The sequence below is a fragment of the Peromyscus californicus genome, unplaced genomic scaffold (assembly GCF_007827085.1).
Source record: "Peromyscus californicus insignis strain IS unplaced genomic scaffold, ASM782708v3 Scaffold_24__1_contigs__length_46423439, whole genome shotgun sequence".
NCBI classification, from domain to species: domain Eukaryota; kingdom Metazoa; phylum Chordata; class Mammalia; order Rodentia; family Cricetidae; genus Peromyscus; species Peromyscus californicus.
Genome location: NW_026294535.1, coordinates 32,261,119 through 32,505,245, shown reverse-complemented (window position 1 = coordinate 32,505,245; position 244,127 = coordinate 32,261,119). Strand labels below are relative to the sequence as shown.

The following is a 244,127-nucleotide window of genomic DNA, read 5'->3' as shown; positions in this document are numbered from 1 at the left end:
TGTGTCAGACTGGCAGTTGTGATGGGATCTGACTGCGCCTCTCTAGGTTATATACTATGGAGGACCAGCATTATTGCTAAAAGCAGCCAATGTTTACACACATCCCCAGGATTCCTGACACTGGTTTCCACTTGTCCATCAGACTTAACCATATGCTACATCCCAAACCTAGTTAACAGGTATGCCTAGTTAATGGGCTTGTGCGAGCAGTCCACACTTAGTCTTTGGGTACAATAGCAGCTTGTTCCTCTTAATCCCATTCCTTTTAGCCAGGGTCTCAGACACAGAATGAACCCTAATCTTTCTTCTTTTCTGCACAATCTAAGTTAGCACCGAGTTCTAGCAGCACACCTGCCTTTCCTGCTCAAGGAAGCACCGTCAATAATGTAATCTTTTTAAGGGAAAACACTTGTATCTACCCTTACTAAAAATAAGCCCCCGCATACCATTACACTTTCCTACCAAAACACTAGTTACACCTCACACACAACACTGCCCTTAAGTGTCTGATAAATGTTCTCCACTATAGGGCAGTGTAGAAAGACTCGGAATCCGTCTCCACAGATGAATAGATCAGCAAGAAAGATATACAGTGAAGATTTCTAGGCTGGACAGTAGTGAAAACAAATTTTTAAAACCAACAACCTTGTCTAAAGTAAGTGATTTAAACTGATGGTTTCCAAAGTGCCTTCGGAGACTAGAGAGATAGCTCAGCAGTTTAAAAACAAAAAACAAAAACCACCTGATTGACCCAGGGTGTGGACCAGTTCTGAACTGGGTAAAGCTGTTGGAGTGTGGCAAGTTTCACGTCCCACAATGGCTTCAGCAGAAGCGCAGACCCAGGATGAGGACCAGATTTGACTCTAATTTCAGAGTACAGGGGATGTTCCATATCTTGCAGAAGCTTTAGCGCAAGCAGCAGACCCAGGTTAGGAACCAATCCTGAGCTTGGGTAAGGACTATTGAAGTTCCACATCAGGCAGTGCCTTCAGCAGAGGCTTTGGACTCAGGGTAGGAACTGGATCTAATGCTGGCAAAAGCCCACAGCTGTTCGGAGAGCTCCACAACTCACAGCTAAAGCTGTAGATCTGGACGGGAGGCCCAAGCTAACACAGGACACCACTTGACCCTCACTCATAAGAAGAGCTGAGGGCGGTGGTGGCGCACGCCTTTAATCCCAGCACTCGGGAGGCAGAGCCAGGCGGATCTCTGTGAGTTCGAGGCCAGCCTGGTCTCCAAAGCGAGCACCACTAGCTTACGTCCTGTTGCAGAAACAGAAACAGCATAAAAAAACCAGAGACAATGTGAGTATTCCAGAAATTAGTAATCCCATAAAATAATGGCACCTAATCAAAAGAAACTGAGAGAACTTCCAATGGATCCCAAGGAAAGATTATAAAAATGTTCAAACAACTCAAAAGACAGAGGAAAGAAAACAAAGAGATGAGTGAAATAAGAAAGTCGAAACAAGTCATGAAAAAAGAAGTCAATAGATAGAACTGCTGAAGAAAACCCACACCCAAATGATGCCTGAAGTGAAAAACTCATGCATACACCATGTAAAAACCTCAGTAGAAAGCCTCACCCGTGGAACGGGTCATGCTGGAAAAAGAGTTAGAGCTAGAAGACAAGGAATTGGACCACTCAGTAAAATTCAATGATTTTTTTTTTAAAAAAAAATACATGAAAAAAAATATGGGAGAATCTGGGGACACCATGAAAAGACCTAATCTTTGAATTATGGACATGGGGGGAAAGAATATTGTAGTAAAGTCATTGAGAATATTTTCATCAGACGCATACAAGAAAACTTCCCAGACCCAGAGGAAAAGATGGTCATCCAGGTAAAAACCAGGCCTATCAAACTCCAAATAGGCAAGCCCAGGAAAGAAACTCCTCATGACATTGAAGTACTAAAAACACAGAATAAAAGGAGTATTTAAAGCCGCAAAAGTGACAACGCAAGTCACTTATAACCACAGCCCATCAGAATAATGCTTGTAAAACCCTCTCAAACCAGAATGGTGTGGAAAGATTATACTCCAAGTTCAGAATGACCCACATACTGTCAACCCAGACTAATACATGCAGCGAAATTATTCATTAAAATTATAGAAGAGGGAAAAAAACCCTCCAGGTGAGCTGGGTACCACGACACACACCTTTAATTTCAGCACTCGGGAGGCTGAAGGCCAGCAGACTGTTATGATTTCAAGGATAGCCTGGTCTACATAACAAGTCCCTGGCCAGCCAGGCCTACATAGTGAGACCCTTTAATAAAAAAATAGATAAATAAAAGCGTTCATGATAAAAACAATATTAAAGGAATTTTTTTTTGCCACAAAGCCAGCTCTAAGGAGACTGCCAAAAAGAGTGCATCAGTCTGAAAACAAGGACAAACACGCCCAAGACATTACAGGGAAAAAGCAAACAATTCCAGAAGAAAAGAGGTCTAAAAACACCAAAAACAATAAAAAATGGCAGGGATGACTATAAATCATTCCGATAACAACCCTTAGTATCTCTAGTCTCAATTTCCTGATAAGGAGAAGCAGATTACTAGATGGGATTAGGAGAAAAAAAAACACACCTCACAAACAATAATAGACATTACCATAGAGTGAAGATGGAAAAAAGGATTGTAGTAAATGAAACCAAGAAACAATCAGGTTTAGGTATACTAATATCTGACAAAACAAACCTGAGACCCGGACTAATCAGAAGTGATAAGGAGCACCACTACATACTCACTAAAGGAAAAATCCACCAAGGCAATGAAACTTTAAACTCATGTGCACCAAACACAGGTACAACACAATATCATAAAAGAAATACTATTAGATCTGAAACAACAGATTTATCCCAACACGGTGACAATGGGTAACTTTAATACCCCAATCTCACCAGACAGATCATCTGCATAAAATCTAACTAAAGAATAAGAGTTAAGTGACATCATAAATCAAATGAACCTAACAGACATCTACAAAACATTCCACGCAAACACTAAAGAATACACAATTCTTCCACAACCCATGTAACTTTCTCTAAAATTGACTGCATATTAGGACCCAAAACAATAATTCAATAAATATAGGAAAATATTGAAATAATATCTCTCATTCTATCTGTCCATGGTGGAAGTAAAACTAGATTTCATCAGCAATAGAAACTACAGAAAGTATACAGGCAACATATCACAACATAATAAAGGCAAATGTACAATAAGCCACACCCCAAAATCATGTTAAAAGAAGGAAAAACTTAAGCATTTTCACTAAAATTGGGAACAAGATAAGATGTCCGATTACTCCACTCCTGTTCAATATAGTCCTTAAAGTCTTAGCTAGAGCAACATTAGAAGGAAACAAAGAGGATACAAATAGGAAAAGAAGAAATCAAAGTATTTTTAATTGCCGATCATATGACTGTGCACATAAAAGACCCTAAAGACTGCACCAGAAAAATTCTGCAGCTGATAAGCACTTTGAGCAAAGCAGTGGAATACAAATTTATCACACAAAAATCAGTAGATTCCTATTCACCAACAACAAATATATAAAGAAAAAAAACAGACAAATAATGCCACTCACAATAGCCTCAAAAAATAAATAAATAGCTGGGCATGGTGGTGCACACTTTTAATCCCAGCACTAAGAAAGCAGAAGTAGTTATATCTCTGTGATTTGGGGCCAGCCTAGTCTACACAGCAAGTTCCCGAACAGCCAGAGCTACACAGTGAGACCCTGTCTCAGTATATATATATATATTGGAATAAATTTAATCAAGGAAGTGAAAGGTTTGTACAATGGAAATCATAATTAAGACACTGAAGAAATAAATAAAGAAGATATCAGAAAATAGAAAGACCTCCATGCTTATGGATATCGTAAAAATGTTCATCCTACTGAAAGCAACCTATAAATTCAATGCAATCCCCACCAAAATTGCAAGATAATTTTTCACATGAATTAAAGAAAGTAATCTTAAAATTCATATGGAAACATAAAAGATCCAGGGCAAACAAAACAATGGTAAACAATTAAAAAAAACTGCTGAGTTATCACCATCCCTAATTTAAGTTATACTGTAGAGCTACAGTAACAAAAACAGCATGGCATTTTCATAAAGCAGACACAGTGATCAATGAGATAGAACTGAAGACCTGGACAAAAGCCCACGCTCCCACAGCTACTTGATTTTTTTTAAAAGAAGGAAGTTAAAAATACACATTGAAGAAAAGGCAACCTTAAATAATCCTAGTCAAACTGGATAGCTACGTGTAGAAGAATGAAACTAGATCTTTATCTTGCACCCTGAACAAAACTCAACTCCAAATGAACCAAGGACCTCAACAGAAGACCTAGTACCTTGAATCTGATAGAAGAGTGATTCTCAACCTTCCTAAATGCTGCAATACAGTTCCTTATTTTGTGGTGACCCCCAGGCATACAATTATTTTCATTGCTACTTCATAATAGTAATCTTGCTACTGTTATGAATTGTAAAGTAAATCTGTGTTTTCCAATGGTCTTAGGCAAACCTTGTGAAAGGGCCATTCATCCCCAAAGGGGTCATGACCCACAGGTTGAGAATAACTGTGTTAGCAGGTAGGGAATGCACTTCAATTTGTGAACACAGGAAAGGACTTTCTGAACAGGACCCCAATAGTACAGGCACTAAGACCAACAATTGACAAATGGAACCTCACACACACAAAAAAAGGCTTCTGTACAGCAAAGGAAGACATCATTCAAGTGAATAGATAGACAGCCAGTAGGATAAGGAAAAAATCTTTACCATCTATACATTTCTGACAGGAATAACATTTATAATAGACAATGAACAACATCTAAACACCAAGAAAAGAAATAACCCGGTTTTTAAGAGAATTTTTAAAAGAAGAAATAAAATGGATTTAAAATGATTTTTAGAATGTTCAATGTTCTTAGTTATCAATGCAAATTAAAACTAGAGATGATTTCCTCTTCCCCAGTCAAAATGGCTAAGATTTTTTTTAAATGACAATAAATGTTGATATGGATATGGGGAAAGAAAAATACTTTGTGTATTTACTGTTGGTGGAAGTATAACAATGCAGCCACTGTGGAAATCAGTGTGGGAGTTCCTCAAAAAGCTAGAAATAGATCTAAAAAACCTATAAAACCTAGCTGTACCAACCTGAGCATATTCCCAAAGTACAGATATACTTGTTCATTCATGGTCACTGCTGCCTTATTCACAATAATCAGAAACTGTAATAGTCTAGATGTCCATTAACAGCTGAGGAGATTTTTTTTAAAAAAAAATGTGAAACACATACATGGTGAAAGACTATCCGACTAAAGAAATTATAAACTTGCGCCGGGCGGTGGTGGCGCATGCCTTTAATCCCAGCACTCGGGAGGCAGAGCCAGGCGGATCTCTGTGAGTTCGAGGCCAGCCTGGGCTACCAAGTGAGTCCCAGGAAAGGCACAAAGCTACACAGAGAAACCCTGTCTCGAAAAAACAAAAAAAACAAAAACAAAAAAAAAGAAATTATAAACTTGTTAGTTAATAAATGGAGCTGGAAACCTTGGTTCTGAATGAGGTAACGAAGACTTGGAAAGGTAATCCCTGCATGCTTTCTCTTGCCAGATGCCAGATCTGAAATCTTGGATGTGTGTGTTTAATTTGGAGTCCCCACAGACGTCAGGGACGTAGCGAGAGGGGATGGGGTTTCCAGGGGAAGAACACTTGCTTCTCTTGCACCTGGAAAGCACCATGGAGGAACTGGTGTGTTTATTCAGAAAACAGGAAGCCAGCCGGGCGGTGGTGGCGCACGCCTTTAATCCCTCACTCGGGAGGCAGAGGCAGGCGGATCTCTGTGAGTTCGAGGCCAGCCTGGTCTGCAGAGCGAGTTCCAGGACAGGTTCCTAAGCTACACAGAGAAACCCTGTCTCGAAAAACCAAAAAAAGAAAAAAGAAAAGAAATCAGGAAGCCATCAGTGAACACCCCACATACCCAAAATAAGCTCCCTGGAACATTCAGTCACCAAATCCATGTCCTGTAAATGGAGGGCACAGTTCTGGGTCACAAGCAGTGGGAAGTCAGTCTACTCAGTGTGGTGAAGGAGAGACTTAAAATTTAATTCAAGGAATCAGGGACCTGCTGTAGAGTTCAAGGTCTGTCCTGCAATTTCCCAGTCTTTGACCAGCTCCGATCTTTCCCCTCAAACTCCCGATTTAAATAATGACTCTCTGCAGGAAGTTGCACAGTCTAATTCTGCTTTGTGTTGCTGACTCTCCAGCAGTGAGAAAGGCAGATGAAGGTCAAGTAACCTGAGTCACGGCTCAAAAAGCAGAAATAGCGGACAGAGAGGTGACAAAGCCAAGCCAAGAGGCTACCAAATATTTCCTCGGCAGCTGCTTAAAAAGTCCTTGTCTCTCACCACTTTCTGCCCCCTTGTTCCCATTTTTAAGGGTGTGTGTGTGTGTATGTGTGTGCGCGCGCGTGTGTGTGCGCACACCATCGTGCACATGTGAGTTCTAAAGCCATCTTTCCATATCCGTTCTCCCCTGCCACCTTAAGGCAGGCGTCTCTTATCGGAGCTGCACTGTGTCCTCCAGGCTAGCTTTCCTGAGACGGGCTTCTGGGCTTTTCTCCTGTCTCCCCGTCCAATCTTGCCACAGGAATGCTGAGATTACAGATGCGCGCCCTGCATTAGGTTTTTTTCTCCCGAGTGCTGGGATTAAAGGCGTGAGCCACCGCCGCCCGGCTGCATTAGGTTCCTTATGTGGGGTCCCGGGATCGAACTGTCAGGCTTGCGTGGTACTCACTTTGACCCACAGAACCATCTTACCGGACCCCTTCCTCCCACCCCATTTCTTGTGGTTGGGGTGTGTGTGTGTGTGTGTGTGTGTGTGTGTGTGTGTGTGTGCGCGCACGCACGCACGCGCGCGCTGTCCACTCTTCTTTAAATGTATGTTTTATTCATTGATGTATTGCCACAGTGCACATGTACGTGGAGGAGAGAGGATGGACTACTTGTGGAAGTCAAGTCTGTCTTTTCATCATGTGGATTCCAGGATGGAAGTCATTCATCAGACTTCGGGTACACGGTACCTTTACCTGCTGAGCCATCTCTAGGATCCTTTGTTTCCCCCTCTCAGCTGAGGTCTTTCACTGGTCCGGAATTTAGGAGGATCGGCCCGCAAGCCCCGGCGATCTGCTTATCTCTCTTGCCCCAGCACAGGCCTTCCCTAGACATCAACTCTTTAATCTCAAGTTGGTTTTCAACTTCCAGCTTCCAGAACTGTGGAAAGTACATTTCTTTGTTTTGTTCCTAGCCTCCTATCAGTGGCTTTGCTTTATCAGGCTTTATCACCCTCTAATCCGGTGGTTCTCATCCTTCCTAAGGCTGTAACCTTCTAATACAGTTTCTCATATTGTGGTAGCCCTCTCAACCATAAAATTATTTTCGTTGCTACTTCGTAACTGTGACTTTGCTACTGTTATGAGTCGTAGTGTAAATATCTGATATTTCCCATGGTCTTAGGCGAACGAACGCTGTGAAAGGTTTTTTGGCCCTCCAAGGGGTCATGACCCACAGGTTAAAAACTGCTGCTCTCAGGCAATTTTTTCTGTCTAGCCTGCGGCCCCATATTTTGCAGATACTTTCCCGTCACAGATCACGTTAACTCTCCTGTGCATTTGACTCAACTAGAACTATTAAATTCGTTTTCCCAAACTTTCAAATTAAAGACACTCACTCAGCTGAGAATGGACTTGGAACACTCCCTAGTATCATGATGAGAAGGGACTTGAAGTGAAAAAATTCAAATTGTATTTTGACAGTCCCTGATAGCACAGGAAGCAAAACTGTGTCTATTGACACATTTTGGGAAGGAAACAAAATGTCACCTGTTGAGAAAAATGAAAGACTAACATGGCAAGTAAACTCAGTGCTGAGGAGGCTGAGGCAGGGGGATTGTTTTGAGTTAGAGGCCGGCTTGATCTTCAGAGTGAGAATCTGTTGCAGACAAGCAAAATCCAACAAAAAGTGTAGCAGAAGCCAAAAAGCTATATGAGTAGAGTTTCTAAAAGCTCTATTCCCTCAATATTCGGTTATTCTTTTTGGCCTGTTTGATGTCTGGAAATAGTGTTCTAAGGATGACGCACAAGATTGTCTTCTGGTCTCCACATGAATGCACACACTTAAATATACACACATAAACCTAAAAACTCAATTTAAATGGTCAAGAGAGGAGCGTCTTGGCCCATGTAGGCCAACAGTCTATCCGGGTGTCCAATCACATCACAATGGAGAAGCTCCCCTAGGAAAACCATTGTGAGAAGCCAGAATCACGACACAAACACAGCTCCATCTAATGAGAAGCGTGAAGAATGAATAACTTTCTATTGTGAGTAGCTATTTAATTAAATATACCTCAGGTGTGTTTGTCTAGGATAGGCAGCCCATAGTAATGATTATTATGTGAGCTTGATCTTGTGTGTTGGCGTCTTTATGTATAATACGTCATTTAATTAGGATAGCCTATGAGATAGATCTCATTATCGTGTTTATTTTGGAGGCAAGGAAGAGGGTTAAACTTGCAAGAGAAATAGAGGTGATGAGTCCTGGACACATTTCTGCTAACAGCTCCACCAACATTTTTGAAAGAACGGTCCCTGAGAGTTGGCCGTCAGGCCTCACCCTATCCTACAAATCTGAAATTTGAGAAGTAGCATTTAGCAATCTGTTTTACTGGGCTATGGGGGTGATTCTGATATAGGCTAACATCTGAGAGCCAGTGCAGTTGACCACGTACGGGACCTAAAGTCTAAAGAGGAACTGGGCTATCATTCTTAGGACAACCGAGAACAGGAAAAGAAAAGGTGTCACTTAGTAAAGAAAAACAGGAGTAACAGGGGGAACAGGAGAAATTGTAGTTTCCAACAAGAAAACTGGTAGGGAATGATGGCTTATGTATTGACTACAGGATTTCTAAAACATAACTCTGTCCACGTTACACTTGACTACAAAGAATTTATGTAGCACACATTTAGAGTAATGAGATTATTCAGTAAACACTCATGGAGTGGTTTATAACATAGTGAACACAGATTGTGAAGCCAGGGAGCCTAAGTTCACATCCCAACTCCAGTCCTTAGTAGTAGTGTGCTTGGGCAATTCTATTTACCTTTCTTCAGGGTGTAAAATAGGCCATGAGCTCTACAACATGGTACTGATGGCCTATCCACATGACACTACATCGACCAATGAAGTTCCCTGTCCAACTGCTATTTTCTGCCTGCTTGTGCCGCTTCAAAAAGTAGATGCTGTCAACAGTATTAGGTATTAGCAGTTTCAGGAGGCTCTGCCCCTCATGACTGGGATTAGTGTCCTGATAATAAAGAGAACCCAGGTGGCTTGTTAGTTCTCCACGGTATGAGGGCACAGCGAGAAGGTGCTGTCTATAAAGACCTGGCTCACAGCAGACACCAAATCTGCCATTTTCTTAACTGTAACATTTCTTCCAGTTCAGACTTCAGGCTTCCTGAACTGTAAGAAATATTGTCTATAAACCACGCAGTTTGTTTGATATAGCAGCCCCCAAAGGATTAGCTGTATAAAAGAATGTAAATAAGTAAAATATGTAATGACAGAAGCTTTGCCTGGGGGGAGGGGTTGCTGTTTTATCTGATTTTTATGCAATGAAACAAATTTTACATCTCTATTTCACAGTTAGCAAACTAACTTGCATGATATTTTACTCAAAACTTGTTAATCACAGAGAGGTTTATTTGAAGCAACAATAAGGAAATGGCTTGTAAAAAAAGAAGGAAAACCACAAAAACTTGACTTTCTACTCAAGGTCTTTGTTCTAACAAGAGTAGAATTGGCCCTCTGGGACACAGGGGGGCCTTTGATCTAAGCTGGAACAACTGTCACTGTCTCTTAGTCCATGCTTTTAACTCTCAAAGGAAAAAATAAGAATTCTTCATACATTGCTTTGTGACAATAATTAGGAAAAGATTGTGTAGCTGATTTTTGCCCATTTAAATCTCTGGAATAGTCAGTTTCCCTTTAATTCCTTGGTAGTATAAAAAAATTTTAAGTTTTCTTCATATGTAACTACAAGTATCTATCCCTGCCAAAATCCAATGGAGATGAACAACTCCACATAACTGTCATAAAAGGGTCGTGATGGGAAATGCATAGTTGATATGTCTGGTTTAGTGTGTCAGACTACACAGGTAAAGATCTACCAAGGTGGTTAAGAAGTAGGCGCTGTCAACTAAGGCCAAAAGATGCAGCCTCATCATCCTTCAAAGAGAAATTGTACCAAAGAATAGATGCTTGTTTCACTATTTTCAGGCCTAATGTCAGTAGTCACAGAAGATTTCTCAATATTTGGCTATACTCATCATTTATTAGTTCTTTGGCTCTAGATTTTTTTTTTATTCCAAGTTTTGATATAAGATGAGAATGCCCAGCAGATGTGGCCTGTTTAGAAGAATGTTTGATCACCCAAGTAAACAACCTTTCCCATTTCCCAAGCCGGGCAGTGGTGGCGCACGCCTTTAATCCCAGCACTCGGGAGGCAGAGCCAGGCAAATCTCTGTGAGTTCGAGGCCAGCCTGGGCTACCAAGTGAGTTCCAGGAAAGGCGCAAAGCTACACGGAGAAACCCTGTCTCCAAAACAACAAAAAATAAAAATAAAAAAACAAACAAACAAAAACAACCTTTCCCATTTTCCAATACAGTCATGAATTTCAGGAAAGCTGGGACAGCGCTGTATAGTTTTTGTTTGGAACGAAAAGGCAGCCTTGACCAAATAGGTGTTTCCACACTTAGCTCCCACATTCAATTGAGATGAAAATCCACCACTCCTGCGTTGACCCATAGCTCCGCTGCTAACTTGAAGAGGGATATGTAACCTGCACATCTTTGTTTCCATTCCCTTCTCTACACAGGCTCTGCTCCTCCTCCACTGTCGTAGCTAGGGCCCAAGATGAGCTCAGAAAATGATTCGAATGTGTGATGGTAGGTATGTCATTCCCAGGGGTAGGGGGCACGGCATTCTCAACTTCAGGTTTTAAAAATGAAGCTTCCGTGTGAGCTGCTTTTAGTCCACTCCCTCTGAGGGATCAACTACCCAGTCATTAAGTCATTTAGCCTACAGAAAGAAAAACTGGGGCCTGCAAACAGCTACACCAACAATTTGGAAAGTAAATGGAGCTTTAAAGAACACAGTGCAAGCCTTGGCCAACTTCATGAGAACATCAATTTCGACACCCAGATAAGACACTGGAGGATTTCTGACCCAGTGTCTGGGATGTCTGTTGCTTTAAGCTTCTAATGGTGGGGGCTGGGGGGAGGGTAACTGGTTACACTGCAGTAGGTAACTGAACTTTCCTAAGAATGAACACCTAGTGATTTAAGTTTCAAGATCACTTAACTGTTTAAAACTTGGGAAGTCACAATTTTTCCTTAGGAACAGTTTTAGGCTAAAAAGCACTGGTAATATAAACAGGAGTTTGTGTTCCTGAAAACTGGTAGGGACACATCTCATATATTGTCCCTTAGTATTCAGAGGGCATTAGTTGTTTCTATATTATGGGAATTATGACAAGAAATAAAAGGTCTGCTCTTTGCATTTTTGTTCTTGGCTTTTTGAAGTAGGGGAATTCACTACATAGCCCAGGTTGGACTTTAACTTATAGCAATCCTCCTGCCTCCACCTCTTGCTGGGACTACAGGTGTATAGCACTATGCCCAGTTTCATGTATTTTCTAAAAGTATTCTCAGTCCCTTGAATCCATGGAGGCTGAGGATAGAGCGCCGTGGCTAATGGGAAAGGAAACATAAAGGACTGTGTGAATTGTACCTGTTGATGTTCAGATATCATTTTTATTATTTACCTGCAAGTGCAGGCATGAGATTGCCATGGTGTGTGTGGGGGGTGGGGGATCAGAGAACAACTTTCAAGGGTCAGTTCTTTCCTTCCATCATCTGAGTCCTAAGGATTGAATTCAGGTCTCCAGGCTTGGTGGTAAGAACCTTTTTACCTGCTGAATCCCCTTCAGGTTCTTTCTGTATTTCTATCGTCCTGATGTTAAGTCCAAACCACATGATCAATGTTTTAATCGTTAGCACACTCCACTCCCTAGACTGGAAAATCTCCAACAGAATCCTGTTTCATCTATTTCCCGGTTTCCTCATTCATCACCATGTTTTGCTTTCAAGCCTTTACTAGAAATTCCTTTTAACAAGTTAAAAAAAAAGAAAAAAGAAATTTTGAGACAGGTTCTCACTATGTAGCCCTGGCTGGCCTAGAACTCTCCATGTAGATTAGTTGGCCTTGAACTGAAGAGATTTGCCTACCTAGGTACTGGGATTAGAAGATTAGAAGTGTGCACCACCACACCCAGCTCAGCAAACTCTTAATTCACTGTCTACTTGGTCTTTAGGTCGTCCTCTGTACACGTTTTTTCTTTCTTTTTTTCCCCCGTTTTGTTGTTGAGTTGTTTTGTTTTTCAGGACAGGGTTTCTCTGTATAATAGCACTGTCTGTCCTGGAACTCTCTGAAGACCAGGCTGGCCTCGAACTCACAGAGATCCGCCTGCCTCTGCCTCAGTGCTGGGATTAAAGGTGTGCGCCACCACTTGACCTTCTAGAAGTGTTAAGCAAATCGACCGGATCACATCCCTTAAGGTCAGTCGGGCCTGGCATCCAAGGACAGCTAAAGAGAACTTTAGCAGTATGAAAATGCTTTGTGCCTTTTCGGTCTTAGCCTCTCACATATCTAAACATGTACTTGTTTCCCATCCTTACATACTTCTCAAGTTCAATGTAGTTTTGACTTCAAACACTTCATGTGGTAGTGAGAATGTATTTCATTTTCTGTCCTCAATGTTACATTCTTCAAGCCGTCCCACAATTGTAGAGAAATAGTTAACCACTATATTTCAGAGGACAAAAGAAACATTGAATCTCAGAAATTTGGTTAGAAAAAGGGATTCAATTTGAAGAAAAAAAAAAACCCCAAAGAATATTAAAATCTAGGGGTGTTTCAGCTTGAGAATTCAAGTGTCAGCCTGAATTGTCACCTCAATTCTGCTGCTTCTCCCGGAAGGTTCTAACTGTGCTATGTTGAGGCAGCTACCAGAGTTCTAGACTGTCAACCAGCTTGCTAAGAGCATAAAAGTCTCTCAGTAATTCCTTCAAAGGTCTCAGGACGAGTCTCAGTGCATCAAATTCACTAAGTTACCTTAGGCTCCTCATTTGCTACCTGTGCAATTTGGATTATTTAAATTTTCTTGTTATTTAATTTGCATTTGTAAATGGAGATTGCAGTAGGTATATGGCTGTGAGAATTTTAACCTCAGCACATGGAACCGGGTAAAATCACAAGTATTCTTATTAAATACCCTATGACCACCTGTTTGAAATTCATGTTTTCACCTCTTGTTCCAAACTAATGAATTACAGAAAATTGTAAACAAAGGGATTCTAGTTCACTCTTTTTACAGCTATTAACACTAACTTTACTACACTCTTTTTATTGACGGTGACATGGTAACAGTGATACGGTAGAGGTACTCCAAACATGTGCTCTTCATACTTGGGTTTTTGTTGTCTTCATAGTACCTAAGAACATATGTGCAGCTCCCACAGAAGCAGCCCAGGGGTTTTTTTCTGAGTAAGAGGGAAAAAGTGGAAGTGGTGGAACTTCTGTGAAACGCTCGGGACAGGGCTTGTTATACCTCCCGCATTTTTCTTACCTGCTAAACCAAATGTGAGAAAGGACGGCTTGGGGAAGCAGTTTAGAACCATCAGGACCAACTCCCAGTGATGGAGTTTTGCACTCACCTTTGTCCAGTGTTCTCAGGAAGTGGAAGGCCCCCAGCTTCCATGTTGACTCAACTAGTAGTGGCCCCACGGTGCTTGGATGGATCCTAAGGTTTCATTTCATTCCCCATTTCAGCCTTTTGGCCAGGTACCCATGTGCAAGACTATACTAACCATATTTGGTGGCACTTTGGGAACAGTTTCAGCTAGGTTTGGGGGGTGGGGTGGTATTTTTCTTAAATATGCCTTCAATACAAGCTTTATATAAGCTTCTTGTCTGATGAGGTCATTTCAAGATTTTTGCTTGTAAGTAAGATTAATTGGTCAATCCTGCCGTGCCTTTCATAGGCAATGCCAATAAAGTGTAAAGTGGTTTGATTGGCTAAAGTCATTATTGAGTATTGAATTAAAAGGTCTCACTCCTCTATTATACTACAAAAACCAGCCTAGTCATCACACTGATAATTCAGATGATAACCCAAGGTCAAAAGCATCTTTAATACATGTTCGCACAGGTTTCTAGCTGCTGCTTTGCAATGCTGGAGGTAAAACCCAGGGCTTCATGTAAGTTAGGCAAGTGTTCTACAGTGAGCCGTATCCCATACCCCAATGTATTTCTCAGAGCAACTAAATCACACCTAAGCCCTACTAGATCACGTTTGTCACTGAGAGTAATGAAACTACACCATGGAAAGCAAACTGTTACTTTATAGTCTCCCTGCCCATTCAAACTACTATTTGTGCTTTAGGTGCTTTAAAGATGATTTCTATTATATGACCTTTCACACCCCTAAAGTAAGTAGATACCTTTCCATATCGTATAGATATGGGTGTGAAATTAACAACTAATTAATTAACTAACAAGCAGCAATGAAGTAGGCTGTCATTGCAGAGCTGGCTGATGGCAGTTCTATTTAATACCTAGAGGCTCCGGTAGGTGCTTCCCCATCTCATTGCTTCACACGCCACCCCTGCACTTCCCTGAAGCTTTCTCTGAATCTCCACCTAAGCCAGCGTGATATGCCAACTCTATCCCCAAGCAGTCTCCTGACTGATGACTTGCCAGGTTGAGTGTTTCAGCCTTAGCAGCAGATGCCCTGATTATCTCCACTAACGTAAACAGAGCACCAGTCATCTATCACTCAGCAACTCCAAGCTGTGGGCTAGCCATCTTCACAAGACTGACTTCACTAAGAATACATGCATGACTCAGCTTGTTTAATTGACCGAGCAATAATGTAAAGCCACCTTTGTTCAGCTGACTTGATCATCAGCCTTGAAGCTTTCAGATTACCAACTTAAAAGGGAGAATGAAATATAAACTCTTTAAAGTTGATTATGAAAATTCCTTTATCTTGATTTAGGCTTTTTACTTAACTCACTGAAGATGGCCCTTAAAGAGATATATTTCTACATTCTTTGGATAGCCTTTACTATTTGCCAAGTGGCACATACATTTTTTTTGAAATATAACTGACTCATATATTCTACATGTTCTATTTAGTAAGTTTTGTTTTTGAACTGGAGGAAAATATCTGACCCACCAGCACTGATTACATTCACATATCAATTATACTGACCTCAGACAGCCCAGAACCTGTTTTGCTGGGGAAACCATAAAGACACAAATTCTACGCTTGTGCAACTGATTTTGTTCTTCAACAGAAACACTTTATTTCTGGATTTAGCTTCCAACTGATTGAAGGCATGTCTGATACTGAGCTAAAATGTTATTTGGAAAACTCACTTAAAAATAACAACAACAACTCTGGGTAGTTCTTTTTATAAATAATCATGGCTCGTAAGACTTAATGGAAAACAACAGTGTGGCTTCCAGTGGACTGTAATGGTGCTTTGCATGCTGTATGTACTAAGCAATGCTGGCAGTAGCATTTATTCATGCACTATAAACAAATTGGGGGTGGGAGGAATAAAGCAAGTAGGAGCTTTGGTTGCAGCCATCCTTTCCTTACCAAGGTTCCAGTCAGATTCAGGTGGACTTTCTAAGCACAGGGTGCCACAAGAGGACACCTTCTGGCAGTTAGGTTACCGTGGCATTCCCACACCCTTCCGTGTTATGTGTAACAAGTTGAAAATGAATCTAAACGCTGTCAAAGGAGCTCTTCTAAGATGTTGCTTCTTTTTGAGATGGGTCTTACTATGTACCCCAGGATGGCCTGGAACTCACAATCCTCCTGCCTCAGCCTCCTGAGTACAGTGTGGCACTAGATGGTCGCTAGTCGATTTTGGGTTTTTTTGCTTGTTTTTTAATGTGTATGTTTCTGAAGACATGCAAACCCTCCTACAACTCAGGCTTTAATGGCACATTATATCCTGAAGTAACACTGGCTTTCATGATTCCTCCTCCATGAGATGTATAACTGACTTCCACCCAGGAAGCTTCTCCCAAATCAAGTGCAGAGATGCTCTGGGATGTCCCCCTGACATATTCTTTTCTGCTTGTGTTAGACTGTAAGTATGGGAACATTTTTATTTGTCTCTGAATTTAGCACATAGCATAAACAAGATTCTGGAAAGAAACTATGCCCAACTTTGTTCTGAGACGATTCTGAAGGAGGTCTTGTGGCCTTCCTCTTTCGAGGGTCATTAAATGAACAGCACGGACAAAGCACATCTATTGTACTATCTGTAAAGGACAGGCAGAAGCAGTGCATCCACATCAAAGGTGTCAGGAAGCTGAAAGTTGCTCCGACTGCAGACACTCAACAGAGCAGTGTACTGTCACTCCTATGGAGAGTCGTGTGTGTGGTGGGGAAAGGTGGAAGGGAGGAAGGGTGGGCAGTCAACCCTTGGTGAGTACTCACTGCCCCCCTCTCCACAGCGAAATGTCCAAGTCAAGAATGCTTGCAGAGGGATGTTTGGGTGGCCTATGGGAGGGGAGGGAAGGTTAGCAAAGGAAAGAGAGAGGAGTGAGACAGAGAAGAGAGAGAGTTCTTTGTAGGCATACTTCTCAAACATTACAGGTGACTGAGTGTGTATCTTGCCATTCCCCCCTCACTGTTAACACACAAATATGAAGGCAGACTTAAGGAAAACTGGCCCTGCTTTGTATTCCACCTACATGCTCCTACCTTCTCAGAGCCCTAAATAAATATTTGAATTACAGTCTCCACTGAAGTCCCTCTGGATCTGCTGTCAGCCCCAATCGCCTTTGCTTGTCTGCAGAGCGCCTCCAACTCTTAGATGTTGCACCTGGAGATTCTTGCTTACTTTATGATGTGGGTTTATATGCCCTTTCATTGAAAGCAAACCGCCCTAGATAATCCAGTGAGAAAAAAAATGTTACAAGGTCCACTTTCCGTTAAAAGACAAATAAGAATATTAAGCTGTTCTCGAAAATGAGGAAAAACACATAAAAATTCAAGGTAATCTACTACTGCATTTCCTCTATCACAGATAAAGTCCCACAACATAAAATGCCTCTTTTGTGTTTTTCTCCAGACAAGGCAGAGGTTGTAGGAGAATGTAGTTCTCACTGATTTCCTTTTCTTTCTCTCTCTGTTTCTAAAGATTTGATCATAAGAGCATGTCATCCATTCCAATTTTAACCTAAAATTTTATTTAGATATTGCTGAAAGCATTTCATTTAAAAAAAAAAAGTAATTGAACATTGAAATATTAGGAACCTTATCCTTAAGGAGTGTTTACTACTCTATGTAAATGCTAAAGTGAGTTTGTGCGTGACAGGGAAAAAGGCCACCATCAGGAGGGACATGGAACACACACCTGCAATCACAGCATGTGGAAGCAGAGGTGGGAGAACTGGCACAAGGGTGAGAGGCTAGTCTGGTTGTATGGAGTGACTTCTGGGCCAGCCTGGGCTACACAGACTATGTCTTTAAAACCAGGGAGAAAAAGAGGCAATAATAGATACCTTTATGGTTTAGCAATTTGACAATTGATAAAAAAAAAAAAAAAGAACCAGATATTCCTATATGGCATGTGAATGGTAAACCCTGAGGTTGCTACAATGTACATACATGTACATCCTTCAAGGATGGTACCCAGAATTTCATGCATAGCTTAAGTAGAGTTTTGCATGCAATAATTCAAAAGACATGGATATGTGTGTGTACAGAAAATAGCTATTGTGCATGGAACCACTAACACACACATACATACACACACACACACACACACACACACACACACACACACACACACACACACACCCAAATAAAAATAAACAAATAAATAAACCACAAAAATACAGGAGCTAGAAAGCTGGATCAGCAGTTAAGAGTGCTCACTGCTCTTTAAGGGTACCTGAATTTGATTCCCAGCATCCACTTGGTGGTTCATAACCATCCATATTTCCAGTTCCATATCAAATGCCCTCTTCTGGCCTCTGAGGGCACTGTATGTACACTGTGCACAGACATGCGGACAAAACACCCATACACATAAAATTAAGCTAAGAAGATTTTAAAGCTTAACTTGGCCCTTCTAAGAAATTGAGATAGTTCAACTACAACCACTAAATTGTAGAGAAACAGAAGAAAGGGTGCTGTGTATGATGGTGGAGAAAGGTGCACGCTACTCATGTACGTAGAGCAGAAGACAGTTTCGTGGACTTGTGTCCGTGGTTCTCTCCTTCCACCTTTCTATGGGTTTGGGGGATCAACTCGGGTTGTCAGCTTTGCTCAGGCTACAGTTTATCCTGATGAAAAATAATTTACTAAACACATAACCATAATTTTCAAATAGTCAGAGCAATAATAAATATTTAAATACATACAGTGGAAGGATACCCCTTTAGGATCTTTATCTTCTAACCAATTTTCTTTGACTTTACTAAAAAACCAACAACAAAAGTTGCTGTTTTGTTGTTTGGTTAAATGAAAGACACTAGACAAAAGGGTTCCAATCTTGACCTAGCCAAACAGTATTAGCTAGCAAACTGTGTGCCATCTTGTAGGCACATAGTGATTCTTCAAAATACAGTTTCTATGTTGAGTAAGCACTACACCAACGTGAGGCTGTATCAATCTGTCTGTAATGTAGGCAGCGCTGCTCTGCCTCCCACAGTTAGGCCGCACAGAGCTGGCTCCGAGGCTACGTTTAAAGCGCTGTGCTGGTAATAACTATTTTGGCAAGGCAAACAACTATTCTAGTAAAGCAAACAAAAAGCAGCTTCTCTTTATAATGGCATATTTAACAGAAGCCAGCATGTGTCTAGGTAGTTAACTCAAACTACAACTGAATGACATTAACTATGTTTTTGAGAACACAGTGCTTAACGGAAGTGCAATGCAAACCTATCTGCTCACTGTTCTCAAAACAGAACACCTATCTTCATTAATGAAGAGGTCACTGTCTTGTCTTGTTTTGTTGTTGGGAATGGGAAAGAGTTGCAGAAGACAGCAGTGGTTTCATGGGAAGCATCCCTATCTCCTACTTCAACCTTTTCCCACCAGAGTGAGAAGTGAATAAAGACAGCAACATTTTACAAAAGTTAACTTATATTAAAAATATTTTGTATGTCAACAATTTAATACTACAAAGTAGTACTTCAATACAAAGCAGTTCAAATATTAACTTCTTTAAACTGTTAAACTTTATTATAAATTAAATTTTCTTTACAAAAAAAATTGCACATAATATTTGACCACTCTTAGGTTCTGATGCACTGGCATTTGCAATAGTTTCTTTAAATCTTCAAGTTAAACAGTCTCAGCAAGGAGTCCAGAACGTAGGAAGGGCAATAAACAACTCTGCTAGAACATTCAAGTGCAACTAGCAGACTTGTGGCCATGGCAGTTACACTTTCCTTAAGATGGACTGCTTACGTGTGCAACCCTGAAAGGAAGAATCTCAGAGGTTTAAAGAGGAGGAACTAAAAGGGGCTGCCTGCTCCTTTACTGTAAACACGGCCCTGGAAACTAAATCCCAAACAAGAATCTCTCAGGCATCAGAGAGTGTCAAGTGGATCAGGAGTAGCACAACATAAAGGTAGGGAAAGGAAAAAACGAAACCAAAACAAAGTCAAATGAAAAGAAACGTCAGTCGCTTTGAGGAGCTATACTTACGTACATGATGTTAGAGAATCTGGCAGGGCCCAGAAGCAGGCCAAACAGGAAGTTCATTTATCCATTCCAAGAGTGTCATTCATGTTCATTGCTTCCGGTTTTAAGGACAGGATATTGTAGGGAACTTGATATGATCAATAATGCTTGTCTGTCTTACACAGACCTTAGCCAGGGATCAGCCTAATCTTGAAGAATCATTCAAATAATTTTGGCAATTATTATAAGGGCTTAGAACTGACTGCACCCAGTGTTCAGTGATTCTTGCTTTCTGTTTTGTTACTGTTTAAATTTAAGAGCTCATTTAGGCTGACTCCAATCTCTTGGCACTTGGAAACTAGTTTTCTCAGGTTATCAGTTTTACCTCCTTCTGATGCTTCAAACAAGAGTTGCTGTAAAAGACAGGGAAGCATAGAAGTAAGAGACAGCTAGATTTTGAGCATTTACCACATCAATGGATATGGCACATGCAGAAAATTTATAGGAAAACATCAAGATAAAATAAAAGATAAAAAGCATTACATCTTTCCATAGTGATGCACAAAGAGGTAACTTCTGTAAGGCTCTCTGATATAAACGGTGGACCTATAAGATAGACAGACACACTGTCATCAGAACACACGATGGACAACAGCTTCCCAATCCTGTCCAAGCCAAGGCGGAACTTTATAGTACACTAGCATTCAAGTCAAAACTACTTGTCTTGGGCTTTAGAGGTTCCAAGTAGAGTTCTGAATGTTAACTTCTATCTTTAGTCCTTTTAAAGTGAGAGGCCAACAAAAGGGGCAGAACAGCTAAAAGGGAAAAGTGGCCCATCTGATAATTCAATAACGGATGGCTTACCTCTCTTTGTCCCTTTAGAACAATCTCAGCAGCAATGGCTCTAAGGGAAAAAAGGAATATAGAAAAGGGGGAAAATTTGTATATATCTTCAAACAAAAGAAACACCATCACTGGTAGAACACTGATTGTGGGAATCTGAGTACAAAACTTCCTGAAAGTAACAGGCTAAACTTCCAAGGAGAGTAACCTATAGTGAAAAGAAAAATTCAACAATTTTTATCAACTTTACAAGAATAAACAGACCAGTGTTTTTGAACATGAATAAGATTCATGGGAGGGAGCGGGGAAAGAAACACAACTGAAAACTAGTTTTAAAAAGACCTGGTACTAACATCTTTAAAATAAGAAAGAAACCAGCCTATAACAGGGAAAACCCTACAATTGAAAGATGGTCTTAAAGTGTTAGACACACTTACTTGTTTGATAACAATATTGTATTGTTATCTAAATGTTCTCACTCATTAAAATGATATTATTATTATTATTATTATTATTACTTTTCTTAAGATCATAGAAGCAGCTATTAACAAGCATTTTACTCACTCTAGGTATTAAACTATAGCAAGTGCCCCAAACAACTCTGTATTAGATCTGCCTAGGAGAGGAAGGGAGGAAGATGCTATTTCAGATTTACCTGTCTGGAGCAACCCTTACAAATAAAAGCATAGCTATAAAAACATGTACATGATTGTTGCATTACATTTTCCAGGTGGCCAGGCATGTTGGGATATTATATGTAAACATCTTGGCTTGGAGTTTCAGAATCTGAACATTGCTTTCTTCCCATTCGTGTTGAAGTAGCCTGTAAAGCACATTCAAGAAAATGAACAAAGCATTCAAAGTATAGGGCATCCCAAATGCGCTCTATAACAGAATGTATGACAAAGTACAAAGGTTGGTGGGTTAAATCCTATCAGGGACATTCACATATCCTTCAACTCAATACACTAATGCAATTTTTAAAAACATTTTTCCTTCATAGAGCATACAGCATATTGAATATTTCTGAGACTAAAATGGAAATATAACAGCTAAATGTCAAGCTCTTATTCTCATGGTGGGGGGAGGTAACAGGGATAACCATAGAAGAATGTACCAAAACAAAAGGAGTGTGGTTTATCCACAATTAAGCTACTTAAGTCCTAAAATGCTTATCATAACAGAAACTAGATACAATCATATTTTCTACTTAACATGCTTATCAAAGATAATTTTCTTAATTCAAATTTCCACCATTAGTTTCTGAAGATTTACATGGTTGGCATGAAATTTAATTATTAGCCATGAACAATATAGCTAATTTTCTCACAAACTTAAGCCTTTGGATTATTTCTCAGAGTTATATTATATATATCACATGCATCATAGTATGGAGAATATACTTTAAACCACAAGAGAATATCCAATGAACACTTGAGGTACCTTGTAAACTACAAAAGCAGCTTTATGGTGAGATACAACCAATACCATGCAAACAGCACAAGTGGATGGCCAAGCACAGCCAGGGTAAAGTACTCCACTGCATACCCTGACAGAGCACATAGAGCACAGCCAGGGTAAAGTACTCCACTGCGCACCCTGACAGAGCACATAGAGCACAGACGGTAAAGTACTCCACTGCGCACCCTGACAGAGCACATAGAGCACAGCCAGAGTAAAGTACTCCACTGCATACCCTGACAGAGCACATAGAGCACAGACGGTAAAGTACTCCACTGCGCACCCTGACAGAGCACATAGAGCACAGCCAGGGTAAAGTACTCCACTGCATACCCTGACAGAGCACATAGAGCACAGCCAGGGTAAAGTACTCCACTGCATACCCTGACAGAGCACATAGAGCACAGACGGTAAAGTACTCCACTACACACCCTGACAGAGCACATAAAGCACAAGGGAGTGTTCCGAAATTCTCTTACTCTAACTGAATGTAGGAAACCCCAGGTCAGTGCTTAAATGGGGGTGAGGACTTAATTTCAGGAATCTTGATTTTATGTCACCAATCTATAAGATTCCATTACATGCTAAATATTTGAATAACTGCCATGAAAATCTCTTCATGTTCTTCTACCATGTAAGAGATTTACTGCTTAGAATGCATATATATGCTAATGACAAATAGTATATTTATAATATATAGTTCTCTGAAATGAACAGATTTTCACATTGGCTTTTGTATGAATAACTGAATATGATTTGACAATTCTGAGATAAAGTAGTATATATATCCATGAGGAAAGGGCAGAACTACACATACCAAGTTTTCAAGAATAATTTCATATGAAGGGCCTATACTACTGAGCTGAAAACCAAAATTTTTCTTACCTCAGTGCAAGTCGAGAATTAGTTGGCATAACAGAGCAAAACCGTTCCAAGGTTTTGGAGTGCTGAGTCTTTGGAACACAGCTCAAATAAAAGAAAATAACCTGCAAAGGTTGACGGAGGGGAAATGAGTATGCAACTACAAGGCAGAATTCAGTTACTGTATGCATTTTAATGAAAAGGAAGTCTTGAAGACACAAATGAACCAATTATAACGTGTGATTAATTACCATTCATTTTAAATCTAAGTGAGAGACTATGGTCTGAGGACGAGAGCCAAGGGCAAAGCACTGACAGGAGCCAGGAGTCTGAGGGTTCAGTCCTGAGTCTACCTTTACTTGCTGCACTGCTGGCGAGTCAAGAGGGCTAACTGTACTTGCCACATCTTGCTCATGGAATCCCTGTGAGAAAATGTGTGAGTTAATATCCACGGAGTGTTTCTAGTTCCTGGGATAAAGAATGGCACAGAAGCACTATGCACAGTACCTGGTTATCCTGATTAGTGCAGAACCATCCTGTGGGGTGGGGTGGGATCTAAATCTAATCTGAACTTCAGAAGTAGGGGCTTTTGGCTACATTATATTGACTGAAATGAGACTGAAAGAGAATGAAGCACTCTGCTTCATCACCTATAATATACCATTGTTGGTGCATCGTTAATCAGGTCTTACTACTATAAATGTAAGCAGCACCTCGTTCCTATAATATACCATTGTTGGTGCATCGTTAATCAGGTCTTACTATTATAAGTGTAAACAGCACCTCATTCCTATAATATACCATTGTTGGTGCATCGTTAATCAGGTCTTACTATTATAAGTGTAAACAGCACCTCGTTCCTATAATATACCATTGTTGGTGCATGTTAATCAGGTCTTACTATTATAAATGTAAACAGCACCTCGTTCCTATAATATACCATTGTTGGTGCATGTTAATCAGGTCTTACTATTGTAAGTGTAAACAGCACCTCGTTCCTATAATATAGCATTGTTGGTGCATGTTAATCAGGTCTTACTATTAGAAATGTAAACAGCACCTCGTTTGCAGCTTTGTTATGCCCTGTAGCTGCATTTGCTGACTCTACAGGGCCTGACAGGGCCCCTCTTCCTAGACTTGGACGCATAAAGAGCTGATGACAGGAATGACAGGGAATGTTAGCAAAGTGGTCAAAGGAAAAGTTCTCGATGTAAAACAGTAGTTTTACTTTGCTGTCAATGTTCAGTTTTCTTTGTTATATACAAACATCTACAGAAAAAAATACAAATTCTTACCCGATTATGAAATTCATAGTTGGACCAGTAATCAGCACTGCTAAAAGGGATGGGGTATCGGGCAGGGACAGTAACCAAACATCTATTCACTAAGTCAGTAAAAAATTTGAATTCTTGGACTTTGTTTCTGGATCCAGCAGCTCTATTATTGGCAAAGACAAGATAACTGCCAAGAGAAAAACACTGTACTTAGCATGTAAGCCGGCTACTCACCAAGAGCTCACCACCCTTTCCCACCATAGGACCGTTCTGAAAATCCCATTCATAAAGGAGGACACTTACTCCATCCAGATCTTCTGCACTATATCAGACCTCATGGCCACCCCCAATGCTGCCTCATATGCTTCTACTGTCTCTTTAATACTTGATTGAAGAGGATGACAAAGACTGTTTAAGAAATGAAGAACATGTATGTTTACAGTTTGATTTTGTTAGTAAGGGAATGACAATGGACACTTTAAACATCACAGATATTATTACAGTAAAGTATACTTGCTCGTGTCTTTGAGTAAGTAACCAGTCTTAGCATCTCTTTAAATTTGCTTCAGTGACACTTTTTAATACTCCATAATTCAGTAATAAACATCAGCTATAAATATAAGATAGGCTTAACAGGTAACGTTCCTCTTCACAGTGGGTAATGTCTTACCAGTAAATCAGCCACAGATAAGGGACTTGGTTGTTAAATACATCATCATCAAAATTCCCTTTACATAAACAGGCTGGAATGTCAAGTGGTCCTGGGATATTTAAGAGGTATCTGCAAGAAGAAAATCCCTACATTGTATGAAATTATGCCTAGGCACACGTGGATTAAAATACAAACATGGATAATCTTGAATTTCAACGTAATTGAAATATTTCTACAAAATAATGAACTTTTCTAAAAATCATACTTATTCAAAGTTTTACTTTTATATCAATATGAACTCTCCCCAAATAAATTTGTAATTCTATCCCCCAAATTAAACAAATCATCTAATTGAACCTAATCAAAATTAAAGACCAAATAAGATTACCAAGTCTCTGAAATTTCCACAAAATCTGAACATTCTTATAAGGGGGAAAAGTGCTTACAAAACCCACTATCTGAATCTTACACACACACACACGCACGCACGCACGCATGCACGCACGCACAAAAGGTTAGACATAACAAATAAAATATTACCTACTATCAGAAAGTGCCATTATCAAACAAAGTAGAGAAATGCTCTAGATTATACTGCCCCTTTTCAAAAACAGATAGAATATTACAGGTTCTCAGAAACTCGAACAAGAAGTTTGACTTTCACTACTTCAGTTTTCCTTCTGATGTATCTCAGTCTCTTCATGTGTAATCCCAGAGTCTCAGATTCCTCTGATCTCGAAATGGCAATCTATTATAATCATCTGCATTAGATTTTAAAAGGACTACAAGGAGGAAAGTTTTAAAAGGCTAGCCCAGCTTGTGGGAAGGCAGCAACACAGGACATCTGGAAGTTGGGTTATCATCCCACACTATCACAGCCAGCTCTATTACCCCAAGTTAGCCACTAGATTTCTAAGGATTTTAGAATCCTCCATTGACTTCAAATCTAAAATACATAAAACTGTATAAACTCTACGGTAACTTCCTCAAAGTGAATGAAAACACTAAGTTAACTTTCTAAATTTATTTGAAACAAATGAAATAAATGAAATAGTTCATACTGCTTGTCATCTTTATACTAAATGTCACAAAGAAAAAGCTGATCAAATTTATTTCCAGGTAAATATTACAGTGCCACATATTTTCCTTTATAATTTCTGCCCATAAAATTATTTCTTTGAAGCTGGATGGTGGTGCACGCCTTTAATCCCAGCACTCGGAAGAGGCAGGTGGATCTCTGTGAGTTCGAGGCCAGCATGGTCTACAGAGAGAGGTAGAGAACAGCCAGGGATACTTACTGAGAAATTCTGTCTCAAGCAAACAGAGGGGGGTAGAATTATATCTTGAATATATTATGAAAACTTATTTCTACTAATTAACTGATTATAATGTAAGCTTAAAATTATATATAAACATAAGGTGTGTATACATAAATATAGCAATGCCAAAAATTACCTCATTCATTGGCATTCTCCTGATATTTGATTCAAAAGACTTTTTGTTTTCTCACTATGTAACCCAGGCTGGTCTTAAACTCACATCCTTCTACCTCAGTCTCTCAAGTGCTTGGATCACAAGTGTGTGCCACCATGCCTGGCCAAAAGGCTTCTTAAATTAATCCTTGTTTAGACAAGAACTTGTAAAAGTACAGGTGTCTTTTCCTAATTCTTGGTGATATATGATTATTTCACAGAAGAATTTAATAAAGCAAGATGTCTCAGTAAAAAACAATGAGATGATTTAGAGGCAATCTAGCTCCAAATTTTTATTGCTACCATTTTTTATTCTGCTCAATTAAGCTAGCCTCAAGAAGATCTAAAGACCTTTGATTAGTTACCAAGGCAAAATCTGGCATCATCCCCTTCTAATCTAAACCAATTACCGCCATGCCCAAGGGAAAACCAGAACACAAGTCTGTAAAGGGTTTTGTTTGGCCTTGAATTAGTCCTTTGCCAAAGTTGGAAATCAATTTAATTTTAAAGGGGGAAAAAAAAAAGGCATGGAGGAGGGGAACTTCTGAATTCCTTATATTTTTCTTTTGTTAATTCACATTTAAAACCGTTTTGCTTGTAACTATTTAAAATATTAATGTGGATATAGCAAAGAATTTTTTTTCATTGTTGCTTTTTGTTTTTCAAGACAGGGTTTCTCTGTGTAGCCTTGGCTGTCCTGGACTCACTCTGCAGACCAGTGTAAGCGATTACAGTTACAGTTCTCCTGAATCTTGACAAAAGGCACATTAGGTACAAAACTTTGAACTCTTGAGGAGAGGACAGCTGCTGTTGTTTGTTTTTACTCTATTCTTTTGGCTCTTTTTGGGGGGCCCGCCACCCAGCTCCCAGATAAATCACACACAGAGGCTTAGTCTTAATTATAAATGCCCGGCCTTAGCTTGGCTTGTTTCTTTCCAGCTTTCCTTAACTTTAAATTATTACATCTACCTTTTGCCTCTGGGCTTTTTCTTTTTCTTACTTCTGTATATCTTACTTTCACTCTTACTGCGTGGCTGACTGTGCGGCTGTCCCCTAATGTCCTCCTCTCCTTGTTCTCTTACTCTTCCTTTTTCTCCCCCCAGATTTCTCCTATTTTTCTCCCTGCCTGCCAGCCCCACCTATCTTTTTCCCTGCTTTGCTATTGACGGTTCTGCTCTTTATTAGAATATCAGGTGTTTTAGAAAGGCAAAGTAACACAGCTTCACAGAGTTAAACAAATCTAACATAAACAAAAGTAACAGACCTTAAAATAGTATTCTACAACAGGCAGCTAATGGAGTAATCTCTATATATTTGCCAATTACTTATGGACTAGACATTGAGAATGTATTTTTTACTTGATAATTGTTCTTGTATGTAGTTTAATTTTTGTTAAGGTTATTACCTTTGCTTTCTATTTAGATAATACTTGATAATAATTCTTATTGTATATAGTTTTACTATGTTACAGTTAGAACTTTTCCTCCTTAATTAGACAAAAAGGGGAAGATGTTACAGGAATTCTGTTACCCGTCTACCACCCAATTGAAAAGAGTGTTTTAGTTCGAGAGGTGACTTTTACAGTGGGAATGGAGGTGACTAAGAGAAGGGGTGGCCCTTTTGAGCAGAGAAAGCCATGGTGACAGGTGGCAGTGGTGACTTGTGATTTAGCTCAGATTCCCCTTTTGTTCTTTGGTATTTGTGCACAGATTCTGTTCAATAAACTATAATAAAAAAATCATTTTACAGACCAGGCTGGCCTCAAACTCAGAGATCTGCCTGCCTCTGCCTATGGAGTGCTGGGATTGAAAGTGTGCACCACTACCACCCAGCTAAAGAATTTTTTTAGAAGGTGCTAAAGTTATTAGGAGAATCAATTGACAAGATGTAAAGGTTCAAAATATCTGAGATAAACAAACCAATTTTTTAAAAATCTAAGTTATTGGGAAATAGCTGGGCAGAGGTTTTAAAAATCACTGGCTGTTCTCCCAAAGGTCCTGGGTTTAATTCCCAATATCCAGAGCTCTGGAGTATATTAGCCAAAGGGACTAATATAATCAGCTCAGTTCCCAGCACCAATGTCAGGCTGCTCACAAATGCTCCAGCTCCAGGGGGATCCAATGCCCCCTTTTGGACACCTTGAGTACTGCATTCACAAACACAGCTAGACAGATAGCTAGACAGACAGACGGACAGACGGACGGAGACACACACAGACACACACAGACACACACACACACTTTAACTTTTAAAATCTTAAAAGAAAAAAATTTAAGGCTATATTAGACATAGGGCTTTCTTCTCTCAGAATAACGCAGTAATAGAGAATATCATAAATGTTTTCTTGATTGTTTTTCTCACAATCAGCAAAGTATAGTTATTTTTATAAATAAAGGTTTACTGGAACACAGCCACACCCATTACATATTGACAAAGGACTTTTTTTTCTTCACTATTACATTGATGCATTGGAGTAATAAAATGTTCTGCAAACATTTTCTGGTTCAAGGAAACAAAACAAAACAAAAACAGTACTGATCCCTTACAAAGCAGTAAAGAGGAGGAAGGAAGAAAAGTTTAATGTCTTCCACAAAATCATTCTTTCATGATCTGACATATCTTTAAATGTTAGAACAGAGCTCTCAGCCAAGCAAGAATAGTAAATACAGAGCTACTGAAAAACTGATGGGTAAGGAAAAAAAATCCTCTAAAGCTGTTTACAGAACATTTCAGAGGCTGAAGTAGGTATAGAATTAAGAGTTTTGTTTTTGATCCATTGTTAATCAGCAAGTAAGACATATTTTTTAATCAATGAGATTATCTCAGGACACGTAGTTACTACAGTATTAAGCACCACAGTTATCAAATATTAACAAGCTAAATGGAGAAGTTACAGTAAGCCTTACATTGTATGAGAAAGCATTTTATATCTTGCCTTCATTTTTACTATTCTGTTTATCTAAGTCTCCTAACAGTTCTGTGAGCAGGTATTCAACTGCTAAACAATCAGCCTGAAATGCAATCAGTCAACAAGAAAAAAACATCTTTCCACTGACCTATATTCTCTCTCACTCAACAAATCAAAATTTGCACAACTTACCGAAATAAATCCATGTTACTATACTTCTCAAACCCAGGTTTAAAGAAGGATGCAATAAATTGCCGCAAAAATGGAAGAAGATTATCACCTCGGTTCTATTTTAAAAAAAAAAAAAAAAAAGGAGTGACACATATCAGGCTTATAATAATTGATAAAAATGTTTGAAAGCCTTTCTTGAAAAATCATGATGAAATTATACTTCTTGGGCAGATGGGGACAAAATGAGTAAGTTTAGGACACATTCTCATGTCTTGAGATGACTGGTTCTAATTGTCAACTTGATACAATCTAAAACCACCTGGGAAGGGAGTCTCAGGGGGACTGTCCAGATCAGTTGACCTGTGGGGACAGTCTTGGTTGCGACTTGCTATGGGAAGCCTCAGTCCACTGTGGATGGTACCCTTCTTAAGGCAGAGGATGCTGAACTAACTCTGTAGTATGGCCAGCAGGTGAGCACTACCAGGCACACATGCACTCCCCCGTCTCTGTTCCTGATTGTGAATGTATGACCAGCTGCTTCACACTCCTCGTGCTGAAAGAATGGACCTGACCTGGAACTATGAGCTAAATAACCCGTCTTCCCTAAGCTGCTTTTATCACTTTTTAAACAAAATCATAGCAACAGAAATGAATTTAAAACACCTCTGAATTAAAATCAACTAGCCATAAAACAATGTATCTAATATTATCCCAGGCTCCAATTCACCCACTAAGATCTTAAGCAGCTCTCACACTTACAACTGAAATGGATACTTTGGGTATAAACATGAGTAACAGCTTGTGCTTTTGAGGAGTTCGCAGACACAAAGAACTAGAGCAAATGCCATGGTAAAACTGTAGCAAACCAGGGAAATCTAGTTTAACCTACAGAAGGCAGAAGGACCAATAAGGATATATTTCCAGGGGAAGTCATTGGTGAAGGAATACAAAACACAGAAACATCGTATTTTAAGAATCATGAGTTATTTTTACCTCCAAGATGAAAAACTTGCACAGATGATAAAAAATTTCTGCATTCTGGGGATTATTTTCAAATGCGGTCAGCCATACCATTTGGGCTCTGTCATACTGATCTGTTTTCAAATACAAAGCAGCAAGGGTTTCCAGTAGCTGGCAGTTTGTGGGGCATGATTCCAATAAGCTTTTGCAAAGCTCTACTGCTGCCTCATACCTTAAGGAAAGAAAGATGGCTGAACACACTTCTGCCAAGACTGACTTTTAACAGAGTTGTCTGTTAATCAAGCCTTACCTCTTGAGGAGCTGGTGCAGCGCAATCATGTTTGTGTACAGTGGAAGGCAGACCTCTATTCTTTCCCCACTGGTAAGGTTCTCATCTGTACAAGCTTTCACTGCATCTACCACAGAACATCACAAAGTGAACCAAACACGCAGTCATCATTTGACTATGTTATAACAACTCTAAGAGACCAAGAAAAAGGGAAGCCCTGGCCTTTACTCCTGTCATCCTCTTCATCTCCACTTGACCCTGACATTTACCCAAATGAGGTGTTTCAGGTATCACTAAACTCTGTATATTACCTTACTATCACTATATATTACCTTACTTCCTGTTATGAGTACAACTGTCTCATACGAGATCCCATAAGCTGTATTTTTACTTGTTAGTGTCTGCAACTATCTTAAATTCCTTAAAACTCACTCCAAAAATAGAACCACAAAATTATGTTTTAATCTTTCTCTGATGACTTGAGAAGAGTCTCCCAATGTCTTCCCTAAACTAGACTTTTCCTCACTCTTAAAAGACTTATTTTTCCACCAAAAACCTAAGCTCAGTCCTTCAGCTGAGCCTGCACCTTCTTCTGGAATGGTAATGTTACTCTGCATAACACAAGCATGTGCCACAGCACTCCTGGGGAGGTCAGAAGACTAGCTGCAGGGACTCTGTCTCCCTCTCATTGTGTGTGTGTGTGTGTGTGTGTGTGTGTGCGCGCGCGCGCGCGGCGCGCACACGCACCTCTCCTGAGATGGACTACCATCATCAGTCTTGGCTGCCCGTGCCTTTCTCCAGAACCATCTCGCTGGCCCTGTTACTTTTCTTATACCTCCTCAGTCCCAGAAATTCACTCTGCTTTGTTTTCCTGTATACAGTAAAAATTTCCACCATTCTCTCCTTAAAGAATCTCTTAGCAGTCAACTCTGTAACACTTCAAAAGGTCTTAAAATTCACCATCATCCCATTAATCAAGTTTAATCTTTTCATTACCTAGCAGAATTCTTTTCTAAGGACTCTCCTTCAAATTCTCTTTCAACTCATTATACAAACTCTCATTAGCTTGCTTTTTATTTCCCTAGCTCCTCTAACAGAACAACCTTTTCTCTTTCTTCACTGGGTTATTCAATGACTTGCTAGGTGCTTACCTAGGAATTCCTCCAAAGTGCTCAGGTACAGACAAACAAGCACAGGCCTAGTCTTTGAGAAGGTCCCTTGGGCACATCTCAGTCCTCTCTTGCTTCAAAGCTCAGTTCCACCTCTCAGACACCTTCCTTGAACATGCAAACCTACAATAATCTCTCCCTCTTGAGTTCAGGACTTGTACCAAATAATTCTATAAATATCAGATTCTTTCCTCTGTAGCATACAATTCACACTACATACTAATACATTATATATATGGTCTTATAGACTTAATAATTATGTCAAATGCATAGATCTCACAGAGATTATACTTATTTTATCCTTATTGTAAGGAGGAACAGGTTTTAAACTTTATTATATGTTCAATGGCAGATATATGTTCAGAATATAATAGTCATAAAATTCATTGATGGAGAAAATATTAGCTAGATGAAAAAACAAAACCTATCCTTTAAGCTTCCCCCTTAAAGGATTGCCAGAAGAACAAAACCAAACTCAAATAAACAAGAAAAATAGTTCTCCAATTCAATCAACTCCTCTACCCCAATTATATTATCAGCAAGTGTGTATGCATTCAGATGCACATGTATTTATTAACAACACACTTAACTGACATCCTTTGCCATATATAAATCATAATGTAACTTTTCATATGTAATGACCATCTTAAGTAATTCAGTAATATTAAAAATATTTAGATAATAAACTGCAGTTATACTTAAGTTATCCCACTTTACGAAGAATCCTAATGTGAATAGAGAAACTGGTGTGCTAAACATTGGTTTTGTAATTTGTAATGGTTCATGTTATAATTTATAAATATCACTTACCTTCAAAAACTGCTAATAATAAGTCAGGATTAGTCTTTACATCTTGAACCGCTTGCCATGGCATTACAAATGGTTCTGTGTTAACAATTCTTGAAGGATTAGCATTGGATGGATCATAAAGTTTTGAAGGGAGACTATTAAATTCAATAAGATGTATGTAGGCCAGCCACGCCAAACAGCGATCATCTGTCTTTAGGTACTCGGCTACTATTGCATCATTAGCCAATTTTAATGCATTCTAGGGAAAATGAAAATAATTTGAAAGTGTTTTTAAAAATACATTTCTATCCACAATAAGATTCAAATCTAAAGAATGAAACCGTTATATTTTAAGTGATTTTTAAATCCATAAATGAAAAAAAATTTTTTTTTTTTTTTAAGACAGGGTTCTCTGTGTAGCCCTGGTTATCCTAGAACTCACTCTGTAGACCAGGCTATCCTCAAACTCACGGAGATCCACCTGTCTCTGCCTCCTGAATGCTCCATTAAAGACAAGTGCCACCACTGCCCAGCTTGTAAGTGAAAATTTTTATAGTCACGAAATTTTTAAATTACCAATCTTGAGATGAGCACAGATTTTACTACCTTCAAGTTTATGATGAAATAAGATGAAAAGTATTAAGTTTCCTTACACTTAAAATCTGGTAAGTTAAAGACAAAGCAAACAACAGAAAAAAGTGAAAACACCCCCCCCCCCCATTAATCCAGGTGATTTTCATTATGGGCTGATCCTTTTAGATTGTATTTGAAGGCTTAGCTGGTGAGTATCTAAAACAGTCTTCCCATGTTTCCTTGTAAGAACTCTAAAAAAAGCAGAATGTCCCCACAACTTACTTGTAAGTGACAACAGAGGAGTTCAAATCCAAAGCCTGTGCCTTACAATCCAACAAGGTACACATGCTCTCCAAACCGAAAGGAAATACTGTGAAAACGCTCACCTGTAAAATTGCAAGAGCACTCTGGCTTCTCCCAGTGAATATGTGTAGCTGGACTCTGAACAAGAGAGCCTCTAGAAGCTGAAACGACAGAACATCTGAGGGCCCCCGCTTGGCTGCCCCCATCAGAAACTGCACCAGCCTCTCACACACGTAGTCCTTTTCTTCAAAGGTGCTTTCTAGGTGAAGAAACTGGTCCAAAGAGGGTCAAATAATTAATCTTGCTTTATAGGAAAAATTTGAGATTTTTTTTGTCTTTCAATTAAGAGTCTCAATAGATGTACAATTTATGAAAAAACTTACTTTCCAGTATAATATCCCAACCTGCCCTTCTGTGACAGATTAGAACACAAAAATCACATGAACTAAAACAATGAGATGTACTTACTCTCCAGATCACCATGGAGAGCAATTCACTTCATTTCTCTGAATCAACATACAATGATCAAGACCATGACAGATATACAAAGCCTAAGTTTATGATCATGCACAATCTGTGTTGTTAGGTATGTGACTATTTAAAATCTGAAGAATTTGAAGAGTCTGCGGCCTGGAGAGACAGCTCAGCAGTTAAGAGCTGCTCCAGAGGTCCTGAGTTTAATTTTCACCACCCACACAGCGGCTCACAATGGTCTGTAATCTAGTCCCAGGTTCCCGTGCACTCTGGCACCCAAGGCACCAAACACACAAGTGGTGCACAGACATACATGCAGGCAAAACACACATGCACATGAAATAAAACAATTTAAAAAAGACTTCTGGATTAGAAATGTATGACAGATTAAAGATCAAACAAATTTAGGAAAAAAATACATCTTTTGAATATTATTTCCATGGAAAATCTTGTGATAATCAACAGTATCAACTTCAGAATAATAAATACATTTATTACTAAATATATTATTAAGTAAATAATAAATATCCTTTGCTATTCAAGTCTATTCAGCAGCTCAGCTCAGAAAGGACAAGTTACAGTAATCAATTCATTTACTAAGAGGCATTACGCTATCCAAACTTATGTTCAGAGGTAAATGACAAATCTGAGGCATATTGGCACAGAAATGCCATAAAGCTGAGGAAGCAGGATTATTTTAACCCAGGAGTGAGCCAGCCTAACCAAGCCAGGAAGTGGCATTTCAAAGGAACAAACAAAGTGACACTGATAAACCTGTTTCCTGGACTGGAATATAACTCAGTGGTGAAGTGGGTGCTTACTGTTCACAAGGATTCGGTTTTAAGGCTCAGCTAATTTAGAAACACAACAAAAGACATCTGATAACTCAGTCATCTAAAAATTTATCCGAATCTAACGGTTCCTTAGTTCAGTGGGCAGAAGTTATTCCTGAGTTCAGATATTGACAAACATGAATCCTTTTCACAAATGAAATCAATTACCATTTTAAGTTTAGATAAGAAAATATATTCTGGCCAGACAGTGGAAGTGCACGCCTTTAATCCCAGCACTCGGGAGGCAGAGGCAGGCAGATCTCTGTGAGTTCAAGGCCAGCCTGGTCTACAGAGCAAGATCCAGGATAGGCTCCAAAAGCTACAAAGAAAAACCCTGTCTCAAAAAAAAACAACAACAACAACAACAACAAAGTAGTATCCAGGGCAGGCTCCAAAACTACACAGAGAAACACTGTCTTGAAAAATAATAAATAAATGAATGAATGAATGAATGAATGAAAAGAAAAAAAGAAAAACTATTCTCTCAAAGAAAGGTCCAGTACTAGCAGAAATTACAGGTAAGACTTCACAAACAGTGAAGAAAAAAATTGTTTAAATCCCAGTAATTATAATTTTACACAACAGAAATTTAAAAGAATTTTTTTCATGTTTTATGAAACTCCCTTAATTTTGTCCAAATGAAAACTGCGTAACAATTTGTCTAACATTTTAACTATTTTTTTCTTTAACCAATAAATTTAACAATGTCTTCTTTAAATATTCCTCATTTTTAGTTAACAATCTATCCCTTCAGAGAAGGGACTGGGAACCTGAGAATCTCGTAAGTTAATCTGCACACTGATAAAAGTATAGTCTATTAAGCTACATACCAAGGAATTATGAGCATAGCATCCATCTCACCCACATGATCGCTGTCTTCTCTACTTACAGTCCAGAAGCTTTGATAGTCAGGAGCATACTCCACAGCTGTTTCACACATCTCCTGCACCTCCTCCTTGGTCCCTCTTTTGGAGAACAATCTGAGGTAATGGCACCAAATTTCTGGATTGTCCTTATTGTTTTCCAGTGCTCGAGCCAGTACATTCAGAGCAGAATCCAGAGATTCTGAACACAGTCTGTGTGTTAAAAAGGGCAAAGCGTTCCATTATACGACGTCTGAGCAGCTAAGGCTAAAGCTCAGTGCATAGCAGGCACGTGGCACCAGGGCCCATCGGCAGCAGTGCAGAAGTGGACTGAACAAACACATTACAGCGTTAACATCTAAGGAGAGCTAATCAAATGAACCAAACTAAAACTCTACTTTGTGTTAAAATCTACAACAGCCAGGATCACAATGAGAAAAGGTAATAAATTGGGGTTTCAAATCACATCTGTCAAAAGCCCAAAGGTCCTGATCTTCCATAGACTAAATAATTTCTTTTTAAGTGGATATTCAGCAAGCATTTATCACATATAAAAACATAGTATAATAAAAGCACTAAGATTATCAACTTCAAATGTGATCTACATACATATTCAGCAATACCTTTTATGATTTATACTGTTTGAAAACAGGAAAAGTTAAACAACTCTCTCTCAAGGCCAGCTACTGCCAGCACAAAATATCAAAGCTTTCAATATAATAGTTCTTTTCAGCTCAAGGGCTTGCTATCTCTTAAAGAAGGTAATTCTCTCATGATCCTATTCATAGAGTAATGTACACTTCTCTTGTCCCTTACTCAATAAACGAGTCAGACAGGAAAGCACTGTAACTTACCCTATTCTCATGGAAATCACAATTAGGCAACTTAAATAAGACCATAGTCAGGTATATGTGGTTTATCAGCACTCTGCAGCCACTGCCTTATTTAACAGGTTTTATACTAAAGTTTTGAGATAAGTCTTTCCCAGTAGACTACTTAAAAAAAAAAAATCGTTATACTTTAAAATTACATTGTAAAGATTATTCCCTGGCTTGCTCTCCACTATTAAAAAGCAGAGTGTGAAATTTGTAACAGAAACTACTAGCTATGAAATTACTTATTGTAACTTGAATATAACCATGCACAGAAAAAACACTAATTACGGGGTTGGGGATTTAGCTCAGTGGTAGAGCGCTTGTCTAGCAAGCACAAGGCCCTGGGTTCGGTCCTCAGCTCCGAAAAATTAAAAAAAATAATAAAATAAATAAAATAAAAATAAATTTAAAAAATTAATTAATTAAAAAAATTTTAAAAAACACTAATTACATCAGACTTTGAAGTTGGTCAAATAAATTTAAATCTCCATTGCAAATTAACCTAAAATTTAACCTGTCCCATTCTCATCATAATTTTGCCAACGGACTCTTTTTTATTCCTTTTTGGTTTTTAAGACAGGCTATCACTATGTAGCCTTGGCTGGCCTAGAACTCATCACTATGTAGCCTAGGCCTGACTCAAACTCACAGAGATCCACCTGCTAGGATTAAAGATCCATGAGCAACAAACTCCAGTATAATTTACCACCTGTTATCGACTGAGCCATGAACACACTCTATTCTTAAACTTTTCGACTAGGTTTTGAGCAGTAACAGAATACTTTTGGCTTCGTCAAAAAAGCAAAATAATGGTTCAACGCCAGGAATGATGGAATCTACCTAAAATGTCAGTACTTGGAGAGTAAAAAGAAAGCATAGTTCAAGGTCATCCTCAACTACACAGCAAATTCTAAGCCAATCAAGGTTACAACATAAGACCTTGTTTCAAAAACTAAAATACTCAACCAGGTGCGCTGGCTCACACATGTGATATCAGCGCTTGGGAGGCTGAAGCAGGACCGCCTGAGCCAGGAAGCAAGTTTCTGACCAGCCTCGGTCAGAGTGAGACCCTGTCTCAAAACAAGACTCCATTGATAATGAGAAGGAAACCTAATGACCATAGCTGAAATAAAATAAAAAAGAAAGGTATAAATATTTCAAAACAATGTGAAGCTGACCTACCCCTCATTTTGATTCAAGCATTTGTATGCGAGTTTGAGCCAAAGTTGTACATGAGAAGGATTTTCGAGTACACTTGCTTCTAAATTAGCAATGTCATCAGTTTCACTGGTAAAATATCTAACATCATCTGGAGTGACAACAGTATCCAAAGCTGGAACATTTATTTGGTTCTCTGGTCGGAAGGCTGTAAGGACAAATACCATTAGCTTTATATCTTCTTTAACAACCCAAGGGGTTAGATGATTTTCAGCTCTATATCTGAACTGTCAGAAAATTAACCATTCAAACCTCAGCACTTCTGGAAGAAGGTGCTATTTCAAGCATCAGGAAAATAAGAATAAGACTTAGCTTATAAACTAGAAGTATGGTCTGCTGGTAAATTATATTAGACATATTAATTATGTTAAGGTTAAGTGATATCATCAATAATTGTGAATTATAATTTAAAAAATAAACTAAATGTTAAAATGCAGCCATGATGGTGCACATCTATAAACCCAGCACTCCAGAGGTGGAGGCAGGAGATCAGGAGTTTAAGGGCAGCCTTGGGTACATGAGACCTTGCCCTGTTGATGTGGGGGGTAATCTAAGTTAAAAGTTACAAAGTATTTCTTCTACATCTCAAATACAGAATCATACATTATATAATCACAAATAAGCACATGAGTGAACCAGGGCTTCATTATTAATCCACAAATTATGCAAACTAGAAATAAGAATGCAAGATGTACTCAACCATGAGTTTCTTCACTGGTTTCAAACACACACACAGAGTTTACTGCATGTCAGAAAATACAGACTCCAGCCAGGCAGAGGTGGCGCACGTCTTTAATCCCAGCACTCGGGAGGCAGAGCCAGGCGGATCTCTGTGAGTTCGAGACTAGCCTGGTCTACAGAGTGAGATCCAGGAAAGGCGCAAAGCTACACAGAGAAACCCTGTCTCGAAAAACTAAAGGAAACACAGACTCCAAAATAAAGGAAAAAAGAACATGTGGTTTCAAGACTCCGGCAAGGCAGTGGTTTTCAAATGAAGCTATGCTCCTCCCACTACAGCATGTCTGCAAATACATGAGATGTATTTATTAGTGTTCCTCCCATTTATTGGGCAAGGAGCATAAATGAAAATGTCCTGCAATGTCAGGATCAATTCTGCACAACAAATACTTATATTGCAATTGCATTTAAGACAATGAAAAACATCCATGATACAAGTTTAAGGAAACACATTTTATAAACTAAGTTAGTAGATACATTGGAAGAACTGTCAGTGTTTTAAAGAAGAGAACACCACTTAATTCTAGATCTCATCTAGATCTAGATCTTCTTACCATACTGAATTGGTCCTGAAGACTGCTCATCATCACTACTGAAGCTATTCTCTGATACAGGTTTTCTACAAAACTTTGGCTTCCATTTTCTTTTGTCTTTGTAAGTTGTAAATGGAGGTGCTAACACAGACAGGAGAAGATTGTTAACTGGTGTAACTAGGTTTTCTTTATCATACTGAAGACTTTAAAAGAGCTACATTTATTTGATCACGGTAGTAAAAGACAACATTCACATAATGCCAGATGGTCTGCAGTTCTACAGAAATAAACACACATGCATACATACATACACACACATACATACTTACTATGACCTTTACTTTCATTAACATTGCTAACAAGGAGAACAGCCATCTGGTCCATTGACATTCGGTCTTTGTTTACTCCAAAAAGTTTTTCAACATACTTTTCTGAAAATGAAAATGATACTATATTCAATATAAAAATTTGACTGTAATAACTATGCTAATTAAAAGATTACGAAGCAAAGACTAACTTAAGACTTAAGCTATATATGGTACTAGTCAGTAACACCTACCACCTATGAAAGGGAAAGGCCTGCAGTTAGCTTAACTACTATGACAAATCCTTCCCACCATACCACAATATGTACTGATATTTGCAGCTCATGAACTAAAATGGACTACATTATGAAGCAAAAGTAGAAGACCCAAATGAGGAATGATGAAGTAAGTTCAGTGACTTTATAATCACTCTGGATAGTGACATACACATACGTGCACACACATTAATTCCTTTAACCCAAAAGACATTATGTGGCACCAAAATCTAGGGAAAAATTCAACAATACTAGCTCACTGGTGTTTGTTAGTAATCCATGGTTTCTACATCAAATTTTAAAATAAAGTACTTGCTACTTCACTACAAGATTTAGAGGCTAAACCATGTTGTTAACCTTTAGTGCGCCTGTGTTGTGGAACAATCCTTTTCTACACTCTGAATATGTATTACTCTCATTGGTTAATAAAAAGCTGACAGGCCAGTAGCTTGGAAGGAAGTTAGGTGGGAAAGCCAAACTGAGAATGATGGGAAGAAGAAAGGAGTCAGGAGAGAAGCCAGCAAGCCAGCCACCCAGGAAGTAAGACATCGCTAGAGGACAGATAAAGCCATGAGACATTTGGCAATACATAGACGAACAGAAATTTAAGAGTTAGCTAGTAACAAGCCTGAGCTATCAGCCAAGCATTTATAATCATATTCAGCCTCTAAGTCAGTTATTTGGGACCAGGTGGTTTGGACAGGAAACATCCATCCATTCGTTTACACTCCCGTGCTTTTGAAAACAGCAAAGTAAAGTAAAAGTCCACATTAAAGTCATCAGTAAACTATCTACACAAGTGTTGCTATTTTTTCCTAATAAACTGAACCATTTAGATGACTAAAGAACTTTCTCAAACAATGGAAATGTCTTAAATCACTGCTGTCCTACTGGCCAGCACCTGCCATTTGGCTACCAAGTACTTAAAATGTGGCTAGTAAGACTGATGAACTATGCTTTTATTTAAATTTACATTTAAAGGCCAATACGCAGTTAGTGACTATTGTATTTGATAGGGCAGATCTAGGTAAGTGTCATAAGTGTGAACTACTGGCTGTTTAAGATGTCATAAACTGTGTATGATTTTTTAATTCCCTAAGTTCAACAAGAACTCTTTACAAACCTGTTGCAGAAGCAACTTCTTCATCAGTGCTTGTCTCTGAACATCCAATCAATGACAGATTATATGACAGAATGTCCTGGAACAACTGTTTTCTGCTAAGTGTATAGTCTTGCACATGCTGCCTAAAATAAAATAGGAGCACAAAAGATAACCATGTACTTATCTAAATTAAGGAACCATGGCTTTCTCTAGAAATTTCTTCCAAATAAAAACTACTCACCACTGACAATCATCATCATTACACGTTCCTGTTAAATCAAAACGGCAGAAACACTGATCTGGCTCAATCATATTACTGTATGATACTGAACTTAGGGGAAGTTTTTCCTTGGTTCGATAATAAGGACTAAATCTAGAAAGAAAATGAATAGGCACATTATAGTCCATACACATTTCTCTAAGAGCTAGACATTTCCTTAAATTTTTCTTTCTCGGTTAAAACTTCTACCTCTGCTTACCTAATCAAATCAACACTCAAAAGTAACTACAAATAGCCAGAATATACATAATAATAATAACTACTTTTATAATGGGAACATGAGAAACATCATGTAGAAAACTAAGTGAGGTAGTACACAACTGTTTCTCAGCATTTGAGAGGCTGAGCTCAAAGAAAGCCAAGCTGATGTAGGAAGGCTCCATCTCATTTTAAAAAGAGGGCCTGGGAAGCATTCAGTGGTAGATACCTGCCTAGCATATATGAGGCCCTAAGTTCAATTTCCAGTATAAATAACAACCACCACCATAAAGCTTTAAACTATTTATAATACAGAAAAAAAATATATAAATAATGCTATATTCTAAGCTTTTTTTCCCCTACCACACAATAAAATGCTATTTACTAGTATTTCTTGTATACATTACCAGCCAATACAAATGCTAGGATATGAGCCTATACCACTAATTAAATGCTTTATAATTTTATCATAAGACCACACCCATTTAGCCGTCCACAACTTCCAGCATTCTGAAAATGTTGTGGGACAACATTAGCCATCTCAGAATGTCCAAGTCAACCTTCCGAAGGCTGGCCAATGGCAAATGAAGAGTGCTAAATAGAAACTCAAAACTGAACATCTGTTCTGTCCAGATGTGGCAGCACACACCTATAACAGAGCAGTTGAGAGGCAGAGTCAAGAGGATTACTTCAAGTTTGAGGCTAAAAAGCAAGTTCGAATACAGCCAGAGCTATGCAGTGAGTCTATCTTAAAAAATAATACATTAGCCGGGCGGTGGTGGCGCACACCTTTAATCCCAGCACTTGGGAGGCAGAGCCAGGCGGATCTCTCTGAGTTTAAGGCCAGCCTGGTCTACAGCAAGTTCTAGGACAGGCTCCAAAGCTACACAGAGAAACCTTGTCAAAGAAAAAAAAAAAAAATAATAATAATAAAATGAATATATAAATGAAAAAATTAAAAATTTCACAAAACTTTAGTCCTAAAATACTTAACAGAATTTGAACCCAAAGAACACGCTGAACTGCACTTTCTGGCATGATCTGAGAACAGCAATACACATTTTTGCCTCCCTTGAAAGGTTTGTTTTCCAGGTGACTGTAATTCAAATGCTTCTTTCTATCTATATTAACACATATTCAACATAAAGCATTAGGAGACAGGGGAGCCCTGAAACTCAAATGATTAACTATCTTTTATACCTGTAGGATTTAAAGACTAGAAGAGGGCTCTGGTAGGGCCTAAAGGGGCATGGCTTCACTTCCGTTGTTTTACTCTGAGCTGTAACAAAATCCACATCCACAGCAATCTCCTGCAAAAACAACCAAAATCACAGTAACTCCACAAGACAAGTGAGGCACCAGGTAAACTCTAGACTTTATAGAGACTAGGAAATGCCACTGACCTGACCGTGCAAAATCTTTTCTGTAATGCCTGTGGTCGTTTTTAAAATCAGCTGTTTTAAGCTGTCAGCTTTGGAATACAATTTTTGTAATTCACCGATTTTTAACCCTAGAAACAGTTCTGGCTTTTCTACAGTACTTTTACTGAGTTTGTTTACGCACTCTTTGTTAGGGGTGTCTGTGTGCTTAAGGTTGGGCTTAGTGAAAGCATTAGAATCCAGGAAGGATCTTCTCCGTTCTCTGCTGGAACCTGATGAAACTTCATCATCGACATCATTTTCTTCTGTGTCCAAGGTCAATTTATCTTGTGTCAGATCGTGAAGTGAGGGCTGAGGTAAAGAAAACTCAGGTTCCTCTTCTACAACGGGAACAAGATTTTGTTGTTCCTTTGCTTTGAGGGCTCGGGCTTCTTTTAACTTTTGAATTTTCAAGGCGTATTCATATTCTAGCTTTTGTAATCGTCTTTTTTCCATAGCAATTAATTCTGCTGAATGCTTTCTTGGACTTGATATTGGAGAATTATCCAGTCTCATCACTTTGTTTGGCTGGGGGAGAAAGTAAATATTTTATAGCACTTTATGCAATCATATACAATTCCCCACAAGATAATTCTATCACTGGAATATAATACCAACATCACAAAACCAAACTGACAAGGAGAACCAAACTATTTAACAAGTCAGCATACATTTGCTAGTTAATCTATGACTAACAAAAACTAAAGCCAATGCAAAATAAATTTTAAAAGCATCCAAAAATGTAGGTATCATTAAAATATACTCTAGATTTTATAGACTCTTAATATAATCTGTTCTCTGAATTTACAGCAAAGTTGGAGTTACTTTTTGCATCTCTTAGTTTAGAAGTACCATTAAAAACAAAAAAAACTACTTTCCTCCAAAAATATTCCTCCAAGCAACTTACTCCAAGGCGATCTTGTTCCAGCTTGCGTTTCCCTAGCTCTTTACTGGCCACTGCCTTTGCCCGAGCAAGCTCTTCTCCGTACTTCAGAGTCAAAGCTTTCTTAATGGTAACACGCTGTTGAACTCTGTGAATCTGAAAATAGAAAACATGTAAATGAAACTCCTAGGAAATATCCTCTCAAACGCAATAGCTTTAGAGGCATTCTCAAAGTAAAAATACCTTAACAATATGTCTCAATAAGAGACCACAGGTTACATATATGTTGATGGTGTAAGTTCAAATTTTTCCTCCTTTGCCTTAGAGGGAACACACACACACACACACACACACACACACACACACACACACACACACACACTGCCTACAAAATATGCAATTTGGGGGCTGAAGAGATGGCTCCGCAGTTAACTGCTTGCCCAGAGGACTGGAGCTCAGCTCCAGCACCCAAGTAGAGTCGTTCCAGGGGATACCACCTGACTCTGGTGAACAACAGCACACATGTGGCAGACACCAGACACATACATAGGAATACAAATACAATTCTTTTTTTAAAACGCAGTAGTCAAAAGACTGCAGTATTAATTGTTTACAAAGAGCATTACTTGTTCTTGGAGCTTCTTCAAGAACATCCTGTTAACACTGAGGATTTTTTCAGCTGCTTGAAGCTGCTCTGTAAGTTTTGTAATTTTTGCTTCGGCATTTCGAACAGACTCTTTCTTCTTGGCTTCTTGCAGTACTAGATTCTTTAAAACTGATTCATCTTTGATCAAGAGAATCCTGAGTGGTAAATAACAAAATTCTTATTGTTTCCTAAACTAGCAGTTTGACACCATCAAAACAGAGAAATTTCAAAGTAATAATATAATAATGTATTCAAAGAATTTTTAATCTTACATGCAAATTAGAATTTGAAAGAGACAATTCTGTCCATAAACTGAAGATGTACCTTACATGTTATGAAATATAGTTTAGCACAAGACAAATACCAACACCAAATACACTTATAAACACTTTCAGAATATACTGTGCTCAGAATACTTAGTATCTAATTATACTGTCCAGAAGGAAAACAGAACATGTTCTGTATGTAAGACCTCATACTGCCTTGCATTGCTCCTGTTTTGTTTAAAAAAAAAAAAAAAAAAAAGAAAATCACAATTACATTCACTTTCATGATTCACAAAAAGAATACCAGGATCAGAAATGTTAGAAATGAGGCTATGAACACCTACTCCTTCCTTTTCCTTAATGACCCACAGACAAACACTTAAAAGCTTGTCTGTAAAAAGTCCCTGGGCGCAGTCCCAGCAGTCGGCCAGCACGTAAGAGCCCTGCAGGCAGGCGCTCCACCACTGCTGCTACTCACTGGACTCCGAAACCCACAAGACCCACTCTGCTGCCCAAACCCATGGAACTCTCCTCCCGCCCTAGACAACCGGATCTACCGCAACATCAGCAGCCTCTAGAGGTACAAGTTCCACCTACACCAGTTGGAAGAAAAGACCCACTCTGCTGCCCAATCCCATCTGCCCCAGCATCTCTGCATGAACAGCCCTCTCCAGCAACATCACAGACAAGTGCCACCCACACTAGATGGAAGAAGAGGCACAGGCAAAACCCACACCCGTTGGAAGAACAGACCCCATAGGCATAAGTAAAGCCCACACCAGCCAGAAGAACTGGACAGTATGCTGGATCTAGGCACCCAAACCCCCACAAACCTCAGCTGAGACAACCCTACTCGACCTGACAACCAGCCAATCACCAGAACCCTTGGCAATTCAGGCCATAAGACAACAAAGGAAACAGACAATAGAGGAACAAAAGACCCATCCAAGAAAGACATCACAAGAATCAACACCAGTACCTATAATTATCCCAAACCCAGATGGGTAAATGGCAGTGTAAGAACACATTCAACAATATAAAGAGCAATATGACACCACCAGAACCTAATGGTTCTACAAGAGCAAAACCTGAACATCCCAACGCAGATGATGCAGAAGAAAACGACTTTAAAAATAACTTTATGAAGATGATAGAGGCCCTTAAAGAGGAAATGAAAAAAATCCCCTAAAAGAAACAGAGGAAAAGACAAAACAAAAAATTGGAAGAAATCAATAAATCCCTTAAAGAAAGTCAAGAAAAAAACAATCAAACAGGTGAAGGAAACAGTTCAAGACTTGAAAATTGAAATAGAAGCAACAAAGAAAACACAAACCGAGGGAATTCTGGTAATGGAAAATCTGGATAAATAAACAGGAACTACAAATGCAAGCATAACCAACAGAATACAAGAGATGGAAGAGGGAATCTCAGGCGTTAAAGATATGATAGAGGAAACAGATTCATTGGTCAAAGAAAATATCAAATCCAACAAATTCAAACACAGAACATCCAGGAAATCTGGGGCACCATGAAAACACCAAACCTAAAAATAATAGGTATAAGCCGGGCGGTGGTGGCGCACGCCTTTAATCCCAGCACTCGGGAGGCAGAGGCAGGCGGATGTCTGTGAGTTCGAGGCCAGCCTGGTCTCCAAAGCGAGTACCAGGAAAGGCGCAAAGCTACACAGAGAAACCCTGTCTCGAAAACCAAAAAAAAAAAAAAAAAAAAAAAAAAAAAAAAAAAATAATAGGTATAGAAGAAGGAGATGAATTCCAGCTCAAAGGCACAGAAAATATATTCAACAAAATCATAGAAGAAAGCTTTCCCAATCTAAAGGACATGCCTATGAAGACTTATGAAGCTTACAGAACACCAAATAGACTAGACACCCCCCCCAAAAAAGTCCTGTTACCACATAATAATCAAACCACTAAACATATAGAATAAAGAAAGAATATTAAGAGCTGCAAAGGAAAAAGGCCAAGTAACATAAAGGCAGACCTATCAGAATTACACCCAACTTCTCAATGGAGACTCTGAAAGTCAGAAGGTCCTAGACACTAAGAGACCATGATGCCAGTCCAGACTGTTACACCCAGCACAACTTTCAATCACCATAGATGGAGAAAACAAGATATCCCATGACAAAACCAGATTTAAACAATACCTATCCACAAATCCAACCCTACAGAAAGTACTAGAAAGAAAACTCAACCCAAGGAAGTTAGCTGCACCCGCGAAAACAAAGGCAATAGATAATTGCACACCTGGAAATCCCAAAGAAGGGAACACACACATACTACCCCCACCAGCAGCAAAATGAAAAAATAACAGGAACTAACAACCACTGGTCATTAATATCCCTTAATATCAAGGGACTCAATTCACCCATAAAAAGATACAGGCTAACAGAATGGATACGAAAACAGGATCCATCCTTCTGCTGCATACAAGAAACACACCTCAACTTCAAAGACAGACATTACCTCAGAGTAAAGGGTCTGCCAGACCAAAACTTAACAGACAAATGAGGGAACTAACAGATATTATGACTCAAATGTACTTAACAGATATCTACAGAACATTTCACCCAAACACAAAAGAATATACCTTCTTCTCAGCACCTCATGGAACCTTCTTTAAAATTGACCACATACTTGGTCACAAAGCAAATCTCAACAGATACAGGAAAATTGGAGTAACTCCCTGTATCTTATCAGATCACCAAGGGTTAAAGTTAGAATTCAAAAACAACACAAATTACAGAAAGTCTGCAAACTCATGGAAATTGAACAGCACTCAACTGAATCACCATTGGGTCAAGGAAGAAATAAAGAAATTAAAGACGTCCTAAAATTCAGTGAAAATGAATGCACAACATAACCAAACTTATGGGACACTATGAAAGCAGTGCTAAGAGGAAAGTACATAGCACTAAGTGCATCCATAAAAAATTTAGAGAAATCTCACACTAGAGTGCCTGAAATCTGAGACCAGTTTTGTCTACGCACCAAATTCCAGGCTACCAAGAGCTACATACACCTCAAAAATAAATTTAAATACACACATACATATATCACAATATAAGTTACATGAATGTGTTTTTTTCTAAAAAATAAAAACATGTTTCCAATGAAGATATTCTAAAAGATTCTAAAATGAGGAAATTCAGAAGTAATTTTAGCTAGGTTTTAATCTGCCAACCTTCCTTTAAGGTCTTGGTATCTCCAATGGAAATATTAATTACTTTTCATAAATGTGTCAGTCAATAGGAGTAACTGCTATAGTTCTACCATGTATAAGAATTCATGATCCAGCACACCTCCCCTCACACATCTACGCTCCTGTCCAGGTACCCAACACATCCCTATATGGAGTTTTTAAGAGGCTAGTGGGGAGGAAATGTAACCTGTCTGCCCCTGCAGTGGGTGGGTGTGGGTGGATGGATGGGTGGGTGGGTGGATGTGCGTGCGTGCGTAATTCTAGAGTAGTTAATAACGATATATGCAGATATAAATATAGACAAAGACCCTCCAATCTAGGCACATTAAGATACATGACATATTTAATCAGACACTGAGTGAAACTCACTTGTGTTTTTTAAGCTTTGCTTCTGCATCTGCAACTTGCTTAGTAACCATTGCTATTCTACCAATCCCATCCATTTCCACATCTGAGTTCGCTGGGGATGATGAACTTGTCTTCAGCTGATCAGATTTAATCAACCGCTGCTTCTCACGGCTAAATTTGAGAGAGATGAATTAGGCCAGAGTTCTTTAAAATACACTGTTTTATAGAATACATGCACATGACAGACTCAGGTTGGCCTGCAGAGCTCACAGTGCAGTTCTGTGTTTTCCTCACTGTATTTACGTTGACAGATGATAACCAACCTCTCCATGTGGAAATCCTGACACTGACCCCCTAACTAGGATAAAATCACCATTGCTCATATTCTAGAGTCATAGTTTACAGACAAAAGGGACTTTAGCAAACATCTCCCCTAAAATGAATTACATAAAATCTTCCTTACTTGGCAATCTCTTCCTTCAGCAATCTATATTCAATCTTCTTTTCCTCAGGCAAAGCTTCAGGAGTCCGCAGAGGGTCATTTTCTTTTTCAGATTTTGGAGGAATTTTGGGTTTTGAAGCTTGCTAAAAAGTATTTAAGTCAACCAGATGAACAGCTTTCAAAAATTCTACACTGGTATTTATATTTTATACTCCAGTATATACTAATATATTTAGAAATATATTAATATCTTCACTCTTCTTTTGAAAAATAAAGAGGCTGCCAGGCAGCAGTGGCACACGCCTTTAATCCCAGCACTCGGGAGGCAGAGCCAGGAGGATTTCTGTGAGTTCGAGGCCAGCCTGGTCTTCAGAGTGATATCCAGGACAGGCACCAAAACTACACAGAGAAACCCTGGCTCAGGAAAAAAAAAAATGAAAAAGAAAAAGAAAAAGGAAAAAGAAAGAAGCTAGTTGTCAACTAGCTTACATAACTCAATCACATAATCTGCCCAGTCAAAACCTTTAAAAATATTGAACTGAATCATATCTGACCAACTACTGGAACAGAAAAAACTCTAAAAGGGTTTAAACTATAGACTTTATTAGTTAATATAACACAATACTGGACAACAACACATCTCCCTTGTACACAGAAAATGAACCCATTTTGCTATTTTGAAAAGGGAGTAATTAGAAACACAGAGGAATTTTCAAAACCATAAAATCTATGTAATCAACAGACGCTTCATTATTTAAGTACTAGAGGCACAAAACTTTTCCCACAAAGCACTGCCTTCACTCTAAGATCTAATTTTTCAGGAACAAAATTAACTTTAATAAGTGCCAATGCCTTAACTGCTTTCACCATTAATTACAGCACATACCTCAGCAGTTCGTCTTGCTTCTTTGATCATGGACTCTAATCCACCAAAAACACTATTGGTTGCCTTGGAAGAATCCCCATCAGACTCACTGTCATCTGAATCGTTCAGGGTTACAACCACTGATTTATGTTTTGGAAGCTGCAAAACAATGTAATTGTTATTCACGGTAGTAAAAGCATTTGTGTTTTCATTTTTTAAAATAATTAGTGTATGTGTCAGTCTATGTGTCTGTGTGTATGCCACATGTATGTGCAGGTGGCCTTGGAGGCCAGAAAAGGGCATTCAATTTCCTGGAGTTGGAGTTACAGGTGGTTTTGAGCCACTTAATATGGGTCCTGCAAACCCAACTCTCGTCCCCAAAGAAGCACAAGTGCTCTTAACCACTGAGCATTGCCCAGCCCCCAGGAAAAGCATTTCGATTCTCTTCATTACTCTGTGACAATTAAGTGTATAGCTTTGGACAAGCCTTTTAAATTCTGTGTATATCAACACACAAAAATTACATAGTATATGGTGGCATCTTCTGGTTACAGTCTATGATTATAGCCCCATATGGATTATAATCTAAGCACAAGAAGCAGTCTGTATTTTTGTCTTTCCCGATATTACTATAATCACCTTCATAATTTCTGTCTTTCTATAAAGAAAGACACTCCCATTTAAATTAACTCTTAAAAGGCAAAAGAAATCATTTATAACACTTTGCAGACTTTATAACTACACATAGAGGGTGACCAACCAAAGTTACTTTACTTAAATGGCAAAATTTCAACTTGACTTTGCTCTATTTATTTTCCTCTAAAGTCAACAGGAAATAAAATTTTAAAAATTGTCATTTCAACTTTATTCTCTAGTGCTGGGGTCTGAACCCAGAGCTTTGTACATACTAGGTAAATCACTCTATCACCAAGCCACATCCCTAGTTTCTGGTTTTGTGGGTCAGTCATACTATGTAGCACAGGCAGACCTCACACTCAAGCTGGGACTGCAGGTTATCACCAGACTCAGATCATAAATTCTTCCATTATAGTATGATCTCTGGGTGAAAACATGTTATAAATAAGATGAGAAACAGCTTGGCCTGGTGGCATAGGCCTGCAATTCCTAATAGTCTGGAGGCTGAGGCAGGATTATCAAGTTCAAGGCTTCCCTCCCTGTGCAATTTAGTGAGATCTTGTTTCCAAATTTAAAAAAAGTCTGAGGATATAGTTCTGTGGCAGTGTGCTTGCCTGTTGTGGGTGAGGGTCTTGGTTCAATTCCCAATCCTACTAAAAAAATATTTTTTAAAGTACAAAGAGAAAAATTTTTAGATATCCATTTGGTAAAATAACACCAGAAAAGACTGAAAATGGGCCAATTTATAATCTTTAAGAGCAGAGGAAAAAATATCTACCACACTGAGAATACATTCTCAAACACACCATTACCAAATTCTACTAATCTTCAAGTGAACATGCTGCCCTTACTTCAAACTTCTTTATAATTTTTAACTTGTATTTATATAGGAATTTATTTTTGCATATAAATGAGCTAGACGGTAGTGACATGACAGTAAAAATATTTTTTTTTTTTTAAGAAAATCCTCATAAGCTGTATGAACGGTACTGTCTTATGCTTGTTTTTACCGAGATCACAGTTCGTGGAAGACGAGGTCCTCTGTGAAACTTTGGATTCTGTATCCTAGGCTGAGATACTGTATTAATACTGACTATTGATAGATTGCTTCTTGACAAAGGCTGAGAATTGTTCACAACTGGAGGTGAAGGTGGGTCGCTATTACTGGATGCTTCCTAATAAGAAAAAGATAAACATTTCCACAGCATTAGACTTAATTTGCCTGAAAGCCTACTTAACCCTCATACAGGCAGACAAAAGTAGACCCACCATACCGGTAGGTACAAGAGCACCACCTAGAGGGTCAGGCACTAAATTACCTCTGGCTTAAAAGCTCTTTTATTGGCTAGAGACTTAAGCAATTCTTCCCGAAGGAGCATTTCTTCCTCCTCTTCCTCATCTGCAAAAGGTGGTTTTGGAGGCTGCTCTGGATCTTCAGGGGGAAGAGGTGGCAAAGGTGGTGGAGGAGGTAGAGGCTCAAGAGAGACACACAAGCCTTCTCCATAAGGCTGGCTCAGAGATGGCACAGACTGAGTTTGTTAAAGAAATAATAAAAAAAATTAAATCAAATTTTATTAACTTCAAACATTTCTGAAGCAATATTAAATCAGAAAAGGTATATATTCTTATTTTTAATTTTTCTATGCATACTGATGTGAGTATTATGTATAGTGATGTTAGTGTATGTGTATGTATGTATGTATGTATGTATGTAGTGTATGTATAGTATGTATAGTGTAATTCAAAGCTAACCCAGAATTTAATATCAAGCATGAAAATGTTCCTTTTGCAAATAATGTTTGAAACATTTAAGAATTCCATAGTAATTATACAAATATAAACACCTCTGTTCCTGTCCATATCTACATTTAAAATTCTAGAAGGTCTAAGAATCAAATTAGACAAGGTCATTCCCTTCAGATGAAATCAAGTTAAAAACAACACTACAAGTAAAATCAAGTTAAAGCAGGTGTGTATTTGTAGACAGGGTCTCATTATGTAGCCCTGACTGGCCTCCAACTCAAGAGATCTATCTGCATGCTCCTCACAAGCACTGGAATTAAAGGCATGTACTACCATGCCTAGTGCTAAATTTAAAATATTAACAAATTAAAATATGTAGTAATAAAAAATTTAAGTATCATTAAAATTAAATATAAATCAAAGGGATTATAAGAATAAGAACCCAGAGTACCTGTATAGCATCCCTTAAAACCCTTGTGAAAAAAAATGGCTTCTTAGAGATTATATAGGAAACTCGATTTCCTATAAACCCCTTATTTTAGATGTTTTGCTTCAAAGACTTTCCAGTACTTCTCCTCACATTTTAGCTCATTCATTCCTTGTTCTCAAAAGAAATCATTTCAATTTCCCTTTCCAATAAATTCTATTGGAAGATATCACACATTTACCAGGAAAAATTTCAATGGAAAGGTTCTCTTACCTAGTAGGAGATACTGTTTGATATCTAGATGCTCGCAATCTAGAAGTAACTGCAGAACCTTTATTTATGGTTCCTCACTTTTTCTTTTTTTTTAAAACTGGGCTGATATTGCCCAGAGTGATGGCAGGCACCTTCAACCCAGTGCTCAGAGGCAGGCTGCCCTCTGTGAGGCCATTCTCATCTAAATGAATAGTGAATTACAGGCCAGCCAAGGATACAGAGTGAGACCCTGTGTCAAAACAAACACAGGCTGATTGACAGTTCCTTGAAGACAATGCTGGCAAGATGGCCCAATGGGTTAAAGCAGTCCCCAGAGTCCAAGTGGTGGAAGGAGCAAACAAAGCTGTGCTCTGACATCCACATGTGTGCGCGCGTGTGGTGTGTGTATATGCACACATAAGCACGCGTGCACATGCACGCACACACTAAATGCATTTTTAAAAGAAAATAAAAAGGATTTAATTTCTATTGATAATATGTTTCTTTTGTCTGATTTTCAAGTTAAAAGTAACTATGGTTATCTAAAGAGGAGTAAGCAGCCTATTTAAATCTTCCTAGCGCTTAGAAAACAGGAGCAGGGGGATCTCTGTGAGTTTGAGGCCAGTCTTACCTATAAACTGAGTTCTACAACACCCAGGGCTATGTAGAAACTCTTCCTTAAAAAAAAAAAAAAGCAAAGAAACAAAAAACAAACAAACAAAAACCAATAAAATAAAATCCACAGCAGCCACAACTTTTACTCTGCTGTGGAATACGTTTCCTGAGTAGCAATTATTTGAGAAGCAAAGAGAAGAAAGAATTGAATTCAAAATGAAATTAAAATGAGCTGTAGTTTAAAAAAAAAAATCTACCAAGTGGATAGCTAATCAACTGCTTAATTCTGCATATTTCTGCTATTAATTCTACTAAGTGATAATGATTTTTTAAGCACCCTTCAAAGCAAGCAATTCATGCCAGTTTTACAAAACAAATTAGAAGACACAGTAATTTTCTTTACTTACTGAAACCTGAGCTGGTGGAGGCAAAGAAATAGATGGTGCTGAAGAAAAATACCCCAATGAACATTCAGAGAAAAATGGTGGTTGTACTGGTGAAGGCGCTGTTTAGAAGGGAAAAAAATCAACGGAAGTTTTAATAAAATGTTTCAATGGGAACATAAAAAATGTATAGGTAGGCTCAAGGAAACATATACCTTGGCAGAGTGCAAATCAGGCCTTATAAGCTTATGACAAAATCCTAAACCTCTATGCATCCTTTTCTAACTATATAAAATTGTTCTTGCATCATAAAGTTAAATGTTATCTTTAAGATGGAATTTAATTCCTCAAAATTCATCTTTTGTTAGGCATGTAACATATGCCTATAATCCCAGGACTCAGAAGGCTGAGGCAGGAGGATGCTGGTCTGAGGCCAGCTGGACTATAGAGAGAAACACAGTCTCAAACAAAACAGAGAGAAAGCTTCCCTGTACTTCACTAGGATGTGGAAAGCCTAATTAATAGTACCAATAGAGAATAAAGCACTTTTTTTCCCTTATAATTTTTACAAAATGATGAAATAAATTATCTTGAATTCTGCCAAAGGGCCCTAGGGGAGAAAAGAGAAACACCATGACTCCATTTCTCCCTTAATATGGTGCTAAGGAAAGTAAGAACATGATTTTAAGTTGAAATGGAACTAAGGGTGAGGACTATGTACTATATGCAACCAACAGAATTTTTTTTCCCACATTTTAGACTGAGTTCTTTTCCTAGTTGTCTCACAAGTCAATACAGAGACATCATTTCCCTTTTGTACAGTTGATTCACAGCCTACATCTGAGAATATGTTAATCTTAACTACACTATCCTGAAAAAATCTAAGTATCAGTCAGATGTGGTGCACATGCCTGCAGTCTCAGTGCTTGGGAAATAGAGAAGGGAGAATCCATTTCAAGAAGAGTCTGGGGTGCCCAGGAAATTTAAGGAAAGCCTGGGCGATACACAAAGACCCTATCTCAGAAAACTAAGAAGATGGAGAAGAAGAGTGGGGAGGAAGGGGAAGGAGGGAAGGAGGGAGTTAGAACAAGACATGATAAATACCTAATACTAAAAGAGTTAAAATCTAACAAAGCTGAAAGTATGTTTTCTCTATAAAAAGTTTTATGAAACTATTAAAATATGCATTAAGTTATTTTACAGGTTATGGGGAGTTAATAGTGCTGTTAATATTTCAGAATTGCAATAAATCACCTTCAAGTACCTGAAAATAAAAGACCAACCTTTCCTTTGCCAAAAATATAATGTAAGATTATCAAACATCAGCTAAAACAATGTCCTAAAACATCTATAAATCATGTATTTCTTTTTTTTTCTCTAGTCTAGATACATGGAACTGGAGTTCTAATTTTGATTTGGTCTTACAACATAACCACAGGGAGAGATCATCAACTTCCTAAACATTCCAATTTCTCAAAAGTCCACTGTATTGTTGTTCTGTCTCAGGTGCAGGTGTATAGTATTAGTAAGAAAGTAGTTCTCTCATGGTCAATCACATCTGAGTATCCAGAAAAACTGCCTGAGCTAGGAGTGTGGCTCATGGCTTTAATCCCACAAATCTTCTTATTTTAGATCAAATGCTCAAAGTTGAAACAAACCTTTTTAATTTAAAGCCTCTCACTTAAAAATAAAGGTTAAAACTATCCATCCAAGGTTTACTCTAAGTAGTTACAGTATCACAGAAAATCCAGTAAATCTCACCTTCATTACACATTTCTTTGGAGGTTTTGAGTAGCTTGTGATTATCAAAATGTTTCAAAGTTTTGACTCCTACCTGGAGAACTAGTTTCACTATCTGTGTCCATAGCAACTTCTTCATAGTTATCATATTGATAAATGCCTCCTCCACTATCAGGCTGCTTATCCAAGGATCTCCTCAGGTCAGGATCTGAGGACTAAGCACACAGTATTTTCTGAGTTTCAACAAAGGCTATTCTGGGCTACTTATCTCAAAAGAGTTGATAATTATCTTTTAGGGACAAATACCCAAAATTATTATGACTCTATGAGACCTGTCCATGGCAGCAATCTGGAAAGTGTCTATGACAGCCAAGTGCTATCTGTATAGATGAATTCCCCCATTATCTAAGCCATTAAGTAAATGGGATCCCTCTTAATAAAAAGAAATTACAAAGTCCTTCCAACAGTTATGCAATTATGGTTTTAGGCATGAAACTAGAAGGAAAATGGTCATTTTTGCATTATGATTATAATATCAGGTTATATTTTGTAAAGTCAAGAATTGGAGCTAGAAAAATGGTTCTCTGGTTAAGAGCAATGACCAATTCCCAGCACCCATATGGTAGTTCACAACTCTCTCCAAGTCCAGTTCTAGAGGATCCAATGCCCTCTTCTAGCATCCACAGGCATCAGGCATGCAAGTGGTACAAGGCATGCACACAGGGAAACACTCATACACAGAAAAGTCAAGAACATTATAGTTACAAATGAACCAACAGTATCTGAAAATTATCAACTGTGGATTGGCATGTTTATGTGCCATGATTTTTATTTCTTACGTTTTTCTTGCAGAGTTTATGACAAAACTAAATCAAACAAAAAACTATGCAGAGATAACATACAAATAATATAATACTTATCTCTAGACAAAGATTTTATTTGTAAGTCTTAATTATGAATTATAATCCTTGCCTAAAGATAGCTTCCTCTTATTTCTCTCCTTAACTCTTACTTTTTCAATCTCTTTATGTTTAGTTAGTAAACTCATGAGTATATTCTTAATAGTATACTCTTAATAATAAATTCTTAACAGTATATGCATGAGTACATTCTTAAAAGTTTAAAACTCCAAAACCATTGTCACTGGTAATACTCAAGTCAAATATTAACTCTTCCAGCTTACTTCTCCTGACAGTACCCATAAAGGTAATGGCTGACTCAGTCATTATCAATTATATATATATATAATAATACTCAACACATGTTAAGGACTAAATATAAAATAGCTAGCAGCAATAAAGTTATTACTATAGGAAGACAGTATATTTTAAATTAGTACATACAAATTATCCTCCACATTTTTCACTCTATATAGTGAACAATAAACTACTAATCTAATGCTGTCCCCAAAGGAAACAGCCATTTTCATAATAGAACCTTACTGTATTTATTTATTTGCTTGTTTATTTATTTATTTGGTTTTTCAAGACAGTGTTTCTCTGTGTAGCTTTGGAGCCTTTCCTGGAACTCACTCTGTAGCCCAGGCTGGCCTTCAACTCAGAGATCCACCTGCCTCTACCTCCCGATTGCTGGGGTTAAAGGCATGCACCACCACCACCACCCAGCAACCTTACTGTAATTTAATAACCCCTTTTTCTAAAAAGAAGATGACCAAAATGCTAAAAGCAGAGTGGAGTTGGGGGGCTCATTTGTAACTTTTTGAGACAGTGTCTCACTGAGTTACTCAAGAAAGCCTGAATATGTATGTGATCGTCCTGTCTTAGCCTCCCAAGTAACAGATTATAGAAGTGTAGCACCAGGCCCAGCTGAAATACAGGCTTTTGTTAACCAAAATTTCAAAGTTTTCATTTCTTAAAATCTACTACTGTGAGGATTTATTTCCAATTATACCTTACTATTTCCCCAAGAATTATTTACAGGGTTGATGGAAGGAACTCAGTGGGTAAAAGGCTTCCAATGCAAGCATGAGAATCTGAGTTTGGATCCACAGGACACAGATAAAAAGCCAGATATGGTGATACACGCTTGAAACCCCAGCACGAGAGAACAGAGACAGATCCCAAGAGCTTGACAACCAGCAAACTCTAGATTAAACAGTAAGCTCCAGGTCCAGTAAGACCCCGTCTCAAAAACGTAAGGTAGAGAAGAGATTGAAGAAGACATACTGACATCAACCTGTGGCTTCTACATGCACTTGAAGGGTGAGCATGCATACACTTGTGCACACAACACACATTCTCTCACATACAGAGAAAAAAAGATAGTTCTATCAAACATAAGATATCTATAATTTTACTTAGCTGACTGAATCTTTGAAATGATGCTAACAAAATACTTAAATATGAACATTCTGGGCCAACAAGATGGCTCCATAGATAAAGGCATGCGCTACTAAGCACAAGACCAGAGTTGCATCTCCGTGACCGCACTATGGTACACGCCTGTCTACCAACCCTCAAATGAATGAATGAAGATATCTGTAAAGTTTTTGAACATTTCAGTGTGATAGTTCTATACCCCTTACTTTGCTTCTTGATCTCCTCTTCCCACCAACCAATTTCATGAATCGATTGTACTGTTCTTCCTGATTGGAAAGGTCTCTGATTTTCCTGATCTCTTCCTCTCTTTTCCTCCTCTCTTCTTCCTCGGCTTGTTTCCGCTGGTCCTCTTCTTTCTGTCTTTCCTGCTCTTTTTGCTGCTGGAGTTTCTTCCACGCCTTTGTTTGCTGCTTCCTCAACGCTTGTTTAGCTTCCCATGAAAAACACAGCAATGTCATGAGCTAGTAACTAAGCGTTAAGACTTCTTAAGTCAGAAGAGACTTAAACATTTTCATATTGTTAGCTAATATATACAGCCGGGCCTCCCTAAATTCTATTTATAACAGCATTATCTTCCAATTTAGGACTTCGTACTTTCTCAAACTCAAAACTCCCCGAATTATAGGGCTGGAAAGATGGCTCAGTGGTTAAGAGCAAGAAGATCCAGGTTCAATTCCCAGCTCACTACCATTTGTGAGTCCAATTCCAGGGGATTTCATGCCTTCGTCTGCCTCTACAGGCACCAAGTTTACACATGGTTCAGACACACATGGGACAAAATAACCATACACATAAAATGAAATATTCAATTTTTTCCTATTTTCATAATATTCTTTCCCCTGTGTGATCCTACCCACCCACCTTTATGTTTTCCTTCTCCCTCCCCCTCGACCAGCTCCAGGCCCAAGAGTAGTTGGCCAATACAAAAACAGACTCCATGCTGTTTTATGCAATTTTTGGCTTTTTTTGGGGGGGGGTCTTTTGGGGGGAGAACTTTTTTTGTCTTATTTTTCTTTTCCATTTTTGTTTTTGAGAGAAGTAAATTATCTTTTAAAGTCTCCGAATTGAGAACTAGATAGCACAAGACGTACTGGTTCCCTGGCACAGCAGAGACAGACTGACTCCCAGACTCACCTGCAGTGCTGGCTTTTCTGGCTGAGTGCACTTTTGTGCTGGTCTTCGCCCTCTGCTGCTGCACGGCTCTCGTCTTGGTCAGCTTTTCTTTGCTCTCCCTCATCACCTGCTGCTCTTTCTGTTGCCATTTCTTACTGGCCGACTGAAGAGCCAGAAGACGGAGCTGTAATTCAGACAGTTCCTCTTCATCTTCACCAAGTTTCTTTAAAACAGGGAAAAAAAGTTACAAGTTTGAAATTCTATTACATAATGTTAAACATTCTGCCAAGCTGAATCTTTCACCAAGTTAATTAAAATTTAAAGTTAGTATTAAAACAAATATTTAAATGGAAAATATGGATAAAATAAGAAAAACTTTTACTATTCATTTACTATCTATAACCCAAGACTTATAACACAAACAGAAGAACAATGGGTAGAAATTGTTGATTTGTATGTAAATATGTAAAGATGAAGCAAGAGGAAAGTTAAGAGCTGGACACCATTTAAGGAGCTACACAAGCTTGAAAGAGGGACGTTGACAGCAAGAAGTCAGGATGAAGAATGAAGTACTTACCAGACTGCACAACAAAAAACAATACCAAGGATCATGTAAACTTCTTAACATTATTGCAGGTGGAAAGAGATGTACCCATTAGTTTGCACTTGAATATTTTATGCTCTCAGTATGTATGTTCCCTGAATTATAAAATATTTTGAATAACCACTTTTCATCAAAGAAATTAAAATAGGATACTTTTTTGGGGGGGCGGGGGGTTCAAGAGAGAGTTTCTCTATGTAGTTTTGGTGCCTATCTTGGATCTCCCTCTGTAGACCAGGCTGGCCTCGAACTCACAGAGATCCAACTGTCTCTGCCTCCCAAGTTCTGGGATTAAAGGCGTGCGCCACCACCGCCCAGCCTAAAATAGGATATCTTAAAAGCATAGGTTTAAAAAGCCTTTTCCTACTAAAGTAACTCCCTAATTTCTTTCACTCTATCTTTAAAATTTTTTAACTGCTACATAAACACTGTATAAACTGATGAGAACTTGTACTGTTTCAGTATGTACATATACTGTAACACTTACGTCCGATCCAATTATCACAAGCATCACTTTCTTCTTTACACTGAAAACCCTGAAAATCTTGTCTCTCCAGCCACTCTACAACAGCTCACCAGAACTTATTACTAGTGTAACCCGAATGGCTTTAGAAAATTAGCCTGCTCTACATACTTCCACTGAACTGTAACTGAAAATACCAAGCTACTCTAAGCAGTATAGGGAAAAGAGTGAATGCTAGCTAATAACTTCACCTTTCCACTGTTGAAAACTACAAGTACTACAGCTGTCTGTCTCAGCTCACTATGCAGCCCAAGTTAGCCATAAATGTTTGTCTGAGCTCACTATACAGGTAAGGTTAGCCTTGAATTCACAATCCTTCCAGACTCTATCTCCTGACTGTTGAAATTACAAGCCTATACTACCACAATGTGTTCTAAATAATGTATACAGATACCCTCAAAGGCCAGAAAGAGGGTGTCAGATCCCCTGAAGCTGGAGTTACAGGTGGTTGTGAGGTGCCCATTATAGGTGTTGAGAACAAACTTGGGTCCTCTAGAAGAGCACCAAGAATTTTGACTGCTGAGCCATCTCTCCAGCCCCACATTTCAAACTAAGTTCTTAAAAAGCATGTGTGCTGTTATTAATAGCTATCATACTGGAGAGTGTAACTATAAAATATTTTCACTTACAGAAAGTTCTACTGGAAAATATACTTAGATTTTTAACAGAAAAGTTATCATTTTTCACTGAGATTACTTTATGCAACTCTTCCCCTTGGAATGAAATAAAAAACATCACTGATTCTGTGGTGTAACTATATTTGGTACTTGTAGATACTCAAAACCAAGATCACTGAAATAGGGGTTCTTGGTCTGATATCTAATTCCTATGCAAATTAAGCAAGTCATTCAACCTACCCAATCATATCTTACTTCATCTATGAAACATACATAATGTCAACTTACTTCATATGGTTACTGTGAAGATATTAAAAAACAAATATTTATGAGTGTGTGCTCATTGTCACATTATCCTTCCTAAATTCAGGACCATCTTTCCTAGACTCTGAATCATTTCAGTTTACTCATAACAACAAACTGAAATCACAATAGAAGAAATTGCAAATATTTCAGATCTATAATAAAGAAAAGGCTTGAGTTACTTAATGTGTATCACATTTTAAATAACGTTTGATACTTCTGTACTTTATTCTATTAAAGCCTCAAAACAACCCAGAGAATGCAAGACAAATTCATTTTAGAGAAAATAGAGGAACACAAAGGCCAAAGAACTCACTCAGCTAGCCTTTCTTTGATATAGTAAGAAAAGTAGCTAAAATGTGATTTCAGGTGTAAGTCTACCTAATTCCAAAACATCCCATATAGGATGAAGCGTGTACACACACACACACACACACACACACACAAACCTGGAAGATAAACTCTGAATCAAAATTAAGTTTAATAACCAAAAAAAAAACAAAAAACAAAAAACAAAAGCCGGGCGGTGGTGGCGCACGCCTTTAATCCCAGCACTCGGGAGGCAGAGCCAGGCGGATCTCTGTGAGTTCGAGGCCAGCCTGGACTACCAAGTGAGTTCCAGGAAAGGCGCAAAGCTACACAGAGAAACCCTGTCTCGAAAAACCAAAAAAAAAAAAAAAAAACAAAATTAAGTTTAAAAAATGATAAACAAAAAGATCACCTATAGATATAAATTGTACATCAAGTTAATAGTTTATAGACTTTAGTGGAAAGGAACTCTTAAGACAATTCTCCAGAATGTCCAAATAATTTCAAAATAATAAACTATAAATAAGCTGGGCATGGTAGTACATAGCAGCACTTGCAGCCCTCAGGAAGTAAAGGCACGTTGGAGACCAGCCAGCACTACATAATGAGGTCAAGTCTCTCAAACAAAACAACAGACTACAGCAAGGCAAGTCTAGCTCATACATACAGAGTTTCAACCCCACAAAGCAGTATCTTACCTTTTCAGAGAGAATATCTGAGGTACTAATTCTTCTGGTTAAATTTTGTTCTTTATCTTCTAATCCTTTAAAATAAAACAGCATCTTTTGAATATTCTAAAATACAGCCACAATTAATTGAAAATGGAAATAACGCTATCTTTGAATACTCTAAAATATAGCCACAATTAATCCAAAATGGAAACAACACTATATAATAATCAGGAATTATTTTAAAGGGTTTCATTATTATGGTCTTATTTTCATGACTCTCAACCAAAATGAGAGAATGCTATATTAAAGGGAATGAAGGACTGAAGAAATATCTTCATCCATAAAATGGTGGGCACACAAGTATGAAAAGCGAAGTTAGATCCCTAAAACCACATAAAAAGCCAGGAGTGGTGAACTACATTTGTAACATCAGCACTGGGAAGATGGAGACAGGATGGCAGCTGGTGCTCACTAGCCAGCCAGCCAGCAATGACTGAGCCCCAGGTCCCAATGAGACCACAGACTAGATGATCATCCCGAAGAATATGCAAGATTGACCTCTTGCCACCACACATACACACAACACAAACAAACAAACACAGACAGAGAGACAGAATGAGAATATGAATCTGACTAAGCTTGTACCATCATTCTAAAAGTTCCAAGGCTAGTACAAGTATTAAATAAGATACTTTGATAAAAATAGCTTTAGAACTAAAAATAATTATTTAGAATAGGAACAGAACTTATGGAGTAGATAAACGAAGCAAAGCTTAATTACTAAACAGAAACTACAATGACAAATTTTATTTAAAATAAAAAAAAAACCCTCGATACTTAGACTATAGCTTTATGTATCATAAAGCTGACTATTTATTTAGGAGAACACAAGCCAGAGCAGTTTATGTGAACCCAGACTTCTAGGGTATTGTCCCAAATGTGCAACAGTTGTAGAGATCATACAGTAACAGCACTAACAGCTACAGTAGTACTGAGATAAAGGCTTCAGTTAACAAAGTTAACACTCAGAGTTGCAGGCTTCAATTTCAAACCTAGTATTTTATGGTTGGTTATTTTCTCCATAATATCAAGTCTGTTAGTGTTTCTACTTTAGTTGCTCAGATGGACCACTGGTGAAAAATATACAGCTTATTCAATACATCAAGTAACCTAGACAAAGCAAATAGGAGTAATCATCAAATCTGAGGCAGATTTCTTTTCCTCTAAGACTTTAAAAAAAAAAAAAAGGTCAAGCCAGGTGGTCCAGACCTGAAATCCAGCTACTTAGAAAGCTATAGTAAGAAGGATCACATATGCAAGGCCTGCCTGGACAACAAAATGAGTTCAAAGACACCCTGGACAACTCAGTGAGATTCTATTTCAAAATAAATAGTATAAAGAGGGCTGGAAGTATAGCTCAGTGATAGAGTGCTTGCTCAGCATGTGTAAGGCTCTGAGCTCAATCCTGGTACAGAGAAGGGGAAAGGGGGGGGGGAGCTTATTCAGTACAAAATGAATGGTGCATTAGTATACTGTGAAAGCTGGGAGTTTTGGTGTTTTAGATTACTTGCCTAGCTTGTGTGATGTTCACGGTACTATCTTCAGTAGAGGAGGAGGACAAGAAGAAGAGGAAGAGGTGAAAAAGGGAGAGGAGGAGGAGTTAGTAGAGAGAGAGAGAGAGGAAAGGAAAATGGGAAGAAAGAAATATTCTAGCCCAAGATAAATCTCACATTTACCTATGCATGATTTTCATCTCAAAGCAACAGTAAGAGAATCTATAAAAACAGAAAACATATAAAGCTGTGCCCAAGTGATCTGAGTCATGTAGGAATACAAACCACACCCTTCTAACATACCGGAATCTCAGAGGGTTATTCACACCTGGTGCACAGCTCACCATCTGACTTCAGTAACACTCCTTGCTCTACTTCACAGTAAACACTTCAAAGCTTTGACTTCTACAAGCACACTTCCAGTCCTTTTCAAAGTTAAATGATTTATTCATTACAGTACAGGGCATCTTTAAAAATTCATTTAGTATGTAAAAAATGCATTACCATTTTTCTGAGATCACTACCTTTTTGTCATGTACCACTAATAAAATGTTCATTGCTTTTAAAAGGCACATGTATTTAATCCCAGCACTTGGGAGGCAGGAGCTGGCAAACTGCAGCCAGCCTAGACTATATAGCAAGTCACCAGAGCTACTTGATGAGATCCCGTCTCAAAAAATAAAGACACATGTACCATTATAATCAAATCAATTACAGGTCAAAGTAACAACGATCAGACAAAACAGGCTGAATATAAAAGACACGGCCTTCCAATAAGTACAGAAAGCACTAGATTCTTTTCTCCTATGAGAATCTTGAGGTTCATCCAGCCATGAAACATCTAAGAGTTAATTAAGATCTCATGCTTCTGTGTAAAGTGGGAGAGCCTCCTTTAACGTACCATAAGAGCAAATACCTTATTAGAATGAACCTTCTGAGCACAATGGTAAAGCAATTAACCAGGAAATTCAGACATATCTTACATGTACATTTTAAATATAGATCATTGCTTGAATTGACCTTGTGATTATTTATGTACTATCCTGACATATCTATTCCTCCATCACTATTCCAATGTATTTTAGGGATAGGAAAAAGGTCTCACTATATGGCCAAAACTAGCCTTAAACTTAAAGGTCCTCCTGCCTCCAACTCCCAAGTGCTAGAACCACAGAGATGCACTATCATACCTGCTATTATCCAGAACCTCCAATATGTGAACTGGTCTTAAGACAGTTACCAAGTAGTTAAATCTTACTCCTGGGATTCCATGTAAGCTGGAATCAGCACACATTTGTTATAGTTTTACTATGTTAAGGTTAAAAACCTTCCTTTTGAATTAGACAAAAGGGGGGAAATGTGGAATAATCCTTCCGTACACTGTGAATATGTATGACTCTCATTGGTCAATAAAAACTGACTGACTGGTAGCCAGGCAGGAAGTACAGGTGAGACAACTCAACTACGAACACTGGGATGAAGAAGGGCAAAGTAAGAAGGGTCACCAGCCAGATACAGAGGAAGCAGGACAAGTATGTACAAAATGAGGTAACAAGCCATGAGCCATGTGGTAAAACTTAGATAGGAAATATGGGTTAATTTAAGTTGTAAGAGCTAGTTAGTAATAAAGCCTGAGCTATCAACCAAGCATTTATAATTAATAAAGACTCCATGTTGGTTATTTGGGAACTGGTGGATGGGAAAGAAACTCCTGCCTACAGATGGTAGTTAAAACCTAACAATGAGACTATCCCAGGAAAAAGTAAAATCAAGCATATCAAAATAAAGAAGCTTCATGGGAAAAAAATCATTTTGTTTTTGTTTTTGGAGACAGGGTTTCTCGGGATAGCCCTGACTGCCCTGGAACTCACTCTGTAGGCCAGGTTGGCCTCGAACTCAGAGATCCACCTCCCTCTGCCTCCCAAGTGCTAGGATTAAGAGTCCTGGAATAAAAGGTATGCGCTATGACCACTGGGTGGAAAAAGTATTCTTTAAAAACTAAGAAAAGAAAAAAAAGGCAGGTGTAATAGTACATACCTTTAATCCCAGAAGTCTGAAGGCAGAGGCAGAAGGATTTGTCAGTTCAAGGCCAGCCTGGTCTACACAGTGGGTTCCAGGCCAGCTACTTGTTCCAGGGCTACTTGCTGAGGCCCTATCTCAAACAAACAAACAAACAAAAGGGGCGGGGGATAAAGTCAGAAATATATATTACAGAAACTGCCAATTATAAAAGAAACATAACCAAATACAGTAGAGATTTCTCTTTAGTATGGAATATTCTCAACATTGCAGCCAGAGAGCTCTCTTGAAAAGAGAAGCTCTAGAGGTCTTTTACTCCAAACTTACATTTCACTAAGAACTTCAAAGAAAAGTGGTTGCAAGGTTCTACAGGACATGCCTCCACACACCATCTCTAATCTATCTCCAATTTAAATTCTTCCACTCAGAGGAAGCATAGACCTTCTTCTTGTTTGTGACCACTTTGATATACCTGCCTCTTCTCTGCTGTTTATCTGCTTTATTTTTAACCATTTTCACTTATGGAGATACTTGGAAAATATTTATCCCTCCTAAGGGAAAATCTTATCCCTCCTAAGGAAGACGGCTTCTTGTTATTCTCAAGCATGCCAGCCATCTATATGCAGTAGGTAATAATTCCAGTCCAGAGTCTCCAACTTTAGGACATGTGAGAAGCCAACAGAGAGAGCTGGGCTACATACAGGCTGCAGAGCCCTACTTCCTGAACTCACAACGCACTAAATCTTGGGGAAGGCCTAATATTTTGCATTTCTGACAAGCTGACAGGTGATACTAGTCTTTAAAAATCAAGGTTTCTTTGCCCAGAAATCTCTTCTGCCAATGATTCCTTTGTCCTTTCTCGTGTAGTCCTCCAATCTGTGTTTAAAGCACACCTTCAAACTGCCCAGTGTCCTGAACAACCCACTGGCCTGCAGTCGGTTAGCCTGCTCCCACCCCACTTGCCCTGCTAATACTTCTTTCATGACAGCGCATTTGTTCATCACGTTTGCTATGCTTCCTTCTAAGATGCAAGCCTACATATAATGTGACCACTTAGGGTGCGGCAGTGCACACCTGTAGACTCAGATTCTCAAGTGGGACGATGGCTTGAGCCTAGGAATTAAGAGATGATCCCAGGCAGCACAATGAAACACTATACCAAAAACTAAATAAATAAATAAAAATAAAAGCAAACCTACAGAGGCATGGGCAATTATTTTGTTCATTAACACTTGCAAGAGCCTGGAATAAAGTACTCAACAAATATGTAAATAAAAGGAAAGGTGAAAAGAACCCCTGAATTCTGCAACTGGATTGTGCAGAATCTAGCAAAGTATAGCTTTAACAATGCAAAGTTTCTGTTCTGTGGTGGGGACTGAAAAGATTGTATTGGGTTAATGGAAAAATGGGAATTAAAATACAAAACAGGTACAACCTAGCCTTTCCTGAATTCTCATTGAGAAAGAAGACAAATGCTTGAGAGAATTAATGATAATGGTTAAAGATAAGGAAGAGGAGATTAAATTTCAAGATTAAAAAAAAAAATCTCAAATATTTTCCAAGTATCTCCATAAGTGAAAATGGTTAAAAATAAAGCAGATAAACAGCAGAGAAGAGGCAGGTATATCAAAGTGGTCACAAACAAGAAGAAGGTCTATGCTTCCTCTGAGTGGAAGAATTTAAATGAAATATTAATATGGATAGTGTTATTATGATACAGAAGTAAAAAGATGGAATTGACTTTAATCATCTCAGATAAGAGCAAGCTCACACATAATATGGAAGTGAAAAGAACCACTGAGAACGAGAAAAGGCGTTGGACAGCAGAGTCTTCTTGAGCAAAGGAAAGAACAGAGTATGTGTGCAGAAACATCTATGCATGTCACTGATGACCCAGATAAGCACTGGGTGGTTTTGGTTTCCTTGACTCTTCTTCCACAGAAGCCAGTTTGTCGAATTTGATTTTTCATTCGAATTATTGCAAGCATTCACACATAACTAACTTGTCTATCCTGCTATGTTATACTTCACAGAAATTACAAATAGTTGACACTTCTAACTTATTAGAAGGAAAGAACAACTTTAGAATATGTAATCAGAAGCAGTCATCACTCTCATTTACAAATTTATACCAATGAGCGGCCTTGAAAACTTCAAATATAAAAACTGATCCCAGAAAGCTGGGTTGGGTGTGGAGAAGGCCTACCTAGGAGGCAAAGACAGGAGGATCAGGAGTTCAAGGCCAGACTTAGCCAAAATAATTTGAGGCCAGACTGGGCTATATAACACACAACTTGAAAACAATGAAACACAAGAAAAAAATAAACTTGAAGTTATGAGAGAAAAGTAAAAGAATGTCCAGTGACTTTAGAAACAAAAATGGAAATATTACAACAACTGTAACTGAAACAGAAAACTGAAGAACTGGGCTTAAAGCAGATCAAACAGGGCTGCAAAGAGAATGTACAAAATCAAAGACCAGCACAGGAAGTTTGCCAGAATTTACACAGCGGAGTTCTAGGGATAAACCCCTATGACTAACCAAGAGACAGGAAAAATACAGTGAAATGATAGACTACAGCATATATCGATACAGAGTTCCAGAAAACAGATATTAGCATAACGTGTAGAGTATTTTTTCTAGAAACAATGAAAGATCAAATTCACAATCAAGAAGCACAACAAATCCCAAGCTGGATAATAATAAAAAAAAAACTATAATCAACACTAAACTATATACTATCAAACACACAAAAAGGATTTTTTTCAAATGATTAGAGAAAGCTAGATTGCCTTCAAATTAAATATTCTTAAGAATGATAGCTGGTGTTATAAAATCAACAACATAAGCAAAAAAACTATCTTCAGTATGGTGAGATAACCAACATAGAATTCTAATTTAGGAAAAAATTACCTTTTAAAGAGTTTTGGGGACACTGAGATGGCTCATTGGGTAATGAACTTGCTTCACAGCCTGACAATCTCAGTTCAATCCCCAGAACACATACAAATATGGAAAGAGAGAAATGACTCCACAAAATTGTACTCTAACTTCTATACATGCACTATAGCACATGTGCAAACCTGTGTGCATAACCCCCCACCTCTTGTTTTAAAATTTAAAAAAAGAAAGAACAATTACTGTCAAACTTCTCAACTTGGCATTAATTAAAGCAAAAAGGGAAATACAAGCTGGGGGATGTAGCTTGTGGCAAAGAACTTTCTTTGTACGTATGAAGCAGGCCCATATGCATGACATACAGACAAATCTACCATAAAGTGGCAATTTTGTGTGTGTGTGTGTGTGTGTGTGTGTGTGTGATTCTCTTGCCTCAACTTCCCAAGTCACTGGGATTGCAGGCTGGTTCCACCAGGCCTGACTGCTGATTCTTGGCTTTTCACTTAGCACACTGTTTGAAATTCATCCACGTAGTTCTGTATATCACTAACACTTTTTTTTTTTTTTTTAATATTCCAGGTATGATTCTAATCTTAAACTATTCCACAGAAGAACCTGGAAACCATCCACAATTCATTTTCCAGGTATCAGAACCATACATTAAAATTTGGCAAGGAAAACAGGGGGTGGGGGTGTAATTAAAGGTTAGGAGCACAGATGAGCCACCAGCCAACCTTTATTTATATTAAAATACAAATATCCCTCTACCACATGCATAAACTACTGTAGAGTAATACAAGGAATACCACTCAGCAAAAAAAAAAAAAAAAGAAAAAAAAAGGAATGATATACAGATCTACATGGATGAATTTCAAACAGTGTGCTAAGTGAAAAGCCTAGAATCAGCAGTCAGGCCTGATGGAACCAGCCTGCATCTCAGTGACTTGGGAAGTTGAGGCAAGAGAATCACAAGGTCAAGGCTACCACTGAGCAACTTAGTGAGACCCTGCCTATTTCTATTACAAAATAGAAAGTAAAGATAAGTGAGAATCTCACTCAGAGATAAAAGGCTTGCTTAGCATGTGTGAGGCCATAGGTTCAATCCTCTGCACCACCAAAAAAGTAAATAAAATAAATACATAAATAAAATAGCTGTATGATAGCATTTATGTCACTCTGGGAAATCCCGGGAGCAGATCAGTGGTTACCAGATGGACTGAAGATTAAGAGCCCTGTTAAGTATTAGAGGAAAAGGGATAACGAGATGAGTCAGTAGGTCAAGCGCTTGTCCTACAAGACCGCTGATGACACACAAACATCACACACAGGAACAAGAAAAATGTTCTCGAAATAATGTATCTCAATTGTAATGGCTGGTGCGGATTTTTACCAGTTACTCAACTGTCAACATCAGTCAAAATTTAGAGAAACTATAGACTACAAAGTCTATTTTACTGCATATAAATTATATGTTAGGAAAGAAAATATTAAGTGGATTTTTAAAAACAACAAATATAAATTAATTCAGGTATAGAAAGGCACTGAAACACTACAAAAATCAATTAATATAATTTGTTATACTAAGAGAAATTAAAAACTCATCAATAATGACAAAAAGATAGCTAAACTTCAAAATATATTCACAACTTAGAAAACTGCAAAGTAGGAATAGTTATTTACCCAATAAACCTTAAAAACTTAGAAATCTACAAAACACTGAAGTATCACGCTTAATGGTAAATTTCCTTTCATTAGGAAAGGAAGGTGCTCACTATTATCACTTATGTTCAACACATTTTTAAGTCCTGGAGAGCAAACCAGGCCAAAAACAAAATAAAGATTAGCACAAGTCAGGAACTGTGGCACACACTTGCAATCCCAACACTCAGGAGGCTGAGGCAGATTGATTACAGGGTTTAGGCCAGCATGGACCACTACAAGGCAAGTTTCAGGACAGCCTGGACTAGAGAGTGAGACCCTGCCTCAACCACAATATTTAGTGAACAAAACCTATTATTAAGTAATAATAAGACCTATAACGAAGGTACAAAAGAACTGATAGAAAATTGGGATCCTTCTAAGTACTGAAGCACACTTAAACTGTTGTGACCAAACACCTTTAAAAACAAAAGGTACTTAACAGAGCGAACTCAAACCGCTATTCCATTACCTTGGCTAGCCTCTGTGGTGCTGGATTTCAAGGATAGCTGCTTTGTCCCATCTTTCACTCTTTTCATCCGGTTCTTATCCCCTGGTAAAGTCAGTTTTTGCCTGAGTGGTTTTAATTCAAATGCCTGAAAAGTTTTGACCTGCGTCTTCTCCTCAGGAGCTACCTCTTTACTTGAGTCTTTTGTAATACTGGCATTCTCAGTGCTTGTTTGGTCCTCACTATGCAGTGTTTTAGCATCTTCCTGCACATTCTCTTCTTTGCTACTCAGAGCGAGTTTTTCATCCTTGTTGATGCACTCTAGTTCCAGCTGTATTTGCTTATACTTTAGAAGCAAATCTTCGAAAGTCTCTTCCGCACAGTTTTCACTTTTGGACGAATGATTCTGTTTTCTTGATGGAGATCTTCCAAAACTTTTGGCTGAACAGCGTATTAAGGAAACCAGTTTCCAAAAATTTTCCGGTTAAATTTAACAAAAATACTTAGGTTATAGATGAATTTTTCTCCCTTAATTTTTCAAGATGAACGGATATTTTTAATTACTAAAATCCATTTAATATATGTGCTGCTAATGCCTGCTTATGTGCCCATATTGCAATTTAACAAGTATCCATATAAACAGTCCACTTACAAAATCATTAGTGTCAGAAATTACCAGCTGAATCCACAGGCAGTCCAACCAGTTAGGTTGTGGCATCCTTCCTTCTGTAAGGATGAGGAAAACCCAAAGCGAACGGATGTTAAGGATGCTTTCGGAAGGAAGGGGGAGAAACAGTTTTGTCACAGATGTTGACAATTTACACTTCTGATAGTCAGGAGGGAATCTTCTCTTTTATTAGTTTCTTCTCATTTCAAATTTAAAAAAATAAATAATAAAAAAATGAACACTGACAATTAGTAATTTATGAAAGAGACATTTCTGTAAAAACTAATACATAATAAATTGAGAATTCATCATGTGCTAAATCTGACACATGCACAATTAACATAAAACCCATGTAACAAAAAATACAAATTGTAAATGTTACTCAAAATGCATTTTCTAATTTCAAACAATTTATAAATATGATATGAACTTCATTCTGCAAGTTAAGAAGTGACAAGCCCAGTAACTTGTGTGGTTTATTAACCCACGTGTGTTTCCACTGGCTGTAATGTAACACATGCCTTCTCTACTTACTAACAGGACAAACGGCCAACAAGGATTTCAAACTCCTGACAACCAATTCAAAGAGGGGAATCATGACCATATATTTGAGAAACTAAATGAAATTCAACTTAAAAATCAATAGTTCTGCTTTAAAACTGTCATAGTAAATCTCTGCTTCTTAAAAGAAGTTTTCTGCGCCCCTGTCCACTACACATACACAGGGTTTCTCTGTGTAACAGCCCTGGCTGGCCTTGAATTTACAGAGATCTGCCTGCCTCTCTGCCTCCTAAGAGCTGGGATTAAAGATGTGTGCCACCACGTGCCTAAAAGAGGCTTTTCAATACCTTCCTTTTCTACCATCCCACCAAATGGCATCTAGCTTGTTTTATTAGGTCAACAGAAACTGATCTAAGTTTATAGACTATTGTTTTTAAACTTCATTCTACCTGATTTCTGCAGTCACTGTACACCACTGCTGTCTCTGCTTCTGTGACTCTCATGTCTCCTCATTTATCTACATTTTTTAACGCTTCCTAACTCCTTTTTCTTCAAAGCTTGAAATGGTGTTCTGTAGTTGTCAGATTTCAGTCTTTTTTCATTTGAAAACATTCCAAACAACTCCCACTGTTTTACCTACCATAGAAGAGGAATCTGAATTGATAACGTATTTGGGTTCTCTCGTGCCCACAACCCATGCATGTAATTCTGTCAAAGTAATCTTTGTTTGTTTCCAAGACAAGGTTTCTTTGTGTAAGTCTTGGCTGTCCTGGAACTCTCTTTATAGATCAGGCTGGCTTTGAACTCAGAGATGTGCCTGACTCTGCCTCCCAAAAGCTGGAATTAAAGGCATGTGACGCCACTGCCTGGCTGTCAAGGTAATCTTTCTAGGTTATAAAACTTCATATCATTCCTTTTAATTCTCATTAGAGCACAAAGTTCTTAGAACGAATGTCTTTATTATCTGACCTGTGCTTACCTTTCCAACCTTACCTTTTCCCGGCTCATCACAATTTACGCAGCTTTGTAGCTAGGCTTCTGTTCTTCAACTTGACCCCAATTCAAGACACATCCTAGATGAAGCCAGAATTATTTATTCTCCCTGGCCATTGATGCATTCTTTATGCATAAATACTGTAATTATCTATAGTCCAGCTGAGCCATCTAAAAGTAGAACTATAGCAATAAAACCAAATAAATAATAATACACTGCAAATATTTGCAAATTGAATAGATTCACTATACCAACAAAAGTAACCTATCTGAAAAATGAGTAAAAATAATTGAGTTACAGTCATTAACTTACCTCTGAGACAAACTCTTTCCCACCTCTACAGCATTAGGATCAAATCAACACTTGCTTGTTTGTCAAGATATTACTTCTAACTTGTATTTTATGTGCTACTTGCTGAGGCTCAGTGGAAGAATAACAAAAAGAACTGCTTGGGCTGGAGAGGACAGTACAGCAATTGTGAGTATTGCTCTTGCTAAGGACCCAAGTTCAAGTCCCAGCACCCATGTCACGAGGCTCCCAACTGCCTGTAGCTCCAGCTCAGGGCAATCTGACACCCCTGGTCTCCTGGGGCACTCATGTGAACGTATGCACACACGTATACATTTAAAATTAATAAAAATAAATCTTTAAAAAAGGAAAAAAACTGCCTTTATATGAGTTTGGTGGCAAATGCCTTAATCTTTACTACCAGGGAAGCTGAGATAGGACTGGAGCTACTTCACAAGCTCCTCTCTTCAAGCAAACTTTTAAAAGAACCAGTGGTGTAGTTTCTATAGTAGGGTCTTGGGCTCAATACTCAGTATCAAAAGGAAAAAGAAAAGAGAGAGAGAGAGAGAGAGAGAGAGAGAGAGAGAGACTGGCTTTGACTTTTAAACCTGATGTTTTAAAGGAAGAACCACTTTTCAACCTTAGCTGAAATCAAAAATGAAGATAGGCTAACTTTACTGATGGTGACACTGTCCTAATCCGATTTCAAAGTTTAAAATGGTAGTTATACAGGGAGACTTAACACTAACAAAGACTGACAAAATGTCTATCCTAACTCTGAGGAGGCTGAGACAGGAGATGAGGAGTCCTGAGGTAGCCTATGCTACACAAGACCCTGTCTTACAAAATAAACAAACAAACAAACTGAGACAGGCCAGGCAGTGGTGGCCAGTGCCTTTAATCCCAGCACTCGGAAGGCAGAGCCAAGCGGATCTCTGTGAGTTCGAGGCCAGCCTGGTCTACAAAGTAAGTTCCAGGACAGGCTCCAAAGCTACAGAGAGAGACCCTGTCTAAAGAGTGTAGGTAAATACCCAGTGTGCTTCTGTGATTTTGATTTCTCTGACAGCTTTTCAGAAATCAGCTATTTTGCTGATTGTTTTCAGATACTGCACTTTAAGAACAAGATGCTTGGTTTGATTGTCTGCATTATTGTTTTCACGAAATTATTAGTAAACCACACTAGAGGTAGAGTTCCTAATAAGAACTTGAGAAGGAAAAACGTAATGCAAGCAAATAAAACTTGAACACAAAGCGCCATCCACATTCCTTTAATATCAGTATCCTGCTCAGCTTAATTCCTATGTCCACTGTGATTATAAAAATGGCTACTTTACAGCCGGGCAGTGGTGGCGAATATCTTTAATCCCAGCACTTGGGAGGCAGAGCCAGGTGGATCTCTATAAGTTCGAGGCCAGCCTGGTCTACAGAGCAAGATCCAGGACAAGCACCAGAACTACACAAAAAACGAAAAACAAAAAAGCAAAACAAAAACAAACAAACAAACAAAAAGGCTACGTTACAAATATTGCCTAAAAAGAGGGCAATTCTGACGCAACTGATTTAGAAATGAAATAGCTTGAGTATAATTTTTTGTCTATTTTTTTTAAACATAATTAGGATATATTACTTGCAACTTAAAAAAAAAAACAGAATGGACCAGATTCTGTTTCAGTTCTTTTTTAACGGTTTTTCTAGACAGGGTTTCTCTGTTTAACAGCTCTGGCTGTCCTGGACGTTGCTTTGTAGGCTGGACTACAGACCAGGCTGGTATGAAACTCACAGAGATCCCCCTGCCTCTGCTGGGATTACAGGCATGCGCTACCACCGCCCCGCCCTTCCCTATACTTCTGGCAATAAGTACTTAAAATCTAGTCTATGCACAACCCCCAACAGCAGCAAGTAACCAGAAAAAAACATGGAGGAAAGAGGCAGGCAAGCCTAGCCACCACCTTTTCTAAAGCGGAGGAACTAAGGAAACCATCCAACTGCCACAGTACTTTTGTCTTCAATTTGATGTTTTTTACTAAATTCTATTTTCATTTGTTTCTCCAACCCGAATTACAAGTTTCATCTGTGTAAGCTTAAAAACATGTTTATGTATTTGGATATCCTTTGTTTTTTAATCCAGAGAGCAAAAAATCATGGATGGCTCATGTTTGCATATAATCATGGGCAAAGGTTTTCTGATCTTCATGAAAGAACATTCACTGTGTTTTAAAAGATTACCTACCTGTGATGTTTCTCCAACACAATCTTGAGATGCTTCCAAACCAGTGTCAGGTGACAGAAGTAAAAGCTTTCTCAGGGTACAGGAGTCAAAATCTGTTGTTTCTCTAAATACCCCTTGCCCATTCATATCATGACAGCTAGAAAACGCCTATAGCCTAAAGTGCTTCATAAATACAATTCTGAGTATGTTCCAATTAAGTGTCGTATGTAAATTTTATAGAAAATATATTAAATAATTATTACATCATGGGAATTATAGCTAGTAATAAAAGTGCTTAGTAAACCTATCCTAAACAATTAGTAAAAGTCCAGAGGTATAAACCCATCGTAAAACACAAACGCTTTGGACGATTAATCTCTTAACATAAATCCCGAGTAAACTTGGTAATGTTAAAGATAACCCAATAATGTTAGAGGGAGCAAAAATTAGGAAATTGACTGTTTTTCTTCCCAGCTTGTCCATACACTACACATCCCTCCCTTTCTAACACACTAAATGAAAGTGCTGGTAAGTTCATCTTTCTCTATCTATACACGTAGAACAGATATAAAGCCCGAAAGTGAACCTAATGCATACAGCTTTCCAAACTATGTATGAATTTAAAAGATCAGAATTATTAAAACTGGTTAAAAAAAGAAAAGGGTCTGCATACACACACTTTAAAAGGCAGCAATGAGAACGAATAACTCTAGAAGAGTAAGAAAAAAATTCACAAGAACGGTAAAATTACAGAGGAAAACTCAACGAAGTCTAAAGTCAGGATGAACGATAAGTAACAGGATTCCTCAAGATGTTATGAGTATTTCTTTCCCCTAATAACCTAAGTGAATTTCCCATAAAACACGAAATTCCGGTGCTAGCAAAAAAAAAAAAAAAAGCAAATGCTAATGAAATCTGGGCTGCTGGTATTCCGTTAAAACCCTAGATTGTACTTGATTTCCCTAGCTGACCCGAATCCATGACACACTCATGTTCGAAAGCGGTCCATCCAATAATAAAGCAATCTGAGAAAACAGCGGTGGAGTGGGTGGCACATGACAACTGCCGACGAACACAGAGACAAATACGTGGTTCTGAAAAGTTAAACTCGGGGACCGAGCCGTGACGCCCAAGGGAGCTCCGGCGACACACCCAGGGCAGACCGCCACGTTAAGGATACAGCTCTTGCGAGGCGGAGAGGGTTCTCGCCAACTCTGACTGCTGCCGAATCCGGATCCCGCGCCTCCTCCCAGGGGAGGTCTGCACCCCGGCTTGCCTCCTCGCTCCCCCACTCCTCGCCCCCGACTCCACCGACTCCCACCCCGGTAAGGCCTGCCTCGAAAGCGGAAACGGTCCAGAGCGATGTGGCTGCGCTCCCAGAAGGACGGTCGGGGGCTGCTCTCCGACAGGGAGCCCGAAGGCATCCGCACCGGGGGCGGATGAGTCCGGAACGGTTCTTTGGGTCGGTAGCTGCTGGGTCCCCTGAGGTGGCCCCGCTCAGACGGGTGCCGCGAGCGTGAGAAATTCCTCAGCTGCTGCTGAGATGAAGACGAGGACGACGACGAGCCGCCGCCGCCGCCGCCGCCTCCCCCGGATCCACCGCCCCGGGGCGGGTGAGGAGGCCTCCGCCGCGGGTACGGTAACAACCCGCCGCCGCCGCCGCTACTGCTGGTGCTGCTGCTCCGGCTCCGGATCTGGCTGTTGTTATCGTCGTCGCTGATCTCCCCATCTTCAAGCTCCCCTTCTTCCTTCGGGGAGAGGCCGCTAGAGGCCGGGGTCGAAGTATCAGCGGTCGCCATCCGGGGGTGGTGGGGTTGGGGGGGGGGGGAGCAGCGCCGTTCGCACCCCCTGAGCCCTCTGTCCGGGGACCCGCCCGCCCGCTGCCTTCCCCTTGCTCCTCTCCCCTCGGTTCCTAACGGGCCCGGCAGGCGCGGCCTTCCCGTGCTCGGACGCCGAGCAGGTTCTGCTCCCCAACTTCCCCGCACCCCAGATCGCTCGCTCGCTCGCTCGCCGGACCGTCGCTCAAGCCAGTTCCCTCTCCTAGCGCCCCCTTGCTGCTCTTCCGCCTCGCGAGAAAGGAGCCGTGGAGGAGGCCGTGTCCCGATCGTCATTTCCGGCGGCACGCCGGAAGGGGGCGGCTTCCGAGTCTCGCGAGGACGGGGAGAGGGGAGGGGGAACGGGGAGAGCGCGACGGGCGCGGTGCTCGCTGGGATGTGTAGTCCCCTCTGGCGCAAGGCTTCGCCCTTGGTTGCTCCCCCCCCACCCCACCCCCACGCCGTCCTCCCTCCGCGGACTTAACTGTCCCCTGGCATCCCTGTCCGGGTAGCGGGCCCTGCTCTTAGAGTCGCAGAGCTGAGTTTGTTCAGTGTCCTTCGTTGGTGGGCCAGACACCTGCCATCGCCTCCTGGCTCGGGCGCCCCGATCTGAGACTCAAGCCTACCTCCTCTCTTTGGGACCCCGGGGGGTGGGCGCAGTGGGGGGGGGGGGGGAGGAGGGCGAGCGGGCGTGGCCGCCATGTTGGTGAAGGCGAGCGTCTGCCCCGGGAGCTCTGCGGACCCACACCGGCCACATTATTAATAAAGAACGAGGGGAGTGGGCCCACCCCGGTCGTGTGCACGCCCCCTCTCCCCACGCGGCGCCCCTGGCACCGAGCTCGATCGCTGCTGCTGCTGCGCCTCGTCGTCGCCTGGTCGGCGTGCCTTTTTTTTTTTTTTTTTTTTTTTTTTGCGCGGCGACCGCGGCGGGCTGCGCGCCGGAGAAGTGGCGTCAGGGAGCGCCGGATGAGGGGCCGGGGGAAATGCCGACCAATTGCGCCGCGGCGGGCTGTGCTGCGACCTACGACAAGCACATTAACGTCAGCTTCCACAGGTAACCTGGGCGAGGGAGCGGGGGTGACGGAGACCGGGGGCGGGGGTGGGGGGGGGCGCTTCGAACCGGGCTGAGGACCGGCCGCGTCCCGGGGAACCGAGGTCCTCCGCCGTGAGTCACTCGCCCGGCTGCTAAGAATAGCAGGGGGGACATCACTTGTGTGTCCTTTTGTGTGTGTGGGGGGGGGGGGGGGTGTCCGCGCAGCTGGAAACCCTTTTTCTCCCTCTCCCGGGAAAGTTTTCTCCGATTTCCGACAAGAAATCCGGATTCTTGTGAATGAGACCGCTTACGTTAAAAAGTGATGGGCATACCTTTATTTTCTCCGCTTTTATTTTTGTATCTTAGACCATGCCTTGAGACGAATGACGCCATACGGGAAAGATCACTTCCCGTTCAAGCCAACAAATCACGTTAAAAGCCTCCTGTGTCCGAGTTAAAATTAGGAAATGTTCGCTAGCTGAGTTGACGTGGGCAAGGTTTCTAATAGGCACACACACTAACTGCCGAGGAACTGAGTCATCGCTGACGGCCGTGTAATTCAGCGGTGTTTACCAAAGCGCAAACAAAAGCTTTCTCTTGAACAGAATCATAAAATGAACCTAACGTTCTGTTTAAGTTAAACTCTGCAATAGGTACTCAGGAAATGCTCCTCTTTCCTTCAAGAACTGCCACCTTCCTGAAGAAAAGAAATACTAAAAACTTAAGTGAAAACAGTTCTGATTTTTATATGTCCCACCATATAAATTGTGATCTTAGAATATAGAAAATATCTTTGTTCGTCTCCCTACCTCACTATTACTAAGTGCATCCCCTGACTAAAAGCTGCCCCTTAAAAAAATCCTTCTGATGTTTGTTTTAAAACTACTTCATGCAAATATAATGCTTTATTCATTCGCACAGCTGATGTACACCAGGTCCCTAATTGCCTGACATTATGCTAATGATGGAGAAAGTTCTTACCCTCGGGGACTTTAGAATTGAATAGAGGAGTGAGACATAATTACAGTTGAGTGCCACAGAAAAGACATTCAAAGAGACCTAATTTAGCCTTGGAAAGGCAAAGGACACTTCACCAAAGAGGTGACGTGTCAAATGAGACCAGAGGATGACATAGGTGTGGTCCTCTGTACTAATGCGGTTTCTGTTTTGTCCCAAGAGTACTTGAGAAGCCCTGAAGAAGGAAAGACTGGCATGATTAGAGTTACATAATCAAAAGCCTTCTGGCTGCAGCGTAGAGTTAAGAGTGATACTCACAGCGTCACCAGAGATGGATTTGATAAGGAAGGAGCCTATTGTGGAACGTTAATTTATCTGCTATTGCCATCACAGGGATGGCAGCTGAACTGAATACTGCTGCTTAGTTGTGGGCACGGGAGCACTGAATGAGAGGAAGTGAGAGAGGTGAATAAGAAGAAAATAGGAAGCTATGACAAAAGGGAGCCCAAGCCTGTGTGGTGATACATGTCTGTAATCTCAGAAATGAGAAGAAAGAGGCTGGGTGTCATTAATCAGAGGCCAACCTGAGGTACACAGACCCGTTCTCAGAATACTATTTACATGAACGTAGGGAATCCATTCAGTGCTCCAGAATAGGATGCTGTTGGCGGTGACGGTGGAGAGAAGCAGACAGATGTTGAGAGATGTTGGAGGAGAATTTATTGGGTGTGGTGATCTGGTGTGGAAGATGAAAGGGAGGAGTCTAGCCACTAAAAGCAATGTTGAAGTGATGTACAGTGGAGAGCGGGGTATGGTGGCTCAAGGCTATAATCTTAGAATATAGGAGGCTGAGCCAGGAGGATCCACCTCAAGTTCGAGGCCTGTCTGGAGCACAAAATAAAACTCTGGGTCAAGGAAAAAAAAATAAAGAAAAGCGCAGTGTCTAATACTGTTCATCTAATATGAAACTAGCATTTTTATGATAGCCTTAGAGATGTAAGTCTTTATAATTGCTAAGCAGGCACATTCCTGTATTCCATGCACATGGGAGTAGGTAGAAGGATCACCATGAGTTCAAAGCCAGCCTGAGTTACAGGATGAATTTGAGGCCTGGCTACAAGATAAGGCCCTGTCTCCAAACACAACAAAGCAAACAAACACGTGAGTTTTAGAATAGCATTATAATAAAAATATATTCCTGTTTTTATAAATGCAAATAGTATTTAACTTCTCTTGTAGGACTCAGACACTGTGTGCGCGTGTGGGTGTGTGTCTCACTATGTAGACCAGGTTGGCCTTAAACGCACAGAGATCTCTCTGCCCTGCCTTAAAGACATGTGCGACCATGCCTTTATCCATCTGCACAAATTGTGTTGCCTAGGGGCTGGAGAGATGGCTAATGGGTTAAAGTGCTTACTGTTCTTGCTGAGGACCTGGGTTCGGTTCCCAGCACACACGTGGCAGCTCACAAACTAGACCCAGGGGATCCAACCCCTCTTCTGACTTCCTTGGGCTCTTGCCCACATAGATACATTCAGGCATGTACACATACAAAATAAAAGTCATTTTTAAAATTGTTGCCTAAATTTGTTTTCAATTTTTTATACTTCTTAACCTACTCCAATCTACATCTCCTTCATAACCTTCTAAAATTGCCTCTGTGAACATGACCTGTGTGTCTCATTTTTAATGATGTGATCTTTTTTACTTAGTGAAATAATTTCCACTTTTAAATTTGTCAGTAGTTTTATGAATTTTGTCCTTTGGGTTCCTTTGTTTTAATCTCTTCCTATTCTCTTACCCAAATGATTCACCTGTGTTTGTCCCACCTGTGATCTATGTTTAGATTCCCAAAACAATAAGAGTCCTTATCTCTAGTGAGTAAAAGACTGTAAATGTATACTATTTCCCTGGTCCTCTGCCAGTCCCAATATCAGTAGTGAACTGCCATCCAGCAAATATATTCATTCCCGTATTTCCCTTTTCAGTAAATGAAATACTATCCACCCAACAAGTTGGGAGCAATCCAACTTGATGTATCACTATTCCCTCTTGACTGGATATTGTAACAGCATCTTAACTGGTTTACTGGTTCATGCACTTCTAACCACCCTTCTATAATCAATGGTCTATAGCTCCGTATTACCAATTGTCAGTCCATGAAAGGGAGAAAGCCCCAATCTGTAGTATTTGCCCAGTTTCTAAGGTGCATTTACTCTCACCAAGCTTGGTTTCAAGCCACCGATATGACATGACTGATTGTGGAGATAAGAAGAGATGTACAATATCACACTAATTGATCGTGGGTCTACCATACAGATGCAGTAGACATAAATAACTTTAAAAATAGAAATTGAGGCTGGAGAGAAGGCTCAGCAGCTGAGAATGTGTACTGCCCTTCCAGAGCACCCAGGTTCATTTCCCAACACCTGAATCAGGCAGCTCAATCTGTAACTCCAGCTCCAAGGGATCTAACTTGTGGCCTCCTTGGGTCCCTGGGTTTGTGTGTACATATCCGCACAAACACACATGATTAAAAATGAATCTTTAAAAAAAAGTTATTAGTAAATGTTAGGAAATTAGTCTTTAATAATGGTTGTATTTAACAGCTGATTCTGTTGTCATGCAGTTCTGCCCCTTTTGGCTTGTCAATGACACTTGGAATGTATTGCAATATTTTCGACATAGAAGGCCTCTATGTTTATTTCATGTCCTGCTCCCGAGATATTCCTATAACTTAACTACTCCCACTTAAGGTCCTTTCGTAGGGCCTTCTAAATAAGTCAGCATGTCCTGCTCCATACAGCTCCATACTTACTCCTTTACAAAAGACCTACTGTGCCACTAAGCTAAGCATTTACATGTTCTAATCTTTAAAAGAAATATGTGTAGGTATTCGAATTTGAAGACATGCACATGGAGACCAAGCCAACCTCCCGCTGTTGTTCTTCAGGCACTTTTTTTTTTTTTTTTTTTGGTCTGAGACGGTCTCTCATTGACCTGAAACTTTCCAAATGGTCACTGACACAGGGATCCACCAGAGCTATCTTCTTACCCCTTAGAAGCATTTCTCCCTTACATATAGATAGTAGAAATAAAATACCTAGGGCTGGGAATGTACCTCATCAATGGTGGTTACTTATTTAGTATGTGTGAGACCCTGGTTTTGATCCTAGCACCACTAACTCCAAAACAGAGGCTCTAAAAAAGTTAAGTAAATTTGCCTGTTGTGTCCAGATATTGTGCCAAGGAACTAGCTTGGTTGTCCAATAACAATGTTCTCAGCCAGTCTGCTAATATGTTAGGACTGTGTGACTCTTTACCTTCTCAATATGGTATACACTCAGAGGGTAGGCTTTTTTTTTTAACCACCATGTCCACAGTGCCTAAGAATGTTAGAGGTATTCAACCAGTTATTTAAAATGCAAGCAAAATAGCATCACTCAAACTATTGAGTGATTTTTACAAAATGTAAATGTTTATAAAACTCTGGGTGGCTGGGCAGTAGTGGTGCACGCCTTTAATCCCAGCGCTTGGGAGGCAGAGACAGGCAGATCTCTGTGAGTTTGAGGCCAGCCTGGGCTACAGAGTGAGTTCCAGGAGAGGCGCAAAGCTACACAGAGAAATCCTGTCTCAAAAAACAAAAACAAAAACAAAAAAACCTGGGTGTGTTGTGTGGACAAGAATATATCCATCTGTTACCACCATGTGAATTTGTTAATATTTGTAAGATGTTTTCTATTATTTAAATTTAGCCAGTGAGATACATCTATCCTTAAAATATACTGTGAAAAATCCAAATAATATATTCAAGGCCCAGGCAACGTTGCATAGGCCTGTAATCCACAGGAGGTCAAGGTCATCCTCAGCTACATAGTTTGTTGTCAACACGGTGACATTGGAGTCTCAGAAACAAAATACAACACCCGTAAAGCATAATTAAAAATAATGCTTTAAAAGCCGGGGGGGGGGGGGGGGGGGGAGGTGACGCATGCCTTTAATCCCAGCACTCAGGAGGCAGAGCCAGACAGATCTCTGTGAGTTCGAGGCCAGCCTGGGCTACAGAGCGAGATCCAGGACAGGTACCAAACCCTGTCTCGAAAAAAACCAAAAAAATTAAAAATAAAAATAAAAATGCTTTAAAAGCCAACTGTGGTGGTACAGGCCCATCATCCCAGCACACAAGGTGGAAGCCAATGAACCCCCAAATAATACTTACTGCTCATCTTTACTAATTCCCTAGTAAAATTAAATATACACTTAACTAGGTTTGACAAACCATTAAATGAGATAAGAGTTCTTTGAAATGAGAACAGGTTAGGAGGTAAGTGTTAAGTCAGATGCAGCTGCTCACTCACGTAATCCCACCACTTGAAAGTCGAGGCAGGTTGGCTGCAGTTTTAGGTTAGCCCTGGACTACAATAGTGTGCTGCAGTCCAGCCTGGGTTAGATAGGTAGGACCTGTCTCAAAGAGCTCAGAGGGCAGAGGGGACAGAACTAAACAAGGTTGGTAAGTTTATCAGAAAACATCTTCTAATGAAATTAAAAATATTATGAACTGTGGAGTGAGAGCAAATCTTCAGGGCATGTCTGTTGTGAGGAAGGATATTTAGAGTAAATCTGGGCTTTCATTTCTGCTCCTCGTCACTGGCAATGTGTGGAAATCTAATTCCATACATGTGATAAGCCTTCTGCACCACATGGTCTCACATGGATTTTATTTTATTTTCTTAAACACAAATTAGTACATATAAAGGATATAGTGATCAAACTAAAGAAGATTTAGAAGCTGGCAGAATGGCCATCGAGCAAAGACACTTGCATGCATCGCAATCTGAATTTGATCCCAGAGCCCATGCCAAGGTTGAAGGGGAAAACCAGCTCCACCAGCTTGGCCTCACATTTGCAAGCTGGCACACATGCCCACACACATATATCACATACATATGGTACCAAAGGGATCTTTTGAACATTCATATACTTATTGTCTGTCTTTGAGAGAGAAAGACTGTGTGTGTGTATATGCCATGGCCTGCCTGTGAAGAGGACACAACTTGTGGGAGTTGGTTTTTCCTCCTTCCACCATGTGGGTCCAGGAAATCAAACTCAGGTTATGAGGTTCCGTGGTAAATGTTCTTACCTAATGAGTCATCGCACTGGCCCTAAATGAAAAAGAAAACAAAAGAATTGTAATTGAAATTTAACTATGTGTGGATGTTTATTCTTACGTTTCCAAGTCAACTAACAAAGCTAGAATTATTAGAATTTTCAAAAACAGCCCTTTATATTTGTGTTGGATGGATGTATCTTTTGTATTTGAAATAAATATAAAAGGAAAAGGATAGCTTACAGATCACCTATCTTTTTTGTTTTCTGTTATTCTCCATAGCTCCAGGATTTTTTAATATATTCTGTATTTGTATTAATATATCAATTTTTTGTTGAGTTCTTATTGTTTACAAGGCATGGTCAACATATAAACAGATAAACAGATAAATAATAATAATTGCTTTCCTCAAGAAACTTACAACTTTGGAGCCAGCAAGACGGCTCAGCATATTATTGCCATACAAGCCTTAGAAACTGAGTTCCATGTCCAGAACCCATGGTGGAAAGAGAGAATTCCCCAAAAGTTGTTTTCTGACCTCCACATACTTGCCTGCACATGGGTGCGCGCGTGCGCACACACACACACACACACCTCTGTATGCATGCACACACACACACACACACACACACACACACACACACACACAAAATTGTCTTTGAAAATATATAACTTGTACCACTGGAAATTTTAATGGAAAGCGTATAAAACAATGGTGAAATGTAGGGAAGACAGAAAGGAGTGTATTTGCCCAGATTTTTCTTGTTAAAATTTAATCCTTAACATACCAGATATATTTGTTGCAGCAGCAGATAAAAGCATCGTGAAATTACTCCTGCTTGTGATCATTCTGTATAAGAGTCTTATTTGTACTTCAGTTATTGCCCTTGCTAAGGGCTAGGTTGGAAGGAATGCCTCTTTTTAAAGTCTGGAAAAGTAAACCTACTAGTTAGTTCTTCACTCATTTTTTATAACGTAAAAACTATTATAAATTGGCATCTGGAGATTGTGTAATTTTTTACATAAACGAGGGACTTTTACGTTGAACTATTAAGTACAACAACAATAGCACAGCTGGAATTTGAGTTGCCTTTTGTTTGCTTGTTTTAAGGTTTCCTTTGGATCCTAAAAGAAGAAGAGAATGGGTTCGCCTGGTTAGGCGCAAAAATTTTGTGCCAGGAAAACACACTTTTCTTTGTTCAAAGCACTTTGAAGCCTCCTGTTTTGATCTAACAGGCCAAACTCGACGACTTAAAATGGATGCCGTTCCAACCATTTTTGATTTTTGTACCCATATAAAGTCTATGGTAGGTGATGTCACTCTCCTTTCCTACACCATGTCTTGGCTCCTATTACTTTTTGTTTGTGCGAGTGAGCACTTCACATTGTGCTAAAATAAGTGTGTAATGACACACCTCAAAACAGCTGTAGAGCTTCCACTCTTGTGCAGTAAAGGTACAGGCTAGAATTGGAACACAGGTCGCCGGACTCCGATTTTGTTTCCCCTGTGAAGTCCAAACACATTTCAGACATTGGACTTCTAGATGTCCAAAATTAAGGATGCTCAGCAGGTTAAAAAAAAAAATCTATGCAAATCCTCACAGTATGAAACACTTGTGGTCCCAGGCACTTTGCATATAGGGTGCTTGACCAGAATTGCAGCCTTACATAACTAAAAATTGTTGGTCATTATCAGTAAATGTACCATTGGCAAAAAGAGAAAGGATTAGTAATGAAACCTTCAGAGTCACTCTGCTCTGATTTTAAGATGACAGGTGATGTGCTAATCAGTACTTAAAGAACACATTCAGTTATGCCAAGAGATGGTGGTTCAGGTTGAGCCTTTATAAGAAACTAAAGAGCTCATTCCGTTTAGGACGGAGGCCTTAGGAGTTTGGAACACTGGAGGAGGTTTTTGACCATGCATATGGAAATTTAAGTAGATGATAAAACTAAAGCCAGGGGCTTGAGAGATGAGTAAGAAACTATGAAATGTTGATTTATTTGAAAGAAAAGAGAGAATTAGGTACAGGGGGAATGAGTTAAAACAAGTTTAAGCCAGGCTGGTGGTGCATATCCTTAATCCCAACACTCAGAGGCAGAAATATTTGGAGCTCTGTGAGTTAGAGGCCAACCAGGTCTGCGTACTGAGTTCCAGGGCAACCAGAGCTACATTCTAAGACCCTGTCTCAAAAACCAAACAAACAAACAGAACCGCTTGGTTTAAGACTGTGAATACAGCTCTGTGGTGGAGTGTGTCCAAAGTGATGCCCAGCACCAGAGGAAAGAGACAAAGGAGAAAGAAGGAAACATTAGTGTGATTAGGTAGATCTGATTAGAGAAGAAAAACCAAGAAAGTCACCTAAAGAAAGGGAAAGGTAGAAAACGCAGAGGGTTTGGAAAAGGGGTGTCTTCCCACTGAGAAAGAAAAGGCTATTGTTTAACTGTGACATTTGGAAGTGGACATGAGTTAATGTTTTAATGGGTGAGAAGGTTCTATATTGCTGCTGCTGCTGCTGCTGCTGCTGCTGCTGCTGCTGCAGATGTTAGAAAAGCTACAGGACATCAAGGGCTTTCTTATTTCTAAATCTTCCAAATTTGAGCACCTCAAAGAGTACCTGACCCCGAGTATGCACTCAAATATTGAAATTGAAATGTGCCATCAACTGGCACAGGGAATGCACATTTGTAATTCCAGTACTCAGGAGGCAGAGGCAGGAGGAGCAGTTCAGCTGCTGCATAGAAAAGTCGACACCAACAAGGGCTATGTGAGGCATTCTCTCAAGAAAAGGAAAGAAGGAACCGTATTTCTGACATTTTGATCATTTATTATCCAATAACCATTAAACTTTTCATTATGCCACAATCTGTTAGATGTTGAAAAAATGAAAAGCAAAGGGAGACTGTGCCATTTCTCTATGAAGAGAGGCCAGCTGTAGGTTTTATGATAGTAGGAACTATAATTTATTCAACATTATTTCCCTAGGAATTAATGGTTCAGTAAGTGGTTGGGTTGGATTTTGCTTTGCTTTGTTTTTGGTTTTTTTGTTTGTTTGTTTGTTTGGAGAGACAATCTTGCTATTGAGGTAGCCCAATCTAGCTTCAAACTCTAGCCCAAGCTATTCCTCTTTTTGTTTTTAAGGTTTATTTTGTGTGTATTGTTATTTTGCTTGAGTGTATATCTGTACCACAAGTATACCTGGTGCCTGTGGAGACCAGAAGAGGACCTTGGATCTCCTGGACAAATGGAGTCCCGACCAGTTGCTAGCCACCATATAAGTGGTGGAAACTGAATCTGGGTCTTTTGGAAGAGCAACCATTGCGCTCAACTATTGAGCTATCCTCCAGCCCTACAAGCTACTCTTGAACTAGCTGTCCTGCCTCTGCCTCCAAAATGGAAAAATTGTTTTTTCTTTTTCTTTATATTTTGGCATTTCTGAGACAGTTTCACTGTGTAGCTCTGGGCTAGCCTCAAATTTATGGCACACCTGCCTCAGCCTCCTGAATGCAGGGATCACAGTGTGTGCACCATTCTACCTTGAATGAATGTTTATTTAATAAATGAAAGACAATTAGAAGAAGATGTGACACAATAGAAAAACAATAAGTTGTTTAATGTTTCTGGAGTATAGTGAACAAGATCCTTAGCTTTCTGGTTTGGACAAAAAAATTCCTAGCCAGATTTTAAATCTTTGAAGATTTAGTGTGAAGAATTAATAAGTAAATCTGTTTGGGAACTTGATGCCTGAGAACATATCTCTATTTGTGAGGGGTTTTTTTTTGTTTTGTTTTGTTTGTTTTTTTTTTTTTTTTTAGGTTTTTCGAGACAGGGTTTCTCTGTGCAGCTTTGGCACCTTTCCTGGATCTCTCTCTGTAGACCAGGCTGGCCTCGAACTCACAAAGATCTGCCTGCCTCTGCCTCCCAAGTGCTGGCATTAAAGGCGTGTGCCACCACCGCCCGGTGTGAGTTTTTGTTTAAGTAGATTCCAGGTCTGAATTATTCATCAAATTGAGGGACTAATACTTAACAAAAAGGAGATCAATGCCATAGATAAACGAAATATCTAAACAAATTCTAGTTTGGTCTTAGTAAAAAGAATTGAAAAAGATGTTTAAAGCCTCCAAAGAATCATATTGAATAATGTGGAAGATTCTTTGAAAATCCACTGATTATTTCTAAATCAATGTTTTAATGTCTCTGTAGAGAAAGGACATAAGAAAAAAGGAACTAGCCAGGCATGGCAGCACATACCTGCCTTTAATCCCAGCACTCAGGAGGTCAAAGCAGGTGTATCTCTGAATTCAAAGCTGCCCTGGTCTACATAGCAAGTTCCAGAACAGCCAGAGTTGTCTCAGAAAAGTACGAGGTGACTAGAGTTCATTCAATCTATTGAGAAACTTAAGCCATGGTTACATGAGATAGTATGGTGGTGTTGCCCATTAAACTTTAAAAGCAGTTCTTAAAAGAGCAGTTTAAATACCGTGTTACTCAAAACTGGACACTGTTTACTTATTTGTGATATCCATAATTTATATTGAACTCTCTATTCGGCTCAGAAACTCAAGTCACGGAATCTTTTGAAGAAAAGCGACAGCTTTACTCCGCCCGGACCATGTCATTTAAAGCCGGACAGTAGTCAGCAAGTTCTACTTGAACACAGTTACGCCTTTAGGAACCCTATGGAGGCGAAAAAGAGGATGATCAAACTAGAAAAAGAAATAGCAAGCTTAAGAAGGAAGATGAAAACTTGCCTGCAAAGGGAACGCAGAGCAACTCGAAGATGGGTCAAAGCCACGCGCTTTGTGAAGAATCTAGAAGCCAGTAACATGCTCCCTAAGGGCATCTCAGAACACATTTTACCAGCGGCCTTAAGCAGTCTTCCTTTGGAAGATTTCAAACTTCTTGAACAAGATCAACAAGAGAAAACATTACCAGGTCTCTAAATCTAAAGTAGACAAGAAGATGTGCATTCACGTTTTCCTTCCCAGAGCCTGATGCCCACCTTCCATTCTTATCATCGATGCTACTTAACGGCAATTGTACTAAAACCAAGTACTTAAAGTTTTACTTGAAGGAGCAATCACTACATGACTTACGGAGACTTGAGTCTAAGAAAGATGAAAAACCTGAATGACAACTTTGAGAACGAGCAGAAGTGCCTTACGTGAGGATTATGTCTTCGGAAACACCGTTTGCAGGGTGTTTCTGCTTTGTAAACCGCTGTCAAATAGGAATGACCAATGATGTGTTCATATAAGGAAAACATTCGACACCAAAGTTGGGATATTACGTTCTAAAGAACATGCAAGGTAGGAGCTAATCATTAAATGTGAACTGAAAACTACTGGATTTTGTATTAATTAAATTATTGGGATGGTGGTTGAAAAATCTATAGAATAAAACCTCTGGGATACAGGGCAAGTTTTTTTTTTTTTTTTTTTAACTTTTTGTATTTTTTTTAACCAGTCAAAGTAAGCTTATCATGGCCTTCCTTATGAGAACATTGGGTTTAAAAGTAGGTTGTAAAATAATTTGAAAATAATATTTTTGAATGTGAAATACCTTCGAGACTCCAAATTAGGTGAGGCTTGAATTACCTCAGACTGGGAAAAACTGGTGATTTATACTCAGCTTCTAAGAAAATAATGCAGAATTCAGGATGTAGCTTTTACTTTAACAAAATTATAAGTGTATATTATCTTTTTTATAATAAAAATACTGAATTTCCATCATAATAAATGATAAATTATAGCAAAATTCTTAAGTTATTATTTCTTTTTTTTAAATTAGTTTCTCTTTTTTTTTTTTTTTTTTTAAGTTTTTCAAGACAGGGTTCCTCTGTGTAGCCCTGACTGTCCTGGAACTCTCTCTGTAGCCCAAGCTGGCCTTGAACTCATAGAGATCCCCCTTCCTCTGCCTCTAGAGTGCTAGGATTAAAGGTGTACACCACCACCGCCCTGCCTAAACTAGTTTCTAATTGCCTTTTCTATGTCAAAGATAGCTCTTGTTCCCCACTTAATAAATCACAATATAATTTAGTCACAGGAAAGTACTTTAACTATGTTGTGTTAAGTTAAAACAAAATCAATTTATCCTACCCATCAACCTGCTTTTTTACTTTTTTTTTTAGAAAATCAACCTTAATTCCTAATGGAAATAAAATACAGTTCTCTAAAACAATGCGTATCTCTGTGATGAAGCTATGCAAACGCTGATTATTTCTAAGATAGAAGTACGAGTTTGGTCCTCTGGCTGTCACTTGCACCTTGGAAAGGCCTGCCTTATGTCACTAAGTGTTCAGTCAGAGCTCTTCCTTCGAAAGCTACGGCTCAGTAATGTAAAAGCGGACTCAGAGAAGTGAGCTGTTTAGTTCTGCTTTGAGTGTGTGAGATTACCATATGACCGTGACCTGCCTGACCCTAAAGAACTATAAGTCTTTCCTACAAAGAAATGGAATTGGACTTTTTGCCAACTTTTGGGTTGTCTCTCTTTGTCCCCGAGTTATCGAGCACTCTGTAGTAGGGGATGTCTTCCCTGCAAATGCAATGGTAGGAAGTGTCTCTTTTAGTTTTCATGTGATGCTTATAACAAATATGTTTTACAGTCCTTTTGTAGATGTGATGAATCTTGTTAGTTATCTTGAGTATTGGATGTAGTTCCTCAGATTTGTCATTGTCTGTTTTTTCCTAATACTGTTTCAGATATCATCTCTATATCATCTCAAATATCAACAGCAAACACACGTGTACCTACTTGATAAGCCTAAAATAAGCTGGGTAACTAATACAAACATAACCTATATTCTCCAAGTGTAACCTTATGTGGTTCACCCATGTACCCCAAGCGTCAACCACTAATTAATGTGGTCCAGTTGCAACCTACATACAATATCTTCATATCTTAGTATTTTTTTAAGTCATAAGTGTACAACATTATAAAATACAAGCTTTTGGCAAAGTTTCTTAGTCTTCATTCTTATATACATTACATTTAGTTTCTTTGGGGGCGTTTGTGTGCTGGGAATTAAACCCAGGGCTTTGTGCACGCATACTCTACCACTTAACCATATCCCCACTCTTTCTCATTCACTATCATTTGGCCCCATTGAATAAACAATCCACCGCAACTGTAATTTCCTGTGTATTTTCTCCATGTTACTTTCCTGATAACATGCTTCAAACTCTTCCTACGTGAATTTATTAATAATCCCTCTGTCTATCTTTAAGATAGCTGCATGCCTGAACATGGTAACACACATCTGTTATCTTAGCCATGAGAGAGAAGGAAGTGGAGGTAGGAGAAATGTAAGTTCAGGCCAGGCTTTTGCAAACATACAAGGAATCTTTAAATCCTGTTTGCTGATAGCTTTCTTAGTTGACTGTATACAATAAAACAAATGGAATGAGGCCCGAGGAGCATGGGGACCAGTGTTTCTAATGCCTGTGCTTGGGAGGAGTGGGCAGGAGGATCAGAAACTCAGGGCAGCCTATGCTATTGAGACCTTGTTTCAAAAATAAACTAATCAAAATTACAACCGCTTTTCCTCAGTTGTACCTCACAGATCTTCTGTTGATCCAGTGTGTCTACAGGCTACTAGCCTTTACAAGGGGGCGGGGGGGGGGGGGGGAGGGCACCATAGCTGAAGGTTAGGAACCTGATATGAAGAGGAATACTGGGCTGGGAGATGTGACTTATGTTCAACGTGCATGTAGCCTAGGGTTGAAACTCCAACACCCCAAAAGGGGGTAAACACAACACTGTCTGCCCTTAAGTTGCTGCAAGCTTCCTAAAATAAATAGTATTTAGAATATGAGATGAAATCTATAAAAGAAATCGGTGTAAAATGCTTTGGTACACACTGTTGAGTTGAAACGCAATGGAAAACATGGGAACTTTAGACCTTCTTACAACCAAGTGATTTTCTTTTGAAGTAAAACAGATTTCTTCTTAGAATGACTTATCAAAGGAGGGTTGAACACTAGAGTTTGGTCTGAGCTCAGTGTTACTTGGGTTGTAAGACACTGTACCCTTTAAAAAAAGACTGAGCAAACTGTAACAATAGCTTTGCTGAAGGAAAAACAGCAATAAGTAGGTCAAAGCTAAGTACTGGAGTATTTGAAACTTGGTATTTTGGGGGAAAATAACCCTATTGACAGGTTTCTGAAAGACATTTTTTAAAAAATTATCCATTCTTCCTCTTTTTCCTACAAGCTGGATTCCCACAAGAAGGTGTCTTTGTTTACTCACCAAAGCATTACTCTGTCCCACTTGCACAAGAAATGGAAATACCTGTGGTCTACACAGCTCTAGAATGAACATGTCTTTTCCCCTCGTGTTTTGATACTTTAATGTGTGTTATTAAAATGGGAAAATCATGTGTTTCTGAAAAGCAAATGATAAACTTTAAATGTATCAAAGATGTTTATGAGATCCTTGTTGATGGTGTCTAGGTAGACTTTATTATGTTGTTACTTCTCGGTATTAGAATACGGGTAAATTTTAATTTTGATATAATAGAGAAATTAATCTTTATATCAGGAGTGGAATTCTTTTGATATTTAGACAGCTGGATACTTTATAAAGTTAAGGATTTTGTAGTGTATATTAAACAATAACATTGTACTCACAAAAATGTATTTGAAATTTGTTAATATTAAAATTTTTTTTCCCAAGGAATTACTATCATCCCTATTATTTCTAGAAGGTAAAACGTATCCAGAAAGGGCCTTACCCTAATTTGAAACCACAAAAATTCCCTAGTCTTCCTTCTCTCTAAGTTGAAGGAAATTGTCAAACAGGTAAAAATAAGTGATGCCTTAATGACAGTTAGTTCCACATTGTTGCTAAATATACATTATTACAACGTTTAAAGTGTTTATGCATTCTAAGCTAGATACACAAAGGACTGTAAAAATCCTGGTGGGGTTTGGATATAGCTGATTGGTAGAAGTACCTACCTACTCTACGCAAGGCTCTGGGTTTCAGTGCTCACCCTGAAACGTAAATAAATACACTTTCCTTATAGTTCTCTGACAGTAACTTAGGCATGCACAAAGACTTGGTGATAGATACAATGATCAATGAATTGTTTTTAATAGTATTCTTTAATACTTCAATTATAAAAATGGTATTTTTTAACATTTACTAAGAGATACTTGGCATTCTGGATGAACAAATGAGATGTATACAGTCCCTTTTCTCAAATCTATAGTAGGAAAGTATTTCCATTCACTTTGCCCATCCTCACTATTCCCCACTCTTAGGAATTAAATGGAAGTCAACAAAGTAGTTTACATGCTGCCTATCTTCTTAAAGTTTGTTGTCCAAAAGTTAAAAAGAATGAAGAGATGGCTCAGAGGCTAAGAGCACTGACTGTTCTTCCAGAGGTCCTGAGTTCAATTCCCAGCAACCACATGGTGGCTCACAACCATCTGTAATGAGATCTGGTACCCTCTTCTGGCCTGCAGTCATACATGCTGTATACATAATAAATAAATAAATAAACCCTTAAAAAAAAAAGGAATGAAATTCAACATCAATAAATGATTTATGTGCCTGAGATCGGTAAAGTCTATTAAAAACAAACAACAACAACAAAAAAAAAACCAACTTTGAATTAGGGTTAGAGAGATGGCACAGGGGTCAAAGAAATGATGGCTGGGCTTGGTGGTGCCCACTTTTAATTCCAGCACTTGGGAGACAGAGACAAGTGGATCTCTATGAGTTCAAGGCAAGCTTGGATTACTGCTGCAAACCGCAGGAAAATAATGGAATCCAGCTACTATCGCAAAAGCTACTACTTGGAAAGGTCAAGGACTTTTCCGAAGGTCAAGCCATGGCTTAAGAAGTCTTGGTGATATTTTTGCTTTTGTGTATATATTAGCTGATTCCTGCAATTATTTCCTTGTATGCTATATACGCTTCCAAGAACTCATAATGGTGCATTTTATCTGAAATACCTATCAAGCATCCAACCCAAACGATCTTCTGAATTAAGGTAAATTAAGCTCAGACCCTCCCTTCTTATACAGCCTTAGTGTTATTTATACTAACATTATAGACTCCTAACATTTACCTAACCACCTCTAGGAATGCAGATTGAGCACATAAATTCCTTTTTTTTGGGAGGGGGGTGTGTTCGAGACATGATTTCTTGGTGTAGTTTTGGTGCCTGTCCTGGATCTCGCTCTGTAGACCAGGCTGGCCTCGAACTCACAGAGATCCACCTGGCTCTGCCTCCTGAGTGCTAGGATAAAGGTGTGCGCCACCACCACCCAGTGCATAAATTCCCTTTTTGATGTATTAACTGGTCTTAGCTCTCAGTTGACCTCCTCCTTTAACCACTCCCCTTTTTGGTTGTAAAAGAAAGCCTGAACTCTTGTCTGCCTTTATGACCCTGTAAGAATTCAAGCCTGGTGACCTTGCTTTAGTTAGAGCACTGCTATTGCATGGGTTTATATAACTGTAAACCTCAGAGACTGAGGAGGATTCTGAGTGGAGACCTAGAAGAAAGAGATGGAAGATGAGGAAGAGCCAGATGGGGAAGAACGAGATGAGAAAGACCAAGATGGGGCAGAACTAAGATGAGAGAATTAAGATACAAGTTAGAGGGACAGCAGATAAATGTAGAGAGAAATCAGGGAAGAAAGGAGCTAGGCACAAGAACAGAACTGAAGCTGTGTAAATAGAATTTTATCCCAGAGGAATAAAGTAGACAGACAAAAGAGCTTGGTGTACTTAGATTCTTTTCCCAAAAATAATTTTCGCCATTTATAGCTTCTCTTCTGAGCCCCTGGGAAGAAGAATGTTAAGGCTGGTCCTTAATAATATTTGAGAGATTACATAGTGAGTTCCAGGCCAGCCAAGGCCATATAGTAAGACCCTGTCCTTAAAAATAAAAAGGGACGCTCGATGCCTTTGCAGAGAACCAGGGTTCAGCATCCACGTGTCACAGCTCTCAACTCTAACTACAGCAACAGGGACTCCAATGCCCTCTTCTGGCCTCCGAGGGTACCCAAACACATGTGCATGTATATATGTGTGTGTGTGTGCGCACACACATAGAGACAAACATACATACACATAAAATTTTTAAATACTTTGAATTAATAGATAAGAGAAGGCCTAGAACGATGGCCTAGCAGTTAAAAGTACTTGCTGCTCTTGTAGAAGACCCAAGTTCAGTTCCCAGAACCCACATGCTGGATCACAATAGTGCATAACTCCAGTTACAGGGAATCCAATACCCTATTCTGGCCTCCACATGCACCAGGCATGCATGGTGTGCATACATACACGCAAGCAAAATACTCCTCTACCTAAAATAAATCCTAAACATATTAAGAATACTTTCAGTATGTTTTGAGAAGGTCTCAACATGCAATCCAAACTTTCAGTATGTTTTGAAGTAGTCTAAAACCGAACTCCCTAATTCCTGCCTTAGCCTTCATGCTACTGGAATTCTGGCCACAATACCTCTAGGGACTTTTTTTTTTTTTCTACACCAGTGTGATGAAAATGGCCCCCAGAGGCTCATATATTTGTATGCTTAGTGCCCACTTGAAAAACTATCTGGAAGGACTAGGAAGTATGTAGCCTTGTTGAAGGAGATATGTCCTTGTTGGAGCAGGTGTGTCCCTGGGGGGGGTGTGCTGCCGGCCTGCCTGCCTGCAGATCAGATGTAGCTCTCTGCTACCCTCCAGCACCATGTCTCTTATTTGTACCATCATGCTCCCCACCATGGTGATAATGGACTAGCCCTCTGAAACTGTAAGCCTCCAATTAAATGCTTCAAAAATACATAAATACATACATACATATACATACATACAGTAAGGGTTGCTGTGGTAATGATGTCTCTCCACAGCCACAGAGTCATTACTAAGACAATTTCCCCAAATTCAGTCTTAAGAAACAATAATTTGTTTATTACCTATCAGCAAAAGGGCAGGGCTGGAGAGAAGTTTGCTCAGTTTAACACATCACAGAAAGACAAAATGCAACTAATTTTCCAAAAATGGCAATGGGAGAGTATTCATTTGAAGAGTTATTTCTCTGTCTCAGCTCTTGCAGGATTCTTTTGCTAAACTTGAGTTAGGACCTGCAAAGAGGCCTGTAACACCATGTGCATGATGCTTGAACACAGGGGAAATAGGGCCTTCTGACTGAAGAAGTCTTACGTGCACAGAAAGACAGGTTTATATGGGCCCACAGTCAGCTGTTAGATACAGCCCCAGGATTTCTGCATACATATCTGCTGTCAATCCAACAGTCTACTCATGAGCATTGTGCTCTGCACTTAATTTGTGAAGTTCCTGAATGTTACACCTGAAGGTGTCTGGAAAAGCTTGAGATGGGTGTCAGCAACTTCTGAGTCTGAGTCATTGATGGAAGTGTTATTTTAAATAGCTGGTTAGGCAGGACACTTTCGTGAGGAAATCAGGGCCCTCCCTACTCTGCCTCAGTTATATGGGAAACATCCTTCATTGGATGACTGGTTGGGCAGGGGAGGAATACTCGTTTGAAAGCACATTTCGCTGGTACTATGATTTCATGTGTCATTTTAGCCAGACAAGAACATCCCTGACATCCATACTGACTTGAGGCTAGGGATACAGTTCACTGGTAGAGCAATTACCTAGCAAGCATGAAGCAAGCCCTGAGTTGACACTCCAGTACTAAAAAAGCCAGCAAAAGAACTGACGACGCAGATTTTTAGTGTCATTAGTCAATCTGACAATCACAGTGAGGCCACTGTTTTAGAATAACAACTGATCAGACAAGATCATGCTGTCGACAGACAAGTCCAGCTTAGAAGCTTTCTAAGCAATGCAAAAAAAAAAAAAATTTTTTTTTAATTAGAAAGAATTTACCTGTTGTTAGTAACTTGTAACCCAATAGTCTGGCAATACAAATAGTGGTCGTGTAGTGTGATGGAGTAATACAAGTAATTACCTATGCAGAACAGATAACTGCGGGTTTGTGTTGTCCCAAAAGAGAAACCGTCTTTGTGTATATTTTGAAATTCAAAATAGCATGAATTCTTTAAAAGTGCCCTCCAGCAGTGGAAATGTGAGCTCTTAAAGAGTGACTGGGTTATGTCACAGTTGGGTACCACACCTAAACAGCCCCGTCACCTCTGTCACACTGTCCACAATGAGCTGGAAACACCCAGACCTGTGTGATTATTAGCTAGTTACTATTCGCTCAGACAAAATAACTCATAATCCACCTCAGCCTCCTATGTTCTGGGATTAAAAGCATGGGCCACCACATCTATTGAGAGCTTTGTTTTGAAACTGGGTCTGGGGAGACGACTCTGTAGGTAAAGCACTTACTTGTTGGGCAAACCTGAGAACCTGAGTTCGAATCCCCAGAACCGCGTGGGGCCTAAACGATGAGCACCTACCTATAAAAAGTGCGACCAGTCACGAGACTCAGATTGTTCGTGAATAGGATGGTCTGCCGTGTCAGTGAATTGACAGGATACCCACACTTGATACCGTGTATGGGGACAGCCACAGCCACAATGTGTTAGAACAATAATTATGTGAAATCTCAATAGCAGAACGCTATGCTTCTCTTTACATATCACAGTACCAGTTAAGGGCCAAGCTGTCGTTTTAAACTACCTTCTAAGTAATTCTGCTCCTACATGATTGAAAGACCCCCACCAAAGACCCAGGACACAGTTCCCCCAGAAACCCAAAAGAGCTGAGGGAAGAGATATCTTAAAAATAAACAGAACTGAGTCAGTTCCCCCTTCCTGGAAGTCAGGTGTTTTCAAAAGAACAAAGTCAGGATGTCTGGTGGTGGTGACCGATTAACCACGAGATGCCCCTCTCCGGTGATAACATGGCCAGACCCCAGAGATGGGTTGTAAAACTCCTGACAGGGCAAACAGATAAGCTGAAATAAGACAAAGTCCAGGCCCGGGGAAAAACTGGACCAATCAAGGATAGACCCCCCCTCCCCTCTAAGAAATTTTGTGGGTTTTGCCTATAAAACCTAACTTCCCCAAGAAAGAGTAACTCCTCCCTGCCTCACTGCGCTGTGCGGTGACTTGTAACGGAAATAAACCTTGCTTTTGCATTCTGGTACGCTAGTCCTCGGTGGTCTCTCTGGGGGTCACGATCTGGGCACAACAATGATAAATCCCTTGGTCCTTCACATGACACCCCATCACCTGGTATGAACGCTGCATAAATTACAGCCCGTTACGGGTTCTAAATCCACTCGCCTTTCATTATTCCATCAAAGGGCAGGTTTTAGCACCCCACGCCACACTTGCTGGTGACAATTTTTTTTTTCTTCTTCAGTCTAGGACGTCCACAATAGTCCTGTCTATTCCCGAGTTGCATTACAACCGCGGCGCCGAACTGCCCAAGACGCTAGCGGGACTCCAGCCCGGCTTCCGCCTTACGGGGTCACGTGAGCGGAGCGGAGCTGCTGCGCATGCGCGCACCCAGCGTGTCGCCGGGCGGCTGCAGCGGCCGGGTCTTGGCTCCCCCGCCGGCTGGAACCGGACCCCAGGGCAGCCCGGGACGGACTCAGAGGCGCCCACCCGAGCTGCTCCGGGTCCAGGTTCGGTGGCCTAGGCGGGCGTACCGTGGAGGCGGAGCCGCTGCTGACCGGGGGGGCGGAGCTCGGCGGCGCGGGCCGCCCATTGGCTGCCGGGCTTCCGTGCGCCTTCCGGGGCCCCCTCCAGGTGCCAGCCGCCCGCCGCCCCGCTGGCCCCGCGACCTCCCGGCGCCTTTGCCCAGGGAGGCGTTAACCTCGCAGGGGTGAGCCGCGGTGTCTACAAGTGTGGGGTCATCCACGATTGTATTCTGTCGTTCGGTTGGTGGAAGATGTTGGCATTTCCTATTGCCTCTAAAGGAGTATTGTTGCAAGAAAGTTAAATGACTTTGTTCGTCTGAAATGCTGTCTTTTTTTTATTCTTCTTCCCCCAGGTGCCCGTAGCTTTATTTTCCATGACAGATCTTGACGACAGTACATGCAAAAAATATATAAAGATGATTACTAATATCGTAATATTGAGCCTGATCATTTCCATTTCCCTAGCATTCTGGATTATGTCAATGACAGCTAGCACCTATTATGGTAAGTAGAAGTGCCCTAAGTTGTTCTAGAAGTTTATGGGTGGAATTTAAAAGTACCGCTTCAAAATCCAAAAAGTACGGCCTGTAAATGGTTAAGAATGATTGTGTGTACTACCACAATCTGAATCTAGTTTGCTCCTGTAACAAGATAAACGTTGTCTTGACTATTTTACGGCCTTTTATGATGTTTGTTGTGATAATATTAGTTACACACATCATAAAATGCATGCATCAAGTAATCATTTTGTTTACCTAGGTGAAAAAAAGACATAAAACGTAGTTTTGTGAAAAAATTTTGGTGATGCTTTTTATTTTCGTAAGATTAGTAATGTGGCTAGTTACTAGTATCACAGTTTTATAATCCTGTGAAAATAAAGATTAAAGAAGGTATAATATTTACATTTGGAAATCTGAAGAATTTGTCACTGCAAAAGAATAGACCTCTAGTGCTGGAGCTGGGGCTGTCACAGTGTGTGTCCAAGTTTGATCCTCAGTATACCTTACAGTCACTTGGCAGAAACAAGGACTTTGGTTTCGCTTTGGGTTATTGATATGTCTGTGGTTTTATGAAGCCGAATTTTGCTGTGTAGCCCTCATTGGTGTTGAACTCAATCATCCTCTTGTCTCAGCCTCCCGAGTGCTGGAATTACAGGTGTAAGTCACTGTGTGTGACTTTACATAAGGTACTTTAGCTCTGGTCTTTCAAAATTTTTCTTCCTTAGCATATATTAATTGTACAAGATAATGTATTTCATTTTGGCATTCATATATTTAGATTACATACCTTGCTCCTATGATTTTTTTTCTAATCTCATAGCTTTTTTTAAAATATTTTTTTCTTTTATGTGTATTAGTGTTTTGCCTACATATGTGTCTGGGTGAGGGTGTTGGATCCCCTGGAACTGGAGTTACATACAGTTGTGAGCTGGCATGTGCGTGCTGGGAATTGAATCCAGGTCCTCTGGAAGAGCAGCTAGTGCTCTTAACCACTGAGCCATCTCTCCAGCCTCCTACCCCAGGATGGTGTTCAAGGATTATTTTGGTTTTGGCTGTTAAGTGCTAGGAATTGAATGTGCTGTTTTGCACGTTCTGTGCAAGTGCAGGGGCTGCTTCGTATCTAGCTCTTTGTTTTGTTGTTTTATTGGGGTTGTTTTGTTTTGTTTTTTGGTGTGTGTGGTTTTTGTTGTTGTTTTGTTTTGTTTTCGAGACAAGGCCCCAGCTTATGGCCTTGACTGACCTCAAACACGACTCCTTCTGCCTTTATCTCTATGCTCTGGAATTATATGGCCAACACATCCAGATGTTTAGAATTTCAAAACAGGGACTGAGACAATGACTGGATAAAGCACTTGCCGTGCAAGCCTGAGCGCCCGAGTTCAAATCCCCAGAGCCCACTTGAAGCTGGGCACAGTAGTACCCGTCTATAATCCAGTGCTCCTGGGAGGTGGGAGGCAGAGAAGAAGTCCCAGGAACCCTTGGGCCAACTCAAAGTTATCCTCTGACTTCCACCCATGTACACATTGTCTGCACACAACACAACACAGCACTAATAAGAGCGCACTTTTTCTTTCTTTTTGTTTTTTTTTTGAGAAAGCCTCTCTCTACGTAGACCAGGCAGGCCTGAAACTTAGAGATCTGCCTGCCTCTGCCTCCCAGATAATGGGATTAAAGACATGCACTACAGTTCTTCACACACACATACACACACACAAATTGTTTTTGAGTTTTGAAGTTGAGAGTTTAGAATGTGCATATACAAATTTACTTAAGAAAAAAAAGGCTCAGTTATTTTAAGACTTAGTTATTTATTTATATGAGTGTTTGCCTGCATGTTATATATATGTACCAAATGCTTGCCTAATACCCAAGGAGTTCAGAAGAGAGCTTTGGATCCCCTGGAACTGGAGTTACAGATGGATTGTGAGCCACCATGTGGGTGCTAGGAATCAAACCCAGGTCTCTGTAAGAACAACAAGTGCTAGCCGGGCGGTGGTGGCGCACGCCTTTAATCCCAGCACTCGGGAGGCAGAGCCAGGCGGATCTCTGTGAGTTCGAGGCCAGCCTGGGCTACCAAGTGAGTTCCAGGAGAGGCGCAAAGTTACACAGAGAAACCCTGTCTTGAAAAACCAAAAAAAAAAAAGAACAAGTGCTCTTAACCATTGAGCCAGTTCTCCAGCCCATAAACTTTCTACTTTTTCCTACAGAACCAGAATACTGGTCAGTTCACAGTTCACAACTAAGGAACAAGTGGAAAGGAGAGAGAGAGTGTGAGCTCTTAGAAGTGGTTGTGCCCTAAGTAATTGCCGTTTCAGGACATGGTCCTTTGGCAGAGAAAGATGTTCATTCATAAAGATGCACAGTGGAGGAGGCTTGGAGGGAAGGAAACATGAACATCCTTATGTAAATAAGTAGAACAAGCTAGGGGCTCAGTGATTGAGAGCACTGACTACTCTTCCAGAGGACTGGGGTTCAATTCCCAGCACCCACGTGGCAGCTTACAACTGTCTGTAACTCCAGTTCCAGGGGACCCAACACCCATGGCAAAAATACCAGTGCAAATGAATGAAGCTATATCTTTGCTTCCTGGAATAAGATTTTTCCTATGTTTTGTTGTTCAGTTGGCTTTCTTGGTTTTTTTATTTTTCTATTTCCTGGTTTCGGTGTTTCTTATTTGGCTTTTGAGATGTGGCTTCATTCGACATAGTGCTGGCTGGGACTGTAACTCATTATGTAGACCTGGCCTTGAACTTGTGATCACACACTTAGCCATTTCCTCATTTTTTTTTGACAGAAATGTGACTGTAAGCAATAGTTCCATGTTTTTCCTCAAGATAAAGAAATCTTTCAGCCATAGTGTCTATCAGAAGGCAGTCAGATGTGGGAACTCCATGGCCTGTCTGAAGGAGATGACTGCCCATTTCTTGGCCTTTGGTTAATTCTGCCACATAGGCCAGAGTATCTAACATAAACAAAATGAAGAATCAGAACTTTTATATCAAATCTTCTACCTTTTCATATAACTCAAAAGATTTAAAGATACAGTGTTAACCAAACAGAACAGCTTTGGGTTTTTCAGTCTTTGGGTAAATTGACTTCTAGCTGTTGAATCATATTTGTTGACCATCAGAATGTTATTTAAGATAATCTCTTTGAAAGAGAGAAATAATTTTGTCTGAAATTTAATATTATGCCCCCTTGTAGTCAGAAATTTTCTGTCCCAGGAGCCACTTACCACACAGAGACTTATATTAAGTGTAAATGATCGGCCAAAAGCTCAGGCTTGTTATTAACTAGCCCTTACATTTTAAAGTTAACCCATATTCCTTATTTATGCCTGCCATATGGCAGTACCTTTATTAATATGGCACATTCATCTCCTGCTCCCTCTACGTCTGGTTGGCGACTCCTGCCTCTGCCCTCTTCCTCCCAATATTCTCCTAGTCTGGCTCTCCTGCCTAACTTTATCCTGTTCAAGCACAGTGACATTATCTTCACATCATACAAAGGGATTATTCCACAGCATTTTTTTTAAATTAAAAAAATTTTTTAAAAAATTTAGGAAGCAGTGATTTATTTCAATTCTCCAGGTGCTCATGTGTGCAATATTATCCTAAGAAGCTGTAAATAGTTTCAACACTTGAACATAGCCTAGTGGGCCCCACCCCAGGATGATTGTTCCTCTGACAGTATTCAAGTCTAAGCGTAAATATTTTCCTTGGGCGACCTGATCTGTTTCTCTAGGATAGTATTTTAATTTGGATCTCTCTCTCTCTCTCTCTCTCTCTCTCTCTCTCTCTCTCTCTGTGTGTGTGTGTGTGTGTGTGTGTGTGTGTGTGTGTGTATTTGATTGATTGATTGATTGATTGATTGATTGATTGATTGATTTTTGGAGACAAAGTATCTCTGTGTAGGCTGGCCTCGAACTCACAGAGATCTGCCTGCCGCTGCCTCCTGAGTGCTGGTATTAAAGGTGTGCGCCACCACTGCCCTGCTGGAACTCACTTTATTAAAGCTTAGTGTTAAGAGTGACCTATGCAAGATTCAAGCCGCCCATTGTCCCAGCTCTGAGAAGGGGAGTTGGACACAGGATCCCACCACTAGCCAAGAATCTGTTTGTACTTTGGTACCCGCTAGCAAAGGGAAAATCAGTTTTCTCCAGTGGGGTTTCACTGGATGCATCAACCACACTCCAGGGCAGGCCCAATGCCCAGGAGTAGTTTGCTCACAAAATGAATTCCTCGGTATTCTTGTGGAATTTTTGTTTCCTTTCAGCATTCTTTCGAGTCATTTGTCTTTTGTTTGTTTTGATTTTCATTTGTGTGCATTTTGTTTGTTTTTAGAGAGTGACGGAATATAATGAGAGATGGGAAGATCAAAGTATATTGTATGAATTTTTTAAAAAATACTTAATGAGTGAATTTTTAGAGGACTAACCTGTGCAGGCGTCACACCGCTCTCCATGTCTGTAATTTTTCAGGTAGCTTACAGCCCATCTCTCTGCCTCTGTCGCTTCCCAGGTAACCTGCGGCCTGTTTCTCCCTGGCGCTGGCTGTTCTCCGTTGTTGTTCCTGTTCTGATTGCCTGCAATGGCTTCAAAAAGAAAAGTCTAGACCACAGTGGGGCTTTAGGAGGTATGTTTTCATTCTGAATGTTTGAAATCATTCTACCGTAAATATGCTCTTTCATTGAATGTCATGCTTTCTGAATGCTGATGATGACTGAATTATTTATTTATTTTTAAATTCTTTTTTCTTTCTTTTTTTTTTTTTTTTGGCTTTTTGAGACAGGGTTCCTCTGTGTTGTTTTGGTGCCTGTCCTGGATCTCGCTCTGTAAACCAGGCTGGCTTCGAACACACAGAGATCCGCCTGGCTCTGCCTCCCGAGTGCTGGGATTAAAGGTGTGCGGCACCACCACCCGGCAAACTTTCTTAAAGATAGAGTCTCACTATGTAGCCCTAGCTGGCTTGGAACTCACTATGTGGACCAGGCTGGCCTTGAATTCACAGAGATCTGCTTGCCTTTGCCTCCCGAGTGCTGGGATTAAAGGCATGCGCCACCAGGTCTGGCTATGACTGAACTGACTGAATTTCAACATGATGCATCTCAGTGATTCAGCATTCCCATTCTGTAGAATTGCAGAAACAAATACCTTTAGAGCAACATGCACATTCCACTTTGTGACTGATGTGAATAGGTGAACAGGATTGCCCTCTGGGGACCTTTTTTTTTTTTTTGGTTTTTCGAGGCAGGGTTTCTCTGTGTAACTTTGCGCCTTTCCTGGGACTCACTCTGTAGCCCAGGCTAGCCTCGAACTCACAGAGATCCACCTGGCTCTGCCTCCCGAGTGCTGGGATTAAAGGCGTGCGCCACCACCGCCCGGCCTCTGTGGACCTTGACCTTGGCTCTTGTATACTTAGTGTGGTCTCCTGCTGGCAGAATTACTGGGGCACTCCTTCTAGGTGTAAAAGGGAAGAGAAAAACGACTCTTGGAAATTGCTCCCAGTGATTTCAAACAGCTGGGTTCAGATCTGTTGTTTTAGGTTGCTTTTTAGACCTGAACTGGGCACAGGCTTTTGTGTTGTTTCTTATTTACTGAGCACTTCCTACTCTCTGCCACTGCTCCAGAAACAGGGAGTAAAGCTGTGGCCCAACACAAGGCTTCTGCTCGCCTGGCTCTTTTATTTTACTTGACTGTTTATTGACTTTGTTTTGTGTTTGAAACAGGGTCTTAACTCTGTAGCCTAACCTGGTCTCAGACATGAAATCTTTCGGCTTCAGCCTCCCAGGAACTTTTACTGTTTGGGGCTGGGGGCCATTAGATGATAAGTAAATAAAAATGTTTAAAAACTTTTCAGATAATCTTGAGGTTTATGAGGGAAAAAAATGAAAATATAATAAAGCATGTATGTTAGAAGACACAGGGCAATTTTCTCCCCTAGATACGGTCCTGTGGTTTTCACTACGGCAATTTGGAGCTATGACCCAGGGAAGCCAGCAGAATGGCTCAGAAGCCGTTCCGGGCTGACAGAGGAACAAGTGCATAAGCCCTAACATGCCGGTCTAACTTGTTCAACAGTAAGAAGATAGCTCAGTCAGGCAAGTGGTAGTGAGGACGGGGAGCCTAGTGAGAGAGAAAGCTGAAGAAGCAGATTAGGGCTAGCGGGTCCATTCAGGCTGGTGCCCTCCAGTAAGGGTTTTCTCTCAACACATCGGGGATTGCTAGCCTCAGAGCAGAAGGCCAACGTGATCTGCGTTGGCAAGAGAACATTCACAACCACCAAGCATTCGAGACGCCAAGGCGTGTGCTCTCCCCCTAAATACTTCCCATATATGAAGACTATTCCTGCTAGCCTTTCTTGAAGTCCCCTTCCCAGCCTTCGGAATGCTTCTGATCACTAGCCCCTATGCACCGTCAACACTCTGTCCCCTCTGTTTGTACAGAAGTTACTGTCTGTGAAGGTCTGTCAACTAGAGTAGACCCTCAGAGAGGGAAGATGGTGTGATTGGTAAAAGAACAACCCTAAAAGTAGGCAAGGTCAACTTGAAGAAAAACTGGGCCTTCTCCCTGTCTCCTGTGAGGGTTTCCAGTGTCTAACCTGGAGGATATATCACAGAATTAATGAAACATAAACACCAGGCCAGCTCACTGGCTTGGTACCTTCCCAAGGCCATAGCATGTGCTGTCATGGTGCTATAGTTTCGTGAAAGTAAAAGGGCTTTTTGTTGTTCTTGTTTTATGTTTTTCCCCCCAAGGGCTGACCTTAAACTTGTGGTAAAGCCTCGGCTTTTCCAGTGCTGGGATTACAGGCTTGAGCTACCACACTTGACAGTAAAAGATGTTTTTGGACTCTTTTAAGTTTTTTTTTTTTCACTTTTTTAAATTTATTTTTCTATTATCAGCTTAATACAGTATAAATTCTTATCCTAATAGTGAAATGTTTGATTGAGGCTTGCCCAGTAATTGAGTAAAACCAAAACTTATTATAAGCCACAGTCATCCTAGGGTCCCCCCTGCTATATAGCCTCCCTGGTTCTGCGGGTTGCAGTCTGATTGTTCTTTGCTTTATATCTAGAATCCACTTATGAGTGAGTACATACCATGTTTGTCCTTCTGGGTTTGGGTTACCTCACTCAGGATGATTTTTTTCTAGTTCTATCCATTTGCCTGCAAATTTCATGCTGTCATTGTTTTTCTCTGCTGAGTAGTACTCCATTGTGTATATGTACCACATTTTCAAGGTTTATTTTTATTATTTTTGATTATGTGTAGGTATGTGTGTGTCTCCATGTGGGTATGTGCAGCAGAGTGCTGGTGCTTGCTGAGGCCAAGGATGTAGAGGCATTGGATCCCCTGGATCTGGAGTTACAGATGGTTGTGAGCTGCCTGATGTGGGTGCTAGGGACTGAACTCTGGTCCTCTGGAGAGCAGAAGAGCAATGCTTTACTTCTGAACCATCTCTCCAGCCCCCTGAACTTTTTATTTATTTTTTATTTATTTTGAGGCAGGGCCTCACGTAGCTCAAGCTTGTCTTAGTAAATTCTACAGAGCTGAAGATAACTTAAGGTCCTGCTTGCACCTTATAGTGTTGGGATACAACTATCTGACATCACACCAGTTTATGTGATTCTGGGACTCAATCCCAGGGCTTTGACCATTCTAGGCAAACATTCTTCCCACTGAGCTATGTCCCTAGCCCTGGATCCTTTTTGGTTTAATCCCAGCACTCAGGAGGCAGAGGCAGGTGGATCTCTTTGATTTTAAAGTCAGCCCATTCTACATAGCAATCCAGGCAAGCCAGGGCTACAGAGTGAGACCCATCTCAAAAAAAAAAAAAAAAAAAAAAAAAAAAAAAAAAAAAAAAAAAGGCCCTTCAGCACATTCCTGTAATCTCAGCAGCTCTATAATCTCTGTACCATGGAGGTGCAGGCTGGAGGTTCCTGAGAGTCCAAGGTCACCCTTGGTTACATAGTTCAAATTTGAGCCTTTATGAACTATTTGAGAACATGTCTCAAAAAAAAGCCCTACAAATTTAGCTGGATCTATTCCTGTAGAATCAATGAGAATTAAATAAAATGATTACCTGAGAGTTCTTTGTTCACTAGACGAAGCCAGTGTTTATTGGATGTTATCAATTATTATTGGGTAGAAATCTTCAGAATCACAATTCCCTTCATACTTGAGAAATATTATTTGCACTCTACTGATGGTTTTCCTTCTGTAGTAGTTGAGATTGAAAGTTAAGTAGATGCATTGACATTTTCTTATAAATGTTCTTACTATATCTTCAGTAAATATTAAGAATGACTATGTACTATTTGCTTAACAAGAGCAATGTCACTCTTACTGTGTGCTGGGCACTTAGCACTTTGGAAGTATTAACTCTTTAACAAGTAATTTGAGCAAGCAACGTTTGACTATAATACCAGTCATGTTTTACTTAAAAAAAATACTTTATCTCTTAGGGTTTTATTGATGTGAAAAGATAACATGACCATGACAACTCTTATAAAGGAAAACATTTAACTGGGGCTGGTTTAAAGTTGAGAGGATTAATCCATTATCATCATGGTGGGAAGCATGGCGGCACACAGGCAGACATGGTGCTGGAGAAGGAGCTGAGAGTTCTACATCTGGATCCTCAGGCAGCAGGAAGTGACAGTGACATACTGGCCAGGCTTGAGCTTCTAAGACCTCAAAGCCCACCCCCTAGAGATGCACTTTCTCCAACAAAGCTATACTATTCCAACAAAGCTACACCTCCTAATAGTGCTCTTCCCTATGGGCTTTGAGGCACCATTTTCTTCAAACTACCACACTTTCTCCTGTGCCCTTGCCTTGGTGTTTATTATTCTTGACCTACAGCAAGAAGGGTCAATGCCTTGAAAGTCTTTTCTCCCCCATCTATTTATTTGTTTATTTATGTATTGGTGGAGAGAGCAGTGAGTACACACACGTGGGGTTCAGAGGACAGCCTGTGGGAGTCAGCTCTTCCACCAAGCATGCCAGTTCCCAGGGGTCAAGCTCGGGTCCTCAAGTGACTTTACCCACTGAACCACCTCACCAGGACTCAAGTTCTTGAAAAGTCTTTTTGATTTGCTTCCAGCAGAAGCCTCCCTGGGTCCATGTCTTCCTCAAGGATCCTTCTGAGGGTCCCCCATCTGGTCTGGCACCCCACTGCTGGGCATCAAGGGATGCTCTCCTCACTCTGCAACTCTGGGAGAGGAGGCACCCCCTGGGGCACAGGCTGGGGAGACTACTGTCTTCTCCTTGCCATGAGGGAATTTTGAATCTCTGATGGGTCACTGACTGACCAGCACCATTCAAAATGTGCTACCAGAAGTATCCAACATGGAACAGATGGATGGGATTCCAAGCTCATGACTTCTTCAAGTCAGCACTTTCTGAGAAAGATCCCAAAGTGCCATCGTCCAGGGGAAGAGAAAAGGAGGCAGGGGCCCCTGGAGGTTTGGGAGGAAAAAAAAACAAAGAAAAAGAATCTGAAAACCAAAGGGAAAATGACAGAGATGGAAAGAAAGACGTCAGTGCTGCCCAATCAGGGCATCAGATAGCCAGATCCATCACCTGAGACTAGAAAAAAAAAAAACCAAGATAATTGGGGGACTTAGCAAATGCTGGAAGGAGAATTCAATGTGCTTGGAGTTATCCAAGAGGTCTATACATATCCTGCCACCATCTGTCAAACTACCAGAACTTTGTCATGTAGTAACCAATTGCAATCCCTCCATCCACCACCACCCCCACACACCTCACCCCTCGGCAGAGCTGGAGTGTCTAGTAAATCTCATGATGCTGGCTCTCAGTGAAAATTCACTGACCAGTTTACTTGATGAGGTTGCAGATGCTTGATTTATGGCATAATGAGCTGAGAGAACTGCCTTCAGTGATATATAGGCTAGATTCTCCCCGCCCCCCATACCTTCATTTGAATCATATAACGACTGTGGGAAAGGACATAAAAAGCTGCTGAAACTCAGTACACTCAGCACTGGAGAGAACGAAGTCAAACAGCTGTCTCTAACCGATGAATTATGTAGCCTCATTACAAATCTGGGTGTAGCTCCCAATCAGCTTGAACACCTTCCAAAGGAGATTGGAAACTGCACACAGATGAACAGTCCTGACTTGCAGCACAGTAACCCTCCCAGATACAATAGGAAACCGGTCCAGTTTAAATCTCCCTGGCCTGAGACATAATAGATTGTCAGCAATTTCCAGATCATCCGCAAATGCCGTGGCTTGGGGTCTAAATTTAGAAAACAGTAACATTTTTACTCCACCAGAGGAAACAACTTGGAGAGTATAATGATGTTTCCTGTGGTTGCTGTTGCTAGGTTGAGATTCCTGGATAGACTCCATCATGATTATTTGGAATTATCACTACCACAGGACAAAAATCCATACAGTCTGGCTCTTGGGACTGGATCTGATATCTGTGGGTTTGGGGGTATTGAGACCTTTCCTAGAATAAATATATTTTCTTAACTTTGGAGAAACAGAAACATGGTGAAGGTTTTGTTTGTTTGTTTTGTTTGTTTGTTTGGGTTTTTTGTCTTGTTTTGTTTTTCTCCGAGACAGGGTTTCTCTGTGTAGCTTTGCGCCTTTCCTGGATCTCACTCTGTAGACCAGGCTGGCCTTGAATTCACAGAGATCCGCCTGGCTCTGGCTCCCGAGTGCTGGGATTAAAGGCATGCGCCACCATCACCTAGTGGTGAAGGATTTTTTTGTTGGTTTGTTTTTTCTTTTCTCATTTCTGAAAGTTGCAGATCCACAAAAATTTATGAAAAGTATGGCAAATTACACAAAAGACATATTCTGTATATGCTCTATGTATTCATTATATCATTAACTACAATAAGTAATTTTAAAGACATCTCCCTTGTACAATGAGATGAGTGTCTCTCTCTAAAGACTGCAGTGTATGTATATCTCAAGGTTATTTAACAGTGTCTACAGTTTTATATCTTGACCTACTTTGTGTATCCTTCTCTTCTGGGGTATTGGTGTCTTCACACTGTGCTCTATTGCTGCTGAACTAAATGCACTTTCCCCATTTGTGGGGCAGTGGCCTCGAGCAATTCAGTTCAGGGCCGTTGCCTTTAACCCCACCCCTCCTTTACTGGTAGGTGATAGTACAGTTCTAGAAAATGGACACATTTTGTAGATGCCATTGGTAGTTCGTGGAAGTTATGTGGGATGTGGGTATACTATTTGATGACACTTTCTTTCACTTCACGAACAGCAAGATGGTGATTGTGCACCCCTTCCATAGCACTCTTAGTTTTTGTAATGCTGGTCTAGGTCATTTTAATCATTGAAGAGACCTAGAGCAGGTACATCCCAGACACCAACCTTAAACACACTTCCCATATAATGAAGAACTACATATGACTGTAATTACGTATTGCTGTCTGGTTTTGTGTTTTGTCATTGCCCCTACGTATTTTGTTGGGCAATTTGTTCTAAACAACATTTTTTAGAATGAAAACTGTAGTATCAAGATAAGAATTTGGACTTTTGCTCTTCCTGGTACTTGGACTCAGACAGGTAGAAATCTGTGTTCATAATTGGCAAATTTGTAAGGAGCAGCTAAGAAATAAAGACAAGTAAATATTTAAAACCCTGGCATGCTTAAATGTTCTGAAAAACTGTTGCAGATGTTCACTGCGTTTTACCAAGCAGTGACCCTCTGCTTCTCCATCTATGGTGTCTTTTCAGTCACATTTTGTTTATAAAAAGAATTGTTACAATTCTACCTAGAATTTGTGTGTGAGTGTGATTTTTTTCAAAGTAAATCTCATAGCCAAATATGTTTTTATATTAAGATTATGGAACTTAAACTTGAGAGGTAATGGCCTAGTGCCTTTTCTTGAGAATATACGTGAGAACATATAAAAATTTTAAACATCTTTGGATCCCTTCTGTTTGCTCTCGATAGCTTTCTTTGATGTCATTCTTTTCTTAATGAAATCAAAAGGGAAAGTGAAATGTCTTTCACTGTTGCCAAATATCCAGTATTTAGTATCCTAAGCTTCCTGAGAACAAGGCTTCAGTCCCCCCTGAGGGGTTTGCATAACAACTGTCACAGCACACAGAGGGAAAGCCCCTGAGTACCGAATGTTCTTTGGATAATGACTGGCACAAAGTAAGTGTTTAGGAGGGAAGTGTACATTGACTTAAAAATCTTGGCTCTTGTGGGGTAGTGGTGGCGCACGGCTTTAATCCCAGCACTTGGGAAGCAGGTGGATCTCTGTGAGTTCGAGGCCAGCCTGGTCTACAGAGTAAGTTCCAGGCCAGCCAGAACTACACAGAGAAACCCTGTCCAACAATAATATCATTGCATCCTGAGTCCTGTAAGACGTTTCTGTTTGGAGCTTTCTTTTCTTTAAGGATTAAGGTGTGACACTGATGTGAGGTCTATCACAATCCTTGGAAACGCTTTCCTAGTGTGTGACTGTGAGTCGCTTAAACTTTCCTTGTTACCATTTTCCTGACGGCGGGTGGAAAGGAATAATGGTGCCCATAGCACCGAGGTGTTACCGTGTCAAATGCTCCTCCGCACACTGCCCAGCACACATTGTTCCCTTCCACTGTTACTGTTGGCAGTGCTGGGGACTTTATTAAGGTTTGCCGGATCGCGCTTTTAGTGCCCTTGTGATAAGAGGTAAATGGCAGAAGATCCAGATACTTAGAGCCCTTCATAGCGCAGAAATGCTTCAGTGTGTGGAGCCAACACAGAGCGTAAGGTACACGCTGAAAAAGAAACTTCAGGATGGTGTGGGGGGGAAGGACAGGACTCTGTACAGGCGACTTACTCCAAGGAAGGACTGTCCAGTCATTGTTAGCATAGTTCCGTCTGGTAATGGACAGCTTATTCAGCCTTTGACTTGGCAAGTTTCAATTTAATTTCATCTGCCTAGATAATTCGACTTAATGAGTAACCACCTCTCCCTTCATTTTCAGTAAATACCCAGTGAAAAGACCTTGTGTGCCAGGCACAGTTCTAGGCGCTCAGGATATTGTGAACTTGGTAACAGTAAATGCAATGGATTCAAATACCTTCTCAGAACTTCCAATTCTCATCATGGAAGATAGATAACAAAGATAAATGTGATTCCCATCAAGAGCCCTGCCTATCGGGAGGTGCTGTGAGCAGAAGACAAGGGTACAGGCAGGGTGAGGTGTCAGGAAAGGCCAGAGGCAGTATAATCATCCCTGCAAGTGTGGTCTTACCCATTTTCGTCACTGTGTTCAGCTCTGGCTCATCTTCCTGAAACAGAAGCCTCACTTTTGAATTGATGAGAGCCCAGAAAAGAAGCTGATGTTATCCTTTGTCATAGAGATTAATTGCCACTTTATTATCATCTAAAATGTAGAACTACTGGGTGGACAGGAATATAAAACATGTTCAGACATGCCCTCTTCTTGTAGTTAGTCTATGGGAGAAGTCACATTATCATTAGAAGCTCTTCTGATGAGCACAAACTCTGAGAAACAATATAAATCGACAGGTCAGAAGGAGGTGCCCTCCTTGGGGCAGAGCTCAACAAGTGTGACACCCTCCCTCGCACAACCACAATCGGTATCCCTGGTGAGGAGAGAGTGGCCATCAGACACTTCCAGATGGGATGCTCTGAGGACACACTTCACCCATATGGCACATGGGCCAGCCGGAATATGTAACCCCAGACAGCGAGAGCATCCTGAAACATCAAGCTCCTTCAGGTGCGGGCATCCTCTCCAAACATGTTTGCTTGTTTGTATACATGAGATCCTACGTTGCACAGACTAGTCTCAAACTCTTAGGCTCTGGACATCCTCCTGCCTCAGTCTTCTGGACAGTTAAGAGTATGGGCATGTGTTTTGAATGCTTCCTTAAAATCAGTCACCATTTGAAAACTGAAGGGCTGCCTGACACCAGAGAAAAGTGTAAAAATCCAAAATCACAGTCCTAAAAGTTCTTGCAAGATTTGAGAAGTTTATCTTCCTTGACTTTTCATTTTAAAAGAAAATCCCTGGATGTACGGGAGGAAATGCAAAAGTTAGAAACTTGTAAAATGATAATCTCCTCTCCCGAGAGCGCTACAGGCAGTTTGAAAAAATCTCCAGATTTACCTTCTGTTCTGACTGCTGTATAATGTTTATGGCTGAATAATTAAGTCGTTCTCATCTTCACATTGAGTATAGAAAGTCTGCCTTAAAATGATCTTATATCGTTGTCTGAGATCAAAATATGGTTGAAAACTATCAGTTAAAATGGCTTCAGTTTGCTGCTTGGTAGTAACTGAGTTGGAATCATGAAGATGTGCTAGAAATGTATGTCAGATTTTGATTTGAAAATAAATGGCACACGCCTTTAATCCCAGCACTCGGGAGGCAGAGCCAGGCGGATCTCTGTGAGTTCGAGGCCAGCCTGGTCTCCAAAGCGCAAAGCTACACAGAGAAACCCTGTCTTGAAAAACCTAAATAAATAAATGAATGAATGAATGAATGAATGAATGAATGAATAAATAAATAAATAAATAAATAAATAAATAAATAAATAAATAAATAAATAAAATGAAAAGATTCTCTTTTTTTTCCTCCCAAAATATCAGTTTCTGGATTTAAGTCTAATTCTGCGCTTACGTGTGTTTCTTCCAGGGCTAGTGGTTGGATTTATCTTAACCATTGCAAATTTCAGCTTTTTTACCTCGCTGCTGATGTTTTTCCTCTCATCTTCAAAACTCACCAAATGGAAAGGAGAGGTGAAGAAGCGTCTAGATTCGGAATATAAGGAAGGTGAGATGAATTATTCTGACACTGCTTCATCCTAACAGGAGCTTTGGATCAGAAGCCTTTAGGCTGGCAGAACAGATGAATCTTATCTGAGGACGGCTTCTGTAGCCTAATTCAATTCATTATTTCTTGTGCCACAATAACAAGTAACTGCAGGATTTTCGTGCGAGTCTGCTGTTATTCATTCTGCGTTTATTAATAACAGTATAGAATATGGACAAAGATACCTTGCCACTTTTATTTTTTTAAGCTACTATACTTTTCTGAAACTTAAAAATATATGTTTCTATAAATGATTTTTTTTTTCTTTTTCTTTCCATTCTCCATCTGCTTGCCTGTCTCCAGGAGGCCAAAGGAACTGGGTTCAGGTATTCTGTAATGGAGCCGTGCCCACGGAGCTGGCCCTGCTGTACATGATAGAGAATGGCCCCGGGGAAATGCCCATAGATTTCTCCAAGCAGCCCACTGCTTCCTGGATGTGTTTGTCTCTCTTGGCTGCGCTGGCCTGCTCTGCTGGAGATACCTGGGCTTCTGAGGTTGGCCCCGTTCTGAGCAAAAGCTCACCTCGGCTGATAACAACCTGGGAGAAAGTTCCAGTTGGTGAGTTTGTATGTGTGTGTGTCTGTGTTGCATATGCACACATTTGGAAGCCAAAGGTCAGGCTTGGGTGTATTTTTCAGGAAGCCATCCACTCTGTTTTTTGGACAGTGTCTTATTGGTGAAATTATTAAGGCCACTCCACGTAGTTAAAAAGGAGGTTTATTTTGTGGGGTAATTTACAAGTGAAGGGATAGTTTACAGGGTCTGGAAAAGGTGTGTTGCAGTCCGGTAGTGTTCTCTGGAGAACTCTGCTTGGTGTAGCTCCAGCGACCAGGGTCCAGGAACCAAGAGAGCTGGCGCATCCGGAACTTGGGTCTTCAGGGTCCTCTCTCTCAGCCCCGCCTTGTAGGCGTGACAGTTACCGAAGCCTCAGTGGGGTTTGGAACTTCCAGATCAAAGCTGGAATGGCTGCCCACTACAGTGTCTCTCCTTGGTCTAGTGCTCTCCGAGTAGGCTATGCTGGCAGAACAGCAGGCCGGAGGGACGAACCTGCCTCACCAGTCCTGGGGTTGCAAGCACATGGTACCACACCCGGCTTTTTCCTTGGGTTCTGGGAACTGAACCCAGGCTCTTGGGCTGACATGGCCATCACCTTTCTGACAGGGCCTTCTCCCCAGCCCCAGCTGTGAGTCTTGATTTGAGTTTGCTTAATGCAAACTAAGAGCCAAACCTCTTGAGTTAATGTTTTCTTTTAGAGCCTTTTACAGTTTATATTTGGTCTTCTTAATTGTAAGTTGGTGATTACATCTGTAGAGAATGTGAATGAGCACAGAGCAATGGAAAGGGAAGAAAGGCGGACACTCAAGTATTGAGGGCCATATGTTTTTGAGACAGGGTCTCTGTGTGGCATTGGCCATCCTAGAACTCACTCTGTAGACCAGGTTGGCCTTGAACTCACAGAGATCTGTCTGCCTCTGCCTTCCAAGTGCTGGGATCAAAGGTGTGCGCCATCACCACCCGGCTCAATTATATTTTTTTTTAAATTTTTTTTTTTTTTTTTTTTTTTTTTTGGTTTTTCGAGACAGGGTTTCTCTGTGTAGCTTTGTGCCTTTCCTGGAACTCACTTGGTAGTCCAGGCTGGCCTCGAACTCACAGAGATCCACCTGGCTCTGCCTCCCGAGTGCTGGGATTAAAGGCGTGCGCCACCACTGCCCGGCCCAATTATATTTTTAACATACAGTTGGCCCTACAAATCTATGGGTTCAATCGACATTGGATTATATATAGCTAAAGAAAACAGTTTGATGGTGGGGGCGGGCTTGAGAGATAACTGAGCAGTTAAGAGTGCTTGTTCTTACAGAGGACTCAGTTCAGTTCCCAGCACCATCATGGCGGCTCACAACTATACCTCCAGTTCCAGAGGTACCTCAGACCCTCTTCTGACCTCACGGCACCAGGCATGCACACACCGTGCACAGACATACATGCAAACAAAACACTCATAAGCAAAAAATAAAATTTTATAAAACGGAGGGTTGCTGGAGAAATAGCTGAGTAAGTAGTTAAGTGCACTGGGTGTTTCCTGGAGGATCCAGGTTTGGTTCCCAGTACCCACATGGCGATTCACAATCCCTGCAGTTCCAGGGGATCTGATGGCCTCCTTAGCCATCAAACACAAACTGATGTGCTGACATGCATGTAGGCAAAGCACTCATAAACAGAAAAAAAAATCTTAAAAAGAGCAACCCTTCCAGTCCTTTTTCCTTATGATTACTCACTAAACAATGTTGTGTAACTATTTACAGTAACTATTTACAGTGTAGTAGTAACTTTAGAGGGGAGAGGACAGGGTTGATCTGTGTAGCTGGCCTCGAACTCAGAGATCCTCCAGCCTCTGCCACCAAGTGCTGGGATTAAAGGCATGTGCCACCATGCCTGATGTAGTAATTATGAGTAATCTAAAGTATGTGGAAAGGAGGCTGTTAATAGGTTATATGCAAATAGAATTATCTTTTGATTTTATTCCTGTGATCCTAGAGATCAAAATTTTGCATATGTTCGTGTCTCAGAGTTTCCCTTCCCGTTGCTGTGATAAAATACTCTGACTAGAGGCCAGGCGGTGGTGGCGCACGCCTTTAATCCCAGCACTCAGGAGGCAGAGCCAGGCGGATCTCTGTGAGTTTGAGGCCAGCCTGGGCTACCAAGTGAGTTCCAGGAAAGGTGCAAAGCTACACACAGAAACCCTGTCTCAAAAAAAAAAAAAGAAACATAAGAGAAAAGTGTTTATTTGGCTCACACTTCCAAGTTACGTCCCATCATTACAGGGAAGTCAGGGCAGCAGAGAACTTGAAGCAGGTGGTCACGTCACAGCCACAGTCCAGAGCCAAGAGCCGTCCGTTAATGCATACCTTTGGTGTTCCACTGGCTTTCTCTGTCTACTCTTGTACAGTCCAAGATCCCTGCCCAGGGCATGATACAGGTCTTCCTGCCTCATTTACTGTAACCAAAGTAATCCCCAACAGGCACGCCCACAGGCCAGCCTGATCTAGACAGTCCTTCCCTGAGGCACTTCCCAGGTGACGCTAACTTTTGTTAAGCTGACAATTAAACTAGCCGTCATGCTCACCCACTTTCCCGCTGAGCTGCCTCCCCAGCCTAGAGGACTTTCTCCCAACTCCAGCATGGTTTCGCTTGTGTATAACCTGGTAAGATAGCTGACAGCACACAAGTTGGGGATAGACTGTGGTTGCCAGTGCCTAGAGAGAAGAGAGAGATGAGGAAAGATCAACAGTGGGGCTCAGTAGACACAAGTGAGGTTCTGGTATTGTAGTCTAGAGCAGGTGACTAGAGACAACTTAGGCTAGGTTATCCTTTGTAAGAGCTAGAAATATGGGATGTTTAATGCTTTCACCATAAGGAATGACAAGTATTTGAGGTAGCTGTGGGTCCCGTGATCTAAATAGTCAACAGTGTATGTATGTATTCCCATGGCAGTGTCCCATAAGTGTGTGCAACTTTCACATTAGCAGCATTTTGATTTTTGTTTCTTGGGGGCAGAGGTGGGTTCTGGGGATTGAACCTGGGATCTCATGTGTGCTTGGCAAGTTCTCTCTACCACAAGCTGCATCTCCAGTCTCTATGTATTGGTTGTTTGTTTTTTGTGTTTTTTTTTTAAGAGAGAGAGTGCTCTTTTCTTTGAATTCATTTTAATTAGGCATGTACCTAATTCATTTAAATTAGGCATGTGTGGGGTTTTGTTTTGTTTTGCTCACCTTGGTATCCCTCACTTGCTGAGTCCTAACCAGATGATTTGGTGTGTTTCTCCTTCAGGAACCAACGGAGGCGTCACCGTGGTGGGGCTCGCCTCCAGTCTCCTTGGTGGTACCTGTGTGGGCCTGGCCTACTTCCTCACACAGTTGCTGTTTGTGAATGATTTAGACATCTCCGCTCCCCAGTGGCCCATAATTGCATTTGGAGGTCTGGCTGGGTTACTGGGCTCAGTTGTGGACTCATACTTAGGGGCAACAATGCAGTTTTCTGGTAAGAGCATCTTTTTTTTTTCTTTTGTTTTTTCCGAGACAGGGTCTCTGTAGCTTTGGAGCCTGTCCTGGAACTCACTCTGTAGACCAGGCTGGCCTCGAACTCACAGAGATCCGCCTGTCTCTGCCTCCCGAGTGCTGGGATTAAAGGCGTGCGCCACCACTGCCGGCTGTAAGACAGCATCTTATTGTAACTTTTGTTTGAAGAAATAGGGAAAAAATATGAACACTTTAAAAACTTGAAAAAAAAAATGTACCAATGAAACCAACCCAAATGCCAGAAGTGACAGGGGAAATCTCTATAATTTTGGTTTTCTTATTCTTTTGTGTTAAACTAATTCAGAGAGATTTCTAAATCCTAAGGAACAGTGATTATAGTGCAAGAAACAGACTTTGATTTTGAGCTGGCACCAAGTCAGTCCTAGAAAAACAGGACACTTGGATCAGAACTTTTTTTTTAAAGATTTATTTATTTATTTTGTACGCCTGCCGGCCAGAAGAGAACACCAGATCTCATTACAGATGGTTGTGAGCCACCATGTGGTTGCTGGGAATTGAACTCAGGACCTCTGGAAGAGTAGCCAGTGCTCTTAACCTCTGAGCCATCTCTCCAGCCCTGGATCAGATCATTTTAATGCCCCTCCTTCCCTTTGTTTTTGCCCAGTGCATTCGATAATTATACTCGTCTGGCTACGTGAGTGGCCTGCTTTCCTGTGGTGGTTATGCCCACCATGACGTTCTGTCCTCACCCCTGAGGCTTTTGTCTCTCGGTTGATTTGTTTCTAAAACAAGCTCTTGTTGTATTGCCCAGGTTGGCCTTAAACTCCTGCGCTTAAAGCTTCCTTCCTGCCTCAGCGTTCCTAGTGCCTGGGACTTCCCTGAGTTGTCACCAGTTAAGTTTTTACTCATGATATGTGGGAACTGGAGAGTTGACTCAGCACTTAAGAGTGTTTGCTGCTCAATCAATCATGGGGACCAAAGTCCAGATCCCAGCACCCACATCCAACTGTCCATAGCTCTGACTCCAACTCCAAGGGACCTGACTTCCTCCACGTGCACCCACACGTGTGCTTGTGCAGACAGACCCATGCACAAGCACACACAGTCTTAAAGAGAAAATATGTAAGTGTGAGTTTTAGTGTGCCTGCATTTTATTCTGTTTGTGCTGTTTTTGAAAATGTTGGGAGTAGGTGGTTTATTACGGGCAGAAACTATGATCAAGCCCTCAGTAGATGCAGGATCCAGTGGTGGCTCACTGTGTCCAAGTTAGCACCTTGTCGCTGTGTCCTCCTGTGAGCAGAGGGCCCAGCTGCTCCCTGCAGTCTCTTTTCAGAAGGTCGTCAACCCTGTTCGTGAGAGCACAGCTCTCGGGTTTGATTGCCTCCCCCACCCCAGCTCTACGTGCTGTCACATCCAGTCCCCAGCTCTACATGCTGTCACATCCAGTCTTCCCTTACAGCAGAAGCACAGACGTGAGTCCCAACCGCCTTCTTTGCAGCCATACCACACTGGTCCCTGATGTCCCGTTCTGAGGCCAGATGTGACCCCAGATGTCGGACCCCCACGTTTGTCCTGGAGAGACCACTGGGAAGCCAGGTCTTCCATTCCTAAAGGAACTCCAGAGATATGAGAGCCCACTGCTGAGGTGCTGTAAAGTCCCCCTGTGCAGGAAGGTCTTTTAGAATCAAGGATTTTCAATATAACACCATGTCAGTCATGCCCCACATCATTGTACAAAGCACCGAGACTCTTGCACAGATTGTCTCCTCTGGAGAAAAGTGCTTGTTTGCTCTTCCTAACGGTCGCTTGGTCTCCCACACCATTTTCCTCCTTCTATCTCAGGTCTGGATGAAAGCACCGGGCTGGTGGTCAGCAGCCCGGCCCGGGAGACCAAGCACATAGCAGGGAAGCCCATCCTGGACAACAACGCCGTGAACCTCTTCTCCTCAGTCCTGGTCGCCCTCTTGCTCCCAACAGCTGCTTCGGGCTTTTGGCCCAGAGAGTGACCTTTCTTTCCTTCCCAACTGGGTGATACTGGTGAGTCCAGCTGAATTTGCCATGTGAAGATTTTTTTCCCTAGTGAATAATTTCACCAACCTTGGGGATGCCGGCTCCTCCCGTGTTCCATTGTGGTGGGATTCCATGCTGCCCTTTCAGCTCCTTTCATAGCTGATGTTTTTGTGGTGAAAGGTGAAAGTGCGTAAAAGTTATGCACATTTTTCTTCTGCTGCATGAAGCTTCGTGATCGATGGAGCTGTTATTTCCTCTGTGGTTGTGTGTTGAACTGAGAGTCTACATGGTCTCCATAAAATGTTGTTTTGTTCAGCTTCTAAAAACCAAGTGTGTTGACAATTGAAAATGGTTTCCACTTGTATAGAAACATACCACTATGACAATTGCCCCAAAGTTATATCTGCTTTAATGACTTAACCCAGTACACATGGAAGCCCAAAGAAGTACACTAACTGGAACTTTCCCCATTCTCTTTCAAGTCACAACTGTGAAAAATGCAGGCACTGGTACTCCACGTTTTTCTTCCTTTCTCCCAACTAATAATGTCATTGTTTGGACAAATTTCTTTTTCATCACATTAGAAAATGTAAAGAAAAAAAAATTTTTTTTTTTTTTTGGTTTTTCGAGACAGGGTTTCTCTGTGTGGCTTTGCACCTTTCCTGGAACTCACTCAGTAGCCCAGGCTGGCCTCAAACTCACAAAGATCCGCTTGCCTCTGCCTCCCGAGTGCTGGGATTAAAGGCGTGCGCCACCACCGCCCAGCAAGAAAATTATTTTTTACAAAAAGAAATCACTTAAAATTTCACCTTCTGGATTAAGGTATATCTTGGTGGTAACACTCACCTCAGATACACAGTACCCTGGTTTAGATGCCCAGCACTGAAAGGAAGTTTACACTTTATGCGTTCATGTCTTTGAAATACACATAAGAATCTGGGTGTCACACTGCCATGTGGAAGAGTTAATGAGTCACTGGAAAAATAGTGTAATTATTTTTTAAATTTACTTTCATTTGAACTTTGAACTTAATTTTGTAAGTGCCTGGAAATGCTGTGATTTCCTATCAGGAACCTTGTAAGTCATGCGTTCCTTTTCTTTGTAGCCTCAGCCTAAGTGGATTCTGTTTGTGACTGTGTTCTTCACTGTGTCTTACCTTGTACAAAAGAGGTTTTGAAGGAGCAGGTTATTTTATTAAATATGTCCTAAAATATTCCTTGTCTGATTTCCTATCCTTTCTTCCACTTCCCACTTCCATTCTTGATGAAATCAAGGAAGAACTCCCTGAATAAACTACTACCAGAGTGAATGCCACTCACTTACTATTTCTAGTAGTGTCTACCGTCATAGGTTATTGATTTAAAACTTGATTGGACTGGAGAGAAAATGAAACTGTTGACACCCTTACTCCTGAAATCATCAACTCAGCCATTCAAAAGCATTGGCTTTTAATATTGGGTATACTTTTCTAAGCGCCTGAAAATGTAGAAAAAGTACTGATGTCTGTGGTGCAGTTCGGGAACTGAACTTTAAAGCTCTGCACATGAGAGTAGTGTCCAAATTTTCAAACACTGTTGTCAAGGCCCCTTTCTAGACCAGGCAGGTCAGACAGCCCTGTGCTCTTCTTGTATGTGGCCTACTCCACATTTGAGTCTTTTTTTGACAACTCTGTTATATATGTAGGGTACTGGCTATAGAAATGGCAACCCTGTAGGTGGAGTTTTCCTGTCCACCAAATAACCAACATGGAGACTTAAGACTATAAATGCTCGGCCAATAGCTCAGGCTTGTTACTAACTAGCTCTAACAACTTAACCCATTTCTGTTAATCTATGTGCTGTGCAGAAGCTCATGGCTTTTATCTCCATCTCATTTTGTGTGTCCAACTTGTTCTTCATCTGGCTGGCAACTCTCTTACTCTGTCTTTCCTCATCCCATCATTCTCAGTTTGGCTATCCTGCCTAACTTTATCCTGTTCAGCTATTGGCCAGTCAGCTTGTTTATTAAACCAATCATAGTGACATATACCCACACAGTGTGCAGAAGGATTATTCCACAGCACAACCCCACCCCAGTCACCTTCAGTCTACTAAGTGAAAAGTAGTGTGGAATAGGATGTCTGGAAATTTGTCGTGTGCCTGCAATGTGAACAGCTACTGCCTTCTAGCCATGAAGACCCTAGGACTGGTCATCTGTCCTCCTTATGGGTTAGCCACTGTTCCAATGTCACCACAATGAGAATGAACTGTCCTGGCAGCCACAACCCAGAGGAATTACAGCATGCCATAGAAACAAAAACACAATGTGCAGCTTAGTGATTCCATCTGCTTACAGAATATCTGTTGCCTTAACTCCATGTGGTCCTGAGTATTTTTAAAAATACAGAATTCCATAAGTACTTGTTAAGTTAATTTGAGTGACTTGGGAGTAGAGTCCTGGGGTAGAGGGGGCGGTGAATAAGAAATACCAGTTTGGCTACCTGGATGATTCCAGCATTTCTCAATTGTGTGAAACAGTGTTAACGACTGTGAAACTAGTGAGTCAGGAACTTACGGTAGGAGGAGTGACAGACTGGCAAGGCAGGGTGTCTGGGCTTGTTCTTCTGCCAACACAAATGTCCATTCTCTTTTGTTTGTTGTACTTGCTCTCTAAAATTTTATAAATGTGAACATTTCTTTTAAAAAGATTTGTTTGTTTTGCCGGGCAGTGGTGGTGCACGCCTTTAATCCCAGCACTTGGGAGGCAGAGCCAGGCGGATCTCTGTGAGTTCGAGGCCAGCCTGGGCTACCAAGTGAGTTCCAGGAAAGGTGCAAAGCTACACAGGGAAACCCTGTCTCGAAAAACCAAAATAAATAAATAATAAAAAAAATAAAAAGATTTGTTTTGTTTTTCACTGTGTATCTGTGTGTGTTTCTGTGCACCCGAGTGCAGAGGACAGAAGCAGGCGTCTGAACCCCTGGATTAGAGGTGCAGGCATGATGAGACGCCCTCTGTGACTGCTGGGAACTGAACCCGGGTCCTCTGGAACAACAGCAAATGCTCTTAACCCCTGAGCCGTCTCTCAGCCCCCTGATACATTCTTTGAAATGTTTTAGAACATTGGCCATCAAAGGTGGTGGTGCACACCTTTAATTTTAACACTCTGGAGGCAGAGGCATGTGGATCTCTTAAGTTCTAGGCTAGCCTGATCTACATAGTGAGGGCCAGAACAGCCAGAGAGACCCTGATTCGGGGGGAAAAACAAAAACAACAACAAAAAAAACCCTGAACGATTCTTTTTAAAATGTCATACTGTTTCAGGGTTGTGTGTGCACACAGTGTGTGCAGTGTATGTACTTGACTTGGAATTTTACATTTGAACACCTTGTTATATGCCAACATTCTCAATGTAATGTTGTGCAATTCTGGAACACAGAATTTTAAGGAAGCTCACGTGCCCATTGCACAGGTATTATTAGCTAAGACAGACATGGGCCGTTCACTAGTGAGTCTCGTCTTTCCTCAGGTGTTTATGCTCCTTCCCATTGTGTGCACTGCTCACTAGCCTGGAACTCTTCTTCCTCTCTTATTATCTCACAGAAATCATCCCGATGACACTTCTGTAAGAAGCATCCTCAGGTTCTCCCAGGCAGAGTTACTGTCGCACACGTTCTGTGCTTTAACTGGAGAAGCTGTGACACACTCGGCATCCATCTCCCTGTGTCCCATGTCCTGAGGTGGCTGCAACAGGACCAGCTCATCCAACCTCCGCTGCCATGCCTTTCCCACCATGGCGGACTGTACCCTCAACCAACCACATGGTAGAAGGAGAGAACAGAGTCCCTCAGGTTGTCTTCTGACCTCCGTGTTCACACACACACACACACACACACACACACACACACACACAATAAATGTAAAAACAATGTTTTTAAGATTACAGAAACGAGCTGGAGAGATGGCTCAGAGGTTAAGAGCAGTGACTGCTCTTCCAGAGGTCCTGAGTTCAATTCCCAGCAACCACATGGTGGCTCACAACCATCTGTAATGAGATCTGGTGCCCTCTTCTGGCCTGCAGACAGACATACATGCAGTCAGAACATTGTATACTAAATAAATAAATCTTAAAAAAAAAAAAAAGAGACTACAGAAACAACTAAATGGCAGTATTCCCCTACCAATTCTTGCCTTACATGTAAATTATTAAACTCTATAATCAAAGGACATATGTTGACTTAATAGTTTTTTTTTAAGTTCTAAATCATGTTTTCCAATGAGATGCTTGATTTATCTAAGGACACACATGAGCTGAAAGTGAAAAGATGGAGAAAGACATTCCATATAGTAACCAAAGAGAAAAATGACTCCTAGACAAAATAGAATCTAAGCGTGTGTCTGTGTGTGAACTTCCCAGAGAAAGGACATCATGAACATGTAGGAGGCATGAGAGCTCCTACACACATGAAGAAAATGTCCACAGAATTGCAGGTAGAAACAGGCAACAGCACAGTAGTAGATCTCCCATTCACTTTCAGTGAAACGGGAGCTCAGGAAGGGAGGTGGCACCACCATGGACTAGTGGAACCTAACAGACATGCTGAATCTCCGCCCCAACAAGAGCAGAATACACTTGAATGTTTTCCCAGTGAGGAACCACCTTAGGCCACAAAACAAGTCTTGACAAGTGCACCAGGTTGAAACAGTACAAAGTATCTTTACCAATTACAGTGGGATAAACTAGAGGCAAAACCACAAAGAAGGGGAATTAGCCGGGGTTGGGGGGTTGTTTCATGGGGTAACACACATCTTCAATCCCGGCATTGGAAATCGCATGCAGGTCTATTGAGAGTTCTAGGCCAGCATGGTTTACATAGTGAGACCCTGCCTCAAAAACACAAGCCTAGAAATACATAAATGTGTAGAAATTAAGCAATACATTTGAAAATACTAGAGTGAAGAGGTAACAAAATATTGGGAAATACTGCAGACGAATGAAAATGGAAAGAATGTAACAAAATTTGTGAACCGCAACAAATGTAGCACTAAAGAAATACAGGACTGTCAAATGGATACTTTAAAACCAGAGGATACAAAATCAAGCTAACAACCTTTCTAGAAACTAGTTAAAAAACAAACCTAAAGCGAAAGGAAACAACAGAAGGACCAGTCTTTGAGGATAAAGCCCCCAGGTAAAGAAAAAAAGGAGAAAATATGAACGACTAAAAGCATAATGACAACCAGTGACAAAGAAATAGACGGAGGGGTTGGACAGATGGGTCAGTGGTTAAGAGTCAGTACTGCCCTTCCAGAGGACTGAAGTTCAATTCCAGCACCCACACTGGGTGGCCCACAACCACATGTGTAACTCCAGCTTCAGGGAATTTGACGCCTCTGGTCTCCACGGGCACCACCCTCATGTGCACAAACACACCCAAATTAAAAACGAAGTCTAAATTCTATAACAATAAATAAGGTAAACAAAAAAGTCGGAAGATTCCTAGGAACAGACAACAGACCAAGATGGCAATATGAAGAAGCAGAAAAGCTAAACGTCAATAGTGAGAAGACTGAATCAGTAATCACCTCCCCCAAGCCCAAGATCAGATGGCTTCACAAAAGACTTCTATCAGAGCCTTCAAGAAAAGTTTAACACAGAGTTTTCTCAAGGTTCTATCTGAAAACCAAGAGGCAGCAACTCTTCCAAGCTCAGTTTCTTAACGTCATCAGCCTGACGGCAAACAAGGAAGAGATACTGCAAGAAAACGATGCATCCCTATTCCTGATGAATACGTTAAGAGGAACATTCACCACCACGATCAAATGGAATTTATTCTTGGAATGCAAAGTTGAGTTAATGTATGAAAATCTGCCAGTGTAGCACATCAGGTTAACAATGAAGAGGGGAAACACCCACGTGATTATCTCAATTGGTTCAGATAAAGCATTATTGGATATCTAGAACTTGGATCAGACGACACTCAGCAGATCAGAAGGAAATTAACCCAAGCCAGGGAGTAAGATGACTCAGTGGGTGAAGGAGCTTGCCACCAAGCTGATGAAAGAATGGAATTAGACCCCAAGACTTACCTCGTTTACAAAAATTAAGAGAAAGTAGTTTTAAATTCTTAGGGTTTTTGTTTTTGTTTTTGTTTTTATTTTGTTTTTCCAGACAGGATTTCTTTGTGTAACAGCCTTGGCTGTCCTGGAACTCGCTCTTGGCTGGCCTTGAGCTCACAGATCCACCTGGCTGTGCCTCCCAAGTGCTGGGATTAAAGGGTGCTGGGATTAAAGGCGTGCACCACCACCACCCGGCTAAATTCTTAGTTTTAATTAAAACAAACATAAAATGATAAGTGTCCAAGATGGGAAATACCAGGGGAAAGTCCCCATAATGTGTCATCTGCTGTGGTTCCTTGAATAAAGCTGAAACCAAAGGTAACTTCTGCAAACAGAAAGGTGTTTCTTTTTTTTTCTGTTGCTATGTCAACAGTGTAACCAAGAAGCAACATGGGGGAGGAAAAGGATTATTTAGTGTCCACTTCCCATCTCAGTCCATCCCTGGGGGAAGCCAAAGCAAGAACTGAAACAGACACTACTATGTAGCAAAACTCTGTCTCATTTGTCACAAACAAACAAACAAACAAACAAAAAAACAAAATAGGATCTGGGGGTGTAATTCAGTTGGTAGATTGCTTGCCTGTATGTTTAAAGTGCTGGAGTTGATTCCAGCACCATAAGCCGGGCATGGTGATACAAGCCTGTAACCCTAGAACTCAGGAGATTGAGGCAAAGGAATCACAAGTTCAAAGTCATTGTTAGCTGCTTAGCAAGTTTGAGGCCAACCTAGGCTACATGAGATTCTATATTAATAGTAATAACTGAAATAAAGTTTATAAAAACAGGAAATAGAAATCGCAGATAGCAGAGAGCTGGGGCGATGGGTCAGCTGTTAAAACTACTTACTGCCCTTGCAGAGGATCCAGGTTCCATTCCCAGTACCCATGTGGCAGCTCACAACTGTAGTAGGCTTTCTTGGACCGCCAGCACCCAAATCATGACACTGAGACTTATTACTAATTATGAATGCTCAGCCTTAGCTTAGGCATGTTTCTAGCAAACTTTTTTTTAAAACTTAAATTAACCCATTTCTATTAATCTATGTGATGTCCAGAGGCTGGTGTACCTCATCTACATGCTGTCCATGCTGCTTTCCTGCTTCCTCCATGGCAGGCTGGCCCCTGGCTTACTGTCAGGCTCCCCTTTCCTTTCTGCCCACCAGACTCGCCTATCCCTCCTCTGCCTAGCTATTGACCATTCAGCTTTTTATTAGACCAATCAGGTGCCTTAGGCAGGCAAGGTAAACCGGCAACACATCTTTACATAGTTAAACATTTATTCTGCAACACAAACAAATGCAACATACCTTTACATAGTTAAACAAATATTCTATTCCCTAACACACAACTGTCTATAACTCCAGGTCCAGGGGATCTGATGTCCTGGTCTGGTCTTTGTGGTGCACATACATGCAGGTAAAACACTCATACACACAAAATAAAATTAGACAACATCTGTTTAAAAATGAAACGGTACAAAAAAAAAAAAAAAAGAGCCGGGCGGTGGTGGCGCACGCCTTTAATCCCAGCACTCGGGAGGCAGAGGCAGGCGGATCTCTGTGAGTTCGAGGCCAGCCTGGTCTACAGCGCGAGATCCAGGAAAGGCGCAAAGCTACACAGAGAAACCCTGTCTCGAAAAAACCAAAAAAAAAAAAAAAAAAAAAAAAAAAAAATGAAACGGTAGATACTAGTGGGGAGGAATTGTTCAGATCCCCAAGATGACAAAAGTGATACACATTTGCCCTCGAGGAGTGTGAATATGCCAAACACTATGAAAAATATACATCCCAAAGAGGTCAAATGGTAAATTCTATGGTTTTTTTTTTTTTAACCAAAATTTAAATTAGTAAATGAATCAGTTAACTTATCCCTTGGGATGGTCAAAGAAATGCAGCAACGAAAGAGTCAGTAAGATGCTGGCTTTGAAGTTGAAGGATGAAGGGTGGTCTAGAAGCTGGAAAGGGCAAACAGATTCTTCTCTGTAGGCCCTAGAAATGTAGGAACATGGCCCCACTGACACATTGATTTTAGGAAACTTTTTTTTGGCTTATAGAACTGTAAGAGACTCAATTTGCTTTGTTCTAAGCCACTTGAGTTTGTGTTCATTTGTTATAGCAGCAATTGGAAGCTAATACACTATGCTACTTTTGAGAAGCAGTATCCTCCTAGAGCACAGTGTCAAACCCTAGCCCTGCCACTCTAGCTTTCTGACCCTGTTAACCTAGCCTCTCCGTGGCTCAGGCTGTCCATCCAGAGAGTAGGGCTGTGACTAGTGCCTGTCTCTTATGGATCAAATGTGTTGATAGTGTCAACTCCAGTTGAAGCAGCCAGTGAGTTAGTCTTTGGAGGTAACTGGCAACTAAGTCTGTGGAAATGCAAAATGCTTCTGCTCCTTTTATATTTATTATTGTCGCTCTATGAAATGAAGATAGCCTAGTCCTTCTGTTCTTTGTTCGGCTGCTTCTTCCTGGTGGTAGAGGAGGAAAGTCATCAGACTTGCTCTGCAAGGGAGCATAGTGTGTGTGTGTGTGTGTGTGTGTGTGTGTGTGTGTGTGTGTGTGTGACAGAGAGAGAGAGAGAGAGAGAGAGAGAGAGAGAGAGAGAGAGAGAAACATGGGCAGACCCTCATTTCATAATAAGAGCAACGACATTGAGACTAGCAAAGACAAGGCAGTTTGCTTCCCAACCTTGCAAAGTCAGGCATTAGCCTAGGATGGCAGGTGCCCTGATTGAGGACAGTGGGTTTTGTTTTTCAAGACAAGAGTTTCTCCATGTAGCTTTGGCACCTGGCTCTGCCTCCCGAGTGCTGGAATTAAAGGCATGCACCACCACCGCCTGTTGAGGACAGTTTTGGTTTTTTGGTTTTTTTTTTGAGTTTTTTGTTTTTTTTTTTTTTTTTTTTGGAGCTGAGGACCGAACCCAGGGCCTTGAGCTTGCTAGGCAAGCGCTCTACCACTGAGCTAAATCCCAACCCCAAGGACAGTTTTCAAACCCTAACTCAAGGCCCTTGCTCCTTTTACTCCTCAGCTGAGTAATCAGGGGAGTGCAGTTTTTTGGTTTTTTGGGGTTTTTTTGTTTTTGGTCTTTCGAGACAGGGTTTCTCTGTGTAGCTTTGCGCCTTTCCTGGGACTTGCTTGGTAGCCCAGGCTGGCCTCGAACTCACAGAGATCCGCCTGGCTCTGCCTCCCGAGTGCTGGGATTAAAGGCATGCGCCACCACGGCCCGGCTGGGGGGAGTGCAGTTTTCCACAGACAGCATCTAGGTCTTCTCTCATCTACTGTCACTCACCCTTGTCTTTATCCACGGAGCCCCCACCCCACCACCTCTTGTTTTATAAGCCCCAAGTTCAGTTAGCACTGACCATATGTGCACGGGTATGAGGCCACGCTCTGGAACTCGGGAATCCTATTCAGTGGCCATATCCTCTTCAAAGAATGACTCACCCTCCCTCGGCCACTGAGCCATCTGGATGACCCCATACACACTGTTAATGGATGGCTTGTTCTGAGTTAACTCTCCAGCCCACTGACTGGAGTAGCTGGATTAGGTTAGTACCAGCAGACACTAGAATATTCCAAGGAGTGCCTGAGCTCAGGTGTGCAGAGACGGAAAAAAAAAAGTGGAAGGAACGAGAGAACCACAACTACCACGGGTCTCAGAGATGTGTGTGGCAAGTCTGGGCTTTGGAATGATTAATCGCCTTTGTTTCCCCTCCTGGAATAGTCTGCTGGTTAGAGATGAGATGTAAGGCAGTCTCTTAGAGTGAGGTGCGCAACTTTCTCCAAGCAGCCTCTCTTTAAAGAAAACATACCTTAAAGACTCTATTCCTGCCTCTGCTCGTTAGCATATGAGGAGATGGACAGTGTCAGCTCCAGCGGTCCAGTTAGAATAATTCCAGAATCTCTACTGGACAGCTAGGTCTGAATACATAGTCTTGGTTTTATATAGTTTGGGGTTTGGTTTGGTTTGGGATGTGGGCGTGGATGTGGGCAGGCAGAGCACAGAACCTTGCTACATTGTCCCAGTATCCAAGCTGGCCTGGAACTCTTCATCTTCCTGCCAAAAATTCCCAAGTAGCTAGGACTGCCAGGATTGCCACCATGCCAAGCCATCTCTACGTCTTATTTTACTTATTTTTTTTTTCTCATTAGACTGGTTTTTTCCGTGTAACATGTCCTGGCAGTTTTGCTGAAAGGTAGACTCCAAGTATCAGGCTGCTGGGAACTGAGGTAGATAAGTCTTTATGCTTGACCTTTGTCTAATGAAGACATAAACTGTTTTCATGTCTGCATTGCTCTTATGTCAGAGGCTCAGCTTTCCCTTGGTGTGCTTCCGTCTACCTTCCCTACCACACTGCTTCTTCCGAAAGTAGGAATTGAAGAATAAAGCCTGAGAATGGTTGTTATTTTAGCCGTGGTCTGCTGCTATTAGGCTGGTGCCCAGTGGATGCAAGCTACGAGAGAGGTGTTCCGTGAGTCTATAATTAGGTCTCTGTGGTGATATTGTGTTCCCCAAAATATTGTATACCCTAATAAACTTATCTGGGGTCAGAGAACAGAACAGCCACTAGATATAGAGGCCAGAAAATGGTGGCACACACGCCTTTAATCCTAGCATTCCAGAGGCAGAGATCCGTCTGGATCTCTGTGAGTTCAAAGCCACCCTGGAAACAGCCAGGCATGGTGACTCACGCCTTTAATCCCAGGAAGTGATGGCAGGAAGCAGAAAGGTATATAAGGCGTGAGGACAAGGAACTAGAGGCTGGTTAAGCTTTTAGGCTTTTAGCAGCAGTTCAGCTGAGATCCATTTAGATGAGAACTCAGAGGCTTCCAGTCTGAGGAAACGATCAGCTGAGGAACTGGCAAGGTGAGGCAGCTGTGGCCTGTTCTATCTTTCTGATCTTCCAGTATTCACCTCAATACCAGGCCCTGGGGTTGCTTTTATTAATAAGAACTTTTAAGATTCGTGCTACAGGTCTCGGTCTTGGGAGTAAAGCTCGGTTGGGTATTTCCACACCGAAAGGTCTAGAGCTTTGGGTACTTCCCTCCCCATTGGTCAGATACACTCCAGTAAAACGCCAACTGCTTAGGCGTTAGGAAAGCAATCTGAGGGAAAGGCCTTGTTGGGGAAAACCAAAGTTTCAACGCCTATTCCAAAGAAGTCCCGGAGAGGGACTTTTCTCTGAACTCACAGTGAGTACTTGCTATGGCCCCTGGAGGTGAATTTTGGGGAAATGTAGGTGCTGCCTTAATCCTGGGCCCCCTCAGGAGGCCCCTCAAGCTCATCTACACTGAGACTCATAATGTGTTAGCTACACTGGCTTCTGCTCCAGAGTCTCTCCATGATGGACACGTCTGTTCATCACTTTGTCTTTGCCCCATGACATCAATTTTCTTTTTCTTTTCTTTTCGGTTTTTTTGAGACAAGGTTTCTCTGTGTAGTTTTGGTGCCTGTGCTGGATCTCGCTCTGTAGACCAGGCTGGCTTCGAACTCACAGAGATCCACCTGGCTCTGCCTCCCGAGTGCTGGGATTAAAGGCGTGCGCCACCACCGCCTGGCGACATCAGTTTTCTGATGAATATAAAAGGACCTATCAACTCAGCTGGGCAACTCACCTGTCACACAGGGCGTCACCATGGTGGTCTTAATCCTGATGTCACTATTTATGAACTTTGTGGTAATGAGCCTTGGAGTGCGTGGGAGTCAAACTTTTAGTCTGGTGAAATCAGTGAGTGGAGGTGGCTTCTGTCTTTGGGGAGGAGCTGGGCATGCTCCAAACCGCAGTATAACGTAGAGCAAAGATGAGCAACCCTTCACAAAAGTCAACCCAAACCTCTATTTCCTCGCTTCTGCTGCCACTGGAGAGCTAACTCAGTTCCCTTTCTAATACCTTCTGCACTCAGCCATTTCCGGTTATTAATAAAACAACATCGAACTGGCTACACTCTAAACTAGAGAGGTTTATTCGGCTCATAGTTCTATAGGTTCACTGTTAAGAGGTCCTGTCTAGTGACAGCCTTCTTGCTGGCCGAATCCAGACATTGAGTAGCCCGACGTAGAGCGTCAGAACACACCTGCGCATGCGTCCACCTGCACATGCGTCCTCTTCCTGTCTCTCCTCTGTTTCATCAGCCGCCAGGATTCATTTGTGCCTTCTCCTCCTTCATCACCTTCCAAAGGCCCATCTTTCTAAAGTATAGTGGGGTTAAGTTTCCAGCCTCTTAGCTCCTCACAGTGGGGATTACATTTTAACAGGTAAAGTCCTGGGTGACAAACTCAAATTACAGCCAAAGCTTACAGCGTCTTTTTTTGTATTTATTTTTTTTGTTTCATTTTTTTTTTTTTTACATCCTGGCTGTAGTTTGCCCTCCCTCCTCTCCTCCAGCTCCCCGTCTTCACCCCCTCCCGTCCACTTGTCCTCCTTGTTTCTCTTCATACAAGGGCGAGCCTCCTGTGGGTCAGCCAGCCATGGTATATCAAGTGCAGTGAGACTTGGCACCTCCTCTCCTATTGAGTCCGGACTAGGCAACACAATAGGAGGAAAGGGTCCCGAAATCAGGAAACAGTGTCAGACAGTTCCTGCTCCCACTGTTAGGAGTCCCACAAGAGGACCAAGCTACACAACTGTAACATATATGCAGAGGACCTAGGTCAGTCCCATGCAGGCTCCCTGGTTGTCAGTTCAGTCTCTGTGAGCCCCTATGAGCCCTGGTTACTTGATTCTGTGGGTTTTCTTGTGGTGTCCTTGACTCCTCTGGCTCCTACAATCCTTCCTCCCGCTCTTCTGCAGGATTCCCGGAGCTCCACCCAAGACTTGGCTGTGGGTCTCTGCATCTGTTTCCATCAGTTGCTGGATGAAGTCTCTCTCATAACCACTGGGCTAGGCCCCACTCTATGAATATAGCAGAATATCATTAGGAATCATTCCGTTGACTTTTTTTTTTCTATTGATTTTTTTTTTTTTTTTTTTGGTTGTATCCTGGGTCTCTGGGCCAGCTTACAGCTTCTAGTGTTCCTAAGTTTTAGATTAGTGTGCAGTAAAGTCATTGGTCTCAGTGACTTTATTTATATACAGTTATTATAATTGTAATAAACCTTTGTTCATTTTACATATTTGTGTTACTTTTTGACCTTGTTTTATGTCCATAGTAGCAAATATAACTAATTAATAAAAAATTCACTGGGCTGAGAAATGGAAGAAATTAGCCTAAGTGCTCTCACACTCCATTATTGTTAGCTGAATAATTCTAAACACTCAAAGCATCCAGCTGTTTCTGCATCATTACCACAAGCAATCTGGAACAGAGATCAAAAACTCTTTTCAATGCTCAACATATATATATATTTAACAGTTTCCCTATGTAGCCAAGGCTGGATTAGAACTGAGAGATTCGCCTCCCTCTGCCTTCTGAGTGCTGGGACTAAAGATGTGTGCTACCACATCCAACTACATGTCCATCTTTTAATCGCTAATCAAAATTAATACTTAACAACGCTCATAAGCTGAGTGTAGGGCATAATTAGGCATAAGGCATTGAGACAAGGAAGAAGAGGAAAATAAATGACTTTTGTAGATTACTAGGGGTTACCCCACAGTTGAATAACTACGTAGTGTGATAGAAACCCTGCTGTTGGTTGTGATGGTTTGAATGGGAATGCTCGCTCCATAGGTTCCAGTGTTTGAACACACTGTCCCCAGTTGGTGGTGCTGTTGGGGAGGTTTAGGAGGTGTGACCTTGTTGGAGGTGGCATGTCACTGAAGGTGGAATCTGAGATGATCTCTTTGTTCTATGTTCGTGGTTCAAGATGTGAACCAGTTTCGTACAGCAATGCCTGCTGCTTTTTGCCATGCCTCCTCGCCATCACCGAGTCCTATTCCTCTGGAACCCTAAGCCCCACCAACCCTTTCTTCCATGAGTTGCCTTGATCTGTGCTCCGGAATCACAGCAACAGAAAAGTAACACCTTGGTGAGCGGTTATCACAGAGGGACCAAGAGGGGCCTGGCTCTGTTAGAAGGTTATGAATATTTTTTTTGTTGCTGTTTTTTGAGACAGGGTTTCCCTGCGTAGCTTTGCACCTTTCCTGGAACTCACTTGGTAGCCCAGGCTGGCCTCGAACTCACAGAGATCCGCCTGGCTCTGCCTCCCGAGTGCTGGGATTAAAGGCGTGCGCCACCACCGCCCGGCCAAATTTTTTTGAGAGAGAATAGGCGACGGCCAAGTGGAGGTTTGGGACTAGAGAGAAATGGGCAGCTGAAAAGCTCTAAATCCAGGGCTGAACAGGTGGCTCAGCGGTTAAGAGCACTGACTGCTCTTCCAGAGGTCCTGAGTTCAATTCCCAGCAACCACATGGTGGCTCACAACCATCTGTAATGAGATCTGGTGTCCTCTGGTGTCCTCTTCTGGCCATCTGTAATGAGATCTGGTGTCCTCTTCTGGTGGGCAGGCATACATGCGGGCAGAATAAACAAAACCATGTTTAGAGTGGTATTGAAGCAAAGGTCTTGAGGGTTAGCTGCCACGTGGGACTGCCAAGGGAGTTTTGGACTCCTTACTACCTTCTCTCTCCTTTGAGAGGTTTGATCTCATTGATCAAATATAAGGAGGCAGGAGGGCTTTGTGAAGACAGGTTCAGATGGATGGCTGAGGTGGTGAATCACAGCTCAAGGTCTAACAGATGTAATCCCACTACATAGACTTCAGTTTTTAAGAAGGAACTCTAAGAAGCAATGCCAGGCAGTGGAGGCACACACCTTTAATCCCAGCACTTGGGAGGCAGAGGCAGGTGGATCTCTGAGTTCAAGGTCAGTCTGGTCTACAGACTGGACAACTAGGACTACACAGAGACTACCCTGTCTTGGAAAACCATCCTTCCCCCTCACCCCACCCAAAAAAAGAAGAGGGCAGAAAGAAAAATTTTAAATAAAATAACCCTTCTCCAATGAGAATAACTTGAATATCTTTAATTAAAATTTTAATAAAATGCAAGTTCCACAAGGATAAATTACTAGAAATGTAAAAACATTAGTCCTCAGCTAAATGTGGTGATTGCCAAATTGAAAATTGTTGTTCACTATTGTGGCTTCAGAGGAACTTTCCAGAACAGCCTGTCCTTGTTCCTCCTTTCTCTGAAAACACAATGTCCCTCAAAATGTTACTCAGTGAGTCATGTTGCCCAGAGATGTGTACCACAGAGCTGGCTTCTTTTCAGGGTTCCCCAGGGGTGTATAGCCCAGCTGGGATACACATATGTGAGACTCCACTTGCCTCAGGGCAGCTTTCTGAGCCACAGAGAAGCGTTTCACAGAATACCCTAGGCTTTCGTCTCTGGCTGCTTAGCTGTAAGCAGTAAATCTGCTTCCTTTAGTCGCCACACTAAGGTCGTTGATAAAGCTGCAGCCGAGGGTGCCGGAATCAGAGGTTTTCTGAATGCCGTTTGAAGCAGTTACTTGGTTACAACCCTTGTTAACCCCAGCCAGTGGGAGCCCCTGTTTGGATTAGTGATTAGTGAATCTGCTTCATAAAACTGGTTCAAAAAGCAGGGTGTGGCCTGACAGAGCCCTGGCAATTGAGTGAAATGGAAAGGCAAGGTTATTGCAGGGCAGAGATGTCAGGGACACTGAGTGCTGAGGTTGTTTGATGGAGGAGGGAGAGTGAAGAGTGGCCCGTAGTCACACACCCTCTGCAGATTCGTGTTTTCTGCTTACATGGACTGGGGTAGTAAGAGTGAACCGTGGAACAGGGTGTACAACCTCTTTGTTGGGAATGTACACGGGCCACTCCTTCTCCTGGGTAGAGAGCTTGAAGGGGGCACTCAAGTGGAACGCAAGGTGTAGCTGAAAGAAAGAGCCTCACGTGGTGCCCGGGCCCCTGAGAGGGCAGCAGGGGTGCGACCTGAGTCTGCCCAGAAAGGGAGATCCAGGGACTGATATGGGCAAATAAAAGAGGATCCTATCTCGGCCATCTCAGCGAGTTCATAAGGAAGGACAGAAAGTTTTGCCGTCCGGAAAGGAATGGTGTAATTAAGGATAGGACCAATATCTCCAAAGCCCCACAGAAGGCCACAGCACTTTACTTCTGTCAAGATAAATGAAGAAAAATTAAATGAGAGGTTTTTAGGAATTTTAGGAATTTTTGGAGAACATGATGATGACCCAAAGCGCTTTTGAGGCTTACCAGTCTGTTGGGAGGGAGGGGCGTGGCTTTGAGCCATTTTTGGTGCCGTTGGCTGTGGTTCCCATCACTAAGTGCGTTATACGTATGGGTCTCTTGGCCACCCCGTCACAACATCACTTTACCATATACATTTTTTTTTCTAAATGTATTATGTTAGATTTATTTTTATTTTATGTGTGTGCACATTTTGGTTTTCTGAGACAGGGTTTCTCCGTGTAGTTTTGGTGCCTCTCCTGGATCTCCCTCTGTAGCCCAGGCTGGCCTCGAACTCACAGAGATCCGCCTGGGTCTGCCTCCCAAGTGCTGGGGTTAAAGGCGAGCGCCATCGCTGCCCAGTGCCCCGCGTGTGTGCACATTTTATATGTGCATATGTGCATGCCTGGTGCCTGCAGAGGTCAGAACAGTGGTTCAAACTGAAAGACCCCCACCAAAGGCCCAGACACAGTTCCCCCAGAGACCCGAAAGAGCTGAGGGAAGAGATATCTTAAAAACAAACAGAACTGAGTCAGTTCCCCCTTCCTGGAAGTCAGGTGTCTTCAAAAGAACAAAGTCAGGATGTCTGGTGGTGACCAATTAACCACGAGATGCCCCTCTCCGGAGATAACATGACCAGACCCCGGAGATGGGTTGTAAAACTCCTGACAGATAAACTGAAATAAGACAAAGTCCAGGCCCGGGAAAAACTGGACCAATCAAGGATGGACCCGTACTAACCCCCTCCCCTCTAAAAATTTTTGTGGTTTTTGCCTATAACAACTAACTTCCCCAAGAAAGAGTAACTCTCCTCCCTGCCTCGAGGCGTCGGGTGTGGTGGATGAGGGTTCCCTGCTAGCTTGAACTAACAGGTCAAATAAACCTTGCTATTGCATTCTGGACATCTTGGGTCTCTGGTGGTCTCTTTGGGGGTCCTGATCTGGGCAGAACAAAGCTGTGGATCTCCACCCCTTTGGGGTAAGTCAAATGACCTTTTCACAGGGGTCACCCAAGGCCATAAGAAAACTCAGATATTTACATTATAATTCATAAAAGTAGTAAAAGTACAGAAATGAAGTAACAACAAAATAATTTTATGGTTTGCGGTCAGCACAACATGAGGAACTGTATTAAGGGGTGGCAGCATTAGGAAGGCTGAGAACTACTGGGTTAGAAGGAAGTATCTGATCCTCTGGAACTGGAATGTTGTGAGACACCATGTTAGTGCTAGGAATCCAAATCCTCTGCAAGAGCAACAAATGCTCTTACCTCTGAGCCATCGATCTCTCCAGCCCTAAATGTATTTCTGTTTTTATTATTTGCTTGTGTGATGGGGGTGGTGGGGTGGTGGGAGAGAGAGACACATGCTACAGTGTATATGTGGAGGTCAGGGCCTTTTCAGTTGGTTCTTTTCCCACTGTGGGTCCCAGGGACTGAATTCAGGTCATCAGGTTTGTGTGGCATGTGCTTTTACATACTGAGCCATGTGGTGGTTTGAAAGAAAATGGCCCCCAAAGGGAGTGGCACTATTAGGAGGGGTGACCTTGTTGGAGTAGGCGTGGTCTTGTTGGAGGAAGTGTGTCACTGTGGGGGCAGGCTTTTTTGAGGTCTCTTTTCTCAAGCTCTCACACAGTGAGACTGTCAGTCAAATTCCTGTTGCCTTTGAGTCAAGATGTGAGATTCTCAGCTCCAGCACCACATCTACCTACAGGCCACTGTAGATGTAACTCTAAACAGTCTTATTAAATAAGAAACACAGAGCCAAATAAAGAGTTAAAAGCCCAAGAGGTCAGAGCACTAGTGAATAGCCTTTAGCTTACCAGCCACTGCCATTCTGTTCTGCCTTCTCATTGGTTCTAAATCCAACCACATGACTTCTTCATCACTGCCTGACTATACAGACCTCCAGGTCTCTATGGTTGGTACTTGGATTAAAGGCTTGTGTCACCAAACTGGCTATGTCCTTGAACACACAGACTCTGCCTGCCTTGTGATCGGACTAAGGGCCTGTGCTACCACTGCCAGACTTCTGCTAAATGGCTTGCTATTAGCTCTGACCCCCAGGGAACTTTATTTATTAACATACAAATAAAATCACATTTCAGCACAAATAAAATACCACCATAGGCCACCATTCTCCCTGCCATGGTGATAATGGACTGAACCTCTGAAACTATAAGCCAGTCACCACAAGTAAATGTTTTCATTTATAAGAGTTACCATGGTCATGGTGTCTCTTCACAGCAATAAAAACACAAACCAAGAGGAGCCATCTCTCCAGTTCCCTGTTTCTGTTCTTTTAAATGGAATTTTCATTGACTTGTAGCTCTGTGTGTCTGTATGCAAGGGGCAGTCAGAGGACAACCTGAAGAAACCGGTTCTCTCCACTGTTGGATCCTGGGAATGCAATTCAGGTCATCAGGCTTAGTGGCAAGTACGCTTACCCACAGAGCCATCTCATGGTCCCCAAAATAAATACTATTATTCTCCTCTTTTTAAAAAAAATTAATAAATCAATATTGTTAAAGCTGGCCATGGGTGGTGCACACCTTTGAACCCAGCACTTGGGAGGCAGAGGTAGGCTGATCTCTGAGCTTGAGGCCAGCCTGGTCTACAGAGTGAGTTGCAGGACAGGTGGACCTACACAGAGAAACCATATCTTGGGAAAACAAACAAACAAACAAACTGTCAACAACAAAATAAATATTGTTATTTATTTTTAAACTTTTAGGGTTTGTTTTGTTGTTTGTGAAAGACAGGCTTTCACTCTATTTCTGGCTGGTCTGGAACTGGCTATATAAACCAGGCTGGCCTCAAACTCAGAGGTCTGCCTGCCTCTGCCTCCTGAGTCCTGAGATTAACTTTTTCTAAAATTATCTATTTGGTGTGTGAGGGGTGTGTGTGTGTGTGTGTGTGTGTGTGTGTGTGTGTGTGCACTCATTCATGTGTGAAGGCCAGAGAACAATCCATAAAAGGTAAGCCATCTTGCTGGCCCTTGATTCCCATCTTGAAAAGTAAAAAAAAAAAAAAAATTGTTTACTTATTCATTATCATTTATCTTAGTGCCCTCCCACCCCCTTTTAAACAAGCAGATTTCACCATGTAGTTCCAGGACAGCCCGGAACATGGAACCTTTGATCCTCTTCCACTGAGTCTGCCAGGTGCCAGGATTGCTGCCACGGCTCTACACCACCACACCTAACCTACCTAGAGCTTTTGTCTTCTGCAGATTGAAGAAGTTGCCTTTTATTCATAGTTTGATTAGAATTTTAATCATGAATGTGTGTTAGGTTTTAAGTTTCGCTTTCTCCTGAATCCATTGAAAGTATATTACTTTCCCCTTGATCCTATTATTATAGTTTAATAAATCACAGTGTTTTGTTTATTTTTTAATATCGTACCTATTTTAGGGGTGAAAATATAGCTTAGTGATAAGAATCTTGCCAAGCAAAGGCCCTGGGTTGGATATGAGTGGAAGTCCACTTTGCACTAATGAAATAAAGTCCCCTTAATTATGATGTACCATCATTTTTATTTTTTTATTTTTATTTTATTTTATTTTTTTGGGGGGGGGTTAAAACAGGGTTTCTCTGTAGCTTTGGAGCCTGTCCTGGACTAGCTCTGTAGACCAGGCTGGCCTTGAACTCACAGAGATCCACCTGCCTCTGACTCCCAAGTGCTGGGATTACAGGCATGCACCACCACCACCCAGCGGCCATCATTTTTAAATATTACTTCATTTAATTTGACAATATGAAAATCATTTTCATGTCTGATATTCTGAGTGATGTCATGTAGTTGGACTTTCTTTGGACCTCCAGCTCCCAAATAATGACATGGAGACTTCTTATTAAATATGAAAGCTTAGCCTTAACTTAGGCTTGTTCCCAACTAGCTCTTATAACTTAAATTAACCCATTTATATTAATCTACATTCTGCCACATGACTTGTTACCTCTCCTCCATAGCATGTCTGACTTATGAATCTTGCTGGCGAATTCCTCTTTCTGATTCTCCATGCCCCGCCCCCCCAGTTCCTCTTTCTCCCCAGAAGTCTCACCTATCCTCTCCTGCCCAGCTATTGGCCATTCAGCTCTTTATTAAACCAATCAGAAGCTGCCTTAGGCAGGCAAGGAAGGACAGAGACACATCTTCATGAGCATGATTAACTACCCAAAACAATGTTGAACTGTATGTTTTGTTTCTTATATATCTGCCTAGTGCAGGTATTAGTGCAATACAGATACCATAGAGGAAGAAATGATTCCCCCTTCTTAATTTTCTAACGGATTGTGTAAAATTGGTATTACTTATTCTTTAAAATTTGGTAAAATTTAACCAGTGAAGCAATCTGGGCCTTAAATTTTCTTTGCTTAAAGTTTACAAATGAAGTTAATTTCATTTATCTGCTATAAGGCTGTTCATACACATTTTCTTTTTGAGTTAGTTCTAATTTGTATCATAAGAGAATTTTCCCAGGCTGGAGAGATGGCTCAGCAGTTAAGAGTATTTTCTGTTCTCCCAGAGGTCCTGAGTTTAGTTCTCATTACCCAGGTCAGGTAGCTCTCAACTCCAACTCCAATGTCTCTGATGTCCTCATCCATACCCAAACACAGACTCATAGTTAAAAATAAAATAAATCTTAGAAAGAAAATTTAAAGTTTTCCATTTCTCCTGCCTGAAACAACCCTCCTTGTAGGAGCAACTCTGCTTTCCACAAATTATATCTGCTTTGTGACATGAGCAGTTATAACCATGCCCCCATGGCTGCGAATGCCCTGGCGAGACACCTAGTCATTTCCGCCTAGTCATTTCTGGGGCCATACATCCTACCTAATCGGCACTGTGTGATCACGTTATCTATGCGCATGCGTGGCATAGCCACATGAGCCCATGTGCAGTGGGTAGTCCATAAAAGGCGAATCCTATGTACCCTCTCAACATGTCTTTCAAACAGGCCTAATGACAGTCTTTTCTGCCCCTCCCTTCTCCCATCAAAACTCTCATAGTGAGTTTGGTTTTGTTGTGCCTCGTGACTTTTCCTCGAAGGGTAAAAACGCCACATAAAACCAACACTTTGTCTGTCTGCCTCTGTCTCTCTCTGTGTCTGCCTCTCTCTATGTCCCCCTCTCTGTGCCTCCCTTTCTGTCTCTTTATCTCTGTCTCTATGTCTTTATCTCTCTGTCTCTCCTTTTTCTTTTATTTTCTCTTTTATGGTGGCAGAGTCTTGCTATGCAACCCAGGCTGCTGCCCTGCGGTCTGCATCTTAAGAATTGGGACTAGGGACATATACCTAGCTTTAATTTCTGAAAAACATCTTTCCACAGTTGAGAGCTGTCTTGGTTTCTTTTCCTGGTGCTGTGAGCGAATATTCTGACATCAGCAACCCGAGGGAGTAAGGGTGTATTCTGGCTGACAGGTTCAAGGCACAACAAGGCACGTCATGGTGGCAATTTAAGGCAGCAGAAACCTGAAGCAGCTAGTCACGTGATATCCACAATCAGAACACAAAGAGCAATGAATGCATGCATGCATGCATGTATGCTAGTGCCTTGCTGACTTTCTCTGTTTCCTGCAGTTCCAGATCCCCAGCAGAGGGAATGTTCCTGAACAACATAACGAAGCTCACCCTCCACAGGCGCTCCTTGAAGCTTGTCTCCTTCGTGATCTTAGACCCAATCAAGCCCCAATTATAGCACAAGAGTCTATAAACTGAATGGCTTTGCTTTCAGCACTTGAAATATATGATTCCATTGTTTTATCGCCTGCATAGTCACTTAAAAAAAAAATTCGCCAGGCAGTGGTGGGTGGCGCACGCCTTTAATCCCAGCACTCGGGAGGCAGAGGCAGGCAGATCTCTGTGAGTTCGAGGCCAGCCTGGGCTACCAAGTGAGTTCCAGGAAAGGCACAAAGCTACACAGAAAAACCCTGTCTCGAAAAACCAAAAACAAACAAACAAACAAACAAAAACCAGACTTTATATATTTTTGTTTACGCTGCTTCAACTTCGGATTTTGGGGTTTTTTGTTGGTTTTGTTTCTGTTTTTCAGTTTTGGTTTTTCCCTCCCTCAATCTTTTTATTACTCCCTTGGGAATTTTGTACAATGTATTTTGATCATATTAAACTCCCCCATATGGAATTTTTAGATCTATAGATTAATCATTTTATGAACTGTAGAAAACGCTTAATCATTTTTTCTAACATTTTTACTCCTCTGTTCTCTGAGATCCTGTTTGCCTATTGGTTGGCTTGTTAGGTTATTTACACTGAATCTCTTGATGTGGCCCAGCCTGTCCTAGATGGACTCGCGATCTCCTGCCTCTGCCTTCTGAGTGCTGGGATCATAGATCGGACCATCTCATACGGTTTGGGACTCCGTAAATATATATTAGACCACTGGATGTTGTTCTGTGACTCAGTTTACTTTTCATCCCTTTTCCCTCTATCTTGGATAGTTGCTACTGCTCCGCCTTTGCTTCCTAGTTTACTGGCTGCATTTTTAATAAATTACTAATCCCATTCAGTGTACCTTTAATTTATTGTATTTTTATACCCCCAAAATCAGCACCACATATTTATTGATTGCTGTTATTGAGACAGGTTCTCATACAGTCTCAACCTTGCTGTGAGACTAACCTTGATCTTTTTTTAAAAAAAAAAATAATTTGTTTATTTTTATTTTATATACATTGGTGTTTTGCCTGCAAGTATGTATGTGGGAATTAGATCCCCTGGAACTAGAGTTACAGACAGCTGGGAGCTGTCATGTGGGTCCTGGGAATGGAACCTGGGTCCTCCAGAAGAGCAGTCAGTGCTCTTAACTGCTGAGCCATCTCTCTAACCCTGACCTTGACCTTCCGATGCTCCTGCCTCCACCTCCCAACTGCTAACACTCCAGGGAAGCTCCACTCCCATTTCATGCAGTGCCGGGAATCGAACCCAGATTCTGTGTATGCTAGACACTGCCATCTGAGCTGCATCCTTTGCCTGTACTAATATATTTTAATATCTTCCTATTTTCTCCTTTTAATCATATTTTTCTTTAATTCATAATATATACTTTAACATCTTTGTCTGCCAATTTCATCCTTTTTATCATTTCTATTATCTACTTTTCCCCCCAGTTACAGGTCACAATTTTTGGTCCTGGACATTGCTGGCTTCACATTGGAGAGGAGTGTGGAATCTTGTTCTAATGCTCAGTTAAATACCCTGAAGTGTCAGCCCAGTCTCCATGAGCCTTGTTCTGCTGGATCCAGAGAAGGCTCTGCTCTGGACTCCTGATCTGCAGTTCCTCTGAGGGCTTCGTCCAACTCCCAGTGCCTTGAGCTGAGAAGGCCTGACCAGTGAGAACACACGCTGTTCCCTGCCAGGCACTGTTCTTGTTTACAGTGTGGATGTCCAAGATTCACGGACAAAGCACAATTATGTCACGTGTTTGGAGAGGGCCCTTCTACAGCTCTCTACAAGTCTATGCTATTCCCTGCTCTCCAATTCTGTCTCACTATTTTAGCAGCCTCAGTCTCCCTCGACTCTGACACACACACACACACACACACACACACACACACACACACACACACACTTTTTTTTTTGAGGCAGACTTTCTCTGTGTAGCCCTGGCTGTCCTAGAATTCTCTGTAGACCAGGCTGGCCTTGAACTCAGAGAGATCCTTGAGCCTCTGCCTCATGAGTATTGGCATTAAAGGCATGCACCACCACTACCTGGCTACACACACATCTTTTGTGTGTTCATTTTGTTCGTCCAAGGCTCACTCTCAGAGCCTCGTATATATACTACGCAAATGCTTTATCACTGAATTATACCCTCAACTTTAAAGTGTATTTATTTTTGATATTTATTTGTGTGTGTGTGTGTGTGTGTGCACATGTGCATGCCGACTGTGACATACTACATGTAGAATCAAGGACAATTTGCTAGAGTCACCCCTCTCCATCCACCATGTGGGGCCCAGAGATCAAACTCAGGCCACAAGGCTTGGCAGCAAATATTTCTACCTGCTGGGCCGTTTCATGGGCCGAAAGCTTTTTGGTATTGGTTTTTTAACAGTATTCTTAAAGAGTTACACTTTGTTCTTGTGGGTGGTTAAGCACTAGGTGGATCAACTTCATGTCTTGAAGGTTTGGTTAAGTGTTGAAGGTGAGGCTGGGTATTCTGCACCACAGCACGAGATTTTTACTGAGTGACCTGTTTACTCAGTGAGGTCTCTCCATGCCGTCTCATGGGATTAGAGTGATGCCGTGGCTTTTGTGAGCTAACTCCTCTACGAGCATTCCTGACTCAGCAAGTTGTTCTCTGCTTGGCGTTACAGTGTGCTGACATCTTGTGTGTGCTCTGACAAATAAAGCTTGGCCCGGAGATCAGAGGGCAGAGCTCAGCCACTAGTTAACCATCATGGCCAGGCAGTGGTGGCACACACCTTTAATCCCAGCATTTGGGAGGAGGAAGCAGGAAGATCAGGAGTTCAAGGCCACCCTAGGCTACACAAGATTGAGCCAGTCTAAAAGAGAAACAGAGCCACGCCTTTAATCCCAGCACTTGGGATCTCACGCCTTTGATCCCAGGACTTGGGAGGTGGAGACAGGAAGTGATATGGCCGGGTGGAGAGAGGAATACAAGGCGGGAAGAGACAGGAGCTAGGCCCTCTCCAGTCTGAGGATTCTGTGGAGGTCAGAAGTCTCTCTAGTGGCTGGCTCCTTTACTTCTCTGATCTCTCAGCATTTACCCTGATATCTGACTCTGGGTTTTTATTATTAAGACCAATTAGAATTCACGCTACAACAGTGTTTCTCTCTCCACATACACAGATTGGAATTTAGTCTCAAAAATATGAGAGAGAGGGAACCCCTGTATGAACTGCTGGAATTCTTCCCTCATCCCCTCCCCACAGACTGTAACACCCTTAGAATTCCTGGGCCTCAGTTTCCCTTCGGATCGTCTCTGCGGATAGTCTAGTGAGAAATTGTCCCTGGATAGAATGTTGACTGTGACTGAACTTGATTTGAACCCCCTTCAGAGGCAAGGTTGTGTTCTAGTGTTTGTAGCTGGGGATGGGGAGGGGTGGTGGTTGGGAGTTGATGCCCAGGAGTGGTTAATATCCTTCATGTGTAGAAGCAGAAGCCCCAGTTTTATTTAATCATCAAATTGATTTGGTGCAGCAGTCCCTGATCCTCTTGAACCTGCAGAGCAGTGTCTGAAAAGGGGTGATGAAAGCTCCCCCCAGGAAAGCTTGGGAAACACGAAGGCAGTAAAATTCCTGCCACTGTTGTCGGGCCCATAGTTCACTGAAAGATGCTTCTCCTAATGAAAGCCACACTGGGGATATTTTTTATAAGGCCATAAAGGAGACAAATTAGCTGATTTCCTCCTCCCCTCCCCAACACAGGGTAGCCTGAGGGCTTCCACTGGAGAAGAGAAGAATGGCTGAGTTTTAGCCAAGCTTAATTTCCAATTCAGCCATAACAAATCACACAGCAATAAAATCTTTGTTTTTAAGAGTGTGTGTTTGTCCTAGGAAGCGGCAACAAATAATAGATCCACTCTCAGAAAACGGCTTTCAATTATTTATTGGCTTACCAAATTATTTTTGATGCCTTCAGTATGCAAAAGGTACTATAATGGATGCTGGCTAACAAAACTAAAGAGGCATCAGGAGCTGGTGTGAGCCTGTAGGACGCAGCAGGCAAACAAACCTCTTACCTTGGTCCATTTCTGCTTCTGTAGTGAATAACTTTGTTTTCATGGCCTAACATACAGATTTGCTCTCTTACAGTTCTGTAAGCATCCACATGGATCTGCCTGGCTGCGTGCCAATCCGGAAGACCTACAGAACCATCCTTTTCTAGCTCCGAGGGGCTACCCACACTTCCTGTTGCATGGTTCCTTTCCTGTATCTTCCTTGCTGGCAGCCATGGACCACACTGCTCTGCTTTGACCTTTACCCGCTGACATCTCTGGCTCTCACCCCCTCCTCTAAGTATCCTCCTGCTTACTGTGGGCCCTCCTGGCTAAAAGCACGTGCTCTCTCTCTTTTTTAAGATTGATTTATTTATTATGTATACAGTGTTCTGCCTACATGCCAGAAGAGGGAACCAGATTGAATTAGAGATGGTTGTGAGCCACCATGTGGTTGCTGGGAATTGAACTCAGGGCCTCTGGAAGAGCAGCCAGTGCTCTTAACCTCTGAGACATCTCTCCAGCCCCTCTAATAGCTCTCTTTGAAGTCCAATCATTAGTAGCCTTAATTCCATCTGCAGCTTTAGTTCTATTATTGTAATCCAGAATTCACAGGTTTCTGGAATCAGATGCAAGTCTTTGGGAACAGATAGGGAGCAGTGTTAATGCTGCTCTCACAACTTGTAGGTCAAAAACAAAGTCTCCGGGGAAATGTAAACTGTGTCACAAACAGAATGGAAATGAAAATGCATGATGCCCAAGTCATGAATTCTTCGAGGGAAATGTGCAACAGTAAACACATTTAACAAACAAAAGAGGGAGATCTTAAATCAGTCATCTGAGCTTGTTCTTTAAGAGATTGCGGAAAGAAGAGGTAATGGAACCCCAAACCAGCCAAAGACAAGAAGTAATAAATAGTGAAAATCAATAAAGAATTGAAAAGGGAGAAAAAAAATTAATGAAACAAAGTGATTCCCAGAAAAATATTTGACTATACTCTCCAGCTAGGCTAGCCAAAAACAAGAGAATGCAAAAAAAATTAATTAATTAATATCAGCACAAAAGACAAATCACTACACACCTTAAAGGCTCATAAAGGAATATTATAAACACTCTAATTAGGACCAGAAGTATACTGAGAAAAGCTTATAATATTGAGAAAGAAAACAGACGAAGTTTAGGCCAGAAGAATAAAAGCACTGACATGTAGCCCTGTCTTAATGACTTTCCTTATTTGCTGCAACAAAGTATGTGAGGAAAACAGCTTCACGCCAGGAGGACTTTGTCTTAAACTGGAGGGGAAGTCCATCATGGTTGGAGGTCTCGGAGCAGGGCCATGAGGCGGCTGGTCACACGGAATCTGCCATCAGGAAGCAGAGGGAGGTGAATGCGCTCACCCAGTGCCCTTCCTCTTTGTCATTGTGTCTAGGACCCCAGCCCTGGAACGGTGCCACCCACAGTCAAGATGATGATGTTAACCTAGACGATGCCCAGAGACTCATTTTGTGGTGTCTTCAGATCCCACAAAGTGGACAGTCAAGGTTAACACCATCATAGGCTTTGAGAAGTTGATGGCCAAGAATTTGTACTTTGCACAAAATCCAGGTGGCTCAGAGAATTTTTCTAAATCACATATGTGTATATATTACATATGTGTATATATACATGCATATGTATATATATATGAAATATAATCACACACATATATATAATCACAGGAAGCTAAGACAATGAGTCCATGAGTCACATGCTTGCCACACAAGTATGAGGCCCTGAATTCAAACCCCAGCACCTACATTATGTACCCATACTCCCAGCACAGGGAAGCCAGGGACAGGAGGATCCCTGGGGCTTATAAGGAACTCCGGGTTCAGAGGCCCAGTCTCAAAGATAAAGTGGTTGAGGAAGACGCTCAGAGTCAACCTCTCACCTCCACTTGAGTGGACGTATACATGCACACACAAGTGTGCACACGGATGAAACAAATACACATATCCACACAGAAGAGAAAAAAAAATCAGAGATGCTGGAAAGAGAGGTTTGGGGTGTCCAATAGCATCTAAGTGCGGGGACACAAGGGAACTGGGAGTAGGAGAAATAGACGGACTGAGCAAGACCATGCTCCAAGGCTTAAGGGGCAGACAGTTTGTAGAAATGAAGTCATGACAAAGCTGGTCCTTAGAGAGTTTGGTCATTTTTTTGGCCCCTATACTATTCCAGTCACTCTGGGTGTTGTCTGTGAAGCAAGGCAGAGATCCCTGGGAAGGTAAAGCTTGCAGCTTTAGCCCTGGCAAATAGCTAATTATAACTGGTAGGAAAGACTTCTCAATAACACAAAGAACGGTTAGACTTGGACAGACCTTTGCCAGGTAGGGATGAGTGGTCAACACAGGGAAACACCCAAGTTGTGCTGGAGCTAATATATCCTCAGACTTACCTGTACTTAGAAATTTCGCACTAGACCATAGCCATGGAAAGGCTCTCGATGCCATCATCAAAACTGGGCTGGTGAGATGGCTTAGTGGGTAAAGGCACTTGTGGCCAAATCTGAGGACCTGAGCTTGATCTGGAGAACCCACATTGTTGTTTATTTTTTACTCTTTTGGGGGGGCCCGCCACCCGGCTCCCAAATAAATCACACACGGAGGCTTATTCTTACATAGGAATGCCCGGCCTTAGCATGGCTTGTTTCTTGCCAGCTTTTATTTACTTAAATTATCCCATCTAAGCCAGCCGTAGCGGCGCACGCCTTTAATCCCAGCACTCGGGAGGCAGAGCCAGGTGGATCTCTGTGAGTTCGAGGCCAGCCTGGTCTACAGAGCGAGATCCAGGACAGGCACCAAAACTATACGGAGAAACCCTGTCTCAAAAAAAAAAAAAAAAAAAATCCCATCTACCTTTTGCCTCTGGGCTTTTCCTGTTCTCTTACTTCTGTAAATCTTACTCCTACTCCGTGGTGGCTTGCTGTGTAGCTGGGTGGTTGACCCTCGATGTCTTCCTCCTTCTCTGGCGGCTTCTTTCTTCCTTCCTAGATTTCTCCTATTTATCTTCTCTGCCTAACAGCTTCGCCGATTTCTCTCTCCTGCCTCACTGTTGGCCGTTCAGCTCTTTATTAGACCATCAGGTGTTTTAGACAAAGTAACACAGCTTCACAGAGTTCAACAAGTGTAACATAAATTAAAGTAACACACCTTAAAATAATATTCTACTACACTGTATGGTGAAAAGAACTGATTCCCACATATTGTCCTCTGGGCTGCACACACACACACACACACACACACACACACACACACACACACACACTGCATGTGCAAAAATACACTGTTTCATTAGTGTTCACAAAGTAAAAGAACTCTCAGCCAAATTGTTTCACCAGGCCTAAGCATTTCTCTGTTGAGAGTCTACACTCTCTGTACTGATTTATTTCCAAAGAAAATGGAAAATTGGATCTGGGTTGAGGGCTCAGGGTGAAGAGTGCTTGTTTATTTTTGCAGAGGACCTGGTTTGGGTTCCCAGGACCCGTGCGGTGGCTCACTACTGTCGGTAACTCTGGTAGTTAAGGTATTGATGATGCTTCCTGGCCTCTGCAGGTACTAGACATGCATGTGGTACTCGTTCATAATGCAGGCAAAACATTCATAGCAAAGTAATCAAATAGGATCGCTTTTTAGAAAAGGGAGGTTTGTTAGCTGCTTTTCTCCTGGCTGTGACAAAAGCAACTTCAGGAAGAACTGGTTTATTTCAGTCCATAGAGAATACAGTCCATCATAGTGGAGATTGCCAGTGCCGAGAGTACAGGGCAGCTGGTCACCTCCTGTCCACTGTCAGGAAGCAGAGGGAGAGGAAAGTATCACTCAGCTCCTTTCTTTTTTAGCCCGTCTGGGACTCTAGCACATGGAACGGTACCACCCACATTTAGGGTGGATCTTCCTACCCCTGTAAATCCTTAGAAACTTCCCCACGGACATGCCCAGAGATTTTGTCTCCTAGCCAATCAATTTTTTTTTTGTTTTTTGTTTTTTTTTTTTGGTTTTTCGAGACAGGGTTTCTCTGTGTAGCTTTGCGCCTTTCCTGGAACTCGCTTTGGAGACCAGGCTGGCCTCGAACTCACAGAGATCCGCCTGGCTCTGCCTCCCGAGTGCTGGGATTAAAGGGTTTTGTTTTGTTTTCTGAGACAGGGTTTCTCTATGTAGCTTTGCGCCTTTTCCTGGAACTCACTTGGTAGCCCAGGCTGGCCTGGAACTCACAGAGATCCACCTGCCTCTGCTCCCCGAGTGCAGGGATTAAAGGCTCGCGCCACTACCGCCCGGCGCCAATCAATATTAACCACCGCAATAATCATTCAGGCCTAGTTTACAGAGATCTCTTTAGAATTTCTAGTGTCATCGAGCAACAGGAAATGGCCATGCTACAGACTACCTCAGTGAGACTGACTTCTGAACTGACTTTAGTAATTTAGAAACAGCCAGTATGCAACAATGTTGCCAATAATTTGACAACATATTAAATAGGCAATACAATGTTTCCATCTGATACACAGGTTTTTTTTTTTTTCTTTTTTGGTTTTTCTTTATTTCTTTATTTAATGTGCTTTGGTGTTTTGCCTGCATGTACAACTGTGTGAGGGTGTCGGAACCCCTGGAACTAGAGTTACAGACAGTTATGAGCTGCCATGTGGGTGCTGAGAGTTGAACTCAGGTCCTCTGGAATAGCAGCCACTGCTCATAACCACTGAGCCACTTCTCCAGCCCCTGATAGGCAGGTTTAATTCTCTGGTTATTTCAAAATAGATTTAAATTATTAGTTGCTGGAATATTTTTAGTAAAAAAAAATCGGTAAGGGCTGAGTATTTTAATGTTGAGTTAAATTTCTTCTTTGAGAAGAATACTTTAAATTTCTCGAACCATTTGTGGTGAACATCTTAGAGGTAAAGGGGCTTATGAACTGTACTTTCTTCCTTCTTCTATGCCTATGTCTCTTAGAATGTTCTTATTTCTAAAACTCAGAGGAAAATCTTTGGTGGTTTCCTTAATTTTACTGTTGAAGAACCGCGGAAGTGAGAACGTAGAATTCACCCTTACCTGGTAAATTTCACTGAGCTGCTGGTGCCCTCTTGTGGTCAGTCCTCACACTTGCAGCTTAATTATGTTGCTAGTTAAGCTGCGGTGGAAAAGGTGTCAGGTGGAGGGATTGTGGCCTTTGAAAGCCAGGACGACCTTCAGGGAAGTGAGGAGACTCAACTAGACTAGAAACTATAGTTTTCTGAGCTGCACCATAAGGGAAAATACAGACAAGTACTTGATTCTCATTGAAAGACGAAAGGACGCTGTCTTAGGGTTTCTATTGCTGTGAAGAGACACCATGACCACGGCAACTCCTATAAAGAAAAACATTCAGTTGGGGTGGCTTACAGTTTCAGAGGTTCAGCCCATTATCATGGCAGAAAACATGGTAGCATGCAGGCAGACACGGTAGGGGAGAAGGAGCTGAGAGTGCTACATCTTGATGCCCAGACAGCAGGAAGTGAACTGTATCACTGGGTGTAGCTTGAGAGACCTCAGAGCCCACCCCCACAGTGACACACTTACTCCAACAAGGCCACACCTACTCCAACAAGGCCACACCTCCTAATAGCATCACCCCCAATGAGCTCATGGGGGCCAATTACACTTAAACTACCACAGATGTGTATTCTGGGTTGCCATCAAACACTGCCACCACACCTTATTCTAATTCTTTACCTGTTGCCTCCCACGCCAGAGTATGCACTTATAGAGGAAAAAAAGAGACCTCTGCCTTGAAGTCAGTACAAGTAAAATATTGAATTCTGTAGAGTTCACATTCATCCACAACTATTATTGTCAATTGTTACTCTGTTTGTTTGTTTTGTTTTCTTTTTGTTTTTCAAGACAGGGTTTCTCTGTGTAGCTTTGCGCCTTTCCTGGATCTCACTCTGTAGACCAGACTGGCCTCGAACTCACAGAGATCCGCCTGCCTCTGCCTCCCGAGTGCTGGGATTAAAGGCATGTGCCACCACTGCCCGGCATCAATTGTTACTCTTTGAGAAGATTTTATGTCAAAACCCCATATGCCCAAACCTGTTTCTGAAATTTCATGTCCAATACAGGGTCTTTTATAGACTGAGCCTTCATTCATTTGCTTCAATTAATCCCCACTAATAGAGCCCTACATTACAGGACTCAAGGATGCAAATATTTGATAGACACAGTGCTAACACTGATTATGTAGTTATTTCCTCTTAAAATCCCTGCTGGGTGTGGTGGTGCATGCTTTTCATCCCAGCACTCAGGAGGCAAAGCAGGTGGACCGCGATGATTTTGAAGCCAGTGTGGTCGACGCAGCTAGGTCCAGGCCAGCCAGGACCATACAATGAGAGCCTGTCACAAAGATAGGAAGAAAATTCCCTTCTGGAAGTGTGCCTCGTAAGACTGGGGCAGCCAATAAAAATTATGCAGTTTAGGAAACTTACAGGACACAGACTGTTCAGAAAGTTCCAAGAGCCATGAGGTCTCTTGAGCGGTTATATAAGCAATGAGTAGTTGATGGAGTACGTTTCACGGAGCTGCTAACGACGAACTGGGAGAACGCTTCAGGAATGTAGCTTCCACAAGGCCTCAGTCCATGCTGGAACCCATCAGGGATCCGTCTGCCTGCCAAATCACCACCCTCCTGCAAGTAACCCTCATCCATGCTGCCGTAAGTAACCACAGTAACCTCAGTGGCTCCCCAGCTAGACTTTGGTAGACTCATTTCTTTAGTCTGCTGTTAGTGCCCTATATGGGGTGGAAAGACGTTTTTCATGGCTCCCGAGAAGTTATACAAGTTCTTAAAGGAAGATAAATTGGTTTATAGTCAGATTCCCTGCCTTTTTGGTAACCACTAAACTTCAGCGCCCCCTTTCGGCAGTTGTAGGAATTATGTTTTTTTTTTTCGGGTTCCTTTTTTTCTCTTAATGTACTCCTGTTTTAATATTCCACCATATTCCCTACTATTCAGTTTATTATTTTCCAAGTGGTTGCATATTACTGTTTGTTAGCCCAAACTTCTTGAATTTGTAGAAAACCTCCACAGAAACGGGGCATCTGTAAGTACTCTCTCTCTCAAGGAATTACAGAAATGTTTTGAATTCTCCTGTGTTCCCTTAGGAAAAAGCCTAATTAGGATAAAATGTTTTTCCTGTAAGAAAAACTGAAACTTTCTGAAAGAACCAGTGTTCCATGGAGGATTAAAACTGCCATGAGAGGAGACTGAAATGGCAGACACAGATCCTGCGTGGGTCTGCAGCAGGTCCTCTGAGTATATGTTCTGGCTGTTGGCTGGGTGTTTTTGTGGGACTCCTGACAGTGGGAGCAGCTGTGTCTCTTACCCTTTTGCCTGCTCTTGGGACTCTTTTCCTCCTGTTGGGTTGCCTCGTCCAGCCTCGATTGAGGGCTTTTGCCTTGTCTTATTGTATCTTGTTTTGTCCTGTTGGGCTGCCTTTGGAGGCCTGCTCTGTTCTGAAGAGGAAACGGAGGGGGGAGGGTGTGTGGATCTGGGGGAGGCAAGGGGTGGGTTGTGGTGCTAGGAGGAAGGGGAACTGTAGTCAAAATGTAGAGTATGAGAGAAGAATCTATTCTCGATTTCAAAAAACTGCATGCCAGTAGAGGATGGTCCTACACAGAGAAAGAGGGCTGAGAAAGCATCCAGTACATGCACAAAAACTAACGCCAAAGTTGGAACTGGAGCCTTAAATTCTTGAATTCCCCATTCTCTCTACTATTTGTAGAATGGCGGAGTAGAATCTACTCTCTTCTGCTTATCTCTAATATTTCCATGAGGTTTATAACTGTGATGAACTGGGAAACATGCACACTTCATACTTCCTTGGGTAGAAGCAAGGATTCTTTTTTAAAGATTTCTTATTTTTAATTATTGGGGGGAGGAGGTATGTTCTCTTGAGTGCAGGTACCAGGAGAAGGTATCAGATCCTCTGGAGCTGAAGTTACAGGAGGCTGTGAACTGCCCCCGTGGGTGCTGGGAACTGAACTCGGGTCCTCTGAAGAGCAGTGCGCCCTCTTAACCACTGAGCCTTCTCTGCAGCCTGGAAGCAGGGTTTCTTAATCTTGTCATTGACATTTTGGATTGGGTTGTTTGCTGGGTTTTTTTTTTTTTTTTCAGGAGTTAGAGGGACATAGCGTCACTATGTAACCCTGGCTGGCCTGGAACTTGCTATATAGACTAGATTGGGATCTTCACAGAGATCCGCCTGCTTTCACCTCCTGAGTGCTAGGATTAAAGGCATGTGCCACCATGCCTGGCTTTCCTTTTTCTATTCCTTGATACTAAATGCTGGTGGCCATGTCAGAGGAGCAGTAGATAGCAATTGACTTCAGGGGATCGGCCCATCAGGAAGCAAAGTTCTGATGGATGAATCTCAGATAGGCAAAGCTCCCTGGGAGCTTCGGGCCCAGGATGTTTCTTGCTACTGCTGTGTTTTTGCATGTTGGCCGCTGCCCCTTTTCTCTGGTATCTGACATGGTGTGAATGGGTGTGGGGAGATCCCCACTGCCCTTAGTGCAGTATGATTATCTCATGGAAATATCCTGTTCTACTGGGCATTTTACCTGTGGATTATTATGAAGATGATTTCCTCCTACACTGCACTGTTTAACTGAAGCAATGGTTTTATACAATAATAGTGTTAGCTTAAATAGGATTTTGATGCTTGAGGGTTTTTAAGAAATATAGTAAGGGATTATGATAGAGGTTAATTTCATGGAAAATTAACATAGGTAAAGGTAGGATAAAATGTTGCCCTTTACTGATACAGCAGAGGCTGTAGAGGATAAAAAATAAAACAAGAAAGTATCACACAGCTAGAACACACGGGTTTCTATAGAGAAGCGGTATGGACTGTGGCTTACATTAGTGATTAAGAGAAAGAACTGAGTCCCAGAAGCTAAGTTAGCTCAGGTTCTTTTCATCTTAATGTTGGGAGATGTGTTCACAGGTTTTGGTGTGCATCATAGCTAAAACAAAGCTTTAAATAATGGCTAGCCGGGCGGTGGTGGTGCATGCCCTTAATCCCAGCACTCGGGAGGCAGAGGCAGGTGGATCTCTGTGAGTTCAAGGCCAGCCTGGGGTACAGAGTGAGTTCCAGGATAGGCACCAAAACTACGCAGGGAAACCCTATCTCGAAAAACAAAACAAAACAAACAAAAACATGGCTTAAGGTTAGATTAAGGTGTTTTTGTTAATAACCTTGAGGTGAAAACCCCAAGGAAACCATCTGAAGTTTTAGAAAGGCACACAGTTGAGTGAGGGACTCGTTAAGGTCAGGGAACAAGAACAAAGCAGTCCAATTATTACTAGCTGACATGCCTTTCTTGCTAGAATTGTTTGATGATCAAAGATGATGATTAATTCCTTGAACCCATTTCTGCCCTCAGCTTCCTGATATTAAAAAACGAAAAACTGTTGGTAAGTGGGTATGCACCCTGAGGATTTAAAATGGAGCTGACTGGTTCTCTTTCATACATAAAAGTTTAGATTTGTGATTCTTCTACGATTTCTTTTAAGATTACCTTTTGAGATAAATAATAAAATGATTGGTCCTGTCTTTGTAACAGCAAAGTTCAGCCTGCCAGTAAAAGAACTGTCTAGGAAAAATACCTTGCTTGTGAGCCGTGCCATGGTGGTGAATGGCTTTAATCCCAGCACTCGGGAGGCAGTGTGAATACAAGGCCATCGTAGTCTATGAATTGAGTTCCAGGACAGCTAGGAATGTTACACAGAGAAACCCTGTCTCGAAAAACAAACAAACAAACAAACAAACAAACAAACACCTTGCTTGCTTACACTCTGTTAATCTATAACAAGTTGCTTGGATATGAATGTACAAGGGTTCTTGGGAATAATTTGTTTTTCACCTGTAATACATAAAATGTTCAATTGTGTAAGAGACATGGAAAACATGCTGTCATTGTAATCATTGACTTGAAAAATAGAATGTAAAAATTTTTTAAAAGTTTAAAAAAAGAAAAATAGAGCGTAACCACGTTGTAATTTTCATGTCGCTTGAAAGATTGTCCTGGGATATGTAAGCTATAAGGGAAAAAAAGAAAATCATGAGAAAAGGAAAACACCAGGAAAGAAGTAGAAGGAAGACATCAAGAGAGACAGAGGGATATGTTGCTTGAGTTTTCCTGCCTGGCCCACAGTCAGGACAAATCTCTCTCACCCGCCAGTCCTAAGCCGCTCAAACCCGATCAAGTAAACACAGAGACTTATATTGGTTACAAACTGTATGGCCGTGGCAGGCTTCTTGCTAACTGTTCTTACAGCTTAAATTAATCCATTTCTATTAATCTATATACCTTGCCACATGGCTCGTGGCTTACCGGCATCTTTACATGCTGTTTGTCATCGTGGCAGCTGGCAGTGTCTCTCTGCCTCAGCCTTCCACTTCCCAGCTCTATTCTCCTCCTTGTCCTGCCTGGCCACTGCCAATCAGTGATTTATTCATTGACCAATCAGCAACACATTTGACATATAGACCATCTCACATCACTTCCCCTTTTCTTTTCTTAAAAAGGAAGGTTTTAACCTTTACACATCTCCAAAGTCAGCTTGGTATATTTGGGAATTTGGGCGTAGCTTCTCTTACTACTTCCTGCTGGAGGGGGGCGCTGTATCTTATGGGGACACAAAGAACATTTTAGGGTCATGGAGTTGTCCGTGAGGCTGTATCATCTGAGCCAGTTGCCTTGAAACGGTTTTGGATGTTGGATCATCTGGGCCATGGTGTCATCGGAGACCTTTCAGGTGGTCTTGGCTGGTCAAACCTGATGTGTCTTAATCTGGAACAAATCCATAGCCTCTGGCTTTCTGTGGAAACAAAAGCAGAATCTCCTTTCCAAAGCAACATATCCTTATATCCAAATTTTGAAGTCAAGGTGCCTTTAAAATATACATTTTGGCATAACTCAACAGCTTTTACAATCAAATGTTTTTCTGCAGTTAAAAATCCCAAAGACAACACAATCCAGATTCTCTGTGTAATATTCATCTTTACGTGGCTTATTTTTTATATTAATTTTACTGTCTCTTTAAAGACTTTATTTTTTAAAACCATGTATTTGTTTCTATACTGTATATATCACCTTTTTTGTCTCTTTCAAGCCTACGTATATTTTACACACATTTTAAACTATTACATCTGAATCTGTCTTATTGTGAATCTCTTGCCTTAAACTGCAGCAGCTGTGGCTGCTGGCTCCGCCCACCTCAGCTTCCCAGCATGGCGGTGGTTTACCACCAGCTCTGGGAGCCATCGTGGGTCTATGCTTTTATCCAAGCAGTGTGTAGCCCAGAAACCTCTTTTTTTGTTTTGTACTAGCAAAGGCTAAATCCACAATGCAGCTTAATGTGCCACTTGCAGAGGCCTCATTCCCACCATATGGCGGCAGGTCGAGCGCACACGCTAGGAACCCGCCAGTAGCTCAAACCGGCAGCTGCCACTCATTTGAGAGAGACAATTAGGAAGCTGTTTTTAGCTCTGTTTTAGAATCTTTTTTCTCAGTTTTTAGGTGGAAACTCTTGCCACCACGTTGGACGCCATTTGTAGCTTGAGTTTTCCTGCCTGGCCCACAGTCAGGACAAATCTCTCTCACCCGCCAGTCCTAAGCCGCTCAAACCCGATCAAGTAAACACAGAGACTTATATTGGTTACAAACTGTATGGCCGTGGCAGGCTTCTTGTAACTGTTCTTACAGCTTAAATTAATCCATTTCTATTAATCTATATACCTTGCCACATGGCTCGTGGCTTACCGGCATCTTTACATGCTGTTTCTCATGATGGCAGCTGGCAGTGTCTCTCTGCCTCAGCCTTCCACTTCCCAGCTCTATTCTCCTCCTTGTCCCGCCTATAGGGATACATCTGGATAGAGGGGTGCGTGTGTGTGTGTGTGTGTGTGTGTGTGTGTGTGTGTGTGTGTGTGTGTGTCTTTCCCTTTTCCAGTGGCCCCAGAGAGTTAAATTTTACTCACTCACTCGCATAGAAAAGTCAAGTTGATTGATAGCCCCCCACTCCGTAGACTCCCCCTCAACCCCTGAGCTGCTGGAGGCTGGTCCTCATGGCAGCAATAACTAACTTCTGGTTTTCCTTTGATCAGCATGGGCCCTTCTTCACAGCTCCTCGTCCTCTGCCTATTTCTAAAAGGTCCATGTTTTCAAGGGCCCTCTCCTAGGCCCCTCTGAACCCCTCCCTTACAATACCATCTCTGTGTGACCGCAACTCTTTCCTTTTCCCATGTTCCTGCGTGGTGGGCAGGGATGTCAGGAACCGCCCTCCATTGATCCTCTACCTTATTCATTGAGGCAGGGTCTCTCAATCAACCTCAGAGCTCACAGATATGGCTCATCTGGCTAGCCAGCTTGTTCTGAGGAATCTTGTCTCTACCTTCCTATGCTGGAATTACAGGCAGGCCACTATCCCCACCAAGCATTGACAAGGCATTCTGGGAATCTAAACCCCAGTCCTCACACTTGGAAAACATGCACCTAAACTACTGAAGCCATCTCCAAGCATATCTCATCTGCTCTCTCTTTCTCCCTCCCTCCCTTCCTGCATTACAAATTGTTTCTGTAACTCTAAGAATATGAATTCAAGTGTTTCTTTTTTTTTATTTCTATAGCAGAGAAAGGCAAAGCAGGAGAGGTTGACATGTTTGGTCAACATACAGTACTTGCCATAGGGGTTGGCACTTAAGTACAGTCATATCAAAGTTTCTTAGCATGTGCAAACCTTGGTTTGATCTCTCAAACAAAAAGACATTGGCTGCATTTTATCTTTCATAAATGCATGTACGATGGAACTATTACTAAGTCAAGAAAAGCCATGGGAGGAACAGCATTTAGAAATCTGGAGGTGCATTTTAAATGTACATTTGAAATGTCTACTCAATATCTGGCCAGTGACTGACATCCATCCAGTGCTTAAGAGTGACATCAGGGGTAAGGCATAAATGTGGACGTTGTTAACCTACAGAGAGTATGTGAAGCCACGGGAGTGAACTGAATCACCAGGGAAAGTTACTTATTTGGAGACCTGAAACCTGAGTCTCAACAGTTAGGGGTTGACAATGGAGGAGAAATCAGAAGGGTTGAGAAGGAAGCAGCTCAGGACGCTGGAGAGAAGAACACGATGTTGGTGGCTTGGAAGTCAGTAGACCATGTGACGAGCCTACGCTGCTGAAATGGTCAGAAGATTGGGAATACAGGAGTGTATTCATTTTATCTGATGTATGTTTTCCTGGAACGGCTCCTATGATGTTTTAGACCCCCATGTATGTGAACTACGGTCTCATTTACCCCACTTTATGGTAACTATTTAATCACCTGTTGTTCTTTTTCTTTATTACTGTGGCTGCCTTTTAAGCCATGGCTGTCCTAATCAGCAACTGCAACTCTTCTACCAGCCGTGGTTTGGCCGCAAGGGCAGCAGCCTGAGGGAATTCTGCTTCCATGGGCACCGACTTTTTCAAAGCTACTAAGGGAACTTATCTACATCTCTATCCCTCTAAAGAACTCAAGATTCAAAGGTTGAAGCTGAATTCTTCTTGCTCAGAGAGGCTGAATAGAAAGTAGCTGACTTTCTCCCTTTGCTGGCGTCTTCCAAAGAACCCTGCATCCTTCTCTCAGTCCCCACTTAAAAGCCCTTGCCCCACCTGGTTCCTCCCCACCACTTCAGGTCAGCTGGTTGCTGACTCAGCCTCCTGACTGCAGGTTAATTTTATTTAATCAAACAAATGTAACACACCTTTGCATCATTAAACAAAGGTTAATGGTGTAAAGACATCATTTATGAAAACAAACGCAACACATCTCAAAATAATATTCTACAACAATCTGTAGTTACCATTTATTGAGCTCCATGATGACAGAGACCGTATCTACTTGAGTCCCATTCATAGTACCGTCATTGGCAGACAGTAACATCCAGATAAATATTTTTGAAATGCTGAATGAATGAGTCAAAGATGTACAAAAGCCATTGACAACCTTCCTGCCCCAAAGAAGAAACAGTAGATATCTGACTCCTCAGCTCTAGCATTTCATCAAATTTCAAATATTGGACAGTCATGACAGAGACAAGTTTGGTCTTAATACATGAGAATAATGTATGCACAAGGAAAAAAATAAGATAATTTAAAAAGCAGGGCTGGCTGGGCAGTGGTGGCACATGCCTTTAATCCCAGAATTCAGGAGGCAGAGCCAGGTGGATCTCTGTGAGTTCAAGGCCAGACTGGTCTACAGAGCGAGATCCAGGACAGGCTGTCTCATAAAACCAAAAAAAAGTGGTCCATAAACTCAACCTTATTATCAATCAGTTCTTCCCATGACAGAAACTATTGGAGCTGTATATAATCCATCTGTGGCAATTTTCTCCATTTGATATATTATGCTTGCCTAAACTTCTCTCTTCTTCCCCCCCATCCCTTTCCTTCCCTCCCTCTCCTTATTTCTGTGTGTGGGAAGAGCATCATTTGGTACAGAAGAGCTGCATGCATTTGTGCACTATGATGCCACAACCCTCTCTAGTCAGGAATCCATTCCTAGTTATTATGGAGGAGCACACACAGTTTTGCAGCTCTTCTTATTTAGGGGAGAGCTGGACTTTCAATTCTTTATGGCATTCCTTACCAAGTTTATGCAGATCAATCATAGCTGACACCAAGGATGACTTAAATTCTTTACAGCACCCTGTTACAGATTTGTCTTGAATTTCTCTCATTGCTTGGACTAATGGAGGTTACTGATTTTCTCCAGTATTCTTTTTTTTTTTGGTTTTTTCAGAGACAGGGTTTCTCTGTATAGCTTTGCGCCTTTCCTGGAACTCACTTAGTAGCCCAGGCTGGCCTCGAACTCACAGAGATCCGCCTGGCTCTGCCTCCCGAGTGCTGGGATTAAAGGCGTGCGCCACCACTGCCCGGCTTCTCCAGTATTCTTATGTATCAGTGTGACAGCTCTGTAATGAATTATAAACACGGTAGCTTGAAGCAACATACATTAATTCTCTCCCAATTCTAAAAATCAGGAGTCCAAAATCAGTTTGTTGGCAGGGCTGCACTCGCAGGATCTAGGGTTAGACATGTCTTTTCCGGCTCTTGGTGGCTGTCAGCATTTTTTAGTTTGCGGTGCTATTACTCCAATCTCTGTCTCTGGGGTCACATTGCCTTTCCTTCTGGGTGTGTAGAATCTGCCTCTCTTATATTCCTGATTGTGTGTAGGCCCACTGCAAATACCAGGCAACCTCCCCACGTCAATGTCTTTAATTAAATCTAAAGAGGCTCTCACAGGCCCTAGGAACTAGGGTCTAATATCTTTGAGGTCAGTACCAAACAACAGCAGTTCACATCTATATTTGCCAGTGTGAATTCAAAAGTATGACAACCTACTTATTGAAGTCCATGAAAATTTATACGCACTCCTTAAGTCACACTGAAGCTAAATCAGAATGATTATCTTGACATTAAATTTTACTTTACAGTAGTGTTTAAATAATTTTGATTTGTTGGCAAATGCAAAGCACTACATATGAAGTTTTAAGAAGTCCACACTGTTAAACCATCTGGGATACCTGACATTTGAATGGCTGTCCAAAGGAAGAGAGAAAAGAATGATTCAAGAAAGATCATGTAGCTGGGCACTTGGGAGGCAGAGGCAGGCATATCTCTGTGGGTTAGAGGCCAGCCTGGTCTAGAGAGTGAGTTCCAGGAAAGCCAGGGCTACACAGAGAAACCCTGTCTGAAAAAAAAAAAAAAGGAAAGAAAGTTCATGTAGCTTTCCTCATATGTATAAAGATGTGTCACGGAGAGTAGGGATTAACTTGACTCAAGAACAACAAATTGTAGGCTGAGAAATACAAATTTCAACACATGAGGAATAATTCAGAATGGATGGCAGAAGGGTCTCTTCCCAAAGAAAGGTTTTTTTTTTCTCTCCTAATTCTGGAAATGACTGTGGAAAGACCTAGTGGGAGGTAAGTAAAGGAGTGTCCTAGTCAGGATTTCAGTTGCTGTGACGAAACACTATGACCACAAAGTAAGTTGGAGAGGAAAGGGTTTGACTCATACTTCCATATTGCTGTTCATCATCAAAGGAAGTCAGGACAGGAACTCAAACAGGGCAGGAAACTGGAGGCAGGAGCTGATGCAGAGGTCACGGAGGAGTGCTCCTTACTGGCTTGTTTGACATGGTTTGTTTATCCTGCTTTCTTATAGCACCCAGGACCACCAGCCCAGGGATGGCAGCATCCACAATGAGCTGGTCCCTCCCTCATCAATCACTAATAAAGAAAATGCTGTACAGCCCGGTCTTACCAAGGCCTTTTCTCAATTAAGGTTCCCCCCTTTCAGATAACTCTAGTGTGTGTGTCTGGTTGACATAGCCAGCACAAGAAGTAAGGTAGATAATATAATCTCAGATACAGCTATGAAAATAATTTACAAGACAATCTTGTAAATGGTTGGCTCTAGATAAATAATAAGTAATAATAAGTAATCCACTTTCCTAATGATAGCCAGAGTAATTTTGTAAAAAGAAAGACCTGGTAACATTTTGCACCCGATGAAAGGCTGTTTTTGAATTGTCCCCTCAATTCCTTGGGTGTTTCATCATAAGTTCTTTTCCTGATTATTATCATCATCATTATTGGAACGGGATCTAGCTATGTAGCTCCAACTAGCTTGGAACTCACAATGCAAAACAGGCTGGCCTTGAACTTAAGGTGATGTTCCTGACTGTGGTTTCTTGTCTGATTTCTGGCTCAACGTTAGATGCTTCTTCCTTCTTCCTGCCTCTCTTTTTTGCCTAAGATATTCCTAACAAAAGGCAACTTTCTCCAGGAAGCTTTTCTAGTATGTTAACTCAGCTAGCTTCCCATGGATGCTTGCAAAATATTCTGAACTGCTTCAAGTTAGAAGTATTCACTGTATAATTAATTGTCTTATTTCCTTGGGTAAAAAGCTGAAGACGGAAGCCGGGCGGTGGTGGCGCACGCCTTTAATCCTAGCACTCGGGAGGCAGAGCCAGGCGGATCTCTGTGAGTTCGAGGCCAGCCTGGTCTCCAAAGCGAGTTCCAGGAAAGGCGCAAAGCTACACAGAGAAACCCTGTCTCGAGAAAAAAAAAAAAAAAAAAAAAAAAGCTGAAGACGGAAACATTGTATCTCATGCAACACAGAATGGCAAGTAGTAGCTGTATTCACATACTCCTTCAATGAATGAATAAAAACGCTAATCTGCCTTTTATTATTATTTTTTTTTTCGAGACAGGATTTCACTGTGTAACAGCCTCGGCTGTCCTAGAACTAGCTCTGTAGACCAGGCTGGCCTCGAACTCACAACGATCCTCCTGCCTCTGCCTTCCGAGTGTTGAGATTAAAGGCTTGCGCCACCACCTCCTGGCCTGCCTTTTATTTTTTTTAAGTTGAAGTGTAAAATAAGTCTGATGAAATAAAACAAATTTCTCTTCAATGACACCAAATTACAAAACTTCAGAAATACCAGGTTGCTTTCTGGGGAAAGTGTATTTCATGTAATAAAGTGGAGGCACATGAAATAAAATAAGCAATCGTCAAATAAACCAGACCCATCAAAGTGGACTCAGCATAGAAGACAGAAATACTGGGGAGGCAGGGCTTAATCACTTAGGAAACATCATTTATTCTTAGCCTGGCGTTTACAGCTGGGAATAGAGGGAGGTTAAGTCTTCCGCAATCCTTGCCCTTAAACCTCCAGCCTAATCGGAATTCCACCGAGTGTGTGGTAAGCGCCGATAAAGACGGCACACCATTGTTAGGAAATATCTTAGTGGCGAAGTTAAGTAGGAGGGATGGAAGGATGTGGGAAGGTCTGGGTGGTCAGGGAAGCCTTTCCGGTTTAAGCCGAGACCTGCAAGATGAGCAGAAGAAGCCTGGCCGTGTGGACAACTGAAACAAACGTGCAATAGCCCGGATCTGAGATCCCGGAGGAAAAAAAAAAAAAAAAAGAGAGACTCAAGGGCACCTTGGCTGGACGTGGCTCGGGATGACCCCTGCTGGGAAGGAGGACCCCTGCTTGGTGAACCTTCCTCGGGTCAAGGCGCCCACGTCCTCCTCCCGCCTTCCATCCCACCGGAGTCGGGTCGGCTTCCAAAGATCAGCTCCTCCCCGCCACCGCCGCCGCCGCCGGCTTCCCCGGAGGAGCCCCGAACCCGCCTCGGTGGTGGCGGACACCGGAACAAGGCCCCAAGACTGGGCCCGCCGCCGCCGCCGCCGCCGCCGCCGCCGCCGCCGCCGCCCGGCCCCGCCCCTCCGCGGTCACGTGACGCAGGGCGTGACGTAGGAGGAAGGAGACGCCATTAGAGGGAGGCGAGGGCTCGCTCCCTTAGCCTCGGGTGCCTGACGTGGTCGCCGGGGCCCATCCTCGCTGGGACTTCTCTCCTCTCGGGCCTCTGAGGTCTCGGCCGCGGGGGACGCGGCGGGTCCCGGGCTCGGCGAGGGGGCGTGCAGAGCCGGGCTCTCCCCCCCCCCCCCCGGGCGGAGCGGGCGCCGCGGCGGCCGGCGGCGGTGCGGGGCTCGGCGGGGCAGCGGCGGGATGGCTGCGGCCGGCGGCGGCGGTGGCGGCGGTGGCGGCGGCGGCGGCGGCGGGGCGGCGGCGGGGCGAGCCTACTCCTTCAAGGTGGTGCTGCTCGGGGAAGGCTGCGTGGGGAAGACGTCGCTGGTGCTGCGCTACTGCGAGAACAAGTTCAACGACAAGCACATCACCACCCTGCAGGTGCCGACCCCGGGGGATGCCCGGCTTGGGGACCTGCGCCCGCTCCTCTGCCTTCTGGCCTGTCACCCCCCCCCCCCCCGCCATAGCCTTTCCCCCTTCCCCACCCCCACCCCCGATTGCCTTGGGGAGGAGGCGGACAACGCGGGGTCCGGGCCGCCTGTAGATGTCAAGACCGACAGTGGGAAGGAGAAGGGAGGGGAAGGACCCGGAAAAGTCCCCCCAGTTCCCGGTGGAGGCTGTGCAGGTCGGGGAGTTCCCGTCTGTGGGCTCGTTTTTCCCCTTCGAGAGTCGCTTCCGCTGGGGTACCAGGTGTTTTCACTCTCTGGTCTTGAGTGTCAGCTCCTTTTTTTTTTTCTTTTTCTTTTTCTTTTCTTTTCCTTGAGAAGTAGGAACTTCGCTGCGGATTGGAATTTGCGAACGAGGTGGTTTGTAACTTCAGAGCGTCCTGATGACTAAGTGTTTATGCAAGTTCCATTTTGTCCTGTTTTCAAGTAAATGGAGTGGTTTAAAAAAAACAAAACACTGGTCTCTGGAAAGGGTTTTTGGAACGACCGCTTGCTGGTGCCGGTTAGGCAGTTTCATGGCAGCCTTCTTGAGTCTGACCTGTGGGTCGCTTATTCTGTGAGGTTCATCTACCCAGGTTGAAACATCATGTTGTATATTGGCCAGCGATTGGTCTTCAAACTAAAACCTGAAGGACTGCGGCTACACATTTTCTTTACGGTCATAAAAGGCTGGAAGAGTGTTACAATGTAATTCAGAGTGAAACCAGGCGGTAGAAAGAGCTGCGGTCTCCCTGTTTTCTTAAAAAAAAAAAAAATCATCAGTTTGCACGTGTGAGAGGAAATTGATCTATCAATCTGGTTTGATCAGATTGTCCAGAGGCTGAAAAGGCTAGTGGACTTGAGTTTGGTCATCTGGATTCACATCCTCCCTCCATTTATTTCTATAACCAGACTGTGATCTTGGGTAAATTGCTTCACCTGTGTATCCCTAGGTTTCTCCTGCTACAGTAGCCATACTGATTATATCTAGCACACAGGGTTGTCAAGGTAGATACGGAGCAGCACTTAGGACCTGAAATGGGGTAAACACTCTTATTACTGCTCCAGCGTGTACAATAGATCTTAATTAGTAATTGTGAAGAACACGGATGCTACTGGAATGCATAATCTAATGGGTGTGACATTTGATGTTGGGTGCTATTATTAAACTACTGAGTGTAGAGTTCACAAAGATGCCCTGGTTCTGATCCATGTCTTATTTTTACTCCTCTGTTTTCAAGTCTATATAAAGCAAAACATCTGAAGAAGGGAATGTCAGGTGATAATGCCCAAGCTAGTGATTCAGTGGAGCCCATGCGCAGGCCTGACTTTAGATTTTGAGCAGTTGTGCACTGCCTCTGGAGATCCATAAACATTTTATTCTACACTTTCCTTTTTTCTCAATGTAAGAGAAAATGATCACAGTTGAAATCTTAAATGAAAAATTAATTTAGCTCTTCAACCTAAAAGTTGCACTTTGGAGTCCAGTGTTGTGACACACTTCTTTAATCCCAGCACTCAGGAAGCAGAGCAAGCAAGTCTCTGCGAGTTTCAGGCCCGTTAGAGCTACCCAGTGAGACCTTGTCTCAAACGGATAAACAAGAAGTTGCACTTAGATTATATATTTCTAAGATAGCCTCAGAACTAGCAGTGATGAAAGATTTCTACATTGTGAAAGAAGCCACTGAACTACACAGGAAAGAAAGGTGAAGCTGTGGTGGACCTCAGTACCAATAGCATCCCAGCTTAGATTTTTATGTAACTCATTGGAAACCGCGTCTGGATTTCATTACAGAATTGAAGGGCTTGTTGTGTGTATTAATGCAAGGAAACATCACTCTCATCCCTTCCTCCTGGATAGCAATTCAACTCATCTTTCTCAACACTCTGTCCCAGAGAAGTTTGCTTTGTATCATCTGTAAAACACAACCTTGTGTTGTTTTAATTTCCAAAGGGAGGAGATTATGCATCAGAAGGTAGGAGAGGAGTAACGTCACAAACTACTTACCCTCTTAAAGTACTTTGTGTTTAAAGTACAGTGTTTAAAGTATCCTTCAAAGTACTTCGTTTTCAAAACACTTTATAGTGTTTTGAAACGTGTACAAGAAACATTAAAAAAAAATTGCACGACTGACAGGAATCATAGATAGTTGGTGGTTCACTGTTCAGTCATTTGTTGATCTGCACCCCCATCCCCGTTACAGACATCTTGGAGGTCACAGGCTGGGCAAACAACTGAGTGGTGGAGTGTTTGCTTAACACGCCCAAGGCCCTGGGTTCACTTGGAGGTAAAATGAACTGATACCATTGAAAACAGCAAGCTTACTATGCTTGGAGGTGTTCCATGCCCTTTTATGTCTCATGTCAAACAAGTTTTTCTCTCTGGAGAGCCAGAATCTGTTTTGGTCTCAGTCCTGCCCCCTGAATCTTGGTCTCATATGACGTTCCTTGAGTTAGTTAGAGATGGATATCATGACCTCTTGCGTCTTGTCTAGTAAACAGCTCTAGTCCTTTAATTGGATCTCGAGTGACATTTAAAATCCACCCTCGGCCGGGCGGTGGTGGCGCACGCCTTTAATCCCAGCACTTGGGAGGCAGAGCCAGGCGGATCTCTGTGAGTTCGAGGCCAGCCTGGGCTACCAGGTGAGTTCCAGGAAAAGGCGCAAAGCTACACAGAGAAACCCTGTCTCGAAAAACCAAAAAAAAAAAAAACCCACCCTCTTCCCTATTGTGGCATCAATGCACCCTTCTCTTCTTTTCTTTCCTTCCCACACCTCTTCCATTGTTGCTTAAGCTGACCTGAAACTCGTGATCCTCCTGCCTCAGTCTCCAGAGTAGCTGGGAGTTCAGATGTCCGCCCTGGTGCCCGGTGATGTCCTCCTCTCCTTTGAGATGATTTGAGCTGTAGAAACGGTTGTGCTTCCAGGCTGGCTTGGACTGAACAGAGAGGTAGGGACAGCTTGTCACTTCCCCTTCTCTTTCTAACACCAGAGTTCACAGATTCTGTGAGTGAGTGAGTGGGGTAGTTCTGACATTGATAACACTGTGTTTGCTGTCAGCTAAGTATCTATCTTACGTCTCAAGAAAAGTGTATGTCCTTCAGATTCTCTATTTGTTGACTTTATAATAAAGCTCCCCCCCCCCCCAATGTGCTTGGCCTGTTAAAAGTTGGCTTGGATTTGCACCAGTCCTTAAAGCTTGTCAGTTTTCATTTTATTTCACTGTTTTTTTTTTTTTTTTTTTTTTTTTTGGTTTTTCGAGACAGGGTTTCTCTGTGTAGCTTTGCGCCTTTCCTGGATCTCGAGCTGTAGACCAGGCTGGCCTCGAACTTACACAGATCCGCCTGCCTCTGCCTCCCGAGTGCTGGGATTAAAGGCGTGCGCCACCACCGCCCGGCTTTATTTCACTGTTTTTTAAGGATGGAAAAGTTTCAGTTCATAGTTTGGTGGTACAGTTATGGCAGGGAGAATGGTGACGGGAACGTGCAGAAGCAGCTGCTCACATTGCACGTACGGTCAGGAAACAGACAGACACGTTGTTAATGTATATCTGGACTGGGTTCTGCAAAGAAGAATAGAATGTGGACCCTACTGTCTAGATTAGCTGCTTTTTAAATTTTCTAACCTGGGGATTTGGTAAGATTACCTTCAATGAGCCGGGCAGTGGTGGCGCATGCCTTTAATCCCAGCGTTTGGGAGGCAGAGGCAGGTGGATCTCTGTGAGTTCGAGGCCAACCTGGTCTACAGAGTGAGTTCCAGGACAGCCAGGACTGTATAGAAAAAGCCTGTCTCAAAACAAACAAACAAGCAAACAAACAAAAAATCCGTTCAATGTTCTCTTCAGTTCATAGAGTGAGGGGCACATGCAAAGCTTGGTAGCTCGCTCCAGTACACTCTGGTGATGCATGGCCAGAGAGGGGTTTTTCTTTAGCCATGCAGTGTCTTAGGATTGGATTTTTTTCCCCCCAGAACATCCATGATCTCCCCTCCTCTTTTCCTTGAGTGGGAATGAGTTGGTAATGGAGTTTTCCTTTATGGGCTACCACATACAGTAGACACACGTCCTTTAGTGAAGTTTCAACAGTTACTTCAGCACTGATGCTCTAACTTTTCGCCCTCCCTATGTTAGCCTTGCCACAAGGCTTGTCACGGGATCTTTGTCAGATGTAGATAACAAAATACAGTGTTTGAGCAGCACCCAGTTCTATCAGGGAGTCGTGTGATAAAATGGAAAGAAATAATAGGACTTTGAAGTTAGACTGAATTATAGAATGGTTGTGGCAATAAACTGTCCCACCTATAGAATGGGGATGCTTCCTTCATAGGTCCTTTAACATGGATTACATGGCACACAGCCATCTCATATGGAGCTCCTAACACAGTGTCTTAAACACTGTTTGTTTGGTTCTGGGCTCAGACCAGGGCTGTACTAGGCAGTTACTGAGTTACAGCCCCATCCCTGGTGCATGTTTGTTTAATAAATGTTGAATGTTACGTGCTATTGAATACCACAGTATTCATTCAGAATACCATTTAATCTCTGTTGCTTTAATGATAGTCAGAAAAGGTAATGGGAATCATTGGACTTGGATTATGTTGAGAACCCATATTGTCTTTGAGCAGTCACTACATTTATAGGGACTGGGAAGGGGGTATTAGTCAGGCATGAGTTCCTGAGTTTGGATCCTAACACCCTCCTGGAGCATGCCTATAATCCCAGTGCTGGGGAGTCAGACACAGGGGGGTCTCTGGGGCTTGTTGGACAGCTAGTCTAGCTAAATTGGTAATCTCCAGGCTTAGCTCGAGATCCTGCCTCAAAAAGTAAGGTAAAGGAGGCTGAAGAGATAGCTCAGGAGTTAAGAGCACTTCCTGGCCTTGCGGAGGGTGGAGTTCAGTACCCAGCATCCATGTTGGGTATCTCACCATGCTTGTAACCCCAGCTCTAAGAGATCTGACACCCTTTTCTGGTCTCCATGGGCACCTTCACAATACACTTTCTCTCTCTCTCTCTCTCTCTCTCTCTCTCTCTCTCTCTCTCTCTCACACACACACACACACACACACACACACACACACACATACAGGTTAGGGTTATAGTTCAGCTGGTGCAAACTGATTGCTTTGCACACACAAGTTCCTGGGTTTCATCCCCACATAAACCAGACATATGCCACAGGGCTGTAATCCCAGCACTGGGAAGGGTGGAGATCAGAAATTCAAGACAATCCTCAACTGCATAGAGTTATTGAGGCCAACCTGTACTATAGACTGTTTCTCAACAACAACAATAATAAATTAATTGAAAAGTTATATATATATATATATATATTTAAATATATATATTTAAATTTTAAATTATACCATGTCTAAATTTTGGCTGGAATTGACATACTTAGAATTCATGGGTTTTTGTTTTTAATCATGGTATTTGCTGTGCTTTAGCTTTTTAGTACTGCTCTTTCCAGAGCTGCTGCTCTATGGAGCATATTAAGATAATGCTATTGACTCTAAAGAATTAAATTCAAGCATTTACGTGTGTGTGTGTGTGTGTGTGTGTGTGTGTGTGTGTGTGTGTGTGTTTGCACATGTGTGTGGACATGCCTGTGCCCTTCTGGAGGTCAGAGCACAGCTTTCAGGATTCAGTTTCTCCTTCTACAGTAGGTTCTGGGAATCAAACTCAGGCCATCAGACTCGTCAGCACGTGCCTTTACCTTCTGAACCATCGTGTCAGCTCAAGATATTCTTATTTGTACCTACTGTGTGTTAAACACTGTACTAGCTGGAGATAGATGAGAAGGTGCTGTACCATCAGGCAGCTTTCCTGCCGTTGAAAGGATTTTGCCATTTTTGCGGTGATTACCCATCTCCGTGGTTATTACTTGTGCCTTTGTGTGGTCTTTGTATCTGCGCTCCTTGGTGACCCTTTCCTTTCTTTAGCTGTGCCCTGTGTGTGTGTCCTCACTGAAGGTGCTTATCAAAGATTATGCACTGCAATTTAAGTGACTTCAATCGCTTTTCACCAATCTCTTTAAAAGGAGCAATGTGTGTATTTATAATCAGAGCCATCATCCTTCCTTTTGGGGGTGACTGTGGAATTCCACCTGTCTACCCCTGCAGCCTGGATTAGGTTCCTGGCTTTTGACTAGTAAGTTAATGCTGGTGGGTTGGCTGATCAGAGACTGATCCTGACAGGTCAGCACCTAAGACAACTAAGATTTAATTCGATTTCCAATGTCCCACAAAGAGAAAACATGGTGTGCCACTTTTGTTAAGCCAAAGCTTGTTTCTTAATTGTATCTTCAGTAAACTGGCATTCAGGTTCTGCAGTTTTCTGCTTTGTATCATAGTCTCTCTTCCAAGAATCTTGCTTTGCTTGTTTCTGAGATTGTTTTGAATCCATGGAAGTTATTAAGTAGCTCTGAATACCATGTGGCTGTTTAGCCGATCTATTGTTTCTACACAATAGCTACAGTATTTAAAGTCATTACTTCCTTACTAGTTTACTACTAGCTCCAGGAAGGCCAGAGAAGATTGGGTGGGCATTCATTCATTTATTCATTCGTTTGTGAGGCACTGTCTCAAATAGTAACCCATAGAAGCCTCTGACTCATGGTTGTCCCGGTTTGGCCTCCTGAATGCTGGGATTAAATGTGTGTGACCATGCTCAGGTTGATTTTTGTTTGTTTTGTTTTTAAAGAAAATAATTTCTGGAGCTAGAGAGATTAGAGCACTGGCTGCTCTTCAGAGTACTCTGCTTCGGTTCCCAGCACCCACATGATGGCTCACAACCATCCATAACGCATTCCAGGCTCTGACAATCTCCAAGGCCACCACACACAAATGGAGTATGTGCATGTGTGCAGGCAAAACCCTCATACACATAAAGTGAACTATCTATTTTTAAAAAGTTTCTTCTGACTTTTGGTCAGAAATTTGAAGCATGAAAGGGTTTCATAGCTGTCATTTTCTCCTTGGTGCTTTAATCTGCTTCTTAGACGTTACTTTTTTTTTTTTTAAGTTGTTTTTAGATTCTTCTGTTGTTTTGAAACAGTCTTACTGTGTAGTCAAGGCCCACCTCAGATGTGCAGACCTGCTTCAGCTTCCTCAGTGCTGGGGTTAGAGGCGTGCACCGTGATATCCTGCAGAAATGACCGACTTTCCCTGTGAAAGCCCGCTTGGTACTCTTCATTTGCTATATGTGATTTGTCCTGGGTTTCTGAAACCTAATAGGTACCAAAATCTCAATCAGTATCCATTTCTCTCTCTCTCTGGAAAAAAAAAAAAAAGACTGTAAAAATACTAAAAAAGAGCCCAGGTCACTTTTCTGATAAGTAATTTTTATCCTCTTGCTACAGAAGGGTAATTATATAAATTATAAAATTATATAAATTGAATTCTGTCCTGTCTCAAGTCTGGAAGTGGTAATAGATAGTTTATACTGAGGTTTACAGCTGTATTAGGGATTAGCAAAATAATGTGACTAGTTCTGTGTCTAGCATAGTCAGCAGATAGAAACCGGGTTGTGTTGGTTCGTAATTCAGTACCATGTTTTCACAGACTGTGTATGCTTGCTGCGGGGCTCTCCAGAAGCCAGTGAACCTAGTAAAGAACTGAACATTGATTGACGAGTCATAGAAAGATTTTCACTGGGCATTTTATTTGTTCTTCACTGCCCCCTCCCCCCACCAGCCCCCCACACCCCCTACCACCCAACCCCTGCAATAGTCCATGTTTTTTTCTTCATTCACTAGGTTTTGGATAAGATGTGGGGTAATAGGCACCAGGTAAAAGTAACAACCCGAGCTAATAATAAGATTGTTAATTTTTAGTACTCCTAAAGTTTGGAAGATGAAATAGTTGGAACTAGAAGAGACTTGGAATATGGAGGAAGAGGGTGGAAAATATGCCGTTACTTTGGTCTTTGCTATGTTTTTCCTACCCCGAGAGGATTTGGGGAGGTGAATTGGTGTCCAGGAACATTACTGTCCAAATGGAGGACTGCCAGGTTAAGAGATGCGTATTTTCTTGGCTTGACAGCTTTGTGCAATGGGAAAGGCTGTGGAGTCCAGACAGGGTTCCGCCTACTGCCTCATCCACCTTAATGATCTGACCTTGGCTGAGTCACTGTATTTCTGTAAATCTCCGATTTATAACTGTGAAATAGGGTTCATTATCTGCCTCCCAGGGTTGCTGCAGGCATTAATGAGAACTTGAACGCGCACAGCTTTATGCATAGTCTGGAAGCCCCAGCCCCAGGCTTGGAGCCTCCTGAATTACTACTGTTGACTGCTCCTCCCCATGCTGGTGCTGGCCGACGGTGCTGGATGGTGCTGCCGGCTCTGTGAGGAGGGGTTGCCAATCATGTGGAATCCCTGGAGACGTTGAAACTGTTTCAGCATAGGCATGAGTCTTAGATCCACGATGGTTGCCTCTCACCTTTCCTACCGTATAACAGAAGGAAGAAATATGCTGCCCCAGTATTTTACAGCCACAGAGGGTAGTTTAATAATCTGGCCAACTTAAGTGTATGCTTTTGTGGAGCTGATTTAAGCAGACAAATGTCAGGCCTTTGATTATTTGCTGCTATTTTGATGTTACAGTAAGCCTATAATTGTATTTTAAAAAGTGTTTGCTCTTAAAAATACATATAAAATATTGAAAACTGAGAATGTGGTAAAATGAGATGACTTATATTACAGAAGGAATCTTTCCACAAATGAGGGCTAGCTCGAAGGGAAAAAGGTTACTTTGGTAATGTGCTTTACAAGTGCATCTCCTATTTGAAGTAAGATAATTTAGTTCATGGGTCAGTGAGGTGACTCAGCAGCTAAAGGCACTTGCTATACAAGCCTGGCAACCTGAATTTGATCCGAGAACCCTGAGGCCTTTATAGGAGGACCGTTTAAAGGTACTGAGGCCTGGCATGCCTGCCCACACACATGCATCATGTATACACACAGTAAAAATAAATTACAAAAAAAACTTTTGAATTTGCCAGGCATGGTGGTCCATGTCTTAATCCCAGCACTTGGGAGGCAGAGGCAGGCAGATCTCTGTGAGTTTGAGGCCAGCCTGGGTTACAGAGCAAGTTCCAGGACATCCAGGACCACACAGAGAAACTCTGTCTCAAAAAATACAAAAATAACCAAAAGTTTTAAATTAAAAAAAAAAAACTTTAAATTTTGGTTTATAAAGAAACTTTTAGGAACACATTTCTTGTGTACATTGTGGTCTAGCTCCTCCAGTTTTCTGGGCATGTTTGCGGAGGTGTTTATCTCCGAGTGTGTGTTAAGAGCAGGGGTTAGATGTCTCCCTCCAATCCTTGTACTGGAGCAGTGTCAGTTCAGATGGCAGCCCAAGAGGTACCAAGGTCCAGGGGTTGTACATCGTTCTTAGACTTCTGGACTATAGCTCCTACTTGGTACTTGTTGTGTGACCTTGGGCGAGACACTCTCCTTAAGTCTTAATTTCCATGCCTGTAATATTTGGGTAGTAATTATCTATGACTCACAGCGTGTTTTGAGAATTAAATAAGGTAATAATTTGGAGAGCTATTAAAATGTTGCCTATTTTATTTTAGTCTAAAAAGACTGAATTGCTGTGGATATCGTTCTGTATAAATAAAACACTGATTGGCCAGTGGCCAGGCAGGAAGTAGGCAGGACAAGGAGAGAGGTGAATTCTGGGAAGTGCAAGGCTGAGTCGGGGAGACACTGCCAGCTGCCACCATGACAAACAGCATGTAAAGATGCCGGTGAGCCACGAGCCATGTGGCAAGGTATAGATTTATAGAAATGGTTAATTTAAGATGTAAGAACTAGATAGCTAGAAGCCTGAGCCATTAGACCATACAGTTTGTAAATAGTATAAGCGTCTGTGTCTTTATTTTATAAGTGGGCTGTCGGACTGCCGGAGCTTGGTGGGACCCAGAGAGAAAACTCTCCAGCTACACTGAATAAAAGATATAACCTAGCTAGTAGAACTCTTATAAAGAGATAAGTTGTGGTGCAAGACACTCTATTCCACGTTTCATAACTTAGGTTCCCAGAAAGTACAGAATAGAGAAATCCACTGTGAAATATGTGAATCATATATGGAGACATGGGGAAGATAATTTTATATGCAGGGTAGTGTCAGGTTATAAGGGGAGACCAAAGGACTTGCTATGAGGCCAAGGTGTCATAGAACTCCACAGAAAATAGGAAGACTAGACTTGGGAAGTTTGGGGGAGGGATGTTGACTGGAAGGAAGAGGATTCTAAGATTCTAAACCTTAGAGATAGCTAGGCACAGTGGTGTGAGCTTGTAGTCACTGCCTCTAAGGAAACTAAGGAGGAGCAGATAATGTCAGAACTAAGAACTAAGGATAATGTCAGAAATCAATACCAACCTGTGCGGTAGAGTAAGACCCTATCTTCAGACTTGCACACTCGTGCACACACGTGAAACATGCACACATGTGTACTAAGGCTGGGTGCTGGGGGATTAGTCTTAGTGACTTGGAAAATGTGATCAAAATATTGAAGTTGGAAAGCCAAGTTTGCAGGGAAGATCAATTAATTTAGTTTTAGATATATTTGAAAACAAATAACAGAATTTGTCTAGAATTCAGAGTTGACATTTCTTCTACAAGGCACTGATAATTTAAACCATATTGGGAAGGATTGAATTCAAGTAAATTGTATCGCTGGTAAGGAGCAAAGTGAGATTAAAAAAAGTCATTTTCGCCGGGCGGTGGTGGCGCACGCCTTTAATCCCAGCACTCGGGAGGCAGAGCCAGGCGGATCTCTGTGAGTTTGAGGCCAGCCTGGGCTACCAAGTGAGTCCCAAGAAAGGCGCAAAGCTACACAGAGAAACCCTGTCTCGAAAAACCAAAAAAAAAAAAAAAAAAAAGTCATTTTCTTAGCTTCTCTACTACAAAATGGGAGAAATCTTTTATTTGTTTTATTTTAATTTATGGTCTTCTCATGTTCCAAGTTTTGCTATTTTGCCATTTAAGTTATTTTTTTTTATCCTTTTCAATATAATCTCTGTTTCACTTAAATTATCTGCAGTACCACAGCTTGTCTCTTGGAGACAGCTATTCCTGTTTACCTCAATTCTGCCATTTATCCTATCTATGGACACACCAGTCACTGAATTCAAAGGCTTTTCTGGGTTTTGATCTTCCTCAGTGGGCCACAGCACACTTGGAATACATGTTTCTTCTCCTTACCAGAAATTTGCCGTGCTCCCGTTTGGCCTTCTGCATTTTCCTCTCTGTAGATAAACTTGCATGTGATTGCTTTGCCACAGCTTTGAACACCGGTCTCTTCCCTTTAAAAACATTTAATTGGACTCTGGGTATATTTCCTGTTTGATAAGTTGTTCTATTTGAGACAGGCTCTCACTGACTGACTTTGAATCTATCCTCCTGCCTCAGCCTTGTAAGAACCAAGGTTACAGGCCTGTGCTCCCACACCCTGTTCTTCGTCATTTCTTCTTGATTCTGTCCTGTGTCTTCATCGTCTGAGTTCTGCTTGGTTTTGTCTTTAACTTTGTAGTAGAGTTCTGTTTTCCAGTCTGGTCCCATCCTTAATCCAACCTCCAATCCCACAGTCATTCTCTGAAAAGATAAATGTGTTTCCCAGGTCTTACATTCTTTAGTGGTTCTCCATGCGTTCGGGACTCTGTCTTAACAGGTGCTTCTTAGGATCGGTAGATCCTTCCTAGGGAAGAAGATGTTTAGTTCTCTATAGAAGAAACTCGAGTGAGAGAAGGCCATTGACTTAGGGGAATGCTCGTGTGAATGCGGCCAGCCAGCCTTCCTTTTGACAGAATTGTAATATGCTCGTGTGTATTAGGACTATTCGGAAAGCATTATATACCATTTTCCAAATTTATCTGACGTGTGTGTGTGTGTGTGTGTGTCGGGGGGAGGTCTAGTATTTTGGGGACAGGTTTTACTAAGACCTACAAGGGGAGTTAGGATGTGGTTCATTTGGTAGAGTGCTTGACACCTGAGGTTTTGTAATCAGCACTGCGTAAGCCAGGGTGATTGCTGCGTACATGTAATCTCAACACATGGGAGATCGAGGCGGGAGTATCAGGAGTTCAGTGTCGTTCTTGTCTACATAGTGAGTTTGAGGCTAGCTTGCAATATGTGAGACTTTGTCTCACAAGACAAAAAGTGAAGGTTCACTAGGTAAAGTTCATACTCGGGATAGTTAACAAGTTGTTTTTTTTTTTTTTTTTTTTTTTTTTTTTTTTTTTTTTTTTTTAGATTTATTTATGTGTTTGGGTGTTTTACTCATATATGTATGTACCACATGCAATCCTGGTGCCCATGGAGGTCGGAAGAGGGTGTCATATCCCTTAGAATGGGAGTCACAGATGATTTTGAGCCACCATGTGGATGCTGGGAATTGAACTCAGGTCCTCTGCAAGAACAAAGTGCTCTTAACCACTAGCCATCTCTCCAGCCCCTTCATAGGTTCTTAAAAAAACCAACATGTGGTCTTGGGGATTGAATCAGGTTGTCCTTTGTTACTTTGATTTGCTGAGACCGCTCTGAGCCACGAGCCTAAGGTCTTTTGATTTAGCCCTTGTTCATGTATGTGGTCACACTCTGGCAATAACCATACCAACTTGAAGCTCCCCCGAGGGTGACTTCATTTGTTTTAGGTTTCGGTGGCTTTGTTTATGGTTAGGAAAAAATCTAACTACACCTAATGGAATGATCATTCATTACCTTAACTCTTTCTGGCAAGCACTGAACCTCCTTTCTCAGCATGCCCCTTAGAGTGTATTTGACAGGATCCTCTGTTTCAGTCAGTATGACAAAAACTGTATGCTCTGTACATTCATTCCCTAGTAGACTAAACTCCCCTGGAAAGCTTGGGGCCATGTCCTTTCATTTCTGTGACAGAGATGCATGTTAAACAGTTGAATTATAGGCACAGAACCATTTTGAGCAATGTTGAGTATCTCAGATATCTTCTAGATACTCTTTTTAATCAGTAAATAAGGAAGACTGCATTAAATTTAATGCTCTAGGAAAGATTTGTTGCATATATAGAAAGGAAAAAGCATAAGGAAAAGCAGGCACCATTTTCTTGGTGTGTTTATGGGTGTTTTATTATTTTGTAAAATGTGTGTGTGTCTGGGTATGGTGGTATATGCCTTAAATTCAAGCATTTGGGAGGGAGAGGCAGGAGGATCTCTGTGAGTTAAAGGCTAGCCTGGTCCACATAGTGAGTTCTAGGTCAGCTAGGGCTATCCAACGAGATGCTATTTGAATTTTTTTTTTTTTTTTTTAGAATATGTGTGTGTTGTGTGCATGCATGTGTGTGTAGCACAGTGTATGTGTGGAAGTCAGAGGACAAACGTAGACAAACCTGTCAGTCCTTGACTTCACCTCATTTTGAAATAGTATTTGTCAGTATTTACTGTGTAGGCCAGACCAGCTACACAGAGAGGCTGGGGTTTTCCTGTTGGTGCAACCCGTCTTACCTTAGTGTGGTGCCTTGATTGTAGATCTGCATCTGCTGCTTGTGCATGCGTTTAAGTGGGTTCTGGGAAGGAGAATGCAGGTCATCAGGCCAGGTTCTCACATTTGCATGAGAAGTACTTGACCCGCGGAGCCGTCTCCCGGTGATTCTTACTGTTCATCTATCACCAGGCTACATCCTCAGCGTTTCTTATGGTCTCTTACAGTTTTAATAACTTGTGTTCATAAAACAAGATATGTTTTTCTTAGAATATGATTAATATTTTGTCTTTAATAACAATAATAATTGGCCATAAATTAAAAATTCAGAAATTGTCTTTTTTTTTTTTTCCAACAACCTGACTTTGACATGAAGATGATTCCTTCCTTCATGTGTGGTTAGAGTGAGGGGCATTATTTTATATGAAACACTATTTAACATGTACTTCTCTTATTTTTAGGCATCTTTCTTAACAAAGAAGTTAAATATTGGTGGGAAAAGAGTAAACCTTGCCATATGGGTAAGTATTCAGAAATATATGTTTGTTTGTTTGGAGACAGAGTCTCACTATGCAGCTCTGGCTGTCCTGAATTCACTCTGTAGACCAGGCTGGCCTCAAACTCAAAGAAATCTACCTACCTCTGCCTCGAGAGTGCTGGGATTAAAAGTGTGCACCACTATGCCTGGCTTCAGAATTAACTGACTAGAGGAATAGGAATTTGGACTTCAGAATTTGGTTTTTAAAAGTTACTGCCGCCTTGTGGGCCAGCCTCCAGCAGCACAGAGTCAGTGTGTACTAGACTTTTCTATCTGAAGGGGTTAGGGAAAAAGACACTCACACTCTCTCTTAATGGTTTCCTTCTTTATTCTTTATTTTTTCTTGTTCTTCTGTATTCTTTCTGTGTTTTTTTTTTTTCTACTGTATACTTTTTTTCTACAGTTTACATACCCCAACAAAATTTTTTGGGCAATATAGGAATTGCAATGCAATGAAAAACATCCATTTTTCAAATGGATGATTATAATGAGTACAGGTAAAAATATGTTTTTTTTATCTCCATTATGTGATTATGTGATTAAAAACAAAGTCACCCTGATAACCCACATACATTTACATCTAAGTAACTTGTTACAGATTAACAGAACATGAGCAAGCAGAAAGTATTTTTTCCTAGCCAACTCTTATGTTGACAGGCTGCATATTGCAGTTACAAAGAAAGAATCATTTTATTATTTATCTTGAAAGATAATCTTATAAGGAAGCTTAAAGGAATCACAAACCTAAACTTTTTATACATAAAAACAGTCAGTCAGCTGTACTTTAAATCTTTAGGGTGTATACCTACTCTTCAGTAGTTTCTTATATCAGGCGATTGAGGGCAGGAATGGGTACAAGGAATTAATCATCACCTTTGATCATCAACCAACCCTAGCAAGAAAGTATGTCAGCTAGTAACAGTTGGGCTGCTTCATACTTTTGACCTTGGCTTTGTGTCCTTGTAAGCTTTAGATTGTTTTTGGGGTTTTTCATCTCAAAGCTGTTATCAAAGCATCTGGTCTAACCTGAAGTTTTTTAAAGCTTTGTTTCAGCTAATGATGCACACCCAAACCTGTGGCTGTATTAAGATTAAAGAAATCCGAGAGCCAGCCTGGCTTTTGAAACTCAATTGTTTTTCTTAATCATTAACCTGAGCTGTGATCTAATGCATAATGTGAAACCCATAGGCCCTAACTCTGTAACATTTCCTTGTATTTATTTTTATTCATCAAAACTCTGTATAGGCTAACATTATTATTATCAGTTAGACAGTACAATTTAGGGAGGAATCATCTTCATAATAATCCACAGGTAATGATCATGCCCAGTAGTCAGGATGTCTCCATGAGATAAACACACTACCTTACAGGCAGTGGGGATCTCCCCACATCCATTCACATCATGCCAGATACCAGAGAAAGATGACAGCAGCAAACTAAAGTCACAGCAGAAGCAGTTCTGGAGTCCATGGTCTCAGGGCCTTACCTAACAGAGATTCACCCATCAGGGAGTTTCCTTCTTGGTGGGCTGACAGCTTGAACTTCAATTCCCACCTGCTGCTCCTGCTGCCATTGGCATTGTAAATAAATTAACTAGTTAGCAAAAGCCATTTTCTTTATTAAAACCTTCCTAAAATCTAATTAAGAATTCTCTTTGGAGTACAGCTTTCTAGCTAAATACTGCTGTTACAATTTTTTTAGTTGCAGAAGGGACAGGGTTGATGGGGCAGTCTTTCCTGGAGGAGACCAGGCATGTAAAGGAGTCCTGATATGTGCCCTCTTCTGTTCCTTCTACATTGTGAACATACTCAGGTTAGGGCGGAAACTGTTCCCACTGCCTTAATCATGTAGCAACTGAGCTGATCTTTAATGGGGATGGGAGATTTCAGGAGGAAGAGTACAACAATAAAGCATCACATGAGCATTTGGTTCTTCTGTAACTTGTTTTGTTTCTTTTAATACTGTTTTTGGAGTTATCTGTGACTATATGCCCTGCTTTCCAATTAATTAAAGTTCACTGTAGTTAAAATAGCAGCCATATCTTTTTCCTTTGATCTGATAAGCATTTGTTCTTCTTTAGGATACAGCAGGTCAAGAGAGATTCCATGCATTGGGTCCAATTTACTACCGAGATTCGAACGGAGCTATTTTAGTTTATGATATAACGGATGAAGACTCTTTTCAGAAGGTATTCTTTGGGTAGATGACTGAATTAGAAGAACCATCCTGGGTTTTTTGTTTGTTTTGGGTCTCTATTAATGTGCTTGCATTCACTAATGACTAGTTTTTAAACAGTAAAGCATACATAAATGAGCATAAATGGTGACCATGATTTATCAAAATATTTAGTTCATATTGAAGATGTACATTTACCATTCTGTCATATATTTCTCATGTGAAACCAACTAAATTGAACTGTACTAAGAAAATTGTGATTTATTATAAGATGAAAATAATTACCTTTGCTTTTATAAGAATTAATCAAGACAGTTCCTCTGCAATCTTGTAGAGAATAGCAGTGTAGAACATTCATTTCATAGGTCCAGATGCACAGTAAGTGTTTTCCATGTACTAATGGAATTTGTCTAACTTACAAACATGTAGTTTTTATGGAGGGTATATATGCTTCGTGAGACTTGATTGCATATAAATTAAATTTCACTGTAAGAATTGAAAGCAGGTGTCCTGGTTTGCTCCTTATCATTTGTTTGATTGTGATCCCATTATTGTATTATAATACTTAAAAGATTAATATCATTAATTCCAGTTTATGTCCAACTATGTCCAGGGCTGAGCTTCTTCCTTAATGGACAGTTATCCTATGCCAGAGGTTCTCACCATGGGATGACAAAATCTGGAGACATCTTTAGCTGACACCATAAGAGAATGATGCTGGCTTCACTTGGTAGAGGCCAGAGATTTTGCTAAATGGTCATGTATTATATACACATGACTGGCCTCACAACAAAGACTCTTTTAGTACCCATATACTTTTATTTTTTTCTCCTTAAGTCTATAACATAGAATTATCTATTAGGAATCAATTAGGGCGGATCAAAAAGAGTATGGCCATTCCTTCCTAAATCCAAAGTGACTCTGTTACAAGTATCTTAATACCAGATCGGGACTTGACAAAGTTTTGTTCTGGCAAATAGCTTTGCTTGGATATATGAAAAATTGATAAAAATGTGTAATTCGAGGTGTATCTTTATATCCCCATAGGTTTTAGGTGTTGTGGGACTCACTCTGATAATGTTTGCTCTTTTGTGTGTACAGGTCAAAAACTGGGTCAAAGAGCTACGGAAAATGTTGGGAAATGAAATCTGTTTGTGTATAGTTGGTAAGTATTAGTACTGGTTTATTTTAAAGTCCTTTGTCTCCTGGTTGCTAAAGACAAAATAAACAAATACTTCTTTTTAAGAGAGAGAGCAGGAGGGGAGAATTATGACAGTGTAGTACTGCTCTTTTAGACTTGGGGTTGACTTTCCAGAAGACACAAGCCCTGTATTTCAAGCGATACCCCTAGGAACCAGTGAGGGTCCCAGGCTTGCCTCAACTTTTGCCTTTTCACTAGAAGTTTTAGCTCTTTAAAAAGGAAAAACGGAAGAGTATAAGCACTGCTTTAAGTAAGCCAGTGTTCTTTTGTGTACACCTAACTGTACACATTTTTTTAGTTCAGAACAGTTTTGACTTCAAGGATACAGGTAGTTCATGACTCTGGGGTGGTAAAATAAAGACCTCTAAGACCAGTCACAGACTTCTAGACTTTCTCTTCAGGTCCCTTTTTAAAAAAGTGTAACTCTAATTTGACAGTTACTAAGCAGGAAATGTATACTAGAAATAGTGATGTGTACTCAGTAGACACTGTTATAAAATCCTTATAACCCTGTGGGCTGTGCAGGGAAGTGGAGTCCTGGACATCACAGGGAAGTGCAGGGAAGTGGAGTCCTGGGCATCACAGGGAAGTGCAGGGAAGGAGAGTCCTGGGCATCACAGGGAAGTGCAGGGAAGGAGAGTCCTGGGCATACCTATGTTCTTACCTGGCATCAAACAGCTATTAGAGATGCTGCTGCCTGCTTTTGTGGCTGATAATAAGACTAAGCTTGGAGAAAACCAGAATAGTTTGGTTTTGTTGTTTTTCTTACTTTTTTTTGAGTGACAAGGCCAGGCACAGTGGCATAAACCTTTTTTTTTTCTTAACTCTTTCTTTTTGGTTTTTCGAGACAGGGTTCCTCTGTGTAGCTTTGGTGCCTTTCCTGGATCTCGCTCTGTAGACCAGGCTGACCTCGAACTCACAAAGATCCGCCTGGCTCTGCCTTGCGAGTGCTGGGATTAAAGGCGTGTGCCACCACCGCCCGGCCTATAGCGTGACTATTTCTTTTTTTTTCTCTTTTTTTTTTGGAGCTGAGGATCAAACCCAGGGCCTTGAGCTTGCAAGGCAAGCACTCTACCACTGAGCTAAATCCCCAACCCCTTAACTCTTTCTTTTTCAAAATGTATGTCTATGGGTGTTTGTTTGCTGGCATGTGTGCCTGCACACTACATGTATGTCTGTGCACCACATGCATGCCTGGCACCCATGAAATAAGAACATGTCATAGGATCCCCTAGGACTGGAGTTACAGGTGGTTATGAGCCAGCACGTGGATGCTGGGAGTTGAACCCAGGTTCTTGGGAAGAAGTGGCTCTTAACCACTGAGTCATCTTGCCATCCTGAAGGCATGGTAGGTTAGTGGAGGATGGAAGTGGTGATTGTTCGGGGGATTGAAGCAATGGAATGATGTGTGTGGGAAAACGCTGCTCTTAGCCCTGGGAATTTATTCATAACTGGAACTTACCATTCATGCATGTTACCATTAGATTGGTCTCATACCAAAGTATGAGTCTGAGGGAAGAGAATAGGGAAATGATTTGCTCCTTTTTATTTTAGATATGAGGAATTAGTCTAGCACGGATATCTGAGACAGGAACGCTAGACTAATAGATCACAAAGGAGGCCAAAGTTGCAGCTAGTTATTAATGAGATTTGTGTGGCTTTCTGTAGTATATGGAGCTTACCATGTTTAGAGTGACCACAGTAAGTAAATAACTGAAGGTTAATTTTTTTTTGATATTTTGTTACCTCTCTGAAGAGCAAAATTATTTTCATATACATTGAAGTTATGGAAGTCAAGTAACCTTTATATAACGTAGAGCTTATTAATGTAGAGCATGAAATAGAAGTCTTCCTATCTGCTTCCAAGTTAGACATGAAATTTAGAACAATTTTAAGGACGCATTTCCCATTTTATTCCTGTGTTTTCTTTTCTGTAGGAGGAGAACTTGAAAAGAGTGAAAGGGGGTTGGGAGGGTTACTTCCTCCAGTATATTAAATCAGATGCTCATGACAGGACTTGGTTAACTGGTCCTCCATCCTTCTCCTTCCTTCCCGTCCCCAGATGTTTCCAGTGGTTTCTTGTGGCAGGCCGTACACTGCACTTCTCTAGTCTGAGGATGCTCTGTCCTTGCTCTGTCCGACCTGATACAGTGGCAGAATCCGTCCTCCATCATCTCCACTCTCCTGCAGACGCGGCTCTGTGTTCTTCCAGTGTACCCCTTATCCCTGTCACCCGTGCTTCCTGCTTGTTCAGGCTTTCAGAGACCAAGTCTAGCTGTATAGCCCAGGCTTGCCTGGAACTTAACATGGTCCTCCTGCCTTGGCCTGCTGACGGCCATCTTGGCAGGTGTACACCTCCACTTCTTTTTACAGGAACTTTGTTTTCAAGTTTGTGTTTGTTTTGAAGGCTAGCATACACAGTAGTGGGGTTCATTGTGGTGTTGCCCTTTGTATGTGTTATTGTACTGTATTCCTGTTCATCCCTCTCCTTCATGGCCTTACCCATTTCTCCCTCTCCCCCCTGCTGCTCATCTCCTTGTTGCTCCCCCATGTGCAAGTCCCCACTTGTGCTTTTATGTCATATATAATTACTTTCTCGTTTTTCTCCTGGGCCTCTGACTGGAGAGCTTCTTCCCGCTCATTGTCTTTTAACTCTTTCATTGCCTTGTCTATTTGGGGTTCTCAGTACTTCTTGAATTTGGAAGTCCATTTCTTAAGATTTTTGAAGTCTTCTTCTGTAATGGTAGCGGTAGTTCCTCTTTCTATGGTTTCTATCTCACTGCTTTTCTACCCCGTGTGCCCCTAGCTTTGGTTTTTTGATCATATTGTGATGATGCTTGTTTCCTCTTCTCTGGCTGGTGTGTGAGCATCACACTTCTTTGTCGTTGTCATCACCTGGGACACTCCTTCATATGTGTGGTTGAATCTCTTGATGGTCTTCCCTGGTGGTTTTCATTTGATACAGTTTCATTTCTTTTCTTCTCTGTTTACTTGTGCTGTCTTTCTTCCATGTTGGAGCCTTTTCATCTTTATTGATAAATGGTGTTGCTGATTTTCTTCTCAAATCCTGGATTGAATTATTGTATCCTCTGAGGTCATTGATGGTGTTTACTAGTAAACTTTACAACCTTTGTCCAGTGTTTACCTGCTTCAGTATTTTGTAGAAGTCATGTAGAAGGTCAGTATTCTGTAGGAGTCATGTCTTATTGTCTGTGTTCTGTGATGCAGTTTGCATGTCATTTGCTTTGGGATCTTACACTACAGCCTGTCCATAAGGGTTCAATTCTAAGGACCACTATTTGATGAAACAAACTATTATAACCACAGCATCAAACTGTGCAAAATATTAAAATATATGTAAAAGTCCACTAGCATTTCAGCAGTGATCATAAACCAGAAAATAAGAAAATTAATGTAAGAGTGTGCTAATATAACAGTGAAAGGAAAAGGAGAAAAATGTAGTGTCAGGAAAGAGAAAAGTGCAAGAAAGATGTGAACAACAAAAAGCTTCCCAATAATGAAAAAGTGTGGAAGCAAATTTGAATAATGTGAGAAGGGGAATAAAAAGTGAAAACATGGGCTAGTGAGATGGCTTAGCAGATAAAAGTGTTTGCCACACAATCCTCACAACCTAAGTTCAACCCTGGGACCCATGTTCAACTCCACAACATTGTCCTCTGGCCTCCACATGTGTGCTGGAGCATGTACATTTCCTCATACACATTCGTTATACACATATGATAGGAAAATTTTGTTTAATTAGGTCAAAGCATTAGTTTTTCTGTAAAGCAAAAACCAACAATAAAATAAAGTAAAACCATAAAATGCCCAATAAGATGAAGCCAAAATACTGCTAAAAGTAGAGAGAAAAAGTGTGTGTTGGGGGAGAGTAGGGCGGTACGGAGCAGAAAGGGGTGGAGCAGTATTGCCAATAATGATAAATGAATGGATCAAAATAGATGACATGTGTAGAAGAGAATAAAATGTAAAAGTTTTTAGAAATACGACAGTAAAAACACTGCTTATGATGTAGTAATAAAAAGAGGACCTGGAGAGATGGCTCAGTGGTTAAGAGTACTTAACAGCTCTTGCGGAGAGTGCAGGTCTGGTTCCCAGCATCCATCTCAGTAGCTCAAAGCCACCTGTAACTCCAGCTCCAGAGGTTCCAATGGCCTCCGTGGGCAGCTGCCACCTACACACACGCGGCACATAAACTAATACAGGCACGTCTATATACACATAATAAATAAATCTTTTCAAAAGATGTCATAAAGCAAGAAAGGTATGAATGGCAACAAAATGTTGGAGCAGCTTCTTTGTTGGTTCTCGAAAAGTAAATAATTCCATTTCTAAAGGGAGGAGGGACTTGAGTCGAGCTTGTCTCTTGTCTTTCCTGCTGTTTAGGCTGGTGTTGAGCCTGTACTGGACAAGTGTCTGATGTTCACTGGTGCTGATGTCAACCTGCCTGGTCTCTGTGTATGATGGCCCTCAGCTAACAACACTTAGCTTTGCATTCTGTGCATTGGTCAGGATCTCTTGGCTCTCCAACATGAAGTCCCCAGGGTGGCTGTCTTAGCCGAGGACTGTCCCCCAAGTGTGTTGGGATCATAGGAAGCAGCTATAACACTGAGATCTGCAAAGTCTGAGCACCTGTGTGTCCACTGTTAAGCATCACTGATGGGCTGGCAGGATGCAGCATGGGTGTCAAGCAGCGCAGCGGAGCTCCCGATTCAGACTGTAGCCGTGCTGCAGATAGGTGGCTCCAGAGGCTGGGCTGCCCACCACCCTTGGGCTCCTTAGGCTCTGTGAAACTGAGGGCTTGTTCTCGGCACATGAGATCTGTTCTGGCCACTGAGGGTGGACTTGCTTTTTCCTGTGAACTTTCCTTCCTGGACTAAGCCTCCTGCCTTGGGTACTGGTCAGCATCTGGCCCTTCTTTCTGCAGTGCCCTCTAGGACTCTCTTGCCATGGGCAGTTGCAGAGTCAGTTTAGCTTCTTACCTTGTGGATGTTTCCCATTCTCGGTTGGTTCTCAGACAGGTTCTCTCAAAATGGTGCCTGCCCTTGCACTCTGAGTCCTGCATTGTGGTAAGTGGGGTACTTCTCCACTGCTCTCCACTTCTCTGGAGGAATCACTGTCTCACTAAAATCCACAACTGTCTTGAGGCTTTCAAAGGCTGTAGGTTCATCATGAGGTAAAACACTAGACTCCCACAAATGCTGGAATTATAGAGATTATAGTCCTAAATGTGCCCAGCTCAAGGTTTACATATTTTAACAGTCTTGTTAACTCATCACTTTTTTATATAGTTAACTTATTGGTCAGTCATGTTTTCCCCAGTTTGTTTTAATATAATGAAGTTAGTTAAATATGCATGTATACATATATAATATTTAAAATACATGCACATATATGTATTATATATGTTACATAATGTAATATATAAAACATATATGTGCTATATTACTATACCACATATAAAATATATATAACACATACAATATATCACACCAAATATATATATGATATATACACATATGTAGAGCGAGAGAGACAGAGAGACAAATAACACTCATCATGTAGCTTTGGCTAGCCTGGAACTCAGAAGAGATCTGCCTGCTTCTGCCTTCTGAGTTCAGGGATTAAAGGCATGTGCTACCACATCTGGCTAGATTTATTTTTATTATTTTTAATTCTGTGTGTGTGTGTACATGTGAGTGCAGGTACCTATGAGGGCACGAGGCCCTTTACTTTCTGGAGGTGGAGTTAAATGTGGGTGCAAGAACTGAACTGGGTGCTCTGGGAGAGCAGTATGCTGCCCTCTTAACCTCTGAGCTATCTCTGCAGCCCTGTAATGAAGTTTTATAGGAGACACCTGACACCAGGTGGTGGTGCTTGTATTTGTAGAATAAAGCATCTTGCTTTATCTGATTACTGCTCAGTGTACCGGCTATAATATTTACTGGATTGACTTTATATTGACAGGCAATAACGTAGAAAGTGAGATTAATGTAGTACTTGGAGCATGTCTGTTGAGCTAATAAGGCTCCTTGCTGCATTGGTCGGAGCTCACTGACTTAGTGTTGCCTCTCACACCCTCCCCCTTGGGCAGTGCGGGCAGATAGTTTGCTGCAGCTGCCGCCAATTAAGGGCTCAGTTTATTTTTGAGTCTTCAATATGTAGCACCTCTTGACTTGTACTTCTTGGTGATAAACATTTCATCTTTCATTGGATGCTTTGCTTTATTCTGTCTGAAAGATAAAATGGAAGAAATTAAACCATTTGTTTCTACCACCCCACCCCACCCCCACCCCCGCCCCCATCCATTTGTTGTTTCTCTGACCTTTACCCTGGATCTGCCCAGGTCATCTTAACTCCTGTCCAGTACTCAAGAAGGAGTCTGTTTGTGGAGTAGTTTGATTTTGGTTCTGCTTGCTTTTTAGGGAAATCTTGGCTTAACTACATTGTTTAAAGAAGACTAAACTTATTTTCGGTAATTTTAAATCTACATGACATGTATAAAGTTCTGAAAGATCATTGAAGTTGCTTCATAAACAGAATACTTGGTCTCTCTGTGGTGGAGGAGTACTTAAAAATTCAAAATTAAAATTTCCTTTTAGTGCCCAAGACACAAGCTTGCTATATTTTAGTAAATCAATAATTACACTTACTTACTGATTGGTTTTAAGTTGATTGGGGAATAGAGCTTTTTTTGCTTTTTAAAACCATGCATATATACTTCAATAAAACATCACTATACTTCCTAGTGAATCTCAGCCCGTGCTGTGCCCTATATACAAGACTTAACACCCTTCTCTTTGGAAGAGAGATTTCTTTGCCTCTGACAGGTTGAAAGTTCAAGCGTGTCTACACTGACCTGTTGCAGGAGGGTGAAACATAGGCCCAGTGATCATGAACAGCCCTCACATCTTTGTGATTAAGACATTTAGAAATCTGATGGGGATTCCTGTTATTTTTTCAAATAATCACAGTTGTATATTTTGAATTGTCTAATTTTATTAAAAATAAATCAATATTAAGATCACTGTTTACTTTTTTCACATTAGGTAATAAAATAGACTTGGAAAAGGAGAGACATGTTTCCATCCAAGAAGCAGAATCGTAAGTGTCATGCCCCCCCACCTCCCATTGCTCCCCAGTGACGGCAGCCGCTTACTGTAGGCTTTGACAAGTTAGCTGGTATAACCTCCTCAGGACGTGTACACAAACCTCTTGCAGTCCACTCTTGTTCTCAGGAAGCATGTTTGCACTGCGATGTGCTAGACATCTGTCAAGAGTAAGATAGTTCACTTTCCATTTCTCTTTTGATTTCACTAAAAATGAAAGAATGCTATCAAGATTAAATGTCAGGAGATCACAAAACCTTTTAAAGTATTTCAGACCAAATTAGTGTATAAAAATTTCAAACCTGGCCAGGTGGTGGTGGTGGTGGTGGTGGTGGTGGCGGCGGCGGCGGCGGCGGCGGCGGCGGCGGCAGCGGCGCATGCCTTTAATCCCAGCACTCAGGAGGCAGAGCCAGGCAGATCTCCATGAGTTCGAGGCCAGCCTGGTCTAGAGAGCGAGATCCAGGACAGGCACCAAAACTACACAGAGAAACCCTGTCTCAACATTTAAAAAAAAAAAAAAAATTCAAATCTTGTGGTTTTTTTTCTAAATTTGGTTCTATCTAAATATAGAGAAATTAAATATCTAAATAATCTTGATGTAATGAAAATTTGGTAAGTTAGTAAGTTAATAAAGGTAAATTTAGTCACTAAAATTGCTATTGTAGAAAGCTTGAAGGACTTTGTCAGTGACTGATATTTTTTCTTTTTTAAGGTATGCAGATTCTGTGGGAGCAAAACATTATCATACTTCCGCTAAACAAAACAAAGGAATTGAGGAACTCTTCCTTGACCTTTGTAAAAGTACGTATACTCACATTAGTACGTTTACAAATGGCTTTTACAAACCGTTGTTAATGTTTCCAGCCAGGAGTAGTGGTACACGTCTTTAATCCCAGCATTCCAAAGGCTGAGGCAGCTGGGTCTCTGAGTTTGAGGTTAGCCTGGTCCACAAAATGAGCTCCAGACCCTGCCTCAAAAAAAAAAAAAAAAAAAAAGTATTGTTAATTTTTCTAAAGTGATATTTTGCCAATTTCTGTAATATAAACAGGACGTTTTTAGATCTATATGTACTATTTTTACCTGGTATTTGTTCAGTTCATGTTTTAAAATCTTAGGTACTTTTATCTGTTTTAAGCAATAACTAATGGTTTTGAAATCACTTGTTTGATGTATGCTAAATGTATTTAAAATATGTGTGTGTGATTATTTTTTAAAAAGAAAGGAGAATATATGTTTTAAAACACATTCAAGGGACTGAGGCGATAGCTCAGCTGTAAGGCCTGAGTTTGATTCCCAACACCCACAGACATAGTAGCACGTGTTTCTAGGCCCTCCCCACCCCAAGCTGTGGAGTTGGATCCTTGGGGCTCATTGGCCAGTTAGCTTAACCAAATCAGCAAGCTCAGAACCTAGTGAAAAACCTTTCTCAAAAGGTAAGGTGGATGGCATCTGAGGTTGATCTCTGTTCTACATACTTTTTTTTTTTTAATGAAAAAGAATAACCCACATTTAATGTCCATAACAATTTGTTGTAGTGGTGGGCCATATTTGGATCTTAATTGACAGATTAGTGAAGAAAAACATTTTGAAAACAATCAGTCCGTGAATGTGCACTGAAGTTTGTTATTAAAATATAAAGGTTAGTCTTTTTAGGTGTCACTAGGATGTGGTTGAGCTTTAAAAAGGTCTCTTTTAGAGATACATATTAAAGGAATCCATGAATAAAATATGTCTGGGACTTGATTCAAAATAGTGGTAGAGACACATAGAATGTGGGTAAAATGAGGGGATGGGTTTTTATTAGGCTCTTTTGCTCTATTTTTACATGCTTGAAATTTTCATGTTGAAATGTTTTCCTAGAGAAAGAAAAACAAGTTTGGTTTTTCGAGACAGGGTTTCTCTGTGTAGCTTTGCACCTTTCCTGGAACTCACTTGGTAGTCCAGGCTGGCCTTGAACTCACAGAGATCCGCCTGCCTCTACCTCCCAAGTGCTGGGATTAAAGGCGTGCGCCACCACCGCCTGGCAAGTTTCTTTATAAATATAGCCTGAAGTTCATTTCTTATGTAGCCACTACAATGCTTATATTTAGGAGAATGCTAGCCTATGGAGTAATGGTGAAGGATTGTCAAGTTGCAGTCTTTAAATCTGTGGACCCCATTCTCTTGAGGATTTGATGAAACTGGTTGTGCTCTCTAGAAAAAAAATAAGTGTACACAAACTGGGGTAGATTTTATTCAAGACTCTGAAGTCATTTATAATTCCTTTAGAATAATGAGGTCTCCTACTAGTCAGCACCGTTAGCATTGCTTGAGGTTACTAGAAATGCAGCTTCCGGTCCCAAACCTACTGGACGAGAATGTCTGGAGCAGGCAGTCTGTGCTGTAGGAAGCCCACCATGTGACTCGGCTGCACACTCGGCCTGAGAACCAGCGAACTGTGTAACAGTTGCTGTGTACAACCACGGGGATCTGCGTAAATCAACACGTTTGGTGGGGGTTTGTCATGTCCTGAAGTTCCTGTTCTACAAGCACACGAGTGGTGATGCTTGCAGTTCTCAGATCATACTTCAGACAGATGGGGTAAACCTCATGCTTTAGGGATATCTGTTCTCCATGTGTTCATTTAAAAGTCCTGTAACATAGGACTACTAACGTAAGTCCATTTCATACATTGTGAAACATACCTAGAAATGAAAAACTTGAAAAGGCTGAATAAATAAGTAGAAACAGAATCTGTACTGTATGTCATATCACTACAATGTCTGGCACACTCCAGCTGAGAACTGTTCTTCATGAGCTGCCCCAGACACAGGCTTTAGAACTCTTTCTGTTTTAAGGACTCCCCTCTCTTCTTCCTTCGTCTTGTTGACTAAGTATTCTGCAGAAGTTCCCTCCCATCAGTGTCTTTTCATTCTTGTAACTGTTTCTCAAAAAGGAGACGTTTTACTTTTCAATAAGGTTCAATTTGTCAGGTTCTTGAAAATTATTTATTTATGAGTTTGTGACTCTTGTCTTATATAGGAAATACATGTCTAAGCCAAATCACAAAAATTCCTCCCCTCCACCTTGGTCCCCTTCTGTGAGATAAAATCTCACTTAGATCAGCCTTGAATTCTATGTAGCAGAGACTGTCATTGAACTCCTGATCCTATTGCCGGAACCTCCCAAGTAATGGGATTACAGGCACATGCTACCAGCATCCAGCTGTTCACCATTAGGACTCGTGGGTTTTGATGTGTTGTTTTGTTTATTTCTCACCTTGTAACTCTGACTGGCCTAGGACTCACAGAAACTTTCCTGCCTTTGTCTCCTAAGTGCTGGAATTCAAGGCTTGTACCACTACGCAGTTCATGTAGTTTTATACTAGGTATCATGCACATGAGTATTTTTCTCTTACATATATACATATATGTATATAAATTACTTCAACGGTCTGTGAAGCTCATTCATCTTTTTCTTTTTAAAGGTTCATTTGTGTGTGTGTGTGTGTGTGTGTCCGTGTTGGTATGTGTATGCACAAGGAGACCAGAAGAGGGCAATGGCTGTCCTCTCTCCTACCATTCTCCACCCTTTTCTTTGTAGTCATGAGTCTCTCTCTGAACCTGAAACTGCATTTTCTTGGCTAGGGTGGAAACCAGCAAGGCCGAGCCATCCTCTTGTCTCTGTCCCCCTCAAAGCCCTTAGGCTTCTGTTGGGATACCCACCTCCTCCATGGGTGCTGAGATCCAAACCCCAGTCCTCAGGACTTTGGAACAAGCACTCTTAACTGCTGAACCTCCCTCCACCCCCTAAGTTCTTTTTACTCTTTCAGATATCATTTACTTTAATATATATTTTTATTACACATGTGTTTGAGTGTGTGTCCATGTGTGGATATGTGCACATGGGTGTTGGAGGAAGTCAGAGGAGTTGTTAGCTTCCAGATGTGGGACTTGGTTTTTCTTCAAGAGCAGTATGCTCTATTAACCACTGGGCCATCTCTCCAGCCCCTCAGATACCATTTTCTTAAATAAGTCCTGTGCCCTAATTTTAATCTCTTGTGCTAGGAATAACTAGAACTTTAACCTGTTTCTGATACATTTGAAAAAATCTCGACATTATACTTACAGTGCACACTATATTATTCAAACATAAAAATAGCTGTTTTCCTCTGTTACGTACTTTGTGGCCATTGTAATACCAGCTGTTACACTTTCCACATGCTAGTTTTTAAAGTGTTGTCTTGAGTTGACATAGTAGTCGCTGTGTACCATTTCTGTTGCTGGAAATAGTTATCGGGAATAGTTATCACAGCAGACTATTGAAGTTGCAGAAAGAGGAAACTCCATAGACCGGGCTGTGCTCACGTCTGCTCCTCTGCTTTCAGGAATGATAGAGACGGCGCAGGTGGATGAGAGGGCGAAAGGCAATGGCTCTAGTCAGGCCGGGGCTGCCAGGCGAGGCGTGCAGATCATTGACGACGAACCTCAAGCTCAGAGCGGCAGTGGAGGGTGCTGTTCTTCCGGATAACTGCTCACGCCTGTGAAACTCAAAACAAAACAGAACTGTGGATCATTGCCCTCAACATGAAGACTGCCATATTCCAAGTCACGTCATTTTACCAATGGAGTTCTAGAATTAACAGTATTTTAAATTACGTTTATAACACTGCAGAGACCTTAAGTGCTAAACTTAGTGGAGTTTGTGACCAGAGAATTGGCATTTTCTACAAATGTTAACAAAGCAATTACCAATGGCCTTTTTACATATTTTTTTCTTTAATGAGGAATAATATGCATGTAGAAAAGACCTACTTAAAGGCTTCATTTATATTCTTTTAAATCAGATCTTTATTTAATAACTTATATATGATGTTGGAATGGTATACATTTTTGCAGTCCTTTGTATTTTGTGGTAGTTTGAATTGTATCACTTCTAAACAGCATACTGTTTTTGTTTTTGTTTTTGATTAGCAGATACCTGAAGTTCTATTTTTGCAGGGTTTGCACAGGCCCCTAACTGTCTACTACTTTGATATAATCTATAAACATCCTGTATGCTGAGCTGGTAAAATACATTGTAAATTACATATTAAATATTTTATCTGCTTTTACAAGCGCAAGGTGCAAAAATATATACAATTGTCTTATTGGTGACTGTAAAGTGAATTAACCGTTGGTGATAATACCTAGGCTTTTGGACTCTGTCATAACGATCCTCACCCTCCTTCACTGTGTCTTAACGTGAAAGTGGCGTGTTTCGATTTACACATACTTTACTTGAATTATTACTCTTGTCACTTTTTTCCTTTTTATTTTTTATTTTTTTGCCTCTGTAAGATCCAAAAGCAGCATTTGCCTTTTTTTATTATTATTATTATTAAAGCAGATCTGCCAATTTGTTTTAGAACGGTTGCCTTAGAAGGATCCGAGTGGAAGATGCCAAGTTCACCTCTGCAGCATTGGTTTTCGGTAGGGCTTTCCATGAGATGGTTACTGGCCCGAGAAGAGGGGTCCCAGGTAGTAGCCACTGATGAAGGCTTAGTTATGTAGGATGGTGAGTGGTGATTTATGCTCCTGAGGCAGCACTTCTGGATCCCTCACGAGGATGTTTACTTAGTCGTTGCTTGTCAGAAATGAATATAGAAAGTGGTTTTTCATTTTAGAAGAGTTATCTGAGTTTCTGTGGGAAGAAGCATTTTGTAATGCAGTTAGAGCAACACTGGAAAGGTTTATTATGAAATCATATTCTTGTTTATTTTGTAATTAGTCCCACATTGGATTTCTTTTTCTTTAGCATTGGACTGAAATTTGTTCATTTAAAAAAGAATCAGGCACTGCTCACAGAAGAACGAGATTGTGGAAATTAACATAAATTGTTCTTGTTCTAATATATATATATATATTTTTCCCATTTCTGTCATGCTTGGAAAACTAGTAAATGTTGTGTGTAAGATATGATGGAATGGTCCCTGGATTTACTTCTAGGAATTAGAATATAGTAACGCAGTTAGTAAGCATTTCTGAAGATACAAGGAGGTGGTGGTCACTGAGCGAATACTACCATATTCTTAAGAATAGCTTAAACCTTCCCAAATAGGCTGAAAGTTGAAAGACTTGACACCTTACCATCTAAATAATAGGAGTTTAACTTAGCATTGTGTTCTCTGAGCCCTCTCTTTAGATTATTTACTTAGTGACATTACTAGACTCAAAACACTGACTCTGCTGTGGGCCTGAAGATGGCGAGAATGGGAAGATCCAGAGAATGAGCTCCAGCTGTGTCCACTGCAGGGTGCCTGTGCTGGGCCCGCCTGCCATCCCGGGTTTCCTGGGGAGTTGGTGTTTGTGCAGGAGCAGAAGGGACAGCAGAAACCATGGGTCACTGGAGAATTTGTTCCCACGCTCTGGCTTTTCAATAGTAAAGACTGCTGCCAATCCTGCTGCTGTTGTAGATAGGAAATAGACTTTCTTCATTGGAGTAGAATACTGTTTTTTAACTAGAGATGAAATTAAAGTAAGTTCAACTTGATCATTGGAAAGCTGTGCTTGAGTTTTTCCCTCTGAGTTGTATCGATTCCGTACAGGAGCCTCTGCTCTGGAGTTGCAGGTAATTATTCCTGGAGTCGAAACTACCTTCTGTATTGTCCTTTGCCATCTCACACATTGCATTCTCTCTCTCTCTCTCAGCCTGTTATCCATGCTAATTCAATAGCAGAGATAGGCAATACGGTCTACCTGCTGTGCTCTGAAGCAGGAAAGACTAAGTTGAACGAGGTGAAAGAAGAGTGGACAGGATCTGTCAGCTGCATGTGTATGAGGGAAAGATAAAGTGATGACGGACTGAGGCCAGCAAGGATTTCCTGGTACTGTCTCCTTCCTGTTCTGTGTTCCAACCCTAATAATTGTGCTGTTGGGAGCAGGCACAAGGCATGGTGGTGTGTATTGAAAGCAGATGCTAGATGGGACTCTCCACAAGTGTATACATGTCACATACCCTAAAGTTGGCGTAAGACAGTCATTAATTTCATTATTATGTTAAAGGATACAGTCACCATTTCTGTATTGGGTAACTTGCTGCTTGTTTTGCCTTATGACTATGGAAGAAAGTTTTTAAAAATGTATTCTGCAACAGTTGGGAGTAAGCAGTAATCTGAAAAGAAAAGACTGTCATGCTATATGAAATGTACATGCTTGTGTCTCCTAAGAATACCCTAAGGTTACGATTGTTACTGTATTGAAGTCTTTTTTACATATTAGCTCTAAATTATTATTTTTCTTTGGTGTTAGAAAACAATGATTTTTTTTTTTTTTTGGTTTCCAGTAATAAAAGATAAAGTTGAGGAAATGGGAGATAGAAGTTACATAAATATAAAACTCGCTAACCCGACAATGTTCGTCATCACTTTGACAAATGTACTTTGACAAATACATTGCTTTTTATCATCGAATAGTTTCTAGATAAGGCAAGATACACATTATGTACCAAATAATTAGAGCATTTAAAATAGACTGTGATACTGTTTATTTCTTTTAGTATATAGTTTAAAATTTTCTGTTTTATAAATGCTATCAGGCTTCTACACCATGGACCTTCAATATTTATTTGAAGATAGTGTAGGTGGCATTTGCAAAGAAATTATATTATCTCTTGATATGGCTTAATTTGTTCCTTTTAACTTCCAGATTATCTTTTGACATCTTTATGACCATTTTGAATCTTAAGATTCTCCAGGAAAGGGTGTAGATAGTAGTGACCAATAGGAAAAGCACAATCATGTATAGAGAGACTTTACATACTTTCCTAAATTACAAAATTCATTGCCCAGGTGTTCATAATTCAAGCTGATACTCCCTGGGCTTCATCATAGGCTACTATGCTGTTGTTCATTAACACCTGGAACAGAGTAATACATTTTGTATTATGGACCACAGTTCATGCTACATTTATGTCTTGACTTTGATGGCCTTTCTCTTTTCAAGAAAACCAGTTCATTTCAATTTTAGCATAATTTTCCAATTGCATTTCAGCATTATAATATTGAAGGAAAAAAAAAAGGCTGGCCTTCAACTTGCTATGTAGCTGAAGATGACCTTGAATTCCTCCTGATCCTCCCGCCTCAACCTCTTGATGCTGTGCACCACACACTGTTTGTGGGGTCCTGGGGCGTCAGACCTGGAGCTCTCTGCGTGCTAGGCTAACACTTCAACTGAGCTTCCTCCCTAACCCCAAAATTGAGTTCTTTCAAGAGGTTCCTGTTTCGAGCAGAAATGCTTCTTATCTAAACAGATACTCTTCCATTGATAGACCCTGACTACTGCTTTTGCTTACTCAGGACGTGAGTATCATCTTTGCTGAAAGCCTGGGTGATAGTTCATCATTTTCTCTTCTGGAGAGAGCACAAGTTAATACCATACCTCACACCTTTAAAGCTGTTCTTTTCTTGTAATTTTTGCATTTCTTTACTTACTTTGTATATGTCTATGTGGATGCCTGTGAGCCACACAGCACATGTATGGGAGTCAGTTCTCTCTTTGCACCATGGTGGTTCATCACTTGGTGCCTAGGGTTTACGTGGAATGCAGTTTTATTGGGGGAGGGGAGTGTAAAGGAAAGTGTAGCTGATGGGGAAAAAGTAGAGGGTAAAGAAAAAAAAGTGTGTGATTCTTAGTACTCATGAAATAGGACTTCATGCTACCCCAAATTTCAACTTCTGTTTGACCTTTGCCTTTAAAGGACAAAAGCCTCCCTCTTTAGATTTCCCCTTCCCGCTGTCCCCTCTTACCTCTTAGAAGTAACTGACAGTTTGGTTTGTTTATCTCACCTACCAAACTGTGTACTTTGTGTACTGGAGTTTATGCTGAGTGTGGTTTCTACCTTATATCCAGCTCTATTCTCACCCTACCAGCTTCCCGAAGACAAACCAGAGTCACGCTTTTGGAAGAAAGTTATTCGTGGTGATGTTAAGGAATTCGAAGTTTACTTACCCAATTCTCAGGCTGGTGGTTTTTTTGGGTTTTTGTTTGTTTGTTTGTTTTTTAAAATTTTTTTCGAGACAGGGTTTCTCTGTGTAGCTTTGCGCCTTTCCTGGAACTCACTCTGTAGACCAGGCTGGCCTCGAACTCACAGAGATGCACCTGCCTCTGCCTCCCGAGTGCTGGGATTAAAGGCGTGCGCCACCACCGCCTGGCTCTCAGGCTGTTTTATGTAAGAGTTTTTAAAAGAAGTATTCTGGGAAAACAAAGTCAGACTTGGCATCATTCCCGGTAGAAACGGGTGGGTAAGAAGAGTGTACGTCTTTGAGCTTATACCTGTGTCAGTCTGGGCTAGGCTCGCTTTTCCTTCCTGGGGAGTGCTGCCTTGTCCAGTGATCTCTTGGCAGGTGCTTCTCTGCGTTGTCACGGCTGTTGCTCACACAAGTGTTGGACACAATGCATGTGTTGGAGAGTAAGCAAATGGATTGTTTCAGTGGAAATTCCAGGAGCAGGTATGTGTCATGACTGTTTCCTTGTATTCTTGTAAAGATGTTGAAAGATCCAGCTCATCTGACTTCTGTCCCTTCCATTTGAATGCCTGCCCTATGGGCAAGTACATACAACAAGGGAAGCAGATGGCCACAGTGCTTTTTCTTTCTAGTAGTTTTAGATGGGAACTAAGAACCATTTTGTTCACGATCTGAGATGTACAAGTATGTCTGTGGATATGAGATCATCCATGCACCTGTAGTCCCATTCTGTGTGGTGAAAATACCAGATTTGGGGGGATGGTAGTAAATAGAATGATAGTAAGTCATTTTGAGGCGAAGATAGACAGGTTTGGTTTTGTTTTGCATTGTTTTTTTGTTTTTGTTTTTGTTTTTAATATGGTCTCTGTATAGCCCAAGTTGTACTCACACCCGTGATCCCCTTCCTCAGTGCTGGGATTACAGGTCTACACCCCAACACTCAGCTCTGGGAAGAATGTTAAAGTCCTGTAGATAACACCCTCTCAAGACAGATTAAAAAATAAAGTTATTTTCTAGACTCAAGAGGGTGCTTACCCTCAGTTCAAATTGCACTTCCAAATTTTGTCATTACAGTAAGGAAACAGGTATTTTTTGCTTGTTTAAAAATGTTTTAAGTTTATGGGTTCTTTTTAAGCCTAGAAGAAACACTTAAAAACCCAGCCAGGCATAGTGTTACACACATGAAATCGCAGCAGGATAGGGGAAGACTGCTGTTAGTCCAAGACCAGCCTGTCTCAAAAGACAAAAAAAGTGGGGTTATGTGGGTGGAGAAGAACATGTGGTTCAGTTGAGTAGTTCAGTAGAGCACTTAACATACACCAAGCCCTGGATTGGATCCCAGTGTTATTTAAACTAGGCGTGATGGTCCACATCCTAGCACACTTGTGGTGGCAGGAAGATCAGAGTTTGTGTATTTTGTGCAAGTGTGCACACATACATCTGCACACCACAGTGCCCATGTGGAGGTCAGAGAGTGACCTGCAGCAGTCAGTTCTCTCCATTCACCGTGTGAGTCCTGGGGATTGAACTCAGGTCATCAGACTTGGCAGTCAGTGTCAATCACCCAGAATCATCTTGCCAGACAGGATGGGAATTTCAGTCATTCTTGGCTATTGAGTGTTCAAGGCCAATTTGGACTGCATGAGACCATGTTTCAACAACAAAAGCAATCTTGGGTTTTGTTTTTTATTTCTATTTTAAGAGATGTTTCCTTGTTATTTCCACACAGTAACCCAGAACACAACACAATCCACTCCTAAGTCCAGTAGGCCTTTTTGGAGATTACAACATGGGAGAGTTATACTCTAAATTTATTCTCTAATTTAAAATGTGGATATCTTTCTTTTCTACCAAAATGGAAGGTATAGTCAGAAATAGTTTAGCAAATCTTTGGATTTTTCTGTTCATTTTTTAAAATGATTTTTGTGTGTATGCATGTTTACATGTGTGTGGACATGTGTGTGGGTGGGTATGTGGCGACCTGAGGTCGACATTGCGTACTTTCCACAATCACTCCTCACACATGACAGAGTATCTCTCTTACCCAGAACTTACCCATTCAGCACCTTCTATGATTTAACTTTATTATACTGTAACATAAAAAATGCCCTTAAGGGGCCAGGGAGATAGCTCAGTGCATAAAATATTTGCCACAAGAATGCAAGTGTTTGCTCTTTGGGGAAGGAACTACAGTAAAACTTTATTTTGTTTTGTTTTGTTTTTAAATGCTTTTTAGGAGGTAGTTATTGAGAAGTCATTATCTTCATTCTTATTAGTTGGCAAAAGGTAAATATAATGATCTCATGAAGTACTTGAAAATAGAGCCTTTGGAAGACCTGTGGCTATCTCCTGGGCTAGGAAATGTTGTGTCTTGTCAAAAGCTGGACTACAACTCTATATTGAATCCATATTGCTCGTTTACAACCTGAATATGTTCCTTATCTGGAAATTTAGTATGAATAATTCCTCAGCATTAGAAGATTTTATCCAATAGTAAAGGCACGACATTTAGGAAGGACATGAGAAGCCAGGCGGTGATGGCACGCGCTTTTAATCCCAACATTTGAGAGGCAGAGGCAGGCGGATCTCTGTGAGTTCAAGGCCAACCTGGACTACAGAGTGAGTTCCATGAAAGGCTCCAAAGCTACACAGAGAAACCCTGTCTCGAAAAACCAAAAAAAAAAAAAAAAAAGGACATGAGCTTTACTGAAAGCTGTCAATTACGGCATTGTTAAAGGACACAGGGCATGTTCTATTTCTAAGTTCTAGGCTAAGGAAGGTTAGATTGTTTATCTTTGGTATGCTGCTTAAGGCTGATTTTATTGTTGTTTTTTTTTTTGTTTGTTTGTTTGTTTAATTTAGGTTTTGGCTATATAGCAAGTTTAAAGCTAGTGCCAGGTGTGAGCTGTTCAACATCTGTTCAAGTTGTTGGTCAGTGAGGTCTCAGACCCCCTCCCCAAACATTACAGACTATTGTCACTGCTTTTGGTTACTCTCCGGAACTGGATGGTAAGTACCTACTGCTGAAGACCACACGGGAAAGATAGAACATGGAAAAGTCAAGCTGGTACTCACCTGCAACCTTCATCTTCACTAGCTAGCTTTCATAGTGCTGGAATGTTCTGTGCATGCTACCGGGGAGAAGAGTAATGAACAACCATACCCAGTTGTGACCCTGTGAGGTGTATAATGAGTGCCCTGGCAAGATGTGCCCAGCGGTGCAATTGTGGCACAAATGACATGGGAGTAACCAACTACTCTTCTGACTGGACTTAAGACCTGCTACACATGATGGAATTCATGCCTGCTGTTTTTAACGGGGCCACGACCTGTGGTCGGCTAAGTCATAAGTCATGAGAGAACCTAATACTACTGTTCTGCTAAATAGACAATAGTCAACTGCCCCTCGGTGTTGTTTCCTTTTCTGAGATAGGATCTCTCACTTTGTAGCCCCGCCTGGCCTGGAACTCATGATGTAGACCAGGCTAGCCTTGATCTCACAGAGTTCTTCCTGCCTCTGCCTCCCAAGACACTAAAGGTATATGCCATCATGCCTAGTCTCCCTACTAAGTTTTTTTTTTTTATACCCACAGATTAGTCCATCACTCAACTCACACCAGAGAAACTTCTTTTTGCAGTAGATGATGAATACAAAGATCCACAACAGGTCAATGGCAGTGAGTAACAGACTGGAGAACTCAGCTCTAAATGGGACATCTATAATTTGACGCTTTTAGTAGGATACTTAAGGCAAATCATAATACATGTAAACTCAAATGAACTGTTAAGACATTTCAACATACAGACAGAAATGCTCCAAAGAACCTCAGGTTAAACAGAACCGGCAAGAAAACGGGTTTTAGCAGCAAAATCACATTGAGTCATAATCCCAGATACTGAATGCTGTGGGTAGACATGTACTTTAAATAAACGGCTGAGACTTCTGCTACATGTTTTGCTTCAGACCATATTGACGGTTATGAACTCATCAGTCAGTTCTGCAAATCTCAGTTGTCTGTCCTGGATGGGATGGTTTTAATCTTCAAATCAGTGCATTTGGAAATGTATGCCTCTTTTAAGAGTTGGAAGTGAGGCCCAGTGTAGTGGCACACGCCTCTAATCCCAGCCCTCGAGGGGCAGAGGCAGGCGGATCTCTGCGTTCAATCCAGCCTGGTCTACAGACAGAGTTCCGGGACAGCCAGTATGGTTACACAGAGAAACCCTGTCTCTTGAGGTGGGATGGGGGAAGGAGTTGAAAGAGGCACAGAGTCAATACGAAGTTCAAGGACCATAAGGGGCAGGGAAGAATGAATTGCTGATATTAGAAAAAGGGAAGGACATGAACAGTGAAGCTTGAGGGTGGGTTTACGTTACCCTGGAGGATGGTGCCTCCCAGCGTGGGGGACGGGTGGCAGCAGAATCTACACATAGCCATTCTTCTAGACACTTTGAACAGTTGCTTTTTGTCTGTACTGCCTTGAATTTCCATCCAGCTTTTACTCATTGTTTGAAAAAAGTGTAGATGTTAGAACTTTGATGACACTTGAAGATGACTTGGAGGATAAACAGTTGATTTATCAAAGTAGAACTTAAGAGTCTTACTTAGGTTTTTAAAGATGGATGCCTTAAGTCTGGTTATAGGTCTAGAAGCAACTGTTGGTGGGCCCTGAGGGGGTCATCAGTATTGTATTGCCCTGTATCTCCTTCAGAGAAAGTCACTGATGGTTTAATAGACAACGAAGAGTTAATATCCTCATTCAAAGGCAGAAAAGGCAATATTTCAGAGGGTGGAGAGACCCCTTCCTCAAGTGAGGTAAACCCTTGGGAAGTTCTCAGCATATCCCCATCCCAAGTTACAGGATCCCATTCTTTAGCAATGAATGCCCTTATTTTTAACTGCCGACACTCTCCGAGGTGGGGATTTTTTGCTGTAATTCAGCCAACCTCATAATGAGTTCTTCAGTTTGATTTTCTGCAACTTCAGCTCTATGGCTGCAAGAGAGAAGATTCTCTTCCGGGGCACACTTAGAAACCTTAATCTGTGTATGCACATCTGGAGCTGGTCATTTTTACACTAAGTTCATTGTCCTTCACCGTGTTCTGAGTTGCTAGAAGTTGCTTAATTTTATCACAGAGCCACTTCTTTCCCATTGTCCATTTATCTAGAGATGCTAGGAGCAACCAGTTGGTGCCATCATTTTCCTTATTTGTCTACGAACTGTCAAAAGTTTTACATACAGAATTGCTAAATCTGTTGCCTCTCGCAATTGGTCAGTTAGGGTAATCAAATGTATTTGTCTCCTTAAGTTTGGAAAATAGTTCGCACCATGGGCTTCCAATACTCTCCAAGCTCCTAGGAGAGGCTTCAGTAACTGTAGGTGTTGGCAAATTGGAAAGCCTATTCCAGATACTAAAAAATAAAACCCCCCCAAAAAAAGAAAGAAAGAAAATTCATCCTTATATTTCTGTCGCTCTAGAACCACTTCTGGTACAAAATATCTGTATTTAGTCTGGGTTCTCTAGAGAAATAGAACTTGTAGAATGAATATTATGTATGTGATTTATTAGCGCTTACAGGCTGTGGTCCAGCTAGTCCAACAGTGGTTGTCTACCAACAGAAGATCTAAGAATCCAGTAGTTGTTCAATCCACAAGGCTGGATATCTCAGCTGTTCTTCAGTATATGCTGGAATCCTGAAGAAGTAGGCTTTAATGCTGGTGAAGGAATGAACTTGCTATCGAGAGTAAGAGCAAGCAGGCAAAAAGAGAGCAAGGTTCCTTTTTCTGTATCCTTTACATAGGTGGTCAGCCCAGATTAGAGGTGGATCTTCCCACTCCAAAAGATCTGGATTAAAGGTGGATCTTCCCACCTCAAAGATCCAGACTAGAAGTGGGTCTTCCCATGTCAAATGATTTCATTAAGAAAAAAACTGTCGCCGGGTGGTGGTGGCACACACCTTTAATCCTAGCACTCGGGAGGCAGAGCCAGGCGGATTTCTGTGAATTCGAGGCCAGCCTGGGCTACAGAGTGAGTTCCAGGAAAGGTGCAAAGCTTCACAGAGAAACCCTGTCTCGAAAAACAAAAACAAAAACGAAATTAGGTAGGCTACATTATAAAACAGAAGCAAATCTGGTGAGAGAAGTGAGCATCCCAGACAATTGCCAAAGGCTCTCTGTAGTAGTGTGGGGCCATTGACAGCCACTGTTGCTGGGTTTCCTGTAGCCATAACCAGTAATTGGATCAAGACACTTGAAGGGACATGAGGGGAAGACCTACATACTTAATGGTTAGTTTATGGGGCTCGAATAACAACTAAAACAATCAAAGAAACATCCTTCTTCCTTGAAGTTCTCTAAAAGGTTAATTATCAACCCGTTCTCTCAACCCTTAAATTGCTTTCTGAGAGTAAATTAGAGGGCATGGATTCCATTAGGAGATTGCAGTACCACTGTAGATGAATTCTCCTTATTAAATGGCACCCCATTGTTCATTTTTCACCACCAAAAGGCTAACTTAATCCTCCTTCTGCGCTTGCATATTGGGCAGTTTTGGATAATTGCATGTAGAATGATAGCCTTTATAAGAGCCGCAAACCAATGCAGAGAAAAATTCATTCTTGAAATTCATAAAGTTTGGTACCTTAGAAGAGAGTATATGAGTTTCATGGTATCATATTATGTTTCCCAAAGGATAACTCCAATATTCTCTGATTCCACAGTGATTCAGGATAAATACATACTTACTATTGATACTACCTGAAGCATATGAACAAATGTAGCTTTATTTTGCCTGCTAAAAGATAAGTATGGTTAATCGAAGATTATATAATTTTGGTCATAGGCACTTCATTTGTTTTTAATATTCTCTTTATGAAGAATACATTTCAAGTACAAAAACTCATATAGAGAAGGGCATGCTTTTTTGTTTTTTCTTTTTTATTATTAAGAAAATTTAGCGGGGCGGTGGTGGCACACACCTTTAATCCCAGCACTCGGGAGGCAGAGGTAGGTGGATCTCTGTGAGATCTAGGCCAGCCTGGGCTACAGAGTGAGTTCCAGAAAAGGCACCAAAGCTACACAGAGAAACTCTGTCTCAAGAAAAAAAAAAAAGTTTCTATTCATTTTACATACCAACCACAGATCCCCTTCTCCTCCCTCTTCCCCCTCCCCAGCCTTGCCCTCAACTCAACCCATATCCCTCCCTCCTCTAAGGCAGAGCTTCCCATGGGGAGTCAGCAGTGCCTGGTACATTCAGGTGAGGCAGGTCCAAGCCCTTCCACCTGAACCAGGACTGTGTAAGGTGTCCCACCATAGGCAATGGGCTCCAAAAAGCTAGCTCATGCACCAGGGATGGATCTTGATCCCACTGCCAGGGGGCCCTTAAGCAGATCAAACTACACAACTGTCTCACCTATGCAGAGGGCCTAGTCCAGTCCCATGGAGTACTCATAGCTATTGGTCCACAGTTCATGAGTTCCCACTAGTTTGGTTGGGTTGTCTCTGTATGGTTCCTCATCATGATCTTGATGCCCCTTGCTCATATAATCCCTCTTCTCTCTCTTCAACTGGACTCCTGGAACTCGGCCTGGTGCTTGGCTGTGGACCTCTGCATCTTCTTCCATCAGTAACTGGATGAAGGCTCTATGATGACAGTTAGAGTATTCAATAATCTGATTACCAGGGTAGGCTAGTTCAGGCTCCCTCTCCACTACTGTTAGTAGTCTAAGCTGGGGTCATCCTTGTGGATTCCTGGGAACTTCCCTAGCACCCCATTTCTCCCTATCCCCATGATGTCACCCTCTATCATGGTATCTCTTTCATTGCTCTCCCACTCTGTCCCTGTTCCAGCTGGACCATCCTGTTCCCTTATGTTCTCATCCCCCATGCCCTACCCTTCATTGCCCCCTCTCCCCGCCCCTTGTTTACTCATGAGATCTCATCTACTTTCCCTTCTCAGGGCGATCCATACGTCCCTCTTAGGGTTCTGTTAGCTAGCTTCTCTAGAGCTGTGGGTTATAGTCTGGTTATCCTTTGTTTTACATCTAGTATCCACTTATGAGTGAGTACATACCATATTTGTCCAAGAAGGACATATTTTAAACTTGTTCCTTGTAAATAGTAGTACTATCTTCATAGACTTTATGAACATAAGGCAAATGTTCCCTTCAAATTAACAGGTTCCATGTAAATAAATTGATGAAATAATGTGCTACAAGAATTGCCTTTGAGCCAGACTTTATGGCAAATGTTCCCTTCAAATTAACAGGTTCCATGTAAATAAATTGATGAAATAATGTGCTACAAGAATTGCCTTTGAGCCGGGCAGTGGTAGTGCACACTTTTAATCCCAGCACTCAGGAGGCAGAGCCAGACGGATCTCTGTGAGTTCGAGGCCAGCCTGGGCTACCAAGTGAGTTCCAGGAAAGGTGCAAAGCTACACAGAGAAACCCTGTCTCGAAAAACCAAAAAAACAAAACAAAAACAAACAAAAAAAAAAAGAATTGCCTTTGAAATTCCCAAACAAAAGGATGAAATGAAAGTCCGTTTGAACAGACATGGATGTTGCGTTTCTTCCACAAGTGCCTGCATGTTCTGCCAGGATCTGTGTTCCTCCATGTGCTTCCTCTCATGCTTCCCTGAAGACAAGTGCGAAGGTTTGAACGTGTCCGCTGCTGGCAAGTTATCGTGAATTGTGATACTCTGTAATCCAAACTGCAATCTGTCATCTCCAGTCAAATGGAGACGCATTGCAGTTGTGGTTTGGAGTTCTGTTGCTATTGATCATAGCTACCTCATTTCTGTTTTAATATACCGTGACAAATTTGAGAATGGAAACACAGTCTTGTAACAAGCCAAGAGACAAGTATTATTCTTGTCTATAATAGCGGCAGAAAATTACTTCCTAACAGGAATAGGAATGAATAGGAGAGATGGTAAAATGGTCAAAGAAGGTTCATTTAAGGGTGTAAAAGCCACAAAAAAAAAGATTTCAGTTTTATAGAATGCAAAAACTAAGTGAACCAGGTTTTTTTTTTCCTGTTTGTTTTTAATCTTTGGAGAACAATTAAAAGATTTGTTTATATTTATGCCAGGCGGTGGTGGTGCACACCTTTAATCCCAGCATGCAGGAGGCAGAGCCAAGTGGATCTCTGTGAGTCTGAGGCCAGGCTGGTCTACAGAGCAAGATCCAGGACAGGCACAAAAACTACACGGAGAAACCCTCTGTCTCGAAAAAAAAAAAAAATTGTTTATTTATTGGCATGGAGTGGGCAGTGCATGATCAAATTTCTGGGTCTGATGACATCTTAAGTGACTCTCTTCTTTGACCATTTGTATTTTGGAGACAGAACTCAGGCAGTTAGTTTTGCTGGCCAGCGTCTTTAACAGTTGCGCCATCTTGCCCGTCTGACATTTTCTGGGGGGTCTTTGGAGACATGGCTTTTCTCTGTATCCTGGCTGTCCCTGAACTCACTCTGTAGACCAGGCTGACCTTGAATTCACAGAGATCCATCTGCCTCTGCCTCTCGAGTGCTGAGATTAAAGGCATACACCACCACTTCTTGGCCTGACAACAATTTTTAAGGATGTATTTGTTTTTATTGTATGTGGGTGGATGTTTTGCCTGCATGCATGTCTATGCACCATGTGCATGCAGTGTCTGTAGAGACCAGAAGAGGACTTCAGATCCCCTGAAACTGGAGTTATAGATGATTATCAGCTACCACTTGGGTCCTGGGAATTGAACCCAGGTCCTATAAAGAGTAGTCAGTATTCTTAACTTCTGTGTAATCTCTCCAGGCTCTAAAAACATTTTAAAAGAAAGCATTACAAAATACTTTATATATTACTATTATTTTTAAAGCTTTTAAGAATTATTTTTAGCCGGGCGGTGGTGGCGCACGCCTTTAATCCCAGCACTCGGGAGGCAGAGCCAGGCGGATCTCTGTGAGTTCGAGGCCAGCCTGGACTACCAAGTGAGTTCCGGGAAAGGCGCAAAGCTACACAGAGAAACCCTGTCACGAAAAACCAAAAAAAAAAAAAGAATTATTTTTACTTATGTCTAGGTGTGTGTCTGCACATGAGTGCAGGTGCCCATGGAGACCAAAGGTATCCAAATTCTTGGAGCTAGAGTTTCAGACAATTACAAGGCACCTGACATGGGAGCTGGGAACCAAACTTTGGTCTCCTAGAAGAGCACCAAATGCTCTTAACCATTGAGCCACCTCTCCAGCCCCAATTAATATTATTTTTAAAAATCTATCCAGACCCTTACAAATTGCTCTAGTTCAATATCTAGCACTGTGGTGGGTTGAATAGGAATGGCCCCCACAGACTCATGTGTTTGAATGCTTGGCCCATAGGGAGTGGCACTATTAGGAGGTGGGGCCTTGTTGGAGTGGGTGTGGCCTTATTGGAGGAAGTGTGTCACTGTGGAAGGTGGGCTTTGAGGTCTTATATGCTCAAGCTACACCCAGTGTGGCACACAGTCTCCTTCTGTTGCCTGCGGATCAAGATGTAGAACTGTCAGCCACCTCTCCAGCACTATGTCTGCCTATGTGCCGCCATGCTTCCTGCCATGATAATAATGGACTAAACCTCTGAACTGTAAGCCAGCCCCAATTAAATGTTTTCCTTTATAAGAGTTGCTATGGTCATGGTGTCTCTTCACAGCAATAGAATGCAAACTAAGACAAGCACTGAATAAACAAAGCATGGGGGTGCACACCAGTAAACCCAGCACAGTGGATCTGAGGGCAGGAAGATCAGAAGCTCAAGGTAATCTTTGACTCCACAGTGAGTTCAAGGTTAACATGCGGTACTTAAAACCCTGTTTCTAAAAAAGAAGGGTGAAGGGGAGGGAGAGAGGGGAGGAAATTAGAAGAAGAGGAAGATATGGAGGAGAAGTAACAGTAGAAGAAAAGGAGGAGGAAGAAGAAGGAAGGAGGAGGAGGAAGAGAAGGAGGAAGAAGGAGAAGAAGGAGGAGGAAGAGATCTAAATAGTCAGCAAGACAAGTTTTATTTTGAAGAGTTTGGCTATCGGGATTGGGGATTTAGCTCAGTGGTAGAGCGCTTGCCTAGCAAGCACAAGGCCCTGGGTTCGGTCCTCAGCTCTGAAAAAAAAAAAGAGTTTGGCTATCAAGTGATGAAGAAAGAACAAGTAAAATGACCATCAGTGATGAAGTACTTACTCTGGGAGAGAGGGGTGAAGGGGAGAGAGAGAGGAGAGGAAATTAGAAGATAAAGCTAGCTCTGGCATAACTTTGCTCCAAATTAAAACCTAATTATAAGCAAGCCTCTTTATGTTTTCTACCAATAGTACAATATTCTGACAAATTGTAAGTATGCAAACATTCTGGATCATAAGAGAGGGTTCCCCTGATGAGACAGACTAAATCAGAAGGAGCAAGAACCTGCCATCCTACTCAGCCAGGAGCTAGTCACACACAATTCTTTAAGTGGAATGAACTTTCTACAGTGTGTGGGCTGAAGACCAACTGTCCAAGGCTCTTGATACAGCAATGTCAAACTTTTACTCAAATGAAAGCTTATCCACTGTGGTGGTTTGAAAGAAAATGCCCCCCAAAGGGAGTGGCGCTATTAGAAGGTGTGGACTTGTTGGAGTAGTTGTGGACTTGTTGGAAGTGTATCACTGTGGAGGCAGGCTTTGAGGATTCATATATGCTCAAGCAACACCCAGTGAGGCAGGCTACTTCCTGTTGCTTTCTGATAAAGATGGGTATGTCTGCCTGCATACTGCCATGCTCCCTGCCATGATGATAATGGACTAAACCTCTGAAACTAAGCTGCCACCTCAATTAAATGTTTTATAAGAGTTGTCATGGTCATGGTGTCTCTTCACAGCATTAGAGGCCCTAAGACAGAAGTTGGTAGCAAGGACTGGGGTATTGCTGTGATAGGTCTGACCATGTTTTGAAGGAATTTGGACTTTGGTACTTTGGCTTAAGAAAGCAGTGGAATGCTTTAAGCACTGCTTAATGAGCATGGAAGACAAAGGTACTAACAGTGATTTGAGCTGTAGGGGGATGGTTCAAGAGGCTTCAGAGGAGAAGAATTTTAATATGTTGCATAGAGATTGTTCTTGTGATATTTTGGTGAAGAATGTGGCTGCTTTTTGCCCTTGTCTGAAGAGTCTGCCTGAGGCTAAAGTAAAGAGATTTGGATTAATTCTGTTGGCAGAGGGAACATCAAAACACCCTAGCATAGACTCTGTTGTGTGGGTTATTAATGGTAACTCTGATGAAGATTTATAAAGAAAAGCAGCAAGAAAATGTAAACTTTGAGGAGAAAAGGAGCACCAGGAAGTGAAATGGAACTAAGTCCTGTGTTCAAGGAGATAAAGGATTAAGGAATGGAATAAAGGGAGTGGTGACGTTAGGGCAAGATCCCACCCAGCTAAGTTTCCAATTTGTGAAAAGGGATTCAAGAAAAGTTTAGAACTGAGTGTGGTGATGCATGCCTTTAATCTCAGCACTTTGAAGGCAGAGGCTCACAGATCTCCGAGTTTGAAGATCTACAGAGCAAGTTCTAGAACAGCCAAGTTTAGACAATAAAGGTAACCATCAAAAACAGGAAGCTGGTGAAGATGTAGTTTAACAAGGGGCCGTGTTCCAGCCCCAGCAAGCAGCAGAGCTTGGCAGCTTCAGCCAGGTGGTTCTGGCTTTAGTGTTAAGTATAGAAGAAGTGAGCTATGGAATTTGCCCCCGAGACTAAGGAAAGCTGCTGAGGCCAGGTACGTTTCAGGGATGTCCCTGAATGGAGGCCTAGAGAGGCCCTTATGTGAAGCTGTGAAGTTGAATCCTGGATTGCCTTGGAGAACCCAAGATGTTAGAGATGCCAGAGTCACGAGATACCTGCTGAGGAGAACTGCTAACGGAGTGGAACCAGCCCAAGAGAAAGAGGTGTATTGCAGTCAACAAAGCTGAAATGAGTTGGAGATCTGAAGAGCATTTTGACATCAGACATGGAAATCCTGAGTTTGGAGTTTGCCCAGCTGGTTTTTGGTCTTGCTCCTTCTGATTTAGTCTGTCTCATCAGGGGAACCCTTTCTTATGATCCAGAATGTTTGCATACTTACAATTTGTCAGAATATTGTACTATTGGTAGAAAACATAGAGGCTTGCTTATAATTAGGTTTTAATTTGGAGCAAAGTTATGCCAGAGTTAGATTGTCTTCTTGGATCTATCACAGCAATACCCCAGTCCTTGCTACCAACTTCTGTCTTAGGGCCTCTAATGCTGTGAAGAGACACCATGACCATGACAACTCTTATAAAACATTTAATTGAGGTGGCAGCTTAGTTTCAGAGGTTTAGTCCATTATCATCATGGCAGGGAGCATGGCAGTATGCAGGCAGACATACCCATCTTTATCAGAATGCAACAGGAAGTGATCTGCCTCACTGAGTGTGGCTTGAACATATATGAATCCTCAAAGCCTGCCTCCACAGTGATACACTTCCAACAAGGTCACAACTATTCCAACAACTTGCTTTGGTCCAGTATTTCCTCACCATTCTTGCTTCCCTCTGTTTTAGAATGGTAATGTACATTTTGTGCCATTATATGTCGAAAGTATATGATCCGGTTTTTGTTTTTTTTATTTTTTATTTTATAGGGGATTGCATTTAAGATATTGCATGAATCTCAGAAGAGACTTTGGACTTTTAAACATTGTTGAGACTATTATAGACTATGGAGACTTTTGAAGTTGTACTAAATACATATTGCATTATGATATTGTTACAAGCTTATGGGGGCCAGGGAGTGGAGTGTGGTAGTTTGAATAAAATTGCCCCCCCTTAATCTTACAGGGAGTGGCACTATTAAGAGATGTGGCTTTGTTAGAGTAGGTGTGGCCTTCTTGGAGAAAGTGTGTCACTGTGGAGGCAGGCTTTGAGGTCTCTTTTGCTCAAACTTCCCTCAGTGTGGCATAGAGTCCACTTCCTGTTGCCTGCAAGATGTAGCATTTTTAGCTCCAGCACCATGTCTGCCTTCATGTTGCCATCCTTCCCTCCATAATGATAACGGACTGGACTTCTGAACTATAAGCAACCACCTCAATTAAATGTTTTCCTTTATAAGAGTTGCCATGGTCATGGTGTCTCTTCACAGCAATAGAAACCCTAGGACGCCGGGCGGTGGTGGCGCACGCCTTTAATCCCAGCACTCGGGAGGCAGAGGCCGGCGGATCTCTGTGAGTTCGAGGCCAGCCTGGGCTACCAAGTGAGTTCCAGGAAAGGCGCAAAGCTACACAGAGAAACCCTGTCTCGAAAAACCAAAAAAAAAAAAAAAAAAAAAAAAAAAAGAAACCCTAGGACACCAACCATAAGTTATCTCAACCACATATTATCTGAGTGCTTGTCCCCAAAATTCCTTATCTCTTAATCCTACAACACAAAACCATATTCTTTTATTTTACTATAGATCTCTTTTCAAATTGTATTAGTTAATTATTTTTTAAATCTTGTGTATGTGTTTCCTGCATTTATGTCTGTGTACCAACTGCATGTCTGGTTTCTTCAAAGTCCAAAAGAGGGAGTCAGATCCCCTGGAACTAGAGTTATGGATAGTTGTGAGCCATCATGTGGGTGCTGGGAATCAAACCTGGGTCCTCTGGAAGAGTCGCTAATGTTCTTAACCACTGAGCCATCTCTTCATCCTCAGTTTTACTATAGAAATTATATATCCATCAAAGCTGTCAGGCTCACCTCCCCCTCATTTTCAGGATAGCTGGTAGACTAAGCAAAGCCAAGTCAAGTGGCTAGTTCAGTAAGGAGGGTAACCTTGAAGGAGTAATGACCTGACTTTGGCATGGAGTGGCTACAGGTGCATGTTATTAATTTGATAAGGGTTATCAGAATCCTGAATAGGATTGAGCGAAATTCATGCTGTAATAGCTTATTATTGGTGGATACAGCATAGGAAGAAGTTAAATCTTAAAAAGCTGGCAAATAAGAGGTTTGCCCATTCAAGCAACCCTTTGTCCCGAGATGGGGCTGGCTGAGTAGCCTGTTGTCCCATTTTAGTCCTTAATCCTATTAAGAAGTAGGTCACAGACAACTGTTTCCAGTCCAAACCTTTAGAAATCATAAATACAAGTTCTCTCTCCAAGGCAGGGAGGACTTCAAATCTTCCTTGGAGAGAAGAAATGCTTACGTTTTGGTGTGTGTGCATAAGGAGTTCTTTTCTTAGCAAATGGAGGAGAATAAAATTTCAAAGTCAAAAGTGGAAGACAGGTTAAATTAATGTCCACTATTGTAATGAGGTATAATAATACATGACTTTAATAATCACTATCTTAATATTGTTCATCTCTGGGTGATTTTACTTCCTTTGCATTCATTTCTACATTTTTCAAATTTTCTGTCATCAATATGTGTTACTCTAGGAATAGAAACAAATGACCCACAGAGAAATTCTGTTTCTCTCCATAGTTAATTTGCTCCCAATGTTTTACAAAGATTGACTTCTTTTCCTTTTGTAATTACATTTTCTGAGTGTTTACATGTTTTAACTTTGAAGACATTTAGATAATGGAGTAGAGAAGAAATTAACTTTCAAAACTGATGGCAACACATCTGCTTTTCTTGTCATTCTTATTACTCTCACTACCAAGCACAGTATATAACATATATTAAATGAGTACTAAAAGAGGTTGATTTAACATACAAGTCAGTAAATACAGACAAAGAAAACCCCACTACGACTTTACTATTGGACTGTTCTAGAGACGGTAGTGAAAGAATGAGATCAGGTCATGGAAAAATGAGACTTCATTTAAATAAGATTAGGTCAAAATCTTTTTTTGTTAAACAGCTTATTTTAATTATTTCCTTATCAGATCATTAATTCATTAGAGCTAAGGCAGATTATTCTTAGTGTCTTCTACATGGGAGCAACATTCCCTGATGGAGTGAGAAAAAAAAAAATCAAACCACAGTAACTGAAAAGAATGCTGTGCTTCATTTGTGTAATGTTTACATTTGGGACAAATCTTTTAAAAAATGGTGTCTGTATTTTATCAGTTGAAAGTAATGTATCTAATGAGGCTTTAAAAGACACACATACACACACACGCGCACACACACACACACACACACATACACACGCACATGTGCACACACACACTTTTTTTTTTATTGAATTCAATGATGGGATCTGAAAACAAGTAGCCTCCCGATGCTCCCCCTCCTTCATGCTCTCTGTGCCACTTCACTCACGTGAGAACAGCTGCTAAGTTGCTAACTTGTGCCACTCAATGTTTCTTCCAGATGTTTGTGATTTCCAACATGGCCATCACAGTGTACTAACACAGTAGGCACTAATAAATACAGGGCTAATGAATAACTTTGTGTCTATGTATATGTCTCTATATGTATTTATATAGAATATTTTAAATTTGCTTGTTGATAATTTCATACATGTATACAATGTACTTTGATCATATTCACTCCCAACCTACCTACTCCTAGGTGTCCCCTACTCCTCTTGGACATTCTCTACATTTTCCCCCCCAAACTTCATGTCCTTTTTCTTCTTTTCTAACTTTCTGAGTTCAATTAGTGCAGCTTGCATAAGCATGTGTTGGGGTCATCCATTGGAACACAATATTCTACCAGTGACCACACCCCTGAAGAGGAAACGACTCCTTCAACAGCCAATAGCTTCTAAGCTAGGGGTGGGGCCTCATGACCTTCTATCCAGGCTGGGATGTTGACTGGCTTGACTTGGTGTAAGTCTTGCTCAGGTAACCACAACTGCTGTGAGTTTATGAGTCCCAGCACCCATGTCATGTCCCAAAGACAGCATTTCACAGGACTCCTCCCTATCCTCTGGCTATTACAGTCTTTCCATATCTGATGTTCCCTGGGCCTTGCTGATATGGATGTCTCTCTTAAGGCTGAGGACTCAAAAGTCACTTCTTCTAAGCATTTTGACCAGTTCTAAGTTTTTCTTACTGCAAAAATTAAGCTTCTCTAACCAAGGCTTAGAGTAGCACTAATCTGTGGGTATAAACATAAATGTATAGATAGCAGTTTGATAACATATCCACTTAGCAAAACAATGGTGGTAGTTCTCCTGTGGAGTCTATGATCTTTGCAGTCATGAGCTTTTGACTAGATTTACAGTAGCAGGCCTGGGAGCCCTCCAGTACAGCAGACCTCAAATTAAAGTAGGAAGTGGGTGGTTATCCCCCTAATAGTCATGCCACTATTACCCAAGGAGTAACTGTATTTCAATGACACAGAGATAAATAAATTGTAATAGATTACTGTGCATTCCTACTTTCTGAGTAAGATACTGAGAGCTATCCTGTCAAATGTTGGCTGGAATAAGTGGTCTAAGTGTTTGGGTACTTCAGACTCTACATATGCCTCATAAAAAAAGATACCGGCAAAACCACTGAACATAATGTTTTAAATATGTGCTATTGCTTGATGACTTTGAAAGTAATGCAATATATTAAGCCTATTTGAAAATTCTTTCCAATTTATAACGCTAGAGGGTATGTGTAGCACCCGCGCGCTACTACCCATTTACCATGTCCAAGGGAGGGGCTGAGGATTAAAACAGAGACAAGACATCGGGTCATTCGTCTCAGTAGGATGCCGTTTATTGAAGGAGGGAGGAGGTCTTAAATACAGGCTTACAGCACAGTGGGAGAACCCCGGAGGGCACAAGTTTGCTACAGATGTCTTACATTCTTACATCCTAGGTGTTTACACCAATATGCAGGATACGCAAACAAGGAACCTCTGGTCAGCTGTTTAGGAGGAAGGAGACCAGCAGGGAATTAGCATAGGGAGGACATCTGATCAAGGTCAGCAAGCAAGGCAACAGGTACCCAAGGAACGGGGGTCAGGGTCCAACAGATATGGTGGTTTTCTTGTAGGAAAACCGTAAGGGTTAGGGTAAAAATCTCCACTATGGCCATAGCCGTTAGGAGTGGTACAGTAGCACACAACATGCGTGCTTCCCAGGGATTCATCAAGGCTTCTGGTTGGCACTTCTTAATGGTACCACCTTATGATGAATTAGACTGCTGGCCTACTGACTCCTAGGAACACGTGTTTGGAAGCAAAATGCCACCTTGAATTCAAGTGTCATGAAAGTAAGTTTTACTTTATCCATAGTTTTACTTGTAGTAAGATTCACCCAAGATTTCCTAGATACTGTTCTTGGCCACCCTACCACTATTAACAAGAAATATGTTATCAGTATAATACAAGGAAGAACTTTCTAGCAAGAAGTAGGACTGGGGGAAGCAATAACAATTGCATTAAAGTTTCAAATAATTTAAATTGCTGAAAGTAGCAGTGGAATTCCTTTAGTCCTGTAAGTTTGGAGTTTGGTATAGTCTACACTGTAGATCCTTGGGTTTTCCACCTATACCTCTATTACATTATCTTGCCTTTCTCACATAAGAAAATCTGGTAGGTAGGAGAATAAACTGTTTCACTCAAATGGTTGGTTCCAAAGCATTCTTAAACTCCAGTAACAGAATGAAAAGGTGTGATTGCTCTATCTATCAAATAACTATGGATTGGGTTCTTATACGCTGTGTATCCTATCGGCTAATGGAATGGGTTTTTGTGTGTATTATACCTCCTTTCTTAATGCGTAATATTGACTCAAGGTTAAATACATGATTAGGGAGAACCACATTAATTATGCATGCAGTCTTTGGTGGGTAGAGAATGTTCACATATCATGCATAAAACAGCTTCTGTAGGGAAACAAAAGCCGCCAAATGCTGGATGGAGTGATTAGATCAGAATTGCAATAGTTTTCAAGGATTCAGTTTATGCAAATATTTTCATTTTATCTTCCACCAGGGCAAAAATGCTATAGAATCATGCCAATGTACTTTTAAAGTATTTACATAGATATTTTCTTTGGACTTTGAATAGCTTATACATTTCTTTTTTTCTTTGCTTATAAAAAGTTTAAAAAGGCATTTAGAACAGAGCTTGATGACATTGGAGGAGAGAAAAATGTGAGTGGGTTAACAATAAAGATCAAAAGGAATTAGCTGACACTAGGGATCTCTACACTTGGTGGTGAAAAATAAAATACCTCCGTTTCTCAACCGTTATATATGCTGTGATTCAGAAAGAAGTGGAAATATTTCATGAATAATTAACTGGGTTTTTTTTTGTGATTTCCCAATAGACTTTTATCTCTAAATATACAGCATCAGAGAAAAATACTGTATATGAAGGCTGTCATTAAAAATATTTCCATTCAACCTGTACACATTCTAACCACACAAACATCCCAGCACTGAGAAGGGGAAGTGGACACAAAGTCTCAGTACTAACCAAGAAGCTATTTGCAATTGATACCTGCTGGGAAGGGAGAATTAGTGTTCTCCAATGTGGTGACATTGGGTATGTCAACTACACTCCAGGGCGGGCTCCACGCTCAGGAGTAGTTGGCCAACATAAAACAGAACCCACAGGGGTGTGTGTGGGTGTGTGTGTGTGTGTGTGTGTGTGTGTGTGTGTGTGTGTGTGTGTGTGTGGTGTGTTTCAGTTTGGTTTGGCATTTTGTCTTGTTTTTTATTTGTTTTCACCTTTGGAGAAAGAACATGAAGTTGGGTTGGGAGGGAGGTGGGGAGGATCTGGGAGAAGCTGGGGGGAGGGAAAGAATATGATCAAAATATATTGTATGAAAACTTTTAAATAAAAAAGTATTTTCTCAAAATTCCCTACATAATAACCATAACAAGTTTTCCTGACTAGGATCTCTCTCGCTCTGTAGACCAGGCTGGCCTTGAACTCACAAAGATCTTCCTGGCTCTGCCTCCCGAGTGCTGGGATTAAAGGCCTTTGCCACCAGTGCCTGGCAAGTTTGAATTTTTAAAATGATCCAATAGTATGTTGTTTATTTTGTTTTATGTCATACAGTTCTGTCAGTAGAGACTCTTGTGTGTCACTGTTATATTGGAAGGATTGTGTAGAATGAACTTCTTTTTAAAGAAAAGGAATGGAGATGTGCAGAGATTTATGCCCCCCAAACCGTATTCTTAATGGCACACCTTATTCTAATCCATTCATTTTCTGTATTGCAATCTACTAGAATCATCTCATTCTCATTTGAAGAGATAATTTTTGAAAAACAGTGGTTTTATTTCAGAGTCATTAGTAAGGTCAGGAAACTCTAGCCATTGAGAAAATAAATAATTTGATTAAGAAATACGCAAAGGAATGTAATAAATATTTCCCCAAACAAGATGAGAAATGCTTGACAGCATGCATGCTACCCTGGGTTGAATTTGCAGTACCACAAAAAAAAAAAAAAATGTCAACATCACTAATCATTAAGAGAGGCAAGTTGCCCAGCATGGTGGTGCACACCTTTAATCCCAGCACTTGGGAGGCAGAGGCAGGTGGATCCCTGTGAGTTCGAGGCCAGCCTGGTCTACAGAAAGAGTTTCAGGATGGCTAGGACTATACAGAGAAATCCTCTCTCAACTGCCCCCACCCCACCAGAAGGGGAGTTTAAAACAATGAAATGTTATTTCATACCGGCTTAAACAAATTTTTATTAAAAAAAAAGATAAAAGGCTAGGGCTGGAGCTCAGTGGTGGAACGCTTGCCTGGCATGAACAAAATGGTAAATTCAATCCTAGAGTTGTCAGAAAAAGGGGGGGAAAATGATTGAAGAAGCCAGGCATGCCTATAACCTCAGCTCTTGGTAGGTGGAGGCAGGAGGATCAGGAGCTCAACATCATCCTCCACTGCATAGTGAGTTTGAGGTCAGCCTGGGTTTTGTGACACACTGTCTCCAAAAGCAAAAGTTAAAAAGTGAAGGTTAATGAAGATACAGAAGAGGAGGAAAGAAAGAATTCCTGTACACTACTGGTGACAATGTAAACTAATACAGGAGTAGAAATGACACTTTCTTTAGAAAGCTATGACAGTTCTTCAGAAACCTCAAAATAGAATTACAACGGAGTGCAGCAACCTCATTCTGGAGATTTACATCCTTGCACCGCAGGGGGGATTCTCATTTGTTACAGCGAATAAACCATGTGTTTTGTTGCTGAGTTCAATTTGTTAGCAGTTTGTGCAGTTTTGCCTCAAAGTGCACAGATGTTGCTGGTCTATAGTTTATAATAAAACTCTCTCTGGCTTTGGTGTCACTGTGTGGGATGAGTTGGGAGGCGCAAATCCTCTTTCGGGTCTCTTGTTTCTTTTAAGATTTTGAGAATGGGTGTCAGTTCTTCTTTTGGTGTTTGGTAGCACTCACCAGAGATGACATCTGGCTCTGGGGCTTTCCACTCTTGGTCCCCCCACCCCCATCCCCAGAGGCAATCTCTTCATTAGTTATGTCTATTCAGATACTTTTACTTCTGTATTTAGAACTGGCAATTTGTGTTTTTCCAAGAATTTGGCCATTTCATCTACGTAAACCAACATTTGGGCATGTAGTTATTCATATTGCTCTTGGATAATCCTTTTCGTTTCTGTGAAATCAATAATATTCCTCCAGTTATGTTTAACTTCTATTATATTGAATCTTCTCTGTTTTGTTTCTTAACCAAGCTAAGGGGTCTGTCCTGGTTAGCTTTTATTGCCAATTTGACAAAAGGAATAATCACCTGGGAGGGAGTTTCAATTGAGGGATTGCCTAGATCAGCTTGGCCTCTAGCCATGTCTGTGAGGGGTTGTCTTGACAGCTAATTGATGTTGGAGAGTCAGGTTTACTATGGGTGTTACCACCCCTTGGAGGTGGCCCTGGACTGTATAAGAAAGCTAGTGGGGCACAGGTCAGACAGCCAACCAGAGAGTAAGTTAGAAGTTGGGTTCATCTATGGTTTCTGCTTCAGTTCCCATTTGGACACCTGCCTTGACCTTCCTTAGTGATGGACTATGACCTAGACATATAAGCCGAATATACCCCTTTCTATTGTTTTTGGTCATCGTGCTTGTGGTGGTTTGAAAGAAAATGGCCCCCAACGGGAGTGGCACTATTAGAAGGTGTGGTCATGTTAGAGGAAGTATGTCACTGTGGGGCAGGCTTTGAGGTCTCTTTTGCTCACGCTTTCCTCAGTGTGACTCCCTCAGTATGGCTGTCTCCTGTCTTCTGGTCAAGATGTAGCCAGCACCACATCTGGCTATACGCCACCATGCTCCCTGCCAGGATGGTAACGGACTGAACCTCTGAAACTGTGAGTCCCCTCAATTAAATGTTTTCCTTTGTTAGAATTGCTGTGGTCATGGTGTCTCTTCACAGCAATAAAAACACTAAGACAGTGCTTATCACAGCAACAGAAATCAAATTAGAACCACATGTTAATTAAAAAAAATTTTTTTAAGAGCCAACTTTTGGTTTCATTGATTTTTCTATTTTTCACTGCTTTAATCTCTATTTATTTCATTCTAATATTTTTGGGTTTAGTTTGACTTAAAATGGAATAATAGTTGATTGAATCAGCTTCCTTCTAAATTAAATTTTGATCTTTATCAATGTGTATGAGTGTATACATTTTAATAATACATTTTCACATTATTACCTTTGAAGCTAGAATGTGTTTTATAGTTAAAATGAAAATGTTTTTACTTAATTGTTAGAATATTCTTTCTTAGTGGTATACGATAATGTAACTTCTGGGGCCGGAGTCATGGCTCAACGGTTAAGAGCACTTATTCTTGCAGAGGACTCAGGTTTGGTTCTTAGCATATAGACGGTGGCCCACAACCATCTCTAACTCCAGTTCTGGGATATCTGATTGTCTCTTCTGACCTCTGTGGGAACCACGCATGCACATGGTACACAGACATCCATGAAGACAGAATACTCATACCCATAAAATAAATAAATCCTAAATTTAAAGAAATGCAGCTTCCTATTGATGGTATCTTATATTTGATAAGTTGTAGGTGGAAGTTTCTGTCCTGCCAGCAAGTCTCAAATACCCAGCAGCCGTTTCCAAATAATTGACTCTGAGGCTTAATATTACTTATAAATGCTTGGCCAGTAGCTCAGGCTTATTACTAACTAGCTTTTACACTTAAATGAACACATAATTCTTATCTATGTTTAGCCATGTGGCTTGGTACCTTTTCTCAGTATGACATTCTCATCTTGCTTCTTCTGTGTCTGGCTGGTGACTCCTGACTCCACTCTTCCTCTTTCCAGCATTCTTAGTTTGGTTGTCTGCCTATATTTCCTGCCTAGCTACTGGCCAATCAGCATTTTATTAAACCAAATCTAGTGACAAATCTTTACAGTGCACAAGAGGATTATTTCACAGCAGTAAGTCAATGTTACAAAGACAGTCCCCAGCTCTCACTGATTTTTAGTCTTTATTCTTGCTCCTCAAATGCAACCATTTTCAAATTTTCATGTTACTTTTATTTAGATTTCTAAGTTACATCACTGTATACATGTACAAAGATATACTGATGTAATTTCTCACTTTGTAGCTCAGGCTCCCCTCAAGTTTGTGATCTTCAGCCTCCCCAAAGCTGGGGTTACATGTGAGCATTGCAACTCCAGGATTTAAAAAGAGCCACCCAAGTCAGTATTTTCTCCTGGTAATACCTTTCTTGGAGTCCTTCACATTGGTTTCAGTTCAGCTTGGCTTCTTTCATTGGTGGCTGCAGAACTGTCACTTAGACAATACTTTTGCCCTTGTCCTCTATCCAGAAGGAGTTCAGATTCAATCCATAAAATCCACTTTCCCCTCTGATTTCCACTTCTTTGTCTTCTGGCTTTAGGTTCTGCATCAGCTCCTCAGTTTACAACTTACTTTTCGATGATTTTTTTTTTTTTTCATTTTTAAGTCCTGAGAGCTCAGTTTGGTTTCCTGAATATTCTTGTATATAGATGCAAAAGCTCTTTTCTGTAGTTGAATAGTTTTTTTTTAACTCTTTGGGGGCCTGCCACCCAGCTCCCAAATAAATACATAGAAACTTACTCTGTGGTGATATTTTATTTGTGCGTTAATAAATAAAGCTTGTCTGGAGATCAGGGGGGAAAGGCCAGCCATTTTAAGTAAACAAAGAAGTCAGGCAGCACACACCTTTAATCCCTTAGCTGACAGGGTCTCTGTGTGTTCAAGGCCACACTAGGAAACAGAGCCAAGCGTGGTAACACACACCTTTAATCCCAGTACCATAGAGACCTGGAGGTCTATACAGACAGACAGTGACAGAGCTGTGTAGGAAGACGAAGTGAGGTAGCTGGGCTAACAGCCAATGAGAGGGCAGAAAAGCAAGGCATATAAGCCTGGGTAGACAGGAAGTGATTCTCTTTGGAAGCTGTGGAGTTGGTGAGGTGAGGTTAGCTGGTGGCTTTCCATATTTCCCTGATCTCTCTAAGGTTTTAACCCAAATTTCTGGGTCCATGTTTTTTATTTAATAAGACCATTTAGAAATTTATCTACATTATTCTTACTTGTGAATGCCCAGCCTTAGCTTGGCTTGTTTCTAGTCAGCTTTTCTAACTTAAATTATCCTATTTCTCTTTAATTACATTTTGCCTCTACGCTGTTTACCTTTCTTTATTCTATACACCTTTCTTCCCTTCTTACTCTGTGGCTGGCTGTGTGGCTGTGTGGCTGGCCCCTGGCATCCTTCTCTCCTCCTTTTCTTGCTCCTCCCTTCTTCCTTTGAGCCTAGATTTCTCCTATTTATTATCTCTGCCTGCCAGCCCCGCCTATTTCTCTCTCCTACCTAGCTATTGGCTGTTCAGCTCTTTATTAGAACAATCAGGTGTTTTAGACAGGGAAAGTAACAGCCTTACAGAGTTAAATGCAACAAAATAATGCAATACATCTTTGCATCATTAAACAAATATTCTGTAACATAAATGAATAACACATCTTAAAATAATATCTCACAACACTTCTCCTCCAAAGACATTTGTTATAACCAAACAACCTCTTGTTCTGTCCATCATTTGTCTTGGATTGCTTTTTGGTTGTTTTGTCTTGATCCATACCTTCCAGATTACAGATTTCCAGGTTTGAGGATATCTTACTTAGTGTTTCTATTGCTGTGAAGAGACACCATGACCACAGGAACTCTTATAAAGGAAAAATATTTAATTGGGGTGGCTTACATTTTCAGAGGTTTAGTCCATTACCATCATGGTGCTGGAGTTGAGAGTTCTACATCTTGAGATGCAGGCAACAAGAAGTGGTCTGTCTCACTGGGCATGGCTTGAGCAAATATGAGACCTCAAAGCCCACCTCCACAGTTGCACACTTCCTCCAACAAGACCACACCTACTCCAATAAGACCACACCTCCTAATGGTGCCACTCCCTTTGGGGGCCATTTTCTGTCAAACCACCGCAGAGGGTGATCTGGCTATGACATCTGCCACTCCACTGATCATCAGGATTGGTTCTGCCCATTTGGCTGACTACAAATGTGCCCCCTCTTCCCTCATCATCCCATGAGCACCTTGAATCTTTGCATTTGGTAGAAGAGGACAATCTTTCCTAATAAAGGAGGACAGTTCTTCCTCCTGTGATAATGTAGCTGTGCTCTTCTGCTAAAACTTCCAAGCAAGTTTTTAAGGTCCAGATTAAAGGTTTGCTTCAACTGTGCAATAGCTCTCCATTCCTATTTAAGCGAATGACATTAAAAACAGGCTGAGGACTGGCATGATGGCTCAGTGGATAAAGGTGCTTGTTGAAAAACTTGATGACCTAAGTTCAATCTCCAGAACCCATATGGTAGGCAAAATGTTTTATCTGTCGGGGCAGGGATCAAATAGGGACACTGGAGACAATGGGATTTATTAGAAAACCTATTAATGCCATGTACAGAGAAGCAACATATAGTGAGGTGTTGTTTGTTTTTAATCTTTTGGGGTGCCTGCCACCCAGCTCCCAAATAAATCTCACACAGAGGCTTATTCTTAATTATAAATGCCCGGCCTTAGCTTGGCTTGTTTCTTGACAGGTTTTCTTAACTTTAAATTATCCCCATGTACCTTTTGCCTCTGGGCTTTTACCTTTTTTCTACTTCTATGTATCTTTCTTACTTAGTTGCTGGTTGTGTAGCTGGGTGGCTAGCTCCTTGATCTCACTCACAGATTTTTCCTTCTATATAGTCTCTCTGCCTGCCAGCCCTGCCTATCCCTTCTCCTGCCTTGCTATTGGCCAGTTCTTTATTAGACCATCAGGTGTTTTAGACAGGCACAGTAACACAGCTCCATAGAGTTAAATGCAACATAAACAAAAGTAACACACCTTACAATAATATTCCCCAACAGTGAGGTCTCGGAAAAGAGTTCAGGACCCGGCACCCAAGAAAGACAACATAGTGGTGTCTCTGAGGAAAGAAATCAGAACCCATGTGGCAGACATGGGTTCTGTTCTTCCAGTTTTTTGAGGATGGGGGAGGTTTCACAGTACAAGCCTGTGGTCAGGCCCTCTGGTCCCCAGGTGGGGGGCAGGGAGAAGAGTCTGGAGCAGGGTTTGTTGCCACAAATCCTCTTTGATGTTAACTCACTTCCCAGGTGAGAGATCATGGCCCTGGGATATCTGTTAGCTAGAGACTCATAGACAATGTCTCAGTAGTGTCTAAGCGTACATTGCAGCCTGAGCAGAGGCTAGATTCTGACAATCCATTCTTACAGTGGGAGGAGAGACCCGAATCTAGGAGGTTGTCCTCTGATATTTGCACACATGCTGTGGATGCTGCTTTTGTGCACATGTACACAAACACTAAATAAATGTTTGTGGGTTTTTTTTTTTATTGTTTTTTAAGCTGGTTAGAATTCTAAAAATGGAGGATGGCTTGTTGATCTTTGGTCTTTACTGTGAGAGGATTTAATTGGGTCATGTCAATCGGTACTGATTCTAGTAACACTTAGAGGTCTGATTCCTCGATCAATTTCTCAGAGAGGAATCCTGTAATCTTTGGTTTGTCAGCAAAATCCATGTTCTCCCTGTGGTCCTCCATTGATTAAGCCCTAAGAAAAATGTGTATGTAATGGAGTTTGTTGTTAAGGGTTCGGGAAATGAAGTGCTCAGTGGAAAGGCTGGTGGGCTCTTGATAGAAGAAACATGGGACAAGTTCTGAGGTCCATCGTCCAACCAGAAATTAAGGTGTGAGAGACTGGAATGGTAATTAAAGGGCATGGTTTGGCCCGGTTAGTCATCACTTTGGCACAACTGACTAAGATATGTATCTGGAATTACATTTCTACTCAGCCATAAAGTACCTTGTGACTTTTGCAGGTCATTAACCTCTAGGAGATTTAATCTCTTCAACTGATAAACATGGGGATGGCATCTCTAAGATCCCTCCTAGGTCTAAAGTTTATTTTTTTTAAATAAAGATCAATTTAAAAAAATTATTTATTTTTATTTTATGTGCATTGGTGTTTTGGCATGCATGTCAGATTCCCTGGAACTGGAGTACTGGGAATTGAACCCAGGTCCTCTGGAAGAGCAGTCAAAGCTCTTAACCATCTGAGCCATCTCTCTAGGCCCTGGCCTAAAGTTTCTTTAAGGTGTTTACCGTTGAGATTCTTTTGCAGCATATGTTGACTATTTAGAGAATGACTACATAGCTCATAGGAATGAGCTCAGGAATTTTGAAACTACTCATTTTTTGGGAAACAATTAAAATGTATATTGTATGCTATTTTCAAAGAACGCTCATTGCTGTATGTATGCACATATTTCTTCTCTAACCCAGTAAACAGCTAGAACCTGAAAGAAATCACGTTGAAAGCCTAGCCTTGTTTCTTCTCTTTACAGACAGAGGTATCACCGAAGAAGAAAAGCAGATTCTCTTTACCCTGTGTTAATATATAACTGTGCTGTTCCAAAATGAGGGACCAGCTTTAGTTACATAAACACTTAGTGTCTGGTTAAGGGTCAGTCTAGTCATTGTAGAAATAAAAAGCATAGTTCCTGCCTTCCAGTAGTGCACAGCATAGTAGGAAGGCAGTATTTGACAATGTGATACATGGGAACTGGGAAACTGATCGGGAACTGATGTCTCTTTTGGGTTGCCTATAAACACCTGTTTTGTAGTAGTCCCTGGATTCTTCTTTGGATCTTTCATTACATATATATATATTTCATTACATATATATATATATTTCATTACATATATATATGTATAAAAATATGTAGAATACATATATTTCAGCCTTGAACTCACTATGTACATCAGGTTGGCCTTGAACTCACAGAGATCCACTTATCTTTATTTCCCATGTTCTGGGAATAAAGGTATGCACCACCATGCCTAGCTCATCAAATTTTGAGTGGCGCTGTGCTACATGATTTCCTACCTTGTCAATTAGAATGTCATATCCTGGGGCTTACAGCCATTGGTTCAAGGACAGAAGTCATGGGCCAATCCAATCCAATCCGTTACAGTCAGAAGCAATTTTACAGTGTCTTACTTTGTCACCCAGGCTGGCCTTTAATTCAGTAGGTAGCAAAGGATGGCTTTGAACTCCTATTAATCCTCTCGCCTCCGCATCCCAGAAGGTCACCATGTCTACTACTCAGAATGAATTTCCTGACATAGTGTAGTGCATTTAGAGGTCATCAGATTTAGGTTACAGATAGAAAACTGGTTCTGAACAGGGAGAACTGAGAGATGAAGCTAATATTGTAAGACAGGAATAGTTCATGAGGAATCTCTTTCTTTCTTCGAATCTCGGATGCTTAGTGTTCAGAATCCCTAACAGGGCTAAGCAGGCATTCTCGTTTAAGCACCTCCCTCACTGATTAGATTCCTGATATTCGAAGAACCTGCAAATCATGTTTCCTGCTGTTCCATTTGGTTCCACTTACCTCAAGTAGCCTCAAAAGTCTTTAACTCAATGGTGCTCAACCTTCCTAATGCTCTTAACCTTTAACAGAGTTCCGCGTGTTGTTCTGACCCCCAACCATAGTATTTTCGTTGCTACTTTCTAACTGTAACTTTGTTACCGTTATGAATTATAAGGTAAGTATGTGGTATTTCTGATGGTCTTAGGCGGCCGGTGTGAAAGGGTTGTTGACCCCCAAAGTGGTTGCGGCTCACAGGTTGAGAACCCCTGCTATAACTGCTCTTGAGGTGTGAACACAGGATTACTTCAGTGGGTCCAAGGGGCTTTTTATTCTGTACTGGATGGAGCTGGGTAAGTCTCAGAGCTCTCCAAGACTACAATCGGACATTTCACATTACTGAGAAGGAATTAAAATTTGGTCTTGATGTTCTTACCAATCCGTTTCCATACATTGTTTTGGGGAGATCCCTACAACCACTACACGCACAATCCCTCCTTAACATGCTGAAGCTTGGGCGAATTTAGGAATTGAAATCACAACCACTAAGCTGAGTAGGAGCTCTAAACTATGTGCCTTGGACTCTGGCACGATGAAGGGCGTGGTAAGTAACCACAGTTGCCATAAAAACTGGTACGCCCAAGGTCATGCGTGAGTGGCAGCAACACTTACTCCTGTTCAGAAACCTCTAAATATGAAGGGGAAAAGTGGGTGCCCCAGCTGGAGGGCTGGAGATCAACGCCAATCCCAATTTTACCGTGACCGGTTTAAAGCAAGAAAGCCGGGGGGGAGGGGGGGAGGCAGCGTGCCCGGGGTCTAAACAAGGAGCTCCTTCCATCTCCCCCCAAAAAAGATGCGGCGTTCCTCGAGGTGGAAGTGTCACGCTCAAGCAAACTTCAACATCGTTAGGCTTCTATTTACCAGCCTTTCAATTAAAAAAAAAAAAAAAAAAAAAAAGGGGGGGGGGAAGACATGCGCAGTGCGGTACCAGAGCTCCACCCTCTTAGCATCCTCACCACGCATGCGTCCGGAGGCCTCTCCCGCCCCGCCCCCGCCCCCGTCCCCGCCCGTTCCCGCTCCTCCCCGCCCCTTTCCCGCCCGGATGTCTTTCCTCCCCCCCCCCCCCATCGGCCGGATGTTGTTGTGAGCCCGGGAGACACGTGAGGCTCTGCTACGTCATCACCAGGCACGCGCGGGCGAACATGGCGGCGGCGGGCGTTGTGAGCGGGAAGGTGAGTTAACGGCACCGGCTGGGTGCGGGGAGGGCCGGGGGCGGGGAGGGCCCTGGCCGGTGGGCCTGCGGCTGGGGGTCGGCCGCCGAGGGGAAGCGGGCGGCGTCGGCGTCAGGGGCGGCGGGGCGGCGGGGCGGCCGGCCGGGCTTGGCGGGGTGTCAGCTGTTCCGGCCGCCCGGGGGTGGACAGTTCCTGCTCCCAGGCCGCGCGGGCCTCCGCGCGTCTGTCCCGCTCTGCCCCCGAGCGCGGTGCCCTTTTCTTCCTAGCACCCTCTCGGGGACGGCCGAATCCGTTCCTCCCCGCACCCCGTGGGTTCTAGTTCTTCCGACTCCAAAGCCTTTTTTTTCTTTTTTGTCCAAGCCTTTGCGGCGCCACCCTGGCTTGGCTGTAGCTTCTTTCGGTGAAAGGCGTCCCTTATCTAGTCCCCCGTCTCCAGGAGCCGCCGACTGCGGAGCTCTGCAGCTGTGTGTTCCCGGAGCTTGGGGTCCTGTTGGCAAACTACCCGGTTGGTTGATGGCTGTGAGCAGCAAGGCGTGTTTCCACGGAGGGAGCATGGACGATTGACACCGGCCCAGGCTTAGCTAGTAAAGCCTTTTGTGAAAACTGTGTAGTTCCTAGATGTCTCCGGGGGCGTTTCTGTGGGGGTGTCTGTCGTGCTGTTTTGCGGAGGCTTGTCAGTGACACCCTCCTGGTGGGTTAGGAGCTAGCATTAGGTGCGGAGGAGATTTTTTTTATTTTAAATATATATTGCCAGTTGGCATTCAGAGGGAGGGCTTTTGCATATCTAGGGTTATCTGCTTCTTGACATGCACCTGGCGTGATTTCCCAGTGCAGAGTTATTTCGCAAACGTCCGTGACAGACTGGTAATGACTCAGAGAACACTAAGGACTGTTTACTGGTTGCAGATAGCTTTCACTGTTCCTCCAGCTCCACAGATACTCTCCTTGCTGCATTTCACCACAAATTTTGAATGATTTCAACGCGTTTGTGGATTAGCAGATTGGGCCGTGGAATAACAAATATCTTCGCTGTTGATCTGAATTGTGACCTTGGAAAACTGGAGAATGAAGACTTCTCTGTTCCTTTTTTTATCTGCAGAATGGAAGGGAGGAGTCTGGTACTGGAGTGCTTAGGAGTACACACAGCTGAACAGACAAGAATGTATATATGTACATCTTCTTGCTCTTTCAAATATTAAGTTGGACATCCCATCAGGCCACTGAAACTGTCCTCCCTATACCAAAATAAGCTCTCCTTTTCATAGGCTGTGTTGATCAGCAAAACGTATAGAGTCTTCCCTTAGTAAGATATGTTCTGTCTTAATCATTCTGGTGCCCTCATTGTTCTAGCTGCCTGTAAAACCGACTTCATGGCATTCTGTGCTGAATTTTTCTTTTTTCTTTTTTTTTTTTTTAATGCAAAACTGTCCTTTGCTTTATCAAAACGGATGAGAAACCTTTACTTTGTTAAAGAATCCAAACTGATGACCTTGCCACAAAAAGACACATGCCTTATGCTTTCCCACTTAGCTGTCTTTTTGTTCAGACAGAGGGAATGTGGTAGTCGTGAGTGAGTAGGCCAGTTTTTAATCTCTTTCCCGTCTCTTCCAGAGTTCAGCCTTGACTATTGTTTAGTTCAGAATTACAGTTGTGGATGTTATAACAAAGTCACAAAAGATTCAGGTGTGATAGTTAAAAAGGACAAGACAAGCCCCATGTTAAAGGAGCAAACGCTAGGTTGCCAGCTCTAAATGAGAATTTCAGTGTTGACATCCAGCATGTAGAGTAACTATGTATAACCCTGATTTCCTTTGCTTTGAGGGCCTGGGGGTGATGAAGGCAGTTAACTGTTTTTATCAGAGTAGGAATGAAAGGTAAAGGTTAAAAGTTGAGAGTGGAGCCAACTTTGTGTCAGAAATAAACCACGTAGTAGGGACTTCAGCCAAATTCATCTCCCTGCTTCTGTCTCCTTGTCTGTAATACAGTACCTACTTTACGGTAGGGTTTTGGGGATTAATGACTAACAATATTGGAATGTGGCCTGACTTTAGTAGATGCTGGGCAAGTGTTGCTCTTTGTCTCAGTTTCTTTGAAATTGATTGTTTGGATATGGCAGAATTTTAAAACTCATAATATATATTTTTTGATATGGGGGTGGGCTTTATTTTCAGTTATCTCTTTTTCATCCTTATTGTTTTAGGAATTGAAAAATACCATGTTTTAGAAGTCAAGTGTTGTCACTTTGGTTGTGAGCCTTGCCTTTAAAGACCTGATGTGCAGGGCAAAAGGTCATAGATGGTTTGATGATGAGTAAATGTCATTATGCTATGGCAGTGGTTGAGGAGATAGTCCTCATTGCTTAGGATCAAACTGGGTTCAAGTGCTCGTAGTTGTATGACTTTGGGAAAATTATTTAGCTTTCCTGTGCCCATTACCCACTTTCATAAAGTGGTATCAATATACTTCCATTATGGAGCTGTTGGTGGATTAAATGAGTTAATACTGCAGAACGTGTACAGTAGTTCTTGGCATCAAGCATGTGTTCAATAAACATTAGCTGCTGTTTATTGATTGCTAAGGAACATCTTTCAGGTTTTTTTTTTTTCAAGATTCTAAGGTTACTATTGGTTTTGGATAGTTATTTATTCATGCTGGCAGTTTTCTGCAGGACATAAATATGAAAATAATATAGTTATGAAATAGAGGAAAGTATATAATGTTGGGGACTAAATGCTGTTGGTTATTTAGTTAAGCTCTAGTGAGCTACTATTTGACTCTGTTTTCTATCAGCCAAAGTAGAGAGAAATCTGTTCAATTGTAAGAATTTGGGACCTATGATAGAATAAAAGACCTCCCTCCAAACAAACAAACTGGTTTCTGGAGATTAGACCACAACACTTGGTCTCCTGTGACTCTTTCATACTGTGTAATATAAGTGTGATTACATAGTGTGCCTGTGTCCTTTTGGTGAAAGGAAATCCAAAGCAGAACCACCCCCCAAACATCCTGTAATGCATGCCAGTGCATAGTTTAGTAAATATGGAGCACCAATATTATGTATTGGGTTCTCTGATGGTTGGTCAGTTTGTGTGTCTTAGGTTTCTATTGCTGTGATGAACCACTATGACCAAAAGTGACCTGGGGAGGAAAGAGCTTAGTTTAGCTTACAACTCCCAGGTCACAGTCCAACACAAAGGAAGTCAGGGCAGGAACTGAAGCAGAGACCACAGGAGAACACTGCTTGCGCCTCTGGTTTGCTCAGTTTGCTTTTCCTATAAACCCCAGGTCCACCTGCACAGTGGCCTGGGCCCTTCTGCATCAATCACTAATCAAGAACATACCTTACAGGTTTGCCTACAGGACAGTCTTCTCAATTAAGGGTTTTCTCTTTTGAATGACTCTGCTTTTGTCAACTTGACAAAAAACAAACAAACAAACAAAAAAACCCTGACCAACACAATGTGGATGGGGTTCATTCTTGAATATATTGCATTTTCTTGTAATTTTTGAAAGTGGAATTGAGTTTGATTGACAACCCTGATTAGTTCTTAGAAGTTAGCTTATCTGCCTTGCTGTGTACTTATAGAACCACATTATGGAAAGGGGACCAAATAGGGAGGGTGATATGCTCCTGTGGATCTTGAGATAAGAAGAAACGTAGTAACAACCATTCTGCTTCTGTTTCTACAGATGAACAGAACTGAATTAGCCGAATGAAAGAAAGGAAAAAAGATAGCCTGAAAGAATTTTGGCATGTGTGTGTATCCGTTCTCAGGGCTGACCATTTGGTACGGGAGAACCAGTTGCTGTGCTCTTCCTGGAGAAGACTGTTTTTCCTGCTCTCAGCATTCCTTAGTTGCTTTAGTTTTGGGTCTAGAGTCGAGACCTGGTGAGCTTTCCTCCATGCATCTTAGCATGTCTGTTGTCCTTATTCAGCTCATGTTTGGGCAGTCATGTTGATGAGACTTAATGAGTGTGTAGTTTCTGACACTCGTAGGAAATACAGTCCCACAGGAAACTCCCTAGGCTTTAGCTCTTACAGTTTTTCTGTACCCTCTTCAAAAATGATCTGTGAGACATAGGTGTGGGAGTGTTTTGTAGATGTGTCCACTGGGACTGGGCTCCAGACCCTGTATTTTGGTTGGTTGCGCTTTTCTGTAGTGGTCTCTGTTGTGAAGAGAAGTTTCCTTGATGAGAGGCGAAGACTGCACTTAGGGTGGCTGTAAGGACAGACTTGACACATTGTTGTTAGGGATGGTGCTGCTTTCGTCAAGTGGTGCTTGTAGGTTCTTCAGGATCAGTGACTTTACCAGCCCTGGGTAGTTGGCTAGGTTTCCAGTACCAGGCGTGATTTTTCTCTTGTTGAGTGGGGGAAAATGCTTTATTTATTTTTTTGAGGCAGGGTCTATCGTAGTTTAGGTGGCCTTGAACTTGCTAGGTAGCTGAGGGTGTCTTTGAACATTTGATTTCCCCAGCTTCACATCCCAGATTCTGGGATTACAGGCCCACTCCAACGTACCGGGTTTTCTTGGTTCTGGGACAGAATCCTTTGCTTTGTGTATACTGGGCACTCTACCAGCACCACAAAGATTTTCCTGGAGACCTTTATTTCCCTTAGACGAAATTGTATACTGTGGAGGTTAACTAGGGTCCTAGAAGAATATGCCCTTTAAATTTTTTATGGTATTCTTTGACTTAACAAACATTTGGATACCAGTTATTATGCTGGGTTCTTTGCATGTAAGGGTGATTAAACATGGATTTTGCTTTGTTTCGTCTCCTTGGTTTATTGAGACCTGATCTCATAGTACAGTCTGGTCTTGAACTTACTATGGAGCCCAAGGCTAGCCTGCTTTCACCTCCCAGTGCTGGGATTACTATTGTTTCTCACACTGGACTTCAGATTGTATTGTTTAAAAATTGTAATAATATTTATTATTGTGCATATGGGGCATGATACAGCATGTGTGTGGAGGTCAGATAACAGCTTTCAGGAGTCACAACTTAAAGGAGTGGTCCTCGCCGACATGTGAGTCTCTGGGATTGAACTGCTTGCCCTGCCTGCTTTTTGTGCCTTCCATTTTTGTGCTCTAATATATACGTAATTGCCAGTTAAGAGAGGCCATTCATTGAGTCATTTGGTAACTCCTCAGGCCGCTAAGTTGTTTTTTTCTCTCTCATGGCTGACATTTTTGTTCTGCATACTGATGTCCGTAAGAAGCCCCAGACCTGCCTTTCATTGAGAATTGCTACACTTCTGTGTCTCAACGGCTCACTCAGAATTTCCATTTGTACTTCAGTAAATAACCTCTCCATGTCTCAGTTGCATCTTTGACTCTTCTTCCCTTCACCTCCCAAAATTAAATCACAAAGTCCTATTATTTTGACTTTCTAAATATCTTTCTGGCCATCTACCTTCCCTTATATCTACCCTCACTGACTTAGTTGATGCTGTTCCGAATCTCTCCACTTGGATTATTGCAGCTGTTCATATTGGCCCCTTAGACAACATACTGTCTTAGAAAAGGCAAGGCAGACCACAGCCATTCCTCTGTCAGAACTCTAGTGGTCTTTGTCTTCAGGATAAACTTCAAACTCCTAAGTTCCTTAGCTGGAGTTGGAGAAATAACTGAAAATGTCTTCTTCCTCCAGAAACTGAAGATCAGGCTCTTGTAAATCAGATGAGGTGGAATGGGCAGTGGGCAGAAAAAAAGAAGAGTCTGACAGCCTTGTGCTCTTTTGGAGGATTGGCAGAAATTGTTTGTAGAGAGGAGGGGGAATCATGTTTGAGGAACTGTATTCACATAGAAAAACAGATGAGATTTTCAGGGAACAGGTAGACTCAGAGTGGGCACAGGCAGAAAGATTGTGTCAGGAGGTGTAATGTCACCATAGAGGTGAAGGGTGGAGTCCAAAGGAACTGAAATTGTTAGGATGTAATCAGATGTAAAATTTATACAGATGAATTGTAGAGCTACTTACTACACACCTTACACAAAGAATTAGATGACAGATTGGAAGAATGTATGAGAGCAAATGACTCCAGATAAGGTGAGGGGCCAGTGTCACAGAAAGGCTGACAGATTATAGTATATCGGGTCAGGATGGGGAAAGGCTTTAGGGTGATTGATTGGTTGAGATGCCTGAGAGAGTAGTTGGCGATATATGAAGAGCAGGTTTATGAGAACATAATAGTTTAAGATGCACGTGGCTATGGAAGTGGGGATAGCAGTGAGGTGCTTAGATGTTGTGGAGCCCAGCTGCATGTTTGAGCTCATGGTGGCTTTCCTTGGGGATACTTTCTGTAACTAAAAGCTTAGATTGTTTTCTGTAGATTACTTTATGAAATTCACATGACTAAGTGGATGTTATGCAGTAGCTACTGAGTTTCCATATTTGGAGAGATTTAGGACAAGAATTTTACCTTAATCTTACTAATGAGTATTTTAGTTGAATGTTCTTCATTTATCTTTAATTTTTGAAAGTGGTTGGTGGCAATATAAATAGCTCAGTTTCACATCAGTATAGAAACTACAAAAGCCCACCACCGTGCTGTGCATGTTCTCTTTTCAGCTTTGTTAGAGCATGGCTTTAAATTCCGAAATGCAAAAGTGCATCTATTTCTGTCTGCCAAGTTGAATGTAGCTGCGTTGTTGTCTAATTTTTGCTCTTTAATTTTAACTTTTGTTGTTGGATGGAGGTCAGCAAATTTGTTACAAAACATTGCTATTGCCCCTCAGCTCTTTTGTTTATTTATTATTACCAATGTCCTTCTCCTCAACATCATTTGAGCAGCAGCAGCTCATGAAAACCAGGTTGGCCCTGAACTTGTTATGGCTGAGGAGGACCGTGAATTCTATCCTTCTGCCTCAGCCTCCCAAGTGCTGGGATTATAGGCGTGTGCTACAATTCCTGGTTTCAGAGTTATTTTAATGATCTGACTTAGTTGCTTTGCTGTTAGTGTTAGTAGGACACCATTAGAAGTTCTGTAGGAGTGCACGCTTGCACGGCAGACCTGTGGAGGTCTGAGAACAATTTTCAGAGTTTATTCTGTCCTTCAACGGTGTGGGTCCTGGGGGTTGAACTTGGATTGTCAGGCTTGGCAGCCGGTGGTTTAACTCAATAAGCCATCTCATTGGCCCATATTATGAGATTTATTTATTTGTTGTGTAGGGGTGTGTGTGTGTGTGTGTGTGTGTGTGTGTGTGTGTGTGTGTGTGTGTATTGGAAGGGATGCATGCCGTGGCACTTGGGTGGAGGTCAGAGGACATTTGAGAGTTCTTTCCTTTTACTCTCTGGGTTTTAGTTAATGAACTTGGGTTATCAAGTTTGGTGTCAAGTGCCTTTACCTGCTGAGCTATTTCATTTGCCCAAGATTGCACTCTTTATGTAAATAAACATGCACCTTTCTTTCATTAGTATGCAAATTACTTTCATTTTTAACAAATGGTAAAATTAAGTTCATATTAAAGTTTTTTTGGAATGAATTTCTTTATGATTTCTTATCAGTAAACGTTTGATGCCTTTGTACCTGGAGCTGTGTAAGATTTCTTGAGTGAAAACACATTGAAAAAGGAAACAGTTTAAGATGCCCTGGTGTGTCATGTTGTAAGGTACTAGTATACACATACATACATACACACACACACACACACACACAGACACACAGACATAGACCACAGACACACACACACACACACCCCAACCAAACCAAAAACCCGAAACTAATTCTCCAAATTCTAGAGAAAATTTTGGCATGCCTGTTACATTGTTTATCTTCCTGTTCACTTATCTGGCACTAATGCTTGATAAGTGTATTGAACTGAGTTTGCAGTCAGTATAGCCCCTAAAAGTGGTAAATCTGAATGCTCTTGATCCTTATTGAGCTCTTAGTGGAGACCTAGTTCCCAGTTACTCGGGGGTGTGGTTTTAAGCTTCATTAAACAAAAAAAGAAAGAAACAAAACAAAATCCCCCATTTTTTGAGTGTGGATCAGATCTTTAAAATCTTTTTAAAAAGATTTAAAATTTTTATTTATGTGCATGAATGTTTTACCTGCGTGTGTGTATGCACCACATGCATGCCTAGTGCCATGAAATTGGAAGAGGGTATCGGATCCTTTGGAGCTAGAGTTGAGGATGGTTGTGAGCCACTATGTCAGTCCTGGGAACTGAACTCTGGTCCTCTGTAAGCAACAAATGCTCTTAACCATTGAACTATCTGTAGCCTTTGCCTCTTCACTGAAAGTATCTCTACATATGCCGTGTATGTATCCTTATATTGGTTTTTATAGTGTAAAACAATAGTCTTTAACCTGTTGTTATGCTATATATATGTGTGTGTGTTTTATGTATATGTACATACATACACAATACACATACACATATATGAGGTGTAGTCGACGAATACCAGGCTTTGTGTATTTAGGGTGTGCAGTTTAGTAACTTTGGATAGGTGTACACTGTGAATCTCTGGACATTAATCAAGATAGTGTCATTTTTTCCATCTGCACAGTTACTAGTAATTCATCATAGTCTGTCACTTTGTTCATCTGCCCACAGATGACATCTGAACTGCTTTTTGCCCTTTTTGATAGGGTTGCATTTTCTAGGACTTTATATGAATAAAACAATGTGATATGTAGTCCATTTTTGTTTGGTGTTGCTTGCTTTGTTCAAGACAGTTGTGTGGAAATTCGTTTGTAGTATTTGTGTCCTTAATTTCCTTTTATTGCCGTGTAATATTACACTGTATATTGTTTACACCAGTTTATAAATGTTTGGACTATTTCCTTTGTCTGTTACAAATAAATATGCTTGGAATGTGGAGTCTTTATAAATGTATGCTTTCATTTTCTTGAGAAGTACCTAGGAGTAGAATGACTGGACCGTATGTGGTAGTTGTCTATTAGTGTTTGAAAGCATTGCCAATCTTCTCCAAAGAGGGGAGGTGTCATTTTACACACCTCCAGGTAGGAAGGAAGTTCCTGGTGCTCCGCGGCTTCCTAACACTCATTCTTTTTAATTACAGCTGTTCTGATAGACGCACAGAAGTATTTCATTTGTGGTTTTAGTTTGCATTATAGTGATCAAAATGGTGTTGACTATTTTTTTTCCTTGTGCTTATTTGCATAAAAATCTCTGTGTTATTTTATTTTAAACTTTGTTCATTTTCTTGTTATTGAGTTTTGAGAGTTCTTTTTATATTCTGAATACAACTATAAGTTCATTGGGATTTTAGTTTATTTATGATGTTGTCCTAGTGAGTTTTTATAGTATTTTGAGTATATGGAGTGCATTTATAATATTACTTTTAACATCATTCCCTCTTAATTTTGTTTCTGTCATTTTAGGGGCCACTTTTGATCTCAAGTAGTTAAAATTTGCAGAATTTTGTATATAATATACATATGTACTATGAGATTGGAGTGATAAACAAACCTGTGCTCTAAATAATTATCATTCCCTTAAAAGCACATTGAAACACTAAATAGTCAAAGGGATGATTAACACAAGGATGATGTACAAAGAACTGTGCTTGTGTAGGGTGTTAAAAGTTCGGATGGAGTGATTAGGCCAGATAGCTCAGTCGCTGCTGCCTTGACTATAAATCTAAATACATTTAGAAGTTGAGTTTCAGTTTGGAGCAGCATCATTTCTGCATCTGGAATCACTGACTTTATTTGAATAAAAATAATTTCCAAGCATAACATTAAAAGAGGGGTTCTGGGAGTTTAAAGTTACAGACTTCCTGGGATGGGAGCTGGGGTGATGATGGTTCAGCAGTTAAGAGCACTTGATGTTCTTAACATAGGACCTTGGTTTGGTTTCCAGCAGCCACACATTTCAAGTTAAATACAATTAGAAACTTTTTGGACTTCAGCTTATCAGTGTACAAAACAAGATGAATCGAGCTATTGTGTGTGGTTCCAGAGACTGGTTTCCTCTAGGGAAGTGACATGGAACATTTCTAGTAGTTTTTCTTAAGGTTTACTTAGTTTATGAGTATGAGGGAGCGTGTATGTACTCTGTGTGTGTTTAGTGCCCTCAGAGGATGGAAGGTGTCAGATTCCCTGGGACTGGAGTTACAGATTGTTATGAACCACCATCCTTTCAAGAGCAACAGGCGCTTTTAACTGCCAAGCTGTCTCTCCAGCGCTCCAGTGGTTTCTTTAGGTAATAGTGATTGAGTTGGGTGGAGGGAAGGCGTCAGGATATCTGAAAGTTACTACTTTTGGTGTGCATGTGATCCCAAGTACAATTGCAAAGCAGTTTGTGCCTTCAGTTTGTTTATAGAATGGAGATGGAGATAATAGTATCTTCTATGACTGACGGGGGTTGACTGTGGGAGTGTGAGATCAGAATATTTAGAAAACAAAGTACTTTTCAGTTAAAACGGCTATCACCTTGTTTTTTATGTGAAGTAAATTGCATCCTGAATGCAAATAATTCTGTACAGTCTACCAAACATAGTAGCTTTTTATTTTTTGTTTGTTTTTGTTTTTGTTTTTTCGAGACATAGTTGCTTTTTATAATTTGGTGAGAAATGGATACCCTGTGGATATCCAAGTTTAAGGATACTCAGGTTCCTTATATGAAACACCATGTAGAATTTGCATGTAATCTGTGCATATCTTCTCCTATACTTTATTATAATACTTCTACAATGGAATTGCAGCTGTGCTGTATTGTTTAGGGGTAGTAAGGAAATGTGCACATATTTAATACAGATGCCTCTTTTTGTATTAAATATTTTTAAATCTGGTTGGTTTCAGACTGGTTGAATTTAGAGGATGTAGAATCCACAGAGATGGGGCCTTCATCAAATTTATAGCTGATGCACATCAGTCACTTACTTCATTCTGTTTGCCATTTCAGTCAGACTTAACTCATTTCTAGAAGTTAAAGTTATACCTTTGAAATTAGAAAACTAAACTAGAGTGCCTTCCACAGAGAGTACAAATATAGTTTAGAATTCCAAGTTTTGGGACATGTAGTTTTTCTCTCAAAAAAGCACTGCAGAGGAGCTGGGCATGGAGGTGTGTACTTGTGGTTGAGCTCCTGGGAGGTAGAGGCAGTTTATCATGGAGTGTCTTATTTTCTCCAGCTATAATGAGTAAAAGTTTTGCTGGCTATAGTAGTAGTCTGGGCTGGCCTCCGTGTCTGGAGCACATCTGTCCTGGCCCTTCTGGCTTTTAGAGTCTCCTGAGAAGTGAGGTATTCTAATAGGTTTGACTTTCTTGGTCTTTCTCCCTTGTAGCTTTTAATATTTTTCTTTGTTCTATCTGTTTAGTGTTCTGATTTATGGGCTTAGGGGGACTTTGTTTTCTGGTCCGGTCTATTTGGTGTTCTGTATGCTTCTTGTACCTTAATAGGCATTTTCTTCTTTAAGTTAGGGAAATTTTCTTTTATGATTTTGTTGAAAATATTTTCTGTGCGTTTGACCTGGGTTCTTTTTTTTTTTCCTCTCTATTTTCTTTATTCCTATTATTCTTAGACTTGGTCTTTTCATAGTGTCCCAATTTCCTGGATGTTTTGTGCCTGGAGTTTTTGTAAATTTACCATTTTCTTTGACTGACGTATCCATTTCTTGTATTGTGTTTTCAGTGCCTAAGATTCTGTCTTCCATCTCTTGTATCTGTTGGGGAGGCTTGCCTCTGAGGTTCCTGTTCGGGTTCCTAAAGTCTTCATTTCCAGATTTCTCTCAGTTGGGTTGTCTTTAGTGATTCTGTTTCCACATTCAGGTCTTGAACTGTTTTACTCATATCTTTCCGCTGTTTGTGCTTTCATAGATTTCTTGAAGGGATTTATTCATTTCCTCCTTAAGGACCTCTATCACATTCATGAAGGTTGTCTTAAGGTACTTTTCTTCTGTTTCAGCTATGTTGGAATACTCAGGGCCTGCTGTGGTAGGGGTGCTGGGCTCTAGTGGAGACATATTGACCTGGTTGTTATTGATTGTGTTTTTACACTGGTGTCTAGGCATCTGGGTTTGGGAAGATTATAATTTTAGGTGCTGATATCGGTCTTGTCTTTGTTGGGTGGGAATTTTGTTCCTTTGTTTCTGTTTCCTCTCTGGTTCTTAAGACTCTGGTGGCTGTGTGTTGCCTGGTGGGAAATTCTTCTGGGATCCTGATAGATGTGACTATTGGGTGTTCCAGGTAAAATGTGCTCCTGGGTATTGGGAGCTGACACTTAGGAATGGGGATAGGCTGGGGGTGATGCTGAGGGGGTCCCTAGGAGGGAGGAAAGCAGGATGTTCCACCAAGATCTGCTTAGTCCCCTGGGAATGGGACAGAGAAGCCCCAGCAGAAGGTCTGCCACAGAGCTGGGATGAGGCTGGAAGATGGATTTGGAGGGATGGAAGGAGAGATGAAGATCTGCAGTTAGTCTACCTGCTTCCCTGGTCAGAGTAGCCTGTGGGAAAGTTTCCAGGGAGTGCCTGCTGAAGTGGGGGACAAAGCTATGGGTCTGTGTAGGGGAGGAGGGGATAAGATCTGTGTGATCAACTGGAGACGGGGGGGGGGGGGGGGGGGGGGGGGGGGGGGGGGGGGGGGGGGTGGGGGGTGGGTGAGGGGGGTGGGGGGGGGTGGGGGTGGGGTGGGGCAGGGTTAAGGCCTGGAAGTACTATTTAAAATTCCCGTCATAAAAGCGTACCAACGTGATCTTTTATAAGAATATGGCACTGTAGGAATACGTGGGATGTACTTGTTCTTTATATTTTATTGTTTGTTCTTTTGGATATGTTCATATGGATTTTCAGCTTGAGCTCAGTGTTTACTTAAAATATTAAAATATTGGTGTTATTAGTCTTGTGTGGCTGGAAATGGAACCCAGGGCTTTGTGCCTGCTAGGCAAGCATTGTATCGTTGATGGTTATTTACCCCAGCTCTAGACTATAGATAGTTGAATTTATATATTAGACACATGGCAGTTAGTTCAACATCATTATTATAGAGATGGATAAGAGTGTGATTTTTAATAATCTCAAAAATAAATATTCATGTGTATTGAAGCAAATTTCCTTCTAATTTATCTATGTTTGAAGTTTAAGTCTGTATGGTGTGTTTTAAATACAGGTGGAACATTCCTAATCTGAAAATCCAGAATCTGAAGTGTCCCCAAATGTAAAACATTTTCAGTGCCGAGGTGACACTAACAAGCAGAAAGTTCTGCACCCCGACTCACCTGTCTAGGCACAGGTCAAGGAACAGTCTAAACCTGTGACATTATCTTCAGACTGTGTGTAAGGCACACATAGAACACAACGAATACCTGAGTTTTCATGAATCTGAACTCCTTCTTGTCCCAATCGACCTGTGATACATTTGTATATGAGCTGATCAGACCTCAAACAGGTATAAGAAAACACTTTGGGGACTGAGAGATGGCCTAGCAGTTAAGGCTGCTCTTCTAGAGCACTCAGATTCAATTCCCAGCATGCTCATAGTTTACAGTTGTCTATAATCCCACTTCCAGGGAGTCTGATGCCATCTTGTGGCCTCCACAGGCACCAGCCATGCAAATAGTACAAGACACACATGCAAGCAAAATACCCATACACATAAAAAATTGAAAAAGTGAAAAAGAAGAAAACATCTCAGTTATTTTTGAGAACTGTTGAGATAAAAAGTGTGACTAGATCTGGGGCTCATTTAGTGAAGTACTTGTCATGCAAGCGTGAGTTCAGATCTCTAGCTCCCACGTGAGATGAACCTGCGTTGAGAGCTGTGAATCAGTTCTGAGAAGGGAGAGAAGACACATGCGCGCGCGCGCGCACACACACACACACACACACACACACACACACACACACACACACGTAATTATAATCATGTTTTGCTGTTCCAGATTGTATATGAACAAGAAGGGGTATATATTCACTCATCTTGTGGAAAGGCCAGTGACCAAGACAGCTTAATTTCAGGAATATTACGTGTTTTAGAAAAGGTAAGTTTCTTGTAAATGACTTATTTAATAATAGTTTATGGTAGTGTTCTCTCTGGGGCTTTGAAGGAGAGTCTTAAGCTCATATGTAAGACACTGTATATTTGAACAATGGTTGTAAATTTAACATGGAAATAATGTTAGAAACAAAATACCTTAAGTACACCAATAAAAATCATGAAATATTTTAAATGTGTATGTAAAGGTGGGCATGTTGGTGCACGCCTTTAATCCCAACCCAGCACTTGGGAAGCAGAGGCAGGTAGATCTTAGTGATTTTAGGGCCAGCCTGGTCTATATAGTGAGTTCCAAGATAGCTGGGACACCAGAGAGATCCTGTCTCACCAAAAAGGAAAGAAAAAAAAGGCATGTAGACATTATAGTAATATAAATTTTTCATAGTAGTAATATAAATTTTTCATAGTGAATAATTAGAATTAAATTTTCATACCAATTATTGCTAAATAATGGTAATGTCAGCATGTGTAAAATACTAAAATTTAAGGGCCTGATTTTTATTTTGCATTTAGAAATAAAAAAATGGATTAAGAACATAATATATTGATAAATTCTAAATATAATTCATGGTTTCTTTCTTCAGGATGCTCAAGTTATATTGATGAATTATATTATGTTTCATGATTTCTTTATATAGGATGCTGAAGTAATAGTGGACTGGAGACCATTGGATGACGCATTAGATTCTTCTAGTATTCTCTGTGCTGGAAAGGTATTTTAAAAATACGCCTAAGAGAGTGATGTATGTTGTCTTTGTGTGTGTATATGTACGCATGTAGGCATGCGTCTTGTTTCCCACCCTGCCTTAATGCCCTCCCTTTTTGCTGGTACTTTTTCTTCCCTGGAGTGGTCCCTTTTTCCATGTGTCAGTCACAGGCATTTTCCCCTCCTTTCCATCCCTCAAGAGCCCCTACCCCTGATCTCTTCTCTAGTCACACACAGAATTTGCTATGTAGACCAGGCTAGTCTTGAACTTGCACAGTCCTTCTGCTTCTGCCTCTGAAGTGCTGGGATCTCAGGCTTCTTGCCACCACACCCAACATAAAAATGATCTTTATTTTCATTTGTGTATAATCTGTTTGCCCTCTGTGTTTCATTTGGACTCCCATCTTTTTTTTTTTTTTGCTTTTTCGAGACAGGGTTTCTCTGTGTAGCTTTGTGCCTTTCCTGGAACTCACTTTGGAGACCAGGCTGGCCTCGAACTCACAGAGATCCGCCTGGCTCTGCCTCCCGAGTGCTGGGATTAAAGGCGTGCGCCACCACCGCCCGGCTGGACTCCCATCTTTTGTTTAGACACTTGTCTTGGTATTTGAAGGGTTTTGTACTGTTAGGCTCATATTTAATAGCAGGTGCCCTAACGAGATTATGTTCTCTTTCATTATACTAGGCCTTCTAATAGTGGAATTCTTCTCTGTGTGCATGGCTAGTCCGTTCTCAGGTGGGAATCTCTGATGTCAAGTTCCCATTATTTTTATCAGGGCTAGCTCGCTTTGTCAGACTGGAAGTTAGAGATCCCTGCCCAGAAAGGTCAAGCTGGGACGTTAGTGATTGTACAACTCAACTAGACAGGAGACCTGGGAGTCTTGGCCTTTCTTATCTACGTGGACTCCCAGTTAAGCCTCTTGTTTTCATCAGTGCACTTGGTTTCCCGCAGTCCAAAGACACCCGTTTTACATCTTCTAATGAATAGAGCTTTAGCCATGGGCTGGCAGGATAGCTCAGTAGGTACAGGTACTTCCTGCCACGCCTGATGACCTGAATTTGATCTTCTGAAACCTACATGGTGGGAGAAAGAACTGGCTCCCAGAAGCTGTTCTCCAGCCTCCTGTGTGCACAGTGCATGGACATGATAGTCATGGCACTCTCAGAGTCTTAAAGATTAAGACGAAGCACAAAACTCTAGTCTTCTGGGGTTTTGTTAATTTCCCGACTTAGAAAAACTTCAAAATTTATTTTTATGTGTGTGTGAGAGTGAGCGCGAGTGTGTGTGTCTGTGTCTGTCTGTGTGTCTGTCTGCGTGCATGTGCATGTGG

The 244,127-nt window shown here is 41.3% G+C and overlaps 4 protein-coding genes and 1 long non-coding RNA gene across 16 annotated transcripts in view; 3 read left to right on the top strand and 2 right to left on the bottom strand.

The window, feature by feature from the left end:
- Nucleotides 1-19,393: 19,393 nt before the first annotated feature.
- Zfc3h1 (zinc finger C3H1-type containing) lies at nucleotides 19,394-77,067 on the bottom strand. Of its 2 annotated transcripts, XM_052753389.1 has the most exons (35): nucleotides 76,102-77,064; nucleotides 70,287-70,703; nucleotides 61,673-61,737; nucleotides 58,643-58,844; nucleotides 57,715-57,938; nucleotides 55,264-55,384; nucleotides 53,454-53,551; nucleotides 51,329-51,538; nucleotides 51,020-51,184; nucleotides 49,395-49,532; nucleotides 48,530-48,651; nucleotides 48,088-48,237; nucleotides 44,211-44,385; nucleotides 43,609-43,740; nucleotides 42,687-43,229; nucleotides 42,484-42,593; nucleotides 41,047-41,178; nucleotides 40,827-40,948; nucleotides 39,453-39,554; nucleotides 39,145-39,264; nucleotides 37,817-38,000; nucleotides 35,786-35,972; nucleotides 33,673-33,861; nucleotides 32,735-32,972; nucleotides 30,777-30,882; nucleotides 30,500-30,698; nucleotides 29,528-29,622; nucleotides 24,974-25,084; nucleotides 24,607-24,711; nucleotides 24,325-24,490; nucleotides 23,054-23,154; nucleotides 21,429-21,530; nucleotides 20,729-20,768; nucleotides 20,408-20,470; nucleotides 19,394-20,277 (listed from the first exon to the last, which is right to left on the bottom strand). In XM_052753389.1, the coding sequence occupies exons 1-35, from the start codon at nucleotides 77,030-77,032 to the stop codon at nucleotides 20,140-20,142; spliced, it is 6,303 nt and encodes a 2,100-aa protein (XP_052609349.1). In that variant the 5' UTR covers nucleotides 77,033-77,064; the 3' UTR covers nucleotides 19,394-20,139. The 2 variants fall into 2 exon arrangements, with proteins under 2 accessions (XP_052609349.1, XP_052609348.1); XM_052753388.1 differs by having other exon boundaries at nucleotides 20,157-20,470; nucleotides 76,102-77,067.
- A 353-nt stretch (nucleotides 77,068-77,420) lies between these two features.
- Nucleotides 77,421-146,102, top strand: LOC128119800 (transmembrane protein 19). Of its 11 annotated transcripts, none has more exons than XM_052753394.1 (9): nucleotides 77,432-77,789; nucleotides 84,944-85,139; nucleotides 98,785-98,935; nucleotides 103,452-103,565; nucleotides 113,597-113,734; nucleotides 114,077-114,331; nucleotides 117,602-117,811; nucleotides 119,653-119,847; nucleotides 145,860-146,102. In XM_052753394.1, exons 1-8 carry the CDS (start codon nucleotides 77,719-77,721, stop codon nucleotides 119,814-119,816), a joined length of 1,299 nt encoding a protein of 432 aa, XP_052609354.1. In that variant the 5' UTR covers nucleotides 77,432-77,718; the 3' UTR covers nucleotides 119,817-119,847; nucleotides 145,860-146,102. The 11 variants fall into 11 exon arrangements, 10 of the variants coding, with proteins under 10 accessions (XP_052609354.1, XP_052609355.1, XP_052609353.1 ...); XM_052753395.1 differs by lacking the exon at nucleotides 145,860-146,102 and adding an exon at nucleotides 141,643-141,755; XM_052753393.1 differs by lacking the exon at nucleotides 145,860-146,102 and adding an exon at nucleotides 123,400-124,025 and having other exon boundaries at nucleotides 77,433-77,789.
- Nucleotides 146,103-163,467: 17,365 nt separating this feature from the next.
- Nucleotides 163,468-164,382, bottom strand: LOC128119798 (uncharacterized). The gene is made up of 2 exons (XR_008221683.1): nucleotides 163,834-164,382; nucleotides 163,468-163,719 (listed from the first exon to the last, which is right to left on the bottom strand). It is a non-coding gene; the product is annotated as an uncharacterized LOC128119798 (long non-coding RNA).
- Nucleotides 164,383-164,403: 21 nt separating this feature from the next.
- Nucleotides 164,404-195,644, top strand: Rab21 (RAB21, member RAS oncogene family). Its single transcript, XM_052753387.1, has 7 exons — nucleotides 164,404-164,583; nucleotides 178,555-178,614; nucleotides 180,712-180,819; nucleotides 181,908-181,971; nucleotides 189,075-189,129; nucleotides 189,847-189,935; nucleotides 193,501-195,644. The coding sequence occupies exons 1-7, from the start codon at nucleotides 164,404-164,406 to the stop codon at nucleotides 193,641-193,643; spliced, it is 699 nt and encodes a 232-aa protein (XP_052609347.1). The 3' UTR covers nucleotides 193,644-195,644.
- A 32,390-nt stretch (nucleotides 195,645-228,034) lies between these two features.
- Nucleotides 228,035-244,127, top strand: part of Tbc1d15 (TBC1 domain family member 15) — a 56,604-nt gene continuing 40,511 nt past the window's right edge. Inside the window, exons 1-3 of the mRNA XM_052753386.1 lie at nucleotides 228,035-228,130; nucleotides 241,981-242,079; nucleotides 242,732-242,806. Of these exons, the coding sequence (XP_052609346.1) occupies nucleotides 228,101-228,130; nucleotides 241,981-242,079; nucleotides 242,732-242,806 (204 nt within the window). The 5' untranslated portion in view covers nucleotides 228,035-228,100. The remainder of the gene's footprint in view (nucleotides 228,131-241,980; nucleotides 242,080-242,731; nucleotides 242,807-244,127) is intronic.

What these genes read in the sequence shown, in the direction of transcription:
- Zfc3h1 (XM_052753388.1), bottom strand. Translation starts at nt 77,032, where the DNA reads ATGACGATCGGGACACGGCCTCCTCCACGGCTCCTTTCTCGCGAGGCG. An exon ending in TAGTGAAACTAGTTCTCCAG is followed by an intron (nt 53,552 to 55,263) that starts GTAGGAGTCAAA and finishes CCTTCTAAACAG; the next exon opens with CGCCTTCACCAGTACAACCA. An exon ending in TTCTAAAGGGACAAAGAGAG is followed by an intron (nt 20,471 to 20,728) that starts GTAAGCCATCCG and finishes TCTATCTTATAG; the next exon opens with GTCCACCGTTTATATCAGAG.
- LOC128119800 (XM_052753394.1), top strand. Translation starts at nt 77,719, where the DNA reads ATGCCGACCAATTGCGCCGCGGCGGGCTGTGCTGCGACCTACGACAAG. An exon ending in GTACCCATATAAAGTCTATG is followed by an intron (nt 85,140 to 98,784) that starts GTAGGTGATGTC and finishes TTCTTCCCCCAG; the next exon opens with GTGCCCGTAGCTTTATTTTC. An exon ending in GGCAACAATGCAGTTTTCTG is followed by an intron (nt 117,812 to 119,652) that starts GTAAGAGCATCT and finishes CTTCTATCTCAG; the next exon opens with GTCTGGATGAAAGCACCGGG.
- Rab21 (XM_052753387.1), top strand. Translation starts at nt 164,404, where the DNA reads ATGGCTGCGGCCGGCGGCGGCGGTGGCGGCGGTGGCGGCGGCGGCGGC. An exon ending in TCCATCCAAGAAGCAGAATC is followed by an intron (nt 189,130 to 189,846) that starts GTAAGTGTCATG and finishes TTCTTTTTTAAG; the next exon opens with GTATGCAGATTCTGTGGGAG. An exon ending in CTTCCTTGACCTTTGTAAAA is followed by an intron (nt 189,936 to 193,500) that starts GTACGTATACTC and finishes CTCTGCTTTCAG; the next exon opens with GAATGATAGAGACGGCGCAG.